General features: G+C 39.9%; 5 protein-coding genes and 2 long non-coding RNA genes across 20 annotated transcripts; 3 read left to right on the forward strand and 4 right to left on the reverse strand.

Moving 5' to 3' along the window:
* Positions 1–7,101: 7,101 nt before the first annotated feature.
* CHRNA9 (cholinergic receptor nicotinic alpha 9 subunit) lies at positions 7,102–13,517 on the reverse strand. Its single transcript, XM_010297852.2, has 5 exons — positions 13,369–13,517; positions 12,144–12,289; positions 11,193–11,347; positions 10,014–10,543; positions 7,102–8,234 (listed from the first exon to the last, which is right to left on the reverse strand). The coding sequence occupies exons 1-5, from the start codon at positions 13,436–13,438 to the stop codon at positions 7,678–7,680; spliced, it is 1,458 nt and encodes a 485-aa protein (XP_010296154.2). The 5' UTR covers positions 13,439–13,517; the 3' UTR covers positions 7,102–7,677.
* A 14,434-nt stretch (positions 13,518–27,951) lies between these two features.
* On the forward strand, positions 27,952–29,777 carry LOC142601563 (uncharacterized). Its single transcript, XM_075750740.1, has 2 exons — positions 27,952–28,059; positions 28,621–29,777. The coding sequence occupies exons 1-2, from the start codon at positions 27,981–27,983 to the stop codon at positions 29,520–29,522; spliced, it is 981 nt and encodes a 326-aa protein (XP_075606855.1). The 5' UTR covers positions 27,952–27,980; the 3' UTR covers positions 29,523–29,777.
* An 18,860-nt stretch (positions 29,778–48,637) lies between these two features.
* RHOH (ras homolog family member H) lies at positions 48,638–68,694 on the reverse strand. 5 transcript variants are annotated; one of them, XM_075752276.1, is made up of 5 exons: positions 68,126–68,681; positions 67,928–67,984; positions 66,963–67,519; positions 66,753–66,857; positions 48,638–53,713 (listed from the first exon to the last, which is right to left on the reverse strand). In XM_075752276.1, exon 5 carries the CDS (start codon positions 53,495–53,497, stop codon positions 52,922–52,924), a length of 576 nt encoding a protein of 191 aa, XP_075608391.1. In that variant the 5' UTR covers positions 53,498–53,713; positions 66,753–66,857; positions 66,963–67,519; positions 67,928–67,984; positions 68,126–68,681; the 3' UTR covers positions 48,638–52,921. The 5 variants fall into 5 exon arrangements, 4 of the variants coding, with proteins under 4 accessions (XP_075608391.1, XP_075608390.1, XP_075608389.1 ...); XM_075752275.1 differs by lacking the exon at positions 66,963–67,519 and having other exon boundaries at positions 67,928–67,979; XM_075752274.1 differs by lacking the exon at positions 66,963–67,519.
* LOC142601762 (uncharacterized) lies at positions 68,087–77,419 on the forward strand. Its single transcript, XR_012835370.1, has 3 exons — positions 68,087–68,218; positions 73,274–73,414; positions 76,910–77,419. It is a non-coding gene; the product is annotated as an uncharacterized LOC142601762 (long non-coding RNA).
* Positions 77,420–78,299: 880 nt separating this feature from the next.
* On the reverse strand, positions 78,300–121,103 carry N4BP2 (NEDD4 binding protein 2). 3 transcript variants are annotated; one of them, XM_075752279.1, is made up of 20 exons: positions 120,881–121,103; positions 113,524–113,628; positions 113,046–113,218; positions 110,816–110,939; positions 106,572–106,910; positions 103,469–104,699; positions 102,532–102,656; positions 101,248–101,336; positions 100,507–100,583; positions 98,535–98,690; positions 95,042–97,374; positions 93,645–93,730; positions 92,884–92,926; positions 91,615–91,859; positions 90,077–90,195; positions 88,499–88,637; positions 88,193–88,378; positions 85,763–85,931; positions 83,843–83,966; positions 78,300–83,005 (listed from the first exon to the last, which is right to left on the reverse strand). In XM_075752279.1, the coding sequence occupies exons 5-20, from the start codon at positions 106,786–106,788 to the stop codon at positions 82,960–82,962; spliced, it is 5,385 nt and encodes a 1,794-aa protein (XP_075608394.1). In that variant the 5' UTR covers positions 106,789–106,910; positions 110,816–110,939; positions 113,046–113,218; positions 113,524–113,628; positions 120,881–121,103; the 3' UTR covers positions 78,300–82,959. The 3 variants fall into 3 exon arrangements, with proteins under 3 accessions (XP_075608394.1, XP_075608395.1, XP_075608393.1); XM_075752280.1 differs by lacking the exon at positions 110,816–110,939 and having other exon boundaries at positions 113,046–113,131; positions 120,881–121,102; XM_075752278.1 differs by lacking the exon at positions 110,816–110,939 and having other exon boundaries at positions 120,881–121,102.
* A 461-nt stretch (positions 121,104–121,564) lies between these two features.
* LOC142601763 (uncharacterized) lies at positions 121,565–141,568 on the reverse strand. 7 transcript variants are annotated; one of them, XR_012835374.1, is made up of 6 exons: positions 141,454–141,568; positions 134,547–134,710; positions 130,585–132,813; positions 124,647–126,068; positions 122,733–122,857; positions 121,565–121,851 (listed from the first exon to the last, which is right to left on the reverse strand). It is a non-coding gene; the product is annotated as an uncharacterized LOC142601763 (long non-coding RNA). The 7 variants fall into 7 exon arrangements; XR_012835373.1 differs by lacking the exon at positions 141,454–141,568 and adding an exon at positions 139,991–141,432; XR_012835376.1 differs by lacking the exon at positions 141,454–141,568 and having other exon boundaries at positions 130,585–132,221; positions 132,677–132,813; positions 134,547–141,432.
* Positions 141,567–226,938, forward strand: PDS5A (PDS5 cohesin associated factor A). 2 transcript variants are annotated; one of them, XM_075752281.1, is made up of 34 exons: positions 141,567–141,835; positions 142,651–142,821; positions 175,773–175,976; positions 176,386–176,472; positions 177,269–177,366; positions 177,842–177,968; positions 182,179–182,259; positions 183,707–183,847; positions 184,886–185,001; positions 185,792–185,886; positions 186,758–186,903; positions 193,059–193,210; positions 196,597–196,710; positions 197,357–197,438; positions 198,065–198,113; positions 198,234–198,373; positions 199,554–199,669; positions 200,447–200,552; positions 202,043–202,203; positions 204,887–205,010; positions 206,184–206,342; positions 206,590–206,658; positions 207,310–207,446; positions 208,173–208,296; positions 208,542–208,746; positions 209,255–209,369; positions 213,056–213,188; positions 213,801–213,920; positions 215,048–215,110; positions 218,688–218,833; positions 220,042–220,147; positions 223,557–223,909; positions 224,998–225,148; positions 225,739–226,938. In XM_075752281.1, exons 1-34 carry the CDS (start codon positions 141,809–141,811, stop codon positions 225,772–225,774), a joined length of 4,254 nt encoding a protein of 1,417 aa, XP_075608396.1. In that variant the 5' UTR covers positions 141,567–141,808; the 3' UTR covers positions 225,775–226,938. The 2 variants fall into 2 exon arrangements, with proteins under 2 accessions (XP_075608396.1, XP_075608398.1); XM_075752283.1 differs by lacking the exon at positions 224,998–225,148 and having other exon boundaries at positions 141,569–141,835.
* Positions 226,939–233,205: the final 6,267 nt, after the last annotated feature.

Here is a 233,205-nt window from a genome sequence, read left to right on the forward strand (position 1 = left end):
TCACAAGACTATCAGACCCTGGATCACACTATAAATTAAAGCATGGCTTCTGAGGGAACCATGAAATGGCCTTTCAGAACAGCAGTCTCTGCTCTTGTCCATGGGATACAATTCTTCATTTACTTAGACCTTAATAAAAAGTTAGCAGGAACAACCATGCTAACAGGGCACCAAGCCTACATTACTTGTTGCATCTTGGAGAAAACAGAACATTTGGGGTTAAGAGCAACTTTTTCTTTTTTATCATTAGAACGTTGCCTATAAGCACTACCTTGAAGCACCCCAGCAACTAGAACAGCACTTGTATGACCCCTAGAGGTCTCAGGATTTAGGTGAGGAACTACCTCCACAGGAGGAGCTTTTTTGCAAGGTGCTGACTTTCACAGCAGAGACACCTGGGCCCAGACTCATTCTCACCACCACCCTTCACCTCTTCTCCTCTGGGAGCAGGACCCCCAGGCTGGTTTGCTGAGTGTAATGCTCCTAGTGACACAAAACTTGCTGGCATGAAGCACTGCTGAGAAATAATGCAGCTTAAGGGTGCTGTGCCAAATAAGCACTTGTCCAGCCCACTCCACTTTGAACTGTGGTGTTGAGAAATGCTCTTGGTTATAGTTCAAAAAACCTCTGCATGGTAGTGAATGTGGCATTCAAAAGCAGAACCAAGGCAACATACCTGAAGTATGTTTTGCCCATATCTGAACATCATAACCCTGAGCTCACTTGCACTACACTACTTGTTCACTGCAAGGGGGTGAGGGGCCAGTTTACCCTTGGGGTTGTGATGTTAGTGCTCAGTCTTTATGAAAAATTCATGTCCTTTAGCTATGAGGAAAGAGATTCTCTCATGATCACCATTCTGTTTCCAGCTATGCTAAAAACATTAGATAAAAGCAACACAAGTTTTATTCACAGCACAGGTATCTTACTGGCAGTCACCTACAACATTAACACAGTAAACAAAAGTGGGCACAACCTGCAGGATACAACAATACATTTGAACAGCTCTGAACCATGTCAGGCTTACTGTGGAGGAAGCCCATCTATCAACTTTCTGTGAGAAAGTGGGTGAGCTAGACAGAAAATGATGTGAATATGCATGGGTGCCAGAAGGAACTTAGGGCTATGAAGTAGCCCAGAGGAAGCCAACCTTCCAGACCATGTAAGTGCTAATCTTCATACTGAGGGCCACCAGATACTATCTATGGGAACCAAGCAGAGGGATGAAGTGGGACTAGTTTACCAGCAGATGACAACAGTGAGTCCTCAGGGTCCCATGTTTCCATCAAGCTGGTGCAGGCTTGGACACATCAACATGACTCAAGGTAAGCTGGCACCCTTGTCCCTGACTGAGCCACTAACCCCCACCCAGAACAGACCCGCTGCTGTGATACAGCCCCAGGGTAGGAGCTGCGTTTGACTTGCTGGCAGTCCACCCCTGGACACAGGCTGGCCAGTGAATGGGATGTGAAATGGAAGTAGCTATACCACAGTGAGAACATGCTCTAGTGAACTCACAGGCGCTGAATAGTCTCAGTAGTTTTACATATTTCACTTCATTTTTAGTTAGTTTTTCCCATCTCTTTCCTCATCCTCATTCTGCAAAGACCACGTGGCATTATTTTGCAACACAGATGTGTCTGCTGCCATCCTCTAACCAACTTTGGCCCTGTGGAAGTCACAAAATCACTTTTATCACCACTAAACATGGACTCCACATTCTAGCCAAATGCTTTACCTGTGAAGGGCTAACTAACCTCTAACTTCTGGAGGCTACTCCAGATGACTTTACCATTTTTTTAACTTTATGGTTGACTCCATTTGTGCTACAGTGAAACACTAACAAGAGGCACTCTTGCCACTGAAGTGTAGTGAACAGCTTGGTAGCATTCAGCTAGAATTGAAGCCAGATCTATTACTTCTCTCTGGCATACTCATGACTCTCATACTCTCATGACAACAGAACTATACAGCTGCATGCACTAATCACAGTATCATTCTTTATTTGTTCATATTATATTGGCTCAATAATTTCCTGCTAGAATGTTCTTAAGCATGCTAATAGAGAATTCACAAACAAACAAAACCAGAATATGTTATTACACATGAGACCACTGTTAAGCAAAGTTATCTTTTAGTGATGACACACAGCACGCTAATTCCCAATGAATCTCAATTTACTCATTTTATTCACTGAAACACTATGCCTTCAATAATCTGGGTTGGGTTTAAGCAATTTTAAAAAACCATGTTATTTTTCGCTCCAACAGTCTTCCTTTGCCAGCTTTGCATTCAGAGTCACTAAAACCAGTGATTCTTCGAACCAAATGGGAATGCAGGACAGACTTTGTGGAGTGCAGTCACCAGCAACTCCCAACACCATAGATAAAATCCTATTCAATGAAGAGTGGTATGGATAAAAATAATGGCATATAAAAATCTGTTTCATGTTCTTTTGCAATAGAGGTGGAAAATTTATTGCAAGTAGCTGTGTGACTGTCATAAGGCACAGAATCTGGAAAAGATAAATGCTCAGAATGGCAGAGGAAACAAACAGCAATACCTGCTCTCCAGAAAAATCCATAATTCTAGGAGGGTTACTTAGAAGGTAACACTGACTCACTTTTTAAATAAATGTTTTCAGGAACTAGAATGAAAAAATCCTCTTTAAAACTGTAGCCGTCATTTTTTAATCTTGATTTGTGTCTTCTGGATGTTCACTAGATTGACATCTACTCTGAAGCAGGAGTGCCCAAGTGCAGACCAAAGCATAACAGTTCTGTGCAAAAACTGCATCTGGAACTAAGCACAGGCCACATTCTCCACCCTACTATGCTCCCCATCAACTGACATCCATCCCTCAACAGTTATATGTGGATTACCCTTTGCACAGGTCCCCCGTTGCAATCCACTCCTGGATGGCCTTCTCAAACACAATGACTAGAACTACACCTGGAGACGCAGCAGTGCAAAGGCCAAAGCAACACAGGACCCCGCATGACCAAGAACAGATATGACTTCATTCACCACTAGCCTGCTGCAAGGTCAGTCCCTGCACCCCAAGTAACCAGAAGCAGGCTATACTGCAAGACTCGCCTTTGTGGTAGACAGGCAGACCTGAGAACACTCTATGCTCCTGACAGCTCCCAAGAGTTATGTGGCCTGTAAGACCCAAAGGAATACTAGCACAACAAATGCTTTGATAAATGCACTGCTCTTGTTGACCGCCCCAGTGGCTGAAGCAGACAACTTTTGGAGCTCAATCTCACAAATTCCCACATGTAGCCACATGGAAGGATGGGTTAAACCAGTACAGCTTCATGGAACAATTGCAGTGTATTCCTGGTGGTCTTGCAGACCTTCAGTGGTCTGTAGGCTACAGTCTAGAATCAAATGCACAAAAGTATTTAGAAAGAGAGAAGAAACCTGAGCTGAGTACTTGTAATCCCAGTTATTCCTTACTGCGTGCTATGTAAAAACAGTATTGTTCACTGCCACCTTGCAGAATGGAGTTCTTAAAATGTGTCTGGAGACAATGAAGTTCTAATCCTCTGCTACCTCTTGTCCTTTCCACACAGTTGGACTTTAACAAAAAAGAAAGATTCCTTTTTAGTGGACTTCAGAAACATTGAGAAAAGAAGTTCAGCTCTTGCTCTCCTCCTTTAATTGAGCTCTAGGTTACTCTGCTTGCAAGGACAAAGGAGATGGTTGCACAGAAACTCCAGAGGCCACCTTTGGTCCTATATCCTGTTGCTAATGAAAAGGCTTTAATAATAAAAACAGGAGTCAACATATTCTTTTCTTCAACAACAGAAGTCTGTAAGAAGAAAAGATGGATTCTTCCCAGTTTTATAAACAGAATGAAAGGAATTCCCTCTCACCCCACACTCTCCTTTTCTGAGCTCCTAAACAATCACATTATAGGTCTTCAGTTTCTCAAACTGGGATAGAGACACACAAGAGTTCTTGCTTCACTCCTGCACTTCTTGAAAAAACAACTCAGACACTTCCCATACTTCTGGCAGGGTCAGAGAACCAAGCTTTGCTAACCACAGGATGAAACATGCAGATAGCTTACAATGTAACATTGAATACCTGAAACATGGAGAAATCCACTTCTCTATTTCAAGGTGTCATTTACTGTCCAGGATGACCCTTTTGGGTTTAGCCTAAATCCTCAAACTGCAGTTTCCACAAACAGAAACAGACTTCCTGGAATAGCTAAGGGCATCTCCTACCTTTCTGCACAGTTAGAAAGTCAACACCTCAACATCCCATCACACTTCATCTTCAGTTCTGTAATCCTGCTCATGGAAGAGAGCACAGTGAAGGCATCACAGGAGATAAAATGAGGAGAAATAAGCTAACACTGCAATGACTCAATAGAAGAGGGGAGAGGTGATTTTTCTGCCAAGAGATAGTACAACAAAAAATCTGTCAGCTCATTCCTCTGCAGCACACAGATCTCAAACTGCATTTTAAAGCATCATTGTCCTCCTCAGTGAAGTCACTCCACTGCCTTCATTTGAAGCCTGCATAGTTACTCAGACAAGTGCATAAATTGTTATTTTTCTGTTACTATAATCATAGTCATTCATCATCTCTGGATTTAATCTTCCTCAAAGATTACTGGATCTAAGCATGAGACATATAAAGGAAAGACAAAGAGACCAGGACAGACAAAATTAAACATCCCTGTCTCCACTCAGCACTAGAGTTGCCACGTACAGCTCTGACTGCTAACACTTGGTTGATTTAGAGCAGGTTTTCTTATCGAAATCACTAAATACAGAGGTATACAAACTGAACATAAGACCTTGGAGGGACAGGTTAGAAACTCCTGAGCTAGGTTTAAACCAGCTAGTGCTTGTATGGCTGCAGTAGCATGGTCAGCCTTGTCACCAGACACATCACATTGTGTTTTTACCCTGGGAAATTATCAAGTCTGAAGATGTCAATCTGAGGGTCCTAGCACAATAACAATTCAGGTACCAACTTCTACCAGTTCCCATCATCTGCTGCTCACATTCTTTATTGGATCTGGCTCTTATGAACTAAAAAGTGTTTGTTAGAAGAACAAGCATATGTAAATAAAGGAAGAGAAACACTTGAGAATGCTTGATGATGCAAAGAAAAGGATAACAAAAATAATAAAAAAGCAAATGTAATAGTTAATAAATTCAAATAGCTAGGAATAATTTTCAAATATATTCTTGTAAGGAAGACAATTCTTTAGCACTATCACATCTTCACATAAACCATGCTAGGGAAGTGCAAAGTATGATTTCAGCAGCAGCATCCAAGCATGCAGCATACTAAGAAGCACCAGCATGATAAGGCCCACAATCCATCTATGACTGGAAACTTTCCCTTACACATGGGAAACCCACAACTGTATGCGCAAATGCTGCTGTTTGAACAGAATGGCATGGGCACAATCTGAATTTCCAAGAGAGATACCAAGTCAGACTAAAGGTCTGTCTAAACCTGGAAGCTGTCTCCAATGATGCCACTGATGGGATGAAGAGCACAGAAGAATAGTCACAAATCCCCTAAAATATTGCTCCACCTTTCAACACTTTATGACTGTATTTAGTATTATGCCAATAGATTTTTCTTCTATATTTTTCCCCAAATCTTCAAATCCACATAATCTTTCAGCATCCACAAATCATGTTGCAAGGAGTTCCTCAGTCTTCTCACACATTGTACAGACTCCTCCACTGCTACACACCATGTATATTTAATGTATCCAGTTCCTATATTGGAAGAGACAGTGAACAGTAACTGTCTCCTTTATGCCACCTTGGACAAACCCTTGGTCATCTGTTTTCCATGCTGAGGACTCATGTTCTGAATATTTTACCTTTATCTGTAAATACTTTGCTCCTTCAGCTTTTGGGACAATATTATTTTCCACAACAAAGAAGAAATCAGTTTCCTCAGACAGGCAGTGTTAGTGCGAAACCCAGAATTCCATGGCAAATGGGTGCAACCATTTTTCTGCACAGTGGAAGCGAACAGCTTCTCTTCTCAAGGAACTCCAAGTTACTCCAGTTGACTGGGAACTGATAATATACAGGGAACACACTCGAGACTTTTTCCACATACTGAATTTATTCTTGGCTAGCCACCCAGTTTAGCTTTACATTAGAACCCGGACTTCAAGGCTTGCATTATGTATAAGAATCCAGATAAACTTACAGCATTAATTATTCCACACATAAGAGAACCCACCATTAGCAATTCAATGTATCATTTACATCATAATAGTAATTACAATTCCCTTTCTTCCAATAAATTTGGGCATAACAACTGCATCACTTTGCCATTTTGATTCCTTGCTCTTAAGTTACAGCTTCACAGGTATGCTCCTATTAACTGCAACAATTACAAAAATGAGTTTTATCACATGAACTTTTGACTGGGATCCATTACAGTGTCATTCTGCCCCTCTCACTGCATCTAGAATAACATGGTTTCAGAGTTCAGGGTGCTTTGTAAAAGCACTTTATCTGCCATGGATATGCCTGGGGTACTAGCTTCTCACTTTACTATGTGAGACATGTTCCAGAAATCTATCAGAGTTAACAGAAATTAACACACAGAAGAGGAGGTTTTGGTGTTGTCAGTGACAAACACAATCACATACAAGTACTAAGGTGTTGAGCAAGGAGTGTTGATGACACTATTTTAGTGAGCTTGTAAAAATCGTGCTTTTGTGCACAGAGCAACCTTGGCATTCCTGTAAATAGTTCAAAATTTAAGTATTAAAGACGATATAAGAGTGGAAGAGGGACACATGGGGTGAACACCAATAAAATGAGCAGAGATGAAAGTCACAGCCTCCTATTTTAGCAGTGTCAAATAGCATTTAAAGGCCTATCTTGCACAAATGGCCAGGGGAATGAGACATCTAGGGAGGACAGGAGTCCTTCCCATTATTAGACTCAAAAGAAAGAATAGAAGAGAGGTCCTCCAACTCAATGAGGAAGAACTCCTGGGAATCTGGCTTACTGGAGCCATAGTAACAACAGGGTAATAATTCAGCAGCAGGGAATGATGAAGAAGATCAAGGTAACCATCAATATTCAGTGAGCTCAATGGTATTAGAAGTGAAAGGCACAGCAGACAGACATATAGAGGCTATGAAATGATAGAAACAGTGATCAGAAAGAGCCATAACAAAAAGTTAACAGGACAAGCTAATAAAAAAAGGAAAAAAGGCAATGCCATGCATGAAGGGATGATTTCCAGGAACTGCCACCATGTTAAACACATTCTATTTCTGGGGGAGAGAAAGGGCTGGTCAAGTTACAAGGTGTAGAGATGCAGCCCTCTGAATAGAGGGCTGCCTGCTAGGCTGCCTGCTCCCTCACTGCAACACTCCAGCCCATTCAGCTTGAAGCCATGGCCACCACCCCTCAAGATGGAGCACAGAGTGCTTACCCAGCAACCTCGTCAGGGCTGCACTCCCCTACTAAAACGCAAGGACATTCACTAACAAAGCCCTCAGCTGAGCAATGTCTCAACATGCTGTCACAGTCTACAGAATCAATTTATTTATTGTTACAGAATGCAAGACAAAGATCTCAAAAGCGCCCTAGTCCTAGAGCTCCACCAAAACAAGCTAACCCAGTATGTTCAGATTTACAAAAGAAATGTGCTCATTTTCAGTTAAGCTGCTTTCCCAATGATCAGCACACTCATAAAAAACACCATGATAAAGAAAATCCACATGAAAAACCTGTCCATCACTTTTGCGACTTTTTTCCACTCAATTCCTTTGGCCCGGTTTGCTTTATGGTCTCGAACACAATTAGCAATATACTCAATATTTTTAATCAGCATTTTATAACAGGAACAGCAATTAACAGTCTCCCTAACATTTTCACCATGAACTCCATAGCTTTTATTCAAGTTTCCATTGAGCTTCTTGTCGAGATCACAGTCATCATTCCTATTGGAAAGGTGACCCCTTACCTCTTTGTGCCTTCTCTGACACTCATCATACCCCTCCAACTTACGTTGTTCTTCCTTCTCTCTTTTTGGACTTGTGCAATTTTCACCCACGTCATAAACAAAAAATATTTTTGACATGTAGTCCAAAATAACCACCCTGGCCCATTGTGGAACAGGCTTTGCTTCTGAGCCACAGTGATGGAGATTCATTATAATGATCGTCAATGCAGTGGAAGCTGTGATCATGGTCATAGTTGCTATGTAATACTTTCCTGGAATACAAAATAAAATCATATTAAAGATGCTACTCTAATAAAAAATTCAATGTAGAATTAACAATATGACAACATAGTGCTAACCATAAGTGCAAGTGAAACAAGTTTTCAATCACCCTGATTCTCTACACTTAGATCACAATTTGTCAATTAAAAACAAGGATTAAAGCAAAACCACATACTCATCTGATAAAGGCATGACAGTAATGAGTGACTATTGTATTAGTATGGTAAATATCTGCAAGCCAAACCCTCTGATTTCTCAAAATACATCCATTCAGAAAACAGCTTAAAAATGTTTATCAGGACCCTTACTCTTTTCCTGGTGTCTGTGAAATCCCAGTGCTGATGGCTTCATGTGGCACATAAGAAATCCCATTGCCTGATGTATTAACAGAAGTGGTGGTAACATTTTGTTGGAGCTATTGACACACCCCACACCAGCAGACAGATGCCTTTGCATTCAGACCTTGCTGGTGTCCACAACTAGCATACTGACAGCTAAGAGGCCAGGCACAGAGCTGAAGGGTGGCTCCGTTGCCTGTTGAGATTTGCTGTCTGGATTTTCTTCAGACTGTACAAATTTTAGCATAGCTAGTCCAAACAGGGACAAAGCTCATTCTGGCCAGGGACAGGAAATACAGTAAATGCACACTGAGCCCCTCAGCCACTGGTTTTCACAACCGAAGTGCGCAGCTGACCAGCTAACCTAGTGTGGCTTGTGCCTGTGCAAAGAGGCACCTCCCAGCCCTGCTGCTGTGCAGCTTCTGCAGGAAAAGTAAGGGCTTGCATTGATGACACAGGATGTACCACAGACAAGCATGATGTGATCCCAAGTTTTCAAAGCGGTTGGAAAGCATGGTGAGGGAGAGAAGAGAAAGCAGACTGAGGTTAGGTCCTGGTTCCTTAATTTACACAGCATGACAGGAGGGTAGGAAAGGTTCTCCAGTATAGCAAGCCCATATTCTAGGCAGGACTAGTTGCTGCTGGTGCAGGAAATGCATTCAACTTTCCTAATCATTGACCAGTGTTTTGTCTCAGTTAAGCCATGCAGGTTTTCATATAAACAGTAACAACAAGAATAAAAATAATGAGATCTGAATTATCTTAATGAAGCTGGAAGCCAGTGTGGAAGCAACTGCGTTCCCAGCCCTCCAGACATCCCACCAGGGCAGCTGGGCAGCCTCCTGACCCAGGGGGTGGATCAGCCAGTGGCAGGAGGGTCCTGGCAGAAGGCAGACCAGACAGCACTGAACATCACCCTTCTCACTAGACATCACCTCTTTGGAACTCTCAGACATAAATTAAAATTCAGCACAATGGATTGCCAGGCATTACAATTCAATGTAACAATTGTCAGATATTAAGTCAACCCTGAGTGTCCCAGCCAGACCATGCAACCATCTGGATCTGACAGAAACAGATCTTGAAACAGTCTGCCCTTGCGTGTGCAGCTCTTGCTTACACTTTGTACACTGGTTTTAAAATTGTTTTCCATTACTAGCTTTATTACAGTATGTGATAAAATAATTTAAATGTCTAATTATATTTAATAAATACAAAATAGCTAGCTAATATATAATTTAAAATAAACACAAAATAACTTTGAAGAGCTTCAGCATACCTGTACAAATTCCACACATTTTAAGTATTCCACTATGTTTTAAAGATGCAACATCTTTATTTTCCCAGAAGCCACAGATTGCATATGGTCTCCCTGACATAAAACCCTGCTATTAATAAGCCATATTTAAAGACAAAGTGCATAAAGCTCACCTATCAAAGGTACATTTTCAGAAGGAGGCATGATCTCTGCAACCATCAGCTGGAACACAGTCAGAGCAAGAAGAACCGTAACACCCAGAGACACTTTTTCCCCCGAGTCTGCAGGGAGATAGAATCCCAGTGGGGCCAGGAAAGAAATCAAAATGCAAGGCAGTAACAGATTAAATATGTAGAATGAAGACTTCCTTTTCAAAATCAGTGTGAAGGTCACATCTGGGTAAGGCTCAGAGCAGCAGCCATAAGTGATGACATTCTTAACTGCTGGCATACCATGAATCTCCCATTCTACATCTTCTACGAAATCAGAGAGGTCACCACTATCAAGAGAGTTGATGTCTACCTGATTACCATTGTAGGTCCAGGAACCAAATGTAAGGTTGCACTGCTGGCTGTCAAAAGGAAAGTAAGATACATCCACTACACACGAGCTCTTTGTGATAGCGGGTGCATCCCAAGTGATTTTTCCATCATATCTCAACACAACATTAGTATTCACTGGTTCTGAAAAGTCATCATCAGCCCTAAAAGACAAAAAAGTGACAGTCAAGATCAACAGACAACAACTTAATGTGTGGGCTGGGAAGACCCTCACTTCACACCATTAAAAGCATGCTTCCAAAATCATATTATTTATTTATACTGAATCTAATTAGGAACTTACTATTAACTAACAGGTACCAGTGCCCATTAATGCCAAACATCATTGCTGCTAAATTGTGTTGGTTTTCTTGGCCATAGATTCTTCAAACTTGACCTCAAACAGGGTACAGTGGGATAAGAATCCATTCAAAGATGAAAATGATCTGCTGGGTCACTACTGGTCTGGGAGAGCAGACAAGGAGTGCAGCCTTTGTGTACTGCCTTTCTGTGGATACACAATATTCCAGAGCTCTTCAGCAGCAGCAGCAGAAAGTGCTTCAGACTGCCACAGTATTCAATTCCCAGTGCAGAGAAATTCACAACAGCTTTGCTGTGCAGCATAATCAATTGACAAATGCTGTCTATGGTTTTATTGCAAAATATTTAGATGATCAACAACAAGCGTTAAGACAACAAACTCCTTGCTAAAGTAAGGTGAAGTGATGAAAGTTCAGGGTCTGTTGGTCAATTCCTCCTTCAACCCCCTCCCTCCCTCAGACATTCAAGCTGTTTTTCTCCAGTCACACTCACTTGTTATATAGGACAATATCTGGTCTCCAAACCAAATTACTTGGAATCCTGATAGAATCCAACCCATCATATTTATCTTTGTCCCATTTGAGGTATGCATCATACCAGCTTTGTCGAATCCATAAGTAAGCTGACAAAATTTGGTTCCTTTCATCCTGCATGAAAATGTAGAAATATTTCTAGCTGAAGGTAATAAAAATCACATCTTAGATGCAGACGGCATTTGTTGTGTAGCTTTAAAGTACTGCCCAAAACAAGCCAGAATGCTGACAGGCCACAAGAGTACTTCTCAGACAGGTACACATGCCCATAAACTGCACGGGGAGCTTACTTATTTGGACTTTCTCTTGCCCAAACATTCTTCCCCCTACACCCTCCCTAGCTTTAATCATATTTGTCTAAGGCTCCTAGTATCTTAAGAGTTTCCTTTTGCAAGCTTCAGAATACCAAACAGCTAACAGATTCAGCCTAACAGTTCTCTCAAAGCTTGGTGAGGCCTTGAAGTTATAATTCAGAAGTCAATGTGATTCTGTTCTCCTTCCAGACATTTTCTTTTGCCTTAAAAGTATATCTGGCTGAACCAAATTTATAAAAAAAAGTTACTGAAGGCTAAAATAGAAAGTTTATGTAGAAATTGATTGCATCTTAGAAAAAACTTTTGCTCTATTTAAAATGCAGCAAAAGTTGCCTGGAGGGTGCAATACCAACACCTAACTACAAAAGAAGTCTTAATTCAGCAGCTGTAAGTTTGCAGACTCATAACAGAAGTCTTAGTGTTGCAATCAGATGAGAATCTACAAAGATTCTTTGTAGAGAACGTGATCCTTGTGAGGAAGCATTACTGAAGTTGTCACAACAAAACACAAGTTGCTTTTCCTACTCCAAGCAAAAGGTTTACAGCTAGTACATTGCAGCACATCTTCAGAAAAACAGAACTGTACTCTTACTCACCATGTCTTTAATTTGGGACAACGTGATCTGAAGGGTGACATTCAGCACATTATCTGTGTCTTCCACTGGTCTTAGAGCATTTGAGTAGTCTTCAAACAGTTCATTAAACAGCATGTGAGCATATTTTCCTTTGGCTGATTCTACAGCTAGATAACATATTTGTTCAGTACATCAGATAAGGCACTGAGCAATATCGGAAAATACTCCCTTTCTACAGCTTCAAGTAGTATTTGCTATATTTATCATTCATATACTGTAGAATATATCATTTAGTGCAGAAACAGAACTATGCCTGATGAAGCTACTTGAATAAGGACAGCATTCACCTGTAGTAAATGAATAGCTAACTCTAGCTTTTCACACCCATTGAAAAAAGCCTCTGCATCTAGAGATTCCTCCCTTTTTTGAAGGTAAATATCATTACCTTTATTTTACTGATGTCTTTTATAGGCATAGAGATTAACTTACAGTCACACATCTGCCAAGCTAAAATTAGAAGCAAAGTCTGAAGTCAAATCTGCTCTCAGGCTAATGACTTGTGATATATCCCTAAATGCAGCACTAATAGATTCATGCTACTTTCAGAATTTACTTCAATTTTTAACTACCACCTGGAAAAAGTCTGAGCTGCTTTTCTTCACAAATTAGCAATTGCACGATGTACAAACACATCCTTGCACCAAAACCTTTTCCAAACCATGTATTCAGAGATGCTTCTTGCTATCCAGACTTAGTCACTAAGGATAATTCACCAAAACTTTAGGTTTTAAACAACACTTTTGCTTTTGCTGTTCCACACTGTTTTGTGCATCACAGTCTCTGTAGGCAGTCTCTGCATTACCTTTAGATAGATTCACACGTTTCTGCAAGCAAAGGGCAAGGACAGTAACACAAGACTTGCACAAATGCCAGCTGGCACCATGTAGGAAGCCAAGTGCTTTGGAGTACATCACTCTGGTGACTCATGGTGACTTCCTGGACTAATAAGAGTTCAAAGCAAACCTTCCTGATTAAAAAGAAATCCTAACAAATCAAACTTTCATAAAGAGCATATAAGTTCTGGCTGTACACAATCATTCATTTTGTCTATTCAGCAGTGAGACAGTAAAACGAAACAGATGAAAGACTTGTGGAGCTCAACTGTGTAAGACACATCAGGACACCAGCTCCTGTTTGAGTAAAATAACCCTCAATGCAACATTTAGCTACCAAGCAGTATTCTCACCTTGAAGCATCACTGCTGTAAACATCAAACAGAGGGAGATGGAAAGGGAGGACAGGCTATTTCTCTTCATTTCTGGACCTTAAATAAAGCTGTTCACTCAAGGGCACAAAAACGTTTATCACCATCCAAACTTAGCAAACAAACAAAAAATCAAGTTGCACAGCAACACAAAGATACTGAGGCACTGATGAGCTGCTAGAAGCACTTGGTCCTCCCTCAGCAGCTGTCAGTCCTGGAGCGATCGATGGTCTTTGTCCCTGCCACCGCCTGGGGCTCTGACAAACCCTCCCTCTCCCTGTAACCTGAGAGCTGTCTGCTCTGAAGCTAATGCTGAGGGAGAAGACAAACAGATAAGGTATCAGTAGGAAAACTATATTCCATTGCATTTTTTTTTTACTACAAGTGTAAGACTGAGAAATTTATGAAGAACTCTTTCAACATTTCTTTGGTGGGCCATGTTATACTGCCCTATGTTCAGCAATACCTTGCTCAGAACAAGCTCTGTGGAACCTGTGGACCCTCACAAAAAAGAAGTCTGCCTCAGTACTTTAGTAGGTATAGTCACACTGTACATCACACGCCAAAACCCCCACAGCCTACCTACTCCCATGCTGACAAAACAATGTTTTCACCTACCAAAGTGAAGAGATGCAGCTACACCAAAGTCAGACAACACAAGCAACATTTGCAGTAGTCCAATACTGCTGTGCAAACAAGGTGCAAACAAGAATTTCCACTGGTTTAGACAACTGAGACCGGTACTCAGCACAGTAAATCAGGAGCAAAACTGGACTCTGCAGATAAAACGTAATTTCCCAATACAGTACAATTTTTCCCAGGTGAACTTGACAAGACTTTACAAAGAATTACAGTTACTGAACAGCTCTTCCATTTAGCCAAGACTTACAGGAGAGAAATATGACTACGAAACAATACCACACCTGACCTCCCATCTACCCCGACAGAACTTCATTAGGTCTCACGTTGCCAAGTTAGTTTCATAGTACTGCAGGTATTTTCTTACAAGTTTCTCACAGACAAGACGAAATTACTTCTTCCCTTCCATAGTCCAAATCATCCTTCCTGATACACTGCTGTCCATTTTGCCATCCTTTTAGAACAGGTAACAAAACAGTCATTAAAATAGCAAAGTGAAAATATAGAATGAACTACCAGTCAAAATAATTGGTCCAGAATAGTTCTGATCCACACAAAATATAAATTACTGTTGCTTTACTCTTGTGTAGTCTTTTGGCTATAAGAAAGCTGATCCCTCCATACACAATTTCTATACAGTAGCACTCCCGGCACTCACTGGCTAATGTTTGTGCTTTCACGGGGGTCTATAAATCAATTACATTTATGGCCAGGTTTAATAGGTAAGCAATAAATAATTTCAGTCAAAGCGCCTGTAATGAAATCCATCTCTGTCACTTCATTTACTGAATTGTCAAAGGGGAAAAAAGTGGAAAACAGTTTAGAAGTCAAAAAGGTCAGAGCAGCCCATAGGCAGCATGTAATAACCTTTTTCTGTGTGAAGAAGGTATATGCTGTCAGAGACAACAAAAATCAGAGATGAAAGATGAAAGATTTTTGGATACAGTCAGATCAGTGCACTCTCAGGGGATACCTTTAGTCTACAGTATATTGCCATTATGTCAGCAAGTAGTTACTGCTTCATTTCTCTTACTGTAATTACAAGAGTGACCAGGGGTACTGCTTTAAGTGTGTTGCTATAAACACTACTGGAACAAAGACTAAGCTTGCTTTGCCACAGGCTTGAGACAATCTTGTGACCTGTTACACCAGTAATATGTCTGCCAAGCAGTGCAAACTGATGTACTTTAATTTGCATAAGATCACATATTTTAAAGAACCCTACACCTTTATGGCAATGCCATCATCTTGAAGGGAAACTGCAGGTTCTCAAAAGACAAAAACAAGAAGCATGCTTGGACATACAGACATGCAAACATGAGCACAGGTGCAAGAACACCCTTGTTATGTTTGAGATGCTACATTGATTACAATGTGTTTACAAAAATAAAACTAAGATACATCCAAAAGCCTTTTCAAAATTAAAGATACTAGATATTTAACAATCTCAGTATGCTAGGCCATTTGGCTTCTTTACATTTGTTCACAAGAAATATGATCTGTAATTTGAATCAAAATGTCCCTAATGTAGACATTTTATATGAAGAGCAAGTATTAACATGAATCACTATTCATTGATCTGAGAGGTTCATCTACAAAACCATGCTTCCTCAGAATCTAGTTTTAAATTGTGGCATAATCTACAGCAATAGTGCTCCCAGATCAAACATCCCATTTAACATTTGAATGGACCTTAAATTTATTCTTAAGCAGTTCTCTATTTTTACAGTAAGAACTTCTGCTATGAAGTCAGGAATTAATATAAAGTACGAAGTAGCTTACAGAGATAAATGAAGAAGAGTCATGAGTGTTTGGAAGTTAGAATCAAGCCATTAACCTCTCCCAGAACTAGACTCATTCCCAGCAAAATTCAAAGTTATCTTGTTGGAGTATGCTTGCCAGCAGATGGCCCTGTTAGCCAGCCTACTGATCCAACCAGACAGTGAAGACAATTTTTGTTTATCACACAGAAATCACATTGCATTTTAATCTACTTTGATTAATTTCACTGATTATTTGCCTTACATTTGATATAACACAAGCAGAGACAAGATGTTCTTTTAAAGAAAAAAAGATAAGCAGAAGGAACAAAACCGCTTCGTGGCTGAATCTGGCTGTCAAGTCTGCCTACCATACATGAGACCAGTCACGAGAGGGTTTCAGGGCAAGCACATATATATCATTGTCAACAACTGTACGATACAAAACTATATTTAGAGCACAGGCTGCTTCTGCTGATGCAGAGAGCAGTTGAGGCACATGGCACAATATCCAGCCCCACTTCCACATATTTTGTTCAAACATTTGACTTTGTGAGAATGCGTATGGGCTATTAATGGAGCACAACATTGTGTTTGTGCTTACATTCAGCAGGACAAGAACATACCATTCATCAGTGCACTGAGCTTGTGTACACACATGACATGTAACTTTTTATGGTTCTAGACAAACACACATGCTGTTAGCAAGACAACACTAAAAAAATCTGCATTCAGTGCACTGCCATGTAAGGGAAGTTTCACTGCATGCACTTTCAGGACAGACTGACTGAAGTGAAGGTGACATGGGATGGATCTCTTTCATATTAAAACTTCCAACTTTAGATATTTATCTTAGCCAAACTATAAGTAGTAAAGTGTAAAAAACATTTAAAATTTTGTTCTTTCAATTAAATCTTTCCTCTCCTGCCTAAAATAATAATTTGCTCCTGAGGCTGAGGTTTTGACATGTACATTTTCAGAATTTTTTAATGGATTCTTACCCTTTTTTGCATAAAAAGCTTTAGGAATTTTTAAGTCTCCAACTGGAAAAGCTACAGATACTGTATTATCACAGGCCTCAAGGCTGTCTGTACCATTTATAATCCATCCCTTCATCAGAGAACAATAAAGAAGAACAGATTGGTTTTCTAAGCACAGTTTGTAAGAAGTGTCTCACAGTCTGCTTCTACTTGTCTTCCTGCCAATTTTTCTCCCCAGGAGCTGTGGCGTTCACATTCTTTGCAGCATTTACTACAGAATACTATCTTGTGATGGGGTCAAGCAGCACACTAACTCTTCAGAGTCAGGCTTCTCTCCTTAGACTAACTGAAGTCTTAACAGCACGGGTAATAACAGCTCTTCTTGCCAGAATAGCCTCACTGTGCCCGGTCTCTGAAGAAGGAAAATACAGCACTTCATTTAAATGCAGCGTGTTTCTCTCCACCTCATTTTTTTTTCACACCCACCTACTGCCTCCTCCTTCCTTCTCTCTAAAAATCCCCTACCACCTGAAACCTGCATGCTCATTCATATTTTCTTCCACCCTGTTGTACACATGGAAGGTAGGAAATACATTAGGAAGCATTCACAATGTCAGGTCATGAGATAATGTAGAATATTAGCCACATTTTCCAGATATGGGAAATCCTAATTTACATGTTGCAGTTGTGAGTTCTTACACGTATAAGTTTTATTTGGGTTACTTACCCAGGCTGACAACCTCCAGCACCTGAAGTAGAGGAAACCTTTTGCCCCTAGAAGCCTTGTATTAATGTGATTTAAAAGCAGCATGTTTACTTTCCACCAGGATGCTTGCAAGCTGACTGGTATTTTGTCCATCCTAAGAAGCATTCACTATCTGGCAGGGTTAAGAATAAAGCTATTTTATGATTTTAGCTATCAGAAAGCTATTTCATATACAGCTCTTCCTCATTGGGATAATTTCCAGCTTTGTACCATGCCTTTGAATGGCTGATTACAGGATCTCTGCTCTACACAAAGACAACCTCCGGGGCCTACACACTGTTCCAGATCACAGGTTTGCTCTAACAGGCAGCCTGATGCTCCAAAACAAACTGAATTGGAGAAATATTTCTGCTTTGTTACAAGGGTGCAGACCAACTCAAGCATCTTCCTCTGCATGGCTACCCTTGAGCCATGGAAGACAGCACACTACCTCAGCTTTTGGAAGCAGAGGGAAGTCCCCCAGCTACCACTGCAGGCTGAAGACAACTCTAGGTTTCCCAGAAAGCAATTCCTTCAGCTTGTGTGCACATCACAAGAAACAGATTAAACTGATATCTGAGGAAGCAAGACTGAAGGGCAACATTTTAGATACTATCTCAAAACTAAAGTTTCACTCTCTCCAAAATTCAAAGGAGGAGGGAACATCCCTTTAAAACACTACTGAAACTCATCATGTTCACAAGGGTATCTGCACAGAGGGTCTAGCATCCCCTGAAAACAGCTGCCTTCCTGATAAGCTCACATCCACCTTGCAACACAGAAATACGGTACATCTTAAACCCTGAGGAACTCAGATAATACCATAGGTTCCCTACAAAGAGCTAAGACTAATGCTGTGCACTAATACAGTGCAGCTGGCCGAAAAGGCAGGATGCCAAGAGATGATGAAGACAAGAAAAAAATGCAGACCATAATGCATCAACCTAAAGTTTAACTGTGTTTTCAAGGAGTTCAGAGAACTCCATTGCAAGATGATTGCTAAAACAGTATCCATACATGCTACTTGACCAGTGTTGCATACTATTTTACTTACATTGTAAGTAAATACATTGTACTCTTGTAAAAAGACACTAAGCAAACATTTCTATTCCAAAATTTTGCATTATCTCATTTTTTCTTCGCCATCTAATAATTTCCACTCCATCTAATCACAATCTACCCACAGGAGTTCTCCATGTCCCCAGAATTTACAGAAAGAAAACAAAAATACTGCTTTACTCTCAGAGTACAAAATACCCACCTTATCAAGCCACTCCAAGAGCAAGTTTTTTTTCTAAACCAAATAAACTAGTTTCCAACCTTACAAATATTGCAGAGCTGCCCACTTCAAAAATATCAGAGCAACTACATGGTGGAGGACACAACTCTAAATTATCAGAGTGCATTTATGCCTGAACAAACCTCCTTGTAGGATAAGACAAGCAGCAGCTACTCATCTCTGCATGAAAAGAACTTGATAAATCATGGGTTTAGCTACTGCAACATCTTATAGTATGTGAGTACTGACATTCTTTAGAACATCCCAACAGAAACACAGCTACACTGTGCTACAGACTAAGCAAAAAAATTTCCTCTTGAGCAAAATATGATAGTAAATCTGCAGTTTGTTCAAACTCTGCAACTACACTCATTCTGGCACAACAGAACTGTTTAGCTCTTGGGACAAAGCACGACCACCTCACCTGAAGACAGGATCCCTCAAGCATCTGAGTACAGTGGCTGTGGATCAGTTAAGGGAGGCTGTATTCATACTGTTGGTTCTCATCTGCAAAATTCTAAGATTTGTCCAATGCCAAGATGTTAGTCCCTTCTTTTCAACCCACAACAAATGCATTGAAATAAAGACGTAGTACTTCCACAGGAAAAAAGCTCAAGTGTTAATATAGGGAGTCACCACCAAAGAACATCCTTTTCTTTGGTTAACTGGACTGAAAAAAATTATTTTGCCCATAAAGACAAAGGATTTGCCATCTAGAAGTGTTAGTCCACAACACTGATCTGCTTCTTACAGGTTTAATAACTGCATGGGATTTGTGGTACACATTGTTCTTTCCTTTCTGCCAGTACTTCAAGGCAATGTAAGTAGCAAGTAAGACACTGGTACGGTTAAGCAACATGTTGCAGTGAATACACAGCCAGCCCCAGAATGACACGGCAACACATTATGACATCTCATTGGAAGAGATGATTCAATGAGCCAGTAGCAACTGGTGTATTCAGCACTGTACTAATGCTTCTAGCCAAACTTGCACCACAACATGCAAAACGGAGCCTTCTTCACCTATCTTGATTGAAAAACATTGTTTTTCCTTTAGATATCTTACAATAAACATACTTTTAATGCCTATACAGCTTTCAAGTTTGCAACATTAGCAATTACAAACCTCCTCAGGAGGTCTGACTTAGAAAACGAAATCAAACATCTTCAACAGAAAGCCAGAGCAGGGTAAACAGAGTGCTAGCATGTTGTGGCCAGCATGCTGCGGCCAGCATGCTGCTACCAGAGCCGCTGCAGAACATCAGTGTCCTCCTTGCTATGAAGTAGAATGATCAAGTTTCTCCTACGTACAAGTAAACATCTGTCCTGGTTTCAGCTGAGAGTTAGTTTTCTTTCTAGTGGCCGGTATAGTGCTGTGTTTTGAATTTAGTATGAGAATAATGTTGATAACACACTGATGTTTTTAGTGTAAGCACTACACCTATCTAGCAACAACTAAGTCAAGGACTTTTCAGCTTCCCGCACCCTGCCAGGTGCACAAGAAGCTTGGAGAGCACAGCCAGGACAGCTGACCCAGACTGGCCAAAGGGGTGTTCCATACAATATATAACATCATGCTCCAGATATAACTGAGGAAGCTAGCCGGGAGGCAGAATCACTGCTCAGAAACAGATGAGCATCAGGTTGTTTTCTTCCGCATGTGGTGAGCAATTGCCTTTGTGCACCACTTGTTCTAGATATACATTATTATTCTCTTCCTTTGTTATCCTATTAAACTGTCTTAAACTCAACCCACAAGTTTTTTTTTCTGTTCTCCTCCCCATACTCTTGCAGGGAGGGGTGAGTGAGTAGCTGCATGATGCTTAGTTACTGGCTAAGGTTAAACCACAACATCACAACTGATGAATATATATCTCTCTCAAAGTAAGGTGACAGAAAAAGACTTCTAGATACCCAAAAGACACTTTGGGGATGTTTCAAGTAACAACTCAATGGAACCACTCAATCTTTAAGCTCATCTTTTGCCAGCTGCTTCTCATTCTTGGTTGCAAACAAGAGAGAAAAGTATGGGAGATGCAATTGCTTGTATTTACAGATTGTCTCAAAAAGTCCCCTCACCACTTTTTATAGCACGAACAATTCTCTATATAACCACTGAAAAGAAAACACTAAGATGTTCAAAGGCATTTGCCCATTTATCCTTAGCTTTCTGGACTTGGGTCTTTGCTATCAAAAGGACACTGAACGCTCCTTAGTCAGACTAGCAGCGAATACTTTCATTCTACAAGCAAGAAGTACTCATGGATCCTGGTGTGAAACATGACAAATACTTGATTTAGTTACCTAATCATTTTCAGTAGATATGGAAAGAAGCCATTTCTTACAAATTTCATCCATTTCAGGAACAGGAACTCTGAGGTACAATTCCAATAATGAAAATTTTAACTATGGAAGGACATACACTTTACACTTGATTAATTAGTACTGTAGTAATTAATGAGTAATATTATTTCTGTCATTCTAAGGAATATGTATTTTATATAAGCATCACAATCAGAATAGAATCAAATGCATATGAAACAGGTGTACAAAGAAAGTTTTGGTGGTTTTTTTTAATTAAAACTACAAGTAATCACTTTCCCTTTATTCTTGAAAAGAGTCTAATTACTTAAATTCAACAATTATAAATTGCAGAAATTGTAAGAGTTCGAGCTTCCACATGCATAATGATACACCAGTATCCTCACGTAACAGTGAATTCCCACAGCAGACAGTGATCAGTAGTACAAGAGTAATTTAGCTCTTTCTGGAGTTAAGTATGCTCAGCCTTTCACCCTTAACACATTAAAAACATGTGAAATCATTAATTAGCATTGTAAGAAAAGAACTGTGAGTTGAAATAATTCCTCATTTCACTTTTTTAAAGTTAATAACTTTCTTATATCCCTTTCTGCCTCTATTCAGGATCTTTAAAACAGCTAAATGCAAGAATCTTGCAAATATTAATTTGTTGTAGAGATAACCATTTTAGGATTCTGAGCTGATGAGATGCAAAACTCCTAACATTCAGGAGAAAACTGGTCTCATTTACTTACCAACTGTCCCAGTTTTATTTGCCACATAAAAGGAGACTAGCTCCAACAAGCAATTCTAGATCAATCACTGCATTTAAAAACCTTATCTGAAGATATGCCAGCCTATCAAAATAGGGCTTTTTAAAAGCTAATTACCTCTGATAACTGGTCCTTAAAAACAAGTTTCCCTTCTTAATGCTGGGATCAGAACTCAGCAAAGTTGATAATTATAGTTGATTCTCCATCATTTCTCCAGCTATTTCCTAGGTTTTACTTCCACTCAGGGGTTACCAGACCAAAATCTCTGGCTATAGCTGCAGCATATAGGTAGAAGTAAGAACAAAGGTAATTCTCTCTGCCTCATATATCAGACAGACAGAAATTACAGATCAGACAGACATCCGTTTTCCCCAGTATTGTAGAACAATCATCATAGCATGTATTTGCCAAATACCAGGTTCCCCAGAAGACAGACTTACATCTAAGCTTTAAAACCAGCACATATATTAGAAGTGCTAGCATTAATACAGTCATTTCTGTCTTACTATAACATCCATTTACACTCTAAAAATATTTGCAAGACTTTCCTGTATCCCCATTCGGGAAGCACAACTTACTGCCAAAATCAATTAAATGGGAAAGTCCTAGCAAGGAGTGAACTAGTCAGGCACATCCACTGAGCTGTTTTTGTACCATGTTCATTTTGATACCTGCCAGGTCTGTGTCCTGGTTTCAACTGAGACACTTAATTTTCTTCATAGTGGCTAATATGGAGCTACGTTTTGGACTTGTGCTGAAAACAGTGTTGATAGAGATGTTTTTGTTATGTAGAGGTGTGTACTGCTGAGCAGTGCTTACACAGAGCCAAGGCCTTTTCTGCTTCTCACACCACCCCACCAGCCAGGAGGCTGGCTGGGGGTGCACAAAAAGTTGCAGGGGACACAGGACAGCTGACCCCAACTGACCAAAGGGATATTGCATACCATATGACATCATGTCCAGCATACAAGGGGCTTGGGGAAGAGGAAGAATGGAGGGAGGGCACTGGCAATATTCATTGCATTTGGTTTGCTTTGCTTGTGCACAGGGCTTTTGCTTTACCTACTAAACAGTCTTTATCTCAACCCACAAGTTCTCACTTTCACTTTTCCTATTTCTCTCCCCCATCCTGGGGGGGAGGGGGAGGGGGAGTGAGTGACCAGCTGTATGGTGCTCAGCTGCTGACCAGGGCTAAACCACAACAGTCTAACACCGGTGCAGCTACTTGGATCTACTTGTCTAGAGGGAGCTCACTTACTGTCACAAGTAAAACAGACTCAACTTGGAAAAAGTAGTTTATTGCCAATTAAAATATTTGAGTACTGGGAAACAAAAATATGAACTGGGCAGCCCGTTACCTCTTCCTACAGAGGCCACCCCTGTAGTTGTCCTTCCCCCCAGTACCAAACCCATGCCACACATAGCCAATACATAGACTTTTCACAGCCAGGCAAGAGACAGTACTAGAAGCTGGCATGCCTGGGTACAGCACAAGCCAGTGACACATCACTTCCACAGAGCACAAAACAGTTCCTTACACAAGTATGTTCCAAGTATCTGCTCAGCCTAACCAGCAGCAGCTGGTGGGCACCTCAGGATAAGTTCCTGGGCAGATGCTATATTTGCATCACCTTAGTTATATTTACACTTATATTTCATGCACAGAAACAGAAATTACTATACAAACAAGCATTTTTAGTGAACAAAACCACACAATGAAAAAAGACAGCTTTTAGCTGAATTGCAGTTAAAACAAAGATCTCAGATATGGTTATAACCACAGAAGCCTTGCTGCACTGTAGTTAATTCCCACAGTGAACACAGTGCCACTCTTGTAATAAAGAGTAGCAGACCGGTGCTGCCCTATGTAGACAGTGTTAATTTCTACTAATCAAAATCCCAGAAGTTGTGGATAATTATCTACATAGAGATCAAGCCAGCATTAAATTTCAGCTAGCTCCCATATACCGTAACCCATAATTTTGTTATAAAAGGGCTTAGGCCAAAGAAGGATACAAAAGTAGCCTGTTTAACAATAATCATGGTCCAGGTTTGAGTAGTGATAGTAATAAGGGTGATCAAAAGGCTTGCTCACCACAGTTCTCAGCCAGGGGACTGTCTGATTCACCAACTCCCTTCCCAGTCAAGCCATATGGTGAAAAATATATTCCACTGCATGCTAACAAAGTACTACAAATGCTATAATTACAAAATTAGAAGTACTTGAGCCTTTGTACTTTATGACTATGGTTGAAAACTCCTTAATTTTAAAGAGTAACTTAAAATTCAATCAAAAAAGAACAGGTTGAATTAAGGACAGCAAGTATCACATCATAAGGAAATCATTAACTGTTAAGTGAACCATGTGCTATTTTTGTTATTTAAAATACTGATTAGGCTAATTATGCTCAGAGGGAATTGGGTCTAGAGGATGAAATGAAATATTTTCAGAGGCAGAGGTTGCTGAATAAAAAAAGCTGCTGTGTCCCATTTAAACAGTGCAAGATATCACTTTGAACATCTTATGACTATCAATATTTTAAAAAGCCCATCCTTTGGTGTCTTACTAGGCTAATCACATAGCTTATATTTCCCTTTTGACCTCAGTGACATATGTTAGTGTTAAATAGTGTACAGCTACACCAACAGATATTACAATTTAACTACCTCCTGTTTTGCAATCATTACCTTAAAATCTCAAGAGTTTTCCTTCTGAAGCCTCAGTCTGCCTGTCATTTATCCCTCTCCATGCCAAGGCTACAATTTCTTCTGGGTAAAAAGCAACAATATCACTAGTAGGCAAAGACTGTTTTTTAAAAATGAAACATTTATTAACTCACACTATACAAGACAAAGCTGTCTGCAGACTTGCTCTGGAGATAGGAAAAGTCCACACAGCAGGTTTGACACTCCCCCACCCTCAGCACAAGCAGCAACTGTGAGTGAACTTCAGAGATCACTCCACTGTGAGGTAGAAAATTAATTACAGGTCTTAATATTAAATTACTGCCAAAGACTAGAAACTGTGCAGATAAAAGCCAACACTACAGAAAGTAATTGATTAGCTTCTATTTTCCCATTGATCTCCATGGCTATGATCTCTCTGGGATCATACAGGGCCATCTTGCCAGGCGAGTGATGTCTTCCCCAGGATAGCCGCAGCGTGCAGCAGTGACAGCAGTCCCCAGCCAGAAGGAATGCACACCATACTGCTCTGGGCACAGCCCCAGCAGCCGCAGGGCCCATCGGAGAACAGACAGGAACTCCCTCTTCGTTACAGTTGTATTATCTGAGTGCATAAATAGTGGCCCTTCCAGCTGTGAACGAACTGCCACATAGCTCCGGAGTGCCAGAACAGGGCACACCCATGGCTCTCCAGACAGCCTAAGGCTGATGACATGTCTCTCTTGACTCACAGAAGAGGTATGCAGACAAACCACCACTCTCCTCTCCATCAGCTGGAGGTCACTCAGGTACAGCAGCTCAGGCTGCAGTACATCACGGTGCTTTGCCACCATCTCTCCTATTCTAAGTGCCCCAAAAAAAGCTACAGTAAATAATGCACGAAATAATAAGCATTCATAATGAGTTATGCATACAGACTCCAGAGCTCCTAAGAGAGATCGCAACACCTCAATTGTTATAGGCAAGTATTTATCTCTCAGGATGCCCACTTGACGTTTCAACCCTATCACCATGCAATGGGTTATAGGATCTTCCAGAGGATCAGGGTTACCAGTCAATTTTGATAAATAAGACAGTGCTGCGACATACATCAGTGTCTTTGAGGATGAATAAAGAGATTCAACAGCCAAAAACCCTCTAACTTGCTCCTTTGGAATTGGCCAGGCTGCAGGCATTCCCACACTTTTCCTAAAGACAAGGAATTTCTTCAGTCCTTCAAGGTAGGCTTGCCAAAGCCTACTATCCCCTGAGCACTCCAATAACGACAGAGTCTTCAGAGGCTGAGGTCCCAAGGAATGTTTCCGAGGACAACTAAACACCCTTCCTACAAGAGAAGATCCACATTAGCACATGCTGACAACAGGAAGAAGCGTGCCACTTAAGCAGCAATAAAGACAACATTCCTCAGTGCACTACACCCCTAAACAATGCTCTGCTAGTTTATCTGATTAAAGATAACACACACAGCTACACTCTGAGCTGTTAAAGAGATCAGGTATTTTTGAAGTGGGAAACTACAAGCAACATACTAGGCCCATTTCAGACACAAGATCTGTTAACACTCTGGCAATTTACAAATTCATGGAATAGTAACAGAGAAGACAAGCAAAAAGCAAGTTTAAAACCAAGCCTTCCCAGCACAGCTTACAGAAGTTACAACTGCAAAGGGCACAGAGCACATTCCCACCAGAAGGCAGCGTTATTTCCCAGCCCGGAAAGGGGAACTCCCTCGAGGCCTCCCTCCAAAAGCCTCACACTAGAACTCGAGCTAAACGAAGCAAACGCTGCCCAGCAGCGGCCACGACCCGCTCGCCCCCCGCCTAGAGCCAGAGGCCAACCCCGGGAGAGGCAGGCGCCGAGCCGCCACCGCCACACGTGCTGACAGCCCCGCCAGAGCACGGCCCGCACTTACCAGTCACCGCCGCCGCGCCGCGCTCCTCGCACCACCGGGAGCCGCCAGAGCGCACCACCGCTTCGGTCAGACACACAGCTCTTCGGTTGCGCGACGAGAAGACGACCGCTTGTCCAGTAAGGCCCAGGTCCAGCCACTCCATGCCTGGCTCTCTGGCCAGCAGCGCCAGCATCTCCCAAAAGGGCCCGGCAACATGCCCAGCCGGGGCGCGGGCAGAGCAGGACATGGCGAAAGGAAGAGAAACACCCCAGACCCGCTCTAGTATGAAGACGACTACGGCCCCCCCCAGACCCTTTTATAGCCGCCGAGCCGCTCGCAACGCCTCCTCTGATTGGGTACTCGGAGCGGCCCGGCGGGTTGGAGCGCTGCCATTGGCTCGTCCCGCGCTCGCCCTGGCCTGGCCGAGCCCCTCCGAGCGCGGCGGCGGGCGGGGAGCGCGGCGGGTGTGAAGCGGCTGTTAGCGGGCCGCGGCACCGTGGGAAGAGGGCGAGGAGCGGGGCCTGGCCTGCGAACTGCGGGGCGTGAAACTCACAGGCGTTTCTCACAAGTATGAATGGATTTACTGATAAAGTTAGGAGAGAGAAGTGCTTGTGTTCCCTACCCACTGTTCTCCTGGGCTCTCCAAGATGTGGTTTCCAGCAAGCTTCCTATAGAGAATAGCTTAGGGCAGCTGACTCCATTCTGAATTACTCATCCTTTGCTGTTAGTTATAAACAATACGCCTAGATGCTTCATGCACAATTTAATGAGATAGCTACCCTTGATAGCTACTTGAGCTTTTAGCTTGGTATTTTCCTGTGCGCCCTCATCTCCTTTGGGGTGCCTTCACAGAACACACTTGCTCTGGGGAGAAGGTAGTCCCGCACCCCGAGGGCTCCCGGCCGCACAGGGCACCAATGCTTGAGACCCGGCCTGGTCTCCCTTGGAACAAAGCTGTGCAAGGACCCTGGCAACTGCCGGCCCCAGGAGCTTCCTCTCCCTCAAGATTTGACTGTTACTCCTAGCACTCATCCAGTCCGATACCGTGTCTGTACCTCTGCCCGCTGCAGGTTGTCTCATTTTAATAACAAAATAGCGCGGGCTTGAGGCGGGGGAGAAAGAACACCACAAGGGCCGAGGAGGTTCAAGTCACGCACCCGCGGGCACACCCTCTGCCACCGCCAGCTCCTTCCTTAGCCCCCAACTGCAGCACAATGAAGGCGATAACGGGCTGTTTAGCTCCGGGCAGTGAAATCCCACCCTCCCGGCCATTCCCGCCCGGGCCGATGGGCGGCCCCGGCGTAGGAGGCAGGACAGGGTGACCCCGCTGAGGCGGCCCCGCCGCCCCCGCCCCGTCCCTCAGGTACAGGCTCCGTCGCCGCGCGGGCTCGCTCCACGATTGGGTAGAAGAGGGGCGAGGGCGAGCGGGAGTCGCTCCGATTGGTTAGAAGTAAGGGCCAGGCTATAAAAAGCAGCACGGAGGCACATTTAGTGTGCTGGTGTTTCGCGCTGCTGGTTGTCTGGGCGCCATTTTGTTAGTGATGCAGAGCGGTGAGATCGAGCCGTCCAATGCCCCTTCACCCTTCTGGGCGCTGCTGGCACTACTGCGGCAGGAGCCAGGTATGGGATGGCTACCGTGTGGTCTGGGTGCCTGTGCCAGATCGTGGGGTCCTGGTGGAGTGGAGGCTGGCAGTCGGGGAAGAGCTGGTGAGTGTGGCCCCGGTGGGTCAGCTGCATGTTGGGGGAGGTTGGCAGAGGCTTGGTAAGGTCTTCTGTGGAATCTGACATCAGAGCTGGAAGGCTTCTGGGGCCTGCGTGCACTGCTGAATCTATTGCAATTGTGTAGCTTTGTTACTCTCAGTCCTTTGTACCTCTTGATGAAGGCCTGAGATTGCAGAAATCTTGTAGTAGTCTGCTACATCTGTCACCAGGCTTTGGGGTGTTGCTTTAAAGAGAAGAACCGGGGGGGGGGGGGGGAGGGGTATGTTTTTTAGGATTTTAATTCTTTTCCTGTGCTCTGGTTGTTGAAAGCTGTGCGAGTTGTAAGAATACAGCGGACAGACTTTTTTCATAGATGTTCAAGCAAAAGCTGAAGTATATTGAAAGGGAGGAAAGTTCTTACTGCTTACTGTCTGTGAGACTACCGTGTTTGCCATTGCTAATGTGGATTTCTTTCAGCAGGTGAACTCAGCTGGGTACCTGAGAAGCATCATTTGGGCCCTTGGCCCTTGAAGGCTCTGCTCTTACTGGAGAACTCGGGAGACAGCCATTTATGGCAGGCCTACTATGAGGGCCTAAAGAATTTCCTTGCCTTTAGAGAAGGCATGGCTCTGTCTGCAGTCTGGCCAATTCCAGTGGATCAAGTGAGAGAGTTTTTGGTTGTCATGGCGTCTCAGGATTTGCCTCCTGCAAAAATAATAATGTATATGGAAGGACTGTCCTTCATCTCCAGAATGGTAGATCATTCCGATCCTCTTCAAGATCCTGTTATCTGTAACATGATATCAAGGTTGAAATGTAGGACTGGCCCTTCAAATGATAAATACACTCCTGTAACTATTGAAGTGTTACGATCTCTCCTGGGGACTCTGGAATCTGTGTGTTGCTCTCCTTATGAGTGTATATTGTTCCGTGCGATGTTTACTGTAGCTTTTTTTGGTGCACTCCATATAGAAGAGATGGTGACAAATCACCAAAATATAGTACAGCCAGACCTCCTGCACTTGAGTGACCTCCAGTTGACTGAAAGGAGTGCAAACCTTTGTTTGCATACGTCTCATATGGGCCAAGAGAGGTATTTGATCCAACTGAGATTATCTAAAGAGATATGGGTATGTCCTGTTGAGGCTCTCCGCATCTATGTGGCAGCACGGCCTCAAGGAGAGGGCCCTCTCTTTGTGCACTCAGACAGTATGGCAGTGACAAAGAGGGAGTTCCTAACTGTCTTCCGCCGTGCTCTTGGGCTTGCTGGACTTCCTCCAAACCAGTATGGTGTGCATTCCTTTTGGCTGGGGACTGTTGTAACAGCAGCATCTCATGGGTATTCTGATGAAGCTATTAACAGAATAGCAAGGTGGCAGTGAAGATTCTGAAGAAGACATAGTTCCATCTGTTTGGGCTTCCATAGCAAGGGCTATCTTCTGCAATGCAGAAATTTTGTACTTCATACAGACTAAACTTTTGGTGCTCTGTAAAGTTACAGAGAAGGGGACCAACTAGTACAAGGTGACTTTTCCCACCTGGAATGGTTTTCAGAATGGAGTGTCACTCTTAAAACTGCTGTGACATGTGAGTCAGTCTGCATGCTGTTCAGCGTGTTTGTCCTAACTGTATTTTGACCTTGCAAAATCTTACATTAAAGTGCAATTTCTTTCAAGAACTTCTCTAGTCTTTGTTGTGCCCTGGTCAAAGGCTAGTCATCAGACTGGTGACAAGAACTTGATACAAGCATGCATCCTTTTTACTGTCTGATGTAATGAGAAGTAAAGCTAGCTGATAGTTGGTGATTGGAAGCTGTGAATGTGAGGGAATTTAGCTGCTAACTGAATGTGACACAAGCAGGGAAGTTGACCCTGTTGTCCAAGTTGCAGTTCCACTGCAGCTGTATTCAATGTCAGCTGTTGCTGCTGCAGTCTGTCTTCTTACCTAGAGAATTATCATAGAATCTTAAGGTTGGAAAAGACCTCTGAGATCGAGTCCAACTGTCAAAGAAGCCTTCCCCTTGAGGATTCTTGGGATCCTTTGCTGATCCTTCTTCAAAGTATGTATCAAACCCAGGCACTGACCAACAGTTGCTTTTAACTAAAATGTTGAACCCTGCTCAGTTCAAAGGATCCTTTGTAGCAGAGAACATAAGTTAAAAGATAGCTAGCACAAATAACCCTCATTATGTAATTGGAGCACTTCTTAAAGAAAGACTCTTAATACAGATTAACTAACTAGTATCTGAGAAGCAGGTTGAGTGTCACCTTTTATAACAAAGGTGTTTGAAGTAATGGCATCCCCTGTAGTGCATCACATCAGTGTGTTCAGGAGCTACCTAGGAGGCACCTAGGTATACAGAAAACAGCCAGCATCATACTGCACTTTTTCAATACCCAGTCTAGTTTCCAAGAGGATCTTTAGTTACTGAAAGTTCTTGCTCTGCTCACTGTGCAGAGCATATTGCAAAGACAGAGCTGTGGTAGTAGACAACAGTCTGCTAATTCCCTGGCATAAATTTGGTAGCTCCCCTTCTACAGCTTTACTAGAAGCTGTTGCAGAATTAGCACACTGTGATGCTGACACTGACTCCCAGTCATCTTGCTCATATTCATGAATGTGAAGTGGTATGTCAGAGTGGCTAGAACTCTCTCTGACTGCAAGGTAATAAATTTAGTTAAAACATCCCCATGAAAAGCGTGCCAGAGGAAGCAGGTCTGAGACTGGATCACAAGAGAGAGGGAAGAGTTTGGCTCACCAGCTTTGGTTATTGAGGGGGAGCAGGGAAAAGGCTTGCTTCAGGAGTGAGGGGGGAGGACTTTGGTTTATTGTGAGAATGCAAGGGGCTTCTCTGGGTCGCAAATGCTTTACTTGAGGGAAAAGGGATTTGTTAGGAAGGAGAAGCAGGATTCTGCTTTATGCATGATGGTGGGGATGGAACTGACTGCACAGGCCCAAGGGTTTTGGGGCATGACGGCGCAGCCTTGTGCTGCGTGATCACACATGGAGTCCTGCACTGCTCTTCCATCCTGAAACTCGGGGGCTGGCACGTGGCAATGACCGGTTGGAGGAAAGTGGCTGGAGGATACATTTTCCTGTCCCGTGTGCTGCTGGAAAAGCGCTGATGTACATCACAGGAGCATAGTAGGCTGCGATAACCAAGATAGCATGGGGAACAGCAACCTTGAGGCTGTCCTTGGGTGTGCAGTTCAAAATTCATTCCATCCCTACCAGCAGGTCTCTGTTAAAATCCAAGTGGGAATTGATAATCTTTTCAAGGCCATGAGAAGAATGCTTTCAGCTGCAATGATGGTAAATGCTCTTGTTTTACTGCTCTTTAATTTTCTGAGAGGGAGGGGGATGCTGGTCTGTCTCAGACAGAAACCAGGATATTCATGGTAGTAACAGTGACAGCTTCACACTAAGAATCTCAAAAGATGGAAATGGGCTGTCTCTCCATATTGATATAATTACAGTTCATCCAAGAGATGGGACAAGAAAGGATGTAGAGCTCGCTATAGCTGACTCAAAATCAGAAAAGCCTCTCTGGGTGTCCCAAGTGATGATCTCCATGACACCAAGCAAGCAGGGAAGAATGGCATTGGAGGAGGAACTCACAAAAACCAGCTGAATGCCACTGTGCGGAGCAGCTGTCCCGCAATGGTTCCTCGTCAGCTCTGTAAGCAGTTCTACATGGCCATGGTCACTTTTCTCCCAGCAGGGAAAAGAGGTCCTGAACGAATGCTTAGGGCTGTGCTGCACCTACAGGTTCACAAGTGTTTTCTCGGCAGCAATACCAGCCTACAATAAGCCCTTTCTCATCCACCACTGTTGATTCCCTCTTTGTGCCACCTCCCTCAGCTAGTACGCTTTGCTTGGCTAAACCTGAAGTAAATATAGAAACAAACGTAGATTAAAAATAATCAGATTAACTTTATTGTGTAGATCTGCAAAAAGCTGTACTGACCCAGCTGAGGCCAAGTAAGAAAATGACATAGGTTGGTTCTCCTGCCAAAAAGTTTTCATCAAATTATGTCCTAAAAACACCTCTGTGAGGTAGTCTTCCTGGGGCACTATCTTCCCACAGTGCAACTACCCATAGTTTTAATTGCTGCGTATCCTGAGGCTAAGTTACTGCAGCAACAACTCCTGGAAAACAAAGCCAGGCAAGGGAAAGGAAATTACAGCAATTTAACTGATGTGTTGTTAAAACTTCCAAGGAGCTCTCCCTGCCAGGTTGCTAAGCGTTGTGCACATCACAGGGGTGAAGCTTTGCATCACAGTGTAAAAAATTCTGTAATCCATTGGGCACTGAAATGCAGCTGCTTCCTAATGAAGCGGAATCGGTTGACAACTTAGACAAATTTAACCTTGTTTTACCCTAGCAATGTGACCAGATAGATACTTTACTTACAGATATGTGTTTCTTCTTTCCAAACTCAGTCTGTAGGAAAGTGGGGCAAAATCATACATAAACGTGATCCTCAAAAGGTCACGGTAAACTAATGCAAAGACTGGAGGTAGCACACAAACTCCTTATCGAGATCAAGCCTTAGACACCATATCCTACAAGTTTGGACTTGGAGAGCTCAGACAAAATTATTAAAGCCTTTTGTCTTTTGTGTTATTTCACACATGCATTCTGCATTATTTATAAAGATATCTAATATTCTTTAGCCACAAATTCCAACAGCGTTATGTAGGCTTGACCCCAATATTCACTACAAGCCACTCGTTTAGATTTACTCAGCTCTTTACTTCCTGGCACGTTGCCCTCATTCCTTCAGAAACTCAGGTTTACTTTAAGGCTAGATCAATTTGGAACCAGGTCTTGCATCTCAGCTTGGCTTTCACAACAGCACTCTGTAGCATTAGCTGCCTGGTTGCTTCGTGGCACACCCCATCCTCTCGCCCCCATTGCTGAGCAACAGGACTGCTCACGTCCCCACGCTGCAGACATCTTGTTTGCTACTACCCTTTGGAATGACAGCCTTTAGGGCATTAAACAGTAAAAATCATAGAGGATTTTACTGAAAATGCACTGTTGTTTTCATGCAATAGAATAAACCAGCCCATGTAATATTAGTGACTGGTATAGCCTGTGTGCAGTGTCTGAGGGAAATTTAACAATAAGGTGAACTTCCACAAGCATGGGAGGAACAGAGGCAATGCATGTCATCTGTAGAGCCCCAGCAACCCGCTCCAGCATCTTCTTCCTGTTACAGTACCTCCTCCAACTCTGACTATATGGACGTAGCTATCTTTCTGCCACTTAGGTCATGTTAGTGTCAGGGCATTTTCTATTGGCTTTTTTTTTTTTTCTTTTTTAATAAAGACATTCTTCATTCAACGGATATTTAAGTTTTAACCCTCAGCTGATTCCTGGTCTTTTCATGCCTGGACAGAGATGATTGCCAAAGGCTAGTTCTTCCACAAGCGTTTCTGGCCCTCACCACATAGTTCACAGAGTGGGTTCTGCAAGTGCCCGGGCTGCACCCTTTTGCCCTACTTTGGCAGCTTCACAAAGGCACACATACTACAAACCAAACTGCTAGAAGACGTTCAGGAGACACATCCACCGTGTCCTGAAAGCTGCTCTGCACTGTGTGGTGCTCACAACAAGCGGCAGTGTGAGCTGTTCAGGATACGGTACCTTGTAAGCCTGTGCCATCCTCCTGCCTCAAGCATGCTCAGCCCTCAGAGCCGTTGTTTTCCGCAAGATTTGCTAACTGCAGTCACCCGTGCAGACACCTGAAGGGAACAAGGGGTGAGACGGTGATAGTGCGTAGCGCTCCAGACCCTGCTGCAGCCACGCAGATCACCTCCTGCTTTCATGGTCGGGAAGGAACCGTTGAGCTCAGTGCACTGCAGACCATTATCCATCTGTGCATCCATACATGCATTCGCGCATGTGCTCATCCATGCATTCATTCATCCACGCATCCGTGCATCCGCCCAGAGGTGTGGGTAGGAGATGACGTTTGGAGGGTTAAGAGCTGGCAGACCCAGCTGGGTTTGCAAGACTCAAGGGATGGCTTTCACGGGCCACAGGTTTTGTCCCCACCGGCGTCCCTAGTGCTAGAACTTAGACCTGCTTATTGGGCAAACAGTACACGTGGAAAATGTACCAGATAGATTGAGGCAGCTTGCCAAAAGCTGCCTGTGCTTTTGCTGGGCCCGTTTTAGCCAAGTTTAAAAGAGGCAGGATGACTTTTTCCCAGATCTTGACATTTAAATGTGCCCCAGCTTAGCAAGCCTTCATTTTTGTTGGAGAAGTGCTGACGAGTGGGGCACAAGCAGTGAATCGTGCACAGTGGGTAGCTGCCAAAAGGAGGAGGTGGCAAAAACGTTTAAACTGCTTGTCCGCTCAGGCATTACAGGCTGCCCCTCCCCTGCCGGCTGCGCTTCGCTAGGCATGGGTGCAGGGCTTGCACGTTCCTGCGCTTGGGCTGTGACCTGCCCCGGGCTTTTGTCATGCAAACCGCATGTCAAAGAGTTCAGAGGGGACAAAAGCAGCCAACTGCTCCTCCTCATGAAGCACCACCACGCTATCCCTTCAAGATTACGGAAATGCGAGGTCATCATTTTGGCAGAGGATGCAGTACCCCTTTTTGGGGTACCCCTTTTTGGGACACAGAGGGTCCAGGCCACCCAGAGCAGGGCTGCAGCACCTCTATTGCTGGAGGACTGGGAAGGGTGCAGACCCAGCCCACACCACCCCTCCATGGTGGCCGTGCTTGGGGGAGAGCTGCTGACTGCATCGCGTCGCGGGGCGGTTGGACCACAGCACTGTGCCACCACGCTGGGGCCCGCAGCTGCACCGCCAGTGCTTGCAGTATGGGGTACGAATCACACACAGTCGTTCCGTTGTAATTTATTTTTTCCAAATCCTTTTCAGCCAGTAGGTGAAACGGACTTCCCAGTGAGCTGGCAGCACACAGCCCGTTGCGAAAAATGCATTTCAGAGAAGGCTGCTGCCCTGCGCCCCTATCTTTGCCGTGCACCTGGTGCAACGACCCACTGAACTGCCTTGAATTTAAACCAGCATACCAAGTATCACCTCCTGACCTGTTGTTATATGGCTGGAAGCTTCATTTGGGGCTTTTCTTCGTACAGCCCAAATGAACACAGCCTTTTTGGCAGGTGTTTCCGGTGCAGAAAGAAAACAGGCCCCTGTGGTTAAGCCGTGTAGTTTACTTCAGCTCACTCACCAATCGGCGCCGAGCGCAAGCGGCTCCCCCACCTTATCTGAGCCCCTGCGAAAAAACTCCAGAACCAGGAGAGTATTTTAACACCCAGCAGTAACCTCAGTACTTAATGTTACCTAGAGAAGGAAACTTAAAAAAAACTTTAAAAAAATATCTCTTTTTACTTTGTTTTCTGTGGCCGTGGCTGCAAAAGCTGGACCAGGCCAGCGGTGCGGTAGGTGCTGCCAGCAGCTCCCGTGCCCAGGAGAAGCTTCCCAGCTTCCCCCGGCCCCTTGTGCACACCCCTGTCACTGGATGTGCTCACCCTGACCTGAATGAATGGAAGTACGGCTACCCTCCTTCTTTCCACCAAGGAGACTGAGGAAAAATAAAGACCTCTGAAGGCTCCTGAAGGAAAATTAAGCTGAAAAATCCAGTGATGGAATACGTGGTAATACCCCCATGGGCAGAGCACAGCCAAGCCCAAGGTGAGTGCAGGAAGCAAAGAAAAGCTTCCTGGGCCAAAGATGTGGGGGCGTGCCTATCTGTACACCTCCAATCATACAATAAACATTGAAACAAATTTAGTTGTTTTCTTCTTCCACAAAATTTCCCCACCTGGTCCTGCAGAAGCAAGCAATAATCTTTTTTCTTGTTCTTCTCTTTGTGGCTACAAAATCCTGAAGAAGGGGTTTGGGTGCATATTCAATTTAATGGGCGTGTTGGCACCTGAGTTGAAGATGCCACCTGGAACGCTCCAGCCAGTGGTCCCTTCCCCTTGCGGTCTCCAGGGAAGACCCGGTGTGCTGCCATTGAGTCAGCCTGAGATGGCCAGGACTGCGGGGAAGCCTGCAGGCACATGGTTTGTGGCCGTAACGTTTCTCAGCAACTTGATTTTCCTGCTACATACACACAGAAGCAGCTTTGTTTTGACAGGGTATCTTCCTCACACCTCTCCTCACCCACCATCCAGAAACAGGGTGTTCCTCTGTCTGAAAGCATGGGCACATGAAGATATTAATTGATGGTGTGAATTTACAGCATGTCATTTATTCCATGGTAACTACCCATGCCTACACACTCCTACTCAGCAAAACACAAGATAAAAAGGTGTAAATGCAAGAGCATTCACCCAGAGGTATTTTAATGAAGCAGTTTACTCCACAGTAAACTTTGCCTTACTTCTGGCCTAATCCAGCCCAGACCGTGTCTCTTTGTTTCAGGCGATTAGCTCCCTGGCAAAGATAAAGCTTTTACATGTCATTTAATCAAATGATCTGTCCCTTGTTTGGGGTGTCATATTTGTGTTGTGCAGTATAGGATAAGGAAGACCTTAACTCCTTTTAAATGGGAGCACAGTCAGGCTCCCGTTGAATAGGACCTGTTATGTTCCGTTAAGTGGGGGATAAAAGGACCCAGTAGCCAAATGGTTGTTAGTGCAGGACTCGGACTTCCACAGAGTTATCTAGTGGTTTTATTTATATGATGGTGTTTCTCCTCATCATAGGTAGGAACCAGCATTTAAAATTCAGAAGAGGAGTGAGATTACATGGCCAAGAGCTCTCATCTTCAGGCTTGGAGTTGTACACTTGCAATTGATCAGGCTGAGTTGAAAACTTCATGGTCACTTTAATTTATGTGAAACAGCCAATTTTTGGTCACCTTGAGCCCAATGGCATCTCACCAGCTCCCTGATTGCCTTTATCTCTAAAGGAAGGTGACAAATGCTGGGAATGCCGATGACAAACTTTTCACTGAAATATTTTTTGTCCTGAAATTACCTTCCAAGGAATACTCCAGAAGAAGTTTTACTGAAGGAGTAGTGAATGCTAAAGGGAGAGAATGCTGTTTGCTGTAGGAGGATATGCTCCATCCCCTCCCAACAGGATTGGAGACCATAGACCAGGGGAGGTGTCCGGTAGGCAGAGGCCAGTGACTGTCATTAGTTGCTTCTTGGTATAGCTAACAAAGATGCCAAAATTAATCTCATTTGTACCTGCATACTGGACATACTTTATAATTAAAAGCATTCCCAAATCCGATGCATGCAGTAAGGGAGAGGGAGGTTCATCTGATACTGAAGGAGGGACTATGCATCTCAGAGCTTCTGCCTCTTCTCTCATTACATCATCCTGACAAAACACAGGAGTGTGCCCTAATCTCACCAAACATTTTATATAACAAACATTGCCTGGCATTCCTTATTTCACTGCAGTCTCCTTGAATGCTTTCTTATAAGTGTGGACCTCAGAGGACAAGACCTAGCCCTTTCTGCATGCACCTCCCTTTTCTCCTCAATGAAGGGGATAAGGACAGTGGGTGGGAGAGCAGAGAGCTCAGCTCCTCCCTGAAGGCACCAAGGGCTGAATTATCACTTGAACCATGGGTACGCCACCCACTGAAGCAGCTTCAGCTCTCCTGCCCCAGAACCTCAAGTAAAATTACCAAATGCTTAGCCAGGTGGAAGGAATAGTATTTCATCGTGATAATTCAGCTGGCATACACTTCTGTAATGAGACCACATCAAAAAGTGAAACTGCAGTCTCATGCGGTTCTTTGCAGAGTAGATGAGTCAGAGCCTCTCTCTTTCCATGCTGCAGCTCACTAAACCTGCGCCGAGTTTAATAATTTCCATTCCCTTCAGGAGAGAGGGCCACCATGTTCATCACCCAAACACTCTGCACCATGTAGTGAAAGATTTTAAGGTCTTAAGCTTGATGAGTAATTGACGAACAATACTTCATTTAAATTGTTAGACACATCTGCTTTGGTAGAAAACCTTATGGCTAAAAATCCAAGAACAGATAAGTGTCACTGTTAATCCAGTGTCAAAATGAACTCTGCATTCCCCTCTGGATTTAGTTCCAGCTGCAAAATTGATGGGGACTATTTTATGAGTGAGAGTGGCTAAAGAGGAGGCTCTAGCCATTGCATTAGCATCAGGCCGTGCGTTCACGCTGCACATCCTGCACACCCCACCAGTGTCCATCCCAGCGTCTCAATAAATCATAAGTCTGACAGCAACTTGTCACAGCCAACTTTATACCCTGTCCAACGGGAAGCCTCCGAAGTGGCTAGCGTGAGATTAAATGCCTTAAATCTCCAGGGCAGAATAAGCCTGTCTTCTTCGTGAGGCAGAAGTTGAACTTCAAACATTTCGGCCCGCAAACTTACCTTTGTCTCTAAATCCTCTGAGTTCTATTTGATTCTACATCAAATATAGATGATCATATCTTTATGCCGCTTTGTTGCACAAAGTAATTCCTAGCAGTTTCTAGTTCTGCCTCTGGTATGACAGGTGGGGAAAAAACCACTTTTAAAGTGCAATTAACTTCAGAAAGACAAAAAAATAGCTGTGACAAGTGCCTCCATCCCTCTCAATGGCGTTGTAATATAAAATAAGGTTTAAATGCAAGTAGGAATCTGTTTTGTTGTATCTCCACCCCCAGTTTCAACAGCAGCATCTCGATCATATGCATTATGTAGCAGAACACACTGTTTGTTTGGAAAGATTTTTCCCTAGGGATCAGGCTAACCACAGAAATAAGGTGATCACTCTAGTTGCCTGAATTCCTAAGAAAATAAAGATTTTGTGATTGCTCTCTGCATGTCTTTCTCCTCTCCAACCACTTGTTCATGCATTGACAAATTTCAATTACATTCAATGGAAGAGCAGAAACCTCAGACATACTCACTTCTTAAGAATGTCATGGAAATATGCAAACAACTGAAGTGAAAATGCTGTGAGCTGAGCTGAACTCATCCACCTTTGAGACGCAGCTCCCTGAGAAAGACAGCTTCATCCCTTCTGCTGCGACATACAGGCACCACAGTGGCAGGACTCACCAGACCAATATCAGTGTGTTGGGTTTGCGTGGCAAGGTTTTGGTAGTGGGGGGTGCTACAGGGGTGGCTTCTGTGAGAAGCTGCTAGAAGCTTCCCCTGTGTCTGATAGAGCCAATGCCAGCCGGCTCCAAGACGGACCCGCCGCTGGCCAAGTCCAAGCCGATCAGCGCCTCTGTGATAACATATTTAAGAAGGAAAAAAACAAGTTAGAGCTTTAGCAGCCGGAGAGAGGAGTGAGAAGATGTAAGAAACTCTGCAGACACCCAGGTCAGTGCAGAGGGAGGGGCAGGAGGTGCTCCAGGCACCGGAGCAGAGATCCCCCTGCAACCTGTGGTGAAGACCATGGTGAAGCAGGCTGTCCCCCTGCAGCCCATGGAGGGAGGATGAGGGGGTGTAGAGATTCCACCTGCAGCCTGTGGAGGACCCCACGCCAGAGCAGGTGGAGGCACCTGAAAGAGGCTGTGACCCCGTGGGAAGCCCACGCTGGAGCAAGCTGCTGGCAGGACCTATGGACCCGTGGAGAGAGGAGCCCACGCCAGAGCAGGTTTGCTGGCAGGACTTGTGACCCCGTGGGGGACCCACGCTGGAGCAGTTTGCTCCTGAAGGTCTGCACCCCATGGAAGGGGCCCACACTGGAGCAGTTCGTGAAGGACTGTCTCCCGTGAGAGGGACTCCACGCTGGAGCGGGGGAACGATGAGAGGAGTCCTCCCCCTGAGGATGAAGAAGCGGCAGAAACACCGTGTGATGAACTGACCGTAACCCCCATTCCCCATCCCCCTGTGCCGCTGAGGGGGGCGGAGGTTGAAGCCAGGAGTGAACTTGAGCCCAGGGAGATGGGAGGGGTGGGGGGAGGTGTTTTAAGATTTGGTTTTATTTCTCATTCCTCTACTCTGTTTTGCTTAGTAATGAATTAGATTAATTTCCTCTCTAAGTTCAGTCTGTTTTACTCATGATGATAATTAGTGAGTGATCTCTCCCTGTCCTCATCTCGACCCACAAGTGTGTCGTTAGACTTTTTCTCCCCTGTCTAGTGAATGAGGGGAGTGACAGAGCGGCTCTGGTGGGCACCTGACCGCCAGCCAGGGTCAACCCACCACAATCAGAAAGGGCAAAGAAGTGTCCGAGAAGCTGTGCTAACTGTGGTCTGTGCACAGTGTCTGTAGACAAGGGTGGGATGAATCTCTTGCATCGTCACAGTATGGACACCTACATCTGAGTGAGTTGTCTAGACTCCTTTTACAGCTGAGAGCGAGAAACACGGTTTTCTGGGGCACAATTCACCTTACCAATGTCTGGAATAGACCAAAAGAATCGTATGTCAGAAGCACCTATTTATGTCTTCTGTGCGTCTGGGCTTGCTTTTTGGGAGAGTGAGTGGGAGGCAGAAGCAGACCCCTGCCCACACCATTGCACATCTGCAAATGGCTGGTGCTGATGGAGCTTGTCAGCAGGCAAGGAGCAGCCCACGACCACGTTACCTACAGCTGCTGACTGCTAATCTTTTGTCTCTGTTCAATTCTGTAAATGCTTCTCCTTAACAATTTTTCTGAAGTGCCGTGCAGATAGGCACGTGGATCTGAAACACTTTGAAATACCAGCTGTTGGGCCAGCAGCTCTGCTCTAAGCTATGCTCAGAGTAGTTATGTTGTTCCAAAAGCAAACCCTGCCAAAGCCCACCAGTATGTAGAGCTCATATCCCAAGGGGACCATGTGTCATCACAAGCCACCCGGTCTCTCTAGCATCTGCAGATGCATCTAGCCCGCAGAGCGCCGGTCCCACAGCACATGCTCTGAAGGCTTTCTGTGCCACTTCATCTTAGGCACAAGGTGATTTTTACCTTGATCACTCAACTGGCAAATGAGACTGTTTGTGCAAACTGCTGGATGGTTGGCAGGCTGCTCCCCAGCGGTCTGCAGCAAACCCGGGCAGGATCAGTGCCACAGCTTGAGTCCCAGCAGAGTGATAAGCTCCTAAGTCAGATGCAAAACTTGTTTAGGGTGAGGCTGTATCTTGGAAACCTTTTCTTTAGCAACCCAAGGTCACCAAGCCTTGGGTTTCCCTACCAGTTTCATAATGTTTGTAGCAAGTATGAGGCTCTAGAGCACCAAGGAAAATATCAGCAATTTCATTGCCACCAACACTACTGCACCCCAGCTGCTACCACTTGGTGTCACTGGGTGTCACAGATCTGGTGCCTCCCTGCACCCGGGGCATTCACGGATGCTCTGTCCTCTCTCCACGCCCCCCCTGACCCAGCAGCCCTGAAATAGCCACCCTGCTCGCTCCTGAGCTCAGACTTATTCCCGTGGGTGCAGGACCAAGCTCCTGGCCCTGGGCAGAGCCGCGCTGGCCACGGGCAGCTTCCCCGTCCCCTGTGCCACAGTCCCCTGAGCCAGGGACACGTGCCCTGAGCCCCGGGCAAGGTTGGGAAAGGAGCAGGCGCTGGGGAGGTGAGCATGGGGCCCTGCATGGGTGTCACAGTCTGTGGCAGTGTGCGTACAAAGCACATTTGCTTTTTTAAGGGAGCATATTAGACTTTGCCTTTAACGCTGCCTGAGAGCATTGGGCCAGGAGACTGGCCTCGCAGGAGAGCCCTTCGATTTGACCAGCAAATGTGGGTCATTCCTCATGTTGCACTTTGATCAATGAATTCCTAGTTTGGGATGTCATATTTGTTGCTCTTCTGCCAGCAGAAAAATCAAGGTAAATTGTCCAAATACCCTCTTGTGCTGCAAACCACACCAAGTGACCAGCTTTTGAAAAGGGCAGCACAGAGCTGAGGAAAAGCTCCCTTCAGTCACATTGTCTCTTCTCCGATTTCTTCAGTTCTCAGTAACCTTTTTCACTTTTTACAGCCTCAGCTATTTCCTTTCACTACGCTTTAGCTCCTACCGTTCTGCTTACAGCAGCCCACCTCTCTCTCCTCCTTCCCCCTCCTACCTTCTTTCAAGACCTTCTTGAGAGCAAACCACATCCTTACGTTCCTCTCATTGTTAGAGCCTCCACCACTGCTGCTGTTACGGCTCTTCACTATTTTTTGATCAAGTGGTCTAGCGCAGCTCTGAACCTAAACTGCTCTTCAGATGTTCCCATCTGCAGGTGTGCAGACCATCCCTGTAAGCGATATTTTTACACGTTTGAACTAAGTTCGCCTTAACTACACCATATACACCTCAAAACAGTAAATGAATTAATTGCAATAAGTGCAAGCTCTCTGTGAATTTGAAACTCAGTGCAGGTTTGTGGTCCTGTAAAAATAGTTTGCTAAACAAAGTGCTGGATACTTCAGAGAAAGAAAGAGAGAAAGAGAAAGAGAGAGAGAGAATGAGAGAGGGGGAAAGAGAGAGGGAAAGAAAGAAAGAAAGAGAAAAAGAAAGAAAGATGATTCCTGTTTGTGCCATTTACTGTGGGCTTAATTTTGTGTCCGTCAATGCTAAATCTGTGCATTGTTGGATCGTTCAGTGATAGAATTAGACTTGAGCTAACTGAAGCACAGGTATGTGATGGACTTCTCACTGCACAGCTGGCAGCGTTCGCACTTACCTGCAGAGAGCATGGAGCAGTGATCACAAAATGCAACTGGTGTCAGCTCTTGCAGACTGCACCATCTCTATCCTTCGGCTTGCCAATATTTTTCATTCTGTGACCCCAATCCTCGTTGCACTTTACAAATGTTTGGGTTTATATTTGTCTTAGGGGAGTCGCCTTGCTGTGTCTAAGCAGCATCTCTGTCACATTCAAGTGGTTTTGCAGCTTGATCGACATTTGCTACGTCGAGAGGGAGCTTTTTCATTGACCTGGGACCACACTGGAGGGAGGCAGAACATGCAGACCTGCTGCTTAATGTTCTGTTCCATGTATGCACTCAGCCTGTGAAAGGAAAAATGATTCGGCAAGGGTTGTACTGTGTGTGTGGGAAGATCAACAGTGGAGGCCTCTGGACTGAAAAAGGTGGGAATCTGCTATGCTAAACTGGCCGGATGGGGAGCAACAAGAGAGACGTACTGTTCTTTTGACAGCTGGCAACCCCTAATTCATTGTGTTGCCAATGGGTTCAAACCTGATAATGTGGTCACCACATCAGGAGGTGGCATTTCCATTCCTTTAGGTCTTGTTCCAAACAACCTTCAGAAGATGGATACAGAGGAATTCACAGGGGAGTTTTGCTCCCCAAGCATTTGGCATGGTCAATGGGAAACATTGTCCTACAGGCTGGCTCCCCTGGTCAAGCTCAGTTCCTCATGGGGAAGCAGAAATGTGACTGCATTGTCAAATACCATGGATGCTTTACGCTTCCAGTTGGTCTGATGAGGCACATGCCAACTGCACTTTCCACATCTCCTGCCTCTTTGTTCAGTTCAAATAGGTATGGCCCCAACCCTGACCTCTGATCCTCAATCCACAGAGAAAAATTGAGCTCCTGCACCACCCTCCATAAGTGTCAGTCCTTCCTACCTTAGCTGATGTTTTGAAGCCATTACCAGATCCCTTCAATTACTTCTATATGGCCAGTGAATGTCCACAAGAAGTACTGATAGAAAACCTATTTTTGCAGACTCAAGTCTGACCTTGCTTGACTCTGATTCTGTCTCCCGTTTGCCCTATGTGTTCTGCGCAACATTTGTGAGATCAAGGACAAGCAGACCTCAGTACATTGCAGTCACAGCCTGATCCAGGTGTGGCTCCTTCACCCACATCCCAGTGGGAGCACCAAATCACGAAATGCTTGCAGGATGCAGTGTCTTTCACAGCTGCTTGCTGTCATGTAAAAGCTGTGCACGCACTGGAGGCACACAACGAACTTGTCATTATTTTACTTCCATTTCTTTTGCACCTCTTGCTGTGATTGCTGCATTATCCTGGCAAGCTTCTTTTGCAGATTCTGGTGCTCCAACCACTCTCAGTGTCTTGCAGTCCAGTCCTGAAGCCTGTTGCACCCTGTGAAACCCAGGTCAAAGTGTGACCTGGCATTGTGGTGAACCTGTCTCTTAGTGCCACATCAACACAGGCACACACTTCCCGCTTCCAGGACTAGTGGCTTTAGCTCAGGCACCTCTGCATGCCACTGCCCACATGGGCTACAGATGTCCCTCAGAAGCCCATTTTTTATGTCTCTCATCCCCAGCCCAGCCCAGCCAGGGAATGGTAAGAGTTATGCTCAGCCTTGTCATCAGACATCGTCCTGCCGCAGCCCCCGGGACACCTATGTGGCCTCGCGGACCCATCACTGCCACCCCAGATATTGACATGGCTCCTCTCTTTTGTTTTGGTTGTGGCTCAGCGTTCTCAGGCTGCTGCCTCTCAGAGACCTTTTCAGCAAAATGTCTGATTCATCACCTCCTTCCCTTTGGGCTTCAGAGAAAACGTGGCTTGTTTCTCTGTAGTACGTGCCTGCCAGAGCAACACCAGCATGGGGCCGTGCTTCAGAGTCCCCATTGTCCATGTTTGCCACCAGCAAAGCATAGCATCACCTTCACAAAGCTGTAGCAGCTCTGGGAACCCCAGGTCCAGTCAAAGGTTTTTATTTCCCTATCTTCGTATATACCTGCAAGTCCTCAGAGGTCCTGGCACAGCTTTTTTCCCACAGCCCAGGGATTTTTTTTAAATGTTATGTAATTATCTTTAGCATCACAGTTGCTTACGTACCTCTGCCCCGTATAGAAATGAATGTAATTTCCATTCACATTCATGCTGACTCTGCCCATCTCCTGCTGCATCTTTGTCCATTGCTCTTGTGAAGAGCACCTCTGAGCTCCCAGGCTTTTGTCTTCCCCTCTTCCCACCCCAGGTGTCTTCTCCTGGCACTTGCATATTCCTGTGACATGATGTGGTCCACTGCTGCTTCTGCCTCTCACTCCTCATGCCCAGCACAGTCATAGCTTCTCTCGTTCATCACAGCACACGCAGCTTGGCAGACTGCTTTTGTGGAGTTAGAGGTAGGGGTTTTTCATGCCATCCTCCCTCGCGTTTTAGTTTTCCCACAGTTTTGGTTCTTCTGTCATATCCACAATTTCAGAGCACTACCCTGCAGACATCTAAGCTCCTCTGCTTGGCGAATGCCCTGTTAATTCTGGATAGTTCAAGAGCATTCCTGAGCAATTTGTCCCAGATCCAAATCAGAACCTAGTCTTTTTTTCAGAAACCCAGTTAACCAATCCCTTCTGCCTTAGATGTTTCCAGAATGCATCTCTATTTTTATATTCTATTTGTACTCTCTGCTTAAAGCCATACCACTGATGTATTTAATACGCAATGCAGTGATATCCCTCCAGTCTCTGCTGTGCAGTTTCACAGAGAGGTAACTCCACCAGCGTTGGCTGACACCTATTGCAAAGATCGAGTACACCAGAACTAGCTATTCTCAAGGGGGGAAAGCAACTTCCCAAATAGTCTTCTTTTTGCTAGGCAAGGCTCATAGGATTTCTTTCATCTGTAAATTAAAAGTTAAATTGTGGCTATGGCCCTGCACATTAGAGAGCCAAAAACTTGAGGATGCTCCAGAGCAAGGGCACTGCATCACTTTTCTTGGTGGCCAGCTGGAAGGTTGTGGAAGATGTGGAGCAGAGTCAGAATCTCCTTTCCTTGAGTTAATCTCCTTGAGTTATGTCTTGTACTGCATCAGGAGCCTGAGACTCCTGATATGGGCACCCGTGACTGTTGCCACTGCAGAAAAAAAATCTTTCCCATCACAAAGGAATGTTAAGATAGTAAAGTAATTAATGCATTCCTGTATATTGTTCCTTCTCTTTCTGTTCCTTATGTCTACCTACTCCCTATGCCTTCAGTGAATGGAAACGCTGGAAAGCCCTAATCCCATAAAGTTGTGTTACAAATCCATTCAGAGCAAATTTTGCAGGTCAAACCCATGAGCCAAAACATTTCTCAGAAGAGGAGCCAGGACCTGTCAAACTCAAAAGTACCCACCAGCACCCAAGATCTCTCATGACTGATCCGAAAGTACTTTAAAAAAAGGTCACTGCCATCTTGCCATTTCATGTGGGGGGCAGGCGGAGCTGCAGCTCCCCCGGTGTCACCCAGCTGTGGCAGCGGGGCTGGGGACAGCAGTGGTGTTTAATGTCTGCAGTTCATCCTCCTGCCATTCACCAGCCAGCCACGGATCAGTCAAGCTGATCCTGAACGGTTTGGTTACACCAGCACTCACTTCGGAGTTGTGTATGGAAAAGTTACTCGCGCAGGCTTACATTGGCCTGGTCCGGAGCCTGGTTAAATTTAAAAGCTCCCCATTGACCTGACCTGGCTTTGGCCAAGCTCTGTATGATGCGAGAGGGATAAAACAGCAGCGTTCGTTGTCTAAGCCAATGCCCTAATCATGAGCCATGCCTGCAGCTCTGGTTTAGTATAATAATAATTCTATGATGGTCCAGATACCAACACAATTCCACATACTACATAATAATTTAAAATATATGTATATATTTTAATGCCCAAGATCCATTAGAAGTCCCAAACTAGCCTCTTATGAAATCCTGTGACCTTTAACTCTTACTCAGATGCATGCGGTGTTGAACACTGCGTCATTCACAGCAGGATGGCGCTGACACTGGCTTTTAAACAGCAGATCTGGTGTCACGGTGGCAGATGAATGCAAGTGTTTAGTCAAGGGAATAGCCAGAAAGTCACTTAGCATTTTATACATTAAAAAAACAGAGTTTTCTCAGAAAGAGAAAATTCAGCGGTTGCTTCTGTGTTACGAGAGGTTTGGCATATAAGACACGTAAGTCTCCCTCCAGTTGCTTCTACATATTTAACTCATCTACCAAGTTGAGGAGTATCGGTCTTGGTTTTCTCCCTTCGTGCCCTGGAGCTGGCTGTGTGCCTTCGGCCACCACAGCCCTGCCTGTGGCTAGTGGACACACTCAACCACATTCAGCATAGTTAGCATTTGCAAGGGATCTTGATTTTCAAAGCAAAGCGTGCTCCTTCGAAAATCTCACCCTTTTGTGGCACCTGAACAGCGATGGAGCATTTTGGGAAGGCAGCCCAAGGGGTTGGGGGGAGACACCCGGGTCTCAGCACGAGAGCTGCCCCGAGTCAGCTCGTGTCCTCCGAGGCACGGCCGGGCGCTGCTGGGGCACCCGCAGGAGCCAGCACCTGCCGGAGGCTTCTTGGAAATGCTGCAGATGCGGGCGAGCAAGCACCTCACGCCGTGCGGAGGCATCAGTCGTCGTTTCCTTCCTCTTTTCCAGAGACAGAAACAACCACCGCCATACACGGGCCTGTGCCCTTCTACCCCGCCCCTGCATGAATCATAGTGGCGGCTGCCCAAGGTGAGAGGAGTAATGACAGAAATCCCCCCGCCAGCCCTATGGAGGGCGGTTGTGAAAGACCTGAGACAGGCACGTCGCTCATTCACCTCTTTGTAACCAGAAAGGCAGCAACAGCTATTATTTTGTTTGCCAATAACTAATTCAGGGCTCTTGCAGCTGATCCCTGCGAGGCTGGAGGCCGGCTCCCCGCGCTCAGGAGGGGATGTGCCACAGGTTTTGGCTCGGTGCTTTGAGACACGCACACACTGCCCCCCCCCCCCCCCCCCCCCCCCCGCCAAAATGCAGTGGCTGGAGCCCAGCAAAGCTGAAACGCACCCTCCGGCCCATGCCACCAGCACAACAGCGTCTGCAGAAACCAGGCCTGGGGAATGACTTAGAGAAACACCGATTTTAGAAATGGCACGCAAAATAAATGTGCTGCTGCAAGAGCACCTGCAGGTGACAGAAGTCTGGCTGTTTGCCAGCTCTGTTTGCAGAGCAGAGTGATTCCCTGTGATGCCTTGGTAAGGGAGAGCCCCGAGAAGCTTAAAAACTGCTTAAAAACCTGTCCTCCTTAAAACCCTTTTCCCCAGGGCTGCCTGGAGGTGATGTTCTCCTTCTGCCTCCCCAGCAACACGGAACACACCGGACCGCACCGGCACACAGCGGCTGCGTGGTCACATCGCGATGGAGCGGGAGATTCAGGGCAGGGGAAAGGCCACCGTAGCTATAGTTAAGCAGTTACAGCAACAGAAACATCTAGATGTTGTTTTCTCCCTGAATTTTGTTTTCAATAGCTGGCTGCTCAGAGCACGATGCGAAGGGCGCGCAGGTCAGCTAGGACAGGTACACAGTAATAACTGGTCAGGATTTTTTGCGCTTACAGCTGTGAAGGAAATCTCCGAGACATAAAATACGTTTCCTCACATCCATTACTGTTATTTCTAACAAGGGAGTTTGGCTAACCCGACTGTGCTCATATCTGGCTATTTTCAGAGGCTGAACTGACTTTTAATTAAGTCAAGGTAGTTAACTTGCTCACAAAGGCAAGAGCAGACAAGCCGTTATCATGTTCTGAAATGAAGCTTTTCATTCTTTGTATATTAACCTGAGCCCTGTGTAGCACAGGCATTAGGAGAAAGTACTAAAAGGCATGAATTGCCCCATTTATTTGAAATTATTTTAATGGCTGTATTCACTCGAATGCAGGAAAGGCTGAGATGTCAGAGTGCCGACATTTCTTTTTTTTTCCTGTCTGATCCCTGTGGTGATTTATTTCATTGTGGTGCCACGTATAAAAAGACTGCTTTAAATGCATTTTCTTTATCAATACGAGCATTAGCTAGTATGTGTTCAGACACCTTAGCAATCCCAGAGTACCCACAAAAATTACACAAATATTTGCAAACTGTTAATTGCAAATATCAGGCAAAACAGTATCAATTATATCTAACAAGCTTGAGTAACTTCCCATATGAAAAATCGGGGGGGGGGGGGAGATCAGAAACATTTTTATTATTTATTCTGAGAAAATATTTATATTGTATGCTACAGAGCAAGTAAGTATAAAAAGGCTGGGAAATCTGCATTTTAAATAATATAACATATACTCACCACATTTTGCAAATTACCAAAGGAAAATACTTCTTTTTTTCTGCTAAAAGAATAGTTTCTGATTTAAATCACAATTGCATATCTATTCAACTTTTTATCCTGCTTGCAGAATTCAGTAAAACAATTAGTGACCTAAAATGACTTTTTCTGTTAAAAAGAGAAGTCAGACGCTGACAAAAATAACAGTGCTATTGCTGTTCTCTTTTTAAGTTCCAAGTACTTTCTCTTTTTTTTTTTTTTTTTAACTTTTAACCCATTTTAATAGCAAGTGAAAGTAAAATTAGCAACGGAGTAACAAACTTAAAGGGGTCAGTTTGAGAAGATAGAAAGGGAACATTTGGGCAAGGTCTCTTCCCTTAGCTGAACAGCTCGACCCGACTAAAGCGAAGCTACACATTGTTTCAGTCTTCCCCCAGCCTGCTGTTTTTCAGACCAAAGAAGTTGAAAGTCAACGTGTGTGCCCAGCTGTCGTTTGAATGTATTTTGAATATTACAGCCAGATTTTTAACACCGAGCCGTACTCAGGGACCCTGTTGCCCAAGTGATGCCAGCAAAACCGCCCCGGTAGGGTTTCACGGGAGGCCTCAGCAGTTCCTCGCCGTTCACGCCACATGCAGCGGGGCTGCAGTTGTACAAACCCCATCCCAATAAACCACTCGGCCGAATCTTCTGCCGAGTTCTGCTGGGTCCAGATTTCACTCTCTGCATTTGAGGTGCCACACTTTCTGAGCACATCAGTTCTATAGCTCAGGGAAAGCTGCATAATTAGACACTACAATAATGCGCTTCACAGTGAAAAGTGCCTTTTAGCTTTGAGAGTCTGAAAATAACCAAGCTGTGAAAATCGGAACAGGGGTTTTTTTCACATAGAACCAAACCAAAATCCCCCTGTTATTTTGTCCTCTCTCCAATTTGATTTTAAAATTCAGCCAGCTTTTGGTGGCCTCATGCTTTGCACTGGCTCTAGGATGCACAATCATGAGTATGTCAAATCATCTCTAAATTCCTTGTGCACCCATCCCATATCGTCAGCTCAGGCATCTCAGGGAAGCCTATCCACTTTGCTTCACTGAATTGCAAGCAAACCTGGAATTCTCATTTTGTAATACACCACCTCATGAAGCAAATGCAGATGAGATGGGGGTTTCAGTTATGGTGTGATTCTGGAGCGCATCTTCATCTGGCTTTGTGTGATACAACAACTTTCTGGAGCCTTCTGGTCCCTGAATCCAGCATCCTGTGGCAGACACCACAACACAACATCCTGGCCTAGCCATTACTGCTCTTCAATGCATAAAAACAGCAGCATGAACAGTTGTAAAGAAAGCTTAACCCACGGAGAAAAAAGACCATTTAATAGAACATGCTGGCAAAAATATGTCTGAAAAAAAGTTGAAATCAGGTATTAAATCTGTTAGCGCTGTGGGGACCATAACAATTGTAACAGATCTGAAGATTCACAACATGACATTTTGCATGTGATCTTTAATGTTGAAACAGTAACAATGGCTACTTTTAAATTAGGGTTACAAAACCCAAAACTTTCAGTGAAGAGGCATTGCGAGAGTTGAGTTGTAGAAACATTTCTTCCAAAAGCCAAAAGGTTTTTAACCAAGGACTGCAAATACCTAGCCACTTGTGTAACTCTGTGTAAGTATCACGCTGTTCGGGTTCTTTTACAAACATGTCAGTTTTAGTGTTTCAAGGGGCAAAGGGTTTGCAATCAACATCTGAAGAGAAGGAGAAGTAGGAAAAAGAAGAGCACAGGCAAGATGGGCGTTGATGGGAGCCCTCGTCTTGTGTGCTTGGGTGCAGAAGCTTGCAAAGATTTAAAGCTGATATGAAAACCTCACATGAGACCAGCATGTTTTTATGACCAGAAGCCTCCCTTACTATCAGGTTGATGAGTGGTAAATATTCATCAGCCTGGGAGATGGTGAGACGATCACAACCTCAAGTGTCCTGTGCACCACTGCTATTCAAGGTGCCCGCAATGCAAATACTTGCTCATCTACATCACAGGTGAGATCAACTCTGGGATTCATAGGAGGGGAATGATTTAATTTGGAATTTATCTTTATAGTGAAGCTCAGAGATAGAACAGAGTATGAAGAAGAGCACCCAACTAGTTTTTCAGGGACAAACTATAGATAGATGAGGTCTGAGCTATAGCTTATTTGCTTGGTAGGGTAACTGCTGACGTCCCACCTTGGATTTGAATCAGACAAGCCACTGCATCCATTCCTGCTGAAACACCTGAGTCGGGGCTCAGTCAAAACAGACACAGGTCACTCTCTCAGGATCCGCAGGAAGAATCATCTTTTATGGCACCATGCTATACGCCCCTTAAAGGTCAGTCCTAAGTGAGCAGAAGGACAGGAAAAGGGAGAAAAAAAATATCTTGCTGCACTAAGAAATCCCCCAGGGGATTTCCTCTATGGGCAGCAGAAACCTTGGGATGAGACAGATCTGCAAAACCTGAGAAATGGTGTGGGGCAAAGGGGACAAATAACTTGAGGAGGAGGGGAACACCACAACTCACGAGGAATGTACAGCATTGCGTGTTGACCCCACTCCGTCTTCTAGCAGAGTTCTCTTATACGCCTGGAGTTTCTACCTCCTTAGTCTGGCTTTCTGTGCAGGAGGGTAACTTGGCCCCAGTAGGTATGTCAGGATTTGACTCTTAGTCTTGCCAGGCTGCCCAGGATGCGAAGCCTGTTTTAGTCTCATTTTGATACAACCCAGGCAGTTATACTTAGTATGCAAACTCGGAAAAAAAAAAAAAAAGTTATTTAGCCATTTTAACTACGCACATTCAACATTGCCATGTACTTATTTTTTTACTATAGTAGGTGACTGGTTTCACCAAAACCACTGTTTCGAAAATAAGTGTACAAAAAATATGTGAGAATTTTAGTGCTCATGAAAAAATACCTTTTATCTCTGGAGACTGAAATCTTTTTCCTCCAGAATTAACAGCAGGGACAACAGAGGTGATGATAGCACAGATTAACCTCTGCCACCCCAACCACATGTCTAAACCAGTCCTAACTGCAAGCCAGCCCTTCTGGGGTTGTAACCAGGTGAGGTCTAGGAAGAATCAGGTTAGTTTCTTCCTGGTTCATCCCATCTTTGACCACATTGCTGAGGAACAAGACTAAGATAACAAAATAAATCTCACAAAGCCACAGGACAGCTGTCAAATGCCACTAAGTTTTGATCACTCCTATGCTGGATGTACTGGATTTGATTACTGTTATGCAGCAACTTGGGCATGTCTAAGAAGTACTAGGCTTGCCTGCTGGCCATTTATTATATGGATATTTGCTTCTGTGGTTAGCTAAAGGAACAACCTCCAAAATACGAAAACAAACTGTCAGGATTTTACAACAACATATACAAGAGTCTTTTAAATAGAATACACGGTGGTCAGATTTTATACACTAAGTTCTTAAAGTAAAAAAACTCCACATGGACAGATATGTGAAGAGATGGGGGTTGATCCAGGCAGAAGTTAGTCATTAAATAAATGCTGACAAACCAACAACTGAGGAACATCAACAGAAACAACAACAAAATCAGCACAGCTATTATCTGCAGATCTCCAGGCTAGGCCCACTCCAGTCCAGACCAGCAAAGTCCAAACACAGGCTTGTGAATAAGGGCACCTTTTGTTTTTCAGGTTAGTGCCCACGTATGTTGAGGGGGAGCAGATCAGATAGAGTCCACATCTGTCTCACTGGGGGCACCTGCACTGTGGTCCTGCCAGGAGTCCTCCTTTGATTCACCTCCCATTCCCTCTGCCACAGTATCTTTGTGTGAAGACAGAAAGAATGAATGTGGGCAAAACCACTGCTGACTGTCCTCAAAAGATCTTGCACTCGTTAATGGAGAAGAGCTTCCGCCTGTTCTGCCTTTTGGCTTGATTGACTGCTGTCCGCACGGCATACTCAAACACCTGCTGCACCCCACGGTTGCTGAGGGCAGAGCACTCCAAATAGCCTTTGGCTCGCACGTCTTGGGCGAGCCGCTTCCCATCTATCGGGCTGATGCAGGAGGAACGGTAAGGTCCCGTGTCGCGCTGGTCAGTCTGAGTAGCCACTACCAAAACAGGGATGCGAGGCAAATGGCTGCGGATCTCGCCGATCCATTTATTCCTCAGGTTCAGAAAGGAATTGTGGTTTGCCACTGAGTAGCACATCAATACCACATCTGCCTGTTGGTATGAGAGGGGGCGAATGCCTTTGAAGGCATCACTGCCAGATGTGTCCCAAAGACCTAGGCTAATCTGTACACCATCCATGAAGACGTCCACTCCAGTATTTTCATATACAGTGGGTCTGTAGTCATCTGGAAAAGTTTCGGAGGTGAAACGTACCAAGAGAGATGTTTTCCCCACTGCAGAGTCTCCCACCAGGACGCACTTTATTGAATCCAGCATTTTATTAACGTCCAGGGCCAAGAGCACAGTCTCTGTGCAGCAGAGGGACGCAGTAGTCTCAGAGGATTTCTAGATAACTTCCATTTGGTGAGAAACCATCCAAATTTCTTTACTTCTCAAGACTTGATTGTGTCACTTGAGTCTAAAATCCCCTTTTCTCCCACACGGCTCTGTGGTGCTGTCGGTTTTAATTCTTCAGTGAGTCAAATGATGTTTCTGGAAGAGTAAAATTAAAATGTAACATTTATAACCCACAGAGAACAGGCCATTCTTCATCAAGATAAAGATGCCTGGACATGTCTTTGGACTGCCATGGGAAGGCAGTGTCCCACATCGAGGACACTGAACTTTGCCGTTCCCTCCCAGCCAGCTGCGTGTGCAACAGCTATTCATGTAAATAACCTCCTTGCTGCTCCACAGGGACTAACAGTCATATCACCTCTGACATTCTCCACTGACACCAACTATTTTTTCCCTCCAATTGTCTAAAAAACCAACAAAATAATTTTAACTTTGGTATAACTGCTACTAACCTGCTTTTAGTGAGACATTTCCTGCCTCTGACTTTCACCAAGACTGACAGAATCCTGAATCCCTCTCAACCGATCAGTTCAGATTCCCTTGAAAATGTTCCCATGCTCTCTAGAGGTTGTCAAGAGAAAAAAAGCCCTTCACTAACCAATGTGACTATTTAAGCAATTTTATAATGAACAGTAACACAGAACCACTTGTGACAATGAGGAAGCAAAGACTTCAGGTGTGAATCACAAGCAACATGAACCTTAACAGTTTTCAAAAGCAAAGAAGGATTCACAGCAAAACCAAAAAAAAGTTCGATTTTTTTTCTTACAAATCACTTTCAACAAACAAGAAGCACAAGCCAAAGAAAGCCACACCACCGGTGCTTGCCCCAGTCAATTAATTTCATTTGAAAGAGATACAGCTGCCCTGACATTTACTCTGGTGTAAAACTGAACTGAGAGTACCTCTTCAGAGTATGTAATTGCTTTTGAGCTCCTGCCAGCATTCAGTCAAATTTTCCTATTTTGAAAGTGTTTGCCTCTTCCCCACTAGCTATGTGCAAGATTCACGGCTCACACAGGGCGGCACACAAGATGCTATGAAAATCACTAACTGCAAAACTGAAGGCAAATTAGTTCTGCTCAACAAAAGTAATTAAAAAAGTATCACTGCATAATTTCAAAGTCTTGTGTATGCTACACAAATAATGTACTTCTGTCTCCATATATGAAGAGAGAAGTCACGGCTTAAGGTTATTCGCACAGAACTGAATGACGGCCACAAAAAGCGTATACCCTCTGTTACCATCACATTCCTCCCCCCCCACCCCTTTATAGTACACCCAAAGCTTTGGCTTACTCCACAAAGGGGAAAAACAAAGCAAAAGACAAGAAAAGCGCTAGTCGAGCTTAGAGAGAACATTTTACAGGCACTGACGACTGCTACTGGCAAGTGCCCTGCTTTCATTTTGTAGTGAGGCAGTGCCCTACCTCCTCTCGTGCTGCTGGCACACCTGCATCTCTCCTACCCAGTGCACCGGCCGAAAGAAGATGTCTCAGCAGCTTGGCCAGAGCATGTTGTTTTATAGAGGCAGCACCAAACCTGCGGGGCAGTCCTCGTGCGTACTTCAGTTACCGGTAATTAGAGGAGTCATTGCAACAGACGGCGCTTCCTGGTCTGCCAGCGCGACCGTGCTCTCACCATCTCAGCTGACTTCTAGGAAGTGGGATGGAGGCTGAGGCCGCTTCATGGCATTCCTGCCTGCCAGGAAACAAGCTGCTTCATGAATCTAAGTTTTGGTGGCAGCAGTCGGAAATTTGCTTTTAAAGATTCACTAGGTCTAACTCCACTGTCTCACCTTCTCCATGCCCCAAACAAGCTCTCAAGGGAATTAAACAAGACATTTACAAAATACATCTATGAAAAATTCGACAAGTATATGCAGGATACGCAGTCCAATTACTTAAATGCATCATCATCTTTCCTTCAGGGTATTCAACTTCAAAATTGTGTCAGCAGTACAGTTTGAAAACACCACAATTTACCACAAGCCAGTAGCGTATGATTCAGACAAAGCTGCCTGCTCCCAGGAGAAAGTTAGCATGTACCAAGTCTCCTTTTCAGAACAAACATTTCTTTGGTGCAAGCAGTCCTTAATGCCTTCAGGCTCATTATTTTGTGTGTATATGAATGTGGGGGAAAATAAGAATGTCCAAAGCATGATTTTTGCTATTTCATAAATAGCGGAACAGAGAAAGACAGAAAAAAGAACTGTTCTGGTACTCAGCTTGTTGATTACCAGGTCTGATTGTGTTGGCTGTTTTGAAAGTATATAAATGATTAAAGACCGAAAAAAGATATTAAGGACTAGTGAATATGGCTAGTCAACAAACACAATGACAAAAGCTGAAATATGCCACCATGACTATGTGGAATTGTTTTCAAAGCAAATTACACTGTTCTACAATCCATCAATGAATAAAAATGAACAGTATATAGCAAGGTCCATATTCTGGTCCTGTGGACAGATTGCCATCAGTGTCCTGATCTTGCTTTTGTTCACAGCCATTTGGAGTTTGTGTGCTTCCATATATAGTTGGGACTACATATGTGCATATTGGAGATACATTTTTAATTATGCACATAGCCTACCCTTGATGCAGACTCAGGGTAAGAGTAGTATTAGTGTATTAAAATAATTCCACAAGTTCACCTCAATTAATGGAAAACTTGTAGATTAAATATCAACAGAAAACAATGTCCTTTAAAGGACAGGCCACAACTGGGCACTTCTACATCTCAGTATACAACCAGTTGTGGAAATATTTGCAAAAGCTTTGGTTCCTTCTTCTCATATTATATACTACAGTTTTGGTCCGACAGTACAGCATGCTACACCCATTAGAAGTCTGCACAAAATCTTCCGATCACAGATGGTTGAGTCTAAGCTGCTGACGGATTTTTTTTTTCCCCCAACCATTTGGTTTTCCAAATTTTACTAACTTTATCAAGTCCATTTTGGATCTGGAATTCCAGATATAAACCCGTATCTTCTTTTACACTACTTTGGTTTATGCTTTCATCACTCATAACAATAGAAGATTTTATTTGAATAATAAGCTGAGAGCTTTTATAATATTATTAAGTATAAGAATTTATGTCTAACTCTGATGCGGTCATTCTGAATAGTGACCTTTAATAAACTTTGAGATTAACCTCAAAGAAAATTCTTGCTGTTTTAGACAGAGCACTGTTTTTTCAACTGTATCATATTGTCTACATAACTAATGCAATGTTTATTTTCTTTGCTTTCCTGTTTTTGTTCCATCTTTGGAATACAGAACCTTGTCACTGGTGTGTGGTTATAGAGCCCTCGGACTTCACTGATGACATGAGCACAAGAAGCCGTAACAACACCTGCTCTCTGGGCACCGCCTGTCCTGCACCTCAGCAATCTCACGCAAGTAAATGCCTCACACTTGATCACTGCTAAATATGATACAGAGAAGGCCAGTGGTAACGCAGTGGGGTGAGAAGAGAAGCACAGCAGCACTAATCTAATCTGCTATTAGTTGAAACAATTCTGCCAACAAAGGCAAGCAGGACTGCTTGATCAGAAGGGGTAAATTTATCAACTGAACCAAATGGGATTTTTATTTATGCCAGGAATGCCTCTGGCATCTAGTATAAGATCATTGTGAGCATGGCTCACTATGGCTAAACATCTGCAGGGGATGGACAGTGTCTTATGATAGGGGAAAATGAAAAGAGTCAGGAACTCCTAATTTCAAAGCCTATCTTGGATATTGATAGTGCACCCTCGGGTAGGCTGGGATTTGGAGGGAATTAGCTCATACATAAACAAATCACGCAGGCAAGACAACAGGCTTTTTAGATCAGGCAGTCACAAAATGCTTCACAAAGTTAAAGCAATTAACATGTTAACTATTATTGCCATTATCCGGTCCCTACCACAATTACATCTCAGTGCAGTTCCTGTTGATATCAGGATAAAAGCAGGCTAATTTTTCAGTTTGTGCACTCTGTACACTAGTTCTTGAAGAGACCTGACCTTGCAAGGAAATAAAAATATTTATACTAATAAAAAAAGTTGAAAACCACTGGAGGAACGTCTACTTGCTGTGCAATACCTGAATGCACATACTGTCTTTGCCTGCCCACATTACTCCTCTAAGTCCCACCTCACGCAGAGGTGGGGTCTGCAAAACAGTGCCTACGGTTCTTCTCTGTCGTGTTGATTGTAATCACTGCTTCTTCTAACTGCACCACAGATACATAAAAACTCTCCTTGCATCTCTTAGTTAGAGGGTCTTGAGGAGAGGAAGGGGACATGGAGACTACCCTCACTGACCAGAACAGCATGCAGCTTTACACCTTCACCTCCGTGGGTGCAGTGGGAACTAACTGCAGGGCACGGATGGGGCCTCAGAACAACTCCAGCGAGCAGAAGGAGAGGGAGGAGGAGGAAGGCTGGCAGGAAAACAAGACAGGGCAGAGATGCCATTGCCTGGGTAGGGGCAGCACCCAGAAGAAGCAGCAGGGAGACGATTGATCCCTGTGACAGAGACACTGCGGCCACTGTGCATCCAGTCTGGATGCTCAGCTAAATCACCAGGTTTCCAAGGTCACGCTACCTTGTTTCGAACTCCGTGGGTGAGTTGTACTTGCTCCATTCAGATACAAACCTCCAGACTGCTGCAGTGGGCTTTGCTGCCACAGCACAGGGCTACTGAAACTAATACACCAGCTGTAGTCCGTCTGGAGACTGCAGCTGCACTGCAAGCAAATGGCCCCTTGCTGCGAAGTTTCCTGTCATGCATTCATTAAGCTGATGCTCTGACATTTGCGTTAGCTGCCTCCTGGTTTTTAAACTCATTTTAAGACTATTTTGATCTATAGTATAATATGGCCCTGTCTTGCCAGTCTAGGAAACAGCCTCCCACTGCCTTGGACAGTGTCAGTGTTTCAGTCCATAGTAGCATTCAGTGGTGGCACCACCACCATGAAGGAGAGCTGGCTCACAGCCTGTACTTTGCAAGGTGCTGCATCTTTTCCCCAAATTACTCCACAAAAAAATCTGCATTCAACTCATTTACTTTCCAAGCTGGCTACCACAGGGGCCATCTTTATTCTCTGGCCCGAGAGCGAGATGGCAGGTTATTTGACTGGCAGAATACTTTGGCTCTCTGGTATATTTATGATACTGATGGATTAACTGCCAGACTATCTCTCAATGTGTTTTTATATTTTAAAGAATTGAGAGGATGCCCAGAAGCTTGGATCAGAGCTTTATATAGATATTTTATCCTTAACTACAATCATACCTGCAATAGCTTCCTAAAGTTAGAAGAGCAAGCAACATGCAATGAACGTGTACTTTCAAAGCCAGGATATCTTGTCATCTCAAAAACAATTGTCTTCCAGCATTTAAAATAATTGCAGACATAACAACTTAGAAATTTTTCTTTCACTCCCTTACTCATAAAACTGAAATCCTGTTCCTGTTTTCAAATATCAAAGTTTTCTTTTGAAAAAATACAAAACTAAGTATTTTTTTAAATTTATATTTGATGAAATTTAAAGAAAATGGACAACTACTTTCTTAGGAGCCTTTGTGAAAAATCACTTCTGGATCAAGACAACAGCTGAAAATTTAAACCTCAGTTTCTTTCTTTGGCAGTTTTAACAACTGAAATAGAAGATAAAGATTTATGATCAAATATTCAGTCATCTTGCTAACTTTATTATTAGCAAGGGAACTCAAGTTGTCAGATTTAAAGGAAATTCGCTCATATTGAGACTGGGGAATTTTGCTATAAAATAACAACAAATACAGACCAATGTTATTTACAAGATGAAATGAGATGTGAAGTTCTAGTAATGGGATGAAAGTTTTCCGTATAAGAAAATGTACTTACTTATACACATGCTTACACACTGCACATACATATAAAGCTGTATAATGAGATATCTTACATTTAAAAATGCTAATTTATTACTTTAGTAATAGTACCTATAATGAATATATATGCAATGGACAATGACATGTCTAAAGATCTATTCGATTTACTATAGTCACTGGGAAAATCTAATTAACTCTCATTTTAATTACCCAATCAGACAAAATAAATATTTATTTTATCTTCAAGAACCCTTTATCTGTGACTAATCACAGCTTGATTCAGCTTCTTACAAATTAATCGTGAACACAAATTATTAGAACCACTCAAAAAATTAGCATAAACTCTGTAAGACTCTCATGTATTGATCCAAGATCAATAGAAGTCAATGAAATTTGGCAGTGCTAAGTACCTGCTTCAAAATTCAAGCCATGAGTCTGAAGTCATTTTTCTCCACGTTTATGGCATGACATGGTAAATTACGGACTATGTGGAATTCATGGCACTATAGGGCATTTTCAAAAGTGACCCATTTTCAGTATAAATGTTGCATCCTCTCCAAATTAAAGTTTGCGTAAATCAAGTGTAGGAAAGTAACCTCTTCACAGCTCATGTGCTGTTCTCAGTCTGATCCAATATCCTCCAAAGTCAACAGAAATGGAGCGGCATTTCATGCCCGAAGCATGGCACGTGCCTTTGCGCTTACCGAGCATTTCCCTTCTGCAAGATACTGGGTATGTCACCTTCCTTTCCCACCCTTTCTTGTGATAATTTTTCTTTTCTGCTCTTAAACAGAGAAAAAATTCTTGAGTCTCACCACAGATACAGCCATACGTGGAACAGCTGGTGTGCAAATGTCACACGTGTGTATGTTCGAGCACAGAAGTTCGCCAACCATCTGTCCATCTGCATTCCCTCATAGTCTCTGTTTTTGTACACATACACATACGGATATATATATATGTGTATATATATTCACCACTGTCATAGAACTACTTTTGAGTCCAGATGGGGATACAGATACGCTTGCAGATGAACATGGATAAAGCGCTTACGCGCTGACTATAGCGCAATCACACATACTCATGAAAAGTCACTCTGTCTTTCAGAATGGACTCACAGTTAAAAAGCAAATTTCCACCCAAGTCTAACTGCATTATAGGCAAACTGAAGGACTGATATCACAAAATACATGATATTTAAGTAATTGACTTCAATGAAACTACTGTGTGTGTAGAATTATTCACATGTGGAAATGTTTGCAGCTTTGGGCCCCAAACCACTTCAAATTTTTCATGCCACATCCTTTTTTAACACAGTTCACCTTTCTTGAAGTTTGAGACAAATCAAAAAGGCACTTAAATTTTTGTAGATTTTTTTTACAGGTTTAACTCTTCAAAATCTCCCCAAACTTTTTTGGCTGACAAAATGTGAAGTACTCTTTTATTTACAACCTTCAACAATGATTGTGTTTTCTTTCCAGAAAGTGAAGTCCTTTCCAAATTTCTGTTTGGGACTCTTTTTTTTACCATCTGCAGATACAGGCATAATCATCATGAAGTATCCATTTCCCTTTCATATACAACTAATCTTTTTTAGTTTTAAATAAGCATTTGTAATTGCTTGCAGAATGATGGATTATTTGCTGCACTGGATGCATAGAAGTGGATATGCATATATATATATGTAGAAAAATATTGAAAATAAATCAGTGTACATTTAAAAACAACTATTTCAATAATGAATCTATACATCCATGTACAAAAAATATGACATCGATATGTTCACGCATGTGTGCTTGTATGTCTATAGACATATATAGACATGTATATATATTGATATTCATTAATTTGCAGAATATTTGCTACAGATTGCTATATGAAACAGATGCATATTCAGGGCAAGATATCTTACTGTCATTTGAAAATTTGCATACATATTTTGCATCAAAGAATGGATGCATTATTGAAATGACCATGGCCTTTAAATTATTTTAATTCTACATATAGGTACACACGTGTATTTGCATACACATGAGCAGAAATGACTGCTGTGCTAAACCTGGATTTGCAATAAACTGAGTATATAACTGATAGAGTCTTACACATACAAATAAATTACATAGTCACACATTGTAAACAATTACATTTCGACTGTGTATGCAGCCCTTAAATTTTTTAGACACATCTTCACAATATGTTACAATGACTCGTTGTGAAGGAGATGCATGCGTTTATATTAAATCCCGCAGATGTGTAACATGGGAAAATGTTAAAACTAACAACCTGGCAACTCCACACACACACTTGCATGTGCAGGCAAAAGGGCTTCCTCTCTTTCAGAGCCTGTGTCGAGAGTCCACTGCAGTGGCGAGGGCCGACTAACGCATGTTTCGGCTCTAGCCTGGGGTAGGACTGCACTCCTCTCCCTTGTTTGCACAGTACCTGATCTTCTTCACTGGGTCCCTTAGACACTACCAGGTAATCAATATTAACAGCACAGCTAAAAGCTAATATATGAACGATACAGGTGATATAACACGCTCCTCAATGCTAAAAAGTCTTAAAAAAATTGTCCTACCATTTCCTCATTGTCCTCCGTGGATCCCACACAAGATCTCCGAGGTTACTTACAGAGGTCTATTCAGTTTATAAAACTTTGCTCTGGTTTTATAAAATGCCTAACACAAAATAAGGAGACTCTCAAGCCCAGATCTTCCCCCCTCTAACCTCAGGGGGAGGAGAAGGAGGCTCTCCATGTTCATTAAGTTATGTATTTGCATAAGTTTGATTTCAGTGGGAGGTAAAGGTGGAGGAGGAAAATATTAGTTAGAACAGAATTAGCTTATGTTTGATGGAAGATTATTTTTGCATATTTTGTGATAAGAATAAACTGTGCTGAATGTACAGGTGTTTTGAGCAGCAAATAATGATGCTTCACTTGATCAAACAATTCACCATAATGATTTCTTGCTAAATCATAGTCTAGATTTCAGCCAGAGGGAAACTGCCATCTTTTAAAGTTCATTCTTAAATTTTGTGTGTGCACACAAGTACATTAAAATGTTAAAAATCTGAGGGCTTGCTTGGAAATAATTTCATTCACTTTGCAAATAGAAGGTGCAATACAAAACATACAATTATCATAACTTTTCCTGCATGTGTTGATTTAAGGCCTTTATCCTTTTGATTTGTTTTATAAATTAAAAAAGGAGTTGTCTTCCACAATCTATCCCACAACTCAATATTCATGCACTGTACCCAGCATAAGAATAAATAAGAGTTAATATGTATCTACAGGACAGGTAGGAAAACATTTTTTCTCACTGGGTAGCCTCCTTAGAGTTCCTTAATTGCAGTAAATTAAATTAATCACAATAAATGGGCATGCGTACTTGCTTCCATCAAATTGCCTACATCCTATGCATAATTATGATTAAAGCCCAATTTCAAATGAACATGCTGTCAAGATTTCTTTTTTTTTTTTTTTTTTTTTCCCCCTGGAATTAGCAGGTTATACCTGGTAGTTCAGTTTTTACATTGATTTACACTAACCATATGCCAGAGCAGAATATATATTTCAGGGCCTGTTTTCCTTTACTTTTCTCTGATTCTAGAATAACCTTAATCTCTTGTCACTTTTACATAAAACATATAATACTGCAGACAGCACTGGGTCATATGGAACAGGTTAAGAGGAGAAAAGCCTCTCCTTTTTACCACCAAAAGTAATACATAAATTCTTCTCACTCATTCCTCAGCTCAGTATTTTGAGAAGCTGTTTCAGATACTTAAAGCTGACATCTATTTGGCTTTCTGTTGGTTTAAAGATCATGCAAATCCCCACGCTACGGTAAATCTTAATGCAGAGTTTCTGTTTTTCAGTGGGAAGCATAGAAAGTTTTCCTTGATTTTCTTGAGTTTTAGATTTGTTGCATGAAAACGATCACACATACGAAAAGAGAGATATTTTAGGAGAGCTACGTTTGAACATTATGAGAACATTTCCCAGGCTTTATTTTTGAATCCTGGTGGACTTGATTCAAACTCAGAGATATTTTACCCGATGGCTTTTAATCCAGAATTAAAACTCCACTGAAAGATACATGAATTTAAAAACCTGCATTTAAATCAATGGAAAGAAAAAAATATTACGTGAGTGATTTTTAAGACAGATGTTTTATAATATTTTTTTTTATGAGAAAAACACGAGCACACAGATGATGAGAGGAAGTTAATACATAATTCAGTATGTCATTAATTCAATAATTTTAAACTCTAAAGACTTTACCAGCTTTTAAGCACAGTCATTTAATGAAAAAAAAAAGGCAAGCTGCAAACTGTGTGTCCACTGACATGCCTATCAACAAAAGGAAAGAACAGTTCTCTTGCGAGAGTGAGACGTTTCATATTCTTTCAATGACCGTGTGCACCGGGGACGACCAAAACAGACCCCTAACTACGTAGGGGTCTTGGTCTCACACTTTTATATTAGGAAAGCCAGTCTCATCTGTAGTTTGACATAAACCAGAATAACCTACAAAAGCAACTCACTGTCACTCATGAGGAAAAGAGATATCACCAGATGGTACAACAACCTCAAACTGGGCAGGTGTCAGTCATTGAGACGGGTACTCTGTGCTCACAATTGTGTTTGACAAGCAGCATCGTGCACAGTACGTAACCACAGCCCTCCGTGTGAGCTTCTGCCAGGAGAGGTGTTTGTTCCCTTTCCGGCACATGATGGGTCTTTCCTATACGATAGGTCACCATGGCCCCCCATTGGGGAAACCCCCAAACCATAGCAGAATCCTCGTGTGGTTTCCAGCATGTTCATACATTTCGTCAGGTAAAGACAAGCATGCCAACTTCAGCCCCACCCTCATCCCTTAGGAATTTACACTTCTCCTTGGCTTCTGTAACCAAAGACCAAATGCAATTCCTTGTGCAAAAGAAATACAACACAGACCCAGCGGCAAGCGATTGTGCAGGGTGGGAAAGATCAAAGAACCTGCAACAAACACAGGGCACTGCCACGAGCGGGGCACAAGCAACGGTTCCCGTACCCGCCCTGCAGGGAACACATGCATGCAGTAAGTGTTCAGATCACGTTCCTAGCTATCTTCTAGCTGCCATGACAGCCATGACAGCAATCCTCCAGCACAGCCTCCAGCAGAATGTGACTGCTGGGACTATTGCTCCTTGCTACTTTGCTTGTTTTAGATCTGATACGCCAAGTTTTTGTACCCATGACTTCCAGCGCTTACGCTCACTGCTGCATTATAGAGGTTTTGCTGGCTCCAAATGTCTTCCCTTCCACTGTAGACTGACACTTTTGGTGGGTTAGGAAGGTTTTCCAGTTCTTCACTGACATAAGAATTGAAGCACAACTAAATTCTGCAACGCGCATATGAAACTGCATTTGGTTTTGTGGAGAAGAGCTAATGGTAAGCTACAGCCCACAAATTTTATTGATACATCGCTTTGTTGTATTTGTGTGATCCTGTCCAGTATTTTAAAGCAGTAATGCTTTAATAGTGGGCTTGAGACAGCCGCAGCCAACTTCCTTTCTTAATTACTACACTGGGGTTATCCCAAGACATTTTTCAACTGTAAGCTGTGCTCATCGCATGGAATTTGTCTACTACTGATTTAATAAGACCATACACCACCAGCCAAAAAGTGAGAACCTAATTTGGAAATGATGTTAAGCTGTGCAGTGTGATGCCTGAAATGTCACATCAAGACTTTGAAAAAGGCAAGTTTCACAGTTACTTCTTTTATTTCTTTTTGAACCATAATCAAAAGCATTATAAAAAATTCTGCAATTTTTTGTTGCATGGTCAATGACAAGTCGAATTAATCACTTGAACAGTGCATTCAGTAACATTCAACTGCTTCTTAATGAAAATTACAGAATTGCAGCACCAACATTTTACCAAAAAAAAAAAAAAAGGTGTTTTCTTTGAAAAAAGAGGTATTTTTCATTGGAAATCTTTTTCATTTAAAGCTCCTAACCCAGGTGCTGCTATGCATCTAGAGCTGCACAGCAAAAGCAAGAGGAGAAACAGCAGATTTTCATCTCCCTGCCTGGGTGTCCTCCCGGCTGGTTATCAGAAAGCGTCACCAAGAAAAGCTCCTTGGGAGCTTCCGCTCGTGCAGACCCGCTGCTCTACAAGACAGGCCAGAGGTGCAGTCTGCAAGACTGCCACCACAATTTCTGCTCGTCTGCTTGTTTCCTGTGTGCTCTGGGTATACTGCAAAGCATCCACTTACATCTTTAAGGATTTATACGGCTCACCCCTCGCTGTACAAGAGATTGCCTCCTTGATATCACTGGTGCTGGCAGCTGTTACCAGCTGATGCGACTTTAGCATCAGTCTCTCAGTTGCTGGTTTATGCAGCAGGGATAGTGCTTTCATTTCATCCCCAAATTCACACTTACAGTGGAGCAGCTGAGCCAGAATCTGTTAAGCTTCTACATATAAACATTTTATTGAGAAAGCTGGTCACCAGGCTAGAAAAGTATTTTTAGTAACTTTCTGGAAGCATAGCTTCAACTTCATGGTTTTACTGTGCTGTGTGTAGTTACAGGCACTGTCCTCTGATACAGGCAATCATGTGAGACCATGAGACCATCTCACACTGCTCTGGCATGGCAAAATTCCCTTAAAATGGGATTAAATTACAGTAGTTTACAGCCACTTTGCCCTGCTGATGAACTATGAATTTGTGTCTTGCTATACGTGAAAATCAAGCCTGTTTTTTAAATTCTAATTATTTGCTCTGGAATTTAGAAAGCAGAGATTACTTATAAAAACACAGATTCTCTATAAATACAAACCTACTATTTTTCCTGGTTTGCAGCATCTAATCTAGTGAATATAAAACTTGGTCTTATGCCCCACCACGGCCTACTGTCTCAACATAGCACAGAGCAAGCGCATGTGGGGCTTTTCTACCCTGTCGTTGCTGCCCAAGTCTCAAACGTTGTATTCACATTAAGTCTGTACCCACTTTTCTCTGGTAAATTGGACTTCACTTGTATGATACATCTTCAGACCTGTCACTGAAAAATGAGATTAAAACCCATTCTAAAGTCAAGTAAGTACACATGTATCATCTTTTCTACTGGAACATTTGTAAACTTGCACTGATCTAAATGGTGGGGTTTAGAAACGTGGAATACAAAGCAGCACAACACAACGCACAATCCCACCTTATTCTGACAGCAGCAGCAGACAGGCATGTACTGACACACAAAAATGCTCACAGATGTGCCTGCTAACAACTAACTAATCTCATTTTTCCTACCTTCTTCCTCTGCAAGTATTTTCTTCAGGATAAATCCTGTGTTAGAGCTGGCCTCCTCCAGATGCCACGGTCCCACTCCTACCCCATCCACAGGTGGAAACACGACTGAAAGAAGAAGTTAGAAAATCTTAAAGCCACATTCATTTTTTTTTTGCGGGGACCTGTGTCAGAGGGATGGTTCCGGTCTCTGTGTGCTCCCTCCTCATTCACCTTTTAGATTAACTACCGCTTATTGGCAATGTGACAAGACCATCCCACCGCTGCTGGAACATTGTAAGATGCAGGTTGTGTAAGCACAATCTAGAAATGGGTGTGCGCAGACATGCACACGCACACATACTGCTCTCTAAGGGGATCCCACACCGTGAGCACACCACGGTTGGCCCAGAAAGCCGAGGAGAAGAAGCTGTGGGGGTGAGATGAAAGCAAAGAGTTACAGCTGCGGCCATTTAGACAGCAAACAAAGCCCTTTCATCTCAGAAGGTGGCAGAAGCACTTGTTAGACCCAGCGGGGCCAGGCAGCCACTGGAACCAAAGCCAGTGACAGACATGTTGGCAAATTAAAAATACTTTGAAACTCACTTTAGTCCTGAGAATTTCACCCAAATTTCATGTTTCTCAAATTCTCACAATAAAATCTTCACCTAAATTTGCTTGGGAACATTTAAGATGAAGCAGAACGGTTTCCTCATAGCCATGATGTATTTCACAAATACGGAAGAAAGATGTCCTTTGAGGTGTTGCAGGTATACACATGCCTGTCTCTCCTGGGTTCATAGTTCATACAACAGCAAAGCGGATCAGAATCAGACCGACCATCTTTAGAGTAATTCCAATTTTCTCTCTTTTTTCTTACATCAGTTAATGTGGAAAATACTGGCATCGCACAGCCCATCTCACCCCTCTTTCTACTTTTATACAAGGCCTTTTTATGCTGAAGTAGAAGAAATGAAAATCCAGAAGATACACAACCTGGGGCAGGATTAGACCACCGTTTAACAGGATATCACAATACTGAGTATTTAACAGATGGTATTAAAAGTAAAACTGATTATGTGAATCAATTTCACCAACTTATTAATAAAAGTAAAACTAAAGATACTGAATTTGATTCAGAGTATCAATTCACATTAAGATTTTTAGAAAAAAAAAAAAAGAAAATGCAAAGAACTCACCAGACGCAGGAAGCTGAAAGCGGCTGCTGGAAACAAACGTTACGGAAGTCAACTATTCTAGACGAGATAGGGGAAGAAAAAAAGAACAGTGGCGTTCTGTATTTTTGGCTTTTTCAGATGGACTTCTTTTTTAGAAGGTTAGAACAATTGTATTATTGAGAGAAACCTCAAGAGGTAATCAGACACTACTGCATATACAGGCCAACTTGGTCCTGGCAACCAGGTCTAGCTCATCCGGCGGCAGGAGTGACAGCAGACCCAGCGTGACGAGAAATAGCGGAGTGGTTTAGGGTAAGTCAGCTTCCTGGTGAGAGCTCCTCAGTTCTGCCTGTGTGGGTTTTCTTGTGGGTTGGTATATGAGTGTATCTATGTCTTTCTTTGGTGACTATGGGAGCATATGTAAAAACCTTGAAGATGGGGGAGGGGGGGGCTGCAGAAAGCTTTCTGTTCGCACTCTGCTGCTCCGACAGCCGCCTCTTCTCTGCTACAGTTGCTTAGCGCAGCCCAGCAACTCCTATACGTGCTAGGAGAAAAGGAGCGGATCAACAACTGCCCAGCAGTGCTACGTGCGATTCACACTCCAGCAGCATGAACAAGACTTGGGATATTTTTTTGCAAGCTGGAATATGGCCCTGCCAATAAAAAAAAGAGAGTATACATGTTTAGTTGACCTTGTGCTAAACCCCCGGCAGGCACTTTTGGGCTGACCCAACGTTAGTTTACAGGGATTTGTCATCATTCAGTGAGGATTCCCCAGAAGCATTGGTTAGGATTGACCAGCATCATTTTATCAGCATACATGTCCTCTCTTCTGCCAGCACAAGGAGGCTGAGCATGAGGAGGGACCACAGGTGTGGAGAATCCCACCTGTCCTAGCATAGACAACTTGAGCTGGCCAGACTCTCATCACCTCCAGCTTTCCTACCACAACACCAAAAGCAAACCTCTGATGATAGTTTCAGGATTTCAAGTGCCAGATCTATGGTCTATACTCCAGGAGCTGTGAGCGCGAGAGGTTGTCCACTTTGGGTGATCGGAGAAAAATAGAACCCAAGTCCTTTTCAGAAAATATTTTGAGCTTGGTGAAGCCATTTCAGACCATCTCTAGCCGTGAAGCAGTAGGAACAGACTGCCTGATCCAGACCTAAAGCCATGCATTTTGTGTTCTCTGAAGGATGGGAACTCTCTGAAGACACCTAACAAATTTGTCCACATTAACCTTATGACAGTACAATGCATTCCAAGATAAAGTCATACTACTTCCAAGAATTATTAAAACCCAACAAAATAAATTACAAGATAAAGCAAAAAGGAAACAAAAAGATAATTTATGTGTAGATGAAAGGCAGTTGGTGCCAAAAATATAAATAGCTGCTGAAAGAATAAGACCTGTGTAAACACACTGTAAATGTGCTGATACGAAGCTTACAGAACAGTGCCGTGCAGTTAGGCTGGGGAATCAGTTTGTTCCTTTTCCGTATGAAATGAAATTTATTCAGTTAATTATCGACAGAGATGAAGGTAAGGAAGGGTGGCTCACAGAAGGCATTTTTGGAATACTATCTTCTTAAAAGCTTCAATCTTCCTTTTAGTTTGAGACAAGATTTTGGATAAGGGGCTTCAGTGCATTATCAGTTTGCATGAGAACTTATGTTACTTAATTTTGTTTTGTTACCCATTCTTCCGTTTTTAACCAGGTTTGGGCTTCCCAATACCAGTGCATGCAATCAGGCAATAAGTTTCCATTGTTATCATGATAAAGAAAATCAGACACCCAAACATTCTGAAATATTTCCACCAAGCTGCGGCTTGTCAGAAGTAGAGAAATAAATACCATTCACAAATAATATTAATATAAATGTCTTCCATGATCATCACCTGGTTTAGGTCTGCTACAGATAGCAGGTTCTTAAAAATGCAACTACTCTCTTCTCTTTTGTGCTGCAGACTAATCCAGATGTAAGGCCATCTGGCTAAGCAGTTTGCATTTTGGATAAAGAGCGCATCCATCTGTAAAATACTTCATAAACAACTTTTGAATTGAGTGAGCTCAGCAAAAAAAAATTGTAGAATAAGAAAAGCATTCTAACATGTCTTGATTTCGACCCATTTCTCTCTGCTGTGCTTCCTGGAGCACCTTGACCCAAGAACTTCCCAAAAATAGTTGAATGTCAGATTTATTTTTGCTTCTTCCATTCTTTTGGGGTTTTTTGAATAAAAATTTGAGACCTTTCTTAGGGATGCACATGCTTCATGCACTTGCTCCATGACTTCACTTCCTAGTGACCTGGAGCTCCACAAAGAGACCCTCAGCACCACGCGCTCTGCACAACACGTAGGCAATTCCAAAGTTAGGTGTAATATTGCAGCCTGACATGTTTCTCTTGATCGTTGTGCTTTTTGTGTGTCTTTCTTACTGCAATTTTTCTGCTCCTTTTCACCTCTTCGTGCTGTGCAACGAAGGGGAACATCTGGCTGTGAGAGAATATTGTTAATACATTAAAAATACGTTGCTTCTCCTTTTTTTTAAACGCAGTATGAGTCATTATCTGGGACTTTTAGAAACAAACACTTTGTTGTGGAAAATATTTATGGGGGTGGAGTGGAGGGTTGCAAATTATTTTTGCATTGAAAAGTAAGTTGACAGCAAAAAATAGTCTTAAACCTCAAGTAACTAAGAGTTTATGACTAACTATGTACAATAACATTATCCAGGGTTTTGTCATGTAAAGACATGGGCTAGTTTACAACAAAAGGTCACATTTGTCTCCTAATCCACTGATTTCTCTCTCATTTGGAGACACCAGCAGGCTGCTGGCATTAGGAAGGAGTTTGAGATCAAGGAAGGAAGCTATTCCTGTCCCTACTGCCTGATTTCCTTTTTGTTCTCAGATTCGCTCAGCTCTGATTTTGGTCTGCCTCAGATAGTATGGTATGTACAATGCTCAGGAAGTAAATTGTGACGCTCTTGATACCCATTGTATTTAGCCCTACAAAAATTTCTCCTGTCCTAGATGATCATCATATTATACAAAATAAAGCTAATTGTTGCTTATGTCTAGGCACTGCACCAGAGATATAAACACCACACCAGAAGTGTGCTTATTTGGTTAAAAATAACATAATTTTTTTTGTTTGTTAACATTTTCGAAGGGAGGCAGGAAAAATGTATGTGGTCAAGATGCCAGCTGTGTGTTGGGAAAGATGGATGTGGCTATTTGCTTTCCCTTGGGTTCCTGGGCAGGACAGGGGAAATCAGGTAGGTTGCCCAGACCCATTTCAACCTGGGGGTAAAAACATTCCCTTCCCAGGAACAGACACTTCAGAGAAAGGGAGGCTTCCTCACAGCGTGGCGGAGAGCATTGCTAAAGTCTCTGAAGTAGACCAGGCACAGCAACTTCTGCAGCATTACTCATTGTCAGAGAACTAAATCTGAAAGGGGAAATGAAAAAGCAGTTTCACAAGCAGTTCCTGCATGGATTTTGTTAAAACTCTCACACTATTAATTACTTTACCTCAATGAATTTAGGCTCTTTTCCTCAGCAAGCTAACACAGTGGTTAGACACTCCTCAGTTTTGGTATTGCAGTGGCACAAACTGCAGCATGTGGTGATAAAACAGAATTCAAAACCTAGTGTGAGACAGGTTCCTGACACATCATGTGGCGAGGACTAGAGGTCTTCCGAAGGTGAGTCAAAGCCCTCCAGCATACTGAGGCTGAAGCATGCCTGACAGAGAAGCCTAAATGCAGAAGCATGCCACCCCCTCCCCATGGACCCTCCTGCCTCCCTCCTGAGTTACAGAGCAAGTTACAAAGTTCAACCCTCAACTCAGCTCAACTCAACTCAGCTCAGCTCAGATCTTGAGCTCCTTCCTGAGGCATTGCCTCTTCCTAAGGCATGCCAAAGGAGCTGAGTAGGGAGCTGGGGCCACAGCTGTAGACACTCACTGTTGTGGGCATGGGCTCCATGCCAGCTAGGTACCACCTCCAGACACCTTTTCTGCTGGTTGCCATCCCACACCTGGCAGGGCCATGTGAGGGCCGTCATGAGGCAGAGGGGCAGGATGGGGCAGCCACAGCCTGGGCACCACCAGCATACCTAACAGGTAGAGTTGGCCAAGGAGTACCTCCATCTGCCCTGCAAAAGCAGATCTGTCTTCCCTGTAACACAGAAATGGAGCTACCTTCAATGACAGGCTTGCCCTTTGCTTCAGGTGGCCAAAGAGCAGCCCCCCAGCTACCCCTGCTCAGGGGATTTGGCCCCAGGCCACCCAGTTTCTGGGTACAAAGAGTGGTGAGATGGGTGCAAGGCGCCGAGTGACTCAGACCTGGGCACACCTGAGTAGCACAGATCTCTCAGGCCCAAAACAGAGAACCCTGAGTTGTGCTAATGATGATGTGAATGAAAACTTGGGTTTGGCGCTAACATTTGAGTGTGGGCATCTACATTTATCCAGCCTCTTTCCAAGACTTATACAGTTCTGTTCCATACATTAAACCGATACGCTTGTGCAGACAAGGCAGGCAGAGATTTCCCCACCTCTTGAGACCACAGTCTTCTGCTGTCTTAACTACAAAACTACTCTTCACTACTTTTATATGTTTTCCCACAGTGTACAAGTTACTGATTAGCTATTTCTCTGGGCTATTCCTCTTGAGACTGGGTTGTCAGCAACATATGCTGCATGACAAAACTAACATTTACACACTTTTTTTTTCTTGGTATCTGATAAACGGAAGCCAGTGTGCTAACTTCCTAACACAATTCCTCCCATGACGCCAGTGCAGAACTGGCAGTCAGGACAATGTATGGGAAGTGCTTTCCTCCAGGGCAATATGAAAACCTACTTCCCCTTTCTTGTAAGGGAAGTGTGCTTAGGAACTACACTGAAGGTTACTTAATTCCCTTGTCTCTCGTTGTGAGACAGTCTAGCATAAAAACAGCCACATCACTGAGAACAAATTCAATCTTCTTCCCCAAAATCTGGTACTAATTCCCAAAATACGCATCCGCCCTATTGAGGGAACAACATTTCTTCTGCATTTGCCCACTGCTGGCTTTTTTTTCTGGACCTCTTAGGAGATATTTGCCTCCCTGAGGAGCACAGAGTGGCCGTGCAGCACTGGAACTGGCGGGGAGAGGACAAGAGCAGCCGGGCAGGTGGTGGCCACGGCTGCAGGGCAGGCAGAGCAGAGCCCAGGCAGGGGCTGGCAGGCCCCACTCAGCAGCCTCGGGCTCTGAGGGACAGCCCTCTCCTGCCGACAAACATTTCCACACACATAGCGTGCAAGCCCACATCTGTTTCTGCAAATTGTCTGACTTTTGCAATTTTCTCTCTCCCCAGGGACATTCACACCTCCTTCCCCCATATGGATTCAATGAAAAAATAATCCCAGTGGCTATGCTGAAGCCGTGGAAGAGGCTCCACTAGTTTTGTCTGTGAAATCACACCCAACCTGAGGCTACTCCATGGCTTCAGGGCCAGGTCAGCTTCCCACATTCACCCTCTGGCCTTGCCCAAGGGTCAGAGCAGCTGAGGTGCTCCCCAGCGCTGCTTCCCCAGTGAGAAAATGCTTTCCGAGGCCAGAGGCCTCCTTTTGCTGGTTCCTCCTTTCATTCTGCCTAGGAGGGCGAAGAGCTGGGCTCTGTCACAGTGGGGAAGTGCTGAAGGAAACAGCTTTTGTCACTAGCCCTGCTGTGAGGTGGCCCCAGGCCCAGCCCTGCTGCCTGCCTGCCCTGGGGCTCCCTGGTCCCTGCCTGCCCGGCAGCCCCTCAAGCCCGGCCACCGCGGCGGTACTGGGCCCCAGCAAACCGCAGCGCAGAGCAGCTTGGCTCCTGGCCCCAGGGGAACCACCAGCAATGTTAACACCAAACACGCAGCTTCCCCCGGCACCTGCCCGTGCCGAGCGGGAATGGGTGCTCCTGCCCCAGCCCCGCTCCACTTGTGCACCTTCTCGTTATTTCTGCAGTCTGTACATTAGCCTTGTCCGGAAAAGAAATGCCGGCACAAACCAGGCCTCCTGCCCCAGCAAAGTCAGAAGCCTTTGGAGTTCCTCTTGGGAAAATTAGCAACATGAAGGCAGCAGCTGTTTTTATTTTGAATGTGTTTTTCCCACTTCCTCCTATTTTGAAGAGGGAGATGGAGGTAGTCATACTGTGCAGTCTCAGGCTCCCCACTTCACCAGCCAGTTTCTCCTTTCTAGTCCACAAACATGAAGAAGTTTCCCCAGAAGAAGGCTCAGAACAGGAGCCTGACGTAGGTGCCCTGACTCGCTCCCCAAGCGCTTTCTGGGGGAACCCCCCCTGCCAGTCAGGGTGCATCATCCCTCCAGGGACGTCCTGTTCTTCCTGCAGCGTATCAAGACTTTACATAGCTATCTTGATAAATGCCCAGTCACCCGTGGCTTGCCTATGTGGCACTGCGAGACAGTAAAAGGTGATGATCTGGAAAGGCAAGAAGGACACAAGGCGAGGAAGACTACTTTTACCCTGACTTTAGAGGTGGGAATCCAAGGCAATGCCTTGTGAGTTAGCCGACATAGAGCAAACACTGTTATGCAGAGCTCCCACAGCCTGACTTGACAGGACTACTGTTCCTTCATTTACAGACCAAATTGATTAAATTTGTGACGCAGGCAGAGGATTTCCACTGCTTGCTCTCCTGTCCAGTGTGTGTGACCAGCCATGGATATGTAAGGAGGAGGAGGGTCCTGTTTCTCAAGATAACACAAAAATAATAATGATCCATACAGGTGCTTACCAAGCTTGTAGAAAGAACAATTGTCATAGCAGTGCTGTCACACTCAGATGTCCTACTCCCCAAAGAAAGCCACAGATATCACATCCTGATCACACAGAGGAAATGCATCAACATTTAATATGTTTACTATTATTTTAGTGTTCCCCAAGTCATGCAAGGTGTCTCCTGAGCCATATGATAAAACGTTCCCTACTCAACTCACAAGGAGGACACAAATCTAATTTTAGACCCAACACCACGACAGAGGACACAAACCAGCTTAGGACAATAGAGATGGTGGCTTTTGTCCTGTGTTCCCCCTCAGTCTTGTCTGTTTCCGCAGCTTGAGTTAAAGATCACCCAGCACGACAGCACAAGGGTCTCAGGCCATGGGGACCTCTGGTGGCACCGCGGACGCATGGCTGCCTTTTTCAAACCCTGAAGTAGCAGGGATCGCCTAAATGTCTGTCCATCGTGGAATGGATGCCAAAACCTCATTTGTTTGCCAAAAAGCTACCAAAACTGCAAGTCCTGCCCATCCCCAAATTCTGCAACGCAGTTTTTGTCTCAGTCAAGACAAAGATCTGTAGCATCCTTAAAATATGAAAGCTACATAAAGCAAGCTAAAAGAAAACCCAAAATCTGAATACAGTACAAAACATGTTGCTCACAGGATGCTGAGCCCTATCTACTACATTTAATTCAGCAAGACATCTGAATGGCGCATCCCAGTGACAGTTTGATTCGAGATGCTGGTTTGGAAATATCAGCACTGCTCTGCTAGAGCTGGAGGAAATGGGTTGCGCCAGCAGTAGAGCCCCATCCATGCGTGGTACCATGGTCCTGCAGCACCTCAGGGTCTCCTGGACACCTCTGCACTGCCCACCCACCACCTTTCCCTGTCAGCTTTTGCAGATCCCTTCTAGTGTTTGCTATCCTCTCAATTCACTGGCATGCCATACTCCATGCCACCATCCATCGTTCAGCATAAAGTCCCTCATGCTGTGATAGGCTTTTCTTCTTCACCACAGCAGCCTCTTGATACTGGTCTGGATCCAGTAACCAGCCTTCCCCACAGCTCCTCCAGGGCCTGTTCCTGCACCTGGCAACATGCCCCCTCAGACATGGCCCATCCACATGCCTCCATAGATCTTCCCCACAAGATTCTTAGAGCTTACAGGGTGCCTTGGTGCCCTGGAGGTTCCCTCACCATCTCCCCAATGTATTTTCCATTGGGGTGTGGGAGAGAAAGGCTGCAGACCTGATTCAGCATCCCAAGGGCTCTCCAGCACTCAGGGACACAGGGCAGATGGGCCCAGGGATCGTAAAGACTCCTGGATCCTCTGAAACTCCTGTCATTCAGGACAAACACAGCCCCTATTCATGGGAAAGGCTCTCTGAGCTAATCCTCAAAAGACAGCACCTTCCAGCTCCACACCATGTAGAAGCCACTCAGGCTATAGGAAAAGGGAACTTTATTTCCTGACCTGTCCCACAGAATTAATGATGGCAACTAATGATAAGCCATTGCTAGCCCAGCCAGGCCCTGTGATGCAGAAAGTCAAACAACATCAAGAGGATCCTTTCCCATGAGGGTTTTCAAGAAGACTCTGTGCCACCAGCGACACCCACAGTGGCATGGGACTTCACCAAACAGCCAAATGTCTTTGTGTCCGTGTCCAGACTGATTTGTCCAAGCATCCAGACAGCTAACGTACAAAAAACAACATAGGGTAGCTAAAGGAGAAACCCCAACGTTATCATCTTCAAATCTGAGTGCAAAAAGTGAACTTGTCTTGCCCATCTTTAGCACAGAGCAGCGAGTGTATTTTGAAAACCAACTGTACTCCACCCATCTGTAAAGAAGAAAAAAAAAGTCACCAAAACAATACTCTGAATACAGTATTCTCCCGCTGAGGAAGAAATGAACAGCACGTGATGTATAATAACATCCTTTAGTGCATGTCGTACAGAGAAACAGCAGCTCTGCTAAGGGCACAGCGAAAGCTACTTCCACCATCACTCTATGCCATTGGCAAGGGCACCACCTATTGTCGAGCTACCCGATGCAATCCACCAGCAGACACAACATTTAATTATACTTTAATGATTTGGACTGAAAATTTGTTTGCCTCAAGCAATATTTTTATTTCACCACACTTCAATTTTCAGCCTTAAAAGTTCAAATCATTTCCATAAGTAAGGACAGACTAAAATATTCCACTTCTCATATTTAAATAGGGAGAAGGACTCTCAGAAATCCCAGGAGTGCCGCCAAGGAGCAAACTCCCGAGAGGAGCTCAGAGCTAGCCCAGAGGAAATACGGGCATGAACTGAAACAGAAACTGGTGAATCAGGATGGACTGTTCTAACACAGGTAGGAGTTAAGCTGGGTCTCCACATTGAACTGCTGTCCTGCCTCCAGAGAGAAGGCAAGTCCCGTAGCAGTACCTCCACTTCAAACCATGACAATTTGAAAGACTAACCTCCAAGCTGGACCTTGAGCCGCACTGCCAGAGCAGGGAGGCCTGTGAGTAAAGGGCACACAGCCAACCAGGCATTCACCAATCCTGTGGTCTAGCAGCTGTGGCTCTGAATCAGCCGCATCAGATCTAAGCCAGCACCTGCCAAGCTTTCGTGTGTTCCCAAAGCCTGTTTTCCCTGCTCTCTTGAACAGCTCATTAGTTAGGGCTTTGCTGTGCAAATGCACAAACCTGGCTTGTTTCTGCAGTCTGTCCAAGCTACAAGGCAATGAAGTCATAGGAATGACTCTGCAGGAGTTAACTCGGGTCAAAGCCAGTTGTCCTCAACCTGAGCTAATAAAACAGGCTGGACTTTAGCCAGCCCTTGGCTCCCAGGTGTCTTTCCACACTTCCAGGCACATGACCCAGGAATATCTGCACTTGATCTGCACCATGCAGGCTTAGGAAAAGCTAGGCTTACCAGCTCTGAATCCACAACAGTAACAGCAATTGTGCTTCCTCAGGATCTGACCCGTTACTGCCCCTGACCCAAGGGGCCTTGCTAAATGAGATCTATTCAGAACACTTCCCTCCCCAAAACTCTCATCTTTACATTGCTCACACCTGCCTCCCCCTTGACATGCACCGCTGCCCTTGCTCTCCCACAAAATAAGCTAGGCCTGAACTGCAGCCCTTCAGCTACTTCAGGCCAACCCCGCCCCCCAAAAAAACCCAACAAACAAACAAACAAAAAAAAACCCCAAAACAAAAAAACCTGAAACCATGACCCTCATTTTCAGTAACATGAGCATTCAGCTCCCACTCGCAACACTTAAAGTCAGGCCACAAATCTGTTCCTTTTTACGCCTGCAGATGGTTGCTTCATCTCCCTACAGATGGTATCCTGAAGTCAAGGCAAGTGGCTTTCATGCAGAACTCCAAGACTACTATTTGACAAAATTTGATACAAGCTGAAACGTAGTCTTCCAAGGAAAGACAGAAGGCTATCTTCGTGGCAAAATTCCTTTATTAAACTAATTTTGTAAATTCCTTTTCACATTAGAAATTCTAAATGCAAGTTACAAAACTGTATTTCAGTAAAAAATGAAAGTTATAGTTAACAGCAAAATTACAACTTTATACAAATAAAAAAATCATTTTTTAAAAAATTTAAAAATAGACATTGTTATCTTCCAATGTACTGGTCCTAACAGCTTTTACAGCTGGTAGCTGCAATACTAGGTCTTTTCACATGCGTATTCACATACAGTCATTTAATCCTCTGCACAGTTTATATAGCTGAAATAGCATGAACAGTTGGGCTTTGGTTGGGTTTTGTGGGTTGTTTTTTTTTCCAAGAGAACATGATACTTGGGAATTGTGGTAAGTCAATGAACTCTTCTTTGTTACAGTGTTCATACTCTATCCTCTCAGCTCTGCAAAGAGAGTATTATTCTGGAAATGTGAATTGCATTTGAAGATGTAAGCATCAGTAACATAAAATCTATGTATAATTTCTCGTATTACATTTATGCTGATCCTTTGCCTTTATCAACAATGAAATTATTCTTTTGTCTACCCACCATATTTTCTGGTGAGATTAAATAACAATTTGGTTACATTTCACCTCCTCAAGTAAAACCTTCTAGAATACATGTTCTGCTAAGCATGTAAAGATCTTCCCTGACATTGTACATATTCACAACAGTGATGTTCCAGACGTTCAAGTTCTAGTGATGTTCTAGGTTATGACTAGAGGATCTGGACACTGTTTAAATGGGGATTCCCAAGCCACAATGGTTTCCAACAGCCCCCCAAAAATGCCAGTTAAACTTTGCCTGAGGTGTCCTTTAACAGGCCTACAAAAACATCAAGTACCACATACTATCAAAAGCAAAAGCCAAAGTCATTAAAGTATTATCAAGGTATTTCAAAATATTTTTTAAAAAAAAATCACTTTTGCCCTACTACTTTCACAATCAACTGAATTTTTTAAACACTCACTTAGGAGAACAACTTTCTTCATTGCACCTCTGGGCTTTTTTTTTTTCTTCTTTAAGATTACTAATCAATGCTAGCACAAGCATTAAATTTTGTATAAAAAAAGATAGATGATTTTCCTAAATTAAAAATTGGGATAAATGTTAAAATGTTTTGTAAAAAAAGAAACCAAAAGTCAATATTAAAGGCTACCAGTCATCACAACCACATGCTGTTGAAGAATAGAATAAAAAGTGGTACACAAAATAGGTATTTTAACAGTCGCACATTATTTCAGAGTGCTGGTGACAATACTGCTAAGTGTTATTTTAATTAAAAGTATAAGATGACACAAGAATTTACACAATACCTCAGGATTCTCACTGATGTAACTGCAAAAGATATCAGAAAGGCTGGAAGTTCTAAAATCTAACCTACTTTGAAATACCATTTTGAAACAATTATATTCGATATAATTCATCCCACTACACATTATAAAAACAGTCAAAGAAATGCAAGAAGTCCAGTGTGTTGTTTTTTTTCTGGACAGTTTGGCAAGTTGTTGAAGGCATGGAGATCCTTACTAATAAAAGTCCACTTTCTTTCTCTCTGTCCACTGATCTTCTGCTCCATTCTATATCCAGCTCAGCACAGCTTCTAAGCACAGGTTTAAGATCCTACAGAAGAAAAAGGCTGAGCTCATCATATTGTCTCTGAGTTGGAACTGCAATGCCTCACCCCGAGTTGCTAAAGCTGATAGAGGCTCTGTCATTAACTTCAAATAAAGGCAGGATCAGTTCTGCCTGTGTTAGGATTTTAAACCATCGTCTTCCATCAAAGTTCAGCCTGTAATCAAATGACTTATACTAGGTGAATCATAACCTATAACCAGATAGGGTATTCGGATACCTTAGTGAACCTCAACCTGTACTCAAAGGGACAATGGAGAGCGGGGGAGAGAGAAGTTCTCCAAATTGTACTATGTACTTCTCTGCTGACTTAGACCAGAGAAAAACTCTCCTAGTAGAGAGTAGAGCTGAGGTTTTGCCCTGAACATTTTTAATGCATTTATCCAAATAGGACTATAAGAAATAAATAATATAGAGGGACACTGAAGCTCAGTGGGAACAGCTTCTTTTATGAAGAGTCCTAGCCCTCTTACAAAAGACCATTTACGCACTTTTTAGTCTTTAATCTCTCTTGTCCCCTTGATCTTGCATTTTTAGCTTGCAGTGGCGACTTTGGAAGAGGCCTAGGAAGTGGTGACTTCAAGAATACCCCTGAGCACACTGGTTAGAGCATTTTCTGGGGAAGTGAGCGTGAATCGTCATCCCCTTGCTAAGCTAAAAGAAGGTAAAAAGTTGTGTTTCCCATCCTCAGGGTAAACTTGTCAACAACTAGATTATGATGAACAGATGGGCAAGACAACAACTTTTTCTGCTTGTCTTTTGAACTGAAATCTAAGCTGTCTTTGTCCATGTCAGGCATGGTGTGAACATGCTGAGTGAATCAGGCCCCCTCTCAAAACAACTAGAAGTGTCAGCACTTCCCTGTTTACAAGCGCATAACTGTAGGGTTTCGGCACCCAGCAGTTCAACACATCGTGCTTCTGAGCATACACTGGAACCTTTGCTGGGCAACTCAGTCACCCGGGCCAACAAACAGGGACTACGCTTTAAAGAGCTGCCCCAGAGAGCTGCACCTCCATTCATTATAAGCAGTAGCACTAAGAAAAACCTGTTCAGGAGCAGAAGGAAGTTCTTTGGTCCAAAAGATAGATCCTAGGTCCGCTAAGGCAACTGTAGCATCTGCAACCCTGGACAGCTGATAGTCTGAACTGCTGTCTCGAGTCCAAGAGCCTAAATGACATCTCAGTCCCTTTTAGTCACTGTCACAAAGGATGGAGCATGGGCTTCACTGCATAGGACATTATAAGGTGGCAGAAACAGCTCTGCTAGTGCTGTTTGGGGAGCACAGATCTTTTGTATTTCACCCACTGGGTACCAGAGCAGCCCAGAGAGAAAGAAAAAGAGAAGGACACAATTCAGATGAACTAAGTACACACAAAAAAATATAAGACTTATTATGACAGTCTATTATTCCAGTAAGAGTCCCTTTGATTAAATATTATTCAAGCTATTCTTTCTCTTGAAATCACCATGAAAAGATTATTGTATCTGTTGAAGCATGACAAACTCTTTTTTAAGTCTACTGCACATTGCATTCACTGTGTATATATTACAGTAAATATGGATATTCAGGAAACATCATGTCTTTCAGTTTGTCAGCAACTCATACAGACACATTTTCAAGTGAAACCTATTCCTGTGCACAGCTTTTCTCACACAAGTTCCTTGCTTATTACTACCCATGCACACAAATGGCAGAACTTGCACACACATATGGATTCATACACAAATTCTATGTGCATGTAGTTCCTGGATAAAATTTACTTCAAAAGTGGTTTAAAATTAAAAAAACCTTCCCATTAATCCTTAACTTATTAATATTATTCCTAATACACAACTCACACCTGTTCTGAAAAAGCCTTACAACAAAAATTTGTATACCTTTCAAGAGGCAAAGGTGTAAATAAAAGTGGTAATGCATTCTAGAAGATATTTCTATTAAAAAATGTTCTGACTGCTTACTAGAAACACTTGTCAAAGTACAGATGTTTATCTTTAATTCCGGGGGGGTGGGGGGGTTGTTTGGGGTTTTGTTGTTGTTCTTTTGGGGGTTTTTTTACACAGGTATTTCTAGATGCTGATGCAACACCACTACCACCAGAGTAACTTTTGTACTCCCAAACTTTCCAGTTAGGCAATTACTACTGTAGTATTAGCACTCACTCTGATGTTAAAAATACATTTTAAATGTCTCACAGACAATCATATTTTCTACAAGAAAATCACTAAATTTAATACACACAGAATGAAGACACGTCACCATTAGACACCTGTAAAGTTAAACAATACTCAATTTGTTCCATTTAAAAAGCCATAAAGGAAGAAACGCTTTTAATCCAGTAGATGTTGAAAAAAGTAAGGGCATTTCCTGCAGAATTACACTATTAGCTACGTGTAAGTAGAGACTGAACTACAGTGTTGTATTTTTCCCTATAATAGATCACAGTAAATTTGCAAAATTACCAAACTCATGGTTGGTTTTAATGCACAGTCCTTTGTATGCAACTTCCATCAATATCAGGAGAAGTTTAGAATGGAGTAAGGACAATAGAACTAGCCAACCCATCACAAAATAATCACTTAAAAAAAAAAAAGAAGAAAAGAAAAAAAGACTACATTAGACTTTCGAAGTGACTTGGAAATCTTTAGCACTTGACTGTAATTGGGTTTGAAATATCAGTAGTTGTCAAGTTCCCACTGCCCCTGTGCTCTTCTGAGGGGTTTAGCACAAAGTTCTGAATCACAAAATAACTTTATACAAGGTACCACGTTTTAAAAGCACAGAATCCACAGCAATTAAAATGTGTCAGGGTCAAAAGACACAGACTGAGTATGCTGAGAAGGCAGTTATATTTAAAAATTGTACCTTAACTTCCCTTTAAAATATCATATAATGCTCAGCAGAATTCTTAATCTGCATTTCTGAGACTTCAAATCCTGTAAGTGTCTTCTTTTTGCAGGTTCAAAAAAGGGTCCATTCTACACAAACATTTTCTTGGATACATACTGACAAAACCACTTGCTGTAAATTGAGACCATTTCTAATAAAATATCATCCTTTAAAACAGATTACAAAATACTATTGCAGTTGTTCAAAAAGTTTTGAGCTGTAATCTGACATCTCAGTTCCTATATTCCTCTTTTTTTTCTTGACAACCCTTCAATTCAGCATGACTTTCAGGCAGCCTGGTTTTTCTTCTGTGAACCTGTGAAAAGAGAAAAGATGAAGCTTCAACATGAAAGCTATGTGCAATGCCATCTCCTTCAGACCTCATCAAACATATGGAAAGTGATAAGGTTTCCAGTCAAGTATGTGTACATGTGAGAGTCAGGAAATCAGTATCATGTCCTCTGGATGTAATAGTGAAGGAGGATTTTACAGGGTCTGGAGAGGGGAAGAGCTGGAAACAGCAGGAACTAAGAGGAAGATAAAAAAAAAAAGCTGCCCAATAGTCTTGGTTATATTAATTCTGCTTCTCTTTTCCTGCTTCCCTTTCATACCTTCTTCTTTCAAAACAGGTTTTCTCCCTTGTCTTCTGCAGAAAGTAAGAAGGAAATGGGAAGGGAGGTCTGTTATTTCTGAGTCCCACCTTCACAGTCACCTTCATACACTCCTATAAAGAAAAAGGAGCAAACACACTGATGCCAGCCCAGACTTGCTACATTGCTGTCCCACATAAGAAACCGAGCACCAAAGCAGGTATTGAAGACCTATGAAAAGCAGGATTAACAAATTTTCACAGTAAAGCTAGCAACCTTGAATGGAAATAGGTAATTAAACTGTGTTAGATAAGCTTAATTCATAGTGTTTTCACCTATCTCAGAGAAAAGGATCTAACACTTAATGGGTGCCCCGTATAAGATGGTTTTGAGTCACACAATTGCATCGGATTTATGAAACAGCAGACCTACTTTAATCTGAAACAACAGACCTGCCTTAATCTGCTTAAGTAGTTTAACAGTATTCTAAAACTAACTTCAATTTTCAGTTAGTTAAATGTGGGTTAGGAAAAAACGTATCAGTAACAAAAATCTAAACTCACCTGAAGTTGTGGCTTGTGAGGTATCTGATAGCTGCTGGTCTGATGCGAGCAACTCCTCCCTGACTATGGCTTCCTCTTCCCGTGATAACACAGAGATATGGTTTACCACCAGTCTGCTGGTACTCTGTAACAGCAGGGATTGTAACGGTTAAAATTTTCCCTCAGCAGAGACTTGGCGTTCAGTATAACCTTTCCATCCATTCTTCTGAAAACTCTCACTACTGATTTAAAACTTTGCTTTCCCATGCTGGCTATGCTTTTTTACATAAATATAGCCATTTTTTCCCCTCTTTTGAAAAAGATATTGTGAAAAAATATAGTCAAGCTTTTTAAATCTAGATTGCTTGCAATAAGCATGCTGTGATCGTCACAAAAATCCTTCTATTTTCATAGCAGCTTTACTGCTTCTGTCACCTAATCTTCACTTGGAATTTACATCCTGTGATGTGAATGAAAATTGCAAAATTAAGAGGTGGGTGTAATTTAGTTGATTTTTAAGTGACACTTCTCTCTATCTTAAATTAATGTGAATAAAGAGATAAGAGTTTATTGGATAAAGAAAGGAAGAAGGAAAATATAAATCCACAGAGTTTTTGGCACTTAAGGCACACTTATTGGACTAACTTCTGCTACGCTGCAGCATGTGAATCAACAGAACAACACATCACATGAGCTTTATTAGGGCATCTAGCCCTGATAACAAAAGAAATTGCTCTTCTCCCAGAAATCACAGCAACCTAAATTAAGGAAGTTTGAAAAAGAGGAAAAAATATAAATTAAACTGGATTCTCACAAGCCAAGATTTACCAGTTCAAGATTATCAGTTCACAACATCTTTCCTCAACTAACCACTCTCTCAAATTTATTTTGGTTTTATATTAGTTTACTGTTAATTCTGCCAGCACTAAATGCCCAGTATTGATCCTTTTCCCATGTATGCACACTGAAATGAATTTTTTTTTTTAGATTTAGGTGACTAGACTGAGCAGAGAACCCCTACCATCATTACAGGACTCCTGGAATTAAGTGCAGCTCAGGAAATTTAGCTCTAAAAAGCATTAGGTTACAGCTTAAAGTATACAAATGTCATTTTAGGAATAACACAAGATAATGCAATTTAATTATCTCTGAGGTATATTGAAAGAAAAGGATTACTTAAGGTCCCACTGAACACTTTTTGCTTCTACTGTGTGGAGCAGCTGTTTCAAAAAATCAGGTTTGTGCAGTGGTGGTACCTTGTGTAGGAAATATTTCTTATAAAAGCATTCCCAGTCTGCTTAAATTTATAGCGTAAACTAATAATGCAGCAAATGTATCTTTTTTACAGCAAGAACACTCCTGGAATATTTGAACACTCCACTGGGAGAGAAAAAAAAAAGCCCTCAAGCAAAACTGCATAAAGTGACATTTATGGAAGCAGCAGTATTCTGATCTCAAGAGATCCTGCTGAAAAATCGATATGGAAGTTACTGAAAGACAGCTCAAATCACACACTTCCATGTAAAAGTTGAAGACAATATAATCATTGTGGTTAGAATTCCAGTGTAATGATTTTTCTTTAAAGATTAAAAAGGCAACATCGTTCTGACAAAGCAATGCAAAGATGACACAAATCCTTGCATTACCACCTCTGCTAAAAAAATATCTTCAATAAAAAAGTCTTCAATAAAAACCCAAAAGTATAAAACAGAAGAAAGATTTACAAAGAAGCATGGGCTGGGGCGGGGCAAGATAGAGTGCAAAAAAGAATCATTGCCATTCCAAGGGGCAACTCTGAAAATAAAACAACACAAGAGCCAGTTCTTTTTACATGTTATTAAATTACATTCATTCCCTCTGATATTGCCATATATTGTGATTTCTGAGTAGAAAATACGGAGAATAACTTTTAGGGGGTAAGAATTATTAGCTTATTCCTACCTTCACTTTTTTCCTGCAGCACCCTGGACAACTGATTCACAGCTTCATCCACATGGAGACCATGCAGATCCAACACATTCATAGGCAGCAAGGAAGTATTTATTTTCTCAAAGATTTGCACAGCAGCAGCATGGTTGGCTTCTTTCATCTTCTCCTCGTGAAGTCGACCCTTTATTCATAAGCACAGCAACTATTACATGCCGAGACATAATCTAAGCTCCACGCTGATTGTTGGGTTCAAAATGACAGCACTGGCAGGGTGCTTTTAGCTCACAGTTTGAAGCAGTAAAATTTATAATCGCAAGAGAACTTCTGGAAGAGGTTCAGTGAGACCTACTCACAAGGAGATTTCATGAAATCTGTTCTTAAGAAACTACTCAAAGCTAGCACAAAGAAGAAATTATAACAAAAGCCTTACGAGAGAAAAAAAACAAAACAGAAAAGGCACAAACCCATAAGGTCTTTACATAAGCTAAAGAGTTACACTCCGTGACGATTTTCAGATTTATTATCCTAATAATAGAATTTTACTTTCTTAAAGTATTTTGCTAAAAATTTAATGAAACGGTGTCAGAGAAACTGTCCAACAGCCCAGGAAAAATCTACTGTGTGTTATAGTTGAGGTTAATTCTTCTGAAGGCATTCCCTAAAAATCAGACAAGCCAAGGGCAAACACTTTTTTAAACTTTTTTTTTTCTTTTTAATTGTTGCCCATTATCTCTCCTAATATTTTTGACAGATCTTTTATGACTGTCAAAGTCAATACAGTCCCCATTGGAATTAGGGGCAAGGAGCAGTACGGGGTTATTCACATTACACAGTGAACAAGTACCATTTCCCATGAACCTTGCAGTGAGACTGAGAGACTGAAGCAACAATTATGTCTTCGAAGATCTGCAGGCACAGTCTGAAAAGGAATGGAAGACTTAACTCCAGGTATGGGACTGACAAGGGCTTAAGAGAACAGAAGTGAATGTCTGTCTTATACTTTCTTAAAAGTTATTAGTGTCAGACCAGAGACACCAGCCCCATTAACTCTCACTTGCAGAGGATTCCCAAGTAGGCTAAGGCCACCAAGCATAAGGTATTTTTCATTGATAAAGATAGCTTAGTTTGCCTTTTTATTACCTAAAAGAAAATATATAATAAGTTTCCAGAATGCAGAATGTACTTGTCATTATGGCTAAGAACAAAAGTAAACCAGGACTTGACATTACATTTTTACTTAAAATCATGCAGACCTTTGTTTAGAATCTCTCCAAACTTCAATATATAAACTATAAAGAGTTCATTACGAAGAATGACAACCAGTATTTCCTACATGCACAGTAACAATCTAAACATTTAGTGTGATACATTATACAAATTGCACAAAAGCTTTTTTTAAGATAATAAGCTAATTCAAGTGATACATTATTACATTTTTGTTCTGCCATAATGCAATTCAAAGTTTAGAATTAAATGCTTCTATAACATGAATTCTTCCTGAATTTTTGTATGCTATTAGATCAGGGAAAAGCTACAGCCTTTGAAGATATTTGTAACTGAATTTTTAAGAGTGGTCTGAATGAAGTGTGAATGGAATGGTCTTGTGTGAAGGCACTGAGAAACCAATGTACAGGAATGGTTACAAGAACAGTTGATACTTATAATCAAGAATGTGACCAACAGCAACGATCAACAGTAATCAAACTGGTATACACCAAGAAATGTGCTTGAACCAAGACCAGAGAGCCTGAGCTCCAAGGCCAGAGCACACAAGACTGATCAGCAGCAGATCTACATTCCTAAACCAGATGGATGGCAAAAAGCATGGCATACCACACCACGTTTATCCCAACCCAAGACAGACTGTAGCCATAAAGACAGTCAGAATGAGAAAGCAAAGACAGCAGGCAGCAATCTTGCCCAAGATTTATAGAGGATGAAGCAAGCAAGATTCTGAGGCAAAAGATCACATCTTAATACGTGTCTGACTCCTAAATAGTACAAAAGATCTGTCTAAAACCAGTTCATCACCAATTAAAAGAAACCCAAGGGACACACAGAGGATTTGAAAATTGATGCTTGTTGCAGTCCACATCACACATGAGTGAACCTGGCCAGACAACATGGAAACAAATCTTGGTGCTTACAAGTACGTGGATGCAAGAGTGAGAGCTATGAGGAAAGGAGCATGTGTGACTAACACTAAATGTTATCTTTCATGAGGTCTCACACTGAATTAGGTACGTTAGCTTCCCGTATCAGTATCATTACTAGTGAAAGAGAGTCTACTTGTAAGGTGATTCTTAATATAAAACTTACACAAGGAATAATAATTGAACAAATTTTTCAACTCTAGTAGACACAATGTTTTTCTTATCACTTTCAATTCAGTATTTAAGTACCTCTCTAAATTTAGGCAAAAAGCACAATATTTACATTTACCTGATGTGCATAAAATGCTGCCACAGGCTTCATACCCATGCGATAGGCCTCCCCAGCCTTTTTCAAACATTCCTGTCTCTTTTGCTGGTGACAAAAAGCTTCTGCTCTTAAATCATCATATTGTGGATACTCAAAATCTTGAAATATTTCACTCAAAGGATCATCCTCTTCCTTATTTTTTTTTGCCTGTAGGAATTTGCAATGTTGAAGCTAAGTATGCATTGTAGGGTGTTTTCGTTAACATAGCTTTTGTTTTTGTAACTACTTTTTGTTTGTAACTACTATTTAACAAAAAAATAAAAATACCTTCTTCTCCCGGTTCTTTGCAGCACTGTAGGAAGAAACAATTTCATTTTGCTGAACACTTTCTTGAGCTATAACTGTTTTTACAGGATCTGCCTCCAGAACACAGTTCAGAAACTGCTCAGTTTGTTCTAAAGAGTAGCTGTAAAGTATAAGTAAAATCTGTGACTTGACAAATACATTAATAGCTGCTACATTTATTAAAATGTTTATTACAAACCTTGATATTGTTACAGAAATAGATGACAATGGAAATAAAGCACCGGAATGGAATTTTCCACCTTATTACAAAAGGCTTGCAGATTCACTATACTGCATTACTGGCATCAACGCACATGCAGTCTTGGTTGATTGAAACGTAATTGAGGGGCACTTGAAAACTACAGTAAATTGCATCCTACCTTAATCAAACAGACATTAGTTTAGAAGTAAACACTGCTTTTGGGGCTGGATAAGTTACTTCCATCTTAAATCTTCTCTGGTCAGGGTTGGCTACTACAAACTAGTTTAAAACTAGCTCAGTTTTCTGAAACCATTATGAAGGAAAATCCTTGTGTTTCCAGTCAAGCTTTGTTATTAAATTTAATGAAATAAGAACAGGACATCAGTTGCCATCAGATTTCAAATAAGCCCTCTTTCTTCTTTATTCTTCTTGCTGTTCAGTGAGCAGACAAGAGGAAGTTTGATCAAAAGTAAAGATAGATTTTGGGAAAAGTGACACTATGAAGAGAATTTAGAATGTGAAAAATAAGAGATGGTGAAATGTTTGAGCCATAGAGATGGATGAGGGTCGTATTTTAAACATCCCACAAGGAAAGTTTTTTGTAACCTGGACAAGCAGAAAGACTGACAAGTAGGCACGCAAACCCGTATGTAGAGACATTCAATTGGCCAAGGATGAAAAAAGAAGTTTTTCTTGAAAAAAGTTCAGTTCTCAGGAACTTGGATTTAAGAAGGTAGCCATATACCCCAGAAACATAATGCAGAAAAGAGAAAGAGAATATCAGCAGGAAGAGATGGAGCGATGGCTCATGCCTTCAGAGATGCTGTAGTAACCAGGAAAGTACTTACAGCTAACATCAGTAGTTTGGTAGTAATGGTAGTTTTCCTCTTGGGTGACTGCCACTTTCTGTGAACCCATTGTTACCATCCCCACTAATTTCTCCTACTTGATTTAAACCTCAGCTCTAGAGCAAATACACAGTTCCACTGACAGTCAGTCAGAGGTCAATAGCCAGAGACATTCTTCTCCCAATGAGAGAAACTGTCTACTCAAAAAAAAAAAAAAAAAAAAACCCAAACAAAAAAAACCCACCCAAAAGGAAAAGGAAAAGGAAAAAAAAGAGAAGAAAAAAGAAAAAAAAGAAAAGAGAGAAAAGAAAGAAACACATCGAGGTTTTATGCCCTTTTTGCTTTTAAGACCAGCTAGCTTTGTCTTTATTTAGATCTACAAAACCCACGCTAGTTTGGAAAAAGCCATTCTTTAGCAGTACCTTAACTCTTAATATTTAAGATGGTAACTGTGCACTATAGAGTATTACTGAGTACCATTTTTACAAAGAACTTTAAAAGATTTCTTACTTGTTGTCCTTGAAGACATCCATTAAGAAATTTTGATTAATAGTTGGAAACATCTCAAAAAGTTGCTTCTCCTTTAGTTTAGCAGCACAGTCTTTTCTAGCCGTAGAAGGAACACGATTCTACTCAGAAGACAAAGGAAAAATATTATAAGTTCTCAATTAGAACAAAATATAGTAAGAGCAGAGCCAATCCAACTTTACTGTTATTTGCTAAGATTTAAAAATTATGTACTCAGTAGGTGTGCACCCACAGCAATGACAACATGTCATATCAGCCTGCCACACTGATTTGATGAGAATAAAGTAGGGACAAGTGAGTTGTATTCTACACCACTGCAACGCTCCGCAGTCATTTGAAGTGACTCAGCTGGAGGTCCCCTCATAATTTGGACAAAGCAAAAGGAGGATTTTTTTAAGAGGAATTTAAGTTTTGGAATGCATTCCCTGTCCAATGCTAAGCTTGTGCAAAGTCCATCACTCTATATTGAAGGTCTGGGATTGAAATAACATTTTATTATTAAACAGGGTGAACAATTTTGGTTTGATGTATCTGAAGCTGTACTGTAATAAATATTCATATTTGTGAAGTCATGCTGAGAAGACAACAATTAACCCCAGAATAAAGTGGACTGATCATTCCAACACTCAGATTTTTTTTTTAAAAAAAAAGGTAGTCAAAACAAAGCCAAGATCCATGAATCCAAACTGAAAATAAAGCTGTGAACCTCGCAGTTGTTATTATCAGTAAGCCACAGACATGCAGTTCAAAGAAAGAATCTCCAAGCCATCCTTTCAAAGTACTGGCTAATCCATCCAACTTTTCATACCAGTAGAAACAAAGCTGCTCTTTTTTAGGACAGCTACTTATCAGGGACAATTACAAAAAAAGTGTCTGTTCTGAACAAATGCCGGGCAGTAGAGGGCAGTGTTATGCCCACGCCAACCACAGGCCATGGCAACTGCGTGAAAGATACTGAATTAACAAAAATCCTTTTTAAAAAAATACTATTTTCTGACAAGTGGGTACAGAAACCCGTTGACATTAACCTCAAGTACTACTTTGAATGTCTCATCTGTTAGGAATGTCGTGGGTTCTCCTTACAAACAAATATTAAAATTAATTCAATCCACTTCTGAACAAACAAGGCATGGAGCTATGTAAGAACGTTTCTTGATACTGCTTTCCCAATAAAAAGTGTTTGAAATCACACTGATCATCTCTCTGTCCTTTAAGGTGAGCAATCAAAAAACAATTCAACCAAATACAAACACTAACCTATAGAGTGAAATGCACCATGATCTGTTTATGAAACAATCAAAATATTACATTTTAAAATGAGATTTATATTTTTGAAACAGAAACATCTACCACAAGCCGACTCCTGTATCACAGTAATCAACAATATTAATTGGCATGCATTTGTCTCACGAATTCAGGCTGTAATCAGCAGCACAAAGATGAGTCACCAGATAAGACATATTTTGCTTCATTAGTAGTAACGAATTTAAAGTACATAAAAAACCTGGTGCTATCCATACCATGTCCTGTTTCTCCTGCATAGCTATTTCTTCAGAAATTATTTGTCTGAGAGAAACTTTCTGAATCTGAGCATTCCAGTGATCCATAAAAGGAAAAACGTCTGATGTTGCTGGATTTTTAGTCTGCATGTCATTAGATGAGCCTGAAATCCAGTTCATTTTTTTCTTCTGTATTTTACTGTCTGCATTCTGAGATAACAGCATTTCTGAGTCATCTGTATCTATTTGCTGAATCACAGTAGGACCTTCAAAAGCAATAAAAATGAGGTGGCAAATAAAGCAGTTATTATCTTATTTGTACAAGCAAAGCCAAAATAATTAAGTTTTTCAACCCAGATGGTTTGGGTTTTGTTAAAATAGTATTATTAATGCCAAAACACAAAACACCACATTGTTTTTTTTCACCTTTTTTTCACTTTTATTTTCCAAAGATTGTTTGATCATATTTATCTATTTTGTAAAACAAAAGCAAAACCATCAGACTCCCTGACCAAGTTCTCAAGTGCCAGGACATATCTTACAGCTGTAAACTACCTTGCACATGCATGAAGTGGGGAGATTGCTTTTATAAGAGAACTACTGACTCATGCATTTACATGTTTACCTGCCTGTCCTCTACAACTTAAGGACAGATGCTTAACAATCTGGTTTTACACTTCTAGGAGTTAATGCCAACAGTGCTGTTTGGTCATTCAGGTGGAGAGTTTGCACCCACACTGCAAGAGTACTGTGGTTCTGCAGTACAGGGACATTTCTTCCGGAAGCTGAATGAAAACTAGATTGCCAGAGATTTTAACACTTTTTGAACAGGCATGTACATCTTCCTGCTACAATGCGTTCCTCTGACAAGGACAATAACATGTGAATGTTGTAGTCCTGACCCCCTTCCCTCATCTACAGAAATCTTACTTTGCTAGTAATTCTCTGGCCACACATTTTCTTGCCACAGAGATTACAGAAGTCCTACCAAACAGCTGTCTGATCCAGCCACATCTCCTCTAAGTTCTCTGAAGTACACAAAATGATAGGGTTTTTCCTTGCATCTACCTGAGACTAGTGATTCTGCTTATAACTAACTTCTTCCCACATGCACCTCCATAAGAGAATGGTAAATGAAACCAAGTACGCAAATAAAAGCTTAGCTTAATAAACGAACGCATGATTTTTCAATAGCCAGAATATTTGCAACCTTACTGAAGTTTCAAAGAATTAAATATTTTTATAATGAGAATTAAGTATTTTTACAATGAAGAGAAATACATAACATACCTTCTGCAGACAACTTACACGATTCATCTCTCCTCTGACGCTTCTAAATAAAAACAGTAAAACCATGACTGTTGTAAGCAAACTATAAATTTTACAGTAAGACTTTGCAAGTGTTAGCTTCTAAGTAAACCAGCTTCAAAATAACGTCTCACACTATTTCTTAAAGATTGGGTATTTTAAAAAAATATATTTAAGAAAAATAATTGAGAAGTGAAGTTTAAAAGATAGAACTATCTGAAAATACATCAAACTAGAGGAACATGCCCTGCTGGTAAGATTTCATAACCTTAATTAAATAATCCAAACAAAAGTTTTGCCAAAAAGCATTCCGAGTTTTACAAGGCTGTGAAGGAACAGAGATTAGAGAACTCAATTAACTTAGATGGAGATGTTTTGTATACAGAATTATTCATAAAAGAACTTTTCTTACATGTGTGAAAAAGCCAATAATTATTTTTGGTCAGTGGAATTTTTGATCAATCTTGTAGTGAAATTGTACATTATGATCCTTCTTTTTTAAGAATCTTGGTTTCATGATGAAGTAGTCGTGACACGTCATTTCTTCATCCCTTAAACTGTCTTTCAACAGCTCTGATGATTATGACATGCTGATACACTCCACATATTTTACAAACTACTATTGTATTTTATCATTGTTCTTGCAAAGATACTTATATCTTACCCATTTAGACTAAAGGCAGCAAATGGTCTGACAAAGCACAAGTACGCCATACTCTATCATAAGCAAGAAATCTACTAACCAGAATAGATTCTTTCCATTTTTCATGAATCACTCTTGCCAAATTCAGATCAATATGAACTACACAATCCTCAACAGTTAGTGATCCTTATGGAAGAAAGAAAATATATATTAATTAAAGCATTTTATAGAAACTTATCTAAGCAATTAAAGTACAGTTGCCTAGACTTATTAATTTGAATTCTGGGGATTCTGCACAAACTGTCATGTCTGAAAAAAACTTCAGCAACTGCCAAGTTTAAAAAAAAAAAAAAAAGAAGGCATTCCATACAGAATTCATTATCTGGTGTTCAAAAACTCAGAAAGGGTAGGAAAAAACAAGTTAACATTAATTGTATCTTGTTGAAATATGACTACCCGAACAACTACCTTTTTCCTCCTTTTTTCCATTTTTCTAGCAGAAACTTCTTTTACAAGGCCAATGTTAATATCCAACCACAGTTTCATTTGTGAAACTGTGATTCCCTCTATTTTATTAAAATCCACAGGCAACTGCTTCTATGTAACACAACATACTTGTCACTGCCCAACAGCAGTCACATCCCTCTTTTCAAACACACAAACTCAGACAGGCAACCTCCAAGTGTCCCCTCTAACTTTAAAGTAAATGGCAGGAATTATCATGGTATCATAATGATACATCTTTTCCCTACAAGATCTCACCCCTTCAAAAATAAAAAGGCAAGAAGTACATATGTATCAAATAAAAAGGCAGGGCATATTTCAGACACAATAAAACACCTTCCCACTATCCAAACCATTTTTTTGGAGGTCGGTATGGATGGCAAAGAGACCAGCAGTCAGACCCACCAATAAATCAGGTATCTGGGTTTCACATCAAGTAATCTTCAGGAGAAAAGAGAAAAAAGAAAAAAAAAAAGAAAGAAAGAAAACAAGCTATATATTCCTTATGTTTTCTTCCTTTTTCTATCAGTCTAACTTTTTAAGTATAATCGCACTTTATATTCTCTCTAAACTATGCATCTTCTCCTTCCTCAATTTAACGGATGCCTAAAGCATTCTTTTTTCTTTTCTTTTTCCTACCCAGTCATAATTTGCATCTTCATATCCCTTCAGAGTTTCAGTATAGGCTCAAAGGCCTGTTGCTCAAAATGGAAATAAGCCAATATATTTTCTTATGCTTTTAAAGTACAACACATACACAAAAAGACAAAGGCAGAAGGTAGCACTACTGCATTTGTATTTTTTGCCACTCAGTTCCATTTTTGGATTAACAAAAGAAAACAACAGTATCATGAGGAATTGTGCAAATCTGTTCCCTAAAAATCAAGCACGAAGGGAAAAAAGCACAGGCAAAGGAAGAAAGGTTTTCTTACCCAAATTGTTGGGTTTGGGGTTTTTTTTTCCATAAAAATAAGGATAGAATTATGCCCATACCTGCATCAATGCCAACAGGCCCAAATATTTCTTTCAATTGGAGTGCCAGTTCAGGAGGTAATGTTAGTTCTAGGCAATCTATGCTGAAGGCTGCACGTGATGCTGGTATAGGGCTTTGTATCTTGCCTGTAGTTTCATCCCAGCTTGGGGTTTCAATTTCTTCTTTACCACATATCTCCCTGGAACTCCCCCAGGTTTCTTTATCTGTTTCCAGTTCTTTATCACTCCTAGGACCCACCAGAGGTGCATGACCTGTTTCCAGTAACAAAGCAGTCACTTTGGAATTCTCCGCATTGCTTTCTGAAGGGTTACTGTCACTTTCATTATCTAATTCCAGTTTCAAATTGGTAGAAGTTGTGTTACGACCGTGAGGCAAAATCATGGGTATACATAAACCTGCCTCAAGTTGTGAGACTGATGGCTTATTTATAGTTTCTTCACCAGAACTCTCAGACTCTATCTTCTGCTTTCCTGAAACGGATGGCTCAATGATATCTGCTGCTGAGCTGCCTGTGTCAGTTCTAGGGGCTGCATCTCCACATTTTTTCAGTTCTGCCAAATCATTCAAGGAGGTAGCAGTCAACAAGCCAGCTACATCAGCATCTGTCACAATTGCCTTGTTAGCCCCACTTTCTGCAACGCTGAGTGATGAGTTCTTGTCATCTGAAGGCTCGGAGATATCACCAGCCCCAATTATTTGTGGCGTTTGTTCGCAGCCTTTGAGACTCTCACCATAATTTGTACTTGCCTTGAAATCAAGGTCTGCGACAACTGGCTCAGCTTCTCTTTCTTGAAAGCATTCAGTATCAACATCTTGGCATAACCTTTCATCAGAGTCTAACAGTAGGCCTGTGGTCCAGTCTATGTCTTTGTTACATCTTTCATACAGATCTTTCAGAGCTTCAAATGAAACAGACTCAAAGAGCTTACGTAGCATATTTAGCTTTTCAGACTCATCAATATTGATAAGTTCACTTTCTTCCACAAATGTACTTTTATCATATGTAACTCGATAGGGTATTTTTTCCTGAGAATCTGAGGCATTATCTACATCTTTGGGTTTGAAGCCATCTAGTCTGCCATGCAAAACTTTGGTAGTCACAGGAAAAAGCATTTTCTTTTCTAATCTCCACAGGAGAGCAAAGTCCTGTGATTCAGTCTGTGAATGGCTACTTTTTTGTCTACGCAAGCACGTGTCATGTTTCTCTTCTGCTGTGTTAAGCATAGACAAGTGTTCCTCTTCTTTGGGATGGGGCAAATTGTTGTTTGTAAAAGTGAGAGCTAATTTGTGATGTTTCCTCATTCTCTTATTTTGCTGGGTTTTTTTCTCACCTACTGTTTGACTAGCTACTGTTTCAGGTTGGTGCATATGCAAACCTTTTCCATCCGGTTGCTCTGCAGTGTTCACAGGTGTCCCACGAAGCACATCTACAGTCTCAAGAGCATTTCTATTAATGTCACCTTCAGTATTTCTACCTTCATCAGACTGATTTAGACTTGTCTTTCTTGTTCTCCTTGACCTTTGTTGTCTCTGTTCTAATGAGCCTGAGACAGGCCAATGTCCTATCATTTGTAATTCCAGTGTAACTTTATCTGAACTAACAGAGGAACAGCTAGAGGCTAGATTTTGTTCCTCATGTCCTTTTTCAACAGTACAGGTCCCAGGCAGGCCCGCTTGCTCTTTACCTAACTCAGGATGCTGCTGACTGAGAGTTTTATCTTCCTTATCGCTCTTCAGAGAAGATTTTTCTAGTCTTCTAGCTCTTTTGATTCTTTGTCCCATTGTTTGTTCTATAGGCCAGTCACCCAGAAAGTTTAGTAACTCTGGTTTTCCTGATGTGTCAAAAGCTGAACTGCTTGGTTCCACTATGTTACTACTTTGTGCTGATTTTGGTTCTACATGTATTTCGCCAGATTGTTCAACTTCAGTTTGAACTTTGAAAATATTATTATCACTGCGTTCCTCAACTCCTCCTGTATGCAAGCACACAGTCTCTTCAGTTGTGGTCACACCAATCTTATCCATTTCTGTTTCAGGTTTTTTTTCAATTTTCTCTTCCTTGTCTTCTTTCTTCTCCAAGGGCAGTTCTTTTTCTACACAATCTGATAAACAAACATCCAAGTCATCTTTAACAGTGCTGTTCCCAGAATTGTCTTCCACCGAGTTATTTTCCATTTCTTTTTCCTCTTTCTGAAAATGTTCAGGATCACAGTTACTTTCTAATGTTAGAGAAGTACTGGGAGAAGTTTTATCATCTTCAACTAATTCATGAGGGTCCACATCAGAAGCAAAAGGTTTTTCTTCATTTACCTCAGAATGCGCCTCTTTCTTTCTGAAAGACAAATTGGAACTAAAGATAAACCCATTTCAAACTTTAAGTGCTTGTGCACATTTTTAATTTTGGCTTGGTTATTTACTGTTTTCAAATTACACACCAGAAACCACCTTTTAGGACACTAAACATCCAACTGGAGAATTCTAGTGAGAGGAAAACAAATTTAAGATGACTCAGCCCCAACCTCAACACTCCTTTATGAAAAAGAAGGAGCTAAGCAAAGCGGAACTTTCCTTGGTAGGCATCCCTCTTCTACTTCAGCAGGGGGCTAAGAATACTTTCTCAGGAGTCTATTTTCCCCCATTCCCAGCATTCAGTTATGTACTGAAGCACCCTGCCGCCAGACATTTCCTCCTTCAGATCAGCAAACCTGGTAAATACGCTTTTATTTAATGACTGTTACTCTCTCCTGACGGCTCAATGCTAAAGAAAGTCCAGAAGTTAACTAGGAGAGCACATGCCATTTCTTGTCATCCCATTTTTCACAATCAACTACATGCCATTAATTATCAGTACGACTTCATTTCAAATGCATTAAGCATGCAAAACCTAAATGAAATAACTACAATAATATCTGGTTTCCTATGCATTATTATAATGCACGTGCAGCATTATTCAGATTAGCCACTACAAAATAGTCATGTATACAACCAACATAAATCTAGACAAGTCTAAATTAAATATACTCAAGAGCAAGTAAATAACTCATTATTACTGCACGAAGAATTCACCTTCTACCACAAAGATATCATCTAATATCAACACACAGACTCAGTAATTTGCTGGTATTTGTGAATACATTCTTCTGAAAAGCATCTTATAGATTTTAAGTATTTTGTATCTACAACATACATACAACAGCACATTTTGAAGATAAGAGAAAGTCAGTCAAGACTGGCTTATTGAAAAGTAACACACCCCCATACTGGGAGGTTTTTAAAAAGCATTGGAAAGTTGACTAGATCTCTTGACTGCTCATTCCTAGAAATGCTGACATTCTTAAAAATTAAGAAAATTGTGTAGTGTATTTCTTTTTATTATTTAACTAGTCTTTTTAATGCATTCACTGTTTAGCAGCATTATCCACGTTCTGTTGCTATGAAGTTTGAATTTTTAGCCTTTTATTTGAGACTACAAAGCTAGTAAAAGAATCTAACCTATGGCTTTCCTCCTGACAAGGATCTTCACTCCAGCCAGCAGCTTCTGATTTTTCTGAGACTGAAGAATTCAATATTGAACTAACAGTAAGGCAGCGTTCATACCGTTCCAACATTCTTTTGATCCTTTCTTTAGATACACCATGAATGTTTCGCCTATGAATTAAAAAAAAAAAAAAAAAGAAACATTTCAGATTTGTATATTATGAGAGAAGAGAATAATTTAATAATAATTTAATGATAATAAGTTTACAGCAAGACTAACCAAAGAATTCAGGGGGGCAGGGAAAAAGCAGTGAAACAGCAATTCTTTCTGTATCCATGCACTAAGGCATTCCAAACAGGGTACCTCAGACATATTGCTGCTCCACTTCTCCACTCCACCTGGTGGCCCTGTTCTGCAATAGGATGTTCGCCTTAATACTAAAATCTAAAACTGTACCAATAATGCATCTTCTTGAAGTAAGTAGCAGAAACACACCATACCAGATCCTGACAGTGATGCAGGATATCAAACTAGCTACGGAAGATTTCTGAATTCAGTCTTCCTTCTCTGGTTTTGCTAAACTAAGAACTCCTTGAGGAAAACCTCTTCACCTATTATTTTGGACAACCTTTGTCCAGAAATTTTCACTGACTGCTAAATACCAACTAGTAATGTGCTCTGCAGCAGCTCCAGCTAGAACAAGTGAATCCCGCCAAGGATGGCGAAACAGAAAGTGAATGTACAGGAGAAAATGTTTAAGTTCTATTTTAGGAAAGAAAATAATCTTCCTTACCTCACTTGAAAAGTGGCCAACCTTAAGCTATGCATGCAAGTTCAGATGACAACAGATATTATAAAATCACAAAATAACTTACATTGAAAGGTTCCTCTAGAGGTCACATAGTCCAACCTCCTATTCAGAGGAGGTAGAGCTAGATCAGGTTGCCCAGAGCTTTGTCTTGTCAAATTTTGAATATCCCAAATAACTGAAAGGTTACAAACTCTTTCAAACTGGGCAAACTCTTTCAGTGCCTGACCACCCTCGGTTTTGGGTTTTTTCTTTTATGTAATCAAAACTTCTGAAGTTCCAATTTGCTTATGTCTGTTTTGTCCTATCGCTGCACAATTCTCAGAGATCATTGTAGTCTTCTCTCTAACCTCTCAAAAGGTAGCTATAGACAACAATGCAATCCCTTCCTTAACATTCTCCTCTTAAGGCTGAACAAACTCGTCTTGCTCAATTCACTATCATCTGCAAATCTGCTGAGAGTGCACTCTGTCCCAACATCCAAGTTATAAAAAAATACATTAAATAGTAGCAGCCCTAGTATTCATCCTATAGGGACATCAGCCTCCTCTTGGGCTTTGAACCACTTTGATACCCTTTGAACCTGACATCCAGCCAATTTTCTAGCTACCTTATTATTCACTTACATAGGGTTTACATCTTGCTTATTTTGGCTCTAAGTAATGGCTCTATGACTGTATAGAAGGTCCTGCTAAAGAAGAGGTAAACAACAATGGTGATGCATAGGGGTTTGTCCCTCTCAGGCTGTGAGGTGTTGATTGCCTTAAACTTAGTGACAGCAGAAACATTTCAAATAAGGCAACAGAGCAGCTGGATGCAAACACAGCCCCAAGCTGACATAATTTTTGCAACCTCAGAAATCCAAAGGAGCAGTCACTGTACCTTAAATGCAGAAGAATTGCAACCATGAAAATATTACATGCTATCTATTGCTAATGGTATATTTTGTATGTAATTAGGACAAAGTGACAGAAAAAGAACTCATAATACATATAAAATCCCACAAAAGTTAATATTGTAGAAAAAAATATTAAAAAGCTACTTATTATCGCAAAAATCTTGACTGATATCTTGCTACTTCTCCAGCCACTGTACAAAGCGATACCTTTTGCAAAATCACAGTTTATAGACTGTGAAAGATATACAATCTAACATGGAATTTTTCTTTACATTCTTACCTTTCAAGTTCTTTTGGTTTAAACTTCCACCAAGTGTCTGGTTCTCGGAACACGACTTTGTATTTGAACTGCTGAGCCTGAACAAAACAGATATAAAACAGAGCAAGTCGTATCACCCATTTCTTATTTCTATGAAAAAGCACACAACATGTACAGCCTGCTTCTTTAAACTGGTCACTTTTAGTCACTAAATAAAAGCACTACACAACTAACATAAAACAGTGCAGGTGCATTATTTTGATTACATCACTTCAATGACAAGTATTAAGTAAATCTGCCTAACTTCAAGCAAGCTAGCAACATTTGATAACTCCAGCCCTCCAACTGCTCAGCTGGTATCTGCCTGTAGATCATACTTAGGATGAAACTAAGACTGACTTTTCAAGTTTTATCAAGCATCAAACATCATTCATTAATTAGTGCTGATTATATTTTAAAAGTAGCTTAGAATTTTACCAATCGTATAAAAGAGGAACAGAATTCAGTTTCCTCAGCAATATTTATTTTTACTCCCACGAGCAAAGCACTTGGCTTTGTCACTTGGAAACTAGGCCAGGTCAATACTCAAGATGCATGAAGAATATGACACTGGGTAATACGATTCCATGTAACACTTTTTTGACTCCAGACTTCCGTGTAGAATAACAGCTAGACTGAGAAAGACAATCCCATTTTAAAAAGTATGTTGTTTCCATGCTGGTCAATAATCCCTCTTCACATCAATCAAGTTGTAATACCTACCAAAGTAACATAAGGCTTCATCTCCCATGCTTGTATGTTTGTGTTGTCTATTATTATAGGAGAGATTCTCCTTTCAAATGCTTCTTTGGCTGAAAGACACACGTGTACAAAAGAATGTGATAACGTTAATTTCATTATAATAGGGCAGACATGTAACATTTATAGTAATTCTCTAAATTTGTAGTATTTTTTAAGTAGGCAATCTATAATGATTAACCACTGTGTAAAGAACTCTTGCCACAGTTTGATCTGTTTCAAGGCCCTCTTATTTTAGAAATCCCCCCCTCACATGTAAAGCTACTGAGATACGGTATTATTCTTTTGAATTAACGTATGTATGATAATCAAGGAATGAAAATGCAGATGTAAAATGCACCAAGATGACTAATCAATCAGTAAAATTAAACTAAAAAAAAACTACATGATCACCTTAAAGTGGACTTCTTTGTTGCATACAAAATTCTTGGCTTTATAACAGTCTTAAGATTAGTCCACTCTGTAAACTGTATAAAATACGAAAAATCAAAAGAATTATTGTAATTTAAATACACAGTAATGAAATGTTTAGAAACACTAACTCTGAGATACAGCACCATGTTTTTGTAGCTATGTTACGATGCGTCTGAACAATCAAAGTTATAATTGAAACACGCATTTCTTATTAACCCATTTCTCCACTGGTTAGAAATTTGACAGCAGAAGAAGTGATCATGGTTCAAATTTAGCAAATAAAAGCTTAAAAAGAGTTGTTCTATGCTGAGCTTAGCGGGAGCCACTATCAAAAAATACACCAATTATGGAAAAAAATCATTTATTCTATCTTGCTCTTATAATTTTGTTTTAAATTTGCCAGCAATTTAGTGTTCAAGAAAGAAAAAAATCAAGAGCAGGTAAATATCTGTGTGTTATTTGTATCAACATCCTCACTACTTATTGCATATGCATATATAATGGCTCATCTCAGAAGAAATATTTCTGGGAGATGGTACAAATTAACACTCCAGAAATGGGACACAACCCAAAATACATACCATGACGAAATCTGAGGACAAAACAATCTTTTGACAAAGACACTGGGATTTTTAATTGGAAAACACACAATAGACAGCTGACTTCTGAGTTTGTGCTCATATTCTTTCTCCACACACATATTAAAAAATACTTCTATGATGGGATAAATGCTTGTCTTGTGACACAGGCATTACAAGTCAGGCAGCTTTTTGAACAGCACACAAACATTGAACTGTAAAAAAGCAAGCTAATAATCTCTTATTTATTTCTCACCTCGTTTCCTGTTCCAGTCATGCGCTTCTCCTAAGCAATCGGGATCATAATGGTATTGTCCATGTTTATAAAAGTAATCATCAGTACTAAGAATGATTCCACCTGGGTTATCCTCAAGCAAAGTCCTGTGAAAGATCAAGAAGTAAACAGCTTTTCCCCTTTTCCTCCCCAGCCCTGATATCTGCTACCATACACATATGTATTTAGTCTCTTGCACAAAACCAAGATTATTTGGAATGGAAGCATCAAATTTAGGTAAGGGGGGTGAAATAATCACCCTCCAGGCAAAGATGATCTATAGTAATTTCACTCCATTTCCAAAGGCTGAGGATATCTAAAGGAAAGAGCTGACAGTGGTTCCCTACAAGGTTCATTTCAAAACAACAAGGGAGGTATTTTTCCATCTACACCTAGTGACATACTTTCACACTGACAAATACACATACAGTCTTAATTGCACCAAATATTTCAGGTGCCAGCCAAAGGAGTCTAAGCTCAATCTAGGCTTTTGGAGAGTTAGGAAAGAAATCAAGATTCAACCCAAGAAGCTCCACACATACTACCTAGACAAAAGAATTCCAACAGTGGAAGAGGAATTACCGCCTACAAAGAGCTGGCATGTTTCCATCCATGTTATTGGAAGGAAACATCTGAAATAAACAGGGATTGGAAGAACACTGCAGACCTACTCCTTTGGCCTGCGACAGAAGTTAAAGCTAAGCTAACACCTCGTATTTCAACTTCCATTAGAGGTCAAGGAGCTGCAAGCAACTCAGCTCTCTGCAATTATTACTTATCATGCTGCATGTACCACGTAGCTGGCAATTACGGTATAAGCACAACTATTTACAAATGTCAGAAAATTGTCTCTGCCTGCACTAAGTCCTGTACACGATTAAGCAATTTCTTTCAAAAACTCACAATATAGATGTTCTACCTTGCCAAATATGATTTTCCTGATCCTGGAACACCTCTGAGAAGAACAAGAACTTCACCTGTAAGGTGCATCTTTTCTCTCATCATGTGACAAACAGGTGGCTGCTGTGCTTGCAAGAGGTTCAATTTTGAGTTTCTATCTTGATTTCCCCATATCTTCAGAGAAGGGTTGCCATCCCAGGCATTTGAAACCACTGGAGAGGGAAAAAAGGGTCCTTTTTGCAAAGTCCTATAGTCTGAAACAGGTCTCCACTGCCCTGGACTGATAGCTACAGGAGTTACAAAGCTGTGACTTCCACTGGATGGATAAAACACAGGAGCCATGAGATTCCAGTGTTGTTGAGGTTGACATGATGCTGTAGAAAAATTTAAGTTACAATCCTGCTCAGTTTGCTGCAAATCTGCAGGTTTTGGTGTTTTGAAACTAGATGTTTCAAGAGAGACATACACCTCTGGAAGAGAAGTGTCCTGGGGGCTGTTAAAGACAGTCACTACCTCTTTGTGCTGTTCCAGGGACTGTGAATTAGGATTTCCAGTGACAGATACTCCAAGTTCCAGAGGTCTTTGGGGGGACTCACCAGAAGCAGCAGTCACACTTTTTTGATCCAAAACAGTATCCTGTGTCTGTTCAGAATTTTCACATGATATTTCTCCATTCGACTTTTTATAGACTTCTGAAGCTACATCATGTTGATCACATATTTCTGACAAATCAGAATCTTCCAATACCCGTGCAAAAGTGTCTGATGCAGCTACCAAGCTTGTCTGGGCACTCAGCTGACTCACTGGTGGCTGAGAACAGCACAAATTTTCTAAAACCTCATAATTTGTCCCTGTTTGCTGTGGAAAAAGTAGGACATCACAACCTGACTCAGATTTTTCCCACTCAGGAAATTCATTAAAGCCATCATGTTCCACAGAGTGCTTATGTACTATTTGGTCATTCGCAGAATTAGGCAACTCATCACTCAAGCTGTATCTCTGAAAGACATTTTCTATTAAGGAATCCAGTTCTTCAGTCAGCTGCACATCAGGTGATAGGACCTTTTCTTTTTCTTCTTCAGAGCTACTTTGTTTTGCAGTACCTTCTCCCATTCTTTCACTTGCAACAGATCTTTGCTGATTAACAAGAGCTAGCGATGATGCTACTGAATCAAAACCCAAGGTTTTTGAAGCTGCTACTCCTTTGGCGTGGGTGGACAGCTCTAGCAGGTAATCCATAGCATTTTCCACTGTTGAATACGGTAAAGAGAATAAAGCATGGTCAAATAAACAAACACAAGCTGATGTGAATGCAATTTTTTTTACTTGAAGGACTATTTATCACAACTAAAGAGACAACCAAAAGAAAGTTCACCAATTCATCTTTTAACACACCTTCTGCAACTCCCTTGATCTGCTTCTCATTAGAGGTAAAGGCAGAACTCAATTCAGATATATCACAAAATAATAACCTAGTAAGCATAAAAATACTAAGGAAATAGTGTCTAAAAATTATTAAGTTTAACTGGAAAAAAAATCAGAACTGGGTATTTGAATGGATACTTATTTCTAACCTGTCTCATATAGGTGAAATAGTGTAAAATGAACTGAAAAACACTACTAAGGACTAAAGCAATAGAAGTATGCAAAGTATGTTTATTATGGCTAGGCCAAATTGAAAATGTCATATTTAATATAGCCTGAAAAATCCAGTATCTGCATTAATTCTTTGTAAAGCCATTAAATAGAGTACAGGTTGCCTGTGATCAACGTGAATAAAATGAAAACCTGGCATAAGAATCATCTGAGTCCTACAGCTAAGCTTCTGTTTTCCTGAAAGTCAGTGTAGCAAAAAGTCTAAGTTCATTGAAGTGCAACTCTTTCTGCACACATTAAATAAAATCCTGTCCTTCCATCTTCTCTACTATATGATAGCAACTTATTATTACTCATATAAAAAGATGCTAATCTTTCAGTTTTTAAACTATTGTTAATAACACAACACAACAATGAACTCTGCATGTTTACTCATTTCTCCAATAAGCTTCTAGATAAATCTGTTATTTTGATAAAGGTAAATCTGACTAAGAGTTCAATGAATCAGTAATTCCACCAATTACAATTTTAAAAGGAATAACAATCACAACACAGGAGAGCTATTAAGTTATAAACTCCGTACAATTTAGGTAAGGTAAAACAGCAATAAAAGCAGTCTTTTCAATGGCTACCTAGCTTCCATACATATTAAAAAAATGCCAACCTCTGCCTTCTTTGCAAATAGTCTTAGAAAAATCTCAGCCAATCACATCTAATCATATGAATACAGATTGATTAAAATGCTCCATATATTACTTATTTTCCTGCCAAATAACTCCTTAGATGTTGCTATGCAGAATCTCATTCATTACTTTTATTATAAGTGAATTAACACGTATATAGAAGAATTTAAAAACCACAAAAGCATGGGAAGGACTGGGCACAGACATGATAATAGTCTGTCAGGAGAGGTGGGTATGTAGCTTGCCAGAATACAGAGGGAGAAACACAGTCCAAGTGAGGCTGCAAAGAATTCCACATGACAAACAGTATTTATCCTGCAAAAACTAATCCTCAGTGGAGATGACAACATGACAGTGCAAAATAGAAAGTAAAACAAAAAAATCTCAATTCAAGTATTTAAGGAAAAGCAAATGCTGCCAGGACCACACGCTGTATACCACTGTCTTAAAAAAACCTGTGATCTAGAACATAAAATACTCCTCCTGCAGAAACAGCATATGCATCTAGCAGATACAGCACAGAAGCTAATTGGAAAAAAACAGATTCTCCTGAGAACTCTACCACCGCCTGCTCTGTGTCACAGAACAAGCCACTTAAACTGTACCTCCATTTATGGAGCCTACTGCTACTGCAAATTACCAGCCTCACAGAAATATTGTCAAACTTGGAAAATCTTGCATGGAAAGAGCTATAAAATTTCAAAATATTATGACTCACCTACTCATTAAAAGCTAAACTCACAAATACACTTGCAACATCCATGGCAACTTTTCTGGAGTCACCCTAATTAAGAGCTGTCTGTGTATGGAATAAAACTGTAATGTTAACTGTACGTTATTTACCTTTAAAATCACATTCAGACAGAACCATATAAACCACACTAGGATCTAGGTCAGAAAACATCTCTGACATGCTGTTGAAGAGCTCTTCCCTATTGACACTATGCACTGCTTGTGACACCGAGTGGCTTGGGTCCCCTTGGGATACAGCAACGGCAGTTCTGTCAGAATTGTCATTCTTCCGAGAAGGACTCCCACCAGTTTTCCTTCTCCGTGGCATTTTGTTTTCTAAAAATCAGCTTGCTTTTTGCTTTAGTTTGTTTACATGAGGCTGACAGCACCAAGCTCAGAAATCACAAAAAGCCTCTCGTAATTGGGATATGCATAACAGAAATAGCAGACCTAGAAAAAAGAGAATAGAGAAATTTTAATAAAATACAGTCACATTTCCATGTCTTCTATTTAGCTAGCTAAAAAAAAAAAAACCCCACACCAAAAAACCACATCCATTTTCTAGAAGACTGTCTTTATTATTTTCAAATGGCTGACAGCTAAATATCAGCCACCTTTTCCAACTAAGTAGATACTGAATCTGCGTCTGAAAGGGAGAACAAATAAAATGGACTTTAAAAGAAAAATCCAGAAAAGTAAAGGAAGCAATGCAAGGCAGCCAGTTCACAAATATTCCTCTGCTAACACCTACTGATGTACAGTTAACATTATGGAATGCTTATATTCTGTTAAAATTCAGAAATTTTGCTCCTCTTACAAAAGTACTGGAAAACATATCAGACATCCTTCATGACTTTCCTCTCCTCCTGATTTTTTTTTAAGAGTAAACCGTTGGGGTTCTTCAATGTTCAAACACTGGCATACATTGCCCAGAGAGACTGTAGAGTTTCCAACCACACAGATTCTCAAAACCTGACTGAACATGGCCCTGAGTGACCCACTTCAGGTATCCCTGCTTGAGCAGGTGGGTTGAACCAGACAACATCCAGAAATGCCTTCCAACCTCAGCCGGGGGGGGGACGACTTTTTTAATTGTTGAAAACATTTTACAGCTTTATAAGCCATAAAGCAAGAATATGTTTCTATCCAGCCCCTCCTTCTGCCATAAAACCTTTGAATACATCTAGTTAAAGCATTACAGCATCTATAACAACTGCAATTACTGCACTAATCTTGTACAGAAAAGGAAAGTGATTATTAATTGAAGTACAAGCACAGAGTATGGCACGAGCTCACTTTTCTCTTTATATCAAATAACATCAAAGTCCTGTTGTGTTCTAGTGATGCTCATAATAAATTAATTTATAATTTTTACAAATAATTATTCAGAAGACTACCAAAACTTAGGAAGGCTGAGAATCTGAGATTAATTACAGCAAAGATTCACTAGTTAGTGATAACAGTTACTGAGCAGGCCATATATATAAATTTTATTTTGCCATTGATGACCAATTCAACATGTGCAGATAAATCAATGGCAGCACTTCCAAGTTCACTTAGTCTTTCCCTCCCTCCCTGGATCATTGGCACACAAATGACAATGTCAATCAGTGCCAGATTTGGACAGCGCTTCTCCATTACTCTCTAGCAATCTCTTCTAGCAATCATGAGAAGTATCATTTAGAAGAGGGTGGACCGTTAGGTTCCCAAGTCACAGAAATTTACTGAAGAGGAACAGACAACTCCAGGATCCCAGGAGTTTCAACCATATGTATATGGACCTTGGATAGACAAATGAGATGGATGCCTGAAACAATGAAGAGGTCAAGGAAGTCTGAAATGCACAAGAAAAACAACACACAGGAAGAGGCAGACTTCCAAAAAATAAATGAGAAATGACAGTGGAAGATGCTAGTTAGCCAGACTGAGCTGGGACAATCACAGCTGCTTTTCTTCATCACACCTTTTTTGTTCACCTCTTTGATTAGCCATCCTTACACCATTCTTGACTGTCATGAAAAAGTATTCAAGCAAAACAATTTAAAAACTTTATAGAAAGTCATATCTTTCAAACTTGTGTTTCTAATTGATTCATCCTCCATCCAGTAAAACAGGTTGAGACCTAACTTCGCACAATGTGTCAGTGCTACAAGATGTGACTGTTCCTTGCTGAAACAGGTTCAGCGACAAAGAAAAGATCCTGCAAGGGAGAAAGGTATTCATGTGCCTTGACATTACTGAATGCCAAGAGACCTTTAAGCAGAACACTCCAAGTGTTGTCAATGTTTTAATCCAACTGTCTTATAATGAACAATCCTGTAAGGACCTGCTGCTCTAAAACATGCTCTGTAGCTAAGACTTTCAACAATCAATTGCCTTTCTTCACTACAGGATATTCCCTTCCCAATGTATTTCTTGCATTAGGCTGTGGATCCCACTATATATTAGGATGCCTTACTCTAATGACCTAACACAGCCACACACTTCAGTCTGCACGAACCGCAATCAGCAAATTTATGGTGCATTGCTTCAGGATTATTGAGGCTTAAACTGTTTATTGCAATTAATCACAGAAGGGAAAAAAAAGACACGTTGGTCACTTCAGAACTTACAGGCAGGTCAAAACCTTGGTGACTCTCACTACATCTACGTATGCTAAGGCAATGCACAGATCCACATTTTGTACAATCTCTCCATCTAAAGTATTAGTAAAATTATAGAAATTGTTACACTTATCAAAAAGATAGATTGGCACTGCCCAGGATTTCATTTAAACAAGGTATTTACCATGGCAAGTATTGCACACAGATATTGTGACAGAATCTCCTTTGTTTACCACAATATTTTCAATGAAATTCCTGGACAGATTCCTGGGCAAGACCTTCTGTTGCTATTACCAAGCACAATAAAAGTATATAAAAATAGATGCCTGTGCACATACAAAGCACAATGTACTGTATTACCTAAGAAATAACACTAACACGCTCAACTGAAAGGAATAATTTTTACTTGCTTTTAAGAGCACACCCTGAACTTTACAGAGGATTTTATCTAGGGGCTTCCCTTTTCAGATATTCAAGTTTCTCTTTTGAAAATCATTTTACTATGAAAGAGGAAATAATTTTGAATAACCCAATAGCCAGACTTGCAGGTCAGCTACATTCTTTGGTTCTGGATAACGTAATATGAATCAGTCTGTAGTTTGCTGTGGATGAGAGGCTTTTCCCCCAAGCCCAAGATGAAAATGGAGTTGTAATAACATAATGATTTAGAAGAGCAGGGCTGTGCTGAACACACTGAACGTGAATTCTAGACAATTAGCCAGAGGCTGCAGTATACTCAGAGGTTCGCTAGTCAGTGCTGGGTACCACTGTTTGACACACTTCCAATTAGAACAAACAGCTGTTTCATTTCAGCACTGAGGAAAAACAATACTCCTGTGGCAGTCTCAACTTCACCTTTAAAAACAAAGCAAAACAAAACCCATGAGCACCTCCTCACTCACGGTTCTTCAGAAAGACACATCTCCTGACATTAAGGATCCCCTCCCAGTGTAACTGAACTACCACAAACAAGCCTATGTACAAAAACCTGCCCGTATGAAAATTACCTTCCAAATTAAGCAATCTTACAAATAAAGAGATTATTAGGGTACCAGTATTCTCTACAAAATAAGATAATTTTCAAACCCTACTGACCTAGAAGAGAAAAAATAGACTTGTCAGGTCAGGGCACTTTAATACCATCTTTCTGGCCAGGATTTATTTCTGCTGGTAGGTTATGAGCCTCAGGTGCTGCCTGTTCCAGTACTACTACCCCTAAGGAGCTGGCTGGATGCATCATAGACATTCTGTAGGCACAGACACACGGAGCCAGAGGTCAGCATCCATCACAGGCGAGCCAGCCACTACAGAAACAGGCAGGCACCGACATAATCAACCTAACACAACACATTTTTCTTTTCTGTTTGACGGACAGAACAATGAAGTGTAGAGAAGTGGCCAACCTGGCAGAGCAAGAGGATGGACCAAGATCTCAAGTCTCAATCCCAGCATCTTACTAACATTCAACTTAGCTTTCCAGTGAAAGGAAAACCAATTGTATCATAAACTAGTTCTAAGAATGTGTTTATAATTACTTAGGAGAAGGAAAGGAAGATTACCAATGTTTCAAATAAATACAAAGTGTCTGTCAGTTATACAGAAGAAGAAAAATATTCAAGTTTCGCCCCCCGCGCCATTTTTTGCACTCATACCTAAATTGATAAACTAATTGATGAAGCATTACAGTCTTAGGAAAATATGTACGAAAACTCTTCCATAAAGCACAAAGTGAATTTAAATCACCGTACTTACTGCAAAGGAACTCCCTTGCAGACACATGTTCCAAAAGGTTCAATTTTATTTTCATTAATACAATTGTCCATAGAAGAAATTAATCCAAAATAGCAGGAGTATAATAGCCATCCTGGTGAGACTCCTCACATTAAGGGGAAAAAAATGTAAAAAAAAACCCCCCAAAACCAGAAACAACCAAACAAAAAAAACCATCAACCCCAAACAAAAAACCACCCTCGAGGCTCCAACATAGGTAAAGTAAATTGTAACTTTAACTTAATTTTAAGTTGTCCTTAGAGGCATAATCTAAAGCATTCAACACGTTTAAACTATCCAAACAAAATCTAAGGGCGGGTGGCGGAATCCCCAAGACCCTCCAAAACCAAATACATTCTTTTTAAAAGATCTAAGATTTCATTTATGTCAGAAAATAATTGCTAACATAGGCTTGTCATACACAAGCCATCACACTGCTAGCCAGTAGTGTTACATTGGTAAACTTGCTGTGAAGAATTCTCCTAGAACTTTGAAGAAATTTAGAAAAATCAGACTACAAATGCATTTTCTAAAATTAAGCTAAAAGGCACGAGTCATGCATACACTGAGGCTAGATTAAAATTGTCCAGTTAAACATCTTCTATTTTTCACAGCAAAAGCTAGAAATTCCCCCACTTTCTGAGAACTCCTACATATTGTTGAAGAACTGTATTTTTACAAAATCAAGCAAAAGCTACTATAAAACAATATTAGGCACCATCTAACTGTACTAAAATTTCTGGAGAAGTAATATAGTCCCAGACTTGAGACTACTGTTTCATTTTCAATGTAATATGAAAATGTATATGCAGTTGCTGAATAAAGATCTGATGAAGGCCTGACACATCTCATATGTCTTTTACAGTGGGATGTCTTCTTAGAAATCACACATGGTAGCTTGCATTTTCAAGATGTGTCAAAATTCTTGACTAGAGTGGACTGACTGCAAGTCCTATTACACATATAATCTCAAGTATAGTAAGAGAAGGAAACAGGTAGTATTCAAGATGAGACATAACACACAGAATAAAGGAAGAAATATACTAAACTACTTTTTAAGTGAGTTAGTTGATACCAAAAGTATTCACAAAGCTCTTTAAATCAGAGATACTGCACTGGGAAACAATCAGCAGTAAGCATAATTTTTCAAAGTCCTGACAAGAACATATTTGTTAAGCAAACAGACCAGAAAAATATTCTAATCACTATTCAAGGTTTACTAAAAGCATTCAGCAGCGCGGGACATTTCTGGTTTAACTATGATCAAGTTCAAATGACAAACAAGTTATCAATGTCACTTCTCTTCCTTTTTTAATTAAGGACAAAGGAAGTCTCCAGCCTTGACACAATGTAACATTCAACCAATATGACCAAAGCTGCCTGATTTGTATATATTTTTACATTTCTCTGATCAATTTAAGGAAATTAACTGCATTGTCCTGGTTTTGGCATGGATGGAGTTAATTTTCTTCCTAGCAGCTGGTATAGTGCTGTTATGGATTTAGGATGAGAATAATGTTGCCAACACACCGATGTTTTAGTTGTTGCCAAGCAGTAAAGGACTTTTCAGCTTCTCATACTGCCCTGCCAACGAGAAGCAGGGAGCACCCAAGAAACTAGGAGGGGATAGAGCCAGGACAGTTGACCCAAACTGGCCAAAGGGATATTCCATACCATATGACATCATACTCAGTATATAACTGGGGGGTAGCCGGGAGGCAGCGCAGCTCGGGAACTAGCTGAGCTTCGGGTGGTGAGCAATTGTGTTGTGTATCACTTGTTTTGTATATTCTATTATTGTTATCTTCCTTTTCTGTCCTATTAAACTGTCTTTATATCAACCCACAAGTTTTACCTTTTTTCTTTTCAAATCTCTCCCCTATCCCACTGTCGGGGGTGGGGGGGGCGGAACCGAGGCGGCAGAGCGAGTGAATGGCTGTGTGGTTGTTTTAGCTACCTGCCGGGTTAAACCATGACATCCATACATATAGAATAGGTTGCGTTTGGGGTTGTGGGGGTTTTTTGGTTTGCTTTGCTTTTGGTGGTTTTAAACAACTTTTAAATTTCAAACTACATAAAATATTTATCATGTAATGTTCATTTGAATCTTCTGGCTTTTAACACACACATATATATACACTGACATGCTGGAGACTGGAAAAAAAAATTTGTATTTGTAATTCAAATAAAATAGTAATGGCATAGAACTTACATTTTCAGCTTCACTGAGTTGCCCCGCAGTGGGTCCCTTCTCATCTTTCCAAAACCACTACTGCTGGCACATTTAATAAATATTTGCTGTTAAAAGATATAATACACTCTTCTGTCAGGAAACCATGCTTTCAAACATACAAATTAGACATCAGCAGAAGTGGATGCTCCCTCCTGACAAAGGAATGATCAGAACACAAATTAAAATTTATACTTTGCTCACAGACCATACAACTTCAAGCAAAGTTTTAACACTGAGCAATCCTCATAATTGTTTTTAGTAGATTAAGCACAGCTAACATTTTACTGACAAAGTACCCAACATGCCAAGTGGAGCTCAAATGTAAGTTTTCCTCAGGACAAGAACACCTACTTGATCTCAGTTACTGATTTCTCATCTAAAAAAGCTGACTTATATCAGGTAAAGAAATAACATAATAGCAGAAGAATTAGTTACGAATAAAAGTAAGTTTCCTCACTTGTCATTCCACTTGGTTCTTCACCACAGTTCTTAACCATCTTGAAAAGGTTTACATATCCACACTGGTCAAGAAAAGACTCATTCCATCATGTGCAAAGGAAACCTGGTACATCAAAACCAGAATACGTTACTTACAGATACACCATTAACTTGCAATGCACTACTGACACTAAAAAAAATTGCACTTCTGTTCATAGAAGTGGATGCAAACTCCCAATCCACTGTGTGTGGCTACTCAAAGCCTGACTTCATTCCAGTGTACATATCAGCATAGAGCTCACATTCTTGACAACAGTCTGGTGCTTTCAATGAATTTAAAATAAATTAAAAGCAAAAACCAAACTATGAGTATACACACCTAATCAGATAAAGAATTTGGAACAAATATTCTGTTGCACTCCTAACGTGGCAGGTTGATGGCTCAATTACTTTGTAGCAGTCTTCACAAGAGATGGATGGGGAAACCCATTTCCCATTTCGCATGTAACCTCATGCCACTGCTCCAAAGCATTAAGAATTGCCATCAAAACATACAGAGCACTTCACATAAGCAAGAACTTGATGATGAGAATCCAAATTAACAAAGTAAAAGATAGGCTGCAGGCAGAGAATGCTATTCACCCCTCTCTCAAACATGTAACTTCACAAAAGCCACACCAGGAAAGGCTGAAAAGCCATTCAGCAGTTTTACAGAACATTTCATCTCTGAATATAAATTCACCCTGGAATAGAACAAAAAGGCTGAAGTGTACCCGATAACAGTGGAATGCTACATTATTTCCATTACTCACATTTCTGCTTTCTGAATCAGGCTCTACTAACACATGCATTGAAATACAAAGATTATTTCCACATTTGTTCACTTGCACTTTGAAGTCTCATAACTGGAGCAAAACAATTAAGTATTTAAATACAAGCACAAGAGAAAAAAGCAGCCAATGAAATCAAACTGAGACCAAATCATTGTACTCTCTAGTTGCATTTATAAAACAAGAAGCTTTTCTTTTTGGACAACATTTGAGTCCCCTCTCTAAAAACCAGGAGGTAAAAAAGGTAAGAAAAAAAAGGAAATGCCTTCCAGCAGATTTTTCTCTATAAGTGTAAGAGTAGCAAAGGAGACAGTTTGGGAACCTTTTGCATTCTTCCATTTCTGCCAGCAGTCAGTGACAGAACAGGCCACCTAAATGCGTTGTTATTTAATGTGAAAATCTATACCCAGCTAGAGACAAAGTGCTTTTAAAAACACTTCAGGTATCTTCTCTGCTCTTCTCCCGCTCAGTGGTTTTTTCCAAGGGCTTTGGCTATTTCAACAGTTTTAACTAAGGTCCTCTTTTTCATATCAAATTCTGTCAGACAAGGACACATACGTTTCAATACACTTGCTTTATGCAATCTGCTCTGCCAAGGGTTTTTTCCACTTTTGTGATTTTTAAGCCTTGTGTATGGCCTGGACCAGAGACATATTTTGAGGCAGCTGCAAGCATGAAACAGAAACTTTGTCCATCAACTACACACACAGTTCAAGAATACAAACTCATCCCAAGCAGATGCTTAGGAAGTAAATACAACTTTCAGGAAGAGCAGAGCCCTGTTCGATAGGAAGGACTCTTTGACAGGTAGGAGGAGAAGAGCCACCAGTAAGCACATTCGCCAGCACCAGGTCTGCTTGGTAAGAGCTACTTTTGTACCCACCTTCCTTTTGTTGTGTGCTGAAGGTCAAAGCTTGGGATGTGGCAAAAAAACAAGTGGCCTTGGGATTATGGAGCAATATGCAGCCTGACAAGGTAGAAAAAAATCAACAAGCAGTTGTCTTCCTTGTTTAGGTTTTCCTCGTTAGGGTTGTTGCTTGGTTGTTTTGGTGTTGTTTTGTTGGGTTTTTTCCTTCCAGAAAATAGGAGTATCTGCAAAATGTCTTTCCAATCCTAGGAGAGCTCAGAGATATCAGATCCTTTTATTGCTTCCCTCCTATGTTTTTTGGTAGCCTCGCATACAGCTTGCAGCTCTGCTCAAGCACGCTGAAGTAAGGGTTACCCATGCTGAACTCAGCTTTGAGGGAAGATCTCCCAGGAAGCAGAGCTCTCAGGCTACCTGCACTGTCCCCAGTGCAAACTCCACATAGCTCAGCTGCTTTGCTGTGACCTATGCCTGGCTCCCAGAGCAACGTAACAGGCTACAACGAAGGAGACCAGGCTTGTGGTCAGGGTGGTGCTTCTGCAGTTTCACATCTGCAATCAGTACTACTGCTTAAGATTGTATTCCTGCTCCACATTTTAAAACAGTGAGAGAGAGAAAGGTATTCAGAAAAAAAAAGGAGAACTCCTGCCAGATGGAGCTGCGAATTGCCCACACCACAGTTCCAGAGACTGTCCAAAAGTCAGGCTGAAGGGCAGTGAATAAAAGTAACATGTCTCTGCAGAATTACAGTTCCTCAGCACAACAGAATTTCCTTACACGTCCTCACCAGATGAACTTTCATACCTGTCTCTGAAAAGCCTTCATAGAGACAGCAGTGCCGGGATCTTGTAATTCAAGAAGACTCGGTGCCTCTCTCAGTTGCTGGAAATAGCTTGTAATCTTTTATAAATTGCAACTCTGGCAATATCTAGCTACGAAGCTATGATATAGTCTAATGCACAAAATAGTTGAGGCTGATAAAAAAAGGAAAATATAACATTATAAAGCCAAGCAAGACTCTCTTAATGAGGTTAATTTAATACTGTTGTATTCTGCTATATTACTGTTTCCTGTTTCTTAAGTGGGTTTTGTTTGTTTGCTTGCTTGCTTTTTTGTTTGTTTGGGTTTTTTTCTGTGACTGAGACCTGGCCAAAGAATGACCATTTATTTTAGTGCTTGGAAAGCCAGCAAAAGAGCAGCAGCAACGGTGAGGACTGTTTCCATCAAGATGAGAAGATACTTTAAAAGAGGAGCATTACTGAAGATCACAGATGGGCACACACATGCAGGTGGCATTATGGAGGAAGGAAAAGCAGAACATTAAAAGGATACTTATTTAGAGTTTTCCGCACTGGCAGCAGTCAGGGCTGGCAATAAATGCAAATGCTACTTCCTCAAATCTTGGCTTGCTTTAGCTGTTTGATGCAAATGAAGACAGGTTTACTTTCTTCTTATAGATGATGCTGCAACTCTAACGTGGCTGAGAACAAAAGCAAGTGGCTGCCAAAGACCCAGACTCCAGAGCATGGATCTTCAGACCTATGTAGACACCTAACATGACTTCTGCGATGTGACCAGGTCTTGGTTCTGGTGCTTCCCCATACAAAGGTTTCTCAGCTCCACACCTTTCCCTTGTGTGTGATACACAGGACAACTCCAAGGCAGCACTGTCTGGTTAACTTTCTGCAGTATAATCTCTTCCTACCTTCTGCTTAAGACCTTCAAGTCCATGATGCATACAGTGCTGCACTCAGGAAGAAATGGCAGCTGGGAATCACCAAACAGCCTCATACAGTTCTGTGACTCTACATGAAGGTTTGTTGCACACTGGCACAGAACTGAAGCACAAGAAATTTTTGAACCTCAGCGTGGGCTCAAATACAGAAACAAAATGAAGATGCCTTCAGGTTTGCAGAAAGGACTTGAAGGAACAGGAGACTGATGAGAAGATCATGACTGCTGGAGCATCAGAGCACAAGGTATGCTGGAACATAAGCCAGATTTTTCACCAAGGTGTTATCTGTTAATCAGTGACCTCAGAAGAGAAGCAGCCATACCAAGAAGCTGAGAGGTCAGGTTGGAAAGAGACATAAAGCAGTTTGTGAACTTTGCTGGTGGTTCAAATACAACAGCAACATGAGAACCACTCCAGGATTTCCCAAACAGGAACATACTACAGTGATGTTACCGCTCAAACGGCAATAAAAACTTTCCAAACAGAAATGCAGTTTAGAAAGCCAACATTGGTTTATTCAGCGCTGGGTGAATGGAGGATCTCTTCTCCTAACATGCATACCTAGTCTTCCATCCCTCACACATTTATACCCTTAGGTTACAAAATTACACTTACAGCACTACAAAACTACATTTACATCACATAGTTACCTTATTGTCATTGGTAAAGAGCTTTCTCATTTTGATTTAAAGCTATAGACTTAGAGAAATTCAAAGAGCATGCCTAGTGAGAGGTGGTCGTACCTCGAAGGCGGGTAGCTTTTAAGCATGGAGGTGTGTTTTGGTATTATAATTAGATTATAATGAAAAAAGTTCAGTCAAAGGACATGATTTTGACAGAAAATAAAATATTACTTGCATCCACTGCCAACTACGTGCTTTATCTATTCTATCCTTCACGTCAGGTTAGGACTATACAATGGACATAATTAGCAGCCACAGATTGGTTAGCAACATCAAACGAAACACAATCACCCAACCATCACCATACCATTCTGCTCAGAATGTTCCCTTCCCATCGCCATGATTATCCATTCGGTTACAGTGACACTGAATACATTCAGCCAACTCACACTGATTCAAGTTGCATCATACAATTACAATTTAAAAAAGAAAGCAAGAAAGCAAATCATGTAAAGAATGCAAGATAGGAATGAGAATAGCTTATTCATGGAGACATCCTAAATATTTTCGGTGTAAAAAAAAAAATAAAATAAAATCATGTATCAGGTCCTAGGCTGGAAACAACATTACACAGACCTATCAGGGCAATTATATATACTTCGGACGTTCAAATGCACTTCCACTGCTGAAGCCACTAGACCAGTTGAACACAGCACACACACACAGAGTCATTACACAGCTATTAAAAAGATAAAAACTATTTTCAACCACCAACAGATGACCTCATCCTGATCTAGGTACATCAACAAAAAGCTTAAGGCCTCCAAATGACTGTCATTACTTACTTGATAGAGACTGTCGTTTAGCTTCAGAAAGCAGTTCAACATGAGTTCACCTTATATGACTGTAAAAGTCAGCCAGATCCATTTAAGTAGCTTTAAATGGTGGTTTGAGTTAACACAGGCAATTTTTGAGATGGAACACAAATCAGTTACATAAACCAACCCACCAGCAGATCAAAAATCCCCAGTGGAGTCGTGAGAAGAAACAGCTGAAAAACTTAACCTCTTCCATAACCACAGCTGGATTCAGAAGAAAATATCAATGTATGTTCTTACTTAATTCTGAGAGGCAGCATAACTGACAGGTAATTAATGCCCTACTGACGTTTTATAATAGCAGAGCCTCTGTAAGAAAAACAGAGGCAGCAACTTCCTAAAACTCAAAGATTAATAATTCAGGAACTTTTACCAGAGCTAAATTCACACACAGAGAATAACTCTATTTAAAATAATAGACTGATTATGTCAGCCATTTAACATAGACTACAGATCAGTACGCAGGTAGGAGTCAAAGACGAGATACAATGCAACATCTCAGAACTACAACCCCCTGAAGTCCCCATCACAACATACTTATGCACAAACTCAAGACAACCTAATTGTCTTTTGTTAAATGGACAAGGTCACAGGTAACGATCCACCTACACGATGAAGTGAAACAGCTGTAAGTATACCATGGACATTTCCTAACACCATGTCTAGGCTAATATTCTTGTCAAGTACTATCACGCTTTCACATTGGTAACACTAAGAACCTCGCTTCCCCCTACATCATGCCTTCCCCAGATGAAATGCATTAATGTTAATAAAACAGAGGGCAAGTTCTTAAAATAAAAAAGTGTAAACAAGACCACAAAAAAACCCCAGGGCAATTCCACAGTTAAAAACAAAAGAAAAACAAAACACAACAGGAGAAAGCCTATAAATGAGAAATTAAAGGATTTTTAAGATGTGCTTTGATGAGGTTAAATTTCCTTCACAAGCTCTTCACATGAGTGAAGTTCTCTACAGGAACACAAACTATTGCAACTTGAAAGTGCTGCAAACATATGACACAAACAAGCCCTGCCCTAGTCCTGGTGACTGTACCTGAATGAATCAGGGCTAAAACTCGCATGCTTACAAATGTATGCCATACCTAAATTTTTCTGCCCTTCTGTAATTTGCCTCAGGTTTATATGTCAACCTTTGGCTCCCCAATCACATCCCAAGACATAGCATGTAAAGCTTTTATTCCACTTAAGGTGAAATGGGTGAAAAGCAACCTGATTATCTTCTCTGTTCTTTTGCTTTACCTGAAATATCCAAAATATTTTTGGACATTTTTTGCTTAAGTTCTATATGAATTATTCTCATCTTTTCACTGCAAGGTCCTACTGAAAGACTTGAGATGCATACTGAACTTTGTCAAGACGCTGTATAAAAATATTTTAAGTGTCTCTTAAGAGTCAAACTTAGTCATTTAGAACATGAGCTAAGAAAAGTAATAGTATGTAATTTTTTTCCTCTCCTTTGAAGTCAGGCTCCTCCGAAGCGCCAGTGACCTTATGGCGCTGGATCAGCCAAACTGGAGGCCGGGGCTGAAGCACGTGGGAATACTACACTACCAAAGACACAGCTTAAATAACCACAGGATAAACACATTGCAGCGGTTCGCGGCCATTCAAAACAAACAATCCTTAAAGTACTAAAAATCTTTTGTTTTCATTTTGCACGGGGTGGATTTATCTTGCGGGGCTCTATTCTTTGGGAGATACTTTTAAAGTTCACGGGCACTCCACGTCGTTTGCTCGTGCAAAGCGTTTCCCCCGACTTGCCAGCCCTGACCCTTCCTCCAGCGGCCTCCACACAGGCCACAGCTGCGGGCAGGACAGGTCGGGGCCCTTCCCGGGGCTGCCGGGGGCAGGAGACGGTGTTTCTGAGAGGAAGGCCGGGCACCTCAGCCGCCGCAGAGGAGTGCCCGTAGTGTTTACTCCAACGGCGGGGAGCGGCAACCCAGCGGCAGCTCGAGCCTTAAAGGCCCACAGGAAGTCCCCTGGTCAAGGCAGGCCCGAGCGGCGGCCTCAGCCCGGCGGCAGAGAGAGATTCACCCGCCGCTACTGCTGCCGCTCCCCCGGCCGCCTCCCCACGCAGGGGAGCTGCTACCGGGGGCCCATGACCCACTGCCAAGCCCCCGGGTGGCGGGCGGGCCCGCCGCGCAGCACCCGCCCCGCTACCTCCCTCCCCTCCCACCCGCAGACAACTCCTCTCGTGACGCCTGGGGACGGATCCTTCAGCGCCACCGGTCCCGCCACGATTCGTGGACGCGGGAAGGGAGGGCGCCTCACGCCCGCCGCCGGCCGGGGGAAGCCGACCGCAGCCGCCGGCGAGGGCCGTCCGCCTCCCCGCCCCCGAGATGGCGGAGGCCGCAGCGAATAGCGCGGGGAGGGCGAGGCTCCTCCCTGGTCCCACCGCTCCGCGCCAGACCCCGCCGGCCTTTACCTCCCGCCGCTCGGTTCGCTCGCTTCCGCCAGCGGCGGACGCAGGGACTGGGCAGCTGTTCGGCGGCGGCCGGGGAGAGGGAGAGGCTACAGCGGAGCGTGCGCCGCGGGGACACAGTGCCGCTCTCCGTCCGGCCGGGGAAGAACAGCCCGGGAGGAGGCTCCGCACCGCCCTCCTCCTCCTGCCTGCCCGGCGTCCACAGCACCGCCCCGGCCGGCTTCCCGGCCTGGGGCACCTCGCCCGGCCGCATCCGCCGCCGCGTCCGGAGGGGCCGCCTCGGGGCCCGGGCTCGCGGTGGGCGGGGGCAGCGGCCGCTCCCGGCCTTGGGTGCCCCGGGCGGCCAGGTCAGGCTGTCGGCGGGACCCCGTCTCTGGCGTCGGCCGGGGGCTCGCTGGCACCACCCCCCGCCGCCAAGGGCTAATTTCAGAAGGGAAAGAGGAAGAAACTCGGGAGTGAGGGTGCTGCCTTCTGCCAGCTAAGGGCCGGGCCGGCCCTCCCCACCTTTGCCAGTGGTTACCGATAAAACCTGACCGCCGGTACAGCTTCACGTGCTCACCTTGCGAAAGGGTAACTGCTGCACCGGTATGGGGAAACTGGTGTGCAAAGACAGACCTTGCCTGCAGAGGGCATGTTCCTGGCTACAGGGCGTAGGTGAGTTCAGCAAACACTTGGAGATCACAGACGTCGAGAAGAGTATAGTGAAATCTATTAGCCATGTAGTGACAGGTTTCAAACTTGTAACAAAAACAAAAAGTTTAATTTCTGGTGCCGCTGCCATGTTTTAACTAAATTTCTAGCGTCGCAGCAGAAGAGTCCAGAGTCGTCGTAAAGTCCAGAACGACGCAGCAGATCTTGCGGGCTGATGCTGGAGGGGAAATGGTACGTAACAGGCAGACGAGATCCAAGAGTTTTTAAGGAAGATGAGGAGAGTGGTGGGATCTGGCATCGGTGATTGCAGTGGAGGTTATGAGCTGCAACAGGAGAACAGAGGACCAACTGATTAGGAGAGGGCTTCATTATCTGCAACAAGCAATGGCTATTTGATGGAGATGGACAATGGAAGATCATGGAAAGATGAAAGGGGAGAGAGACATGCTTCTGACAGAGATGATGATAAGCAGCTGTTAAATTGGAACTACTGTGAAGCCATAATGATGGGAGCTAGGCACCTGAATAAGTTTTGAATTTATTAACACAAGAAAAGGGGCAAAGGTCTTAAAAATAATTTAAAAAACCCAAACACACAAAATGAGGAGGTTCTACTGGGAAACTTTTCTGTCATTTTTATAGAAGTTTGTTGATCTGAGAAATTTCACAGTCAACAAGTGAGCATTAACATATAATTGGAAAATTACTGATTAATTTTACCCATTACCAATTTCTAAGAATTTCTTCATTGCATAGCCACAGGCATCTTTGTCGGCTCTTGTCTCCCTGCCTGCCTGAGCAAGACAACAGGCAGGGTCTCCACTTCTTCCTGCTTGTTCACCTGATTCCCTGGAGGAGATTGGTGCCTTCCCACGCTCCATTGTCTTGAGGTACCATCCCCACCATCTGTATTCAGCCACCCCCTATCAGGGCACAATGCCTCAGGAGGACATTGGCTGGAGGTATTCCACTGTGATCTTCCCATGGAACAGAAGCAATGATGCTCCTGTGAAAGGGGAAAAGCATTGTATGTGTCCTCCCAGGGGAGCGAGGTGGTCTCCCAGCCGTAAGGTCTCTCACATTGTGATTCGTCCCATTCAGGGACAAGGAGGCATCCCTGAGCCTCATTTGTCCTTCATTTTCCTTCAAAGAAGAAAGCAGAAGTGACCTGTAGCAGACTACTAAAGTACTGCATATTTAGCACCTGATCTTCCATGCTTCACAAGAAAGACCACAAAGTCCGGGCCAGCTTTGTGTCTCAGTCACTTGCATTCCCACTGCTGCTTCATTCTGGGGCCTGGAGATTCTCCCTCTGCCACGGGGAACAACCTGTTTGCATTAGAGATGTAACTTCAGTTTTAATGCCAATAAAGAATAAGCAACTGCAAAAATAATAGCTGGTTTTAAGGTGAACTAATTATGCATGGGTAGCTCACTACAGTTGTGAAAACTGCAGGAGGGTGCTCAGAGTAATTTCTCTAGAGCTTGTGGAGATCACAGTCCCAAAGTGCTGCTGTTTTGGTAGCACAGCAACTGAAAAGCAAACAGTTTTTATATGTAGGATTGTATATATTTTGCAATAATGTTAGAATTTTGAAATTAGCATCCAAAGCATTTAATGTTTTAGGAATTAAACTGACTTAGGCATTGATAATTTGCCTGTCACTTTGCTATTTCAGTGCTTATCTTGTAGTTATATGGCATGCAATATTTAAATAAACAAGGACAAACATTTACATTTGTACTACAATATGTAAAGCATATACATACTCATCCACAGGATGTGCTGGTAAATTTAAAAAAAAAAATATTCGATACACTGATATTGTCCAAAAATCTGGAGGAAAAGCCTTGATCAGAATTTGTGTCTGTGTGTGGTGTCAAGTGATGGTTTCATGCATGTACTAGGAACTGTTTCCTTACTCCATGTGTTCAGTGTCTGGACAAGTATGAGAAACAAAATCATTTTTCTTTAAGGGTGTGATGCTGGTAATGTGTTAATCATGCGTTTGGAAAAATAGGTCACGTAAATTCCAGTCTAATGACTGTGTCTTTATATTTTGAAGGTTGCCAAAAAAGAGGAAGAGAGACGTTTTCAGTACACTCCAGTCTGATAGCCTCCATTAAACTGCATTGCTCGTGGGGTGTTGCTCCTGGCACTTGATGCATGAAACTATGTTGTCCTTTGCCAGATGTACATATTACAGTATTTGACACCATGAAAATGCCAGACTGATTTGGGTACTGGCAGATTTCTCACTACTGCAGTTAACACTTTAAATAGGAAGGATTTTGGTATCTAGATAATTCTAATCACTGTAATAGCAGTTCTTTCAAGTATGTGTATTTTTTTTTTCATTTTTCAAACATAACACAATAATCACCTATTATCTGCTATTGTTTTGGAGGTGGCTTTTTCATTCCTTTGTCTCTCCTTATGTCTACAATTGGCTTGTTTTTACTTGGAGTGGCTTGAGCATACTGCATGTAATCTGTGCTGTTTGGCTCAAGTGTTTGGTCTTCACTGAATGCTTTAACAACAGATTTTCCATTTCAGTTTCTACAATGCTGCCTTCTCAAAGTAAAAATACTTTACTATGTTCTTGCTCATGTTATAACTCACATTAAAATAGTATTATTACTAGAGTTGGGCCATAAAACCAAGGAAATGTCCGTCCCTTTTCATGTTTCTGATTATATACAGCCTAAGCAAATTGTGCTTTCCTTTCTTCTACGCTCAAATTGTCTTTGAGAGCATATAATTTAAAAAGATTACAAAAATTGCAAAAATAATTTGCAGCTAATCTTTTGCTTTGACAAACATTCAGGTGTGGCAAGAAAGACATGTTTAACTTTGTCAGTTTTAAAGACTTATTTTTACTTACGGTAGTATTGAATATACAATAATAAATACTGTAGGAAAATGCCTGAGAAATTAGGGTGCATTAAAAATTCATGCCTGCCTGCAGTAAATCTGAAATAAGTTATCATTCCAGGAACTTAAGGTTTTTGTCATTATTCAGAATTTTACTTTGGACCATTAATATATACAGTCAAAGCCCCAAATTATCATGGGTTTTTCCATCCTTCTGAAAGGAGAGATGAAAAGAGCCCTCACCTAGTTCCTGCAGAAAACATTTTCATAAAAGTTGATTCAGTCCCTCCGTACTATAACCTTTCCTCTTCCTAAGGAGCCTTCCACATTCTGATGCCAGCTTTAGGTTTCATTTACCACTGGGGAAATAAAAAGTGTTAGCTTCCCCTCCCCACCTTTTTTTAATGGTTTTACCTTAATGCTGATTTAAGATGTTTAACTTGGCTTCTTGGAATGTCAGTGTCTCCAGTTAATATTACTTTGTCCATGATCTTAGAGTTTGTGTTCCTACAAAAGATAACTCTTTCCTCAGCCAGAATTTGATTTCCAAACTAGGAATTTAATTCCTTAAGTAAAAAAAAAAAAAGGGGGGGGGGGCATGAGGGAGGATTGAAGCTTTATAAAAATAAATGTTTGCAGAATAAGTCAGATAACTGTTTCTTCTCCTCCACCCCTCTCCAGATTTAAGTCAAATGCATAGTGAATTGCAGTGGTTTATCTCCATAAAGGAACTCCACATCTGGCTTCTATACTTCAAGTATATTCATCTTCTGTTCCATATAGCTATAAATTCTGTAGTTAATTGTAGAAACAGGTTGGTATGACTGCAGTAATGTTAGTTAATTCACATATACATTTTTTCATTCCAAATAGTAAATTTTTACTACACCTATGTTAAAATAATGCATTAATTCCCTTTACACAGGGTTCTATTTCAGCGTTATTTTGAATGGAAAAAAATAGTATTGAGAAGCTGCAAAAATCTAGATCATGGCGTAATTTTTGCTCCACTGAAGACAATAGCAAAAGTTCTGCTGGTTTCAACAGGATCACATTTTTAGGTCAGCAGGCCACACTAATTCCAGCATTATCACTAATGAATTGAGAAGTTACTTAACAAATCAGTACTTTGATTCACCTAGCCATCAGTAAACTATCAAAGGAGTTTATAAGGTTACTTCTGAACATTAATAGTTGTAGATTTTCAAATTCATGTTTAAAGGCATTCTAAAGCAGCATATTACTAGTCTTCATTTAAAGTATTGTACTTTAATGAGATATTCCAAATATACTGCAGAACAGAAATAAAATTTGCTTATTATATGTAATACACTAAACATCACCAGAATATGCAAACTACAAAGATGCTTGGGTTTTTGGAAAGCAGATGCAGAGAGATGATAACAATAAATGCCGTAATCCAAGAAGTAAAGAATTATCCCTAATTGTATTTTCTCTGCAGGCAAAGAATGAGGTCATGCTTACATATCTGACAGAAGCCACACTGCTACAAGGACCTTCTGAATTTGGAATAAGCTCACACTTCAGTTTTGATTTGTGGTGAATCTGATTCCTGTATTGGATGTTCTCTGCTATGCTTTTTTTTTTATCAATCTGATGTGTCAAATTTAATGGATATCAAAAATCCATTCTGATCTGTTTAAACTGCAGAAAGAAAAAACAAATGCTGCTTAATATGCCTCCTTGGCACATGATAAAAACTAATAAGCTGACTTTCACTGTAACTGTCATGTTTTTATCTGTTGAATATCATTACCTTTATTTTTAAAAACTGCATTGATACTATCCCATAGCAAATTTAATATCAGAGATCTTAGAGATCAGTGCATTTAAGACATGATCTAAGAACAAGGCTAGCAGTAAAACTGCGTATCTGTATTATTTAAAAAAAATCAGATTTAATTTATATCACTGCAGTAATTAGACCAAGCTTAACAGAAAAATAAAAGAATAATGTTTGACAGTTCTGTAACTTTTACCATCCCAAAAATATCTTGTCAAAAAAACCCCAAAACCATGGGGGATCCACTTTATACATCAATTAGCTGAGACCACTTCTCAATCAAAATGCAAATACCACAGAGTAGGTTAACAGACATCAATATACTATCCAGTTGAAATTGTAGGAACCCCGCAAGGAAGGTACTGTTATCTGAACTGGAATTTGACCTGGTTGCAGAAGTTTACTTAACGGTTTTTACAAAACAACTGTTGTATGCTGATCAACAAAGAGGACATTTCCAAGAAACAGTATCATTAATGGCCTCCATTCATTGGTAAAGCCAGAGCTGTAAGAACAAAACTGCCCCAGGACAGAAAATCTCCAGGTTTCCCATCTGCAAGGTAAGTTAAGAGGACAGCCACAGCTGCAGAAGAAATTGCACTGATTTTGAACTGGGCTAAAATTTTCTAGGTTAAGACAGAACTAACATCATTCAAGAATTTGCAGTGAGACTTCAGCATTTTATTTTCTTGGGTAGCTGAGCTTCTCCTGGGATAACTTATGAAGAGTCAAGTCCCTAACATAAATGATAGCTATCAAACCTAAATCATCCTACGCTGGACTTTGTCTTCACTAAGAAAAATGGGACAGAGACAGAAAGGGAAAGAAGTTTGTTTCTTTTAGTTGGAACAATGTCAGATTATATATATTAGAGGGTTTATTATATATATTAGAGGGTTTATTAATCTTAAGTTCCTACCTGTTTACCTTCACCACAATAGCATGTAAAAATTACAAACTACCTTGCTTGTCTTTCTGGTTTTCAGCTGGAATAGAGCTAATTTTCAGAAGAAGCTGGGAGGGGTCACAGCCAGGACAGCTGACCCAAACTAGCCAAAGGGGTATTCCATACCATGTGACATCATGCTCGGTATATAAAGAGGGTTGGCCAGGGAGGAGGGATCGCTGCTCGGAATGGGCTGGGTATCAGGGATGAGCAAATTGCATTGTGTATCACCTGCTTTGTATAGTCTTCTATTAGGGGTGAGTGAGCGGCCACATGGTGATCAGCTGCTGGCTGGAGCTAAACCATGACAGTCCTTTTTGGCGCCCAATGTGGGGCTCAAAGGGTTGAGATAACAACCGATCTGACCAGAGCATGTTAAAACCAAAGTTGTTATATGCATTTATATTAGTTAAACAGTCGCTGCTCACAATGATGTTTTGTTTGTTCACATGGTTGGGTTATGTAAACCCTTACTTGCTGCATGTACTCCCTGCAGTGATGTTTATCACCTCTGGGAGAGGGGTCAGGATTCTAATTTTGCTGAACAGTGTAATATCGATTTACAATATGATAACATCACTGGTCATGAGGTTAAGCTGGTATTTGTATGTTGCATTGCTGTCATGTCTGTACCTTGAATGACATCTCTTGGAATTTATTAATAATTGCACCTGATCTATGGTGAAGATGGGGGAGGTGATACTTTCTCCTGCTCTTTCACCTCCCCTTTCTCCTTCAAGCTGGTTACAGAAGCTTTTGAGAATTTCTAATATCTTTGGGATGTTCAAGTCAGCATGCTCTTATTGCTATGTCACCTGTATGTGTTTCAGGTCTTGTTTAGAGTTGCGAACAGTTGTTTTAAGAATACCACCCAGAGATCTTCTCCAAGGCCAGATGGGTAGCATGGCATGTGGGAGAATATGGGCAGGTATCTAGAGACCTTCTCACCTCCAATGGTTTGGAACTTCACTGCCAAACAACTACAGGACCCTGATGAAGTGATAGACTATTTGGAAGGAAAATGCTGTGGCTATTCCAAAGAGGCACAACTCACCACACTGTGCTGGGCTCTGGCCACTATCTACTGCTCAGTAGTAGGCAGCACCCTCAGGGGGAAGAAAGGGAAAACAGACCAACAGGCACTGCAGCTACTCCTTTCCCGGTGACATGCAGCACAGCTGAACCAAAAAACCAACCTGTACTGATATCAGCTGCCCCTATACAGAAGAAGAAATACACAAAAAAATCAGTTCGCTTAGTAAGGGATGACGATGACCATCATGAGAATAGGAGAAAGAGGCAGAACCAGAGATAATCACCTGATCCCTGTCCCTGAGTGAGCTGCGAGGTATGTGAAAAAATTTCAGCTGCCATCATTATCTGGCTGCTGCAATGCTGGGATAAGCCTGGAATTAGACGGTACGGAGGCCAAGCAGCTGGGATCCCTGTCTAGGGAAGGGGGCATTGACAAGGTGATTAGGAAAAAGACACAAGCCCTCAGGCTCTGGAGGCAACTTCTGTCAGGTGTGAGGGAAAGGTATCCCTTCAGTGAAGATGTTGTAGGTCGGCCAGGCAAGTGGACCACCATGGAGAGAGGTATTCAATATCTGAGGGAATTAGCTGTGCAGGAGATGGTTTATTATGACCCAGACAATGCGCAATTACCCACAGATCCAGATGAAGTCCAGTGCACATGACCCATGTGACAGAAGTTTGTATGGAGCGCACCATCATCGTATGCCAACTCATTGGCAGTAATGGACTGGAAAGATGAAGAGGCAACAAGGGTGGATAAAGTGGCTGGCCAACTCTGGCAATACAAAGAAATCTCTTCCTCCCTCGTCTCACCTGTGGAGAAACTGTCCTGGAAGGTCCAGCAACTCAAAGAGAAAATGTCCTATTCTCCACTTGTATGGACCAGTATCCCAGCTATTAGGAGCAAGCCTTCCTCTGCTCAAGAGAGGATATGGAGGGTGCGCACCACAAGGCACCCTGTGGTTTTACCTACATGACCACAGAGAGGACATGAGGAAGTGGGATGGAAAACCAGCCTCGACCCTAGAGGCACAAGTACGTGAGTTGCAAGGAAAAACAATCTCGAGAGGGGATTCTCCCAGGAGAAATGCCACTCCAGTTTCCAGCAGGCAGTTCTCCAGAGTGGAAGGCCTACTCATACATATGATCCTCTTGAAGCTGCGAGGGGACACAGCCAGGACAGCTGACCCAAACTAGCCAAAGGGGTATTCTATACCATATGATGTCATGCTTAGTATATAAAGGGGACTGGCTGGGGAGGAGGGATTGCTGCTTGGGGCCAGGCTGGGCATTGGGGATGAGCAAATTGCACTCTGTATCACTTGCTTTGTATATTCATTTATTAGTGGTGGTGTTGTTACTTTCCTCTTCTTTGCTGTCCCAGTAAACTGTCCTTATCCCAAAGCACGAGTTTTACCTTCTTCTTCTGATTCTCCTCCCCATCCCACCGGGGTGGGGCAGGAGGAGTGAGTAAGCAGCCCTGTGGTACTTGGTTGCTGGCTGGGGCTGAACGATAACACCCGTATCAGGATTTTATCACGTTAAAGTATTTTGTATTACCTAAAGTAACTTTTCCTTAGAGAAAAACAGATGCTTTTCCTCAAATATATGAATTCCCAGGTTCACTTAATGGGACCAACTCATGCTGAGATGCAGAATTAAATACTTGAGAACAAACCATTTATTGAAAAAGTTAATTTGACATTATAAAGAAAAGAAAAAATCTGTTATTGTTTTCTTTTGACTATGTACTATTATTTCAACTAAAATTCTGGCTTCTTTTAGTCTATATGTTTTCATATTTTATGTGTTTTGTGATGTTAAAGATTATCAGTCCATTTCACCTTACTAAACTTCTGGAAAAAATCATTAAAACTCTTCAGTAATTCTAAATACAACCTAGTATTTTCATTCTCCTGGAAGTTTTGGGATGTCTGTTGTTTGCTCCAAATTTTAAATGTGAAAACATTGGACCTTGCTGTGGAATAGAATTTCTTAGCTAATGTTAAGTACAAGCCTGAATTTTAGGCAAATTTCAGTCATCTGTTAATGTCACTTCAATGAACAAATGCTTTTACCTGCCAAGACAGACTCTACTCCATTGTCTGTACAATTCATTTACCAGAAGTTAATTGCCTGCCAATCACAAATGATTTACGAATCCGTTTACCTCCCAGTGACTGACCTTCAATTAACAGAAGATTTAAAAAAATATAAAAATCTATTTCATTTATTTCCTCAAAGAGCTTCATAGAGGCCTTATTTCCAAGTACAGATCCTATCCAGACCTCCGTATTTTACAAAATTTTCTGATACCACAATTCAATGGCTTCAAAATCCTACGACATACAAATATCTTGCAGATATCCTGCTTAGTGTCAATTTTCCTCACTCACCATTTGTTACACAAAAAGTGGTCAGCTACAGCAATCCTTGTGCTTGACCTCCATCATGAACGTCTGCAAATTACTCCAACTGCTTCTAAAAATAAATTAGGAAACTTGTTATGGTCTAAACCCACTAGCACTAATTTATGAATTAAATTTCACTGACTAGTTTCTAAACTTGAATAACTTGTATGCTGCGTATCTTATGCTGCAACAAGAAGCCAAGGAGATGGGGGAAGGGAGTAGGGAGCGATGTGCATTTAAAAACAGCTGTATAGACTTTTTTTTTAAGGAAATCCTTTGTTCAGTATGTCATTCTTTGCAACTGTCACATGATAGAAGCTAATTATTTAGATAGGAAACTGACTCCATGGCGGTTGCAACTGAATGGGGAACAAGGCCTTCTTTTGCTTTCCTGTAAATTCTTCCCCCCTTCCCCCCCCCCTTAAAATCCACCTATCACTTCTACTTTTTAACATTTAACACCCTCTGTCACTGGAAATGGGGCCACATTCTTTCCCAGTGAATACCACCAGCAACAAAAGAAACTCAAATTTAGAAAGCTGCAGGCAGCTAAGGACCACCTTACAGTTTCAGAGACATAAACCAAGAGTCATTCCTTGTAACAGGACAATCCACAGTTTCCAATTTATTTGAGGACTAAGTAAAAATTAGTTAGCTCAGACCCGCCAAATTCATGCCAAGTCCAGAGAACAAGGGAGTCAGATCTTAAGACAAGCTCCACTCCACCCTGCCCTAGCTCATGATATTCAGACTGGTATCTGTAACCAGCTTTAGTTCACACACACAATTCAGGATGGAGGAGAGGTGGTGTAATCTGGTGGAGCCCCAGGTGGCTCTGGGCCCATCTGGAATAGACAACCTATTAAAAACCAAAACAAAACAGTTGATAGAACCAGCATGAAAACACATTTAAGCTTTCTTCAAATAGATGATCAATCACTAAACTCTTTCAATTACTTTATTCCTCTGTTTACATTCCCCAAAACCTGGAAGAAAGAACACACTAACTTAAAAGAACATTGAAACATGAGCAGTTCATATTTTCTATGTAATTCCTCAATTTCTGAGCTATGATTTCTTCCTCTGTGCAGTGGTGATAGTTAGGAGAAAACAATGTTTATCTCAAAAGCACTTATGAATTTTACCTTTCCATCAGTGTTTGTTATGAACTTGCCTATTTTCTATGTACGAAATATAAACTATATATACTACACAGTGCTGAAGAGTAGAAAGTGAAAGGGTTAAATACTCAGCAGAAGAATGAATTGTGAGTTTTTCCCTCATCCATACACGTTGATAATTATTTTCCTCAGCAGCATTATGCAGATTATGACTCTGATGACTCTTAAAGGCGTATGTTTTGGGACTGTCCTAATTGTTGCTGGTTATCTATCTACTTCCCAAATTCAGCAGTGATCAAACACACATACAAGTAAACCCCTATTCGGATTATGTTTAAAGCTACTATCAGGAATAAAATGGAAAACAAACACCACTTCCATACTTTAAGCTTGTTTCATCTACCTGTCAACACTCTACACCATCAGGTTCACTCCTTTGTGCATGGCAGGTTGTGTCACTCCCAAGCGCAACTGCAGCCACTGTCACATATACGTTCTCCCCTGAGCTCCCAATAAATTTTGAAGTATCTCTCCAGCTGACCTGGAACTCCCTCTCATATGTAAAAAGGGGGCAAAAGAAATCCCCAACAATCTCCTTTATAACTTTGGATTTTAATAGTATGCTCTGTTGTTTAAAAATCTTCTTGCAAGTTTGTTCAGCTAGTTTTAGAAAAGATTAGTTTTGTAGCTTCCAAATATGCAAAGCCAAAATTGAATTCGAAAGGAGCCTTTATATTTACTTTATATTAAGTAAATATGAACTGTAGGTGTAACTAGTTTTAAGATATATAACAGAACATTCAATCATATTGTTCTCAGAATTTGGCTTCTCCAGTTCAGCTTGAATTTGGCAAAATTGTACTTACCGACCACAAATAACTATATTTAAAATATACTTGCAATTAACTCCGAGCTATTTATTTCACCTTCTATCTCTCCATTTTTTGTTTGCTCACCTCAAACTCCCAAATGCTTGGGCAGCTGCAGATTTTCTACAACGTGTTCATCTTTAATCCTTCCCATTTCTCCTGTTCATTCATACCTTTTCTTATGTTCTTGTTTCTCATATCCAGCAATGGGCCAAGGGACAAACCTTTTAGAAAGGAACCCAGAGACAAACACCAAAATAAGGGTTTGGTAAGACAGACTAAATATTACTGCAAATTTGCTTAAATTCAGGAAACTATAAAGCCCTTGGGGTTTTTTATTCATAGATTGTGTCAGCATTTGTGTACTTCCTTTAGTGTTATTTCTTACTTGCTGTATGAAGCAATTTCCTTAGGAAGTTTAAGGACCTATGGCTAGATAAAGTTTTTCTCCCCTAGAAGTTACATTTTTCTATTCTCTCTTACTATATTCAGAATCTGATAGACTTATCAACCTATTTTTTTCATTTACATCTTTTTTACTGTGAAGCTGTGTGAGAGAACATATTGTTACAATTTTTGAAGCAAGGATATGAGCCTAACAGTGCACCCAGGCAGTGTCAAGCTAAATGATACTGAAAATGGATGAAAAAAATGGTTCACTCAAGTTTTCTTCTCCATGTGCTGGATTAGAGGTGGCTGCTAAGCTGATCTTGAAGGAAGTTTAAAAAATATTGATTAAATATAGATCAATGGCATTCTATAAGCATAAACTGAGTACATCTAAAGTAGTGATTTAAATGTTCATACACTGGCTAAAAGTCTTTGTCTGCCTTTTTAATGGTCTCAGATAAAGGAAGTTTATAATTTCAGCATGCACTTTCCTGAAAATATAAATGACTGGGTATAAGTATGCAGTGTCTAGAAGATAAAAAGAATAGTACAGAGTACTACAACTACACAGTAGAGAGATATACTTAAGAAAGCAAGTGTTTATGTGCTTGATACAGTGTAGTTTTAGCATATTACACAGGGTACACATGAGCTGCCTTGCCAAATTCACATAGGATATAAATAGTAGTATTAGATGTTGGTGAAATTGTAAGTGGATATGTATCAGTCTACTCTACAGCCAGTAATCCCTCTGCTGGCATTTAATATCATCACCTTCAGCCATCACTCCACCATCATGGACTTTTTTATATTCCATCATGGAGAATTTTTGGCTAGAAATCTGACTATTGTGAACACAGCTTCTGTATTACTAAGCATTCATGCTTGTCAAGACTACGCTTTTCTCATTTCTCTATTTGCTCTTGCCTTGTCTAACCTACTTCTGGCTTTGTCTACTCAATACCTGATATTCTGTCCTCTAGACACCAAGTACCTGTTGCTTTGTTAAGTACCCATTCAAGTACTGGTTCAAATGACCTTAGTTACTTTCTCTGCTGCCACATATCCCAAATTTAGGAAAATCTTTTGCAGATACTCAGTGCTCCCTGCTGCTGGATCACTATGTTGTCAATGAGCTCCTCTGTCATGCTGGCTGATGACCTGTATGGATGCAAACATCCAGTGCATTTACTGAAAAAGAATTGTAAGGATAAAGTGACCAGAGCTGTACAATCTAAAGAAATAATTTTATTTTGTAAATTCAAATGCAAATTGTTCTTTACAAGGGATTGAAATTCCAACTTTCATATTCAAGTTCTGAAATGGTGTACTGGTGTAACATTTTAATGATTATCCCCTCAAGCCGTTCACAAAACACATTGATTGAATCATCATTAGTTGCTTTCCTAGCAGCATAAACCTGTATAATCAATATATTTCCTGACATTGTTCAAAGGCAAATTGTAATGATTCTATTGCTCACAGAGTCATACCCAAACACTTTGATGCTTCCCTGAGCTTGATAAATGCAACCCCTTTTTAAGCCTCTGAATAGTACACCACATACCTATCCATCATTGTGAAATGACCCCATCATTACAGTACAGCTCTGAGACTGCATATCCATTCATCAAACGTCTGTCTTTGACCATAATGGTAAATTCCAAGTTCATATTCATTTGTAAAGTTTCATATCATCCTTTTCTTTACTGCAAACAGCAGACATTTTATCTGTGAAAGAACTAGGAACAGCATCACAAATACAATTGATACTTTTCACAGAGCCTCTTCATCAGAATTTGTTAGTACCACACATCATCTCATTTTTTCCACAGAGCGTAGGACAGTTCTCATCTACTAGGGCAGAGGGAGAGACACGGCTCATACTGCCTTCCCTCCAGTAGGTAGCTGCCATGGGCTAAATATATTACCAAACTTTCTCAATTTCCTTGGTGGTATTTCCTCTAAGCAGTCCCATACACTCAGAAATTCCCCAAATCTGCCGCCTTCTTTGAAAAAATATCAAGCAAACATGAAGAACCATATGCTATTGTTACAACTGCAGGTAACTGCACATTCCCTTGCAGCCTGGCTGGGGGGAAAAAAAAAAAAATCCAGGCAGAACTTTACAGAATGGAAAAGCTGAATTTGAAATGGACTCCTTATAAGTGACCTTCGGCTGACAACATAATGCTCGTTGTCACAACCTCTTCTGCTGTGCAGCAAGTAATAGAGAGCCAATAAGAGGCTAATGAAAACTACAGGCTATTCTTGAATGTGCCATAAATAAAATAACTTTACTTAATTAATAAAAATAGAATATAAGCTAACTTCATGCTTAATGGTCTAGCTACAGAGACTGTTCATAAATTCAGTTACCCAGGATCAAATTTATCCAATCAGAACCTGTCCAATAGAAACCAGGAAAATTTGAAGAATAGTTGATTCATCCATGGCTTCCCTTATAAAAGCCTGAAAGAAAATTCACCTCAAAAAGTAGAAAGATTTGACTGGTGAAATGCTTAAGTTTTGCTGTAGCAACTTGGGAATGTGAATTCTGAGAAATTATTGATAGCGACAGGAAGAAAATTGAAGCTTTTGAGATGTGGTGCAAGCAAAGACCCTTGCATATATCCTGGGCAGAAAAGATGATAAATGCTCATATTAAATATATTATTGGAGAAAAGTAGATTTGGTTGTCAGAAATGAATAGGTGTAAATGTATGTGCTTTGGACACATCAGGAGTAGAGATGGAAATAACCTTGAGAATGTAATTATGGAGTGAATGGTGACAAGTCATCATAATAGAGAGCAGCTAGAAAGGAGGTGGATAGATGGCACACAGTAGGCTGCTGGGACTTCAGTTTCTGAATGCTCAAAACTAGCAGCGGTCAAGGAGGCTTCTAAAATTTCTCCTATGAAATCACCAATATGCAGGTGCCAATAAATTGATTTTACTTCACTTGCAAGCAAAGGAAACATGCAATTGTTCTGTCAATACAGTATTTTGTAAATTACAAGTGTATTCGCAAGTATACAGTTTTTCACAATGGCTTAAATATATTGACAATGACAATCCTTGTCATTTCTGAACGTGCCTGGTACCACAAAAGTCCGGTGGCAAGTATAGCTGCCCTATCTCCAAGTATAGCTCAGAATAAGGACATTTTCAGACAGCACAGGAGAAAGCCCTCCTTACTTAAACCAGAACAAAATAACATTTAGACAGATTATGGCCAGAAACCAGTTTCAAAGGAGTCTATCATCCATACAGTATTCGGTCCTTCCCTTTATTCAGAACTGGTAGTACTCCATAAAAAGTCAGTGAGTCTCTCCTCTTTTCCAAGGAAGCCCTTTGTCTCCAGCTGATTGTCTTTGTGAGACAATAAACACAAGTCCTTCTCCACCCTTTTATGGATTTTGTTTTGTCAGTGTAGATCATGCGCGACACATAGAAGTCCCTATTTTCAGGACAAAACATGTTGCCTGGTCTATTCTTAGATGAGAGTAATTTCACTGCAAATACCCTCTGGAATGGGACACCTTTTGGAGTTCTTTCATTATGGCAATGCACACTGTGAAGAAATGCACCTTTGACTCAGGTGAGCATAACAACTGTTCTCAATTTACAGCAGCTGTAAAAAAACATCACTTCTTTTATAAAAATAGGTAGTTAAAACAATTAGGTGCTGTTATCAAAGATATGTTACACTGCAAAGTTTAATTAGAAACCTCAAGGATATCTCTGAAAATCCAGTGCAGCAAACTTAGAGGCTATGATTTTAACTGGAGGAGCTCTGTGCAACTGCATGTGTGAGAGAATCAACAGATGAATAAAGAGGAAAGACGATCGGAAACAAGGACTAACACCAAAGTCCAAAAGCTAAGAGAGAAAGCTTTTGTGCAAAACAGGATAAAAAGAAATTATTTTCCAAGGTTTGATTTTTACGGAGTTCAGAGGAACCAGTGTGTTGCAATAAAAAAATTACTATCATTGAAAAAATAAATAGGCTTTCATGGGGTGGTGGGGGGGGAACATTCATGATTAGGAAGCAGCCTGCCAGAAAACAACCTGCTAGATATAAAAACCTGGCTAAATGATAGACTTGAAAACAAGTAATTAAGCTTTTCTTCCCCCCCTCCTGACCTATTTGACTGTGACTTAAAACATTTAATAGTGAAGGACCACGCTCCACCGCCTGGTTCTGCAAAGCAGGAACTTTCAAGAGCATAGCTATTATTAGGAAGACAAGTGTTTTCCTAACCCACCAGATAGGATTTCTTACTTGTCTGCCCAGCTGACTGACAGATAGGACTTATTCTGCAGTTCATGACACACTGTTGTGTCCTGATACAACTGTTTAGTTCTTGATCATTATTACGCTTATCCACGCTTACTGTACTAACAAAGACCTGAGGACAACCATTAAGCTGTTCCTGGAAAGATGTGCGCATAGCTTAATTTAATCAACATGAATTAAGGGATTTTCTGTGCTTAAAGTAATCACTCCATACTCTCTTCTGTTCCACCTGAAAGCTGTTTTGTTCCGAAAATCTCGTGCTGCATTATTTCCCTTGGCAGTAAAAACACCACATTCTTCTTTTCTTGGTACTTTCCTCTAATCATCTCCTGACATGATGCAGAGAAAGAAGCACCCCACAAGACTGCCCCACAGGAGTGCTCAGCACCCTGTATTTCAGTCTGCTTATATATTACACTTGTAATGGTAATCTAAATTATATTACTAAACAAACAACAAATGGATTGGAATAAATACATTCTAATAATAATAACAGGAGTAAAAGTAAATAAATTCAAACATAAAGTTGTCCAGGTAGGGACTCAATAAAATCTGGGTAAAGACTAAAGGACTGGGTCTTATTATTAGACAGAGCCATCCATTAAAACTCAAGGGATCATGTGAACCTGGCTACAGCTGTACAAGAAGCAGAGTCCAAGTCAGATCTCAACTGCTTGCTGAAATTAGAAGGGTGAAGGTCAAACAAGCAAAGGCAATAAACCAGACACCAGCAGCTGTAATCATATCTGTGAGCAGATTTCAGGACTATTCAGATTAAGAGTACGACAGGTCAGATTATCTGAAGCTTTTATGTTAGCACATTCTGAAAATGCCATGTATATATTCAAGCTAATTGGCAGTTAAGTGTTCATTCATACCTCCCTTAATTGGGTGTGATATCAGAACCACACGCTTTGTTTTAGCCTTTTAGAATTTCAAATGGTGCAGAAGTAGAAGAAATCCTGCTGCTTCTCTTCTGAGAAAAGATGGACCATTGCCTAATCTTCTCATGATTACAGAATTTGCACCTATACTCCTCTTTAAACCACTCTGATCACGATTTATCTTAAGACTCATTCAAAACACCATATATCTGACCAACAACATCTAAATTAATGGCTACCCTAAAAGCGCTCTGACTTTTTTATGAAACTTTCTAATTTTATACTAGTACGCTGGCAAAACACTCCCGCTGTGAACCCAGGGTATGTCAGCAAGGTTGTGTCGATACCAGAACCTGCAGTCAGACAGCAAATTATATCCAGAATGGAACAGGCTGCCAGTAGAAACTGCACCTACATTTAATGGCTAAGGACTCCCAACAACAATCATACTGAGGGGTGGTCAAAATTTTCATATTGCAGACTAATCCTTACCTGTGAAAGCAGAAATCTCCTGTGAACCTCTCCTAGATACTCAGCTTTCTACTGAGGTATTTCAGGACTTTTTCTGTGTTATACTACAGATATGAAATCCTGAGAATCAAGAATCTTCAAACACTGCTCCACAGTAATTGCTAACTTCACTGAAGTTTGCAAGAAGATAGAGAGATCTTGATCTGCAACCAAGAGTACTCCAGTGTACAGCTTCACAAACAATTTGCTCAAGATGAAATAAAATTTTAATTAAACAAGCAAACTTTGCCTGGCACTTTATAGTGAAATCTTTGAAGTGCCACATCTAACTACACGTTAGTTACAGTGTACAGATGCCTTAGAATGCAAGAGTTTATCTTCAGTGGAACAGTGACTAGAAGTGCATGCTAGTGGATCTGCACTGTGTTTGTCCTTAACTTATACTAAACGTTGTGGGAGTATAGCCCTCTACCTTTCATTCTTATTCCTACTTCATGACCTGTTGTATAAAAATTTCTAGGTAAAGGTGGTGTCAGTTTGTGGAAAAACTTGTAACCACAAGGTTACAAGAAAACATTATGATGTTGTAGGTCATATTAATGATACACATTAAACACCACTTTTCAATAACAATAAAACACTACTTGAAAATAAACATTAAAAACCAGGAAGTTCAGAGACTTAGGTGAAATTTCTAAAATATGACACCTATAATACTTCAATTCTGCCCAAAGAGAAGCCTGCCTAACATCTTCCTAGCTTTATGCTTGGGTCATGAAAAACCCTCAGCAAAGTTCACTTCAAATTTATTTCTTGCATCATTTTTACTAACTTACATTCTCTCTTTTTCTATTTCAACTGAAGATAGCTCATACAGGTTTTTGATAAATATTTCCTATTTTCAGTTACAGAATAATCTTCCAGTTGTTGTTTCTGATTTATTGTGTTAATACAAGTGTATTAAAAATAACATATCTACACAAAATTAATTGCTTATATTAGTCATTTGATTTGGGAAGCAAAGTACCTAATGTAACAAATGTAAGGAAAAAAACCCTCCAAATTCATTAAAAGTATAATAGTTCTGACAGTACACATTATTTTATTGACAACAAATATGAGTTGATAGCTAGTCTGAGTACTTCAGCTGTAATGCAAATCTAAATGGCTGCTAAAGTTTGAAATGGGAAAAAGATTAAACGCTTTGTTGAGTTAGCTGGCTTTATTAAACCAGCACAACCTTGTTAAAACTGAATTGTGTATCCCACTCTTACGGTCACCTGTCCATTGTGAATGCCCCAATGCATCGATCCTTAAGCCTGGAGAGAATCATTTTATCTAAGCCTGTACTCACAGCCAGATTTAAACGCCTTTTCTGGTGGCACCCTTCTAGATTTCCAGATCAGTGTTTGAGATCTCCTAAGCGTTCCTTGCAATTCTCAGTCATTTTCACTGTAATCCTTCTGAGCTGGTTTCATAGAGGCTATGGACATTCAAGGCTTTAACTCCCCTAGGGCAACATGGCAGGGAGAAAAGGAACACAGATGTAGGAGAGAAATTTCCTACTCACACGCTATTACACCATAAGTACCTGAGAGCTCCTCAGCCTTTGTACGTTTTCCTCCCACACCTTGTAAATCTGGAAGCATACTTCACCATTCTCTTACTTACACCTTTCCCATCCCCTCACCCTCCTGCATTTTTCCTGCACGCCTGGCAGGCCATGCCAGCCCCTCCGCTGCACCCAGCAAGGCCCCAGTGACACACGTGCAGCCTCTGTGGAGAAACCCGTCCCTCCACACAGACTGGTCCTACCCTCCTGCCTTTCATTTGCTCTACAGAAAATTCATTAGAGATTTTAAAAACTGAGAAGAATGATAGTTTCAGGTGGTTCGAGTAACCAAGAATAGTCAGTTGAAGACCTTAAATTACTCTTGATCAGTTAAAAGTCATCATTCAGTTGTCACGTGCCTTCTCTGAGCAGGGCGGGCATCTGGAAAACACCTTCTAGCCATCCATACTTAAAACATGCAGGGCACATAATGCAGATTCAAAACAGACAGATATATCCCACTTTGCTACTGACTTTCCAGACATACCCCATCTCTTAGAAATATGAAAGAATATTAAATTACAAAGACATTTTACATGGAAGGATTTCCTGAGTTAGCTGGCAAGGGCTCCTTCAGTCTGCATATTCAAGTTTCTCCTTAAGATTTATAACTAAATTAACGTTTGAGAAACTCAGCTGCCAACAACAAGGAAGAAAAATTTGGACATCGATGCGTGGATACTGTTCTTCCCCCAATCTGTCTGAAGAAGGGCTATTTATTCTCACCTGCCACCGCACTCTCCATACCACCCCACACACCGTTTCCCCCCCGTTTTCTTATTTATCACGCCAACCAGGCCTCACCACCGGCACCAGCTGCCTGAGGGACCGGCCAGACGAGCCCGCGCAGCCATAAGCAGCCCAGCTCCATGAGGAAGCACAAACATGTCTCTCCCCCCCCCCCCTCCCCCCCGCCGCACACGGCGCTGCCGCCCTGCAGCCGGGAGCCCGCCGGCCCCCTCCCCAGCAATCCCGGCAGCCGGCCCCCCACCGCCCAGGCCTCGCCCTCGGAGCTGGCCGTTGCCCTCCGCCGCCCAGGAGGCGAGCCCCGCGGGATCGGGGCCCGGCCGGAGAGCAGCCCTCAGGCCGCGACCTGGCCGCTCCGGGGGTTTTGGCGCCAAGCGGGAGGCAGCGCTGCGGCGGCCGTGCCCGGTACTGCCCGCTGCCGCCGCCCTGCGCGGGGCTCGGCGGGGTACGAGACTTACTGGCCGGCCTCGCCCCTGCCCCGGGGCTGGGGCTGGGGGATCCTGGCTGGGCGGCGCTGCGGGCCCGAAGGCGGGCGGGCAGGGGGGCGGCGCGGAGCCTCCTCCCGGGCTGTTCTTCCCCGGCCGGACGGAGAGCGGCACTGTGTCCCCGCGGCGCACGCTCCGCCGGAGCCTCCCCCTCTCCCCAGCCGCCGCCGCCGCTGCCGCCACCGAGCAGCCTCCCCCTCCCCCCACCCCTCCCCGAGCAGGAGCCGCCGCCGCACCGCGGAGCAGGGAGGCGGCGGGAGCAGCCAAGGCAGCGGCCGGCGGGGGTGGCGGCAGAGCGGTGAGGACCACCCGGCACGGAGGCTACTCAATGCTGCACCTTCCGGAGCTGCATGAGGTAAAGGCGGCTCCGGGTCCCGCTTCCCTCCGTCCCCGCTCCCCCCCTCCCCGTCGCCCGCGGCCGGCGGGGGTGTGTGCGCGCCGAGCCGGGGGGTGGGGGGGCTCTTTGTGGGCTCGGCCGGGTGCGGGGCGGCGGGGCGAGGAGGGGCTGCGGGGCGAGGGGCTGAGGGGACATGAAGTTGCGGGAACAAATGGAAAGTGGAGAATGGCCTGGCCCCCTCCCCAGGGGGGCTTCCGCCGCCGCGGGGGGGGCGGGCGAGGGGCTCGGCGCCGGGCGGGGGGGCCGGTGGGGGTGTTTTGTTTGTGCTGGCCGCCGCCTCCCTCCCTCCCTCCCCCTCTCCTGTTGGTTTCTCTGCCTCCTGATAGTTTTGAGGCCTAACTGTTTAGGCCTCGTCTCCCGGCTCCGGGGCCGGTGTGCCGGCTCTGAACCCCCCCACCCCGGGGCCGGGAATTGCACCCCACGGCCCCCGCCTCGGGCCGTGACGGGCTCTCGGCCCCGGGTCATCCTTCGATCGAGCCCGAAATTTCATTGTAAAATCGTCGGCTCTGAACTAACAGTGTTGGGCTGGAGCAGCCCCGCAATGAAAGGAGGCGCCGGAGGGGAATGGAGGGGCTGGAGTTGTGGGGAGCGGCGGCGGGCCAGGCCTCGCTCCAGCGCCGCCCGGGGCGGGGGGATGCGGCGGGGGCAGCGGCGGGGGGGCGCAGCCGGCGGGGTGATAACCGGGGCCTTCTGCGAAATTGAGGGTGAGAAATGGAAAAAGAGGGTTAGAAAGTCGTTTCCATTCTGCTGAACTTTTGTTTTCTGACCGATAGAGGCCGGTAGAGGACTGTGGAGAAGGAAAGTTTATAACCAGCAGCACCAGGATGGACTTCCCTGCTACCCAACCAAAACCTGCTGCCGATGGTAAAATCATCTACTATCCTCCTGGAGTGAAGGAGATTACGGACAAAATTACCAACGATGAGGTGGTTAAACGGTTAAAGGTGAGCAATCCTGACCGCCATCCCCTTCCCTGCAACTTTTGCTTCTTAAGGTAAACATTTCATTATGGGAAAGGAGGACTGCCAGAAAGCTGTTTCCTTGTCATAGTTGAAATGTCTCCTCCTTGCCTGCAGACCTTTATGGGAATACCACTTCCTTGCTTTTCCGTAAAAGAGGAGTAATTTTTGTAATTCATGAACTCTTGCAAGTTCTCTCAAAGCCAGAGTTAATACATTGAATTGCTTATTTGTATGTAAAGTACGTGCACAGTTTTGGGGAGAGGTCTGAAGTGGAATCATAAGTAATGCAGGATATATTCCTGAAAAAGATTAATTTGTGGAGTTTGTAGATGGAATTTTGAAATTGTTTCATATGTAAAACCTGCCTCAGATTTTGCAATTTGATATAATACGTATAGTTTCTTTCATATTCAGTATAACTGGTGCTTGGCTGTATTTTCATAAGCAAAAGGGATTGTTAGAAAAGCACCTTCTCTGCTTGCTTGACAGCATCCTGGGGAACTGTGAGGCTTATCTCTGTTTTTATTTTTTAATACCTTTTTCCACTGGAAACATGAAATGTTACAGTGATATAGTAGTACTATTTCTTAACTCTGTGCTGAAAATGGAGAATAAAGTTGAGCATTGATCAAATATTGGCACAGCTGGTTGGTTAACGCCATGGTCTTTGGACCAGAAAGTTGTTGTAACCTGGGATTTGGTCCTGTGCCCAGGGTGGAGATGTAGTAATCATTTTTTAGAGATCAGAAATATTCTCTCATTTGATGATCTGTTTCCCATCACAACAGTGACTACACAAAGACTGAAAAATAGAAGTCATGGTCTTGGCTAGTCAGTTTGTACATCAAAAAATGTCTTACCTATAAACGTGAAGAGAATGTAGGCTTCGTGCTTTGCTTTCAAAGCAGCAAGGCACATGTCAGTTGTTTCTTTGAAAATGAGCCTTGTTGTCCAATTACAGTTTTGAAAATTGAGTGGACAAGCCTGGCATAGTATTTTCAAAACTGCAGTGGAATATTGCCAGTTGCGGGAGAAGATCCTAGAGTTTTGATTGTTTGGACAGAGACTTTGAATCAAAGTGTGTGGAATGGGGAGGAGTGCAGTTTTGAGGTGCCCATTGAGATGGGTATTTTGTTTTGTCCCAGTTGGAGAACTTGCAATGGTAGCTTACCATTTCTAGAAAATAGGAATAACAGAATTTCAGGGTCATGCATATATATTTTGCTGAGTTCACATGTGTGTGTTGGACATAGTTTTCAGGCTAAGAGCAGGGGTTTTTTTTGGTCATTTTTTTTATAAACTACTGTTAAAGAATTCAGGTGACCTCAAGATGGTAGACTAAGTTTAAGTGGGAACAAATACTTTGCTAGTGTACCTACCATCACTGAAACAATAGAGGAAGATTTTTCTTATTTTATTGGTACTGCTTAATCTGAGTTTGAGGAATTTTTTTTTGTCAGATATTGGCTTTACTGAAGCATCAAGAAAATTGGAAGTAGAACTAAACCAACAAGTATTTTTTTCTTTATGTTTTTCTGTAGACATATATGTAATCTTTATTTATGAAATCCAAATCCTTGTATCAACTAGGTTTATAGAAACAAATTCACTTTGGCATATGGAATATGATGATGATGCAGTGCTTGAGATGAAAATGATTGAAGAAGTTTAGTTCAATTGAAAGATAACTTTCCACAACTTTAAATATGACTTAATGTTAAAAGCCAGCTTTAGTAGAATGTACAAATTCAGGCATGAATCAGTCCTTGAAACTGCAAGCTTTTTGCTGCCTTCTTGGCCATGCATGATCTGAGGATGCTCTGTGTGTCTCTTGGAGAAGATGTGTGTGTAACTTGGTGTTTTGACCACCAGGCTTTGAGTCAGTTCCTGCAAGTTTTTGTCCTTTTAGCTTATTGAAGTCATGGTTAACTTAATTGGTTACAAATTTGTGTCCTTATTAGCAACTTTTCTGATATCACTTCTGTATTTTTGTGTCCAGACCTCTTCTCGTAATGAAGGCTTTTCTTATTATTGGAACTTGAGACGTTCTGGGCACCTGTCCCAGAGTGCCTGAGCAGCAGCTTTTGTGCCAAGGACTTTTAGAAAGAATGTTTTTCTATCCTTTCCCTCCTTCTGCTTGGGGTTGTGGGTAATAAAATGTAGGCCAGATTAATTTACAGTGTTTTGATATATCTGTATGATAACATTAGCACTGTCCTGAAAATGGAAGCATTGAGAATTTTAAAATCAACATGTACCTTCTGAGCGATGTTCTGAAGGAACAGCCTCTGGATTGCATATGTATGATGAATGAAACACCAGTTCAGGTGCCTGATGGAGTCAGAGGTGGTTTCTGGTGTGTTGGATTACATTGATGCGTTGGTGCCTTGTTGGCGTGGCATAGTATGTGATGTATAATTTCAGCTATTAAAGAAATGATTTTAACTGTGATGTGCTATGGCTGGGGACAAGTGTCCATTTAATAGATCCAATTAAGTTTAACCAAACTAGGCAGCTAGTGTTCAGCAGAGAGTTGAGGCTTACTGTACTTTGCCTGCAAAATGATTTATTTTTTTTCTAATGTTTCTCTTTACAGTGCAGCTGTTCAAGTTATAGTGATTGGTTTCAGGACTGTAAGTCAAATGTAAATTTAGTAAGGCTTGTGGGGAGATGTGATAACTTTTATTTAACCAAGCAATAGAAGTGGAAAACAACAAATAATTCTAAGGCACCCAAGTAGTCCTTCAGTTCCAAAATCAAGCCAGCATCTAAATACAAGTTGAGAACAATTTTACTAGCAAAATTATATTTTTCTCATAAGATAGTTGAAGGTTGAAAAAGTTTTTTTTTAGAAATTCAGCATTGGCTTTGCTGCAAAGCTTCTCTATGACTATTGAATTTTTTTCAAAATTGACTGTATTTTACTGCCTTGTCAAACTCTAGACTTACTTTGTTGTCAGTAAACTATTAAATCTCAGATATAACTTTCTTTGGTCACAGGAGAATATTTTGATGTCATTGTATATAAACCATGTCATCATTATGAGTAAGATTAAGAGTAGTTTACTTAATTGTCAGATATACTAAAAATAACCCCATAAATCCAAAATGCGTAGAGTTTCTCGGAGACTGACTTAAATGGCTTTTGTAGGCAAAGCCAGAACTGCCACCAAAAGAAGCGGGTGTCTCTGCTGCTTGTCCCAACCTCTGTTCTGTACTTTCTCTACAAGCATTTTGTTTTGCAGCATGCCAAAACAGATAGGTGAACAGATCTGGGTTAAAACTTAGGAGGAAAAAAAAAAAAAACCAAACCCCGAAAAAACCAAACCAAACCCCAAACTTGGGTTAATTTTAGTCTGAATACTTTTTTTGCCTGATTTATCATGAGGGCTCACAAATTGTGCTGGCACAGGGGGGAAAGCAAGTTCTTTCTGTGGCAGTCTGCCTTAGAGTGTTGAAGGAAATTCAGAGCTGATTTGAATGTGAAAGTTTGCAAATGTTGTATTTTGAGATAGAGATGGGGACTTTTGCATTGTTTCTGCAAAACTACCTCATCTGCTAGATTTTTAAGTAAAAGAAATAGTGCATCATGACAAATTCAGATACAGCTTTATACCACCAACTATACAGTTTGGTAAAGTGTATGACAAGTCTGTAGAAAAAAGGAAAATGTTTGTAGTGCAGTGTTTTATTTTACCTATAGATATCAATGTAATCAACACCGATCCATAAAATCTGTAAAAAGCACATGTAATCAGACACTAAAGATACAAAAATACCAAAAAAAAAAAGGAAGTTTCTGAAACCTTCCAGAGGAAAAGGAGCGATAATTTAGTTTCAGCACAGAGATTTTTAACAAAGGTTTAAGGCAGCGTGAAAACCTGTCCTTGTGAAATTCAGAGTTTTATACATGAGAATTTGATGGCAGTGTAGTTCTTTATCATAGCTGGGGTTAGTATTCTGTTTTCTGGGGGTTTTTATTTTGTTTTGGGAGTGATTTTTCCTTTTGTTTTCAATCAGTCCAGTAGTCTTGTTGCTTTTTCCGTGGTGACAGTCTGGCAAGGCATTTTCTGTGAAAGTTTCTTTTGTTTTCCACACACCCCCCCCCCCCTTCCACCCTTCTCCTCAATTCTCCCCCTGCCACCCCACCCGAAGGGCTAGCTTGTGATAGTCCGGAGGACTTAGCACTCCTCGTGTGCCTTGAAGTCTTCCTTATCTTGTCCCATGGCATTTCTTAGTTATCTGATATGCATTTGTGCCAGAGTGAAACAAACACTCCCGCCTTCCCGTTATCTTTCTGCATGTTCCTCTGGTTATTAGATGTTGGCCTCTTTGTAGTTGGGCCTGATGTGCCTTTATCTCTGGAAGATGATCCTTGTATCACTAGAAATAGTTAATGCTAATAATTTATCATATTATGCACAGGTGGTTTTTTAGGCATCTGTTACAATATTTTAAAATTGAGAAAGGTTGGGGTTTTGCTACTTACATGTTTTGGAGTAGATTGGAGGTATGTGAGAAGAAAAAAAAAAGTTACTCTTTACTCACCCTGATATTTCTACTAGTTAATGGCCACTCTCTGAGACTGTGTAGGTAGATGGACCTTTGATCTGACCTGGCTATGCTAAGTAGTTATTTTTGTAGGAAACTAAAAAATATAAATTGGAGTATCACCTGGGAGAAGAAAATCTATTTTATATTGTCACACACTAGAATTTGGTATGCTTGAGGGGAAAAGTATACATATTAAGCATGTTGGATTGTATTAATATATACTAGTTAATAAATACTATTTGCTGGCAAGACTTAGATGACATGGGTATTTTCATGGCTTAGACCTCTGACTTGCATGTACTTGCATGCTTACATTTAAGAATTATAAGTAGTTTTGTGGAGGTTATATAGCCAGGTTATAGAAGTGATCCACAGTTAATTATTCTGACAATTTTCAAACTTCCATTAATTGTATTTAACTGCAGACTAGAGTTTGCAATGTTCTTGAGATATTGCTGGCCACATAAGCCTAAAGCCAAATTTCTAATTTGATTTTCTTCAGAGTTTAATCTTTTTAATTAGTTTGGCTCTTGTAACAGTCAAGTTTTTCATTAACTAGGACAGGCCACTAGTCAGAGAAGAAGAAATCTTGTTCTGATTTTCTTTTTCCAGTGGAATATTAGCAGTTTGCTTTGTAAATGTCCCAATTTTATCAATCCTTAGAGAAATAGACTGTCGAGGCTCACCCAGTTCACCCAGATGTTACTTAATTCCACACTGATTGATGATGAGACTCTTTGTTTTTGTATCTGATAATTTTCTTTTGTTACAAGTGCATCAGTAATTAATGGCAATTTCACATGTACATTATTCTTCTAATGGTTTCCTGGCAACAAGAAGATAAATACATTGTGAAAGAAAAGAAGCCCCAATTTTAAAGGGGCAAAAATAGAGGTTGCTGAATTAGGAATGATAACTTCTGATGACTGACCACCAAAATGGACAGACTAGTTGAAAAATCCTTATGCCCTCATTCTATTATAAACTTTGAAGAATTATTAATTTTACTCTTGTGCTAATGCTTTTTTTTGAGGTGAGGACATGATGTCAGTCACAGTTTCAAAGACGGGGAGATGAAGAGCTACTGAAAGGAAAAAAAACAAACCCAAACACAAGACAGACAAGCTGGCTTCATACGCCTGATTTGGCATTTCTAAAATGTGAGTTCTGAAGTGACTGTGCATTCTGTTGCACTTTACATGTTCAGACCACAAGTTCCTTTGATTTTAGTTGTATTTCTGGGTGGCTAGCACTTCTGTAAACCAGGCCTCATTGTCTCTGCTTAAGAACCCAGAAAATGACAGACATTTTCTGTGAAAACTTTGTTATAGGCTGTTTAACAGGCATCATATAGAAACTTTGTAATAGGTGGGAGGCCAGCATGCAAGTCACCAGGCTTAGCTGTTCTAAAACATGGTATAGAATATACCTTTCCTGCAATGCTTTCCTTCAGTTACAGTCTTCCCGCTTCAATAAATAAGAAATGTGGCCTTTGGGCAATATGCTCCTCTACCAAGCAACCTTGATTAACTCCAGAGCAAGTCCTTTCTGTGGACTGAACAAAGTAATGGATTCAAGTTTTTGTGGTGGTGTGTGTTTTGGGTTGTTTGTTTTTTGTGGTTTTGTTTTTTTGTTTTTTTTTTTTTTTTTTTAAAGGTATGTAATCACTTGCCAAATACTGTATGAAGATTAGGATTTAGGAGATTGGCTAGACGTTTGAGAAGTATAGGATTGTTTACCTTGGAAAAGAGATGAATAAGAGTAGTTGTGATAAAAGCATACAAAATAACGAATGACAGATAGTAAATTAGGAATTGCTGGTTTTGCCCCGCTCTCCTGAAGACAGAGCACTCATTGAAACTTAAAAAATTGTTGAAGGCTAAATATTTCTTAGGGTTAGGAAGGTTGTGGCAGAGCAGAGCTGAACCAATGTTGTATTTAGTATAAGTGACACGCTTTAATCTTATCAATCAGTTGCTTTAGGTGGGTGTGCCTGTCAATATGTATTTTTGTGGTATAATATGGGAGATTTGTTGTGTATCCAAATATTTTAAATAAAGTTTGGATACAAAATCCTTGACATCACTGCATTCTTATGAGGCGTTTGTATGCATAAGTTTGCAAAACAGCAGGAGGCTTAGCTATGCTCAAAGACTCATAAACGAAGTGTTACTCTCACAACAGTGCTATGAAGTGAAAGAAAAATTATCCCTTGGTTTGCAGACAGTAATATGGAGATGATTGATAGGAAGGGAAATCAAACATCATCTGAGGTTACTTTTCTTCCGTGTCTACTTGAATCAATTCATATTATTTTGTCTGCCTAATACCTATGTGTATCTTTTGGTACCAAAAAGAAAAACATCAGACAAAATAATTAGGAGATCATTCATTCACAGTACATATTATAGCCATTTAGATAGTTAAAGAAACTAAACTTTTGTCTAATCCCCAATCTATTTTAAACATTCTTCGTATATGAAACTTTTCCAGACTGCAATATCTTCTTAATCACCAATGTTACCTAGAAATCTAAACCACATGCTTATTATTGGTGTCACTCAAAGCGATGTGTGTTTGCTGGTTCTGCAGCTGCAGTAAGCTAATGAACTGTATTCCCACTGCTGTGCTGACATCAGATTTTTGGCTGTTGCAAAGCATGATGAAGTACTATTAAAGGTAAGCAAAGATGAAGTTGGCACAAAATATGTTCCTGCTTAGAAAGGAAGGTTGAAAACTTCATGGTACCTAGATAACATGGGATATCCTAAATGTATGTTTTATTTATGTGAGACATGATAGGTACTTCTCTGATGGAGATGTCAGAGTTCGCAGTATTAGGATCAGTTTTGCAGCCACAGTGGGGTGAAAAATGCATTCAAATTTATTGTGAAGACTGGTCAGCCTTTTTAATGTCTTAGTTATTCTCAAGCAAGTTCCTATTTCTTCCTAGTTGTTCAGGAATATTACCTAATCTTAATGGTACTCTATTGTCTTCCATGAATAGAACCTGTCACCTTTTGCTGAAACACTATTTAGTCTAGTCATTAGCAATTTTAGGCCTTATGTTTTTAGTGGTGTATTTTAATACCTTATGGTAGAAATTATGGCATCTGTCTCCAGGAGATTTATCAAAACTTTCCAATCTGTTGAAGCAGAGAAGAAGTTTTGTACTGGCAAAATACATTCATAAGCAGTAGAGAGATCTATGTCTTTTCTATTTACAAAAAAAATTTTTAACTGATAGAGACATTGAAGATGAAAGAGAAGGAGGAAGAACACTTGAAAAGGTGTTTGGAGAAATCAAGTATTTCTGGGTCTTCCCCCACCCCCCTTCATTGCTGGCTACAGCACCTGGAAAATGCACACACTTTAAAAAAAAAAAAAAAGGTAGTGATGTTAGTGTTTATGGTATTAGCACTTGCTTGCAGTCATTTAAGAATTTCCTTTCCTCTGCAATCAATTCCTCTGTCTTTCTTATGGCTTTCTGTGGAAATAACCTGATTAACCATCAGGGAATAGCTTTAGATCTGCAGGAAATCTGTATGTTTACAATATTTTTTTTCATATTGTCTAACTACTGATCTTTAAACTATTTTAACCACTGCATCTGTCATGAGAGACCATTGAAAGACCAACTTCAAACTTGTACTTATTATGAAAGTCCTATTACTATAGTTTTAAGTGCCTGAGAATTAGTCTCAAAAATTGAAAGAAAACATATTTGTGTTTTTCAGTTCCCTTTGTATATGTGCTAGTGCTTTGTCTGGACAAATGTTTTTAGCTTGCTTTTCTAATGAAATAAGGTTTTTATCTGATCAGCTAGTCTAATTTCTTTGTTACTGTTCTTCCCTGAAGTTACATTAGTTCAAAACTTGCTGGCAGTTGGGCAAAGGTTTCAGAGATGCAAGATTTGTCTAATTGGTGCTGAGCAGAATGGAGACATCTGAATTTTGTTTATACAAAGGAAAATGGACCAGCACTTTTAAACATTTCAAAAGGCAGCAGCCCCTGTGCTAGCTGGAATAAGTCCAACATTCCCACACGGGTGTTTCAAATGTCATAGGGGATATGCTGTCCCTTCCCCAGCCCTCCATGCATGGCATCCAGAGGGGAGTGGGCAGGTAGTGCAGGAGGACGAGAGTGAGAGATGCAGAAGGGAGTGAGTTGGCAGCCCTTTTGGAGCAGAGTGATGGGGAACAGATCTGCTGGAAACCAGCCATCGTTAATTTTGCTGCTTATGATAAAACTAATTTCATATAGCAGCAGTAAAAGAGATAAACAGCTAAAATAAAGCACAAAACCTTTTTTAATACTCTCCTAAGCCACAGAATGTTACTAATTGTTAAAGTGGTGGGTTAAATTAAAATTAAAAACAATTAAAAATGTAACCTGCATTCCTTGATTGTCTTGACAAAAATTGCTTATGTGATATGCTATTACAGAAAGAGTAAAGCAAAAAAGAAAAAAAAAACACTCAAAAGTAGCTAAAATCTCAAAAGATGATTACTAAGTTCTTTAGTTAATTTATTCTATAGTATTTTTCTTACGTAATTTGGTTTTTTCTGTTTATTTTGGCTGTTTAGAGTCATAGTGGTGCAAATGCTGAAGCAAAATGTGTGCAGTGAAAGTAGAATTGAACTTAGGAAGTGCTTAACACAAGGAAAATTTGCAGTTTGAGCCTTATGATGATGCCATAGTGTAGATGTGAAAAGAAGTTTGTTAAAATAAGTTGTTCCTTTGAAAAAAAACAAACTGATTGACTTTACTTGCGTTACCAATATAATGAAAGGAAAATGCCTTTGGATATTGCCCCTTGACATTTTTACTCTGCCTTCAGATAGAGTAGTCAAAGTATGGTAAATCCTGTTATTTTAATACCATTTTGTGTTTTAACTGTGTTCTTCTGTTACTCTTTGAAAATGTATGCATGTACTTAATTATCCAAAATGCAGTAATGGTTCTCAATAATAAAGTCATTATTGAAATTTAATCAAACAATAGTCGTAATTTAGTAGGAAATGATTTGAAATTTTGAGGAATATAAAAAAAATGTTCTTTTCTTGTGATTTTAAAAGAGTAAAACCTGATACCGGGTCACTTAACTCTTAGTGACTGCAATGCCTTTCTGTGGGCTTTGGTACTGATTTCCTAGTCAGTTAGAAAGGATACAGTTTTTCTTTAAAAACTTCGGTTATATGAAGCAGTGAAGAGGAATTCAGAAATTATGCCCCTTTGTTCGCACAATGGCACAATGTATTGTAGGATAAGTGAAGGGAAGTTTAATTCTTAAACTGTGGCAGTAATAAGAATGAAATAAAGTAAACTCAATACTTTTGATGGTAGAAACAGAATTCAGCGTTCTGGGGGGAGGTGCAAAAGGTTACCCTATATGTTTGGTTTTTGACAGGTGGTTCTTTCTCAGCATTGAATTGCTGCAGAGTTAACATTCATTCACTTACAAAGCAAAACAAAGAAATGCAAGGCAACTTCAAAGCTTTTTGCTGAAAATACATGTTTATTTAAATGTTATTCAGTCATCCTTTGTAAATGCAGTTGACATGTGTCACTATTTCTGAAAAACTTCCAATCCCTCTCTTCTCTAAAGCTCCCACTTCTGCTATCACCAGTAAAATTCCAGTAGCAAGAAAAGAAGTACTATTTTTGCTTGTGTGAAGTCAGTAAATGAAGGTCTAGGAGTTACATTTGTGAGCTGTCAGTGACATTTTTTCTTAGAAAATATATGTAGAATATGAAAGTAGGCATAACTCTGCAGCCTAAGGGAAATTGGGAAATCTGGAAATAAGATTTCAGCTTTGTTCCAGTTGGAACTGGTAGTCTAGACTGCTGTAAAATCATGAGAATTTTGCTTTAGGAAATGGGAGGGTCCACTGAGTACTAAACTTATATCTTTGTAGAATATATATGCATTGGTACAACTGGAAGTAGGTTAGTAGAAAACCTAGTAAGTTGTTAAAAAAAACTCTTTGAACTGGGAGTGAAAAGCAAGTTAGACTGTGTTTGTGAACTTTGGTTGGGAAAGTGGGAGTGGCATGTGATGTTTTCCAAAGTTACACTCTTTCAATCCTGGCCTTTATTTCCCTTTAAAGGTTAAAACACTTTCAGTCAGATTACAAAGTAAAAAGGCTGCCATTTAATTTTGTTTAATTTTGACATCTTTGCCTATTGTTCTTGGTTTAGGTTCTTGTGCAAATTGGAGCATTCTGGTCTGAGTTGGATTTATGTGGATTAAAGCATACTTGTCCTAGAGTTGCAGTTCTATGTGCCATTCCATTTCTGATGCTAAAATCAGTTTCTAATACATCTGTGAGGATGGAGTTCTCCACTACATTTTATCTAGCAGTGAAGCTGGTTTGAGACATCTTCAGGGACTCACTCACACTGTCTCTGCCTCCTGAGAAATCATACTGTGGAGCTGTGCCCTAATTCACACTATCTTGAGACTCTTCAGAGTCACTCTGACTTCAGTCTATATATGGGCTGTGATAAGTTTAAGTTTCTATATGCTATCAGATTTAATGTCTGTCCACACTTTGGTTAAAGGCCTGGTATCATGCAACATCCCCATAAAATTAATTTTAAAACTAGCTGATCACCTCAAAATTTTATAAATGAGGAAAATATTAATTTCTAGCATTTTTAAACAATTTGTTGATATCAACCTTCTGCTTGAAAACAAAACTATGGGCAAAAATAACTTCATCACGAAGGTGAAAATGTGGAGTGGTAAATAATGACAGGTTAGTTCTGCAGAGTATTGTTAGTCAGCTTAGTAATCTGAGCTGACCTGCATAGCGGGTATTTTAACATAGTCAAAAGCAAGTTAGTTTATCTAAAAATAATTTTAAAAAAACCAAAACAACAAACAAGTCCTCTCTACAGACTGCCAGAATTGTGTTTTGAAAGCTTGTCATGCTGATGCTGTTGTACCTGACTACCTTGAATACTCTTAAGTTGATGTTGCTACTGAAGGAAACAGTTACTCATCTTCACTGTTGTTGCCATTGCTGTTCAGGGAGAATAATGATTCAAAATCATTTGCCTTATTTGAGTCAGCAGCATTCTCAAAGTCATAGAAACAAATCAAGTTTGAAGAGTAAAAAATAGAAGCATGTAGTGACTGTAGGCAAGTAGTATAGTTGGAAAGGATGGAGTTGCTACACAGCACTTTGAGCTAGTGAAGTACTCTTGCTTGTGGGCCATCCTTTTCCCACACCAGCCCAGGTGTGTCTGTGGGCTGCAGGATGCTGAATTGTGGAAGTGCTCCTATTTGAGAACACTTAGTTTTTTCCAGGTTATTTTTCATTTAGATCAATGTGACTTACGCAGTCACCTACTACCCCCTCCTTGTGCCGGCAGAAGCTGTGTGACAATCTTGGGTGGCAAAACTGTTACTTGCAGTGACAGCTTAATTTGGAACACTGTGTTCATTGGGTTTGACCTTATTAAATCAACCTAAAGATTCATTAACTACACCCTAAGAGTCCACTGAAGTAGTCCCACCCTCCCCTGTGTGTTTTTTACAGCCGTGTAGTGAGCTGGTTCAAGATGCATGTCTATCTGAAAAGTAACCTAGCCAGAAAAAGGGATTTTTCAGTAGTGTCACTCAACAGTTGCATGCATGCTGGAGTAATGGAGGGACAGGTCTGCCAGATTTGAGTTGACTCACACTGCTGTAAAACTGCACCCTAAGAAATTCTTCAAACATTCCCCACCCCCTCAATTTGGTGAGGCAGTATCCGTATACAAAATGAAGTGCGTCCCATGTTTTGGAGACCTGCAAATCTAAGTGCAGTGAGTGATGTGCTATCCTTCCACATCCGAAAAAGAAACTAAGATACAGAGGAGAATGGTTTCTGGTTAGAAACAATTGAAATCAGTGCCACTTTTATACACAAATGTGTGGATTGTGCTGGTGCCAGTAATTTTGAACTAAGGTGAATGTTGTGGAATCCACAATGAATTTCCTAATGTTTTAGCTGACTGGCTGCTGTAATAGATCATACCATTCATCCTAACACAATGGCTTTCAAAATAAATAGGTTTTGTATTGGAACTCAGAATCGGCATGGTAATATTTAGTGAAAGGTACTTATGTACGCTTTTCCTTTCTCTACAAATGTTTGATTTCTTTTTTCCCCCTTATTGTCTGTCCCATTTGTACAAAAGAAAGCATGTGAGGTTTCAGTGTTTTTCAGGCCTCCCTAAGCCCAATGGCTCACAGTTCTGTACCAGTACTATGATTATGAGATGCAGTCTTTGATGTTTAGACTGGTCTTTTCCTGTTCTGCAGTCCAAGCTACTGAGTCTTGTGCTGTGACTTGAACTAGAGTAGGCGGTACAGGCCAGTGCTTGCAAACAGATTTGTCTTCATGCCAGCTCTCATTCTTATTTTTTTCCTCTCCTAATGCCTGCTGTAGTTGATTGTTCTTTAAACAAAGACTTGCACTACCTTACAGGATGTGTATCTGTCTGTAGGGGAATATGTGTGTGCATACGTACATATATACAGATGAATCTTTTATTTTCAGGTAATCACGCCTTCAAAAAAAATTGTACTACCCAGCAGATAGGTACCTTAAATAGCTTTCTCTGCTGCCCCGCCCTCCCCCAAGCATTAACTGGTAAATTGCAAGTAGTGGAATCTTTTTTTGTGTCATCCCAAAGCCAGCATTATTAACACTCCCCAGGGCTTGTACCAGGGAAAGACCACGAGTTTACTGTTGCACATGAAGCTCTTCCAGAATTATTCATAGAAAGTGAAAACCCTTCTTCTTTAACTGTTAGTCATTTAACTCATATTTCTTACACTTTAGAGGCTGAGAGTTGTGCAGAATATATTGTTAAGGACTCCTTGATAGGCCAGAAATCTGGCTGCTGTTGAAAAGTGTTTGAACATAATTTTGTTTATTCTTTGAAGAGACAGTGTTTACAAGGAGTTTGCATTTTTGTGGTGGTGTATGCATTGAAATTGTGTAGTTGGCAAACTTCAGCCAACCTTAGAACTGAATTTTGCCTGATTTTCCTGGTAGTAATTTCTTTGTATATGGAAACTTCTATGAGAATAGCTGTGTGGGAATGTTGCCAGAAACTGTTGGATGAAGTTTTATGGATAATTTTGATTATACAAATTCTCATTTAGAAATAATTTGATTTCATCTCACGTTATTGAGTGGGTTTATAGCTTGTTGTTTTTAGTTATTTCATTTTCTATTATTATTAAAGCAAATCTTTATTTGTAGTCTTCAATTCGGAAAGCTTCGAAATAATACTTAAGAAATGAATGTGTGGATATGCTCTCACCAGTCAGTAGTACATTGGGATTCCTGGGGGTCTTTCTGTTTGTAATTAAATTCTGGAGACCTTAAGTGAGTCTTGATCCAAAATCTCTAATTACCTTTCACATCTTTGATGGTATATGAAAAAAAATTGTAGCTGATACCATTCGTGACCAATGGATCAAATGTTTAGAGGCTTGACCAACACAAAGAAACTTGGGTACATTGATTCTAGATAATCATGTTGCAAAGGGAAGCTTAGATGGAGGCTAGTATGAACTTTACTGTAGACTGACTTTGCATTGTCTTAATTCAGACCAGAATGCATGCAAAAGTGTCATATTGAAAATGAGGAGGGAAGATGTTCTGGTTTTCCTGGGCTTCTTTGAGATTGCTGACTAGGAGATACTGCTTTCTCACCCAAAAGAAGTGATAAGCATACAGGATACAAAATGCTTAAGTTGGAACAATATATCGAGTGATGGGAAACTACTTTTCTACCACTTGGCCTCTTAATACCTGATTCTCACAAGAATCAACTGTCTTCTGAAGTTCTCCTTCTGATATCTGAAAGCGGCTCCTAAGCAAATTCAAAACAAATGTTGTAGGCAGTGTCAACCATCTGCAGGTGGCCGCTACCTGATTTGTATGTTACCCCATGATTTTTGCCACTATCAACACTGTGTGTGAGCAGTCGGAGCTCTGGCAAAAGGCAGATGCATAAAGCTGAGTAAGGCAGTTCAGGTGGGCAGCAAGAAGTAACTTTCTCCATCCTTCAGTTTCCTTTGCTGGATGTTTCCCTTTAATGGGCCTTTTTTGGCCCTTAGTACAGGGCTGTATTTAGCACTAGCGAGGAAACTGCCAATAGTAGCATCTGGGAGTAACACCTTCTAACTCTCTACTTGGCTAGGAATTTTAGCCTGGTCCAGATTGATGGTTATTTACTCTCAACATCCGGAATATAATTCTGTGATTAATCTCATCATGAATGTATTAGAATTTTGGGACTATCTAATATAAATGCTGAAGCATTTTCCTCAATATAAGTTACTTGGGCAGCATCATCTTGTTGGCTCCTCCTACACTAATTTCCCATACGATTCATAGTCAAATGTTAGGTCTCAGCCCTTTTCTTTAAGGTGCTAAATGGCTTCAGCTTAATGCCTGAATTTTAGACCCTAAAGATTACAGTTGACAGCTTTTGTTTCTTGATCATAAATCCTAGCCAACAGCATTTTTAGGATGTTCGATGAACTCCTGCAGCTATTGAAGGCTGTTGCAAGACTCCACAATCTGCAGGCCAAAGTGCACTTCTGGAGTCTTCCTTTCTCACTATGAAGATCCACTGTGGAATGTTCTGATTAAAAAAAAAAAAAAAAAAACAAACCCCAAAACCACCAACCCAAAAAATCCCCCCCCAAAACTAACCAAAAAAACCAAACCCCCAAACAACTTCCCCCCCCAAATCAGCAACACAAATACAACCAGAATAAAATATTGCACGGTTAGATTTTTCTTTTTAGTATGGAAAGGTGAGGAAAAAAAACATAGCAAGGTACATTACAGATTTTTTTCTAAACTGTTTCAGTATGCTGTTGACCTGCATACTGTGATCATGAGGGTGATTTAAAAAAAAACAAACACCAAAACAAAAAACAAAAAAACCCCACCAAACCAAAACATACACAAAAACCAGAAAAACAACCTACCGAACATAAATGAAATTGACTTTCATCCTGTTTGGGCTTTTGAAGAGTAAAAGCAATGAAACTTCATGTATTTTAAGTCTTGTATATGCAAGCTTAAGAAAAATACAAGAAATTTATATGAGGTTCAGGACCTGAAGGCAATAACTATATAGTCTAGGATGTTTTTAGATAAGAGAAGTTAAATTCTGTGCTTACGTAACGTCTCATGTATGCTTAAGAAAGATCAAGTGGTTTATTTTGACAATCACCTGGTCAACTAGTTGTCATTCTCCTGCAGAGTTTGTATATGAGAGATCTGTTGTGCACTTTTATAGGTACCATTTCTCCTCCTTTTTTCAGTTTTCGCATTCATGTTTTTTTACAATATTTTTTTATGTTTCAGCTGCGTTTTAAATCTCTAGCACGTGCATGTGGACTACTGTTCTGAGGTCACTGGAGCTGAGCAAGTGAAGTTGAGTCTCTGTTCAATTTTTGCGTCAGAGAAACAAAACCAAAGATAATTGTAAACAACGAGGCGTTATTTTTGCTTGTGGCTTCAGGCCACTTCAATGTAGTAGACTTGATGAAGTGTGCACTTTCTTATGTGTTCTGAGCAGTCATAATTTTTTAGGCCAAGGCTTGCTGCCTTCTCTGTGAGCTCAGATTTCTCTTTGGCCCTGTCTGTTTGTCACAGATGCAGTTATTTGTGACATGACCAAATCCTCTGGCAATGGGTACCAAATTTATGTTCATGCTTGGGGTATAGGTTAGTATGGTTTCAGGTGTCTGATCCTATAAAGTGAATCAGCTGCATCTTCCAGCTATTTCTCACTGCTGCAGTGTATGCACTGTCTTGAGACAGTGGTACTGTTGTATCGATAGAATTTATTGAATAGGTTTAAATAACTGTACTATGAGACTCTTAGAAACTGTAAAATTTAGTGGGTAATAAAATATTTCTGATAAAGTATTAAACTAGGTGTTAAAGTCATTTTAGGGGTGTAACCTCAAGAAGTGGATTGACTCATGTTGTTTTGTACTTTTGGGATTGAAATTTCTCAAATTTTGTCATGGAGAGGATAAGTGATTTTTTTGGATGAACATGACAAAGCATTTTGCAAATACACAGCTACTATGCCTCAAGTGCTTTTTTAAGTATGTCAGACCTTTAACAATTTTCTGTGATTCCAGTTTTAGGCATTCTTTATGAGATTGTTGCAACTATTGGCAACTATTTAAATGATATTTAGTATTTGCAGGTTGCTGATTTCAACAACATAATCTAGTGAAATGTTATTTTCATCTAAATTCAGTATGGTTAATTCTGAGACTGAATTTAAATAGTGTATTTAAATATAAAAATTAAATATACAAATAGTGTATTTTTAAGTAAAAATTGTATACAATGACTTTTCAGCCTTTAACTTTGAGAAGTGTGCCTGATTTGAGTTCTTGAGTTATATGGGTTTTTTTCAGAAAATTTCATATTTTTTCTTAGATAATGAAATTGTTATACTAATTGGAGAGCTTCAAAATAAAGCAGAAGTGAATGTAGAAGTTAAAATGGGAAAATGCTGCACAATGCAGATGATGCAAGTAAACTCCCCAAGAATGGCCTGCGGAATCTATGTACAACGGTGGGTACTTGATGTCTATAGTGGGAGTGGTCATACCATGAAGTCTTCATCTGAAGTCTGTTTGTAGCAAAGAAGGGAGATTGCTGTGCTATCTATGATTTTTGGGACATTGGTGATCTTTACATGTTTCACTAAGAAAGTTTTAGTACAAGAGCATTCCTTATTGGAACGTCTTTAAAAAAAAAAAAAAATACATGTTTTGAAAACATAAAAAAAAAAAATCTTTGCATTAACACTTAATATCTGATATATTGCTTGCTTCTTATCCTAGCAAAATCAGTAGCCGTAAAACTGTGTGATTACATATGAGGAATGTGGAGGGACAGGTACAGCAGTTACAGGCATATTCTGGCTATCCACAGGGGAAGAATTTGATGGAATTGATAGGCAAAATAATTGCAGAACTCTTGTGGAGGAAATCAGGAGTTACTTAAAGTTCTCAAAATATTAGAGAAGAATTCCCAGACAAGACTTTATTAGATTGAAATTAAAATAACTGCAGAAAGTCAGCAAAGCCACCACAACTCTGGGAGGTGACACATTACCCTCCAAAGTAGTATTGCTAATCCAGAAGGGTATAGTAGAGCTCTGTAAAAGCTGTCATTTGATTTTTCTTTCTTTAATTAGGCAAAAAAAGGTCTTGGTTTTGGATATAGAATACATATTTTGGATGGGGGATAATTTTCAGTCAGCTCAATGTAGCTCTGTGGCTTGAAAATATTATTAAAATATTCAGTGAAATTAGAACCAAGTGAAAACATAGTCCTGTGACTGGTGATTGCATGTAAAAATCAAGATCCAACAAAAAAACCCCCGAAAATCCACATGTGAGAGACAGACATGAATGGAAGAAACTCTGGGTTTTTTCCTGTCTTCCTTTTTTTTTTTTTCCTCAGTCTCCTGCCTTTGCCTTTTCATTTTTGTTTTTTCCTTGGACATACAAATGCACCTTAGTCATTTTTCCAAAATGGAAAAGTCTACATTCTTGTGTGAAATACTGTATCATGAAATGAACAGTAAAAACACTAAAAATAGTATTTTCAATACTGTCATGTAAAGTCCTCCAAAATGCTTTCTGTAAATAACATATTAAATTTCAAATGTTTCCACACTTTAATATTGGCAATTATGATGGTAATATTACAAGTTGAATTTATTGAAGACTTTTCATATTCTTCTTTGCTACCTACATTATAATAAAATACATAGGCGTGTGATATTCATTTTCCAGGCTTATTTCTCAGAAACTGAATATCCGACATAGAATCATTACATCTTTAACATCATCCTGTTGCTGAGTACTGTGGATTTGACTTTCATATCCTTTTATTGGCAATATTGGTTATCTTTTCCTTTAGTCTCCCACCCCATTTTAAAGAAACTGTTTAAAATGGTAAATGTATTTAAAATATTTTTTAATTCCTTTTTCAATATTTCAATATTTTTTTATTCCTTTATATCAGAAATCAGCCTAGGGATACTTATTCAGAGTAAAATAGTTTAAACTTATTAAATGAATTCTACTAATACAGTACTGTCCATGCACTAATTTTTTTTTTCCATGCATATAACTTTCTTCTTCCTTATTAAAGAATTAAATAAGACTTATAGCCAGGAAACCACTCCAGATATGTTTTGGGTCCAATTTTTCACACACCAATTTTTTCCTGTGCTTTAAAAAATTTGTTTTTGATGGAGCTACTTAAAAATAAAATTAAACCACCAGCCACATACAAAGTAAGCAAATTTCTGCATTTGGCTTTGTCCATTCTAGAGTGCCCTATTTTTGAGCTTGGTAGCTGCCTAAAGGGAAAACTTTTTTGGTGCATTAATAATATGGATAATAGTGCTCAACAGGTAGTAAGATTTTTCTGGTAAAACAGTGCTTCATTGGAGAAAGCTGATTTTTTTGAATAGGATTTCTTTGCAGAAGTGTATCTGGTTTGGTAGGCACAGTAGGCGGTACGCCCCCAGCTGCTGGCTGAAGTTTGCTGCAGTGAGATGAATGGGAAAGTCCCTGTCAGGCAGTGCCTTCTGGGGAGCGGGTTCTGGTTTGATGTGCTGTTGGTTAGGGGCTTTTTGTTGTTGCTGGTTGGTAGTATTAGTTTTGATTGTGAAATACCAAAACTTTTTACAGTTCTGATTTTTGTCTAGCCTGTCACATGGGAATGGAAACCAACATCATCTGCATTCTAGGTAATCATCGTTAATAGGACAGTCCTGTATTAAGGCTCCAGTAGATGACAGGTACATAGACAAAATTCTTCAGTGCGGTTTTATCACTAGATACGTGTTTGCGCTAGGGTTTTACATGATTTGCCTCCTAAGGCTCAGTGGTATCTGTCTTCTAAAGAAACCAGAAAATTAATGCCATGGCTGAAGAGTATTTTCTCATTCACCTTGATACCTTCTTGTGCTACTAAGTATGATGGTATTATGTGTAATTGCCAGTCATTGAACGAGTTCCATGAAAGAAATTTTCATTTATTTCTTCTCTTCCTGTCACAGACTGTGAAATCAGAGCTAAAGATCAAGGTGCAAATATTTTGCATAATTTTCTGCTTCAGTAGGTATAGCAAGTTTTCAACTCACCGCAATTTACAAGATTGCTGAAATAGGGAAAAAATACTCTTTTTTTGTCTCATTTATTGGTTGTGTTGGAACACAAGCAGAAAAGAGAGCATGATGTGCTTTATACACCCCCTGCTTCTGGATGACTGAGTCAGGAAGACTGTATAATGTACCACGGGATGCACCTGCACTGTAATGTAGAAATAGACATGGATATAGTTTTTAAAACATCAGTATTGCTGGAAGCATAGCCCTCTAGTTGTGTTTTAATGTGAAACTCTAACACATGATTTTTGTTGTGAGAACTGAGCCTAAATACTCACTTCAGAATGAATCCTTACAGTCAATTCAGAGTAGAAATGAAAATGCCATTGTTTTTCTTGTCCAGCACCACCTCCTCTTTGGAAGAGGAAATGAATTATCATACAGCAGTGAGCTGGTTATAAACAATCCTCTCTCACACATCTGGAGGCTATTATCAAAGTAGTTGGAAAACTTCATATGGAAATAGAAACTCCTTCACTATGGGGAATACGCTTTTAGGAATTTGTTTTGTTTTGTTTTGCCCTAGCCATATATAACACTTGCTAGTATACCTAGGGGAAAGGCACCATTTAATGAAATGCTTCTAACTGATGATGTCTTGAATTATCATTAGAATGTTTAAAGAATAGGCTCTTTTTAGTCCCTCTGCAAATACTCTTTTGTCATGTACCTATATATGTGGAAGTAAAGTTTCTGAGAACTTAGAAGACTTTCAGTGTTCTAATTTATGAATCTTCTTTAAAGTGCTTAAACAATTGTTAGACTTTGGCAGGAAAATTGGAAAGAATCCCATTACGAATCTTTCCAGTAATAAAGACTAGTTACTGCCGAACACTGAATTGCCTTTAAAAAAAAAAAAAATTTGTGCTGTGGTACCACACTCAAATTATGGATGTGTAAGAGACAGTAATGTCCTGAAAAATATGTGCACTGCCTCTTACTTCTCATTATTTGAGAATAAATATACATACATTGTTAAAAAATGTGATTTGATCCACAGTGTTATAGTTTGTATTATAGAAAAATTGTGTGAAACAGTTTAAAACTAGGTTAACAAAATACTTGAAGGATTTTAATATGTTAAGGCCAAACTGATAATATTTCTCAACATTTCTTACATTAAAGTTACTTTAAAAGGTCTTGGGTTGAGTAGCCAAATATTGGCTGACTCAATAAAAAAGGTAGATTTTTTTATTGAGTCAGCCAATATGACTGACTAAACAAAAGGTATATTTAAAGAAATATTTTTTTGTTGATGATGAACCATACAGTGACCTAAGGTTAGATAGTACCCTGCACACCTGAAAACCTTTTTGCTGTTTTGGAAACAAGAAACACAATGAGGTGAGTTGGTTTGGTTGATCACAACCAAGGAGGATTTCACAGAATTCCTATTAAGTCAAATAATTTCAGTGAGTGGAGTAAATCCAGTGGAAGCTTTTAGGCTTAACATCAACAAAAGGAAGGTGAGGAGTAGTGAGGAGAAAACAAAATTATTTGCTGACTGTATGAAGTTGTAAAGGACTAAGTCAGGGAAGACTGATGCATCAATCTAGGCCGCTTGGTGAAATCCTTCACTGAACAACAGCTTCTGTCCAAAAATCTAATAGAACTTAATGCTGGGTAAGGATGATGCCCTAGAAAGGTAAATGGGGAACCTCTTCTGTTCCAGGGTTTGATACAAAACCAGGAAATACATCATTAAATTAAAATTAATAAATCAATTTATACAAGTTTTGGAAATCACTGTAACAAATGTTTCTGAGACCTTGAATTTAAAATGATTGGTGATCACATCTTATGCCAGTTTCTAATGAATAGAAGTCAAGGTAAATTTTCTGGGGGACTAGTAGGGTTTGGATATAGCTGCCCATGTCAGGCGTCATGTGCTTGCCACTAGTAAGGTGAAGAATTTGTGTCGCTATTAGGTTGGTGGTTAAGAGTTTATGTACCAGAAAGCTAAATTTTCTTTCCTCCCTAGTCATGGCCATTGAATTCTATATACCTTCCCTTCTGCTGGCTGTGGAATGTATCAGATCTGTCCGTGATCTAATTGTGCTTGTCCGAAAACTATCTTGGCCTTTTTCTGAGGAGGTTTTCAGCCAGATTTATAAGTTAAAATTGTCTTATGGAGTTATTCAACAAGCATTGGGGCCCATGCAAAATACGCAGTAGGACTGCATGACCAGAAGCAGGACAGGTTGAGTAATGGGAAAGGGAGAAGGAGGTGGTGGCAGCAGGTGGTTAAACTGGATCTCCATGTCATGTGGAACCAAAACCGTAACTACTGGGAGAGGGGTTTGAACTGTGTACTGCTGTGGCTCCCAGTTGACAAATGGGCCTGAATTTGTGTCTGCTTTGTCTTCCTTCAGTATTTTTTTACCCTGTAAGTGTGTACAGAACTCTAAGAAAGATAATACTCTAGCCAGTCAGTTACAAGGGAAGTTCTGTTAAATTCCAGGCTATTAAAGCAGATTGTAATCTACTTTCTCTTTAATGACAAATTTTAACATCTTCAGAACAAACAAAAGCACAGCCTGTTTTGATGGAGTGGGTTTTTCTATTATTTTAACAGCTATTTAACTATTTTAATAGCTTAAAATAGTCCCCATTTCAAAAGAGAGGAGAGATTAAAAAAGATCACCTATTGTTACAACAGTGAATGAAAAATGAACTTACAGGATGTTCTTACATGAAGCATAATGGTACCTGCTTAAAAACAAAAGAAATAGACTTGGCTTTAAAGTATCATTTGGCTTGGAGGAAAAAGTGCCTCACTGTTACATATAGTAGTGAAGGAACTGGGGTTGTATAAAAATTGTTTTGAATCTTCCAAATCTTACTACAAAAAAAATTTAAAGTCAATGATACTGTCTAAAATACTCAGTGCTAAGCAAGATGTATTTTGTCAAAGTTGTAGTGAAGGGCGTGTAGTATTTTCTTTGTACATCATAAATCTGAGTTTTCCCATGGGCTTCTTCATGGCTGAAGAGTACAAGGTTTATCACATACAGTGGTTAACACTATTAGGATTATCTTCCTCTGGGCAGGAAGGACACTGTTTTACTTCCTTTTCTGCTTTTGTAATCTTGGGAAGCATACTTTTTCTCAACCTTTCCTTGCAGCAGTCCATGCAAGTTACTGTAATCAAGATGTTAGTGTTACATGGCTGATTTTGCAGGGCAAAACATTCCACCACTACTTAAATCTTAAATAACATATTCTGATTTGTGCTGTGAAAGACATTTTGGATTAATGCATCTGACTTTTCTCATTTTATTTGCCTTTTCCCCCCATCTGTTGCATTTATGTTACTTGAGGAATCTTCTAGATTTACAGCAGAACTGGAATTCTGCTGTGTGTTATTATGGAGATAGAACATGTGGGTAACTGTATACCTCTCTCCCCAATTGGTAACAATACTCGTCCTGTTTTGATTACGATGCTGTATTGTGTGTGAAATTTATACTCATTGCGTAGTTACTTAAAAACCTTATACTGAGCAGTTCATGAATTATTTCAAGTAACTTTCTTGATACACATGTTTTTATTACAAGTACTAGTCAATCTTGCTGCTTTTTCATATGTCAGATTAATCTAACATCTGGGCTCCTGGAAAAATATTCTCAGAGTTGCTCGATGTAAGTAAAATAATACAGAGTATGCTGTTTTACCAATGTGAAGACAGTGGTAAATTACAGGTCTATGACTTCTTTGCTCATGATCTGGCAGTTGGCCAAACCTCCAAAGAAAAGCTCGGTGTAGGTTAGTCCCCAGTGGAAGGATACCCAGTTAAACTGCCTAGTCAGGGGGGTATTACTGTACAGGCTACCATTGCTGTTCCTGCATAAGCTTTACATTCCTTATGATACATCTCCAGTCAAATCTAGAAACCCTGGCTTTGCTTGGTGAGCCAGGGTATAAGGAAGGAAGCAAATAGTCTTTGCCCCAAAGAGCATACAATATGTTTTGTATAATCTTTTGTTCAACTTTATTCCCCCCCGCCCCCGTTATTCAAGCCAGTTAAGTGTCTTGTCAGAGAGCATAGATTAAAGATAGAATTTGTAGTGGAAATAAAGCAATAAAATTTATTTTTCAAGGGTCACCAACAGTACCAGGAAGAGAGTGCTACTTCTCATTTTAGTAATGACAACAGCAAAACTTCACAAAAATGCACTGGCTCCTTTCCAGTTCAATTTTTTTTATGATTCACATATGCCCCTTGCTTAATTTGTGCATCTACTTCTGTCTAGCCACGACTCTGGTAAGTGTGGGCCCTGAAAAGGAGTTTTTTGCCATGAAGTGAAACCCTGCGAGAGGACAATGCTCCAGAGCGTATGCTTCTGCGGTCAGAAGACAGCCTCAGTTCTCAGGCTGGAGATGCTGCTGGCCCATTTCTACCCACTTCTACTTGCAGTCTTTTTCCAGTGCATAAATGGCATTCCTGTATTTAAGGCATATTAAAAGAGAGGCCTTTGGCTGTTGTTTTGGTAGATTAAGCAAACCACAGTCTCATAAATGTCTCCTTACAAGAAAAGGCATTTGAGACTCCTTTGGTAGCCACCTTCTGTAACTTTCCCATTTTGAGTTGGTTGGTTTTTTGGGGTTTTTTTTTGTTTGTGTTTTTTTTTTTTAATAAGTGAGGGTAATCAGACCTAAGTGATGGGTTTCAAATCAGCATTTAGTATTTTTAGCATATCATCAGTTATACTGCTGTTTTTCCTTTCCTTGACTGGAAATACTACTTCTGTCACATCCTGCAGTTGCATTTTCATTGTTTTCATGCACATAGCCTGTTGTTGGCTCATAATCTTTTTACAACTGCTTAATAAACGTCCATCTTTCTCCTCTTGTTGTTTCCAGCTGATAAGCTCTTAATAGCGTAAGTTCTTGCTTTTAAGCACTAAACACATGACCATTTAGCAATGACTCTTTTTTGTGTATTTCTGTTCTTCTCATATATTATATCCTGTCCTCTACTGCCAATCCCTAACTGTTGTCATTATGCTCCATTCCTACTTTTTGTACCACAATTGTTTATGGAAATAGCAAATAGGGTCAATTATAACACTATTCTCCACCAATAAATTCATTCAGGTCCAAAAGGTCCTTTCAGTTTAACACTTTAGGAGGGGGCTAAGGAGACAGTGTTGGGGCTAAGCTTCATCTCTTCCAACGTTCTCAATTTCCACGTGGCTCAGTGTGATGCTGTTCTTGATGCTCAGACAAATTGCCTGTCATGTTCTTCCTTGTCTAGAGACTTGATTAGCTTATCAAAGGAAGTTTATCGGGTTAGCAAAGTAATTCCCTTTTTATGTGTTACTCTGTTTTTCTTAACTTGTGTTTATTTAGCCTTTCCTAATTAGGTTCATATTATAAAATTCTGTTGATGTCAGCCTGTTGGATGTGTTGGCAGGATCATCTTTCTTGATTATTAGGTTAACATTTGCTAATTTCTGGCCAGTTGATATCCTTCTTGTTTGGGTGTTAGTTTGTGTGGGGATTTTTTGTTGTTGTTGTTGGGGGGGGGGGGTTGGGTTTGGTTGTTTGTTTTTGTTTTTTTTTTTAAAGCAAACAAAACCTGTGTTGCTAAGTTTGTGATTTCATTTGTCAGGTATTTAAAGATTCTGAAATAACAATCATCTTGTCCTAAATCTGCATCATGTAGAAGTATTGTTTTCCTAGATATGCATGTCTATGGATTTTGCTATGTTTTACAATTAGTCTTAGTCAAAGAACATCATTTATTGTTAATAGTTAATGGCACAGGCCACCCATAATACTGCTTAAATCACGTGAGGGGAAAAAAAGTAAAAACGCTCTGATGGTGGAGTTGAAAATTGCAGCATTTGGATGTACTTTGATTTCAGCCTTCTCTTGGCATCTCTCCCTGAGCTGTCCAAGCTTTCGAAGAGTCAGCTTGGGCTCACATCAGTTTGGTGAAATTTTACTTTCAAATATCTTTTGTATTTAATCTTAATACTGAAGTTAATGTCTAATATTATTCCTATAACAACAAATTGTGTCAAATTCTCTCAATTGTTAAATTTCTTCTTTCGATGATTGCAAGGTGAATTTTTAAATACTGAGTATCTTTCCCTGGTTAGTGGTTGGGTTTTGTTTGTTTGTTTTCTTTCAAGCCAAGGGTGGTTAAATGTTACTTCTTTGGAATACGATGAATAAGCTGTTGTAAGAACAGTAAAACAAATGCAAGCTGCACACACCTTCCCCATGCTGTGACTAGCTTGGAGGTTTGCCTTTGTCCTGCCAACTGCAGCAAGGCTCTCCTAGATCTGCCTGCTTCTTCCTCTCTGCAAGCACTGTTTTGAGTCTTTTCTGAGATTACCCTGTCCTCTCTTTGTTTATATAGCTGTCCTCCCTATAGTACTGGAATCTTGAGTATGTTTCAGCAGTACCTGAGCTTCCTGATCCAACAAAATCTGCACCTAAATCTACGTGGTCAATAAATACAAACCAAGATCTGAAGAGCAAAAGAGTATTCCCGTATGAGGCGTAGGTCTTGCTCAAGAGCTGCATGCAGCTGAGTCACATAAGGGCAAGCTACCATGCTGATTTACTGTCTTTGAAAACAGGCCGCATGTAAACTGCATATGAGGTGTGGGCAGACTGTGAACAACACTTTGGCAACCTCTGGTGTATGTTTCAATGCAATTGAAAGGCTGACAGTCTTGGAAGAAGCTGCAGGGTAGAGTTCATTTCAACTCATTTCAGGCATCTAGTTGCACTGAGCTGCTTTCGTAGCACAGAGAATTCCAGGGCAAAACTGAGCTGAGTCTGTAGGTGTCATCATAGAGATCTGTGTGTGAATTCAGTTGTGGTCTCTGCATTTCTCTCCAATGAGTGAAAGGGTAGCCCAGAGTGGCTGGTGTGCACAGTGCATGTTTTCATGCAGTTGGATGAACACGTCCCTGAAAGCTTTAAATTCTTCAATTTTCAATATGTTCATAATGTGCTAAGAGTGACTTAGCAGTCTTTGTTTAACTGTTGTTCTTGCTAATTTGCATGAAGGCATTTGCATTTCTGTACAGTCTCCAATGTTACGATCGGAGCATTTCACTTATATGTTTGCAGATCCTGGAAGAGTGAAATCTTGGTCTGATAATTAGAATTTCAAGGTACTATGGTTAAAATGGCAGTAATGAAAATTTCTAGAATAGTTTTAATACTTTTATGTTTTCAAGGTAACTAAAGTACTAGTATGTGATAACTTAATGGAGATGCATGAAAACAAAACCACTCCAGCATGAATTTAGTTGTAAATGTGAACAGTTGTATTTTGTTTACATTTGCTAGCAATTAGTTTTTAAATTGAGTCCTTAATTGTTTGGAAAATAATGGATGATGTTATGTTAATATGTTTAAATAATACTGTCTCCTGGTTTTTGCACAGAGGACAGTAAGAATTTTCTGTAGTGGAAGCTACTAAGTCTGTAGGGTTTTATATACATGAATATTAGTGCTCTAGCTAGGGTTGTTTTGACTGTACAGCAAGACTTCAGTTAGACAATAGTACTGTAATTTTAAAAAGTAGTGAGTTCTTGTTATGGTTTAATAACTTTTTCCTGGAAGAAAAATGCCTTATCATGATAATAATTAATACCTAACTCTTAAATAACTACTTCATTCTGCTAGAGAAATATTTTTGTAATGGCTGAATCAAAACTTTGAGAAATTGAGACTCCTTTTAGATCTAAAATGAAAACCTTAATATAAAGAGGAATTTGAGTGGAGTTTTTGTTTGGTTTGGGCTTTTTTTTTTTTTTTTTTTGCAATTAGAACAAGGGTAGTTATGATGGCTCGGATGACATATTGAATGTAATTTTGCTTTAAAAGAGTACCTATAATATAAATAACTTTAGTAAAGAAAATTTTCTTAACATGCAGATTCTTGGAAAAAATAATTGTACTAAAAATCTGTCTGGCATTAGCAATTCATGTCTCCTCTCTGCAGTGGTATTTTCTTCCCTCTGGTTCAGTGAAATATTAACCACAGCCTTGAAATTTTTTTGGGCTTACTTGCTTTGTCCCTCATTGTTGTGCTTATGTATATCACTAGTTATATGAGTGGTTTCTGGTTTGGGTTTAAAAATAATTTAAAACTTTAAATTATTTGGGCCTTTAGTCTTTTGTATATGTAGAGTTTATTTCAGGTTTTTTATTTCATTAGCAGATACCTTTTCATAGGTTGATTTCTAGCTGTCACAATTAACACCAGTATTGCAGTGGCATGGCTAAAAATTTTAATTATGAAAATATTTCTGAACCAATGATGAGCAGTTCTTCATAAGATGCTATCAATATTTATTAGTCATAGTGCAACTTGCATACTGCTTTTTGTTTTTCCCCCTTAAATTCCTCTGAGAGAGCCCATAAATTGTATTGTAGTCATAGTTCCCACTCTTTGTACATTTCCTATAACTCCATTATATTTCCTGTTACAAATTAAGAAAAATTTTTGGTTAGGGCTGGATAAGTATGCTTAACTACACGTTACTATTTCTATTTATTCTGTGTATCCCATGTAATACCAATCCCTGGTGATTAGAAGTAAGTTTGTGTCCTGGTTTCAGCTGAGAGGATTGATTTTCTTCATAGTAGCTAGTGTGGGGATATGTTTTGGATTTGTGCTGGAGACAGCATTGATAATATAGAGATGTTTTTGTTCTATGGACTTAGTGTTGAGCAGTGTTTACACGGGGCCAAGGCCTTTTCTGCTTCTTGCACCGCCCTGCCAGCGGGATGGCTGGGGGTGCACAAGAAGTTGGGAGGAGACACAGACAGGACAGGTGACCCAAACTGACCAAAGGGATATTCCATACCATATGACGTCATGCTCAGTTTATAAGGAGCTTGGGGGAAGAGTGGGGGGGCGGCGTTCGGAGCAATGGCGTTTGTCTTCCCAAGTAACCGTTACATGTGACAGAGCCCTGCTTACCTGGAGATGGCTGAACACCTGCCTGCCCATGGGAAGTGGTGAATGAATCCCTTGGTTTGCTTTGCTTGTGCGCGCGGCTTTTGTTTTACCTATTAAACTGTCTTTATCTCAACCCACGAGTTTTCTCCCTTTCACTTTTCCTATTCTCTCCCCCATCCCAATGGGGGGGAGTGAACGAGCGGCTGCGTGGTGCTCAGCTGCCGGCTAGGATAAAACCACAACAGTTTGCTTTGTCGGACTTTAGCACAGAAAAGAACTTGCAGTATGTTGTCATTTCGTTTCTTTGTATTGTGGATGTATTTGTGAACTATAGTCCTTAGACCAAGACTTTGCATTAGATGCAGTATGAACATGGGGGCAGGAAGGGAAGATAGTTCCTGTCTTAGAGAAAACAAGACAACGGATGGCTGCGGAGAGAAGGACAGGAGTACACTAGGAAATCATGGAACAGCTGTTGATCAGTGTGTTGTACTTGAGGATATGTGGTTCTATTACAAATAAGTGATTTCATCAAACATACAATATCTTGTACTTTTAAAGACTTAAGTTGCTCTCTTGATTGTTGCTTGATAACTACTTTTTCAGTTGTGCCACAGGGCAAGAGTACCAGTCCTGTAACAGGTGAAATTTTGAGAGTGTTCTTGGCTTTCTAGCAAGTGCAAAGAGCCAAGTATGTATTGTATTTAATGTCTGGACTTTTTTTTTTTCCTTCTTCTTCTACATTAACAATTAATCTCATCTGTAGATTAGCAGACATTTGGAAATAACTCTATTGTGTAATACCTTAATCAGTGCCAGTAGTTGCTTGGCTACAGAGACTACTCCCAGGCTGTAGGATTTTAGATATAGTTAATTGCATATATTCTAGAAATGTGTAGAATTATTTTTGTTGAACTACAATGACAGAGTCCAACAAATTTATGGATTGTACTTCATTGCAAGTGTCCTGCCACTAGCGAGAATTTACATCATGCTTTTAACTGTGGTATAGCCCTCTGTAGTTTGTTTATATATTACTTTCATTATTTGCATTATACTGTATATTTTGTGTACACCATACATTATTTGTATTGCTTTGGTATCTGGGATCCTAGATAAAGACCAAGATAGCATTCTGTTCATTTTTTGTGCATGCAGTAAACAGAATGTCATGCACCGAAGACTTTGTTGTAAACCAAAAGACAACACACAAATATAAGCAGATATGGGACTATAAAGAAGCAATGGAGGAAACATAGATCAGTACGTTAAATAGCAGTTGCAGCTTGCCAGTGGCCCAATTACTGCTCAAATGTTGTTTTCTAATAGAAAAGAAATACCAAGGAGTGCTTTGCAGGGCAATAGAATGAGGTTTTACGGATATTTGCTGGCAGTTCCATCTGAATACCAGAGCAACATAGGAAAATACGTAAGGCTGATGTGTTTTCAAACATGCAAGATAGTGCCAAAGACTAGTCTCATTACTTTGATACCAGAATATCCTAATGTTTTGTTACCGAATGGGAAAGTTGTGTGAGTTTTCACAGCACTGTACTGCCTTACCTTGTCTGGTTTTGACATATTGGAGAAGGGATATATGCAAGATTTCTGCGTATTGTCATACGAATATGAGAACTGAAAGAGATATCTGAATTTAGGAGGATATTCTGGTTATGAAGCTTACAATACACATAGGGAGAACAGAGATAGAGCTTATGAGAAAACCTATATAAGCATATTTTGATCTAACTATAAAATTAGTAAAAAGACTGAAAGGAACTTTAGTGGGACAAGTTTCTATGGTACAGATACAGTTTATCATCAGTCTCCAGGGCAGGATCCACAGATCTTTCAGTCCTCTCTACCCTGTTCTTAAAGCCTTCAGTAATAGTTAGTTGAATCCCATGCTGCAAGTCAAGGCCATTGTTCCTTGTCCTGCCACCAGCAGAGAGAGCACGGTGTGATTTTTTTGGATTTTGCATCATGTTAGGTTTTGGAGTGGTGGTGGGGTAATTTATTTATTTATATATATATTTTTAAAACCTTCCTTATTGAAAGAATCTGGTAGGTTTTGAAGACTAAGTTTTCTATTTTTTTTTTTTTTTTTTTTTAATTCTGGTATCTAGCAAGCACAGGTGATGTGTGACACTGTAACAGGCAGACCTGTACTGTCAATAAAAGGATGGTTTCGTCCTTTCAGCTAATGCTTCAAAATATAGCTTAAGAATATGTTTTAGGGAAACAGGCCAATACAGGTAGAATTTGGATTTTTATGGGCTGTGGCTGTAAAGTTTTCTTTTATTCTGTTGTGGGGTTTGTATGGGGGGGGGTTTTCTTGACTTTTTTTTTTTTTGTTGTTGTTTTGCTCTAAGTTGCTTCCCAAGGGAATGTACTTGTACATTTATAGAAATTGAGGAGGAGTTTTAAGTAACGTACTGTAGGAAAGGTTGCTCTCAAACATTTAATTTATGAGATCTACTGGATTCCAAAACTCAGGGAAGAGGTAAAGCTGGAAGTGTTTTCATGTTGGAAGCAGGGGCATGCTTACTAACAGAGGAACAACCTCAGTATCATTTGAATGACATGGTAACAGAAGTATTAGAGGGGAAGACGTATGAGGAGAGGCTGAAGTCCCTTGGTTTGTTCAGCCTAGAGAAGAGGAGACTGAGGGGAGACCTCATCGTGGCCTACAGCTTCCTCACGAGGGGGAGTGAAGGGGCAGGCACTGATCTCCTGCCTCTGGTGACCAGTGATAGAACCCGCAGGAACGGAATGAAGCTGTGACAGGGGAGGTTTAGGTTGGATATCAGGAAAAGGTTCTTCACTGAGAGGGTGGTTGGGCACTGGAACAGGCTCCCCAGGGAAGTGGTCACAGCACTGAGCTTGACTGAGTTCAAGAAGCTTCTGGATAACGCTCTCAGTCATATGCTCTGATTCGGCTGGTCCTGTGTGGAGCCAGGAGTTGGACTCGATGATCCTTATTGGGTCCCTTCCAACTCAGGACATTCTGTGATTCTGTGATTGTGGTAAGAGATGTTTTTATTAGCTGTGCAAGCTCAATCTCCTCTTGTGTTTTACTGTTAATATTCTAGAGGTGAATTTGACCCGTTAAGCTTTTTCATTCTTTGTTTTCTCTTACATCTCTTTGATGTGTGTACTGTGTATACCGTGTGTGTAATGGGTATACTAAGTCCTACTGATAGACAGTACAGCTGTCCTTTGTAATTTGACATGGAGGAATGGGACATAAAGACTGATTTGACTAAGGTCATACTAAGAATCTGTGGCACACCTCCTGGTTCTGTGCCAACATCCTAGAATTCATCCTCATCTTTAACAAATCCTATTCCAAAAGTTAAGCCTGCAACTTTTTATTTCTTGAAACTAAATTTTCACTTCCAGTTTTGCCAAATTGTTATCTTGAGACTTCAATTTACTGAGGTTGTGTAATAATTAAAAATAAACAATTTTGGTGACATTTCATAGAAATTAGTAATTCTTAGCTGCGCAAGAAGAAACAAGGAAACCACATGATTGATTTTTTTTTTTCATTATATAGATAAGACTGTAGATGTAGTTTCGAGTATGTAGAAAGAATAGATCTGCAGCTTTAGACATATCAAGAGGGATTAAATTCTTATCTGGTATCTAGTTCATTTAAACCAGATAAAAGGATTCTGCGTATGTAAAATAGTTCTCGAGCTCTGTGCCTTGATACAGGCAGAGCGCAACACCTGGTATCTTGGGTTTTTCTCAAGTCTTGGCTAGCTCTTAAAGCAGCTGCAATATACTGTGGCCTATACATTAGGCCAGATGGCATGCAGCCCCTCATGCTGTCCATATCGAGGCAAGTCCTCACTTTGAAGTGATCTAGGACTGCTTTGATGCAGAGGTGCTGCCATCTCTAACCTCATCGGTGTGCAGCAGCAGTTTCTGTGCTGCACCTCAGGTTCAGATCGCAAAATAAGTAGAGCCACAAAGCATTTTTCAGTGTTTTAATTTTAAATACCAAATTCAATAAGCGTTTAAGTATCATCAGAAAAAGAGAAATCTTACTCTGTTTGTCCTAACAAAAAACTTGTAGCACTGTGGTTACACAGTGGAATGCGTATTGATAGCAATGCATCCTTTTAGAAAGTATTGTTTAGTAATTAGGAATAAAAGCAGAAAGCACTCTAAGGTTGTTTTTTTTCTGTTTTTTCAGATGGTGGTAAAAACCTTCATGGATATGGACCAGGACTCAGAGGATGAAAAGCAGCAGTATCTCCCACTAGCCTTGCACCTTGCATCTGAATTCTTCCTCAGGAATCCCAATAAAGATGTGCGCCTCCTTGTAGCATGTTGCTTGGCTGATATCTTTCGTATCTATGCTCCTGAAGCTCCATATACTTCCCATGACAAACTTAAGGTAAAAATGCCTTATAAAATAAAGGCTTTCTTCCTACCTCATTCTCTTACTGAGCTCCCCCCCCAAAAAAAACCCACAAAACAAAAAGAAAAAAACCAACCCCAACACCACCGCAAAACCAAACAAAAAAACCTGGAAAAAATTTGTACTTGCATTTATATTGATGTTCAGTTTTATTAAAGAGATGTTGTTTTAGTCCTGTGAGTCAATGTAGTACTTTAAAGGCCAGAAATGTGTAAAGGAATGCTAGACAACCAGTATCTGTGTTGGTGATAGTTTTCTGTCAGTGCCTAAAATGGGCAATTTAATGTTCTCATTATTTGTAAATGTGGGTAGATGTCACTACTAAAGGTTGTATTTTTATTGTCTGCTGAATCAAGCTTGTAAACACTTTATTGTTTTTTGACAGGACATATTCTTGTTTATTACAAGACAATTAAAAGGCTTGGAGGACACGAAGAGCCCTCAATTTAACAGATACTTTTACTTGTTAGAGGTAACACAATAATTGTAACTTTCAGTAGATGGTATTTGCTCTGTAAGCCGAACAAATGTAGTAAGTCTTTCTCCAGATGTGCCAGTATGCCTGGGAAATTTCTTTAATGAGTCTGGTGTGATTTAAAGAATAAAAGTTCAATGAATTGCTTCTTTTAGCAGTTATAATTCTGTTTGCATTTAATAAGTTCATGCAGCCTGTAGTTGAGGACACATTAAAACAGTTGGTATTTATCAACATTTAGCCTTTGTCTTACAATTCCATACATTGTTTTTCATATCATGCACCCTTAAGGTTGTATTACCTCATTGAGAGAATTTCAAATGCTGATTAAAATGCAAATCTGCTTATATTGATTGTGGGAGAAGGAATATAAGATTTTGGTTTAAAAACATTAGAAAAACCTACTCTTGACAAAAGCGTGGGGGGTTTATCAGTGTGCATTTAGGAACAGTATCTTGTTGTAAACCTATTTAATGATACTTAAAACTTCATTGTTTCATAGCATGAAGAAAAAAGTCTAGAAACATGCATTTATTATATTTAACAATTTCTGTCAATCTGCTTTTACACATAAGAAATCAGATTATTCTATATTTAGTTTTTTCTGGATATATATATAGGTATTAAGAGCTCTTCATATGCAAAGCAACAAATATCCAGTCCCTTTCCCCAAAGGGTTTGCAATCTATTGTATAGTATTTTTCCTTAAATAGAAAAAATGTAACTAACATGATTATATTTATGTGACTTAATGTGAAGTTATAATATCCTGAATATCCTATTTTTGTTTTAGAATTTAGCTTGGGTTAAATCTTACAACATCTGCTTTGAGTTGGAAGATTGCAATGAAATTTTTATTCAGCTTTTTAGGACTCTTTTTTCAGTTATCAAGTAAGTTGAATTGTTTCAATTATATTAAACTGTCAAAACATCATCACTTTCGGGGATAAACTGAATCCTTGCATAGTCTACAAATAAATATATCTGAATAGAACAAGTCTTTATTCCTCCAAACAAGGAGATACAGGGAAAGCAAATGAGTGTGAATTGCTGACAATATGGAGGGGACTGTGTCTAAAAGTAGACATGTTACAACTGTATGCTTCATTCTGACTCATTTATCTACATTTGTATTTCCATGGTTATTTTCTTCTTTTTTGTTTTGTTTCACTTCTAGAACACCCTAGCTTTACTTTAAGATTTTTGAAGATTTCTACAAGAGAGGAATGGCACATAAAATAGTTTTGAGATGCTTAGTGTGTAAGGGAGGGCAAGCTGGATGGTGTTAGACATTGTTTCTAATAGTACTGTTAGTATTTGTCAGGGTCTAAAAATTTAATATTGATAATATTCTTTATCATCTTAGTAATAGCCACAACCAGAAGGTACAAATGCATATGCTGGATTTGATGAGTTCTATCATCATGGAAGGCGATGGAGTAACTCAGGAGCTGCTGGACTCCATTTTGATTAACCTCATTCCTGCACACAAGGTCTGCAAAGTAAAATATTATAGTAGTATACTGTTATAACAATAATTTTTATTGCCTTTTGCTTGTTTATTTCTCCACACACTTTAGCCATCATGACTGTGTTTTTTCCCCCCAGCATTGTAACAGTGGATTGAAAATTTCCTTTGGGCATTATTTGGTGCTGTTCATTAGCTGTGTCTAGATTATTCAGTATCAAGAGATTCTGCCTACTTACCACCTCAGAAACACTGTACTGAAACAGAAATAAAGTATTTTCAAGCAAATGTAATATGTAATAGGAAAACATTATATCTTAAGGGTTGTGGGTTGTTGGTTGTTTTGGGTTTGTTGGGGTTTTTTTTTAATTGAAAAGATGTGACATATTTTTTAATTTAAAAAAGTAAAAGGGGGGGGTGGGATGGGTGGGAAAGATTTCTCCAAGACTTCTGTGGTGACTTGCTGTTTGCCTCAGCTTGCCAGTCAGACTCCCCTCTGCCTCCCAAGTTGGTTTGGTTTTATTTTTTACATTCCCCCCGCCCCGTCTTTCCCCCTTAAACTTTTGTGTTGTTTTAGTAAAACCTAATTATTACTTTTTTTTTAATTTGGTTGCTTTTAGTGCTCCATATTCTTTTGAGTTCCATAATCTTTCTGCCCCTTGCAGAGTTCAGCATCCCTTTAACTCACTATAAGTGACCACCTCCCCCTGCCCTTCCTACAGGAGTCTTACACAAGCCCTTCCTAGCAGATTGCTGCTGTCATGCAGCAATGTCTTAGCCCATCTACACAGCTGCTTTGGCAGCTTTTTCAGAGACCCCTCCTTTACAGTCAGCTTCATGAACTGTCACTGATGCTGTCCTTCTGGTTTCATTGTGTGATTTACTATCTGGTCACTGGGTCTGTAGGTGAGCTTTTCGCAATGGCTAAATAAAGTTGAAAGGAGAATAAACGCAATTCCCTTAGCCATGAAATCAGGGAAACTGAGATGCAGGCTGGTGTTGCCTTGCATTAACCAAAAAAATTCCCTTGCTGAAACACTCGTGCTTCTTACTGAAAATTGTATGGAGAACAGTAAGTTTCAATTATAAGCTACAGTAAATGAACTGTACTCTGATTACCAAGTATGTGTTTCTGTTTGTCATTATTTTAAATTAATAAATGAACAAAGTTTAAGGCAGCTCCATCCATGACTACATAATTAAAGTTAAATTAGCACATAAAAGCAGGGATTGTTCCTTTGGTTACCTAAAGAGGGAGAATTCATGGAAATGTATAGCACAGAAGTGACTGAGATGTGGCCATTGTCATTTACAGTATCTGTCATCTGAGGTCAGTTTGCATTCCTTCTCTTGTGACCATGAGATGGGAATATCATTCTATCAACTTGTTTTTATTGACAGCAACGAGATGATGTCTTATTAAAACTACTAACAGGAAGGGAGGCCTCTTATTCATAACAGCAGACAGTCAGTCCTTTTGAAAAGACACTGTTCTTTGTAAGTTGTTTCTAATCCATTATAGGCAGTAGAGATCAGGAGTGGAGATAGAGGAGGGTAATTAATAATGGTGGACATTGCTCTGAGGATGCAAAGACCTGGTAAACCTTGTACAACTGAACAAAGTTTACCTTGTGACTACTTGGTGTAGGCAAAGTCAGAGTATGATCCTTTAGTATTAACACTGTTAGCTTAATCATATAATTTTACCTAATGAAGGAGATTCTCAAGCAAGGCTCTGATAGAGGGAGGTAAACTTGATGCAAATATTGGCTTGTACTCCATATTTAGTATACTGGCCTCTAGACTGGTGGCCAGTCTTTACTCGCTCTTGGCCATCTCATGACTGAGCAAATAATATGCTGTAGTCAATGCTCAGTATCATACTTTGGTCAGTATTTGGTCTGTTTTAACTCGTTTGTTTCCTGTAACAACAGAACTTAAACTACTGTTTTACCATGATAGTTTTGGTTTGTTTTTTTTTTTAAAAAAAAAAACCCCAAAAAGTTCTTTTGTCTGCTCTGCCTAGCAGAGTTTGACTGCAGTAATTATGTTTTCCTTTCATGAAGAGATTTCCTAGGAAATTCTGCTGTTATATTAATTGTTTGTCCTTAGGTATGTAAATCAGAAGCACCATAGCTTGAAAAGCATGATTTATTTTCTCTTAGAGAACATAAAATAACAATACTTTTATGTCCATGCAAAGCAATTGCATACTAGTCATTCTCTGCCATGACATAATAGAAGTATCAGCATGAGTAGACTATTACACTTAATGGAAGTTTGTCTTTGTAAAGATGATGAAATACGTGTTTTGGATAATGTATTCTATTTCTTTTTGTGGGTTTTTTCTATTGTTGTTGGGGGTTTGGTTTGTTGTTTTATGAAACTCTCTTACATTGTCTAAGACAATACTGCGATAAAAAAGAGAAATATACCAGTACGTAGACATGAAGTAGAGTCTACCTCAGCATCTAAACTATATTAATTTGTACCTCCATTTTCAGTAAAGTGCTTTACTATACGTTGTTCTCTCTGTGTGTGCTAATGTGGCTCTCCTCTAGTAAATCCAGGTTTTCAGTTGTAGTATGGTGTATCACATTTTGCTCAGACCTATGATATCAAACTGTAGTTCTTTTTATTAATTTTAAAACTAGTGCTATTTAGGGAATATTTTTCTTCACACTCTATCAAGGTTATTCCTTAAACACATATATTTCATGTATTTAAAATCACTGTTTTCTTCTACATCCCCTGCAGAATGGCCAATCTAGACCTTCAAGGTTGTTTTTCTCCTCCTAACAGACTGATTATTTGTCTATTTATTTATTATTTATTAATATTTGTTTATTTTATCTATATATATTTCTTTTATAGGCTGTTCTGGTGTTTTGTTCCTTGGGAGGTTTTTTGTGTTTGAGTTGTTGTTAGTTTGATTTTTATTTGTGGTTTTGGGGGGATTTTTTTAAGCTCTGGTGAGTCTGTCTAGGGGGGAAAAAAAACCCAACACAACTTAATTGCAAGAAATCTTTGAAGCTTTATTGAAGATCCAAATAAAATATATATTCTGCATGAAGCTGGCAGTCCTTTAGTTTAATACAGACATACCTGCCAACAAGATATTAATCATGGTCTGCTTTGGAGAGAAACTGTTTTGTTTTGAATTTGGGAAGAGTTTATACATATCTGTGTGTCTTCTATAATGAGACATCAGTTTAGTGCTATGGTGACTGAGGAGGTATTTGAGCCTTTGGCTATTTGTTTCTCTTTACGTTGATGAACTGTCTTTCGGTTTGTCATCTCATCAGCTAAAAGAACATGAGGGAGTCATTCTCAGTGTAGACTTGACAAATACTGTCTTTACACGAATCAGTCATCCTTAGGCTTTACCTGTATTTTGTTCAGTCATTTGTAATTTTCAGGTCAATCAGCTAATCCACTTTTTTTCTTCTTCTTCTCCCCTTTTCTCTTTTTACTTCTTTTTTTCTCTTCCCCCCCCCCCCCCCCCCGCTGCATTAATCCCTAGATGAGATGAGATACTGCATATTGGATTTTGTGCAGATTTGGACAGTCACATTTTTCAGATGTGCAGCTACATTCCTTATCTTCTTGAGAGTAATAAAAGCAATGTTCAGATTTGTTATGTTGCAATCAAATGTTGACTTGGAAAGTTTGCAGCTAACTCTGCCCAAATTACTTTCTGTGGGCTGTCTCAGAACATACAGTACAGCCCATGGTGAAGTCAGTGCAGAGTTTTATCCTCCAGACAAGGCTGAACTTTGCTACAGGGTGTACCTTTAATGAGTGTGTGAGGGGGAAGCAAAACCACATGTAAATAGTAAGTTAGACTGGTTCATTTTTCAGTGGCAAAATTTGGTGCACGTTAATTACCAAAGTATAGAGGTGTGGTAATAGTTCTTCAAAATTTTTAATGTGAAAACTTAATAGATATGAATGCAATGCTAAAGGTAATTGGAGTGACAGAGTCTTAGAAGAATGTGCAGGAAGTGATGGTTTTGGGTTAGACTTCTTTTAAGTGTGGAAAAACTAGTTTTAAGATTTTTCTGAGTCTCTAGTTGTGGAATTAACATAACTGAACTTAGCTTTGAAAACAAATAGATGGGTAGTAAAACATACCTTTCTAAAGTCGTGGTCTTTCAAGGTTGGGAAAAAAAAGTAAAGTAATCTGAAATAGTTTTTCTCTTTAAAATTTTATTATTATTTTTTCTTTATTTCAGAACCTTAATAGACAAGCATTTGATCTTGCAAAAGTCCTGTTGAAAAGGACCGTCCAGACCATTGAACCGTGTATTGCCAATGTATGTAAATTAATTAATCCATGTTACCTACAAGTAACAAGTGTTCTTCCTTCTGTCTTGATTTATTGGAGATTCGTTTGTTTGTTTAAAAATATTGTTTATAAAAGTCACATTTCGTAATGGAGCTACAAGATTACCATTTTCCAAATAGGATATTATTAGCTTGGTTGTTAAAGAAGTATGTGAGATGTTTCAAATAAGTGAAGAGGAAATTAATTTTTACCCATCTGAGTCTAAAGTTAAGGCTAAATCTAGGCTGTGAAAACAGGTGACCACCAAAAAATCCTGTTCCAACAAATGGAATTGTTAGTACTTGATGTCTCCAGCAACCAGATGGCCTCATTTCATATCAGGCTTTAGGATGAAGCATTTCAAGCTACCAGCTCTTTACTAGAACTTTTTTTCCATCCTAAATTTGTTTTAGTCATGAAGACTAAAAGAACCGAGTTTTCTACAAGGTTTCCTTCTACTGTAATTCCTCTTGTTGAATGTCAGTGTTATATGTTCTACCTATTAAAAGAGTTATTACAGTCTTGTGGGGGATTTAGTCTGGTCCGTTCTGTTGCCTTTCCTTGGTGCTGAAACCAATAGAATTCCTAAAAGTCAGGGTAGTTTAAAAAGGGAATTAGCTAAATTCATAAAAGATTAATCAGTATTTTAAAAGCTCAAGGAGTCTCACTAGCAAGTACCACTTTCCAATTCCCCTGTTTCTTTAAGCTTTTGTAATTAGTCATAGCTGGAAACAGGCTAGTGCATAGTGACCTTTGAGTTGCTTTAATATTATTCTTACTTTCTTATTCAAGTAATAGATTTGTAGCAGTTGCACTGCTCAAATAACAGTAACTCACAGTATCTAATAGGAAGTATATCAAGCATATTAAAATTTAACAAATCCAAAAGAAATCATTCATGGTTTTAGCTACTTTGTTTTTTTCTGTTAGATCACTAACAATCTTGATACATTACTGTCAAATATCACAAGACATATCATAAAGTCATCTGACATCCTTTAAAATCAATTAAAAGTAGATAAGTTTCTCTTTCAACATTTGGTGGTCTTCAATTTGGATTGGGCTTAAATGATAAGAAAATTAAAAATAAGATACTAATTTTTTCCCTCAACTTCTACCGGATGAATATGCATTTAAAACTAACAAATCTTTTATCAGCTGTTAATTTTGCTGGGGAGAGGGTTATTGATATTTTAAATTATCAAATTACCATGAATTAATCAATCCTGATAGAAGTAATAGAACTGAATTATGAAGGATGTTTGTGATTTGTTTGAGCCAAAACTAAGGATGAAATGCTTTGATGTAATGAAAAGATGTGCATTGAGTGTGTTTCATTAGAATTAAAGTATTAATGATACTACGTTAAAATGATTTTGAAAAAGTGTTTGCATTAATGAAGGAAAATCTGCTAAATAATATTGTTTGTATTCTAGTTTTTTAACCAGGTTCTGGTACTGGGAAAGTCTTCAGTAAGTGACTTATCAGAACATGTGTTTGACTTGATACAAGAGCTTTTTGCCATAGATCCTCACTTACTGCTGTCTGTCATGCCACAGCTTGAATTCAAGCTGAAGGTAGGTTACAACGTAATAAAATTGTAATAAAATTTGTGTGGATATTAAGACTGCAGAGCTGTAGATTTAATGTGTTCTACTGGAGGGATAAAAATTTGATATTTATCACTTTATCTTAAAGATAAATGTAATATTAAAGGAAGCACACTGGAAAGTTGATACGATTGTGTGCTTTCTGTGCTTGCAAACATGTATTATGCACACAAAATATATAATCAATGATATATGATCTAATGCAAAAGTTACATGTACTTAATCTTTGAATTTCACCTGAAATTTTTTAAATAGGCAGGCTGTGGTTGGCTTATCTCATGAAATGCAAGTGTATCAGCTTCAGTATTGATTTGCAGAATTTTCTTCTGTGAAATAATGTTTTAATAACAGAGGAAGTATTTCCAAATATTTTCTCAGATTTGTCATAATCAGCTAATAAAGCAGCTGACTTATTTTGAATCCTTGGAAATAGTTAATTTATCCTGATTGGGGGGTATAGTTTTTTTTAATAAAAAGTTATTTGTCTTTCATAAGATGGTAAATGGACAAGAGAAATAATGTCATGCTTTTATATGTACATATTAGGGTATGGTGGCAACAAACAAAAATAACTAAGAAATAGGTATTTTATGAAATTATATGCATCTTTTATTAATGCACATCTATTTATAGCATCTTTTCTACACACATAAAATAGTCTTAAAGTATATTTTAAACCAGTATGTTTTAAAAGTATGTTTATTGTTGAAATTGTTAGGGATATTGTCTTTCAAACTACTGTGTGTGAGTTTTTATTCCTGAAAGGGAAAGAATTTTCAAAGCACAGCCATCTATGGCTGTAATATGTTAACTTAATAGGTATTTGTATATTTTTACTCATACTCATCTAATACTCTAATTAAGGAGACTGAGGATTATCAGAAATTATTTCAAACTCACTTTTTAATCTAACTTACAAAAGCAGAAGGAAAAGGAAGCCAGAAATTATTATTAAGATGTTACAGATAATGATTTACAGTTCCTTTCACATGTTTTGATTTTTAGAGCAATGATGGAGAAGAACGTTTGGCTGTTGTTCGACTTCTGGCTAAACTCTTTGGCTCCAAAGATTCTGATCTGGCCACACAGAATCGTCCTCTTTGGCAGTGCTTTCTTGGGCGGTAGGAGAAACAGGGATACAATTCTGAATTTCTATTAATTTAATTCTGAATTTTCTAATAGTATTGCATTTTTCATTCTGTTTTTAGAGGATCTAACTGTTTGTTTGTATTTGAACAAGCTCTTTTGTTAAATCTTTGAAGCAAAGAATTGCATACAGTTGTATTTTAGAATGAAGAAGCTTGAAGGACTGCTGCTATATTGCTGTCAGCTCTGGGAATATAGGTTAAATAGAGAGCACATTACATGCATAGCAGAACTTACATGATAGATATGCCAGCATTATTTGAAATTTCATCCTGTTCAGCTATATGTTTTATTTGGCATTTACCTTTTTGAGTGAAGAAATATTTCCTTTTAAGTAAATATACAAATTTATCATTTTTGAAAAAGTGAATGTTTTCAAATGGTACATGTTATATGGCAATTTATATTTTTATCATTTCATATATATATATATATGAATATACATATATACACACACACAATTGACTGTGTATGGAGAATTATGTTCAAAAGTCAATAGGCAAAATTCATTGGGTCAGCATTTCATCTGCATGTAGTGTATTCATCCTTTAGTTTTAGTCCTGACTTAATTTCACAAGAAATAACATAAAAATTTGTATGAGGTACGTTATGGAGATAAATTCAAAACATTTCTATTGTATTATTTTGCCATGTAAAATTACTCTAATAGTTGATGGAACTATCAACACATGTTGCTACATAAAGAATAATCTTGATTTGCAAGGCTGATTAAAAATTAACTTTCATCATCTTCTGTCCTTCTAGGTTCAATGATATCCATGTCCCTGTGAGATTAGAGAGTGTGAAATTCGCCAGTCATTGTTTAATGAACCATCCAGACTTAGCAAAAGACCTCACTGGTGAGATGCTCATACAGGGGTTTAGAATAATTTAAGAAATGAGCAAGGAAAAATGTAATTATTTCTGTACATAGCAGTATAGTTCTAAAACGTATCAAGTCCAATGCTTGATGCTGGATGGAAGAGCTAACTACTGAGTAATTGCTTCCTGCTGAAGGCAAGCACTAGTTATTAGAGAGGAATGGGTGACAATGTGTGGACTTTGTCAGAGTGAGTCTTTAAGAAGCTACCCATTGCAGAATGAGTTTTAAAGTAATTTCAGATTCTAATGAAACTTTTGGCAAGTCAAAGCAAATTTTGGTGCAACATTTTGATTTATTTTCAAAAACAGTCAGCATGTTCCCCAGTACTCTCTTTCACGGAGTTTAAAAAATGCCATTGTGCTGATCTAAATGATGAAGTTTCTTTCTTCACTTCAGCACCATTTTAACTATGAGCAGAATTTCAGGGTTAACTGAAAATACTATCCTTTCTTGATGCAAGCTAACCTTCAGCAATTGTCAGTATTTTTCATTTATTATTTACCTTCTTAGCTCTTTGGGAAGGAGAGACTCTGCTCTTTTTATTTCTTCTCACCCCCTACCCCCCTTTACTTTCAATATATTCTAATCAGCTTTATTTCACTTCATTGCTTGTTGCAAATGAGGTTATTGTAAAAGCTTTTATATTCTTCTGATATTTACAGTTCTCTAATTGTTTTGTATTTAACATAGAAAATGATGGAACAGATGTTTTCTGTAGGCAGTTATATGTTTAATAGATTATATGGTTGTGATATGTGACTGACATTTAATTGTTTTAACATTATTAATACATCGGAATACATCATATCTATGTAAAAAAGCCAAACTTTTGTTTCTGATTGTAACAGAATATTTGAAGGTTAGATCACATGACCCAGAAGAAGCCATTCGACATGATGTTATTGTTACAATTATTACTGCGGGCAAGAGAGATCTTTCTTTAGTCAATGACCAGCTGCTTGGCTTTGTAAGGGAAAGAACGTTAGACAAACGGGTAAGTGTTAATATTTTATTTTCAGGAATATCTGCTTCTAATATAATTTGGTAAAAGTAAAACCAAAAAACCAAGGCCATAGAAACAGAGAAACTTAGAGTTGACTGTCAACTAGAATGCTGTGGGGAAAAAATAATTTTCTTACCAGAACATCTTAATGGAGATTCCGTGTTATGGAGGCACCAATCAAGTGTTGTCAAACAAATAAGATCATTAACTTGTGGGGAACACAATAATATTGTAAGAACATAAAAATTGCCACATATGTTTAGGCCAAAGGTCCCTATAGCACAGTTTAATTCTCACAGTGGTCAGTTTTGGCTTCCAGCAATTTGTGATTTAAGGATTTCTTAAATCTGCTTGGTCATGTTCATCATTGCTGTCAATGGAACTTTATTCCATGAATTTATCAAGTTCTTTCTTGAACTTACTTGTACTCTATAAGCATCTATGGCATCTGCATCAAGTTTAATGCATGTATGGAAAAAGTAACTTCATTTGTTTTATTTTAATTTTGCCGGATATCTCATAGTTCTTGCATTATGTAAAATAATAAATAGTCTTTAACCCACTTAAAATTAATAAATATGTATACCATTTCTTCTCCTCTACTTTCCAGCTAAAGAATCACCTCATTAACTTCCACACAAACTGATTATTGCATACTTCTGATCATTTTGTCTGGTTGTTCTATATCCTATTGGAACCAAGATGACCAGACTTGGCCATGGCATTCAAGGTGTGCACCATGTTGTGTACATACTTTCTGATTTTTTTTTTTTTCTTAGTCTTTAACCTTCTGTTTGTCTTTTATGCTATTTCTGAGCACTGAGCTGACAATTTCGGAAAACATCCATGTTGACTTCAGTATCTTTCCTGAATAATTTTAGATGATACGTTGCCCAATACTATACATGCAGAGTTAATGCAGATGGCAAAACCTAGCCTTAAACTGAATTTCTTTCACTTCATATTGTAACGATTCAGTAGTATGTCATTTTTCTGCAGTTCTTCATTACAATATTAGATCTGACTACCTCAGTAAATTTTATACATGCTGTTCAGTTAATTTTCTAATACTTTTTCATAGGTAAAGTGTCACAGATTCCATTCTGACACCATCAATAGGTTCCCTTCTTTCCCTTCTATGTGAAAACTAGTCATTTATTTCCACCCATTGTCTCTTATGTTTTAGTTAATAATTAATTCACAACAGGATTTTTATTTTAAGATCCTCTGGTGTGAGGCTTTGTTGGAAGCTTTTTGGGATCCTTATGCATTTTACTGATATACTTGTGCATCTGCTAGAATTTTTTTCTTGGACAAAAATTCCCGTTATATAAAGTGTAATGACACCTTCCCATAACTTCATTTTTCAGCAGTATCTGCTCTTTGTTGTTGTTACTGTTTTGTTTCAACCTGTTTGCCCATTCAAAATCAGATGTTCTGGTGAGTGGCACTCTGTTCCTCTTGGGACCCTTTGATTTCTTTCATATTTTCTGTATGCAGTCTGTTCATTGACAGATTGCAATAACAGAATAGTGTTTGATGTATTGTTTCTAAATTCCTGTAGAAGTCATGGATGGCATACCACCTGATCTTAATAACAGGAGCAGTAACAAAATCATTAATTTGTTTTAAAATGTCTTCTAATGACACTTCAAGAGACCTCTTCAGACCTCTCTCCTGGAATAAATTTTGTTTGTCTTTGAGCCCTACAAAAGGGTCTGGAAGGCTTCTTGTTTCTGGAGGCTCTGATGAAAATGTTGAATTAATATGCTTTTAATAATTTGCTTCTGAAACTGTTGCCATGCTTCATCAGGGATTTACCTTCAACTCGCCAGAGCTTATACTCTTTCCTGTTTACACTCTTTCAGATGTGGCTCCATGCTCTTTGGAGGATGATGTTTTAATAGCAGACTTCACTGTGCTGTGTAGCCCTGTGATTTTTTTTGTTGTTGTTCCTTTTTGATAGGGGACATCCTTTCTATAACTGGTGTCATTCTAGCTGGTTACTTTAATTCTAAAATAATTTTCTCTTTTTTATGTTCCCCTTTTTAAATGAGATTGTTACTATAATAGATTTTGAGAGAAGGATATCGTCTTTGCACAAAGACAAATACTGATTTTGATTATGTTCACTATAATAAAGCATTATATTATATTAATACATTCAATTAAATGTACCTGCGGCTTGACCTTGCACATTTCTCAGGAGTGATTAAGACCACCTTTCTTCTTTTTTCAGCCATTAAATAGACATGCCCAAAAATTCATTTATGAGATCTGAAAACTTTTAGTGCAATCGCCACTTCCCACTGGGGCTTCCACCTAGTCGGAATGAGATGATTGTTACTGTGTCTTCTACATAGTGTCTCTGTTCTCCTTTAGCGTGTCACTGTTGGTAAGAGGCAGGCAGTTGTCCAGCTATACTACTCATTTCTACAGAGCTAGGGATTTTCAGTTCATATAGCCTTAAACCCAATGTGGTCCTTCTTAATATTCCTGATATGTTTGACTCAGTGATTTCACACAAGTCATAGGTTTGATGATATATTACATTTCAAGGTTAGGTGCTTTTTCAGGCATTCATCAGTGAAGAATAACTTCACCTCTAGCCGATGTTTCTCTTGTAAAAAATCTCTGGAGAGACCTTTAATGAAAATATATCCTGAGGAGAAATGAAAATTGAAGATTGACTAGAAATGATTACAACAAATACTTAGCATTTGAAGTAGACCTTAACAATGTAGCATGTCTTTGTAAATATAATTAGTATTATAAAGTGAATATCAAGGACTTGTAAGCTTCCAGCATTTTTTTTTTTTTCAGCATTTTTCTCCAGTCCAGGAGAGGGACATGTCCCTGTAACTGTCTTTATATTTTCTATGTAGGATTTTTTCAGTTCCAGACATAGTGCATTATATCTATTTTAATTATTCTTTTGCTTTAAAGAACTTGATTATCTTCTGCTGACTGCATTTACCCCTTGTAACCAGGTTTCTGTTGGACTAATCTATTGCAAAGTCCTAAGTGATCATTCATCAATTTGACTTAATCTAATTCTTTTTAGGCTTGCAATCATCTATCAAAAGAGTATAGATATTACTATAAAAAGAACACTTGTCCAGTAGGCTGAAGTAAAATGCTTGATTGTTTAAACACATTAATATGTCATTTCAATTCTGCCTTTTTTTCTTTATGAAATAATGTGGAATCTAGAAAAGTTTAAATTTAAATCATGCTAACTATTATGCCGTTAATGTGATCTGTTTTTTCTCCTGACCGTATTCTAATTGGTACAGTATTAGTAAAGATAGCCTAATGACTTTTTTAGGGTAAAAGTTTTTTGGCTAAAAGACAGCACCTCGTTTTTTAAAAAAATTTCCTTAGCCAACTCGATCTATATGAGCATTTGCACAAGGATTACAGCTATTAAAAAACAAACCACATACCTCCCCCCCACCCCCAACAAACCCCACCACCATCTATAGTTTTCAAATCCATTTTTATTGGTCCAGTTGGAAAAGTAACTCTGGGAACAGATGCTTCCCAAAAACAGGAATCCAGTCTTTGGTATAAATTGTTCCAAGGAATTTTCCATTGCAGCACTGTCTCCAGGATCTTTCCAGTGTCTTCACTTTTCAGAATCATTAGTTTCAGGAGATGTTTTTTTTTAAAAAAAAATTTTTTTAAAGCTTCGAGTACTTTTCCTTAATACTGGAGTAACCTTAAGAACCTGAAAAGTTAGAGGAGAGTTTTCACAGCTGACTTCTATTCCCATTTCTCCCAACAGCCTTTGTGGTCTAGAGACTTAGTCACTTTGTGAGAACAGACTTTCGCATCATCAGCTTGAAGTCAAAAGCTATAAAATGAGGAGCCATAGGAACACACTGTCATTTTCTATTTCTCTTTATGCATTTTTCTGCATGTGTTAGTTTTAACTCCTCCTTCTCTGTGTATACTAAAAACGATTTTGGCTTTTTCCAGATGAAGGAGAAAGATTTTAAGATTTTAATATTCTTAACTCTATGGAAGCAATAGGTTAGCTATTCCAACAGGTAAGGGATTGTCTTGAACTTTCAGTAACAGATTTTCTTAACTCAGCACAGCAGTCTTCAGTGAAGGAGTTTAATTATGCTGGTTAACCAAGGAAGCTAAGACTGTCAACATTCTTTTGTTAATTAAATTAGAGTAGTAATTCTGTTAGCTGTGTTTATTGATCTGTTCCCTTTGATTGTTACCTTACCCTTTATTTTCACTTGCCTTCATCTTTTACCCTACTGTATGCTGTTTGAGCTTTAACTCAGTAGCATCTTACTCTTCCCCCCCACCCACGTGTATATCCTGTTCAGTGTCTTGCTTCCATGGTGTCTCAAAGCATTCTCAAAGGAATTCTGTCCAGTGCCTCCCATCTTCTGCCTGAAACTGCCTTTCTGCATGCTCTGACTTGCATTCTCTACAGTAATTTCAGTGATCAAAGATCTATTGACAATCCAAACCTCCCTTCCTTATAACCCCTTGTAAGTACTCTGCTTTCATTTTTAGGCTTTTTTTAAAGGATTTTTCTAGAATCATTTCTTGCAATCCTTCTCTGCTGTTTCTGACAATAGTTTTGCTGTCCTTCCTGTTTCATATAGGAGATCTGATGAAGCTATCACTTGCATTGGAAGAGTCTATTTGAATGCAGAAAAATATTGATACTTTTCTGAAAATGTTTCTCTTTCAGAGCTTTATGTCCTTTAAAATGTTTTTTTAAATCACAATGGGTGTGAACAAATTCCTGCAGAGAAGTTAAATGATGTTTACTTATATCTAAAATTTTTCTCTTTTGTGAAATCAAAGTATTATACTATATACTGTCAAAGTCATTACTACCTTGACCTGTTACTTGTGGTTCTAATATTTAAGAAATATGTAACAAAATACAATTTTTTTCCCATTATATCTTCTTGATATAACTTACAATGACAGCTAGTGGTGTCTAAGGCTGTTGTGCTGACATAAGCCATATTGTCTTCAAGATTTTTCTTTTATTTGCCCTTCAAGAAAAGCAAGTCACTCAGTAAAACGATTAAGAAATTAAATGTGCAATATCTCATTGTTATTAAAACAAGCCCTCAGTTTAACAAGATTGAAGAAGTTATGCACAGTGTGAATGATAGTGTCTACATTTATGCTTGATAGGGTGAAATGGTTTGAGCATTGTTAGTCCTTGGAGTTCAAGGCCAGAATTGATCTCTAGTGTGTTCTGCAAGAAATTCTCTCTCTTTCTGTTTGAATTTCATGCACTTCTTTTAAATGGTGAGGGAAAACGAGTTTCTTCTAAGGCTTTCCCTGTAAATCATTCCGTGGGAGACACTATTCTCTCTAAATTAATCCTTAGTCTGTTCTGGTATTAATCCTTCCACAAGGCAGCACAGGAGAGTTTATGGCTCTTGTTTGTTCAAGTGTTTAATAATGGGACATTTCCTGTTTACATGAGGGGATAAAAGTAGTGACCACCAAAAGCAAGGATGAGAACCCAGGAACTCCATCTGTGGATACTTAGTCTGGCTTTTCCTGGATTGCTGGAGTCTTGCAGCAATTACTTCGAGGCTTCAGCAAAAAGGACCTCTCCCACTGTCCTGGAAAGTGGCCTAAGAGTTTAAGCCATAGCAGGTTTAGCTAGGCCTAAGCTCTGGATCTCCCATTTCTAGACAAGTGTGCTATAAGACAGTGTAATGCTATGGGGGGAAAGAAGGGTGCCACCTCTGGTTCATACTTGTCTCTGAACAGAGAAGTCTTCCAAATCTTGGCTCAAGAAGGCGTTTATTCAGGCATACATGTTAAGTGGCACTTAATTTTTTTTTTTTTTTTTATACTGAGTAGCTTCTAGATTGTCTTTGCTCAGCACAGAGGAGTACTGGATTCCTCTGTACATACAGTAGTTAATCTGCATAGTACACAGAAGAAACCTTTTATGTAGGCTTTACAGTTTCTCATTTAGAGGCTCTAAACAGCATTTTTCAGCTTTTGAAGTGTCTAAATGTAGGACGTCAGAATGTGGCCATTTTGTCTTTCACACTTCTACATCTTTATTGTATTTTGTATATGTTTGATATTTATTTACCAAAACCACTTCCTGACCTCCTTTTCATTTCTTTCCCCTCAAGTGGCGAGTAAGAAAAGAAGCTATGATGGGTCTTGCCCAGCTATACAAGAAGTACTGTCTTCATGCTGAGGCTGGAAAAGATGCTGCAGAGAAAGTGAGCTGGATAAAGGATAAACTTTTGCACATATATTATCAAAATAGCATTGATGACAAGTGAGTCAACCTAAGCCTTCCTAATTTTAATTGTATAGTGATAAGAGATACCCTGAAAATATGTGCTTATCCTGAGAAAGCTGTTATTTCTCATTCTATATGTGTGGGTTTAAGTATGATGTATTTAATTAATAATCCTTAAGACATGTACTAAGATATTGAGGATGGTTGCATTATCTGTTCATGTATTCATTCTATTTACTGATGGAACTAGATCTGTGATGATAGTAGATTTTCATTAACTAACCACTGCCTAGAAAAAAATTGTCAAATTTTGCATTTGCTATACCCAGTTCTTGTTTGCCTTACTACTTTCTAGGGGGCTGGCATATTAAAATCCATGATCTGTGAGCATCATGCATGTACGCACCACAGTATATGCACAGATATCTCCTTTTGGTATGTTATGTAGAAACAGAGCCCTTAGGTAGAACAAAAGCTGAAGAAATATCAGGGATGCTTCCACTGCTGCCTAGTCTTCCCTGTTTTGTCACTCAGTCCCTTTGATTTTCAAAATACGATTTTGGCTTAGAGAAAAGTATTTTGGCCAAGGTTTTGGAAGATAGTTTTCAGCGCTCACTATTAATTCCTTGTCTTTCACAAGGAAAGCCAAACTATGAGATCACACAAAGATAGAATTTCAGCCTAGATTTTTAATACAGCAGACCTGGAAATCAGCCATTTCTTTGTAGAGTTTCTTAGCATCTTGCTTACACGGTCAGCTACCTCACTCTATTTCGTGCCCTTAGTGGCTAGTCTGAATGGGCTAACAGCCTCCTTCAGTTGCCAGTTATGATAGTGAACTCGTACCACTGCAGTGGTGAAGGCTCTCACTTTGTTCATCTGGCTGGTCATAAGTGGACCAGAGTTACATATTTGGTTAGTTGCCACCTTTTTTTAAAAAAAAAAAAAAACAAAAAAAAACCCAAGAGGAAATATATGGTTATGAGATTGTACACAGAGAAATTGCACTGAAAGTCTGCTGAGGTAGAACGATCAACTAGTGAAAAATTAGGAAATCTCCACATAGTTACAAAGCTAATTCTGCATATATATATGCATCAAATATGCTTTAATTTGCATTGAGAGGTTTGTTTGTGTTTTTTCTAGCATGTTCATGTCTCACTGTCAATACACAGGTTTGATAGTGAGCAGGGAATGAATCAAAGTTCCATAGTGAATGGGACAGATTTTTCAATGTTCCTGTTCATGGGAAATGCAGAACATTGTCAGGGAAATGAGGCAAGGAATTTTAAGGAAAGACTGTGTCATCAAAGCTGAGTTTTTTCTCTGACGTGATTTCTTCTGAAAGTCTGATTAAGCCATTGAAACTGGTCTTTTTATGAGTGTGCATGGATTGTATGCTGTATGTTTTCTGGGTATGCGCACTGAAAGATTGATGGTTTGATTTTTCAGTGTTCCTCTGGTTCAGTTTGGTACCCTGAATTTTAATCCCAATTCTAGTTTTTAAGGCCAACAGTGAAGTTCTTGCTCAGTCATACCATTGGGTTGGTTTCCCCATCTCATAGTGGAGGATTAAATGCATTTCAATGTTATTATTGTCAGAATTAGAAAGTTAGTACTTTTAGCACCTGAAGAGCTGTAGAAATGTTACAATCTTTTGACAGAGTCCATCCAATCCTTTAAACACACAAACATATGTCAGAATTAGCCAACTCTGCCTGTTTTCCTTGCATAATGAGGGAGGAGGATAAAAAGTAACAGTGAACAGCTGTCTGAGCCTTGGAGTATTTTCCATTGTGTGCATGGGATAACACTAGTTCTTTGAAAAGATAATAGCACAGTATCACACAGTATTCAGGCGTGAAGTGGAATAGAACAAATTTTCTCTACACATCCTTAACTCAGTCACTTGATAATGTTTTTGATGTTACTTAACTGTTGATGTGCATGTCTTCGCAAGACTGAGAACTACTAACCGTTAAGAACTGCTTCTCACCTGTGTGCTCTGAGATTCTTTGATTTACAACAAATGTATAGGGAATGGAGTAAAATGACCGCATCGTAAACACTGCCCTCTTACCTGCTCTTGATATGCTAGCCAATGACTTTCCTGACAGGAGAAAAGTATGTCCCAGACCTAATGCCTAGTTGTAAATCTTTGCCCTAACCGACATGGACCTGGGCGGATGTGATACAGTCTCACCATTTGTAATGACAGCTTCTAGAACATGTATCTGCACAGACATGCGCTAGAGCAGTATTCACAAATTAGTAAGATAAGTCTGATACCTCCAGTCTCCTAGTATGTTAAACAGAGATGGAGTCTCCTGAGATCTGAAGATCCTGTTCCCCAAGTAATTTAGTTCTTGGAGTCATCAGTAGTAAAATGTACATTTCAAGGGCGACAGCCAGGTTTTCTTTAATATTAACGGGGTGCTTTGAGATAGTTGTGTTCATATTCATGATCATCCTTTTGTTCCTCTGCCTTGCCATTATGCCTCTTGGAATTTTCTTTGAGCAGAAATACGGTGTGTTTGATGTGCACTGCCTTCTGTGATCTTTGTACAAGGCATTCCTGCAGTACTTACTAGGAATTGGAGTAAAAAAGTTTGTAAATTCAAACACACAAAATATTTTTCCATAAACATCAAATTATGTAGCTGAACATTGTGCACAGCTCTTATTACTATGGATTAAATTAATGTCTGAATGTTCTTTCATTTGGGGGGGCTATAATTAGATGAATTGTACAGCCATATTTTGTAGTTCAAATTTGTATTTTATCTAAAACCTTAAATATATGTTTTTGTTTTTTAAAAAGATAATTGGAGAATGGTTTTGATGGTTTGGTTTGCTCTCGCTTGGTTTCCCTTTTGCTGCTTTTCTTGTACATGTTTTGGTGTTCCTTTGTCTCCACCTTTTTAATGCTGCTTTTTAGCTTCTGTATTAGAAAAATTAGTATTTTCAAATGTTTTTCTCAAATACTACAGTTTTATCTTAACCTTCCCCTCAAGGACACTTCAGATTTTTACTTTTCCTTCCCCTTGAGTTATATTCTTGTGTTCTTTCTCCTTTGGGCTTTTTACTGTTTGTTTCCCTTTCTTTTATGTATGGGAGTGAACAAAGGGAAATTCTCAGAGCCTAAAGAAAAAGGAGGATTTGGGTGGTGATAAGTAAAGCAATTTTTCCCTCTTAGAGGTGAAACTGAAAGAACATGGGAAAGCTCTCAAGAAGCAGTTCTTGCTAATCTATTAACAGTTGAAGGGGTCTTTACAGATGAGAAAAAAGACCACCACTTTTTTTTTCTTCTCTGTTGAAAAATCTAGTTTCAGTGACTTCCGATATTTCATGTTCTTTCAGCTTGTCCGAAAGGTATCACCACTTTTGGAAATGCACAGTTTTTCTCTCTTCTTTTCCTGCAGATTACTGGTAGAGAAAATCTTTGCTCAGTATCTCGTTCCACACAATTTGGAAACAGAAGAGCGAATGAAGTGCTTGTATTATTTGTATGCTAGCTTGGATCCAAATGCTGTCAAGTGAGTATAGCTTGTATTCAGCAAAAACTTGCTTTCTCAGGCTTTTCCAACGTCTATAGTGTCTTACTTATATTTTTATGTAAAACCTGATAATGCAAGTAATTGATGCTTAGCACTATTTGCAAGTAGTATTTCAAACATTTCCTTTGTATATACAAACTCTGTGTGTTCATTAGACAGAAGGATATCTTGATATTTGAGAAAAATGGTTTTATCCATTTGTTTTCATCCAATGAGAACAATGAAGAGTTACAAATGCGCAAGTAACGACTTCTAGATTTGCCCTGTATTAAGGTCCATGATGAAGATACCTATAACTGAATGCTGGTGGATAGCGGCCCGTTTCTTATTTTGAAAACGTTCTTTTCAAGATAATTTGGGTGGTTGTAAGACATACTGCGGTTGTCCTGCATATGTGAAATTATTCCAGGTAGAATAATGAGAGGTGATACTCTGTTAAAAAAGAAAATCAGTTCCACCTTGTTTGGAATGGTTATTTTTAATATTTGTTAGGTTTTGATTGTACCTAGCAGTTGTTGCATTTGTAAGATAAATAAATGAACAATCTTGTTTACTAATACATCCAGCATGTTCTTGTCATGAACAAATTGGTAAGCTTTTCTTTTCTGGTTTTGCACTTTTGCAGAGCACTGAACGAGATGTGGAAGTGCCAGAACATGCTAAGAAGTCACGTACGAGAATTACTAGACTTGCATAAGCAGCCCACTGTACGGTTTTGAAAATATTAATACTTTATTCAGTGGACCTGTTAGACTAATTTACTGGGTTTTTTTAATACTATAGTATTTATTCAATGTTACTTTATTATTCTGTTCATTTCCGTATGTAGACAATGTTACATTCTCATTAAGTAAAGCTGCTTCCAGTAATGCTTAAAGGTATATGGCCTCCTTATGTTTACCATTATTTTATACTACTGGTCAATAATTTTGGAAAAAGTATAAAAAAAATATAAATCCAAGTTTTTTGTCTGCTTTTGACAGACCTTTTTTGTTTCTCATTTTATAACATAAAATGGGCTTAGGGCAGTTGTTTATTTGGGGTCTTTTTGAGGTCTTTTTGCAACAATTGGTTTTGATATACTATGTGAATTAGTGAATTTGTCCAGTTCTTTGATATTGCAAGAAGATTTCCCCCCCCCCCCCCCCTTTTTCTGTGTCTAGTACCTGCTAATGATACTGTTACACTATTCTAGTCTTTATTCTTAATTCTACTCTGGGATCTTACATTTTTGTTTTAAGTGCTGCAGAAGAACTAACAGATCACCTTAAAGGTATATTTTATAAAGGAGGTATCACTGATTTGTTTGTTTGTTTTTTGCTGTTGTCCTCAGTCAGAAGCAAACAGTGCTGCCATGTTTGGAAAGCTGATGACCATAGCAAGTAAGTGCTAATAAGTTCTATAAACTGTTATTACAGAGTTTCTAGAAATTGTACTTCTGTGAAACTTGGCATACTGAAGTGGCAAATTTATCTTATGTTAAATTGTGTTTAATCATACAGAAAACCTTCCAGATCCTGGAAAAGCACAAGATTTTGTGAAGAAATTCAACCAGGTTCTGGGTGACGATGAGAAACTTCGGTCCCAGCTTGAACTGTTAATTAGCCCTACGTGTTCTTGTAAACAGGCAGATGTCTGTGTGGTAAGGAAGTGGAAAAGCAAACTTTTATACTTTAAATATTTGTGCTTAGAACAGTTATTCGGAGTTAATGGTGTCTTTTGGTACCTTAACATGATTTTTTATATATTTCCAATTTTCATAAAATACTTTTTTTGGTTAACCTATAGAGATTATGGAAAACATAATTTATGATTATCATCTTGCTTCCTAAGAAAACATTAGCTTTATTCCTTCCTGGGATTATCAGCATCAAGCATAAAGTCTAAAAGACTAATTTGATTATTTTTAATATTTTACCTCAAGTGTCTCTTTCATGGTTAGGTTCCTAAACTGTCTTCTGACACTGATGAAACTTGTTCTGAGTACCAGCAAGCCAAATATTATACCACCTGCATATTATTTATTTATTTTTCTTCCTAGAAGGTTATTTTGAGATAAGTCTTTCTCTCTCTCTCTCATCTATTTAACCTCTTTGATGAAAATACACACCTTAATATTAAATCGGACTTTTCCAGAGATTTACAGATTGTGCCAACAATCACAGGGTTGTTTTTTTCATTATGGTCCCAAAATAAATTAAGCAATTTCATTGACAGAAATCACAATAGAGGGTATCAATGAACAAACGTAGGTTTCTTGGGTTTTGTCTAATGGCTCTGAAACTGTCAGGGAAGAGAACAGAATGACCTTCAGAATTATGTCCTAGCCACTTGATATCTCCTTCTAAACTAGTAAATTTTGTACTTTGGGAATGCAGCGATGCAGTTTCAAGAGGAAGGTTTCCTCCCTCTTCATGAAGATAATTTTTTTGTTGAGCTTATGAAATCTCACACATACAACAGGGTTACCTCCAGATTTATGGATTACTCTTGTCAACGTAGGTATTTAAATTCTCTCTACATTGCACTTGCTCTCCTTTGATTCCATTTTGGATCTGGCCTGTAATTCCATAAGAAACTCTGAAGAACTCTCACTAGAAACCTAAATGCATCTTACATTTAAATAGTTTGGTAAAGTTATGTCTGCTTTCAATATAATGTGATAAAGAAAGATTTGGAGATAACAGCCTCCCATAAAATACATTTCACTAATTATATAGACAACCTCTGTGGTTAAAACAAGGCTATATTCAGCTTATTCAACATGCTTAAGTAGTAAGTAAAATGAATATAATTCTTGTTTGTATTCAACATTCTTGTAGAGAGAGATAGCCCGGAAACTTGCAAATCCTAAGCAGCCAACAAATCCTTTTCTGGAAATGGTCAAATTTCTTTTGGAAAGAATTGCCCCTGTACATATTGACTCAGAAGCCATTAGGTAAGTTTGAAAGATCATATTAATTCATGAATGATTATAAACATTATTTAAATGACACCAAAAAGGGGGGGGGGGGGGCGATTTTCTTGGAATTTAGATTAATCTATTCTAGCAGAAAACATGCTTTTTTTTAAAAAAAAAAAAAGCAACAACTATGTAGATCTCTCCATTTCTAGCAGCCTAGAGAATGCAATTTGATTTGGTTTTGGTTTTTTTTGGTTTTGCTGCTACTTTGCAGCGCTGTCTGTAAATGATTTTAAAAAATATAGTAGTTGTTCCTGGTGAAACTGCTATTTGTGGGGTTTAGGGTGAAAATGATGATCATTATTTTCACATAGTTAACTGCAACACAGTCTTCCGTATAGCAGTTGAATTAATTAGCTTTTGTGGGATTGTGTAAGAGAATGTTTGGATTTCTTTTGAGACTCATCTGGCAACCTAATTACATTTTGAAACTCATGCAGCTATGTGTTGATCTGAATGCTGCCAACGTGGTGGGGTTTTTTGCTCTTTTTTGCTTTTTTTTCCTCCTAAATAATTAATTTTGCAGAAAGCTAAGTCAGAAAGAAAAGGAATAATGGAATAGCTTGATTTTAAAAAGCAAAACAAAACAACCTAAAACCAAAAACCAAACACCACAAAACCTCCTCCCTCAGTGGACTACTGCCTTCCCTTTATTTATTGTCGAAAGCAAGTAATCTTGCTGGTATCTCCAGCCTTTAACATTGTACATTGTCATGTTCATTTGCTTTTTTCTTTTTGTATCTATTATTTCAGTGCACTAGTAAAACTAATGAATAAATCCATAGAGGGGACAGCTGATGATGAAGAGGAGGGTGTAAGTCCTGATACTGCTATTCGTGCAGGACTTGAACTTCTCAAGGTAATCTATGTTAATGCAGCTGTAGTTTGTAATGGCAGGGACAAAAATGGTATGAGTAATGAATTAATGTTAGCATGGTTTTAATATTTATTATTTAGATAATTACTTTTTTAATGTATGAAAGTGTTTGGTTATTAATACTCACTTGGGAAAAGAATAATGAGAGAGATGGGGTTTTGGAAGAAGTACGCTTTGAAAAGGGTGCCAAGAGTTGAAATATGCACATTAAAGTAGAAATTGGTTTCTGCTTAGGGAAGTCACAGAAGAAGGTGCAGAGGTAAAGTGAGAGGAAGAGAAATGGGGAGATTGGGAGAGGCATGTTTTTTGGGGCCTGTGTGATACTGGAAGGAAAGCAAGCAATAAACTCAAGAGCCAAGTATATGTAAAGGGGAAAAAAGGGAATGGAGGAACTTGTGCTCTCAGTGGTGATGAGAAATGGCTGGGGGAGAAAGAAGGATTTGAAGTATCTGGAAAACATCTGTGATGGATTTGGCAGTTCACTAATGAGACTTTATTTTCAACATGTTAAAAAGGGCAGTATAAAATATAGGCGGGAACAGATAAGGAGGTTACATAATTGAAGTGAGACTTTTCAGAAGTGTGAATGAATAAGGTGGAGTTTGTGGAGACATCACACCAAATCTGTTAATGGCAACCATTGTGGAAATAGTTATACAGAAGTATGCAAGGAAGTAATGTCTGTTTGTTAATGTAGCTCAGAAAAGAAGTCTGCCAAGGTTGAAGATATTGTTGCTGTGATGTGGATATCTTTGAGAATATTATTTCACACTTTGATACTCACGCAAGTAGGGAACTTTAATCAAAGAAACCAAGATAAGATAAATCCAAAGAATATACAAAATACATGCAACTTTTCATTGTTCTCCTTATGTTATGTTACCTGAACTTTACTGTACTTAATATAGTTTTGCTTTGGGATAACCTTTTGTACTCTCTTGTCCTGCCATGAATCCCTGCATGCTTAGTTTCTTATTTGACATTTCTCCTATTTAACAGAATGTTTTATATTTCATTAGCTTTAGATTAAAAGGACAGTAATCTATGTTTTGTTTGTAGATATCTTAACCTTCTTGATTTCTTTTCTGCTCAGGGACTATAGATTCTAGAGAAATTAAGATTTCAGTTCAGTTAAATTAAATTGAAAAAAGTGTTCTTAAGTAGATTGGAATATAAATGAATACTCTTGAATAAATGTTCATTTTAATAAATCTATTTACATATTCAACTAAAGTCATATCTTATGAAATATTTGGAGGAGAGGAGGACCTGAAGAACAAAGCATAGAGGAATTTATTTGAAAATGCCTGTATCACCTTCTCCAAAATGCAGTTATTGAATGTAATAATCTCATGTGAGCATGTAATAGTTATTTATGTTGATGGTAATGCTCATAAACAGCCATAATTTTGTTTTTCTGCTGATTCATTTAGCATGGATAAATATACCTTTGTTTTAATGTGTGTCTACAGGTTCTCTCCTTTACACATCCTACCTCGTTCCACTCTGCGGAGACCTATGAGTCTCTGCTGCAGTGCCTCAGGATGGAAGATGATAAGGTAGCTGAGGCAGCCATACAGATTTTCAGAAACACGGGTCACAAAATAGAAACAGACCTGCCACAGATAAGATCGTGAGTGTATTTCTTTACATGCTGCTTTTCATAAGTGGAATTCTGCATCTAGCTTATTTAATATGTTGCCCTTAAAATTACTTTATAGTCTTGTAAATGTGAACAGCTTCTCTTCCATCATTTTGTATTCCTTCACTACCTTACTGTCTCTGTCTCTTAATTTTTAAATTCTGCATTCTCACAATCTTTGTGTATTTATTGAAGATGTTGGGTACTTTTTAAAAAATCTTCTTATAGAAGACACATTAAAACCAACATTTAGCGTGTTTCCCAGGTTACAAAATAAGTAACAGTAAATATATGGTGAAGATGTAATTCCTTGGCATTGTTTCTACTCGTATCTATCCTTCACACAATTTTTCTATCTTTGTAAGGAACGAAAATATAATCTCTGGTGGTTAACAGCTCTGTTTGTTATGAAACAAGTTGGGAAACAAGATCCAAAAGCAGGCATGAATTTCTGACAAAGAATAATTAGCTGTCTATAAGTTGTCATTATGCAATCATGCTTTAACTGCTGATTAAAGCTGCATAATATAGTAGGTATTCACAGACTATTTAAAACCTTGTGGGTAACATCTAAAACCTTAAAATTAGCCTGTTAGTAACTAACTAATCCAGATTATAAAGCACAGGTTTCAAGTTCTCATCTATTGAAATAGCATTTCGGGTATTACCAGGCTAAAATGCATAGCAACGTATACCTTAAATTCTCAGTGATTCTTCAGTGATTCTTACGGATTTGGATCAGATTTGGGGTAAAAGAAAGATGTTACAAGCTCACATATGAGACACCTTTTAAGATACTTGTAGGGGTGGAGAGAAGGAAAAGCCTAGCAATCCCCATTGTTCCAGTATAGTCCAAATTGTCTATAGTTCCCTAGTAGAGTTTAGTCAAGACTATGCATTGATGGGGTATATCGTCTTCTGTCAAAGGACGTGGTATTGCTGACATTTCTTGTGGCTTTGTGCCCTAGCCAGGTATTGCTGATGTATAGTCTGGGCAATCTCAAATAACTTAAAAATATAACTGCAAAATAGAGGTCTAGCCCTTGGCAAGGTTTGCAAGCAAGTCAGGTTAATATTCTGAAAGCCAAAACCAGGTCAGTGTTTACACCAACACAAATAAACAGAAGTCTGAGGACAAGTAGATGGTTCCAGATTTCAGGTATTCAGAAATCTTTATCATAAAAAAAAAAAGATTTGATATAATCACCAAGACAGTTTGTTTCAAGTGACCTGGTTTTTTGTTTGGTTGGTTTTTTTAAACTGCTTGTGTGCGCAGGCTGCCTGCTGTCCATTGAAGGTAGTGTTCCCCAGCAGTAGCCCAAGTTCTTCCTCATATGGAAAATGAATAAGTTTGTGCACCAGGTTGTGGTGCACAACTCTCTAGAGTCTGGGAGCATTGGCCATGCTTGAAGAGAGCCTACGGACTATGTGTAAACTTGTGGATGTAAATATGTAAAGGTGCATGTAAACAGGTCAGGCTTCACCTTTTGCAGATTTATGTCAGTTGGGGTGTGATGAGGTATGGTTTGTAACTGATGCACCAACACTTGGCAAGGGCCCTTTAATATGCACGTACTTACACTATGAAAACTGTAGGTTAGGCATTGAAGCTTATTTTAACTATAGGTTTTACTGAATTCTTTGCTATTTTGTTTCTTATTTAATCCAACCTGTGGAATCTTAGCAGGTTTGAGAAGAGAGATTCTCCTACTTTAGGATACTGTTAATGTTTTTCTAGGGGACGTTTTGTTTGGTTTGGGGTTTTGTGTAGTTTTTGAGACTTCATTCTTTCAACCCTGCAAGCTCTTCTTCCACCTCTTGCTGCTGATTTTGATTATGTAGAATGTGTCAGTGAAGGCTGGGTGCTAAATAATCCATGTACTGAATGCTGTATTGTTACTGAACCTTTCTAGAAAGCAAGGACTTTTTTTTTTTTTTAGATGTTTCTGTGTCAGATGCTTTCTAGGCAATCTTATTTTCTTGTGTCAGTCGCTGGGTGAGTTGTGTGGCAAACCTCAGGTGATGACCTCGCAGGGGGCAGGCCTACCTTCCAGCGCATTCTGTGGGGTGGAACCGAACAGTCTGACCAACCTCGACCTGGTCTCCAGTGGCTTCTGCCCTACTCTTTCCTTCAGTGGCCTCTGACCAGCTGATAGATTTCAGGGGATTCAAAGGCAAAAGCTCAGAACAAAGCAGTTGTACGCTTGAGTATACATTGTGATTAAAGACCAAAGTTAAAGCAGTGAAGGCCTGTAAACACACTGATGTTTAACGGTTATTCCTAACTTTCATAAATTTTCTTCAGCCCTGTCACTTCCAAGCTTGGATAAGAAGTCCAGGAGTTTACCCTGGCTGAACCTGTGGGGTTCCCCTCCACCTTGTATTTAGCTTCCTAAACAGCCTTGTTTTGATCATTATTTTCTTTCATGTTTGATTTTTTTTTTTTTCTCCCTGTGGGCTTTTTTCTGCTTAACTGTGTACAGTCAGATGTTCAACAAGTATTGCTAAATACAATTCCATCCTGCTTTTCACTTTATGGTTATGATCTTTCCTGAACAGACTTCAAAGGAATGCTTGATTTATAAGGCTGTGAGGATAGATTTGTATAGGTGAAGAGCTTTATTTTTTGTACATTGCAAATTGCATTTTGAAATATTTTGTTTAATGTTTACAGAACACTAATTCCGATTTTGCATCAGAAAGCAAAAAGAGGCACTCCTCATCAGGCGAAACAAGCTGTTCACTGTATACATGCTATATTTTCAAATAAAGAAGTGCAGCTTGCACAGATCTTTGAGGTATGTCTTGCTGGTTTGTTTTTAAGATTTGTTTCTGTTATTCTTAATTGATACTAGTAATTAACATTAATTCATACTGCTTATTAACAGATAACAATTTAAGAGGTCAGGAAGCCTACAGATGCATGGTAGTTGAGATAAGTCATTAATTTTACAATAGCAAATTATTAATGTTTGTGTCTTACAGTCATGATTTTGTAATATTCTGATGTCTGATAGATGAGGTATTCCTTTTTGTCTACGTGGGAAGATAAGCTAAATACGCTGGAACGATCCATACTAAATCCCATGAGGACACATTTAGCAGATACTAAATGAGAGATAACATCCTCTCCTTTCAAACTGTATTAAATTACCATGCTTCAAGGCCTTTGCACATACAGCACTTTCTCACTGAGGAAGTTAGTGCAAAATAACTACTTGACTCTAAGCTCAGACATTAGCTTACTGCTCACTTACTGCTTGCTTAGACAAGTTGTAAAGCAAAAAGTCATCTACCTTATACAGAGCAGAGAGGTTATTACTTTTCATTGTAATCTCTTAAATAATAACATTATTAATCTGCACTTGTAAAATATCTTAGGTTCTTAATCTTGTCTGTCTTTGAACCTATGCATAATTCAGAAGTGTGAAAAGCTTAAATTAAGCTTACAGAGTTTGATCTCTGCTTAGACTTCTGTGAGAGTGCATGTTCCCTCCCTAATACCAGAATACAGTGTAAGGGTGCTGGGTGATACAGCAGCATGGAATTATCCTGGTGGCTGTTACCTGGAAGGGAAATAGTGATTGCTGAATAGAAATGTCCCTGGTGGTTTCCAAGGTTTTTTTACCTGCCAATATTTTTTGCCATTTGCAGTTATGATTCAGGTTTTCACAACTCCTAAATAGAATTGAGTCAGAGTTTTCCCTGTCTCCCAGGTTTGAATGTGTTTCACCATTAAAACAGGAAGATAATATAAAATTTGTTTTGCCCTTATCTCATGTGAGATTTTTGGTTACTCCGTTAATTAGGAAATCACATTCCTTCTCCATTTTAATTTGCTAACTTTTATTAATTCTTATGGAAAAACTCTGAAATTCATCAGCAATCCAGCAGTAAAATAAACAATTTTTAGGCATGCTAGCTTATTTATCTATAGTTGAATTTTGAATTTACTTTTTTTTCTTCCTCAGCCTCTTAGTAGAAGTTTGAATGCTGATGTACCAGAACAACTTATAACTCCATTAGTCTCATTGGGTCATATTTCCATGTTGGCACCAGACCAGTTTGCTTCTCCAATGAAATCTGTTGTTGCAAATTTCATTGTGAAGGATCTCCTAATGAATGACAGGGTAAGATTTTCTTTTTTTGGTAAGTTCTTAACTATTCTATTTGCCTGTTATTAACTCTGTGGGGAATAGAGCTTTTTTGTTAAATGAGTCAATAAAAGAACCTTCTTTAAATGGCTACCACAGTGATAATTTCATCATAAAAGATCTTTATGTGAAAGAAAGCTTAATCCATGACATTTTTCCATTTTTACTTCTGCATTTTCTGTATGGGTTGAACCAGTTCTTAAACTTACATGAATGTCTGTAGTCAACAGGTGAGAAAAATGGAAAGTTGTGGTCTCCAGATGAAGAAGTTTCTCCAGAAGTACTAGCAAAGGTGAATCATCTGCTGTCAGTAATAATGTGTATATTTATAAAAAATTTACTTTTTTCCAAGTTGTGCAATGGAGAGTATTAGAATAGATCCCTTTGAGTACTTTTGTATTAGTCTCCTTAGAATATTCAGTGTTCTAGAGCTTTTTAGATTATATACACAGTTATAGAACTGGTAGACTATGCATTTTGGTGTCTTCACTTACCAATGCTAATTATGCTGAATGTTGAGAAAATTAAGAGATTGAAAAGTTTTAGCTTTCCTTCCTACTGAGTGTAAACAGATTCAAAATAAATTGAAACCCTAATGAATTTCATTCATTCATCTTTATAGGCTATTTACTGTGAATCTAATTATGGCCAATTCTAGAAATGTTTATCTAGTTGCTCTTATTTTTAATCATGTAGCAAGTATCCTGCATCCTCTAGATGCACTTGTGAGAAGATGCTGAACCGTAGTTGAAATGTCCTGATGTCACAAAGACTGCTACTTATTGTAAATAAGTAAATATTTACTGCTTCATTCTGTTCCTTCAAAAATGTATCAGCTCTAATAAATAGGAGTCTATGGAAATTCCAGTTTGACAGCAGTAGATTTTTGTACCTAATCATCTTTAGGAAGTATGTTCATTGTTGATTTGTTCATGTTTGATAGGTGCAAGCAATTAAACTTTTGGTACGCTGGCTGTTGGGTATGAAAAACAACCAGTCGAAATCCGCAAATTCCACACTCCGGTTATTATCAGCTATGCTCGTCAGTGAAGGAGACTTGACAGAACAGAAGCGAATCAGGTCAGACTTTGTTCCTTTCAGGCTTCCATCAATTTTGTTGTAGAATTTCAAAGGATGTTAATTCCTTTGGAGCACTCTTAGAATTTTAAGGTGAGCAACGTTGGCTAATAGGATGATAGAAAATGCATTTGATTGGAGTTTTGATATTAGGAGTGGAATCACAGTATAGAAATATGCTTGATACTCTGTTTTTCTTGTAATTTACTAATCTAACTCAGAAACCTGTAGATATCTTTATAGTAAAAGACATTCTAGAGAGTAAAAGACCTGCAGGAGTATCTTTGAAAACAATTAAGTGATGAGATTTAACACACTTAAGATTTGAGTGAGCTTGGGTGGACCTTCTTCATTCCAACAGTGAAGTCACTTTGTACCTCATCTTCATTCTGAGGGTGAAGGAAAGAAAAGAGAATATCTGTGGCAAAAGCGTTGCTTTCATTTGCAGTAATACGAAAACAAGAAACTTGACTCTTCTTATTTCACAATTTTACTGGAATTAAGTTTTTTGTGGGGAAAGCAGAGCACCTTACTTTCACAAATTTGGTTGGGTTAATTTAGCTTGATCTGAAGCTATAGAACTGTGATCTGATGTCACAGAGAAAAACCTTAATTGCTCATTGATCTTGTAAGAAGAAGAAATTGTGACATGCAAGTAACTTAAGGACAGTTGTGGTGGGTTGTGTTTCAGATTTTTTTGGTTTTGTTTTTTCTCTCATGTTTGTATAGCAAATCAGATATGTCTCGACTGCGATTAGCTGCTGGTAGTGCAATAATGAAGCTTGCACAGGAACCCTGTTACCATGAAATAATTACCCCAGAACAGTTCCAGCTCTGTGCACTCGTCATTAATGTAAGTAACTGCATTTGAAGTGACTCTTAATTAATTGAGTTCAGAGTCCTTACATCTGTGGTTTTATTGCTGCTACATTCAGTATTTTCTAGTCCTCGCTGGAGTTTTCAGAAGAGTTCCTGAAATATCAAACACTTATTGTGCTGCACATTTTTAAAATGTCTCTTCATAATTCCACCTGGAATGCGGCTTTTTTTTTTTTTAAAGACTAAGATTTTTATGGTTGCGCTTTTATGTTGCTATAGGACGAGTGCTACCAAGTGAGGCAGATATTTGCCCAGAAACTGCATAAGGCACTTGTGAAATTACTGCTCCCTTTGGAATATATGGCAATCTTTGCTTTGTGTGCCAAAGACCCTGTGAAAGAGAGAAGAGCACATGCCAGACAGTGTTTGCTCAAAAACATCAGTATACGAAGAGAATATATTAAGCAGAATCCTATGGCTAACGGTTAGTATTTCAGTAAAATTGTTAAGAATACAATAGTCAAATACTAAACTGGAAGGAGAAATCATTAAGACTTAAGCAAATTGCTTTTCTAAAGAAACACTGGATAAGTTTAAATTGTTTCTTCATCTTTATATTAGATACATTCAAATATAAATTTACTTGGTTTAGCATTAGCATAAACCATAAAATACTTCTCTGTACATTGCTGAGAATTACACGTGTAAAATACAATGCTGTTATTGTGGTAGTTTTGCTCAAAAAATAAAATCTTGTTTTTAGATATTTCAGGTTTTATGACCTTCTTCCTGAAGTAACACCAAATACTTTTGTAGAAGTAAAATTAGTTCATTTATTTTTAATGATTCATTAAAAGTAAAATTTGTAGGGAGAAAATGGAAGTCAAAATTTTACATTCCATATTATAAAAAGTAATACTTTGAAAAAGTGTTTCTTCTGATGTGTGTGTGTGTAATACAGAAGTTATTTATGATTTTTTTTGTTACTGTAGAAAAATTGCTATCCTTGCTGCCTGAATATGTGGTACCATATATGATTCACTTGCTGGCACATGATCCAGATTTCACAAAACCTCAGGATGTTGATCAGCTTCGTGATGTCAAAGAGTAAGTGTCAAATGATTGTAGAATTGTTATGCTGAGAATTTTTCTGTACTTGGAAAAAAACTGATTAGGAAGAGGAACTCCAGTATTTTGCAAAACAGTAATCTTGGAAATGTGTAACACTTCAACTGAGGGAAGAAGGCATCAGCAACTGCTTAGCAGTATATACCGAAAGTGCAAAAGGTAGCCTATACACACCATAGTATACCAAATTAGTGAGTTGTCCAGGCTTCTTTTAAAGTGAAGTAATGATTTTAGATTCTTGCATTTGTGCCTAGCAATATCTGTAGGATTTCCCAGCATACTTGAAGAGATGCCAAGTTATGTCAGTTCAGATATTTTGGAACTTGTAAAATACAGAGCTTCTCCAAGACTTGAAAACGTAATGCCACTGATGCTGTGTCAGAGTCCTGCTTCACTGGAAACTCTGCCTCATCCCCCCTCCATGCAAACCTACCAGAATTCATGCTAAATTTGCTGCTGACTTATTTGCGCTGGACGTCTGCAGTGCTGGCTTAGTGCTTCTTAATGTATTCAGCACAGATTATTGTACACAAGCCTGTCACACAGAAGCTTGTTCTGTACTGTTTCTAGTTTGAGACCTTCTTGTACTCCTCAAATAACTTTCATACCCAAGTATAACTTTTGTATTCCTTTGTATCTTGTAATGAATTAAAACCAAAAAGTTTAATTTTAAAACTTTCTAAAAATTGTTAAAGCATCTCCCCCCCCCCCCCCCCCAGCTTTAGTTTCAGTGTTTTGGGGTTTTTTCTTGTATTTATTTTTGGTGGAACTGTAAGCTATGTTGTTTTGGTATTACAAAGGCGTTTATTACCACATACTGCAATATACCTCATCAGAAAAGCAGTTCATTCTTGGCACAAATAGACCAGTTCACAGCTTAATTCTTTTTGCACCTTCACCTGTGAGTGTCCACGTCCAATTCTTCTTTTAAATAAAAACCTTAATTTGTTCTGATTTATTAGTTACTTGACTCATACCTGGTCAGAACCTGGAGTCAGTGAAGATTTCTTTACCTAATCATCAAGTCTACATTTTGTCCCAGGACTCCCTGTTCCTGGCAACATCTGAAAGCACTCTCCAGCGCGTGCTTTATCCAAAATGCATGGAACAAGTTCTGATTTGCAGTTGTTGAGTTAATACTTTCTCTGAGAAGTGCTTTCTAGTGCACAGAGCTTTTTTGGACACCCCTTGTATAGCTCTCCTTTGTTGTCAAGTTTCCTCCCTCGTGTTTGTCACAGGCTGGCTGAACTAGCCAGAGAATACTGCTCTGAACAAAGAAATACTCTGTATAGGAATTTTGGCAGGAATACTTCTCTGAAGAGTCTCCTGAGATAAATGCAAAACATTTTTCTCATATAATGTAATACAATGTTTCTTTTAAGAGTTCTGAGAGTCATAGTGTTAACATAGATGCTTGCAAACTTGGAAAAGCAGACTGGCAGTGTGTTCTGTAGTTGTCTGCCTAGTTCATCTTGACTTTACGTGGCCTAAATACAGTCACGTAAAGTAAATACATGCTTAGCAAGTTCCTTAACCATAATTTGTGATATTTATTCTTATGAATTTTTTTAAGCTTGTCCTTGGAGTTGAGTTTGGTTTTTATCTTGAGACAGTGTCTTTTTCTCCTGAATTCATGTTCCAAAAATACTGAAATGGATACAGAGAATGAACTTGCTTTAAATGACTTGTGTTCTTCTGGGTGCATATTTTTCTACATGAAATCCCACAGTTGTTCTGGAAGGGTCTGGTTCAGGGTTGATAATGTTTTATTTATTGTTGACGTAGTGAGGAAATCAAGCTATTGAAGTTGACATGCATTAACTAGAATTACCAGGGTAAAATTTGTCCTCAGTAGTAATCTTTGGACAACAGGGAGTTTTGGAGAACTGGGTCAGTGTGGTATGTTATCAGTCCTGTATTCGACCCATTTAAGTTTTTGACAAGAGTGTATAGATGGGTGTAAAGGTATCTAACACATTGATTTACTTGTAGCCTTTGTAGCTCTTGGGTGCAAGTCGGAATACAGACATCTTATTTTATTTGAACACCAGATAAGTGTTTTGATGGAGCGCAACCCTCTTTGAACTTTTGAGAGAAATGTTCCCTCATCTCTCGTAATACAATCTTTAATTTGTATCTGTTAAGAAGTTTGGGGCTTTTGTGGACAGGGAATTGTAATGTTTAGTCATCCTGTTTTTCTAGTTTTTTATTAGCCTCTTTCGACAAGGTAATCTCTCTTCCAGAGCTTCAGAATTAAATTAGCTACTGGCAAAGTTTGCATTTCTTAGACCCACCCATATCTTTCCCAACTAAGTATTATTTTATCATATTATGACTGTTGTTGACCCTCTAGCCCACGCGCAGCTCTGAAGCTTGATAGCAAATGATAGCATGGGCAGACTATTCTTTACACCATAATTGAAAAATTCTTAAACTTTTAGTCAAAATATAATGGGTTCTCCCTATAAATAAACCAGTTTTAAAGAAAGAAAACTTGGAAAGCTAATTTGATTATGTCTATCTGTAAGGATTTCTTTTCCTCCCATATGGAGCATTAGAAAGAATCTGACCTGTTTGATTTTGGATCTCTTCTTCCGTGTCAGGTCCATTATTAAACCATGTAGTGTGGGTCTAGCAGCAGTATGATTTGTTTAAGCCTGTTTTGAGTGTGGTTGTGGTACGTTGTTGATAGGAACATAGATATAGCGCAAGGTAGTGATTACATAATTTCATCTAGATGATGGTAGCACCAGAATTCTTGCTTCGATCTGGATTTGGAAGAGAAAAAAGCTGATTGGTTGGTCAATGTTTACAGATATAACAGAGAAACACACTAATTTGTCAGATTTATTCCAAAGAGTACAATTAAGACTGTATGAATGGTCTAGACTCTATTTACACCTTCGGATGATGTGTTAGTGGCCAACAAGGCCAATAGCATCCTGGCTTGTATCAGAAATAGTGTGGCCAGCAGGAGTAGGGAAGTGAATGTCCCCCTGTACTTGGCACTGGTAAGGCTGCACCTTGAGCGTTCAGTTTTGGGCCCCTCACTACAAGACAGACATTGAGGCGCTGGAGCATGTCCAGAGAAGGGCAACAAAGCTGGAGAAGTGTCTAGAGCACAAGTCTCATGAGGAGCAGCTGAGGGAACTGGGGTTGTTTAGCCTGGAGAAAAGGGGGCTGAGGGGAGACCTCCTTGCTCTCTACAACTACCGGAAAGGAGGTTGTAGCCAGGTGGGGGTTGGTCCTTTCTCCCAAGTGATAAGCAAGAGGACAAGAGGAAATGGCCTCAAGTTGTGCCAGGGGAGGTTTAGATTGGGTACTAACAAAAAATTGCTTCACTGAAATGGTTGTCAAGCATTGGAACAGGCTGCTCAGGGAAGTGGTTGAGTCACCATCCCTGGAGGTATTTAAAAGACACGTAGATGTGGTGCTTAGGGTTTAGTGGTGGACTTGGCAGTGTTATGTTAAGGGTTGGCCTTGATGATCTTAAAGGTCTTTTCCAATGTAAATGATTCTGTGATGTTATCTGTTCATGGTATCTTCAAATTCATTGTGGTTTAAAAAGCTAGTACAGCTGACAAAAAATTTTAAGACATTGCTATATGTGGGAGCAGCAGTGTAAAAGCTGGAATGTAATTGCGTCTGGTTTTATGGCTTTTTAGGTGCCTGTGGTTCATGCTTGAAGTTTTAATGACAAAGAATGAGAACAATAGCCATGCCTTCATGAAAAAGATGGCAGAAAACATCAAGCTTACCCGAGATGCTCAGTCTCCTGATGAGCCAAAGGCCAATGAAGTAAGAAATGCAATTCAGATAAGTGTTGGGTGATCGGCTGAGGGTTTCACAAGCAGTCGATGAACAGGATTTGCAGGAAATCTGAAAACACTAGCTCAGAGTGTTAATTGCGAGCATTGTCTGTATATTGCCAATCTCATTCTTTCAGAACCTTGCTGACCTTATCCAGCACACAGTAGCTAATAAAGTTACTAAACAAAATTTGTCAAATATTCCTATTACTGTCTGCCTGCCCTATCTTAACTCATACTGCCTAGTTTACAGACATAAGTATCTTCTGCTGCAGGGGGAAATACTGTATTATACTGTTAAACCTTTTGGTTTCTAGCAGAGATGAGAAACCACTTACGATTTGATTTGAGCAAGAGCTTCTATTGTACAGCATAGGCATGTAAAGTATTACTAGTTTTTATTAAATAGTATCGTATGAAAAATGGGACTTCTGTATGTGTTTTTGAAGAGCCAACAGTATGGTTAATGATGTAATTATGAAATATGTCATTAGTGGTGGTTATATTAATGCATAAATTAATCTTTTTAAAGAACTACATTCTCTTTACACTGTAAAAATAGTAAGTAATTCCTAAAGCTTACTTTCCTTTTTTTCTTCAGAAACTTTATACAGTATGTGACGTAGCACTATGTGTAATCAACAGCAAAAGTGCTTCATGCAATGCAGATTCACCCAAGGACCCTGTATTGCCAACCAAATTTTTTACACAACCTGAAAAGGTAAATTTGTTAATTTAATTTCCAAAGTAATAAGGGGAAGTACTTTTTGATATTTGTAATTGAGAGCTGGTTATCTCCATAACATAATATTATGAGTGGGAAAATGCATATACTTTATCCTCAGCAATTAAATTTTTTAACATCAGCTCTATCCTATGTCATCTATGTCTTAGGAGCATGTGCTAGAAATGGTTGTAACCAGGAGAGAGCTAATTAAAATAAATATTGATATGTTAGCATGTACTGCTAGATCAGTTTTACAAGTCTGTCTGAATATGTGAGAATATATGTATATTCTGACTGTATATATGAATTAGAATGCAAAGCAGACAAAAAAGACAAAGGGAGCATTTTTTGTTATTGGTGCTCTGTTTATATCTGTCAGTAGCTATTTGGCTATTTTGCTTGCTGTGTGGGTTGGTTCTCTTACTACTTAGTAATAGCCTTAGTGAGTACAGCTCTACCCTCAGCAATAGCACTACTGTTCTTTAAGAGGCATACCAAGTGGAACCAAAGTCATTCTCTGGACCAGACCTGATGTTTTGGTTGTACAGAAGAATACATTTCACGTTTTTCAGTGTCTTAGACTGTTAATTAACGGCCTTTCCTGAGCCTGTTTAAGCAAAATAGTTTGCTTATTTAACTGTGAAGTGGCAGATGCCATGGTGATAGGGAGCTGATGTCTGTGATGGCTACCTGCATTCATTCAGATTTAGAGTTTTGGTCTGTGTAAACTGTACTCAAGAGTGACAAAGGTAGCAACTTCCAACTTGTTTAGAGAAAACAATGCCTCTTTTCCTCTCTTTGGGCTTCCCATTAAAAAGGTGCAAGTGAAAAAATAGAGCAGTTTTGCTTCACTCCAAATGATTTATGTCATTCAGGAAGAAAAAATGTTAATCCCAACTTCAGGTATGGCTTACTGTCATTCAGTAATGCTTTTTACAAATCTCCTTCAAGACACTAGTTTGACCTGTCTTTATTAGATTGATTCATTTGTCAGCAGGTTGCATGGTGTGAAATATCTGTAGCACTTGATATTTGAGAAGTCAGTCATGTATATATAAAAAAAACACCAGCAAGATTGAGAGATCAAACACAAACTGATTTTTATTTTCTTTTTTATACAGGATTTCTGCAATGACAGGAATTACGTTTCAGAAGAGACAAGGGTTCTTCTTTTGACAGGAAAGGTATTGTATTTTGACAAGTTACAATTCTTTGAATATTACTTGTAATTTTTTTTAAATGTCCTGGACTGCTGTAGTTTAAAATTGTGTTAAGAGTTTGTGTACAATAATTTGGGATTCTTTTATTTGATGGCGTAATTAATGCCTTTAACATACTACCTGGTGCGTATACAACACCAAGATTGTTACCTGTGCACCAAGGCATAGGTTCTTGATTTAACTACAGTTTTTCACATAACTACAGGTTTTTCCTTTATTCAAATAAGCATGGTGTGAAGTTACGTGCAGGTACTTAATTGTGACACCACTAGCACTGGACGTCTTAAATTTTCAATCTTAATATTTTTTAATATAGCTGTAAATGCTGTTAAATTTAACTGCAAATGTCTACACCCTTTTGACCATCTTATTTTATTTCAGACATAATTTGGCTAATACCTTCATAGGGGAGAGAAAATACTAGAGGAGTAGGGGACAAAACAAACAAAAACAGCCAAAAAAACCCAAACAAACATAAAAGCCAGAACCTATTTTTATACCTTTTTTTTCCCCATCAGCTGTCCTTTCTTGGGATTCTGAAACTCATTCCTAGGTTCTGGTTAAATTATATTGGAATGCTTTTTAGTGTAGCTCAAAACATCAGCAGGTTTGTTTTTTCTTCTTGAGATTAGTGAAAGAATGTTGGCTGACCCATAAAATATAAAAATCCTGAGAACAGTATAAATCACGTTTTTAATATAAATTTCATGTGCATTTATTAATTTCATGTTCTGTGTTCCATGAACTGTTACTGCATTAGAATCACGGAATGGTTTGGGTTGGAAGGGACCTTAAAGATCCCCTAGTTCCAAGCCCCCTGCCATGGGCAGGGACACCCTCCACTAGACCACGTTGCCCAAAGCCCCATCCAACCTGGCCTTGAACACTTCCAGGGATGGGGCCTCCACAACCTCTCTGGGCAACCTGTTCCAGTATCTCACCACCCTCACAGTAAAGAATTTCTTCCTAATACCTAATCTGAATCGACCCTCCTTCAGCTTAAACCCATTACCCCTTGTCCTGTCACTACACTCCCTGATAAACAGTCCCTCTGCAGCTTTCTTGTAGGCCCCCTTCAGGTACTGGAAGGCTGCAATAAGGTCTCCCCAGAGCCTTCTCTTCTCCAGGCTGAACAACCCCAACTCTCTCAGCCTGTCCTCATAGGAGAGGTGCTCCAGCTCTCTGATCATCTTCATGGCCCTTCTCTGGACTCTCTCCAACAGCTCCATGTCCTTCTTACGTTGGGGGCCCTAGAGCTGGACGCAGTACTCCAGCTGGGGTCTTGTGAGAGTAGAGTAGAGGGGGAGAACCACCTTCCTTGATCAGCGTGTCATGATTCTTTTGATGCAGCTCAGGATATGATTGCCCCGACCCGTGTGCAGGACCTTGTACTTGGCCTTGTTGAATTTCATGCAGTTCACATGGGCCCACCTCTCAAGTCTGTCAGGGTCCCTCTGGATGGCGTCACCTCCCTCCAGCATGTCAGCCACCATCCACCACACAGCTTGGTGTTGTGGGCAAACTTGCTGAGGGTGCGCTCAGTCCCACCGTCTATGTCACCAACAAAGATGTTAAGCAGTTTTTAGTTAATTAACAGTTAATTAGTTTCTAAAGTCCTCAGAGCAGAACGTTGTGGTAATTGTTCATTGTAAGGGTAGAGACAAATGATCCCTCTGTAAATAGCCGTTATCTTTTAAAATTGCTGCTTCTCACACTGATTTTTTCATTTATACAAAGTTTCCGCTATCAGAGCAGTTCATGTGGGTGAGGTTTGCTCAGTTGGCAGAATCCTGCCTCTCCTTCCTTCATGTTCGTTCTGTGACACCAGCCTGGATGCTACTCAGTGAGCTGGGTTGGTGTTGTGTGAGGAAGGGAGGAGGCAGGCAAAAGACCACCTCCTTTAGCAGCAGCCAGTACCAGACTAGTGCTTTAAGTATCCTCAGAAGAGTGTAATCATTTCACCTTTGATAACATTCACATATCATCAGTGAAGCATTTGTAACTTTGAAGCAAGTTTAGTTGGTTGTATAAACTTACTGCAGCTCTCTTTTGATAAGGCATACAGCAATTTAGAGAAAAGCTATGTCTTAACTAAAAAATCTTGCTTATTTAAGACAGCCTTTTCTCATGCATTTTGTTAAAATAGAGGAGGAGGGAATGTCCAGTATCAAGCTAGTATTATTTAGGTAGTTTTCTGTGTTCTGGGAAAATGGACATTTATTTCATGCTCTAATAGAATGTGCAAGCACTTGCTGCTTCTTCTGTCTACTTCCATTTTGGAAAACACAGATGTATAAGGGCATCCCACTGACTCAGACCAACGGTCCTTTTTTGGCCTAGTGTTGTTCTTCCAGAGGGACCAAAACAACATGATTTGGGAGAGCATACAAATCTAGCCACTTTTTGCACTACATCCCGCCTCATACTCCCCCAGTGTTCATGATCTCTATAATGGGGTGCTAGACTCTGCATCTGCCCATTGGTTTTGATGTCTGCTTATGGACTTGTTCACTAATTTGTCTGTTCTGGTTTTGAACCTCCTGATGCTCTGCCTTCAGTCTCTTGTGGCAGTGTCAGAAATTTGCAACCTGCTGGTTGTGCAGAAGCATATTCTTTTCTCCCTTCAAGATTTTCTCTCTCCTATTAGTTGCACCAAATGCTTCCTACTTTTTATAAAATACTCAGTAAATAGAGCAAATAAAACATTATAAGAATAGCATATTTAAGTAAATGTGCAGTATTAGCACTAGGATGGTGCAGCTACTGAACGTGTGCTCAGCCACAGGCCATGTTTACAGAGATTGTTGTCTTTTTTGCTGGCCAAATGTTTTCCAGCATCTATGGTATCTCTCTTCTGCCTGCTCCCTCATAACTTCAACACATGGGAATTATTTTTTCTTCTGAGAATGTCTTAATAAATTAACTTTGAGGAAATGTAGAATTACTTGAAGAACGTGACATGCCAGTTAGGAAAACTTCCTTGACTTTTCTCCAGACACAAAATAAAAAACTTCTACTGCCTACCCAGCCTGACCAAATCAGTCAACAGCCGTAACAAGATCTAAAATACCATCACTGTATCAGAGAACCCCAGAATAGATAGGTGGTTTTAAATGTTTTTACACCGGCTTTCTGTATAGTAATTGTATACATTTTCTGCTGTTGTAGTGAACCTAATTCTGCATTACATTTTGGAAAGCCTTTCCCAAAGGTGCTTTGCTTTGCAGATATAGGATGTTGACACACCTTTTCAATCCCTTAATATTATCTAACATTCTGGGCTTTGTTGAGACTCCCTCTTCCTGCTATCTTATCAAAGCATGAGAGAAAGCAAGGCAAATTGATGCACTGTTGAACGATGAGAAATAGACATAGGACAGACAGTGTTTTTTAAGTGAAGATGAGGTCTGTAGCTCTATACTGATGGCATCGTGATTGAGACTGTTAATCCAGAAAAAAGTATTGTAAAATATTCAAAATATTTTAAAAATTAAATATGTATCTGAAGTTCCCATTTTTAAGATTAAACATTTTCTTTTAGCCAAAACCAACTGGTGTATTAGGTACAGTAAACAAACCATTATCTGCAACTGGAAGGAGACCGTATATCAGAACTACAGGATCAGAGACTGGAAGCAATATCAGTGTAAACTCTGAGCTGAGCTCTCCTGCAGGAAACAGATCAAGGTACAGGAGTTTGAAACTTCTTTCATTAACTGTTTTTACTTCATGTTCTCCAGTGCACTTGCATGTTTTAGAACAGATGATTTGGGGTGTATGCCTATGTGTTTGAAGAGTGCCTTTATTTTATCCAGTGGAAAAAAAATATAATAGTTCTCTATAGGTAAAATCCCCATCTTTGCTTTTTGGTTTGGGGGTTTTTTTAGTAGACAGAAATTCAGTACAGTGTTTAGGTGTGGCCTGTCTGTAATTACATATAATAGAACAGAAGAGACACTATACTGTCTGAAATTTTCGTGCTTCAGAAAATATATTAACTGAAGAGACCAGCAATAATTAATACGAACCAGATTTGGCAACTCACACATTTTTGATGTATAGATTAGGATTAATCCTGAATGGTAAGAAGAAACATTTTTGATGTAGATGAAATATTCTGACCTATTTAAGACGAAGAACAATTAAAAAGAGCTTGCTGAAGAGGACCAGGATGTCAGTGGAAAGATGCAACATATGATTGTAATATTCAGTTTTTCTTCTAGTAATTGTTATTTTTCTGTGGATCCAGAGTTTTTAAATCTGTCATAAATCTGGAGAAAGAGTTTACACTTTCAAATTTTAAGATTGTTTAATTTGTTTTGGAATTTATTAACTGGCTAAGATAAAGGGTTAAAGAAAGTAAATATAAAGTCAGCGGTAGGCCAAAGGGAAGTAAAAGTCAGTTCAGAATTTGTTCTATAAGTGTGCATGATATATGCTGTAATAATCCTGATTTTATCTTTTTAAAACTATTTTGTTTTTAAAACTATTGTATGCTTGTGTAAATTAACTTGAAGTTTGAGTATTGCTGGTCTTTATTTTTCTTGATTACCTTTGCCAGTATTGGCTTTTTCTCTCTGAAAAAAGAACATGGCCTCCTTTAGAGCATTGGTCTTAAGTTTGCAAAAAGAATTATATGGCATTGTGTCTGCGATAAGGGATTTGGCTCAGTGACTAGCCAATTCCTTTCAGACCTTTCCCAATTATGGGAAAGAAAAAGTAAGCATGGACTCAAGCAAATTCAACTCTAGTGGTTTTTAGTTTTGTTTTTGTTTTTTAAAAAATAGCCTGTCTGCATTGATAATTTTATTATTATTTTATTTTTAAAAATAATTGCAAACTTTTTTCTTGTTTTGTATATTTTGGTTTTATTTTGTCTTCAATTATGCTATCAGGGAACAAAGTTCGGATATATCAGAAACTGGGGTCAGTGAAAATGATGAAAATCCTGTGAGGATTATTTCAGTCACACCAGCAAAGACAGAACCTGTGAAAAACAAGGTATGTCTGGGGATTTGATGGACTGTATCTCTATAATAAGCTTGGCATTGGAGGTTTATTCAGTACACATCACTGCAGGTGGTCTCTGAGGAACTGGTAATGTCCGATTTCATTTCATGTAGTTTATTCACTTTCCTAGCCCAGTAAAAGACCTCTTTTTTTCAAAACTACCATTTATTTTATCGAGAGTAATTAATAGAGCTCATGTGCTCAAAAATAGCACAGGCAAATGGAAGGGACTTCCTTCTTTTTTCTAACCTACCTTTGTTCTATGTTTTCCAGTATAAATAACAGCAAGGCTGTGATTCAGAGTGCAGGTTGACAACTGTAGCTTTAACTGAAGCTACCACCACGAAAATTTCAAGCGCTCTTCTAGCATGAAATAAACATCTAACTTTTGGATTGTCTCACAACTAAAATATTATTTAATCTTTGAGGATTTTTAATGCTTTTCCCCCCTTCCATTAGAGAGAGAACAACATGCTTAAATCATTGTTGTAGTTTAACCCCAGCCAGCAGCTAAGCACCGCAGCCGCTCGCTCACTTCCCCCTCGCCCCCCTGGTGGGATGGGGCAGAGAATCAGAAGAGTGAAAGTGAGAAAACTCATGGGTTGAGATAAAGACAGTTTAATAGATAAAGCAAAAGCCACACACGCAAGCAAAGCAAATCAGGAAACTCATTCACCACTTCCCATGGGCAGGCATGTGTTCACCCATCTCCAGGAAAGCAGGGCTTTATCACAGGTAACAGTTACTTGGGAAGACAAACACCATCACTCCAAACATAGAATCATAGAATGGTTTGGGTTGGAAAGGACCTTAAAGATCATCTAGTTCCAACCCCCATGCTGCGGGCAGGGACACCCTCCACTAGACCACGTTGCCCAAAGCCTCATCCAACCTGGCCTTGAACACTTCCAGGGAGGGGGCCTCCACAACCTCTCTGTGCAACCTGTTCCAGTGCCTCACCACCCTCACAGTAAAGAATTTCTTTCTAACATCTAATCTAAATCGACCCTCCTTCAGCTTAAACCCATTACCCCTTGTCCTGTCACTACACTCCCTGATAAACAGTCCCTCACCATCTTTCCTGTAGGCCCCTTCAGGTACTGGTAAGCCGCAATTAGATCTTCCCGGAGCCTTCTCTTCTCCAGGCTGAACAACCCCAACTCTCTCAGCCTGTCCTCACAGGAGAGGTGCTCCAGCCCTCCGATCAGCTTCGTGGCCCTCCTCTGGACTCGCTCCAACAGCTCCATGTCTCTCCTGTACTGGGGCCCCCAGAGCTGGACGCAGTACTCCAGGTGGGGTCTCACAAGAGCGGAGTAGAGGGGCAGGATCACCTCCTTCAACCTGCTGGTCCCATGTCCCTCCCCTTCCTTCTTCCCCCAGCTTTATATGCTGAGCATAATGTCGTATGGTATGGAATATCCCTTTGGTCAGTTGGGGTCAGCTGTCCTGGCTGTGTCCCCTCCCAACTTCTTGAGCACCCCCCAGCCTACTTGGGGTTGTGTGAGAAGCAGAAAAGGCCTTGAGTCTGTGTAAGCACTGCTCAGCAGTAACAAAAACATCCCTGTGTTATGAACACTATTTTCAGCACAAATCCAAAACAGCCTCATACTAGCTACTGTGACAAAAATTAACTCTATCCCAGCCAAAACCAACACAATTGTAATGCTTTTTTAGCTTACAAAACATACAGTTGCATGAAGTTTAACAAAGGTAGATGTGAAGTGCTGCATCTGGGATAGATTAAATTCAAGCAGCAGTACAGTGTGCTGGGATCTGCCTGGCTGGGGGTGTCGGTTGGCTGAGAAGGACCTGCGGGACCATCCCAGTGGACAACCAGCAGAGTATGAGTCAGCAGTGTGCTTTGGCAGCAGTGAGGGCAAGCTGGGTCCTGGCCTGCATCAGCAAGAGTATAGTCAGCAGATTGAGGGATGTGATGGATTATTCCACCCTGTTTGGTGTTCATTAGGCCGCACCTGGAATACTGTGTTCTCCCCAGTTCAACACAGAGACTGAAAAACTGGAGAGAGCTTTGCATAGGGCCACCAAGATGATAAAGGCTCGGAGAAGTTGTCATATGAAGAAAGGTTGAAAGTGTTGGGTTTGTTCAGCCTAGAGAAGAGAAGCCTTGGGGGGGATCTGATGTCTAATAGGTATTTATGGAGAAGATGGAAGTATTCTCAAGACTGCGTCGTGACAGGACAAAAGACTACAGGCAGAAGTTGCTTTAGCGGAAATTCCATCTGGATGGAAGAAAAAAAAAAAAACAATCGACATTGTGAGGAAAATTAAACACTCAAATAGGTTGCTCAGAAAAGTGGTGGAAAGTTGCTCTTCATGGCTTGGCTTGGCTTGTCAAGGGCCCTGGATAACCCCTGAGACCTGCTTTCAGGTTCTTGAAACCTGACTTTGGTTGAAATTTTCAAAGAGTGGTTATCTGTAAAGTTCTTACAAACAGGAGTTGTAAACATCTGCTATGAAGCTGCTGGAACAGTAATAAAAGATTACGGAGACTGCCTGACTTAAACATTTAAGAAATAATGGTAGAATATTGAACAGAAAAGTCCTTTGGTTAACAGCACTTAAAATAGAGAGTGGCCTTAATTGGTGTGTCTGAAATGCTAAGTCATCCCAGCCATACTTCTCTGCCTTCCTTCCTGTTTCAGAAGCCCGTGTTCAAATGAAGAGCCATCATCCAGTCGCTTCCTCTTTGTTTCCATATGAATACTTTTCTGTGTAGAGACCAATATTGCCACCACCCTTTCTGTTTCACATATGCAGACACTGCTTCATGAAATATAATCACTCCCATTACTTTGCTCAGTGTAATGAGAAAAACCATGCATGTAAGCCATACCTATTCAGACATGACAGAGAACTAACAAAGCAAGTTTCTTTTGTGGCTAGGTCTTGCTCCCTCTTATTCCCAGCAAGCCTTGGGTTTTTTCCTTTTACTTGTATTTAGGGTTTTAGTAATCTGCACCTCTGCTGAAGGTTGGTCTCAAAATTTCCATATATTGAGGTAAATATCACTTGCTGTACTGAATCATTACTCTTGTTCCTCAGTTCTCCTGTCAGTTGGCAAAGAGGCAGTAAGAGGAGCTTATCCAGATGAACCATTATGGGAGGAGCCGAGGTTATTAGTCTTACTCTAATCTCACTTTCAAGCACATTGCTCACAGATATTAACATTACACACAGTGTAGAAAATCTTATTGCAAGGTTAATGTCTGAAATCCCATTTAGTAAAACTTCTAACTCGGTCTTAAGCCCATGTTACGTGTTTTTATAAGAAAACTTACTTTCTGTTTTATAAACTCATGTTTCTGTCAGAGGGAGGTAACAATTTGAGTTTGCCTTTGGGAATCTTTTTTTCTTCATATTTATGACTTTTATTTTCTAGGAGATTAATTCTGATCAGGCTACACAAGGAAACAGTACTGAACGTGGGAAAAAAAGAACAGCAACAGCATCTGGAACTGAGAATATCCATCAAAAACCGGAAGAAAAAAATGTAGATGAAACAGGACCATCACTCGCAGCAAAAACCAGGAGAGGGCATCCACCCAAACCTGAACCTCAGGGTACCACTGCAAAAAATGAGGAAACAAATAAACCACCTGTCAGGGGAAGGAAAAGGGCAGCCGTCAGTCAAGAAAGTCCAGGGAATTTAGAGGCAGGTAATGCCAAAGCACCAAAACAGCAAGACACAGCAAAAAAGCCAGCAGCAGCACAGAGACAAATTGATCTACAAAGGTAAAAACCCCAAACCCAAACAAACAATAAAATACTTGGGTGGGGTGGGCCTTTCCCGTCTCAAGATAGACCCTGACTTTACAATTATAACAGATCTAGCATAGTTAAAGGGCACACTAAACCATAATGATTTATAAACACCGTGATCCAACGTACATTGTGTTGTGTTCTGTTTTTCAAAATATGTACCAGTGCAGCTGGAATTGGAGAAATGAATTTGTTTAGTCAGAACAGAAGAATCTAACCTGTTTTCACCAAATTGTATTTTTTTGTCTGTTGCATCCTGGTTCCCCTTACTAGCATTGCTATGTAAAAGAGCCAAGAGTTGAGGGTGTTTCAGTGCATTCGTTAATGCCAGGTACACAGGAATTCAAGTGCTCTGTTCCACTTCACTGATAACAAAGGCTTGAAAACTGATCATCTTTAATGAACACAACAAATTGTTACTCTGACTGTAATGCTTTTCTGATATTTTGGGCTTTTTTAATGTTATCAATATTTAGTATTTATTTTAAGTGAATCAAAAGCAGAAGTTTGAACTGCATAAACTACAAAACAGCTCTTGGATGATGATTTCTTTTTCTGTGCTCTAGTGTTTAAGTATGTTGATTTGATTTTTCAATATAAACAAATTACAAATGCACATAAACACTGAGAAATTTTTTTAGCCAAATCTGATACAGTAATAACTTTAATGTAAAACTGTCTAAAGTTGTTGAGCAATAACATAAGGTCAGCAAACCAGTGTGCTGGAAGAAATCACAAATTAATCTAAAGGAAGAATCATTGGAATGGTTTCTTTCTAGAGATTTTGTTAATTGAAGATCTTGCAAAGAACCTTGATCAAAAAGAATTACCTCTTACTCTTACAGCAAAGTTCATACACTAGGAAATATATCAGTCTTTCGAGAGAGTAATATTTGTGTACTGCCTTGCAATGCTTGCTTGAGATGTCAAATTTCTTTAGTCTTCATAACAAATTGCACTATCCATAGCCTTTACTAAGCCACCTGTATCAGCTTCTTTAAAATATGTAATACCTCAGTGTTTCTTGGAAAAAATACCAAAACGTTGTTAACATTTTTCAGAAGCCAGGTGCTTGGAAGTGATGGAGATTCACTGTTGGAGATAGACTCGAGTCCAGAATATTCCCAAAATGCAATGGATCTTTTTAAGGCCTGTGGGAGCAGCCAGGAAGATACTGAGGATACAGAGATAGCAGAGGGAGGCTTCCTTAAGGTGTAGCAGGCATCTTATATAGGACAACTCTGTGTTTTTTATTGTAGCTTATACAGTAAGGAATCAAAGAAATTTGTCTTCTAGAAAAATGTATGTAAAAATAGCTGTGTCTGATAGGTTTGGTGGGTTTGTTTTGCTTTTAAGTAGACATGTACAAGTTACTGTAAATATGTGAAAAATGCTTGAAGTAGTGCTTGTTCTTAAGTAAGGCAGGCTATTTTTATAAACCTGGGTAATTAAATACAGTTAATTAGAACAAGTCACCATTCTTATTCTCTGCTTCCAGGGAAAACTATGGATAAATGTATTTCTCCTTATGCTGAAAAAACATTACCCAGTTACGGAATTATTATTGTTCAACTTGTGTATTTCCAAGTTTATCAGGAAGTTGTGCTTTACAATAAGGAGTTTAGTTATATTCAATTAGTTATGTAATCATTGAGAAGATACAAGATGGAGTTGGAAGTATCTCAGCATAAAGAGTGTAAAAGCTAAAATGTAAATTATATAGGTTGGATTTTGATTCAGAATCAATTGTAATTTCCATGTCCTTATGATTAACTTTTATTTCCTTTTCTCCCCCCAAAAAGGTAAAAAGAAAACTCGCTCGAAAAGGGAGGAAATGAAGGCCAAATAAAGGCATGCTCCAAGCTTCTGCAAAAACTAGGATTCAGAAAGTTCCTGTACAGGAACTGAAATTACTTCAAAACACACAGCTTTCAGCTCTGAAACCAGAAGGAAAACTATGCTTCCCTTTCACATGAAATTAATCCTTCTCAATGGAAATGTAAAGCAGAAACTCTTGAGAAAGAGGCTAAAAGCATCTGTACTTATTTCCCCAGAGACTTTTTTTATGAAAAGTCAATAATTAAGCAAATTGCTTAACACTTGGTTCCAGTTCCTGCATTCTGGAGTTTAAAAGTGTATTTACACCATTAATTTTCATGCTGCATTTTTTTTTTAAAGAAAGTCAGAGGAGGTCCTTACACTGACATTGAAAATTCATGATCCTAGAGCCAGGTATTCCCATGTTTCACAGAAAAAGTAGAAGTCTACTGAATGGATTTTAAACAAGACTAGAGAAAAAAAAATAACAAAAAAATTTTTTTGCTTTACTTTTGGAGACTGTTTTATGTATAATTCTTTCTGCCTGCCTACTTTTCTGCAAAAATAAGATGTACAGATTTCAGTTCCCTGCTATGAAAAGTCATGTGGTGGCAATTTTATAAATGTTGCTTTCTGATTTTTATCAGAGTGGGAAAGTAATCACTTAAAATTATTATTAATTCGCAAGTAGACATTTCATTTTTTTTAATTTTCCCTCCATTTTAGTTAATATAATTTGCAATAAATGTACATATTGATGTTTGTTTTATAAAAACATATATCACTTTTAAGTGTTTTTACTCCTGCGGTTCTGTTGGAATATTCTAAATTTTAAAGGAGTAAAGACAGTCCAGCATTTGATTTTATAATGTTTGTCACCAGATTTTTATTATTGATGTAAAGAAAAAAAATCAATTTTTAAAAATAGTTGGACTTTGGCAGCTTTGTAAGGAGAGTTGGAAATGTTTAGGATTGCTCTCAATTTTAAGCATTGTGCTGATTGGAAGTAAGTCTGTTTTGCATTTTGTCTTCCTGTCCAGGCTCATTTTTTAATGTTTATTTTAGAAGATTGTTGCATCAATATTATGTTTCCTGGCATTGTTCAGCATAGATACAGTGTACACTTTTATGTACACATGATCATATTTAAGTTTGTTGCATAAAATAAACGCTTCTAGGTGTCATGTGGCAGTCTTTTTTTTTTTTTTTAAATTTTTTTTCCCCTTTTCTTTCACAGAAAACTACTTGCTATATCTGTGCATGGTCTTGGATGTTCACAGAAATACTGTATTGAGCAAAGAAGTTGTAACGCAGGCAGTTCCGTAGTTTAACAGATAGGGGTTTAGGTGAAGTTACAGTGCTTTATCTTGTCAGGTTGTACGGGAGGAAGGGGCTTGGTGTGCAGAGTGACAGTGAACAGTTCACTTTGTTTCCCTGTGCCTCAGTTCCCTGTCTCTTCTGCAAATTGTTTTGAAATCCCTTGGCACCTCGTAGAAGAGCTGGGTGCTGTTGACATTAGTTAAGGATTACTTGCTGTCCTAAAATGGGTAGGGCACGGTTGTGTGCTGTTACACAATGCCTAGGTGTCTCTTACCCAGTGTTTGACTGGCGTTACAGTTAGTTTTCCTCTGTAACAGGGAAAATCAGACTCTCTTTACAAAGCAGTATATGCAACTCTTTTTCTAAAGCAATCTGCGGTGCTTTGACTTGAAGGGTTTGAAATGCTTTTGACAGAGGGAGACTGGGAGATTTTAAAAGCATTTAATTACACGTCCATCAGGGGTTTGATTTCTAGAACTGGAATAATTTCATAAGATGGATTTACTGATCACAATGCAGTTTCTTTTTAATGCTCTGGTCAAATACTTGCCTCATGCAAAAATTACAGTATTTTGGTTTAAACCAATTTTTAAATGTTTATGTTAGAAGTTTTTAGGTGCTACCTAAAAAAGAAACTCTTTTAGAAATGAGCTTTGGTACCTAGTGGCGTGCCTCTAACAATGATACGAAATCTAGACTTGACAAATATTGCAAATATTCAGAGTTGTTTCCAAAAGCTTTTTATTTTTGTGAAGTGGATAATTGTTGGGTTTTTTTGTTTGTGGGTTTGTTGTTGTTGTTTTGGTGGATTTTGGGTCAGTTTATAATCAGTTCAAATGTTAAGTTACTCAAGGAATCTTCATAGAACAATTTAGGTGAGAAGGAGTTTCTGGAGGTTCAGTGCCATGCTCAGAGCAGGGTATTCAGTTGTCTTTCTACAAGCAGAATTCGGTAGAGTTTCTTTCTTCTGTTTTCCTGAAGGGAACTATTTGAGTTACTTCCGTATGTTGATTATCAGCCTAGTCAAAGAAAATTGGTACATTCGTGCAGCAAATTAGGCTGGCCGTAATTGGCTGAGCAAAAATGCAGCATACAAACTACAGGAAAGGTTTACTGGTGGCCCACTGGTTTCTTTTCAGAACTTGCCTCAGACAAGGCCACATACAGAATTTCTCTGCCTGCTGCCCGCTGCTCCCTCACCAGAGTCCTGAGGGCACTGTGGTACGGTTCAGAGTTGCCTCAGCAAGGGATGGACGTCGTTCTGTAAGAACAGTATCCCCTAGGGCCATTACAGCAGTCTCGCAAGTAGTTGGAACCATCAGCCTTTATAACAAATACAGGGAAGTACAGGCATAATTTTTATACATACATATTTTATGCATTACTGGTACTTCTTCTGATGCTTTAAAAATAAAATCTATTAAAGAGTAATCAGTATAAAAGTCTGGAATTGAAGGCAAATTATTCCAAAGAAAGAAGTGGGGGTTTTGTACTTGGCCATACCTGAGTTTTTAAATATTTTACATAAGAATGGGGATTGTCTTATTGTAACAAGAAAACTGATGCTCAGAGGTTTTCATTTGTGAATGTGCAATACAGAATAAAAGGAAGCCCAGTAAAACCCAGTCTGTGGCTTTTAGCCAGTGCAAGATTTAAAGGTGCTGAGGTTCCACGTTCACTTACGTAGTTAGAGGTAAGCTCTCATTGTCTTTAAGTTCCCATCTTCATAAAAGTGTGGCTTTGTTTCTTAGCGGACTTACATTTATTTCTGTTTCTCTGTGTCCTCTGATGCCTGGATTGCACGGCTTTCATAACAGTAAGACAGGAAGGCTGTTCTGAGAACATAATTTGTAACATACGAAATTAAATCTCTACCACTCAACAAAATTAAACCTGAATAGTTGTTTTAGACAAAATAATTTTTCTAGAGCAATCTTAAACAAGAAAAACAGTATGCATTACAAGTCTTTTCTGCATTTGCTGACAAGCCTTTTAAGTTTTAGAACTGATACAGAACAAATCCTTATCTCAAATGTACTTCCAGCCAATAGATACGTAGCACATGTTGTTGGACCAAGTTCAATATCAGACTGGCTCTCAAGTTTCACGTTGATGCTGGGGCTGCCATAGCTGAACGACCTCCTCTAAAGGTCCGAAAAGATTTGGGACCACTAAACATTTGCAATACATGGGAATTTGCTTCTTTAAGAAATCATCCATGTGGATCCTAGTTTGCTTGCATGTGTGCCCCATGATTGTATTTATCAGCAGTAATAGATTTGTTTGTGCACAGAAATCAAGTCCCAAATCGGTGCTCAGGGAAATAGCCCAAGCTAAAGAACCTGGACTACAAGGTCTACTTGCCAGCCAGGCTGCAGGTGTGCATAGCTGATAACCAAGCTTTAGTCACAGAGTAGCTGGTCTCAGCCCAAGGAATTGTATCTCGGTGCAGGAACAGGTTTGCGTGGAGAATAGCAAGGTGTTAAACAGCAATTAACAAAGTCCTTCTGTACAGCGACACTTGGAATGTTCCTTGAAGCCCTCCCCTGCTTAGATTTCTGACTAGGATGGAACCATCCTGCCAGTGAGTACCCCAGGTCCTCGAATGATCAGAGGGAAGCTCAAATCCTAAGTTAAAATACTCCTAAACTTCAGACACCACCAGCAGCTTCTGTTCCTTAATTTTTTAAGCCTGACATTCCCTGGATCTGTTTACCTTGGTCCCTGGAAAGCAGCAAACAAGACCGGACTTCCTCTGGAGCAGAACTTGGAAGTCCTGGTACAGAAGCTGAGATGGTGGCCGACAGCCTCTCCCTTCCCTGCTGCACAGCCTGGGGCAGGAGAGAAGATGCAAAATTTCTTATTCCTGTAGTTTTGCCAGATGAGAGACCAAGGGGTCAGGTGACCTGGTTTCTCCCTTCCATCTCACACTCTGATCTTCTGTTTCTACCTGAAGGTGGCCAGTCCCTCGGCTCCATCAGAGATTCCTTAGCACCAAGTCACTGTGGTGACCCACAGGATGACTACTTCCACAAATCTGACTCACTAGAAATGCTTTGAATTCCCATTCGGAACATCTCACTCTTCTGCAAGTTCCTAGCCTTATTTCTGCAGTACAGAAGGAAACGAGCAAATTTGGGGCATTTGCAGCTGCTTGTAAAGAAATGAGTGGGGCCACAGCAAGAGGTCAGTTCAGGCTTGTTCCAGTTGAGATAACCTCACTTGGGCTACAAAAGCTGAAGGAGCAGCCATGCTTACTCCAGTAATTGGTAGGAGCAGCGTTGCACCTGAACTCATATGGCATCATATGTGCCTAAAAATGATGTGAGCATGCTCCTCAGAGCCTTGGTGTCACCCACAGGTGCTTGACACAAACTGCAGAGGAAGAGTTACTGGAATTTACTGCCCACAACAGCATACAGTGATCATGCTGTTGCCTTGGGAGAAGTCCTGCTAATGTGATGGAAAGACTTTTCTGAACCTCAACAGAGCATCTTCTCTCTGTTTCTGCCCAGCGCAAATTGTGATGAGGGATCCTTGTCATGATCAGGGAGGTGTGACACCACAGCTGCTGGGTGTTGTGAGCCAACAGGAGGAAGAGTCAGGACTTGTTGTGGCCCCTTTAGCTGTGGCAAGAAGCCATTCAGCTTGGAACCTGGTGGATTTATCAGTGCAGTTGGATCCATGGTCAGCAGAGCTGAGACAACCATGGGCAACACAGATGGGCAGCGCAGTTGGGTCCTGTGTTACTTGAGGAGGAGGGACAGCCATCAGGAGACACGTCTGCTCTTCAGTGGGAGCCCAGAGGTTCTCTGAGATAATTTGTAACTCACTGAAGTCATGCTGGCAGCAGTGTAGCCTCAGCACGCGTCAGCTGAGGCAAGAAGCAAGACCAAATAGCCGCGTACACTGAGCGTCCCCCTCCCACAATGAGACTATTATTTCAACAGCCACACGAGCTCAATGGGCGTTCGTAACGCTGCAAGGCGGGTGTGCTCCAGAACAAGAAAGACATGTTTTGCTCCTTCAGGCATTTCATTCTCCTTTCATTGCCCTGGAAGTGGAGATTGATGTATGTTGATCCTGATGCACCAAAGCTTCTGAAGCAAGAGATGGTGGGTGATTATGGCAGTCCCAGGCATGAGCTGAGTTGCTTTGGTGTTGGGTCCGATTGCTGTAAAGCAGGTGGGTTATCACTGTGTGCTCTACAAACTTCATAGGTGATAATCTGATTTCTGACCTCAGCATGGCACAGTTGCAGCAGCCAGCATCTGGCTGGGCAGTGAGTGCGTGGAGCCCTACCCTAAGGCAAGCTGGGACCTTCAGACTATTTTGCCCTGTGGTACAAGCCAAGACTCAAAATACCATTTGCTTTGCTATATATTCATGTGAAATGGAGTGGGCTTACGCTAGTGGCAGAGGTCTGAGCCATTGGTCCCCTTCTCTCGGGAGGTTTACCTGTCATTCCCAGAGCACGGGCAGGGTGCCCTGCATGGACACCACGCTGCTCCCTCCTGCCCACAGATAGGCTTTTCTGTGCTTCCTGCAAAATAAGGAGAGGTTGTCACTGCCCAAGTGATTCATGCCATCACCTCTTAGCTGCTTCCATCCCTGAAGAGGATGAGAGGAGCAATCTGTAGTCTGGATAAATTATTCTAGATGGTGGTAGCAGAGATCGCTGTTCATCTTTCCTCCTGCCATTACACCAGGCCAGGATTCGGGCTGCTGGGGCATGGACAAGGAAGCCACTCTGCAGACCCTGGGAGTGGATGTGACCGCAACAGCTCTGTACCTTTCTTTAGTGCCCCTTCCCATCCTCTTTTCTCAACCTTCCTGCCACAGGATGTTGCTTCCCAGCTATTCTTCAAAGCCCTCTTGACTGTATCCATCCATGCCTGCACGTTGCATCTTCTGCATTACCTTCTCACTTTCCTCTACATGGACTTAGTTTCTAGCATAAAAGGATTTGGGGAGAAAGAGGACTCCATGCTGTGATTTATTTCTGATGCTTCTGGGGGGGATGCATTCATGGTTTATCAGACTCTGCTTTAGTGACAAGATTTTTAAACTCTGCATTTCCCACAAGGATTCTCCATCCATGTTCAGAGTAGGTGTTCTCCTGCCGTGGTTTAACCTGGCAGGCAGCTGAAACAACCACACAGCTGTTCATTCACTCCCCCCCCCCCCCCCCCCCCCAACAGTGGGATGGGGAACAGAATGGGAGCAAAAAGGTAAAACTGGTGGGGTGAGATAAAGACAGTTTAATAGGACAGAAAAAGAAGAAAATAATTATAAAAGAATATACAAAACAAGCAATGCACAGCACACCTGCGTGCTGCCCACTGACTGATAGCCTGTTAGTTTCCAAGCCACAGTCACCCCCCAAACAGCTTCCCTTCAGTTATATACTGAGCATGACGTCATATGGTATGGAATATCCGTTCGATCAGTTGGGGTCAGCTGTCCTGGCTGTGCCCCCTCTGAGGTGCTTGTGCACCCCTAGCCTCCTCACTGCTGAGGCAGTGAGAAGCTGAAAAGCCCTTGATGTGGTGTAAACACTGCTTAGCAACACCATCAGTGTGTGGTGGGTTGACCCTGGCTGGAGGCCAGCCAGCGTGTTATCAACATTATTCTCGTACTAAATCCCAAACACAGCACTATACCAGCTACTAGGAAGAAAATTAACTCTATCCAAGCTGACAGCAGGTCTCCCTCATTCAGCACAGGTTGTTTCTGTTACTCCATTAAGGGGGGAGTTGTTTCTCACGGTGCACCTACCATGCAAATTTTGGCTCCGGTAGCCTGTATGTTACCATAATGTCACCCAGTCTGTGAGCTACATGCAGTTATCGCGGGAGCTGCTTGAGAGTCTGGCAACGTGCACTGAATAGCCGAATCTCCAGCTGCTTTAGGGAAAAATTCCTGGTCATTTGGACTATTACAAGCTGTCACAGGAGATCTGGCATTTCCCCGCCCCCCCCCCCCCCCCCCCAAAGAAGTGTGTATTTCTAATCCTTTCTGGTTTACCACAGGTGTATGAAACCCTCACAGCATATACATACCAGATCATGGTGGCATTTACAATCCTGTTGTGTTAACCATGAGGTAAACATGGTCATCACTCTGGCTTG

The sequence above is a fragment of the Balearica regulorum genome, chromosome 4 (genome assembly GCF_011004875.1).
Source record: "Balearica regulorum gibbericeps isolate bBalReg1 chromosome 4, bBalReg1.pri, whole genome shotgun sequence".
Taxonomy (NCBI): domain Eukaryota; kingdom Metazoa; phylum Chordata; class Aves; order Gruiformes; family Gruidae; genus Balearica; species Balearica regulorum.

Excerpts from the sequence above, each read along its gene's own strand:
- CHRNA9 (XM_010297852.2), bottom strand. The coding sequence starts at position 13,438 with ATGAAGAGAAATAGCCTGTCCTCCCTTTCCATCTCCCTCTGTTTGATG. Across the intron at positions 10,544-11,192 it reads GATATTGTCCTATATAACAA|GGCTGATGATGACTTTTCAG; the intron begins GTGAGTGTGACT and ends TTTGTCTTTTAG. Across the intron at positions 8,235-10,013 it reads TGAAAATGTACCTTTGATAG|GAAAGTATTACATAGCAACT; the intron begins GTGAGCTTTATG and ends TTTGTATTCCAG.
- PDS5A (XM_075752281.1), top strand. The coding sequence starts at position 141,809 with ATGCTGCACCTTCCGGAGCTGCATGAG. Across the intron at positions 176,473-177,268 it reads GATACTTTTACTTGTTAGAG|AATTTAGCTTGGGTTAAATC; the intron begins GTAACACAATAA and ends TTTTTGTTTTAG. Across the intron at positions 196,711-197,356 it reads TTGGATCCAAATGCTGTCAA|AGCACTGAACGAGATGTGGA; the intron begins GTGAGTATAGCT and ends GCACTTTTGCAG.
- N4BP2 (XM_075752279.1), bottom strand. The coding sequence starts at position 106,788 with ATGCCACGGAGAAGGAAAACTGGTGGGAGTCCTTCTCGGAAGAATGAC. Across the intron at positions 101,337-102,531 it reads TGACTGGAACAGGAAACGAG|CCAAAGAAGCATTTGAAAGG; the intron begins GTGAGAAATAAA and ends TGTGTCTTTCAG. Across the intron at positions 83,006-83,842 it reads CTCACAAGCCACAACTTCAG|GTTCACAGAAGAAAAACCAG; the intron begins GTGAGTTTAGAT and ends CTCTTTTCACAG.
- LOC142601563 (XM_075750740.1), top strand. The coding sequence starts at position 27,981 with ATGCAGAGCGGTGAGATCGAGCCGTCCAATGCCCCTTCACCCTTCTGG. Across the intron at positions 28,060-28,620 it reads ACTACTGCGGCAGGAGCCAG|GTGAACTCAGCTGGGTACCT; the intron begins GTATGGGATGGC and ends TTCTTTCAGCAG.
- RHOH (XM_075752275.1), bottom strand. The coding sequence starts at position 53,497 with ATGCTGGATTCAATAAAGTGCGTCCTGGTGGGAGACTCTGCAGTGGGG.